The sequence below is a fragment of the Ambystoma mexicanum genome, chromosome 1p (assembly GCF_040938575.1).
Source record: "Ambystoma mexicanum isolate Mex_15411 chromosome 1p, UKY_AmexF1_1, whole genome shotgun sequence".
In the NCBI taxonomy this organism is placed as follows: Eukaryota; Metazoa; Chordata; class Amphibia; order Caudata; family Ambystomatidae; genus Ambystoma; species Ambystoma mexicanum.
The window spans coordinates 1,108,203,671-1,108,492,028 of record NC_090921.1 but is presented as its reverse complement, the minus strand read 5'-3'; the positions used below and the strand labels follow the sequence as shown (position 1 = coordinate 1,108,492,028).

At 47.9% G+C, this 288,358-nt stretch overlaps 1 protein-coding gene across 1 annotated transcript; it reads left to right on the top strand.

Annotated features, from left to right (window-relative positions):
* Positions 1 to 84,807: 84,807 nt before the first annotated feature.
* Positions 84,808 to 287,765, top strand: LOC138448795 (zinc finger protein interacting with ribonucleoprotein K-like). The gene is made up of 6 exons (XM_069604721.1): positions 84,808 to 84,986; positions 134,013 to 134,130; positions 143,961 to 144,071; positions 166,214 to 166,318; positions 222,732 to 222,830; positions 284,233 to 287,765. Exons 1-6 carry the CDS (start codon positions 84,963 to 84,965, stop codon positions 284,931 to 284,933), a joined length of 1,158 nt encoding a protein of 385 aa, XP_069460822.1. The 5' UTR covers positions 84,808 to 84,962; the 3' UTR covers positions 284,934 to 287,765.
* The last annotated feature ends 593 nt before the right edge of the window (positions 287,766 to 288,358 follow it).

The following is a 288,358-nucleotide window of genomic DNA, read 5'->3' as shown; positions in this document are numbered from 1 at the left end:
TGCATCACTGTTGCACCCTTGTCAAATACACACACATGCACATGTACACAGTGCTGATACATGCAGCTGAAAACAACATACATGCGTGACATCACGAACATGCCTACTTACATACACATTCATCCAAACATGTGTGCCCACACAACTGCATTTGGCATGTTAGCCTACACACACAAGCACCATCCATGTCTCACACATGACAGCCCTCGCATGTGTTAGCCTCACGGCCCTGTACACCCCCACCCATACTCGGCCCCATACAAACAGATGTGCAACCTGCACACTACTGGCACATCACCACACACACAGTTTACAATCATGATGCATGTACACTTAACGCTCGACTCCAGACGGGTCTGCCTCTCAAGGACCTGGACGTGGAGCGCTGGGGATATGCGTTCCAGGACCCTCATCTGATCTTCCGACAAGTGGCCCCGGCGCCCCTTAGCATCTGCTGCCTTCAAGAGGCGTCGGGCCTTGTTGAGGGTCCTGGACCTGAAGTCCTCCCAGCGCTTCTTGAAATGTTGGAAGTCGCGGACTGCCAACCCCTCCACGTTGTTGGCAGTCACGATGTCCGTCCAGATCCGAGTCTGTCCTTCCTTGTCGGCGCGCACACTTCCGAAGAGGGCATCATACTGCCCCAGGACTTGCTCCACCAGGACACCAACTTCCCTGGCACCACTGAAGCTGGTGCCCCTCTGCCTCTCTGGCCGGGGGTTGTCAGTGGTGCCAGATTTTGCAGTGCCCAACATGACAACCCCAGAGGCAGGAGTGGGTGGGCAACTGGGTCCTGGGGCTGGGCTGTGGAGCGATGGAATCCCAGTCGGGAGTCTTCGGTTCCAGCAGGGGTGGTCACAGCAACAGCACCCCTGGCTGATGTGCAGGCAGCAAATGGCAGGGCACGTGGGCAGCAGGCAGTCAGGCAGCAGCAGATGACAGGTGGGAGCGTGCTCGGGGCTCTGGGGCCAGTAAATCGGCTTTCTGGGCAGGAGCGTGGTCTTCCATGTGCTTACTCGTGGCCAGCTTGATACGGAGTGATTTGGCACGTGAAAATCCTGCACGTCTGCATGTAATTCGAGGAAAGGCCCTTAGCGCGTAAGCGCGTCTGCACGCATACGCGATTTCATTGGCCCAAAGGCCCCCATGCGCAGCTATGACGTCACGCGCATGGCTGTAGGGAATGGCGCGTGTAAAAAAAAAGATACATGTCCGAGTGTCAAAGCGTGTAATTGGTGGAAATGGCCTCATCCCGTATGCGCGTCTGTGACGTGTGTATAAAAGGTACGTGTAGAACGCCATTTCCTTGTACATGCTTTTCGTGGAGAGCGAGGGGGTGAAATCTGTACTTCTTGTCGGTTCACACGCGATTTACTTCACGGCGTCTCAAGTTCGTACTCCCTGTTACCTCTGACAGCTTTTTCTCTTTTCCTCTTTTTCCTGGGCCTGTTTCCTCAAACAGTGTTCCCTTCTACTGTTGTCCTGTCTCCTCAGACATCGTACAATTCTTCTTTTGGCGGGGTTGTTGACAACGTGCACAGGCGCATATTTTTCACGCTTTTGTTCCTGGCAGACGGTGAGTCATGCATGTATTTAACATCTGTGCTTGCCCCGTGTGTTGCATACCCCTTCAGGGGTCATTCTAGGCTGCGTGTGACACACATACGTTCATTCTTGTGTTTCTGGGTACCACAGCGTAGTGCAGGTTTATTTTTCCACACACGTGGTCTAGGAGGGGTTGCGAGCACCTTACTTCCCTTTTTTGGGGTGCCTGTGCGTTGTGTGACCCGTCATCTTTCCCCAGGGGTGACATACAGCCTTGCTAGAGCACTAGGGTACGATTACCATCTGGTACCCAACCCCTTTGACCCCCAATTGCCCAGGACAATAGTTCACAGTGACTCCCATACGCACAATAACATCAGTGCCATGGCTGGGAGGCGAACAAGCCGTAAGGGTGGCAAAGGTGGCCGAGCCCCAAGTGGTGGCGTGGTGGATCCGGTAGGGGACGTGGCCGTGACTTGCAGGGTGCCCCTAGCCCCCAATGTGTGGAGGAGCAGTCAGGGACACCCATGCCCTGGTTGAGGGTAACGTGGCTGACACCATCCATGCTCAGCCCTTGTTGGACCATCCCACTGTGGAACCAGACCTAGCACAGGGTGACTCCATGGCTGACTTCCAGGTCAGCAGGTCTAGGCCACGTGCGCCGGTGCACGTTGGTGTCATCAGGCCACGTGGATCAGGGGCAGCTAGGTCATCTGCTGCCCCGCGTAGGCAGGCTGGGGAGGCTGCAGGGGCAGCTGCGGCTCCATCCACCCCACCTCTCACACACCCAGCCAGGACAGTGTCGGTCCAAGTCCATCCTGCTGACATTCCCCCTGACACCATCACACTTGAGCTAATGCCTGCACCAACTCCCATGCTGAGTGTGCAGTGTGCTCCTGCCCCTAGTGTCCAGAGCGGCGTAGGACACTCATGATCCCCACCACCTTCCAAGCGGAAGAGGAAGAGTGCTCGTACAGTAGAGGCTGATGCCCCAGACACGGCTACACAGTCCAGCCCGTCAAGGAAGCCCAGCTTCAATAAGGCCGAACTGAATGCACTTGTAGAGTATGTGTCCGCACATGACCGCGAAATGGTGATTGTTGCAGGATCCAAGACCACAGCTGCACAACGTCAGGCACACTGGCAGACCATCGCGGATATCATAAGTGCCCTTGGAATCGTGAGGCGCACAGCTACTGAATGCTACAAGCGCTGGAATGACCTGAAGTGCAGGGCAAAGAATAAGCTGGCCTCAAGTCATGCCGCTACTCTAGTGACTGGAGGTGGGTCTCCAGCAGAGGACATAGAACTCACTCCACATGAGCAGGTTGCTGGGACCTACGTCACGGAGGAACAGATCCAAGGCGTGGGAGAACTGGCAGATTACGAGGCATTGTCCGGTGAGTGCACATGCATGTGTGTGTCATCCATGTGCATGGTGTGTGTGTGTGGACTTCTGTTTGGGTGCCAGGTGAGGGTGTGTGTGCCTGAGTGGTTTGGGTCACCCATGTGCCTCATCCAATACATTCTGCGCACCAGCATTTGGGTATAGCAGTATCCCTTCTGCCAACATTAGACATCCAGCCCAACACCACGCCAGTTGCCCTTGAAGTGTCATCTTGCCACAACATTGTTGCTTATTTTCCTCTGTTTATTCAGGCAGATTGTTTGCATACCACCACTTTTACTAGGCATTTCTCAGTCCTATTGTCACATGTCTGACATGGCTATGGCACAGTGGACTGGCTTTGTTTCCTGGACATGATTTGTTTAGACATGTCCCTGTGCTATAGGACCATTTTGAACTGGCAGCTCCAGGTTAAACATTTGAACCATTTCAATGAAAAAATCAATTTCATGAGCAAACTAGACTGAATGAACAATTGGTGCCCTCCTCTCCCTCTTCACTTTATGGCTAGGGTACATGCCATCTGTGTGATGGCATGTGTATTTGACCTGCCAATCACAGGCCAATGTGTGATGCCACTGCTAGGCAGTGTGCAGCAAATGTGTTCATCTTCCATCTTGGTGTCATCAATGTGTGCCATCTGCCTCCCCTTCACACGCAGGAACGGTGCATGCATGGGAGGGTTTTAGTCATGTGGGACATGTGTCAATTAAGTACTGTTTCTGCAGCTTCTCAGCCCTAATTGTGTGCCATAGTGCTAATGCCTGTTTCCATTTGTTTTCTTTTATGTCTTTGCAGGGGATGACGCACTTGATACTGCTGGGGTTGTGGAGATGGTGCAGACCCAGGAGGGGTCTCAGGCCTGACCGACCACCAGTGAGGGACGTGGTTTGGTGGTGGGTGAGAACCCACAACTGCTGCAGGTCGTGCTCTCAAGGGGTGTCTCTGGCTGCACCTCCCCCGAGCTGTATTCAGGTGTCGATTCGGATGATGAGACCTATGTGCTGTCGCAGGTGAGTGTTCCTGGGAGGGATTCTGTTCTGTCCGACCCACCTGCACCAGGGTTAGAACCCTCAATGGGGATGTCGGTGTTGGCAGGTACGCCTTTGGTGGTTACGGATGCAGGGTCACACTCCGCAACATCTGATCCTGTTCCAGGGCCAGCAGATCAGAGGGGGAATGCAGTCCTGCAGCCTCAGGCAGTGCCGGCACAGCAAGGCACAGTTCGCCTTGCCCCAGACAGGTGTGGTGCCCGCCGACGTGGTGGCCGTACGCCACCTGGCAATACCGCATGGGAGCAATCCATATACGGTATGGCAACCCAACAGGCAGCATCATCAGAGATGATGGCTCAGGCCATGGATAGGGTGGCCACTTCCATTGTGCCCCCCCCCCCCCGAAAGGCTGATGGAGCGACTACAGCAGGCAACAGACTCCATCTGCCAGTCACACAGGGAGGACATGTTGCCGTCCGACAGGGACAGGCGGGCGACACTGGCGACTCTGCGGGAAGCCATTTCCCTAGAGTCCCAGGGCTACAGGGAAGCCCTGAGGGTGGAACTCCTTCACCTCAGGACGACTCTTGTTGAGCTTGAGGCTTCAACAAACAGAAGGACAGAACAGCAGCTGGAGCGTCTCAGACGTACGCTCTCAGCTGAGATGCAGGCAACTAGGGCGGAGGTCCAGGCATCCCGTGAGTTGTTGCATGGGGACCTACGTACAATTATCCTCCAGAACGAGACCTTCCACACCCGCATGCTTGCTGCCATGGAGGACCAGACTAGGGCTTTGAGTGGCCGTGCCGGGGAGGGGTTGGGTGACATGGCACTGTTCTCATGTAGTATTTTGCAAGTGGGTATTCATTTCTGCAGCATGGAAGTGTGTCTTTTGATGACACTGCATTGGTGGTGTTTGTGTAGGTAGTGATGCACACATTCTGACACTTCCACATGAACAATCTCAGGCTGCTATGGTTCTGACAGTTGACTGTCCCTTTGTTCGTCATAATTGTCAGGTCGAGTCATCATTGCTTATCAGATGGTATGTGCCAGGGCTGTGTGCACTCCACAGGGGTGTGATTTCTATGTGAAGTAATTAGCCACCAGCTGCGTACGGGCTGCCTCACCCCGTGCACTTTCCCCTCCCATGCGCAGCGGGCGTGCATGTGGTTGGGGATGTGGGGGCACCACCATGTCCACAGCCAGGCCCCGGCGTGTTGCAACATTGTGCAGGACACATGCTGCCACTATGATCCTGCACACTACTGGGGGCGCATGTAACAGCTGCCCGCCAGAACGTTCAAGGGAGCGAAAGCATGACTCCACTATGCCCTGGGTTGCAATATGGGCTGTGTTGTATCTTACCTCGGGAGGCGTGATGGGGTTCCGAATTGGCGTCATCATGTGGGTGCTCAGAGGGTAGGCACTGTCCCCTGGTGAGGAGGTGATGGGTATCATTAGTGGGGTAGTGACATAACTCTGCATCTGACATGCATGCATGTGCAGTGGCATTCATACTCACCAAGCAGCCATGTATCGCCATGCCGCCCAGCTTCTAGGTCCCGGCTTAGGGTAGACATTCGGTAAATGAAGCTGTCGTGGGTGGACCCTGGATAGTTGGCATATACTGAGGTGATGATTCCCTTGGCATTACATACTACCTGCACGTTGATGGAATGCCAGTGCTTGCGGTTCCTATAGATGTGCTCAGATGCCCTGGGGGGACGTAGTGCCACATGGGTGCAGTCAATGGCACCTAGCACTTTGGGGAATTGAGCCACACCGTAGAAATCCAGGGCGGCAGCCTGCCTTTCTGCAGGTGTCCTGGGCAGGTATATGTGCCTGCGGACTGATGGGCGTGCAGTGATGATGTTCAAGACCTGGTGTAGGCACTTGACTGCGTGGCCTGTGACACCCCACCCACTATGGCACTTGTGCGCTGAAATGATCCAGTGGCCAAGAAGTGCAGTACATTAAGGACCTTCTCCATGGGGCTGAATGCTTGGGAGCACAGGGTGGGTGATGTGAGGTCATCCTCCCACTCACTGACCAGGTCCAGTATTATGTGTGGTGGAAACCTGTACCTCCCATACACCTGGTCATCAGGCATCCCAAAAAGGCTGGTTCTGGGAGTGAAAATTCGGGCCCTCACTATCCTCCTCCTCCTCCTTTGGTAACCCACGGCCACTGCTGCTAGGAACGGTATATTCATCCTGGCGTCTGAGCTTGTTTGTTGCTTGCGCGCACTTTTATGCTGCGCGGGTCGACGTACGCCTGCTTCATGCTGGCGTACGTGTTTCAGTATTGGACCATTTATTTTTCGCCGCATTGTAGGCGACCGTGTGAATCTTCCCGCCCACCCCAGGAATACACGTAACACGCTCTCCCAGGCCCAGTCGCGAGTAAATATTCCCGCCCACCCCTGGAATACACATACCCCAGTCTCACAGGCCCAGTCGCGTGTGGAAGTTCACGCGCACACCGAAATACACGTACCCTGCAAAATCGCGTGTGAAACTTCACACGCACCCCGAAAAACACGTACCCAGGGCAATCGTGTGTGGAACTTCCCGCGTACCCCGTAATACACGTAGCCTGCTGGTGTCGCATGTGGAAGTTAACGCGGACCCATAATACACGTACCCTGATGGTATCGCATGGGAGACTACCCGTGCACCCCAGGAATACACGTACCCAGGCAAATCACACGGCTGGGGGTGGGGGTGCTGGGAGACAGGAGTGGGGTCCTGGTGGAGGGTGCCCCTGGATGCTGGTGGGTGGGGGTGATGGGACACATGAGCTGGACATGAGTGGGGGCCTGGTGGAGGGTGCCCTGCACTGCTGGGGAGTGGGGGTGCTGGGAGACAGAAGTGGGGGCATGGTGGAGGGTGCCCCTGGATGCTGGTGGGTGGGGGTGATGGGACACATGAGTTGGACATGAGTGGGGGCCTGGTGGAGGGTGCCCTGCACTGCTGGGGGGTGGGGGTGCTGGGAGACATGTGTGGGGGCCTGGTGGAGGGTGCCCTGCACTGCTGGGGGGTGGGGGTGCTGGGAGACATGAGTTGGACATGAGTGGGGGCCTGGTGGAGGGTGCCCCTGGATGCCGGTGGGTGGGGGTGGAGGGGGACATGAGTTGGACATGAGTGGGGGCCTGGTGGAGGGTGCCCTGCACTGCTCGGGGGTGGGGGTGCTGGGAGACATGTGTGGGGGCCTGGTGGAGGGTGCCCTACACTGCTGGGGGGTGGGGGTGATGGGAGACATGTGTGGGGGCCTGGTGGAGGGTGCCCTGCACTGCTGGGGGTGGGGGTGATGGGAGACATGAGTGGGGGGCCTGGTGGAGGGTGCCCCTGGATGCTGGTGGGTGGGGGTGATGGGAGACATGAGTTGGACATGAGTGGGGGCCTGGTGTAGGGTGCCCCTGGATGCTGGTGGGTGGGGGTGCAGGGGGACATGTGTGGGGGCCTGGTGGAGGGTGCCCTGCACTGCTGTGAGGTGGGGGTGATGGGAGACATGAATGGGGGCCTGGTGGAGGGTGCCCTGCACTGCTGGGGGGTGGGGGTGATGGGAGACATGAGTGGGGGCCTGGTGGAGGGTGCCCCTGGATGCTGGTGGGTGGGGGTGCAGGGGGACATGAGTGGGGGCCTGTTGGAGGGTGCCCTGCACTGCTGGGGGGTGAGGGTGATGGGAGACATGAGTGGGGGGCCTGGTGGAGGGTGCCCCTGGATGCTGGCGGGTGGGGTGATGGGACACATGAGTTGGACATGAGTGGGGGCCTGGTAAAGGGTGCCCTGCACTGCTGAGGGGGGGTGCTGGGAGACAGAAGTGGGGGCCTGGTGGAGGGTGCCCCTGGATGCTGGTGGGTGGGGGTGCAGGGGGACATGAGTGGGGGCCTGTTGGAGGGTGCCCTGCACTGCTGGGGGGTGAGGGTGATGGGAGACATGAGTGGGGGGCCTGGTGGAGGGTGCCCCTGGATGCTGGTGGGTGGGGGTGATGGGACACATGAGTTGGACATGAGTGGGGGCCTGGTAGAGGGTGCCCTGCACTGCTGGGGGGGGGGGGGTGCTGGGAGACAGAAGTGGGGGCCTGGTGGAAGGTGCCCCTGGATGCTGGTGGGTGGGGGTGCAGGGGGACATGAGTTGGACATGAGTGGGGGCCTGGTGGAGGGTGCCCTGCACTGCTGGGGGGTGGGGGTGCTGGGAGACTTGTGTGGGGGCCTGGTGGAGGGTGCCCTACACTGCTGGGGGGTGGGGGTGATGGGAGACATGTGTGGGGGCCTGGTGGAGGGTTCCCTGCACTGCTGGGGGTGGGGGTGATGGGAGACATGAGTGGGGGCCTGGTGGAGGGTGCCCTGCACTGCTGGGGGTTGGGGGTGATGGGAGACATGAGTGGGGGCCTGGTGGAGGGTGCCCCTGGATGCTGGTGGGTGGGGGTGATGGGAGACATGAGTGGGGGCCTGGTGGAGGGTGCCCTGGATGCTGGTGGGTGGGGGTGCAGGGGGATATCTGTGGGGGCCTGGTGGAGGGTGCCCTGCACTGCTGTGAGGTGGGGGTGATGGGAGACCTGAATGGAGGCCTGGTGGAGGGTAGCCTGCACTGCTGGGGGGTGGGGGTGATGGGAGACATGAGTGGGGGCCTGGTGGAGGATGCTCCTGGATGCTGGTGGGTGGGGGTGCAGGGGGACATGAGTGAGGGCCTGGTGGAGGGTGCCCTGCACTGCTGGGGGGGGTGCTGGGAGACAGAAGTGGGGGCCTGGTGGAGGGTGCCCCTGGATGCTGGTGGGTGGGGGTGATGGGACACATGAGTTGGACATGAGTGAGGGCCTGGTGGAGGGTGCCCTGCACTGCTGGGGGTGAGGGTGATGGGAGACATGAGTGGGGGGCCTGGTGGAGGGTGCCCCTGGATGCTGGTGGGTGGGGGTGATGGGACACATGAGTTGGACATGAGTGGGGGCCTGGTAGAGGGTGCCCTGCACTGCTGGGGGGGGTGCTGGGAGACAGAAGTGGGGGCCTGGTGGAGGGTGCCCCTGGATGCTGGTGGGTGGGGGTGATGGGACACATGAGTTGGACATGAGTGAGGGCCTGGTGGAGGGTGCCCTGCACTGCTGGGGGGGTGGGGGTGCTGGGAGACATGTGTGGGGGCCTGGCGGAGGGTGCCCTGCACTGCTGGTGGGTAGGGGTGCTGGGAGACATGAGTTGGACATGAGTGGGGGCCTGGTGGAGGGTGCCCCTGGATGCTGGTGGGTGGGAGTGCAGGGGGACATGAGTTGGACATGAGTGGGGGCCTGGTGGAGGGTGCCCTGCACTGCTGGGGGGTGGGGGTGCTGGGAGACATGTGTGGGGGCCTGGTGGAGGGTGCCCTACACTGCTGGGGGGTGGGGGTGATGAGAGACATGTGTGGGGGCCTGGTGGAGGGTGCCCTGCACTGCTGGGGAGTGGGGGTGCTGGGAGACATGTGTGGGGGCCTGGTGGAGGGTGCCCTGCACTGCTGGGGGGTAGGGGTGTTGGGAGACATGAGTTGGACATGAGTGGGGGCCTGGTGGAGGGTGCCCTGCACTTCTGTGAGGTGGGGGTGATGGGAGACCTGAATGGGGGCCTGGTGGAGGGTGCCCTGCACTGCTGGGGGGTGGGGGTGATGGGAGACATGAGTGGGGGCCTGGTGGAGGGTGCCCCTGGATGCTGGTGGGTGGGGGTGATGGGACACATGAGTTGGACATGAGTGGGGGCCTGGTAGAGGGTGCCCTGCACTGCTGGGGGGGGTGCTGGGAGACAGAAGTGGGGGCCTGGTGGAGGGTGCCCCTGGATGCTGGTGGGTGGGGGTGCAGGGGGACATGAGTTGGACATGAGTGGGGGCCGGGTGGAGGGTGCCCTGCACTGCTGGGGGGTGGGGGTGCTGGGAGACATGTGTGGGGGCCTGGTGGAGGGTGCCCTACACTGCTGGGGGGTGGGGGTGATGGGAGACATGTGTGGGGGCCTGGTGGAGGGTTCCCTACACTGCTGGGGGGTGATGGGAGACATGAGTGGGGGCCTGGTGGAGGGTGCCCTGCACTGCTGGGGGGTGGGGGTGATGGGAGACATGAGTGGGGGCCTGGTGGAGGGTGCCCCTGGATGCTGGTGGGTGGGGGTGATGGGAGACATGAGTGGGGGCCTGGTGGAGGGTGCCCTGGATGCTGGTGGGTGGGGGTGCAGGGGGATATGTGTGGGGGCCTGGTGGAGGGTGCCCTGCACTGCTGTGAGGTGGGGGTGATGGGAGACCTGAATGGGGGCCTGGTGGAGGGTGCCCTGCACTGCTGGGGGGTGGGGGTGATGGGAGACATGAGTGGGGGCCTGGTGGAGGGTGCCCCTGGATGCTGGTGGGTGGGGGTGCAGGGGGACATGAGTGGGGGCCTGGTGGAGGGTGCCCTGCACTGCTGGGGGGTGAGGGTGATGGGAGACATGAGGGGGGGGCCTGGTGGAGGGTGCCCCTGGATGCTGGTGGGTGGGGGTGATGGGACACATGAGTTGGACATGAGTGGGGGCCTGGTAGAGGGTGCCCTGCACTGCTGGGGGGGTGCTGGGAGACAGAAGTGGGGGCCTGGTGGAGGGTGCACCTGGATGCTGGTGGTTGGGGGTGATGGGACACAGGAGTTGGACATGAATGGGGGCCTGGTGGAGGGTGCCCTGCACTGCTGGGGGGAGGGGGTGCTGGGAGACATGTGTGGGGGCCTGGTGGAGGGTGCCCTGCACTGCTGGGGGGTAGGGGTGCTGGGAGACATGAGTTGGACATGAGTGGGGGCCTGGTGGAGGGTGCCCCTGGATGCTGGTGGGTGGGGGTGCAGGGGGACATGAGTTGGACATGAGTGGGGGCCTGGTGGAGGGTGCCCCTGGATGCTGGTGGGTGGGGGTGCAGGGGGACATGAATGGGGGCCTGGTGGAGGGTGCCCTGCACTGCTGGGGGAGGGGGTGCTGGGAGACATGTGTGGGGGCCTTGTGAAGGGTTCCCTGCACTGCTGGGGGTGGGGGTGATGGGAGACATGAGTGGGGGCCTGGTGGAGGGTGCCCTGCACTGCTGTGGGGTGGGGTGAATGGAGACATGAGTTGGACATGAGTGGGGGCCTGGTGGAGGGTGCCCTGGATGCTGGTGGGTGGGGGTGCAGGGGGACATATGTGGGGGCCTGGTGGAGGGTGCCCTGCACTGCTGTGAGGTGGGGGTGATGGGAGACCTGAATGGGGGCCTGGTGGAGGGTGCCCTGCACTGCTGGGGGGTGGGGGTGATGGGAGACCTGAATGGGGGCCTGGTAGAGGGTGCCCTGCACTGCTGGGGGGGTGCTGGGAGACAGAAGTGGGGGCCTGGTGGAGGGTGCCCCTGGATGCTGGTGGGTGGGGGTGATGGGACACATGAGTTGGACATGAGTGGGGGCCTGGTGGAGGGTGCCCTGCACTGCTGGGGGGTGGGGGTGATGGGAGACATGAGTGGGGTCCTGGTGGAGGTTGCCCCTGGATGCTGGTGGGTGGGGGTGCAGGGGGACATGAGTGGGGGCCTGGTGGAGGGTGCCCTGCACTGCTGGGGGGTGGGGTGATGGGAGACATGAGTGGGGGCCTGGTGGAGGGTGCCCCTGGATGCTGGTGGGTGGGGGTGATGGGAGACATGAGTTGGACATGAGTGGGGGCCTGGTGGAGGGTGCCCCTTGATGCTGGTGGGTGTAGGTGCAGGGGGACATGTGTGGGGGCCTGGTGGAGGGTGCCCTGCACTGCTGGGTGGTGGGGGTGATGGAAGACATGAGTGGGGGCCTGGTGGAGGGTGCCCTGCACTGCTGGGTGGTGGGGGTGATGGGAGACATGAGTGGGGGCCTGGTGGAGGGAGCCCCTGGATGCTGGTGGGTGGGGGTGCAGGGGGACATGAGTGGGGGCCTGGTGGAGGGTGCCCCTGGATGCTGGTGGGTGGGGGTGATGGGACACATGAGTTGGACATGAGTGGGGGCCTGGTGGAGGGTGCCCTGCACTGCCGGGGGTGGGGGTGCTGGGAGACATGTGTGAGGGCCTGGTGGAGGGTGCCCTGCACTGCTGGGGGGTGGGGGTGCTGGGAGACATGAGTTGGACATGAGTGGGGGCCTGGTAGAGGGTGCCCCTGGATGCTGGTGGGTGGGGGAGCAGGGGGACATGAGTTGGACATGAGTGGGGGCCTGGTGGAGGGTGCCCTGCACTGCTGGGGGGTGGGAGACATGTGTGGGGGCCTGGTGGAGGGTGCCCTACACTGCTGGGGGGTGGGGGTGATGGGAGACATTTGTGGGGGCCTGGTGGAGGGTTCCCTGCACTGCTGGGGGGTGGGGGTGATGGGAGACATGAGTGGGGGCCTGGTGGAGGGTGCCCCTGGATGCTGGTGGGTGGGGGTGCAGGGGGACATGTGTGGGGGCCTGGTGGAGGGTGCCCTGCACTGCTGTGAGGTGGGGGTGATGGGAGACATGAATGGGGGCCTGGTGGAGGGTGCCCTGCACTGCTGGGGGGTGGGGGTGATGGGAGACATGAGTTGGACATGAGTGGGGGCCTGGTAGAGGGTGCCCTGCACTGCTGGGGGGGGGGGGTGCTGGGAGATAGAAGTGGGGGCCTGGTGGAGGGTGCCCCTGGATGCTGGTGGGTGGGGGTGCAGGGGGACATGAGTTGGACATGAGTGGGGGCCTGGTGGAGGGTGCCCTGCACTGCTGGGGGGTGGGGGTGCTGGGAGACATGTGTGGGGGCCTCGTGGAGGGTGCCCTACACTGCTGGGCGGTGGGGGTGATGGGAGACATGTGTGGGGGCCTTGTGGAGGGTTCCCTGCACTGCTGGGGGTGGGGGTGATGGGAGACATGAGTGGGGGCCTGGTGGAGGGTGCCCTGCACTGCTGTGGGGTGGGGGTGATGGGAGACATGAGTTGGACATGAGTGGGGGCCTGGTGGAGGGTGCCCTGGATGCTGGTGGGTGGGGGTGCAGGGGGACATATGTGGGGGCCTGGTGGAGGGTGCCCTGCACTGCTGTGAGGTGGGGGTGATGGGAGACCTGAATGGGGGCCTGGTGGAGGGTGCCCTGCACTGCTGGGGGGTGGGGGTGATGGGAGACATGAGTGGGGGCCTGGTGGAGGGTGCCCCTGGATGCTGGTGGGTGGGGGTGCAGGGGGACATGAGTGGGGGCCTGGTAGAGGGTGCCCTGCACTGCTGGGGGGGTGCTGGGAGACAGAAGTGGGGGCCTGGTGGAGGGTGCCCCTGGATGCTGGTGGGTGGGGGTGATGGGACACATGAGTTGGACATGAGTGGGGGCCTGGTGGAGGGTGCCCTGCACTGCTGGAGGGGTGGGGGTGCTGGGAGACATGTGTGGGGGCCTGGTGGAGGCTGCCCTGCACTGCTGGGGGGTGGGGGTGATGGGAGACATGAGTGGGGGCCTGGTGGAGGGTGCCCTGCACTGCTAGGGGGTGGGGGTGATGGGAGACACGAGTGGGTTCCTGGTGGAGGTTGCCGCTGGATGCTGGTGGTTGGAGGTGCAGGGGGACATGAGTGGGGGCCTGGTGGAGGGTGCCCTGCACTGCTGGAGGGTGGGGGTGATGGGAGACATGAGTGGGGGCCTGGTGGAGGGTGCCCCTGGATGCTGGTGGGTGGGGGTGATGGGACACATGAGTTGGACATAAGTGGGGGCCTGGTGGAGGGTGCCCTGCACTGCTGGGGGGTGGGGGTGATGGGAGACATGAGTGGGGGCCTGGTGGAGGGTGCCCCTGGATGCTGGTGGGTGGGGGTGATGGGACACATGAGTTGGACATAAGTGGGGGCCTGGTGGAGGGTGCCCTGCACTGCTGGGGGGTGCTAGGAGACATGTGTGGGGGCCTGGTGGAGGGTTCCCTGCACTGCTGGGGGGTGTGGGTGATGGCAGACATGAGTGGGGGCCTGGTGGAGGGTGCCCTGCACTGCTGGGGGGTGGGGGTGATGGGAGACATGAGTGGGGGCCTGGTGGAGGGTGCCCCTGGATGCTGGTGGGTGGGGGTGCAGGGGGACATGAGTGGGGGCCGGTGGAGGGTGCCCTGCACTGCTGGGGGTGGGGGTGCTGGGAGACATGTGTAGGGGCCTGGTGGAGGGTGCCCTGCACTGCTGGGGGGTGAGGGTGATGGGAGACATGAGTGGGGGGCCTGGTGGAGGGTGCCCCTGGATGCTGGCGGGTGGGGTGATGGGACACATGAGTTGGACATGAGTGGGGGCCTGGTAAAGGGTGCCCTGCACTGCTGAGGGGGGGTGCTGGGAGACAGAAGTGGGGGCCTGGTGGAGGGTGCCCCTGGATGCTGGTGGGTGGGGGTGCAGGGGGACATGAGTGGGGGCCTGTTGGAGGGTGCCCTGCACTGCTGGGGGGTGAGGGTGATGGGAGACATGAGTGGGGGGCCTGGTGGAGGGTGCCCCTGGATGCTGGTGGGTGGGGGTGATGGGACACATGAGTTGGACATGAGTGGGGGCCTGGTAGAGGGTGCCCTGCACTGCTGGGGGGGGGGGGTGCTGGGAGACAGAAGTGGGGGCCTGGTGGAAGGTGCCCCTGGATGCTGGTGGGTGGGGGTGCAGGGGGACATGAGTTGGACATGAGTGGGGGCCTGGTGGAGGGTGCCCTGCACTGCTGGGGGGTGGGGGTGCTGGGAGACTTGTGTGGGGGCCTGGTGGAGGGTGCCCTACACTGCTGGGGGGTGGGGGTGATGGGAGACATGTGTGGGGGCCTGGTGGAGGGTTCCCTGCACTGCTGGGGGTGGGGGTGATGGGAGACATGAGTGGGGGCCTGGTGGAGGGTGCCCTGCACTGCTGGGGGTTGGGGGTGATGGGAGACATGAGTGGGGGCCTGGTGGAGGGTGCCCCTGGATGCTGGTGGGTGGGGGTGATGGGAGACATGAGTGGGGGCCTGGTGGAGGGTGCCCTGGATGCTGGTGGGTGGGGGTGCAGGGGGATATCTGTGGGGGCCTGGTGGAGGGTGCCCTGCACTGCTGTGAGGTGGGGGTGATGGGAGACCGGAATGGAGGCCTGGTGGAGGGTAGCCTGCACTGCTGGGGGGTGGGGGTGATGGGAGACATGAGTGGGGGCCTGGTGGAGGATGCTCCTGGATGCTGGTGGGTGGGGGTGCAGGGGGACATGAGTGAGGGCCTGGTGGAGGGTGCCCTGCACTGCTGGGGGTGAGGGTGATGGGAGACATGAGTGGGGGGCCTGGTGGAGGGTGCCCCTGGATGCTGGTGGGTGGGGGTGATGGGACACATGAGTTGGACATGAGTGGGGGCCTGGTAGAGGGTGCCCTGCACTGCTGGGGGGGGTGCTGGGAGACAGAAGTGGGGGCCTGGTGGAGGGTGCCCCTGGATGCTGGTGGGTGGGGGTGATGGGACACATGAGTTGGACATGAGTGAGGGCCTGGTGGAGGGTGCCCTGCACTGCTGGGGGGTGGGGGTACTGGGAGACATGTGTGGGGGCCTGGCGGAGGGTGCCCTGCACTGCTGGTGGGTAGGGGTGCTGGGAGACATGAGTTGGACATGAGTGGGGGCCTGGTGGAGGGTGCCCCTGGATGCTGGTGGGTGGGAGTGCAGGGGGACATGAGTTGGACATGAGTGGGGGCCTGGTGGAGGGTGCCCTGCACTGCTGGGGGGTGGGGGTGCTGGGAGACATGTGTGGGGGCCTGGTGGAGGGTGCCCTACACTGCTGGGGGGTGGGGGTGATGAGAGACATGTGTGGGGGCCTGGTGGAGGGTGCCCTGCACTGCTGGGGGGTGGGGGTGCTGGGAGACATGTGTGGGGGCCTGGTGGAGGGTGCCCTGCACTGCTGGGGGGTAGGGGTGTTGGGAGACATGAGTTGGACATGAGTGGGGGCCTGGTGGAGGGTGCCCTGCACTTCTGTGAGGTGGGGGTGATGGGAGACCTGAATGGGGGCCTGGTGGAGGGTGCCCTGCACTGCTGGGGGGTGGGGGTGATGGGAGACATGAGTGGGGGCCTGGTGGAGGGTGCCCCTGGATGCTGGTGGGTGGGGGTGATGGGACACATGAGTTGGACATGAGTGGGGGCCTGGTAGAGGGTGCCCTGCACTGCTGGGGGGGGGTGCTGGGAGACAGAAGTGGGGGCCTGGTGGAGGGTGCCCCTGGATGCTGGTGGGTGGGGGTGCAGGGGGACATGAGTTGGACATGAGTGGGGGCCTGGTGGAGGGTGCCCTGCACTGCTGGGGGGTGGGGGTGCTGGGAGACATGTGTGGGGGCCTGGTGGAGGGTGCCCTACACTGCTGGGGGGTGGGGGTGATGGGAGACATGTGTGGGGGCCTGGTGGAGGGTTCCCTACACTGCTGGGGGGTGATGGGAGACATGAGTGGGGGCCTGGTGGAGGGTGCCCTGCACTGCTGGGGGGTGGGGGTGATGGGAGACATGAGTGGGGGCCTGGTGGAGGGTGCCCCTGGATGCTGGTGGGTGGGGGTGATGGGAGACATGAGTGGGGGCCTGGTGGAGGGTGCCCTGGATGCTGGTGGGTGGGGGTGCAGGGGGATATGTGTGGGGGCCTGGTGGAGGGTGCCCTGCACTGCTGTGAGGTGGGGGTGATGGGAGACCTGAATGGGGGCCTGGTGGAGGGTGCCCTGCACTGCTGGGGGGTGGGGGTGATGGGAGACATGAGTGGGGGCCTGGTGGAGGGTGCCCCTGGATGCTGGTGGGTGGGGGTGCAGGGGGACATGAGTGGGGGCCTGGTGGAGGGTGCCCTGCACTGCTGGGGGGTGAGGGGAGACATGAGGGGGGGCCTGGTGGAGGGTGCCCCTGGATGCTGGTGGGTGGGGGTGATGGGACACATGAGTTGGACATGAGTGGGGGCCTGGTAGAGGGTGCCCTGCACTGCTGGGGGGGTGCTGGGAGACAGAAGTGGGGGCCTGGTGGAGGGTGCACCTGGATGCTGGTGGTTGGGGGTGATGGGACACATGAGTTGGACATGAATGGGGGCCTGGTGGAGGGTGCCCTGCACTGCTGGGGGGAGGGGGTGCTGGGAGACATGTGTGGGGGCCTGGTGGAGGGTGCCCTGCACTGCTGGGGGGTAGGGGTGCTGGGAGACATGAGTTGGACATGAGTGGGGGCCTGGTGGAGGGTGCCCCTGGATGCTGGTGGGTGGGGGTGCAGGGGGACATGAGTTGGACATGAGTGGGGGCCTGGTGGAGGGTGCCCCTGGATGCTGGTGGGTGGGGGTGCAGGGGGACATGAATGGGGGCCTGGTGGAGGGTGCCCTGCACTGCTGGGGGAGGGGGTGCTGGGAGACATGTGTGGGGGCCTTGTGAAGGGTTCCCTGCACTGCTGGGGGTGGGGGTGATGGGAGACATGAGTGGGGGCCTGGTGGAGGGTGCCCTGCACTGCTGTGGGGTGGGGGTGAATGGAGACATGAGTTGGACATGAGTGGGGGCCTGGTGGAGGGTGCCCTGGATGCTGGTGGGTGGGGGTGCAGGGGGACATATGTGGGGGCCTGGTGGAGGGTGCCCTGCACTGCTGTGAGGTGGGGGTGATGGGAGACCTGAATGGGGGCCTGGTGGAGGGTGCCCTGCACTGCTGGGGGGTGGGGGTGATGGGAGACCTGAATGGGGGCCTGGTAGAGGGTGCCCTGCACTGCTGGGGGGGTGCTGGGAGACAGAAGTGGGGGCCTGGTGGAGGGTGCCCCTGGATGCTGGTGGGTGGGGGTGATGGGACACATGAGTTGGACATGAGTGGGGGCCTGGTGGAGGGTGCCCTGCACTGCTGGGGGGTGGGGGTGATGGGAGACATGAGTGGGGTCCTGGTGGAGGTTGCCCCTGGATGCTGGTGGGTGGGGGTGCAGGGGGACATGAGTGGGGGCCTGGTGGAGGGTGCCCTGCACTGCTGGGGGGTGGGGTGATGGGAGACATGAGTGGGGGCCTGGTGGAGGGTGCCCCTGGATGCTGGTGGGTGGGGGTGATGGGAGACATGAGTTGGACATGAGTGGGGGCCTGGTGGAGGGTGCCCCTTGATGCTGGTGGGTGTAGGTGCAGGGGGACATGTGTGGGGGCCTGGTGGAGGGTGCCCTGCACTGCTGGGTGGTGGGGGTGATGGAAGACATGAGTGGGGGCCTGGTGGAGGGTGCCCTGCACTGCTGGGTGGTGGGGGTGATGGGAGACATGAGTGGGGTCCTGGTGGAGGTTGCCCCTGGATGCTGGTGGGTGGGGGTGCAGGGGGACATGAGTGGGGGCCTGGTGGAGGGTGCCCTGCACTGCTGGGGATGGGGGTGATGGGAGACATGAGTGGGGGCCTGGTGGAGGGAGCCCCTGGATGCTGGTGGGTGGGGGTGCAGGGGGACATGAGTGGGGGCCTGGTGGAGGGTGCCCCTGGATGCTGGTGGGTGGGGGTGATGGGACACATGAGTTGGACATGAGTGGGGGCCTGGTGGAGGGTGCCCTGCACTGCCGGGGGTGGGGGTGCTGGGAGACATGTGTGAGGGCCTGGTGGAGGGTGCCCTGCACTGCTGGGGGGTGGGGGTGCTGGGAGACATGAGTTGGACATGAGTGGGGGCCTGGTAGAGGGTGCCCCTGGATGCTGGTGGGTGGGGGAGCAGGGGGACATGAGTTGGACATGAGTGGGGGCCTGGTGGAGGGTGCCCTGCACTGCTGGGGGGTGGGAGACATGTGTGGGGGCCTGGTGGAGGGTGCCCTACACTGCTGGGGGGTGGGGGTGATGGGAGACATTTGTGGGGGCCTGGTGGAGGGTTCCCTGCACTGCTGGGGGGTGGGGGTGATGGGAGACATGAGTGGGGGCCTGGTGGAGGGTGCCCCTGGATGCTGGTGGGTGGGGGTGCAGGGGGACATGTGTGGGGGCCTGGTGGAGGGTGCCCTGCACTGCTGTGAGGTGGGGGTGATGGGAGACATGAATGGGGGCCTGGTGGAGGGTGCCCTGCACTGCTGGGGGGTGGGGGTGATGGGAGACATGAGTTGGACATGAGTGGGGGCCTGGTAGAGGGTGCCCTGCACTGCTGGGGGGGGGGGTGCTGGGAGATAGAAGTGGGGGCCTGGTGGAGGGTGCCCCTGGATGCTGGTGGGTGGGGGTGCAGGGGGACATGAGTTGGACATGAGTGGGGGCCTGGTGGAGGGTGCCCTGCACTGCTGGGGGGTGGGGGTGCTGGGAGACATGTGTGGGGGCCTCGTGGAGGGTGCCCTACACTGCTGGGCGGTGGGGGTGATGGGAGACATGTGTGGGGGCCTTGTGGAGGGTTCCCTGCACTGCTGGGGGTGGGGGTGATGGGAGACATGAGTGGGGGCCTGTTGGAGGGTGCCCTGCACTGCTGTGGGGTGGGGGTGATGGGAGACATGAGTTGGACATGAGTGGGGGCCTGGTGGAGGGTGCCCTGGATGCTGGTGGGTGGGGGTGCAGGGGGACATATGTGGGGGCCTGGTGGAGGGTGCCCTGCACTGCTGTGAGGTGGGGGTGATGGGAGACCTGAATGGGGGCCTGGTGGAGGGTGCCCTGCACTGCTGGGGGGTGGGGGTGATGGGAGACATGAGTGGGGGCCTGGTGGAGGGTGCCCCTGGATGCTGGTGGGTGGGGGTGCAGGGGGACATGAGTGGGGGCCTGGTAGAGGGTGCCCTGCACTGCTGGGGGGGTGCTGGGAGACAGAAGTGGGGGCCTGGTGGAGGGTGCCCCTGGATGCTGGTGGGTGGGGGTGATGGGACACATGAGTTGGACATGAGTGGGGGCCTGGTGGAGGGTGCCCTGCACTGCTGGGGGGGTGGGGGTGCTGGGAGACATGTGTGGGGGCCTGGTGGAGGCTGCCCTGCACTGCTGGGGGGTGGGGGTGATGGGAGTCATGAGTGGGGGCCTGGTGGAGGGTGCCCTGCACTGCTAGGGGGTGGGGGTGATGGGAGACATGAGTGGGTTCCTGGTGGAGGTTGCCGCTGGATGCTGGTGGTTGGAGGTGCAGGGGGACATGAGTGGGGGCCTGGTGGAGGGTGCCCTGCACTGCTGGAGGGTGGGGGTGATGGGAGACATGAGTGGGGGCCTGGTGGAGGGTGCCCCTGGATGCTGGTGGGTGGGGGTGATGGGACACATGAGTTGGACATAAGTGGGGGCCTGGTGGAGGGTGCCCTGCACTGCTGGGGGGTGGGGGTGATGGGAGACATGAGTGGGGGCCTGGTGGAGGGTGCCCCTGGATGCTGGTGGGTGGGGGTGATGGGACACATGAGTTGGACATAAGTGGGGGCCTGGTGGAGGGTGCCCTGCACTGCTGGGGGGTGCTAGGAGACATGTGTGGGGGCCTGGTGGAGGGTTCCCTGCACTGCTGGGGGGTGTGGGTGATGGGAGACATGAGTGGGGGCCTGGTGGAGGGTGCCCTGCACTGCTGGGGGGTGGGGGTGATGGGAGACATGAGTGGGGGCCTGGTGGAGGGTGCCCCTGGATGCTGGTGGGTGGGGGTGCAGGGGGACATGAGTGGGGGCCGGTGGAGGGTGCCCTGCACTGCTGGGGGTGGGGGTGCTGGGAGACATGTGTAGGGGCCTGGTGGAGGGTGCCCTGCACTGCTGGGGGGTGGGGGTGATGGGAGACTTGAGTGGAGGCATGGTGGAGGGTGCCCTGCACTGCTGGGGGGTGGGGGTGATGGGAGACATGAGTGGGGGCCTGGTGGAGGGTGCCCCTGGATGCTGGTGGGTGGTGGTGATGGGAGACATGAGTTGGACATGAGTGGGGGCCTGGTGGAGGGTGCCCTGCACTGCTGAGGGGTGGGGGTGCTGGGAGACATGTGTGGGGGCCTGGTGGAGGGTGCCCTGCTCTGCTGAGGGGTGGGGGTGCTGGGAGGCATGTGTGGGGGCCTGGTGGAGGGTGCCCTGCACTGCTGGGGGGTGGGGGTGATGGGAGACATGAGTGGGGGCCTGGTGGAGGGTGCCCCTGGATGCTGGTGGGTGGGGGTGATGGGAGACATGTGTTGGACATGAGTGGGGGCCTGGTGGAGGGTGCCCCTGGATGCTGGTGGGTGGGGGTGCAGGGGGACATGAGTGGGGGCCTGGTGGAGGGTGCCCTGCACTGCTGGGGGGTGGGGGTGCTGGGAGACATGTGTGGAGGCCTGGTGGAGGGTGCCCCTGGATGCTGGTGGGTGGGGGTGCAGGGGCACATGAGTGGGGGCCTGGTGGAGGGTGCCCTGCACTGCTGGGGGTGGGGTGATGGGAGACATGAGTCGGGGCCTGGTGGAGGGTGCCCCTGGATGCTGGTGGGTGGGGGTGATGGGACACATGAGTTGGACATGAGTGGGGGCCTGGTGGAGGGTGCCCTGCACTGCTGGGGGTGGGGGTGATGGGAGACATGAGTGGGGGCCTGGTGGAGGGTGCCCCTGGGTGCTGGTGGGTGGGGGTGATGGGACACATGAGTTGGACATGAGTGGGGGCCTGGTGGAGGGTGCCCTGCACTGCTGGGGGTGGGGTGATGGGAGACATGAGTCGGGGCCTGGTGGAGGGTGCCCCTGGATGCTGGTGGGTGGGGGTGATGGGACACATGAGTTGGACATGAGTGGGGGCCTGGTGGAGGGTGCCCTGCACTGCTGGGGGTGGGTGTGATGGGAGACATGAGTGGGGGCCTGGTGGAGGGTGCCCCTGGGTGCTGGTGGGTGGGGGTGATGGGACACATGAGTTGGACATGAGTGGGGGCCTGGTGGAGGGTGCCCTGCACTGCTGGGGGTGGGGGTGCTGGGAGACATGTGTGGGGGCCTGGTGGAGGGTGCCCTGCACTGCTGGGGGTGGGGGTGATGGGAGACATGAGTCGGGCCTGGTGGAAGGTGCCCTGCACTGCTGGGGGGTGGGGGTGATGGGAGACATGAGTGGGGGCCTGGTGGAGGGTGCCCCTGGATGCTGGTGGGTGGAGGTTATGGGAGACATGAGTTGGACATGAGTGGGGGCCTGGTGGAGGGTGCCCCTGGATGCTGGTGGGTGGGGGTGCAGGGGGACATGAGTTGGACATGAGTGGGGGCCTGGTGGAGGGTGCCCTGCACAGCTGGGGGTTGGGGGTGCTGGGAGACGTGTGGGGGCCTGGTGGTGGGTGCCCTGCACTGCTGGGGGGGGGTGGGGGTGATGGGAAACATGAGTGGGGGCCTGGTGGAGGGTGCCCCTGGATGCTGGTGGGTGGGGGTGATGGGAGACATGAGTTGGACATTAGTTGGGGCCTGGTGTAGGGTGCCCCTGGATGCTGGTGGGTGGGGGTGCAGGGGGACATGTGTGGGGGCCTGGTGGAGGGTGCCCTGCACTGCTGGGGGGGTGGGGATGATGGGAGACATGGGTGGGGGCCTGGTGGAGGGTGCCTCTTGATGCTGGTGGGTGGAGGTGCAGGGGGACATGAGTGGGGGCCTGGTGGAGGGTGCCCTGCACTGCTCTGGGGTGGGGGTGATGGGAGACATGAGTGGGGGCCTGGTGGAGGGTGCCCCTGTATGCTGGTGGGTGGGGGTGATGGGACACATGAGTTGGACATGAGTGGGGGCCTGGGGGAGGGTGCCCTGCACTGCTGGGGGGTGGGGGTGCAGGGGGACATGTGTGGGGGCCTGGTGGAGGGTGCCCTGCACTGCTGGGGGGTGGGGGTGCTGGGAGACATGTGTGGGGGCCTGGTGGAGTGTGCCCTGCACTGCTGGGGGGTGGGGGTGATGGGAGACATAGGTGGGGGCCTGGTGGAGGGTGCCCTGCACTGCTGGGGGGTGGGGGTGATGGGAGGCATAAGTGGGGGCCTGGTGGAGGGTGCCCCTGGATGCTGGTGGGTGGGGGTGATGGGAGACATGAGTTGGACATGAGTGGGGGCCTGGTGGAGGGTGCCCCTGGATGCTGGTGGGTGGGGGTGCAGGGGGACATGAGTTGGACATGAGTGGGGGCCTGGTGGAGGGTGCCCTGCACTGCTGGGGGGTGGGGGTGCTGGGAGACATGTGTGGGGGCCTGGTGGAGGGTGCCCTGCACTGCTGGGGGGTGGAGGTGATGGTAGACATGTGTGGGGGCCTGGTGGAGGGTGCCCTGCACTGCTGGGGGGTGATCGAGACATGAGTAGGGGCCTGGTGGAGGTTGCCCTGCACTGCTGGGCGGTGGGGGTGTTCGGAGACATGAGTGGGGGCCTGGTGGAGGGTGCCCCTGGATGCTGGTGGGTGGGGGTGATGGGAGACATGAGTTTGACATGAGTGGGGGCCTGGTGGATGGTGCCCCTGGATGCTGGTGGTTGGGGGTGCAGGGGGACATGAGTTGGACATGAGTGGGGGCCTGGTGGAGGGTGCCCTGCACTGCTGGGGGGTGGGGGTGCTGGGAGACATGTGTGGGGGCCTGGTGGAGGGTGCCCTGCACTGCTGGGGGGTGGGGGTGATGGGAGACATGTGTGGGGGCCTGGTGGAGGGTGCCCTGCACTGCTGGGGGGTGGGTGTGATGGGAGACATGAGTGGGGGCCTGGTGGAGGGTGCCCTGCACTGCTGGGGGGTGGGGGTGATGGGAGACATGAGTGGGGGCCTGGTGGAGGGTGCCCCTGGATGCTGCTGGGTGGGGGTGATGGGAGACATGAGTTGGACATTAGTGGGGGCCTGGTGGAGGGTGCCCTGCACTGCTGGGGGGTGGTGGTGATGGGAGACATGAGTGGGGGCCTGGTGGAGGGTGCCCCTGGATGCTGGTGGGTGGGGGTGCAGGGGGACATGAGTGGGGGCCTGGTGGCGGGTGCCCTGCACTGCTGGGGGGTGGGGGTGCTGGGTGACATGTGTGGGGGCCTGATGGAGGGTGCCCTGCACTGCTGGGGGGTGGGGGTGCTGGGAGACATGTGTGGGGGCCTGGTGGAGGGTGCCCTGCACTGCTGGGGGGTGGGTGTGATGGGAGACATGAGTGGGGGCCTGGTGGAGGGTGCCCTGCACTGCTGGGGGGTGGGGGTGATGGGAGACATGAGTGGGGGCCTGGTGGAGGGTGCCCCTGGATGCTGGTGGGTGGGGGTGATGGGAGACATGAGTTGGACATGAGTGGGGGCCTGGTGGAGGGTGCCCCTGGATGCTGGTGGGTGGGGGTGCAGGGGGACATGTGTGGGGCCCTGGTGGAGGGTGCCCTGCACTGCTGGGGGGTGGGGGTGATGGGAGACATGAGTGGGGGCCTGGTGGAGGGTGCCCCACAGTGCTGGGGGTGGGGGTGCTGGGAGTCATGTGTTGGTGATCAGTAGTGCAAGGTGACATGTGGGTTGGCTGGGGGCATGGCCATGGTGGATGGGTTGCCTGTGGGACATGAGCAGGGGTGCAGGGTAGTCCCCTGTGGTGTGGGCTGCCTGCAGGGGCCGTGGAGGGTGTAGAGGGAACATCTGGGAGGACCCACACGGCCAAATCACGTGTAGCATTCCCCGGCACCACCGATATACACGTACCCTGCTGAAATCGCGTGTGAATCTTCCCGTGCACCTCGGAATACACGTACCCTGCTGAAATCGCGTGTGGGACTTCCCGAGCACCCAGAAGTACAAGTACCCAGGCCAATCGCATGTGGGACTTCCCGCGCATCCCGAAACACACGTACCCAGGCCAATCATGTGTGGAACTTCCCGCGCACCCCGAAGTACACGTACCCAGGCCAATCGCGTGTGGAACTTCCCGCGCACCCCGAAACACACGTACCCAGGCTAATCGCGTGTGGAACTTCACGCGCACCCCTTAGTACACGTACCCAGGCTAATCGCGTGTGGAACTTCCCGCGCACCCCGAAGTACACGTACCTAGGCCAATCGCGTGTGGAACTTCCCGCGCACCCAGAAACACACGCACATGCTATTTTTCACACAGCGTGTGTCCGTTTTTGTCGGTACCCCTTTGCACCTCATTTGTCCTAGAGGGCCACTGTATGGACCATTCATCATGGCTGTATATGGGTGCTTTTTGTTAGCGCACATTTTGGTGCACATTTATTTCAGGCGCAGGGACGCTACCGCCTGCTTTCTTGAGGCGTACTTGTTTGGCCCTGTACGTGTCTTTCACCGTGCGCTGGTTTGCCCTATTCGATTCCATGAATACGGGTTGTGGGCGAGCGTGTGGGCGTTCCGCCCACTTGCCTCCTGTACTTCCCCCGTGACGCCCATATTTTCACGCGTTGTTCCCATTCCGAGGGTTACGCCCCGTGTTGTGCGCCGCGCTATTTGCGATTTCGTGGCGCACGCTGTTGGATGATCTGTGTGCCGGCGTGCGCGGCGCACTTTTTCAGCGCACATCCAATGTTTTTCTCGCGCACGGACTTCCATGAATCGATGTGCTCTTGTTTCCCTGCGATTTTCGCACTTGCACTGCGATTCTCGCACTTTTACTGCAAATCGCACGTTTTGGCACCTCTGCGCAGGAATTTTCGGCGCACATTAATTCCATGAATCGACACCCATATCCTGACACTTGACTCACCGGTGGCGGAATGTGGACGAATAGAGTGGGAATAGCCTTTTCGAGCAATTTCCGTGTCGTTCGCCGTTTATTCTTCTTTGTTACCCAAGATGTTGTGTACGTGTCCAAGGAAAAGTGCCGGCTGCAGATGCGGTATCGATCACCCCTCTTGTCCTGTAAAACTTGTTGGACTATACTTTCCAGCTCATCCAGTGGATATCCGCAATGTCTGACCCATTCTCTTATTCGATCAACAGTTTTCGGGAATACATGCATTGTAGTGCCTTCAGATTTCGCATGGGTCTTCGTAGGGCAACCGCTAATCGAACAGGCAGGCTTTGTTGATAAATCTGAAAAGTAAATATCGACATTATTATACAATCTTCATGAATAAAGATTTGATACAAAAGTAAATGAATCATACAATGATCAATGCAAGGTTTGTTTTGGTCGCCGGAACTATACCAGTTCATTATGTGCGGGTTAGTATTTGCATAAGTTGCAGAAATGTATAAATGATGTGACTAAAATGTGAACATGTGACTCGTCCCTTGGATGTTCTGTCTTGCACGAGAAGGAAACATGCTTACATTATAGACTGGACCCCGGAAGGATGCAATTCGATGACAATAGACAAAGATGAAAATAAATAGATTTATTGATAGCATAGCAATGGAAACTCAAGTCAATAGCAATGAGACCAATGAACATAGCACTATTGTGTACTCTACTCACAATTAGATAGAAATTTAAAAATCTGTGAAATATGACTAGGATACATGGCCTTACCTTGACCAACAAACAGTTGGATTCAGCAAGCAGAGCAGTATGTTGCAGGAGAATAGGTGGGTGGCCACAGGTAGCACACTGATGGGTTTGCTCTAAGCGGTCACAGAAGTTCACGGATAGCACGACGACGAGCAGATTAGCGTAGATCTCAGTGGTTGCCAGGTAGCACGTTCAGGAGTTGACTTGCAAAGCACAAAGATGTTCTCATGAGACATATCAAGTGGTTTATAAAGTATTAGAAACTGGGGTGTGTTTGTGAATGAATGACTATGTATGTCGTGGTCTTAGGGGGGGGCGGCCTGCTTGAAGGGGAGGCCTGGCTGGAGACACGGGGTCTGAGGAGGCCATGTGACCGATGGCCCCTTGGCATGGGATACCTTTTGAAGTGTACATGCTGTTTGGCACCTTGGCCGTTTGTGCCCATGACAGCCCCCCATGCCAGCGCTCATCCCCGGGTGCGAACCGCCTTTGATAGAGGGGGTGGGATGGATGGGCCTGGGGTGTGCAGATAAGGCACAGGAAGACTGCTGAATGGAGACACACTTATGTGGATTGCAGGGGGGCGGCCTGCTTCAAGGGGAGGCCTGGCTGGAGACACGGGGTCTGAGGAGGCCATGTGACCGATGGCCCCTTGGCGTGGGATACCTTTTGAAGTGTACATGTAGTTTGGCACCTTGGCCTTTCGCGCCCCTGACAGCGCGCATCCACTGGCGCGAACCGCCTTTGATAGAGGGTGGGTGGGTGGGATGGAGGGGACTGGGGCGTGCAGATAAGGCACAGGAAGACTGCTGAATGCAGACACACTTATGTGGATTGCAGGGGGGCAGCCTGCTTGAAGGGGAGGCCTGGCTGGAGACACGGGGTCTGAGGAGGCCATGTGACCGATGTCCCCTGGGCGTGGGCTACCTTTTGAAGTGTACATGCTGTTTGGCACCTTGGCCGTTTGCGCCCGGGACAGCCCCCCATGCCAGCGCTCATCCCCGGGTGCAAACCGCTTTTGATAGAGGGTGGGTGGGATGGAGGGGCTTGGGGCGTGCAGATAAGGCACATGAGGACTGCTGAATGGAAACACTTATGTGGATTGCAGGGGGGCGGCCTGCTTCAAGGGGAGGCCTGGCTGGAGACACGGGGTCCGAGGAGGCCATGTGACCAATGGCCCCTTGGCGTGGGATACCTTTTGAAGTGTACATGTAGTTTGGCACCTTGGCCTTTCGCGCTCCTGACAGCGCGCATCCACTGGCGCGAACCGCCTTTGATAGAGGGTGGGTGGGATGGAGGGGCCTGGGGTGTGCAGATAAGGCACAGGAAGACTGCTGAATGGAGACACACTTATGTGGATTGCAGGGGGGCGGCCTGCTTGAAGGGGAGGCCTGGGTGGAGACACGGGGTCTGAGGAGGCCATGTGACCGATGGCCCCTGGGTGTGGGATACCTTTTGAAGTGTACATGCTGTTTGGCACCTTGGCCGTTTGCGCCCGTGACAGCCCCACATGCCAGCGCTCATCCACGGGTGCGAACTGCCTTTGATAGTATATCGTTGCTTATCAATAACAAATGCCACATACAGGAGATTCTTGTGAGCACAGACCCACACTTCAACTGGTGTATTATAGTGGTCAAAACCCTAAGGCCTGTATAATCCAATGGTAATTGTTAGTATAGATATATGTGTGACTTTTACAGAGACATAACCTACTGAAAGACCTTGAACAAGTGTTATTTAGTGCATGCATTATCGAGAATATGTTATGTTAGCTTAGATCGATAGTGACCACCCTGCTTCACAGCGACCGTACCTTCACCCATTCGGAGCACAGATGTCGATAAAAAAATCGAAACAACCGTTGTTAAAATATATGTGGTGTTTTATTTTGTATCTTATTTTCATGACACAAAAATACAAGACTTTAAAGATTATACAGGTCAGGTTGCAGCACAGCGAGAGAAAATCCCCTTTACTGACCGCTGTCACTCGGGAACATTTCTCTTATGGCACAAACGGCACAGGCGTGTATCACTCTTCGAACGCGGTGTCCAAGCCTCCCGTGGATCCACCATGTAAAGGAACGATAGGCCACCAGCCTGTACCACCTGTGAAAAGGAATGAAACAAACTGTTTTTAAATGACAAAGATAAGTTTAATAAACGTTTGTTGTCAATGAAAATTCTTGTAACTAATGGCATTCTGCACGGACAAATGCTATCTAGAAAATGAACACTACTGAACGACTTTCATGCGTTACTATGATATGAATATATGATTTTGGATATAGTAGAACATGAAATAGGAGTGGCATGACAAGCAGAGTATACGTACTCGTTACTCGGATTACGAGGACGAACAGTTGCGCGAAGTTCGTGCATAAGCACCATCATTATTCTCAACATGGCCCGTGTGAGGCAGGCTGCCCTGAAGTCTGGCAGCTCAGTGATGCATTGCGGTCGTGGCTCGCCTTCCGAAATGTAGGCCAGGCATCCCGAGTTTTCTCGGCAGCAGCAGTTCTCGTCCTCGGTTGGCATTAGCTCGCACCGATTGCATGTGCACCAGGTGGAGACGCCGTCCATGCGACTAGGCCCAGGCTCTTCATCTGTTGATTCGTCCTGCCAACTGCCGTCCGAATCCCCATCGTTTTCGCGTGCTTCCCTTTCCAGTAGTTCCTCCTCGGTATACTCGGGCTCGTACATTAAAGGGCATTATTGTAGCCATTGTGTGGTAAACAAAGTAAAATAATTTACAGAGATGGTACAGGTGTTCACACGGGCTACAAGCGGCGAAGGTAGCTGACCAGAGCACAGAAACGAGTCACAGAATGCTCAAAGTAACACAGAGAGAGGAATGGGATCGAAAATCTGCTGCTGTGTGTTGGGAAACGGTCTGTTTATACTTATTGAGGAAAGAGGCGTCCTGCCATTTCCATGGCGACACGTCATTAGCTGAGGCGCAGCTATTGTTGACACGAGACGTGCTTTGGCGTTGGGAAATGGGCGGTACGAGTCTGCTGATGACGGGCTTAGGGGCGGGGGATTTGATTTAGTGCCGCAGAAGCAGGTCAGCCAGGGCGATGTGGCAAGTGATAGGATTATCACAAAATGGCGGCTCCCTGGTGCCTGTTTTCGCTTGCGTTTAATGGATGAAAACTCGGGTAAGGTCCATAGGAAAGTTTTCTAAAATCGAGCCACTTAGGCTTAAAAAAACATGGCCGAACCGTAGGGACAATAAAAAATTTTACTGGACCATGCCTTTAAGATTGAAACTGCATTCTCATGCTAGAGAAGCAAGAGATTGTGCTAAGCTCGAGTTTGCCGCCTTGTCCAGTGCTGAAAACGTGGGCAAGGGAAGTCAACGGCTTGAATATCCTGACATATCTTTTCTTGACACTTTTCTTTTGCATACCATTGTTTCCCACACTATTTATATTTAGAAGTAAGGATTGCCAATAGGTTTATTAGTATAGGCACTTTTATTGTGACATGACACCACTAGGACTGCACTATTATATTTTGATGGCCGTAGCTTGCTCTCATCTTTAGATTTAGGATTAGATAGGCGTTTTTCAAACCCTATTGAAGTTCAGTAAACAATCTTCAACTGTGATCACTTGTGTCTGTCTTACTGTTTGATAACATGATTTCCTTACACACCTCTTCCCTGATAACTTCTCCTGCCACCTCCATCCTGATCTTGTCTTTCTCCCTCTCTATCCTCTCTGATAATTTCTCCTGACTCCTCCTCTTTCACTTGCTCACTTCTTTAATGTCAGCATCTCTTTAAACACCCTCAATCTTACCGGTAATGGTGCCCTTGCCGGTAAACCCATTCCGCCCTATGACGAAGTTCCCTTGTGGGACCCGCTCAGAATGTCTGGTCAGACCAGACGTCCTTTGCAGGTCCCGCAAGGGGACCAGGGAGCTAATAACAGGCCTGTTATTAATGGGCCCGTATTAGCTCCATCCCCATTCCCATTGAGCCCTATGGGGGCTCATAAGGGAATGGCGATTGGTTTTTTGAATGAGGAATTACCGGGTCCTCCAAGGTTGGAATGGCCTGGTAATTCCTCATTCACAGGACCCAGACACGATTTCGGGGGCAGCCGTGGCGCTAATAGCACCATGGCTACCTCCAAACTCGTAATGAGGCCCATAGACTCAGGCGAAGAGTCACCGGAGGCCATGCTATCCTCACAGGAGGAAGAAGATAAGCCTGAGGAGGATGGGTCAAAGCCTTCCGGAGGCAAAAGGGCCCAGAAAGAGAAACACCTGGAGGGTGACAGCAAATAAATATCAGACATGTTTGAGCCTGAGAACATCAGGAACCCCAGGTCATCAGACTGGAAACCTTCACCCAGAGTGTCAAAATACATGACACATAGGGTCAGGAAAGCGCTAGACAAGAACATGAGACAGTGTGTGAGGGCAGAGTGCCCCAGCCCAGACCTGCCGGGCAAAGTAGTGGAAGTGCACTTATTAGTTCCTAAAATGCTTGCTTTTGTCTCCAAAACAGCTAAGGACCCGTGCAAGGGCACGGACAGGTCTTGGAAAAGTTGCCAAGAGAAGGTGCTTGACCTTGCAGGCCCATTGGCAAAGATCATGGGCTTGGCAGAGCGTGCCACAGACACCGGAGAAGAAGCAGACACACTAGCAAACTGGGCACAAAGAGCAGTCTTTCTGCTCAGGAACGCAAACTGCGCAATATAATCAGAAAGGAGAAGAGGTCTCCTGCTGAAAATAGATGCAATTCTAAGTGATCTAGCTACTTACAAAGTGGGGGAACAGCGCAAGGCCTCCTTTTCGGGGAGACCTCTGGCAAGGAGATGGGGAGGTTGGTAGGGACCTAAACCTCTCTTAAGAAAGCTCAAGCCTCAATCAGAAAGATCTTCCCGAGCAGAGTTTTTGCTGGGACTGGCTGCTACACAGGTCAAGCAGCCGGTTGGTTTCAAGATGCAAGAGACCTCAGAACAACAGGGCCCACTACTGGGAAAACACGCAACACGACTCTGTCTTCCCTGCCAGAGGACGGTTTCCCAAAAGCTGCAGAGGTAGAGGTCCAGGAAGCGGTTAAGGTCCTGCCACAGGTGAGATACTTCACATACCCACCCATAGGGGGATGACACTATTCTTTTGGCAAAGCTGGCGCACGCTTTACAGCGATGCATGGGTACTGCAAACAGCCAGAGGGTTGCTGTTAGACTTTGTGCAAGAGCCAGTGCAAGAGTTTATCCCACACGCAATACATGGCACAGACAAAGGAGGATACCCTACACTACAAGCTTAGTCAGCTCAAGCAGAAAGGAGCCATCGAGCGATGCACAGCAGCCCCAAAATGTATAAGCAATAGGTTCCTCGTGCACAGGAACGGGAAAGTGAGGCCAGTTATAAACTTGAAACAATTAAACAGCTGGGGTCAATACTGCCACTTCAAAATGGAAGGTATACACCAGCTACAAGACACTTTAAGGGAATGGGATTGGTTGACGAGAATCGACCTGAAAGACGCCCATCTCACTGTACCTGTCCAGGCAGAATTTTGACCCTTTCTGGCGTTCGACTCAGATGGCCAGTTCTGGCAGTTCAAGACATTGCCCTTTGGACTAGCATCAGCACCATAGACGTTCACCAAGCTAATGAGACCGGTAGCAGAAGGGATCCGTATGATCATATACCTAGATGACATGCTACTACTGGCAGACAACAGAGAAGCTCTGATATACCAGATGACATGGGTGAAGGAGCTTTTTGCAGTGCTAGGATTCCTAGTGAATCAGGAGAAATCAGACATGACCCCATCAAGAAGGCTGGATTTCGTGCTGGACACCAAGTCAGCGACACTAGAGTTAACAGCCAGGAAGATCTGAGACATCAAGAAAGAGATCAAAGCATCAAAATACAGAAGTGACAAGGGATACCAGGGATATCTAAGTACTGTTACCTGACCTGGATAGAACACAAAATACTTCACATAGAAGGTCAGAGGACTGTTGTGTTTATGTGGTGAGTGTCGGTGCAATCTATCTGTCTGTCCATCTTTCTACATCTGTCTACATAATACCACTGTCAGGCTCCTGGACCACAGGCCTCTTCAATTCAGCCTCTTTCCCTTCATGCTCCACCAACACCACCCACTTTGGCTCAAGCTCTGGATGCACACTAAACAAAACTTACCTCCCAGTGATGCACAGGATATGGCTAAGGAGGAAAACTATTTTTGCCTCGGCTCGTTCCTTTCACTACTACATGGTGGGTATTTCCACATTGCTAGGTAGCATGATCTCTGCAGATGTGCAAACTGAAAGCAACATGTTGGCCAGTGGTACTGGCTTTACAGCCCTCGGGAAGGTCAGGAGACCTCTTACAGAAATATATACTGGCAGAAGCCACTGAAATAGGGCAAGAGAGTCATGCTGAACTGGCAACAAACAAAATGATTGAAGCTAGATATCCGCAATCCTCGATGGGCACTCTGTGCTGTCTACTCATTCACAGCCACATTCTTTGGTTGGTATCCAGTGATAATACCGAATAGAAAATCGAGAATTGCATTTTAACGAATACAAAATAATGAAACAATATCCAATTGAAATAAATATATATATATATATATGTCGTGTTTGGGTGTGGTTTTAAACATGGGGAAGTTGGGTTCGGGGGACCCCCCAAAAAAAGAAACAAAATAAATTCGATATGTTTTCGTTGTTTATGTTTTATTAAAATTTTGTTCGAATTTTTTTTCATTCGGTAAAATCACATAGAACCCTTTAGTTGTGTCTATGGCATACATGCATGCTAAGCTCTTCTCCTCTTCTTCCTCCTCCTTCTCCTCTTCAGCTTTTTAGAGCAGGGAAGATGAGCCTTTGGATGCCTTTATCTGCGAGTTCTGCTCTGCACCTCAAGCAGGCTGATGCAGATGGTTTATTAGCCGAGGCTAATCAACGTTACTGGAGGGAGTTCACTGACTTTCAACAAGACCTTCCTCCAGACCAAAGCCACATTCAAGTCAGGTTTGAGGCAACTGGCTCAAGATTTAATAGTTTTCACTGCCTCGAATAGCATTGTTAGCCATGGCTTGTGCCTGAGGATGGGACATTTGCTGGTCGGAAAATGACATGCAAGAGTATGTTCTGCATCTCTCTTTCGGGGGGCTTATATTTCCTTCCTTAACAGATCAAGGGCTCAATAAGATAATGTCTCACACAGTATTAGACAGGATCTAAGTCTTAACTGGGCCAAAATAGGCAAGGCTTTTGCTCCAAAACCTTGTGTGGTTTTGGGGGCTACCAGGAACACAGTGTTTAGTAACCCAGACTAGTCTCCCAGTACATATCTCTGCAAATGGGCTCATGCATCTACTAACGTCTTTTATCCTACCTCACTGCTCTATCCCGGCAGCAAGGGTGTCATTCGGATCCACAACTCCGCAGTCGGCGGCTGGCAGCACTCCTTCAAATTCCCTTGGTTACTTTGTGATGTTGAGGTGCTTCTGCTTCCCTTCCCCTCCGCCCCATCTTCTCTCCCATCCTGCAAATTGGTTCTCCAGCACTTCAAGAAATATTGAAACTGCTTAATAAATGGGATGCGGAGTCCATGACCCTTATGGAACTCTTACAGGGCTATTATTCCTGTATCTTCCCTGATCCCAAGAAGAACCAGGCATAGCTACAGGTAGTGCTGGACCTCTCCTCTTTCAATCTTCATCTCTCTTCAGAATGATTAAAGATGGTGATTGTGGAATCTCTATGTGTGGGGAATTGGCTATGCTTGTTGTATCAGAAGGATATTTGGAAACCGTTTCTTTGATTAACAGTGCTATGTCACCATTTTCAGTACTTTTGGTTTCAATTCCACCCCAACAAGTGTTTACCAAGCTCATGAATGCCCTGGCAGGCCTGTTACCATGCAGGGCTATGCATGTATGCCTCTAGCAGGAAGACTGTCTGATCAAGGCCAACTCCCAGGATATGGTCTCCAGCATGCTCCAATTTCCCCTTGGATACCCTATTGGACATGGGGTGTTTGGTCAATCTGCAGAAATCTAAGGTTTCTTTGACACAAATACTGGCCTTCATTGGTTTTCAATGTAATACTGACTAGCCCATGTGTAGGCATCATCTATAAAGCCTAACAACTTACGTACTGTCTATCTTGTTAACCAAGGGCAAAATGATCTGCATCCAGCATCAGTTGGCTAGTTGCTGGAATCACAAGTGGGGAAATCTGGTGGACCGGATTCCTGTTTCATCGGTTACTCAGAATTACCAGCAATGTAGCTGGACCCAGACCACCTGTAAAAAATATATTACTTCTGGCAACTCCCTTACTCAGTTGTGTTGAAGACAGATTCCTCCTTGGAAGGATGGTGCGCAGGGCTAGACTATTTCTCGACTAGCTTTCTTTGGTCCGTGGACGATCACAGTTACCACATAAGTTTTCTGGAACTCCACCTACCTTCAAAGCATTAAAGTAATTTCACTGCTGATTTTGAAGAAGGCGCTGTTGATGTGCCAGGACCTCACCACCCCTATTTATGTCAACAAGTAAGGCGTAACCAGATCACCTGCGCTCTGTCCATAGAGCATTGGGACTGAGCCATCGCCTAGGGGATTCTCATCGGGGCATCCACGTGGAGAGCAAGCTTAATATGGAAGCGGCTCAGCAGACTGAATACTGTGAGTGACAATTGGGAACTCAGTCCCACAGTGGCATAGGGCATTTTTGGCAGTGGGGCAACCCGACTGTGGACATTTACTACACTCAGAACTTTGCCAAATGCTGTACCTATTCCTCATGGATGGACCAAGGAATGAGCAGCACCTTTAGCGATGCCTTCTATGTCAAATGGAGTCATACCTTCATCTATGCTTTTTCCATGATTCCTCTGCTTCAGAGGTCAGTCAGCAAATTCAGAGTGTCGAGACACTCTTCAATGATCCTGGTGGCATCATATTGGCCAGTGAGTGAGGTTCTCTGATCTAATAAATCTAGCCTCTGTGTGTTCATTATTTCTACAGCACGCTCAGGATTTGCTTTCTCAGCAGGAGGTGGGTTTGGCACCCCTTCCTCAGTCACTCTCCTTAGCCAGTTGGTACATGAGCAATTTACTGTTGGTTATTTAGGCCTCTCGCAGGACAACATGCAGCTCATTTAAGCAGCTAGAAAAAAATCTACTCTGGAAAATTATCAGAGGAAATGGGCTTGGTCAGATGGTGTTCTATCATTACTGCCCATCTGACTACCACCAAGGTGCAGCTGAACTCCTTCAGGACCTACCTTATGGCTATCACGGCTTACAGAAACTTGGATGAGAAATTGCTATCCTCAGCAAATCAGAATTTAAACTGACACATTGAGAACCTACATAGACTGTTTCCGCCTTTTAAGAGGCCTTACTTGGTCTGTGACCTCAATGTGTGTGTCTCTGCATTAGAGCACAAATAATTTGATCCTGTGGCTACTCTACATATGAAGGCGGACCCTTGAAAAACAACTTTGGTAGTCGCTTTGACTTCAGCTATAAGGGTTAGCAAAACACAAGCACGTTAAAAAATATATATTGAGCATTTTCTTTATGTAACATTGTGAGATGTCTTATCCAGATATACATGTTAGCACAAGCCTAGTAAACAAAACGACGTTTCAAATGCATTTTGGGTAAACTACTATCCCCCTCTTGCCCCAGCCCCTTTGAGACAAAACGAGTCGCTGGAACGAATAACTTCTGGCAGTTGCATTTACTCCTATAGGGTATAATTTCCCTGGCGTCCTCTCATTTCACTTGTAGGTCTCGAGGAAGGGCGCCCATTCCATTTCTCTACTTGGAGTGATTTCGTGGAGGACCCCTGTGATAGTCTTCATCTCATAGAGTTCTCTCACTTTCCGGGCCCAGGTTGATTCTGATGGGAGAGTTTGTGACTTCCAGTTAATGGTGATGCAGACCATGGTTCTAGGAGTAGGAAGTGTGTCATATGTGGGGCTTGCTTCCACCGGTTCGCCTGTTCCTCCAAGCCGAACAACACCAGCCTGGGGTCACACTCTCTGGCAATCCCTTCTACCTTTCTGATCCACGCCAACACCTCTTTCCAGTATGCCTGGGTTTTCAGGCCATACCACCACATATACTAGTAGTCCGCCTGGGCTCTGCATCCTCTCCAACATTGGGGGCTTGTTTGCTCGAACATTTTGGATAGTTTTTTGGGGTTGTACTGCCATCTGTGCAGCAATTTTATTCCGTGGAGTTTATACTGAGCCGAGATGGAGGTGTTATATGCGGATTTGCACATTTGAGACCAAAGCCGATCAGTCATCATTGACCAAATGGCTTTCACCCATCTGTTTCTCAGGGCGACAAGATTGTTTCCTTTTGAGCCCAATAGGGATCTATACAGCTGTGAGATGAGGCCTTTGGTTGTGAGGGATTCACTGAAAATGTTCTCCATTGAGGTGAGGTCCCTTTGGATTTGCTCTTTCCATTTCGAGGTTAATAATGCTCCTTTTAGTTGGAGGTACCTGAACACTTCCAGGGGTCTGATTTGCAGTCCTGCTTCCAGGTCTTGAATAGATATACATCCGTTGGCCTTGATAAATTGTCCTACTCTTTCGAGTCCCACCTCATACCATTTCTGGTAGCGCTGGGGGTCTTGAATTCCATTCCTGATGTGGGGGGGGGGCATACACAACTCAGGGGAGATGATCATTTCGTGAGTCCCCTCATGTCCCCCTTGTTTCACCAGATTTGCAAGAGTGATCCCATCGCAAAATGGTTGATTACACTGTTGGGGAAGGTCTTCTTTGGCTCCCAGAGCCACTCTCTCAGGGTAACAGGGCGCATTAGATGGCTTTCAATGGCAACCCACTGTTTTTGTTTGTCCACTCTCAGATGTGGGACCAGGGCTATCAGCTGGGACTCTCGATAGTATGTGTATAGATCTGGGAGTCCTGTTCCACCTTCTTCCTTTGGTTGGATTAGGGCCTTGTAGGATATCCGCCGCCTTTTCCCCTGCCACAGAAATTTCAAGAGCATGACTTTTCTGTCTGCAAAGTGCGATCTCAGAATAGCTGTAGGGGGCATCTGGTATTGATATAGGAGTTTGGGGAGTATCACCATTTTTATGGCATTCATGCGACCCAGCCATGATATTGTTAGCTTGGTCCATCTCTCCAGGTCTTTTGGTTTTTCTAGGATTAGCGGCGGGAGATTCACTTCATATAGCGCTTCTGGTGATTTAGCAACGTTGATTCCTATGTCTCTCAGGCTCTGGTATGTCGTCGGGATTCCCCTTGTGGTCGAAGATCTTGTATCTGGGTGGTTAGGTGTCTTGTACAGGAAGAGCGTTGATTTTTCCGCATAAACTTTTAGACCAGCCCAATTCCCAAATTCCTGAATAGGTATGGCGGTCTGTGGATATGCCAGGTAGAGGAGTATATCATCGGCAAACATAGCCAGTTTGTATTCTGTGTCACCAATTACAATCCCCTTGATTGCGTTCTCATTCCTGATTACATTGGCCAGGGTTCAATAGACAGTGCATAGAGGAGTGGTGGATAAGAGGCACCTCTGTCTGGTTCCTCTGGTCATATTGACTTCCTTTAAAAGTTTGTCATTTACCGCCACTTTTCCCTTTGGGGCTCTATACATTGCCTGGATCCCCTTATCAACCGATCTCTGAATCCCATGTTCCTAAGTATGGCCCAGAGAAAACCCCACTCAACCCTGTTGAATGCCTTCTCTGAGACCATACTAAAAAGCGCCTTATCCCCGTCTAGACCCCCAAAGTGCTCCATGATGTTGAGAGTCTTTCTCATAGAGTCTGCTCCTTGTTTGCCTTTTATGAAGCCCACCTGATCTGGGTGGACCAGGCGAGGCATTATCTCTTCCATTCCTGTGGCTAAGACACTTGCGTATATCTTGGCATCTATATTCAGCAGCGAAATTGGATGGTATGATTTGCATTGTGTGGGGTCTTTTCCTGCCATGGGGATCACCACTATATGTGCCACGGAGAATCAGGGGGGCACTTTGCCAGTTTCTTGAATGTGATTAAATAGGCCTGCCGTGCGTTGGGCCATGATTTCGCCGAAGGGCTTGTAGAAGCCCATGCCTTAGCTGTCTTCCCCAGGCGCCCCACCAGGGGGGAGTCTCTTTATTGCTGCTTTTACTTTCTCAGGCGTTATAGCAGAATCTAGGAGTGCTTGTTCTGATCCCCTTAGGTGTGTTAGTCCCGCCTTATCAATGCATTCCTTCATCTCTTTCTCGTCTAAACTGCCCGCCAAGGTGTATAGGTGCTCGTAATATTGGGCAAATTGGCTGGCTATTTCCTCTGGGGACTTTGCCCGGTATCCCTTGTCCGTATTAATTGCATCCACCCATCTCTCTGCTCTATGGGCTCTCAATCTAGTAGCCAACATCCTATCGGGCTTATCGCCTTTTTCGAAGGATTTTTGCTTCAATAGTTTTAACTTCCTCAGTATGTCTCCCTTCCTCAGTGCTTTAAGTGCCTCCCTTTTTTGCTTAAGAGTTTCTAGGTGATCAGCACAGTATGACCCCTGGGTATGTACTCTTCCCTCCAGGCTCGAGATTTCCTTCCCCAATTTCTCCTCCTGTAGCCTCTGTTCTCTCTTACGCTTAGCCCCTTCCCTCATCAAGTGGCCCCTCCATACCACGTTACCTGCATCCCATAGCGTTGTAATATCTACCTCGCCATTATCATTTATGAGAAAGTATTCCTCTATTGCGGCCTTCAGTTCCTTGTTCTGGCTTCCGTCACTACTTTGCCTCTTCTACGGTATTCTCTTCTTCCCCCTTACCGTTTCAAACAAGCGACCAATAGAACCTTAAGGATATGCTATCTTACTGCAGTGCGCCCCCTGGCATTATAAACATATTCAAAAGTCATCCAAACTACGGAAGCAATACCAAAAAAGCAAAGGCAGAATTGTTTGGAAAGCATGATTTTAGGTTAATTTTGCATCAATTCTTATTCAAACAAACAGTACTGAGCATGCATTATGCCAATCTAGCGTGCTCCTTCCTCTCTCTCATGACTCTCTCTCCCACATCTCCCTGTGAGCAAGAGTCACGTTGGCAGGTGTGCGTTTGCTAGTACACATAACTGACAGCAGCCTGACCAAAGAAAAAATATACCTTGAAGGAGAGGGGGTTGGGGGGGCCAGGGGCATGATGCTGTTGCCAGCCTTTGTCCCCTTAAGAGAATGAGGGGTCACTTGGGAGAGGAAAGAGGAAGGGGAGGAGTCTGTGGAAGAGAAAGTCAGTACGTAGTTAGCTTAAGAATAAATAAGACGTTATACAGCCCTCCGGTGTCGCGTCCTTATTTCCATAGGCGAAGGGGCCTAACAGATGATGTATTCTTTTATGGTTAAATGTAGACTGAAAGCAACAATGACCGAGGCATTTCCGTGGTGGGGGCTGGCCTGTTATGTCGCTGTCGCACTGCCGTAAGGAGGCAGGTGTGGGGGGATGTGGATAGGCTCTGTGGAGCATGCTGGGGTTTCAACAGACTGTTCCAGCAGACCAGGCTGCAGGGTCTTCAACTGTGTTTTCGATTTTCTACACATGGGCAGTATTTTGTCTCTTTAAAAATTGACTTGGAAACTTCACGTTATGTATTTATCTGTATGATGCAACACTGTATTCTTATCTCAGAAGCGGTCCCCAGCCTTTTCAAATTCACCATCTATTCAAAGTGTGCATTACATGATCAGACTAAGACTCAGGGATGCCTCGAGGTTTGTTGAGGCTCCGTTACTATTTTTCCACTGACCCAGAAGGGACGGTGGGCCATCAAAAGGAGACACAAGAACTCTCTTGAGTTTCTGAATGGAGGAAACCAAATTTGGTTTGTTATTATGAGTGCAAGGCTATAATGAATGGAGAGGCTACTAGTTGCATGGAAAGGTCAATCAATTAACACAACAGGTTCCTGTGTGTAATTAGAATCAACTCTTCTTGGCGCATGGCAGTGCAGATGATCTAAGTATGCCACCAATTCGCTTGAGAAAAAAAAATGTATAACAGGAATTCCACCAAGGTGAAACAAGCATCAGTACCTCCAATAGCGGCTCATTTGAGAGCCATGTGTAGTCATTATCAGCAAACATAACAACAGCACCCACACAGACTGCATCAGTGCCAAGCTACCCATGTCAGGCAGTACAAAGCAACATTATAAATGTTCAGATCCTACTTTGCTATTTCCAAGGTATCCTACTTTTGCGCATCCAAATTATTATCTGCATCTAGGGTGGGCAATTTTACAAAATGTTTTTGCAGGGCACTTTAGACGTGGTAGCACATACAGAGCGGCCTGCAGAGCGCACAATTCTGTACTGTGTCATTTGCATTCATTTCCCCCTCCATCAACCTTGTGTAACATTAGTGGGAGATGACGTTTTAACACATACACAGCACCAAAAAAATATTTGATATTTTATTTAAATATGTATTGAAGGCGAGCGTCCCCAGATAGCACGACCCTCCCCGCAATGAGAGGCAATAATGGACTCTCCCAAGATGGGAATAGGGCTAAAACCAAGTGCGGGTGAGCTTAATGGGAGTTTATATAAGTCAAAATAGGGCATGCAAAGGACTCTGCAAACTCCGAGAGCGCTCTGTCTGACACTAGCAAAGACAGGCGTATATATTTACAAAATGCGTCATAAGAACCTACACACTATAGGGGGCACATGTTCGTGGGGATTGGGTGGCGACGACGAACTATAGGTGCAGCTCTAATGTGGTGCGCCGTGGTTGGTGGACGTCACTGGTTGCCAACGTGGGCCGGGCAGGTCAGCTGGGCTCATCCGGGCAGTGCTATTGTGCCAGGCGTGTCCACTGTCATTGATGAACGTCTTCCTTGGCTTTCTGTCCTAAGGGCCACGCACACCCCATTCATTCGATACTGCAATATTATCTTTCCCTGTAAATCTTACAATAGGTTATTCTACAGGTTAATGCACCACAGGAGGAATGCACCTAGAGTGGGGTCCTTTTGTGATACATCAATACATGGTTACCATTATCCTGTTGGCCAGGTACCTTAGGTCACGAGGTTGGGTCTCAGGGCAAGGGGTGAGTGATATAAACTATGCCTCCTTCCCAATCATGGACACCAGAAGGTAAGTAGTTTACATGTAGGTTTATTTCTCTTAGTTGTAAAGTAGAGAAAGCACTGAGGCATCCATCTAGTCCAGTACCTTAGGTCCAACTGACATCAGTAGAACCCTGCACAGCAAACATACATCAACATTCCCTCTAGAGTCCCAGTGACATCACCACATCAACACTCCACCTAGAATGTTAGTGACATCACTGTCCTTCACAAGACAACACTCATAGCAATAATCAAACCCACACAGATTATGACATATATGTCCCTCTCTTCAACCACCCAACACTAAGAGCCATAATCGGGCCCAGAACGGATTATGACATAAGTCTCCCTCCCTTGCACTGACAAATCACATCACCCACCATGAGAATGGATGAACACCGCCAATCAATGCTCCGAACTAAATGGCCCAACCATCTCCAAGCAGCTCCCAACCAAGCCCTTGTGCTACACCACAATTCTAACCCATAATCTGTAAAACTGAAAACACACAGCTGGAAACCCAACCACAGGCCCTCCCCAAAGTCTGAAGGCACTCCGCTATCAACCAGCTGAATAACAACAAAGGAGAAAGGAACCCAAAAATAAAACTTATGACCAAGCATCATCTGGCTGCCCCTTAACCTAGACACAGGCAGCACCACCCTGCCCCTTAAAAGTACCAAACATCTCTTCACTGCCACTTGAATGACCAGACAGCACCTGGCTGCCCTTACCCAAGACATAGACAGTGCCTAAATAAACCTTAAAACAACCAACAACACCTCACTATCCCTACCACACCAGACAGCACCTCACTGGCACCTAGCTGCCCTTACCCAAGACATAGACAGCACCTAAATAAACCTTAAATCAACAATAGCACCTTGCTGCCCAACCAACAACCACACCTGACTGTCCTAAAATCAACACACCTAGCTACCCCACCTAACAGCATGTGGACAGCATCTCACTGCCCCTACAACCCTAGACAACACCTCACAGCCCCTAAAACAACCAGACAGCACCTCACTGCCTTTAAAACAACCAACAACACCTCACTATGCCTACACCTACAAACACCAGACAGCACCTCACTGCCCTTAAAAACACCAGAACACAACCAGGCGGCACCTCACTGCCCCTAAAACGACAAGACAGCACCTCACTGTCCCTAAAAACACCAAACAGCAGCAACACCTCACTATCCCTACAAAGACCAGACAGCACCTCACTGCCCCTTCTACACCAGACAGCACCTCACTGCCCTTAAAACAACCAACAACACCTCACTATCCCTACCACACCAGGCAGCACCTCACTGCCCCTAAAACAACCAGACAGCACCTCACTGCCCCTAAAACAACCAAACAACACCACACTATCCCTACAAAGACCAGACAGCACCTCACTGCCCCTACAACGACCAGACAGCACCTCACTGTCCCTAAAAGCACCAAACAGCACCTGACTGTCCCTAAAAACACCAGAAAATAACCAGACAGCACCACACTGCCCTTAAAACGACCAGACAGCACCTCACTGTCCCTAAAAACACCAAACAACTCCTGACTGTCCCTAAAAACACCAGAAAATAACCAGACAGCACCACACTGCCCCTAAAACGACCAGACAGCACCTCACTGTCCCTAAAAACACCAAAAACAACAGAACACAACCAGGCGGCACCTCACTGCCCATACCAATGACCAGACAGCACCTCACTGTCCCAACACACCAAACAGCACCTGACTGTCCCTAAAAATACCAGAAACAACCGGACCGCCTCTCACAGTCCCTTAAAACACCAGACAGCACCTCAATAACCTAAAACCGACACAACACCTCGCTACCCCACCTGACAGCATGTGGACAGCATCCAGACACATCTCACTATCCCTACAAACACCAGACAGCACCTCACTGTCCCTAAAAACAACAGAAAATAACCAGACAGCACTACACTGCCCCTAAAACGATCAGACAGCACCTCACTGCCCCTAAAAACAACAGAAAATAACCAGACAGCACCACACTGCCCCTAAAACGACCAGACAGCACCTCACTGTCCCTAAAAACAACAGAAAATAACCAGACAGCACCTCACTGCCCTTAAAACGACTAGACAGCACCTCACTGTCCCTAAAAACACCAAACAGCACCTGACTGTCCCCAAAAACACCAGAAACAACAGAACACAACCAGGCGGCACCTCCCTGCCCCTACCAACGACCAGACAGCACCTCACTGTCACAGCACCTCACTAACTACCTGATGGACAGCACCTCACAGTCCCTGAAAAACGACAGGCACCACCACACTGCCCTTTAAAACAACCAGCACCTAACCACCCTTCAAATTAACCAGGCAGCACCTCACTGCCACCTTAAATTCCCAGGCAGCACCTCACTACCCCTTTAAAGCCCTAAATGGCACCTCACTACCACTTTAAAACATTCCAGGCAGCCCCTCACTACCACAAAAACACCAGCATCATCCCCACATAACCAGGGGACATGCCCCTACACACAACAACCACCATAACACACACACAGGACAACATATGAATCCCATGAAAATAATTTTAAATAACATCGTGGCGCCAAAGTTCTTGCGTCACCCCCAAAATATCCATGAAATGCACAACAATAATGCAAATTATCTGCGCCACCATCCCTGCGCCAATCCCAGCATGTGCATGAAGCGAAAGCAATAATCCAGACAGCACCCGACTGTCCCTAAAAGTACTGGCATCATCCACACATAACCAGGGGAAATGCCCCTACGAACAAGACAAACAAAACACTGCAGGACAACATGTAAATCCAACAGTAAGCGATAACCAGATCCAGTTCATGGCGCTAAGATCCTTGCGCCAAACCCCACATGTGCATGAAGCGGAAGCTAATGCATGCAAAAATTACCTGGCGCTAAAGCCCCTGCGCCAAACCCCACATGTGCATGAAGTGAAAGCTAATGCATGCAAAAAATGACCTGGCGCTAAAGTCCCTGCGCCATCCCCACACCCACATGTCCAAATCGACCAACCTACAAAGAAAAACATTGTGTAAAAAACAAACATTACAACTTTGCCCATGAACTCTACCACGAGTCCATACTGTAAACCCCATGAAAATCCTAAACATTAGGCCACCACATATACACAACACCAGTACACAAAAACGACAGGCCTTAAACTGCTAACATTAACCCATGACACGAATCATATCTATACTAAACCCAGAGGCCACAACAAAACACAAACAGCATTAAAAATTAAAACCGGCCTCCCCCAAACACATACCTCTGTTTAGTCTTTAGACAGGTCCTTCTCCACGTTATATATGCCCCACTGGTCCGGATCCAGCGCTCGCCACTTTACTTGCCTCCCTGCCAAATCACCTGCAAGTGGCTTCCACCGCCATTTAGCGCACACATTGTATATGCTCATAATTCCAGACACAATGTCTGTGCTTCCCTCAATCTCCCGTAGGAAACCTCTTCTAGCATCCATGCTATCCACGGCCTCCACTTGTGCCAAAAAGTCTCTTATTTCAATGTTGCCCGGACCATCAGTGAAGCACGAAACTCTAGCCTGTACCCCCATCCAACAGTCGAGCATTTCCGTAACACCACAGCTTCCGCATTCAGCGACGGCATAATCCTGTTGAGGAACATTGCGTTCCATGCCCACGCCAGAGAGGCCTTCAGCGCTGCGTTCCAGCTGGCGTAGCTGGAGCACCATACCAAGCACTAATGCTCCTCCAATCGCCGTCAGACCTGCCCCAGCCGACGTCATCACAGCTGTTCCCAACACCATGGGAGAAACATCGCTCCCTGCCTACGCTGCGCCAGCAACCACCGTGCCTGCAGTTCGGCGCTCCATAGCTCCTCCATCCCCAGAATCAGCCCGCAGAGCTCTCCATCGGATGACCTCACTGCTCCTCTCCACAACAGAACTGCTCACATTGATACGGCGTCGCCTGGCCACCGCAGGTGAGACCGTCCACCAATCCACCGTGCCCATCCATAACATCCGGGACAGCGACTGTGCCACACAATATCACCGGCCCCAACACAGAGGGCCCACAGCGACTGATTCACTGGTCCACTTCCAATCCTGCACCGACTTGTGTGCAGCTCCACCGGCTGGATGCAGAGCGCTCGCTAGTCACTTTACTGCGCTGCCAAACACGATACTCACAGCCACAACATCTGGCCACAAGGCAATCGGACCCTCAGGATCTCCAACCTGGACCCTGACCAGACCTCTGCACCGCTCTGCTGAATGCTTTCGCTGGACCTAGGCCCCAACCTGGACTTCCACTGCACCGCCCGGCCTGCAGCCTCTTCCTGCTCAATGGATGTCTCCCTGGAAGGCAGTGCTTCTCACCAGCTGCCCCTTTCCAGCAGCATTGGAACCATCCTCGTCGCCAGTGATATAAACTATGCCTCCTTCCCAATCATGGACACCAGAAGGTAAGTAGTTTACATGTAGGGTTATTTCTCTTAGTTGTAAAGTAGAGAAAGCACTGGGACATCCATCTAGTCCAGTACCTTAGGTCCAACTGACATCAGGAGAACCCTGCACAGCAAACATACATCAACATTCCCTCTAGAGTCCCAGTGACATCACCACATCAACACTCCACCTAGAATGTTAGTGACATCACCGTCCTTCACAAGACAACACTCATAGCCATAATCAATCCCACACAGATTATGACAGTGAGCTGTCCAAGTTTTCGTGTCTCGTTAAAAGTCATTATGAATGGGTTCCTACAGTGTTGCTATAATATTGGGTGTCCTAATTTTACAGGGGCCATTAACCTGGGGTGAGCTGGTGGGTCATGGAGCCTAAGAAAGGGCACCTTTTGGCCTGCGTTTATGACCGGGGTTTACTGCTGGGTTGTAAATAATTCAGGTGGCTGGTTGTGGCCATGGGAGCTGCGGGGGAATGTGAATGCTTGAAGCGGCTCCAGCTGAATTGGGGGAGGTGAGGCAGAGCAGCCCGGGCCTCTGCCTTTCATCTGGCAGGCTTCACTGGGGAGGGAGGGGAAGTGGCCTTGGATATGCCCACAATGGTATTTTCCTCGTGTGTTTGCAGGTTATACAAAAAGACATAATAATTCATGTACTGTACAATACTCATTAAGCTTTTTCTTCAAAGCTTACATGTCTACATTGTTAGTGCCTTTACATGGCCATTTCAAATGTGTTACCTATACCAATGTTGCTATTGTTAACTATATGTTAAGTATTTAACAACCACGACATTTTGTTACACTCTATGCATGCACGATAGGCGAGGTAGTATTAAGGTTGGTGGAGCACGCAGGAACAACTGGCCAATGAGACTGATGGCAGTGACACATGGTGAGCTTGAACATTTGAATACATTCTATGCCTTTTCTTACACAATTTACATGAGCTCCCAATGTGGTTGCACTTGTTTTCCGTTGCACTCTAGCAGCATTAGTTCAGTTATGGCATAGGGCCTTGGAGTACATTCTTCTCGGAGAAACATATAACATAAAACCCGGGACACTTTTACCATTTGCGCATAGCTACCGGAATGTGGGTATTTCAACCAGAATGCCACATGAACACACATTCTCCCATCTTCATTGAGTTTACATATTTTATCAAAAGGTCGTGGAGAAAAGGGTTTTATCACAGGCAGTTTGCATATTGGTATTTAGGGTCTCTACTTTTGTCGGGGGACCATTTTACAGTTCTTTTCCACCCCGGCCCTGCTGGCCGGGGTCATACTGTGGACAGTGATACACTGCGGAAGGTGAATGTTACAGTGTTTGTTTCTAGCACTAGCTCATGTCCGTCTGTTCGTGGGAACGGGCTCTCAGCGGATCTGCCAGGGAATGGCGACTACAGGGACAAGTGAGAACTCTCCAAGGGTGGGGGCCGTGCTGCGGCGCACAGGGGCTCATGTCATTCTGGTTTCACAAAATGGTTTCCAGGGCCTAGTTGAATACAGCACGTTTGGTCAATGTTTCAGCCAGCGGTCCACCCGCCACCTGGGCCCTGGTGGCATTGGGGGACCCCTGACGAGCCATGGACTCCACAAGGGGGGGGGGCTCCAGGGGAGGGGCGTCTCTTGGACCTATCCTCCCATACATTTCCCCCCTTTCGTTACTTAAGTAACGAATACTGTAACTGCCTCAACCTCTTGCATTCCTCTTCTTCAGCTACAGCCTCATCCCTTATATATGGGCATCCATGCCCTACATACCCCTCGCAGGCTTTCCCCCCTTCTAGCATACTCGTCTGGTGTACAGGTCATATATATACAATCCCCGTCCCCTTCCAGATCCACCCACACCTCCTTATATCACTAAAGTTCATGGGGCTCTTTAATTGTAGTGTGCCATAGTCTGTCTACTACATCCCCACTGTGGTATATGGGCACCATCTGGAATTTTGGTGTGTTTTCTTCTCCTGTTTGCACCTACACCTCCTGCATATTTTGTATTGCACCGCAAGTGTTGCCCATTGTCACCATCATCATCGCACCATTTGGTACTGTGTTTGCACAACATCGAAGACCCACCTGGCACATACAAAAAATAAAAAGGAGTAACACCACCGTGGGCATCAGCAATTTGGCAGTCATTCCCAGCCATGAGGGGCCCCAGGAGAAGAGGTTGTCGAACCATGTGCTTGCTTCGGCCCCACCTTCCGTTTTCATCCTCTCTCCTGGGTTATGTACGGCTTCGATCACGTGGGATAAGGTACCATTATCTGCATCTTCAGAAGGTACGAAAATGCAGCAGGCAATTCCAATTTTTCGGCAAACACCTCCGTCCATCGCTGTTAATAGGTCTAAGACATACCTATTTTGCATGGTCATTAGCCGCAGTGCTCTCAGCTCCACTTTTATTACATTAAATCCTTTATCAGTGTCATTTGCCAGCTGGATCAGCTCCCAGCGTGTGATTTGGAGCCATTTTGCATTTGCCCATGCCTGGATGCTGGGGATGAGTGAGGCGAAGAAAGTCTCTGCAGAGCTGAATAATCGATATCTGTCTGGGATCTGTGCCAGTAGTTCTGAGGATGCTTTTGATATGTAGTTCGATGATCGTCTGCTCCGAGACAGCATCTCCCCCTTATTGTCGGAAGACAGGACATATAATTGTGATTCTGCAGTTGGTTGGGCTTCATTCTTCTGAGGAATCTCTCGCATTTTCTTGCTCCCACCAAAGTGGCTCTCTGGTATCACCATTAGTGCAGAATGTAGGGTGGCCAATGAGCAGATGCCGCTCCATGATTGTGGGAGGTGCAGGTATGCCTGGTTGCCACATACCCAATAAGTGTCCATGAGGGCCGCTGTCCCTTTTCTCATATCCGGGATTGTGAGGGTCTTGTTGCAGTTTTTGTTTACCCCCATGATAGTTTTCCCGTCTCCCTTGAAACACAGTTCATAGTCTATTTCTTTCTGTAGTTTGAATGGCTTTTCAATGGCAGTCACCCAGGTCAATTTTGAGATGTGCTCTTTCCATACTGGTGTACATGTTTTTTCTATCCACTGCAGTTTCTCTGGTGCCACACCTCGCAGCGCCTCAGCTTTGCACATTATTCCTTCATCTTTCCACTTATTTTCCGAGAATAATGTCCCTTTTATTATAAAAAATGGTTCTTCCAAACATATCAGTCCTTCCGCTTTCGGGTAACAGGTCTTCTCGTTCTGCAGCATTTTAAAAGTTACCTCATGTGCCTGGAAGGTGTTCTTAATTCTGCACAACGTGAGATGAAGGAGACATTGGGCATCCACAATATGCAACTCTTTTGGTAGCAATACTTTGGGTGTACCTGAAGCATGGGGAATAAGGGAGCAGACATAGCAACTCCCATTTGTTGTTTGTTTTGCAGTTGCACTCATGTCTGCATACCATTTATTTGTCTGGTGGGGGTGTCGTGGGTCTTCCATTTTGTCCAGTCCCAACCCGTAATACTCGTCGTATTTTCTCCTTCCCACCTCCCTTTTCCTCCTATTATTTCTAAGATATCTCCCGGCTTCATGGGCGAGGAACAGTCTAGACCCCTCTTTCTTCCCTCCACCCCCCTTTTCCCATTCATCATATAATGCTGCGTATTTCACTGCCATCTCCTCATTCTCTTTCTTTATTCTATCAGGTAGTGTGTTCTCCTTTGTGGGGGTGGTTACATGTGTGGGCACGGTGGTGGGGGTGTTGTACAGCCATGATATAACAGAAGGGTTGTGATCATTTAAACTGTGGGCATTGTAATTGGAGACATTTGGCGGGGAAGCATTTGGCGGGGAAGTTGTGCTATCCTGCATTTTATCCTGCATTCTTTCATTTGGCGAGGTAGCTGCATTGGGCGGTTTCGTGTTATATCCCCATACAAGTTTAGATCCGTCCCACACCAAAAAATCACCTTCTTTAGTATTTGCAGTTGTAGTTTGATTTGTTACATTAGTCCCGTTATTCCCTCCCCCCTCGTTCATCTCGATAGAGATGAACGCTATAAACCAATAGGTAGCCAAGCAAAACAGTATTGTAAAAAATAATGTAATGCATACAGACAATCCACACTCATACGAATATCTACACCTTTCAGCTAAATCATTCCTACATCTAATCAATCTATTTGTTGCGGGCTGTCCGTTTGTTGCCATGGTAGTTCCTGTTTAAAATATAAAAGTGCATTAAGTATGTGCATGTAAACCTTTTTGTTGGTACTGTGTGTACCAGGAAGTCATAGAAAGGGAGATGGTTGGGTGGGGGCAGAGGGGTACATAGAGAAGGGAAAAGAAAATACATATATCTTACACCATTATTTTCAATTAAACATTTTTTTTTCATCATTAATTTTTCTCATTTATCTCGATCAATAACCTGTTATAGAATTGTTTCATTAACAGCTTAATTTACCAGTTACACTCCTCCATTAATTCGTTCCTTTTTACTCATCGCTTCCATCATTTTTGTTTGCTGTTGTCTGTGCCTCCTCATCCACTTCTTCCCGCACACTATTGTATGCCTTTCCCACATCTGTCAAGTGTATCCAGTATCTGAGTCCCTTCACCTTCACAGCTGTGGGTGTACAAAAAGTAACCTCGTATGGGCCATGGAACCTTGGGGCATTCCACCGGCGCACAAAGCTCCGGACATAAATGAACTCTCCTGGCATTAATTGTACTTGTGTGTCTGGTTCCATAAAGGACACTGTTGTGTTCCCTTCTTCTCTTGTAAATGGTGGTGAGAGTTGCCTTGAGATGGCACACGCTGCCCTAGTTAGCTTCTTTAGGTAATCTGTGAATTCATCTCCTAATATTGTGGCGCAGTGGGGAATGTGCTGTGTGCATGCGTCTTCCCGTCACAATTTTGTGCAGTGACAGATGGTGATCCTTGCTCGGCTGATTCCTCAGCTCAAACAGTGCAAGCGGTAGGCAGTAGATCCAGTTCTTCTTTAACGAAAAACACAATTTAGACAATCTTCCTTTTAACAGGCCGTTCATCTTCTCAACAACGCTGTAACTTTGGGGATGATAAATCGAGCAGAGTTTATGCTTTATTCCCAATAATGCAGTCACTTCCTTGAAGAGTTCGTTCACAAAATGAGTGCCGTTGTCTGAGCGAATTACGTCACAAATTCCCCAGCGTGGGAACACTTACCTCACTAGGAACTTTGCAGCGCTCTTAGCATCAGGGCGCGCACCTGGACCCGCTTCCACCCACCTGGAGAATGGACATACAACCACTATCATGTAGCGTGCCGAATTACACCTCTCCCGCATGTCTGCATAATCAATATGCAGTTCTCTGAAGGGCCCTGTCGGTTTCGAAATTGTTCCCCTGAGTGTCCGTAGGGTCATCCCTGAGTTATATATTTGGCAAGTCGTGCACTCCATTGTCAACTGGATATGTGCTCCTGGAGACATGGCACGAACCAATCTTCCTGTATCTCTGCCGCAATGTGTTGTTTAGCATTGTGCGCTGGAAAGTGTAATTGCTGAAATGCAATTTCTAACAGTTTGATGGGCATCACTACTTTTCCTGAGTTATTTTGGCACCACAATAAATCTGTTGCTGATTGGCTGCAACCCCTCTTTTCCCACAACACTTTTTCTTCCCCACTTGCACCTTCCTGCAGCTCTAGTATTTGTGATATGGGCATTGCATTGTATCCTTCTGGAAGTTCTTCGTTCGTCTGGTGCTGCAATAGGTACTCATCTGTTCCATGGCTTTCAAAATACGAAGCTTCCTTGGCAGCAGCGTCTGCTGCTGCGTTCCCCAAAGACACAACGTCGGTGTTAGACGTATGTGCTTGGAATTTCACTATTGCTACCATTGTTGGGCCTTTTAGAGCTTCAATTAATTCCTTCAACTGTTCGGCATGCTGAACTGGGGTCCCAACCGCCCTTCGAAACCCTCTCCGCCCCCACCGGGCTAGACCTCCGTGTACGGTGGTCGTCATGTAAGCTGAATCTGTGTATATCGTCACTGCACATCTGTTAGGAAGAATTCTCTGTTTAGGCTGAATTTCCTAACCTAGTGAGTCCCCCAGCAGCTTTGCTGGATTTTCTGGGGTTTATTTTTTTCTCCTGCCAAGAGTGAGACTCTTTTACCCTCACTCTTGGGCATGACTTGAGAGAGTTTTCTGTGACTTGCTATGTGCTTATGGGCTAGGGGGTAATTTTCCCCATAGGCCATCATTGGTTTTTGAATGTGTGTTACATAGCACCCTCAGTGCAGTAGCACAGGGGTGTCCTAGAGACCCCCAAACATAGACTCCACACCCTGGGACTGACTACTGTCTCCCTGGGTCTGTAAAGTTACCATTGACTTTACTAGTCTTAATTTAGGAACTTAACCAGTACAAACCATCTTACTGTGGAAGTACTGGTAGGGGCAATTAGATTGCCCCTGGGTCTGTTGTCGAGGGGGTACTGTCCCGTCCCCCCTCGCCGAGTTCTGGCTGGTGGCAGTGGATACCACGGAAATATTCCACCGGAATATTTCCCAATGGGATTACCCATTGTTTTTTTGATGCACCACTTTTTGGTGCAATGTTAAAGATACCGCCGGTTTATTTAATTAATATAAATTCACCGGTTGGGATCTTTTGCCGGAACTCGCCGCCAAAATGGCGTCTAGGTTCACTTCAGTAACCCTGAACCCGAGTCGAGCCTTTGTTCCACTTTTGGCGGGCTTCTGCACAGAAGCCCTCCAAAGTGGTGCCATTCTGTCTGGGTACCACAGGGGGTGTGGGAGGGGGTTTAGGCACCCTGGACTGAGTTGCCTTGCCAACTCATGTCGCACTCTAGTGTGATTGGCCCAAGTGGTGAGCCACCCCGCTCACCACTTAGCATGTTTGAGTGACAGCTAGGCTGTATGAATGGGGGTTTGCTGCATAAAAGCAGGGTTTTTGGGACTGGTTCTTCAGAAGTCGCCACAGGACCTAAGAAGCCGAAGAGGGAGAAGCCGAGCCGACCTGCCAAGACGACACCACCGGTGAAGCCCTGCAGAATCGTCTCACCACTTTTCCCGACGACAGAGGAGATCTCCCGCCGGAGAGTCTTCTTCCCTTAACTGGTGGGGACAACCAGTTGCTGCCTTCTTTTCGCCGTCCCGAAGCATCTCGTGGCCGCCTTGCCTGTGCCAAGCACCCCGGCAACCGGGATACCACTTTTTACCTCAACCGAGAAAGAGGGGTAAAAATCCTTTGTGACCGGAGAACTCCACGGCTGGCCTCATCCCTGGTAGTGCAACGACCTGCAGCCTTCCTCCCCGTCGAGATCACCTCTTCCTCGGGACGATGCCGCGACTTGCACCCACTACCAGGAACGACTACCACCGCTGGAGGAATCTTTCCACTTTTAAAGGTACTGTGTTCCGCCCGGCCTCCCTTGCCACCGATTGTACGGGGTAGATTTAGCCCTCGGCTCTCGAACCTGGGTAGGTCTGGGACACCCTAACTAAACTTTTCAGAACCGTAGTAAAACCTTTTTTACCCACCTGCAAAGACTTGTGACATTGTGTGATCTTGGGCACATTTTTCGCCTGGCTCCCTCTAAAGCGGGCCCCAAACTAATTCCCCTTGTTCCACCATTGACTGTCTTCGCTAACCTTATGTCAGGAATAAGGGCAAGCATGTGTACACTGGGCTCAGAGGGCTAAAACACTGAAAATTCCAACAAAACTACAATTCCCAGCAGTACTTGGGAGGCTGGGTAGTTTACTGCAGTGCGCGCGTGGGGCCAGCTGATCATGATTGCTAACGGTTTATGAGCGGCCCACGCCGCGCGGCAGGTGTGGCTTATTTTGTTTGGAGGTCGAAGCTGCGTCGGTCGGAGCAGCATTCGGAGAAGTCAGGAGCCGCCCGCTATGAAATTGGCAGGAACACGGAGGCGGCGGGCGTGAGCACTTTGCAGCGGGGAGAGGAGTGTTCTTCACGGCTGCTACGGGTGACAGCATTCAACGTCCGGGAAGGCTCAGGAGCTTCCCGGACACAAGATAAGTGCGGAAAGGGTTTATTGGTCATTAATGAAATGCACATGTGATTACGAGCATGCTCATAGAAGTACTCAGCGTTGAGAGACTGTGCACATTTTTCTGTTCTGCTGCAAGGAAGCATTCGACAAATCTTTATGTTCTACACGTTTAATTATTGTCGTGCTTGTGGTACTTGTTAGTTGCCATAAGTGTTGCATATACCAGCCCAAGGGGCCATGTGTCATGTCTTCATCTTGGGAGTATTCCCATCGTATGTTTCATCTGCTAATCATGCTTTGTTGTTTCATGTCAATGACATACAGTGTGTGAGATACATGTATTAAGATGTTCTCAAGGTATGGGTTATCAGGTAACAGGCAGTAATACCACATATGAAATCAAGTAATCAGAGTATTGCAGAGTATAGGCTTTTTCCCTGTACTTCCCCCAGTCCTATCCAAACTAGGTTTTCCTATACCCTCTATCCGGTGTTCCTAAAACCCCTCACCCTGTCCACAACCTCTCCCTAACCCTCTTCCCCCCACTGGCTGCCACGTGGTGTCCTGTCTATATATATATATCAGGTACCTGTGCCAACCACGGTGGGAGGGTCGACTTCATTCGGCTTCTGTGGTTCGGGGGAGAGTGTCGACCTCTCCTCCTATTATTGTGTATTGTGACATAATAAGCCACCCCCATATTGGGATACTCAAACCACCCAAGCCAAATGGAAGCGACTCCTCCGCCTTTGGCCGATGTGCTAAAGGCCCTACAAGATATGCAGTTAGAATTAGCTCAGACAAGACAAGAAGCTGATAATCTGAAGACTCAAGTTCAAAGTTTGGTTGCTCAGAGAACTCCTTTGGAGGGGGTAGGTGCAATGGGAGTTGCCTCTTCTAGTCAGAATTCCACGGTAATTGTCCACCCTCCCAGTAGTGTCCCCTTGGCAGCCCCCGAGCGTTTTTCGGGGGATCCCAGAAAGTACATGATGTTCCTTACACAGTGTAGATTACATTTCCTGTGTAAACCTACGGCCTTCGAGACTATTCAAGCTAGAACGGCTTTTGTCATTTCCTATTTAACCGGGGATGCTGCAGCATGGGCAATGCCCTTGGTACAAAAGGATGATCCCCTATTATATAACTGGGATGGGTTTTTGACGGAATTTGGCCGGCTATTCGATCACCGAGAGGTATCTCTAGCTCAGGATAAGGAATTGTTGGGATTAAAACAAGGAGTGCGGGACCTAGTAACGTATGTAACTCAGTTTAACAGGCTAGTCATAGAGACAGACTGGCCAACAGCCAAACAAACAGTATTGTTTTACCAAGGATTACGGGAGGAATTAAAAGATGCCATTGCACAAGTGGAGCCTCAACCGAGCACATGTACTGCTATGATAGATTTAGCGCTGAGGTTGGATCATCGCATGAATGAAAGGAAAGGTGATAAAAAGAGACCAGAAGTAGCACCTTTTGTACGACTAGACAGAAGTAGAGGAGGAAGGGCAAGTGAAGCAGAACCAATGCAGATTGGAAGTGTCAGAGGGCCATTATCGGCGGCAGAAAAGGAACAACGTAGGTCCAATAAGTTGTGTTTGTATTGTGGGCAATCAGGGCATTTTATACGAACATGTCCCAATACTCCTCAGAAGAGTGGTGAAAAGAGTTCAAAGGAGGCGGGAAAAGAATTGGGCCGGCCTTGAGGGGAACACAGGTGTCAGGCCCATTAGAAGTAAGATTCCCCAGGTGGATTGCAAACACGGTGGGTGGGACAACTTCCCATTTTTACATTCTTGTTACATTATGTTTTGCTTTGACGAAACAGGAGGTTAGGGCGATGGTGGACTCAGGGGCCACAGGTAACTTTGTAGACATATCACTGGCTACTCAGTTAGGGTTACCTGTAGTTGACAAGCAGCAGGTAGAAGGAGTCCAGTCGGTAGATGGTTCAACATTAATATCAGGTCCCATACGACAACAGACTGAGGAATTGGAAATGATTTGTGAAGGAGGTCATCAAGAACTAATTACCTTTGACCTTATAGCAGCCCCGCAATTTGGGTTGATTCTGGGAATGCCATGGTTAAGATTACATAACCCGCAAATTGATTGGGTACTACGGACAGTACGGTTTGATGAACAACGGTGTCAAGAACACATGCTGCTTGAAACAGGCCCCACAGCATTGTTAATTGAGAAGGTAGTAGGGCCCCAAGTGGTGGGAGCAGTGGAAAAAGGAATTCCCTCACAGTACATGGAATTTGCAAAAGTGTTTGACAAACGAGTGGCGGAGCAGTTGCCTCCTCATAGGACCTATGATTGTGTTATTGAACTAGAAGAAGGGGCGAAATTACCTTGTAGTAGAATATATGCCCTTACAGAGAAGGAAAATGAACACTTACGAGAGTATCTTGATGAAATGTTGTCTAAAGGATTTATTAGGCACTCTACTTCTCCAGTTTCTTCTCCATTATTTTTTGTCCCTAAAAAGGAAGGGACGCTACGCACATGCATAGACTATCGGGCACTAAACAAGGTGACCATCAAGAATCGATTCCCTTTACCTTTGATTTCGGTTCTATTGGACCAAGTAAAGAATGCAAAGATTTATACCAAATTGGATTTAAGGGGAGCCTATCATTTGATACGGGTGAAGGAGGGAGATGAGTGGAAGACGGCATTCAGAACAAAGTTTGGATTATTTGAGTATCTTGTCATGCCGTTTGGTTTGTGTAATGCCCCTGCTGCTTTTCAGTTTTTTATGCAATAAGTATTGCATGAGTTTATTGATCTCTTTGTAATTGTGTACATTGATGATATATTGATTTATTCAGATTCCCCAGAACAACATGTAAAACATGTAACAGCAGTGTTGAAAAGGTTACAAGAATATCAATTATGTGTGAAATCAGAGAAATGCGCATTTCATGTAAGTCAGGTGGAATTTCTGGGTTTTATATTGACAAACACCGGGATTGTGATGGACCCAAGGAAGGTGCAAGCAGTAGTGAATTGGCCTTCTCCACAATGTATAAAAGATATACAATCCTTCTTGGGGTTTGCTAATTTCTACAGACGTTTTATTGGCAATTTCTCCAAGATCGTTAGTCCAATTACACAACTACTAAAAAAGGCAGTGAGATTTACATGGAGTGTGGAGGCAGAGCAAGCATTTCAACAACTAAAAACAGCGTTTACTACCGCTCCTGTGTTAAGGCATCCTAAACTAGAGAGAGCCTTTCAGGTGGAAACTGATGCTAGTAATGTGGCAGTAGGAGCTATTCTATCACAAAAGGATGAAGAGGGAATTTTGCATCCTGTGGCTTTTTTTTCTAAGAAATTGTCAGGGTGTGAATAAAACTATTCTATTACGGATAAAGAATTATTGGCCATTCGATTAGCATTTGTGGAATGGAGACATTATTTGATGGGTGCAAGACATCAGGTGGTGGTGGTAACAGACCACAAAAACTTGCAATACTTCACAACGGCACAATCACTAAGCCCTAGGCAACTACGTTGGTCTCAATATTTTAATGAATTTGACTTTGTGGTTACATTCAGACCAGGTAGTAAGAATGGAAAAGCGGATGCTTTGTCTAGACAACAAAATGTGGATAATTCAGTAGGGGAAATTAAAACTGTTATTTCACCTGAAAGAATTGTCGGGGCTATTACACAGAAAATCATTGAGCAGGTCAAGAAGGCTTTACCAGTTAGACAACTGCAGGAATGGTGTAAAACACATCCCGCACGTACCCTACGAGAAGGCTTACCCTATCATCAGGGTAGACTGTACTTGCCCACCAAGGAATTACAGAAGCAAGCATTATACTGGTGCCATAATTCTCCATTGGCAGGGCATGCAGGTTTGAGAAAAATGCAAGAGATGCTAGGGAAATATTTCTGGTGGCCCACAGTAAAACAAGACTCAGAGAAGTACTTAAGGTTGTGTGAGAATTGTGCACGTAACAAGGCAGAGCATGGGAAGAAGAGAGGGTTGTTACAGCCCTTACCAACCCCAAGTCAGCTATGGACTTCCATTTCGATGGATTTCATTACGGATTTACCTCCTGATAATGGTTATGATACCATTTGGGTAGTAGTGGACTTCATGTCTAAGCAGGCTCACTTTGTTCCATGTGCAGGAATACCAGGAGCAGGAAAGTTGGCAGAGTTATTCTTGCAACATGTGGTCAGATTGCATGGGTTACCAAAGTCTATAATATCGGATAGAGGTTCACAATTCACCTCCAGGTTTTGGCGTGCCTTTTGTCAGATGCTGGGAATCAACTGTGCGCTCTCTACCAGCTATCATCCTCAAACTGATGGGCAAACAGAGCGCGTTAATCAGACTCTAGAGCAATATTTAAGAGGGTACTTGGGAGATGGCAGTGATTCTTGGGTACAAGCGTTATGGTTGGCAGAATTCACCTACAATAATACCTATCACACTTCCCTGGGAATGGCACCAAATGAATGTTTATATGGACAAGTGCAGAATATGCTACCCGAACATTTGCCAGAAGTGGGACAAATCCCCGCGTTACAAGAGCGAAAGCAGTTGCTTCTGGAGATCAGGCAAAAGGCACGGGCAAATTTAGAACAAGCCAAAAGACAATATATAAGTGAAGCTGACAGACATAGACAAGCAGGTCCTAAATATGCAGTGGGAGATAAGGTGTGGTTATCTACACGAAATTAAGCCTTGATAGGCTCGCGAAAATTTCTGCCTCGTTTCATTGGGCCTTACGTGATAATTAAATGTGTGTCAGCCACTGCAATGAAATTACGTTTGCCAAGAAATGTACCTATCCATCCGGTATTCCATGTCTCTTTACTTAAACCCGCAGCTCTGGGGATGACTGCTAAGAGACCACCAGCCATCATGAAAGAAGGTCAGATGGAGTATGAAGTGAAAAGTATTCTGGATGCAAAAATAAGGAATCAACGGTTATGGTACCTGATTAACTGGACAGGTTATGGGCCGGAGGACTGTTCTTGGGAGCTGGCGGAATCAGTACATGCTCCAAGGTTGGTTAAACAATTTCATCGACAACATCCGGATAAACCAGGTCCTGGGAAGGGCCCTCGGAGAGGAGGTAATGTCAGGAATAAGGGCAAGCATGTGTACACTGGGCTCAGAGGGCTAAAACACTGAAAATTCCAACAAAACTACAATTCCCAGCAGTACTTGGGAGGCTGGGTAGTTTACTGCCGTGCGCGCGTGGGGCCAGCTGATCATGATTGCTAACGGTTTATGAGCGGCCCACGCCGCGCGGCAGGTGTGGCTTATTTTGTTTGGAGGTCGGAGCAGCATTCGGAGAAGTCAGGAGCCGCCCGCTATGAAATTGGCAGGAACACGGAGGCGGCGGGCATGAGCACTTTGCAGTGGGGAGAGGAGTGTTCTTCACGGCTGCTACGGGCGACAGCATTCAACGTCCGGGAAGGCTCAGGAGCTTCCCGGACACAAGATAAGTGCGGAAAGGGTTTATTGGTCATTAATGAAATGCACATGTGATTACGAGCATGCTCATAGAAGTACTCGGCGTTGAGAGACTGTGCACATTTTTCTGTTCTGCTGCAAGGAAGCATTCGACAAATCTTTATGTTCTACACGTTTAATTATTGTCGTGCTTGTGGTACTTGTTAGTTGCCATAAGTGTTGCATATACCAGCCCAAGGGGCCATGTGTCATGTCTTCATCTTGGGAGTATTCCCATCGTATGTTTCATCTGCTAATCATGCTTTGTTGTTTCATGTCAATGACATACAGTGTGTGAGATACATGTATTAAGATGTTCTCAAGGTATGGGTTATCGGGTAACAGGCAGTAATACCACATATGAACTCAAGTAATCAGAGTATTGCAGAGTATAGGCTTTTTCCCTGCACTTCCCCCAGTCCTATCCAAACTAGGTTTTCCTATACCCTCTATCCGGTGTTCCTAAAACCCCTCACCCTGTCCACAACCTCTCCCTAACCCTCTTCCCCCCACTGGCTGCCACGTGGTGTCCTGTCTATATATATATATCAGGTACCTGTGCCAACCACGGTGGGAGGGTCGACTTCATTCGGCTTCTGTGGTTCGGGGGAGAGTGTCGACCTCTCCTCCTATTATTGTGTATTGTGACACCTTATGTGAAAAGTGTTTTACCTTACTGCTCTCTTTATTTCTGCCTTTTCCCTCCCTTTTGGTAATACTTGTTGGAGTACCATCTAACGTTAAGCGCTCACCTCTGGTTGGAAATAAGTGGTGTTAATTGTCCAACAAACGATTAGGGATGTACATATGAGTAATAGTAACTGTGTTTGACTTTCTTACCTTTTCTAATGTGCTAGTGTAATTTATGAGTGTACCTTTAATAAATAAGTTTATACTTTTACACCTAGCTCTGGTCAGTGTTTGCTTGTGCTATTGTACCTCTGTACCTATTATGTATCCTCTGTATACTGCCTAACTCTTCTTGAGGGAAGTCTGACTGCTCAGCCACAGCTACCACAGTGAATCTGTGCGGTGCAGACTGCTACCAAGTGGGTTTACTGCCAACACCTATAGTCTTAAATCTTTTGCAGTGGTCCCAGAGGGAACTGCACAGGTTTCTGCCTAACAACATCCCTTAGCTGCATGTAATGCTTCTATTAGGGAAATAAGTTCTGCTGCTTGGGCTGAGAAATGGGATGGAAGGCGATATTGTACTAACACTTCATACTCACCTTCTTCTAGTCTCACTACTGCTAGTCCCACATGTTTCTCTCTTGTGTCCATGTCTATTGAGGCTGACCCATCTACAAAGTACACCTCTCCCTCGCTCAGGGCATTCTCACACACCACTGTGCCCTCCCCTGTTTCTCCTGTGTATGTTGCACAATTGTGTTCTTGCATGTCTTCTAGTGTGCACGGTTCTGTGTTGAATGTTGCTGGGTTTACTGTCCTGCACCTCACTACGTGAATATTGGCGCTGGACAATATTATCTCATAGGCAGTTGCGCGCTGTGTAGTCAGTGTACTTTTTGATCTTTCCAGTATTGCAAACAATGAGTGTTCCACAAACAACATGACAGGGCACCCCATTACTATTGTGGCACTTTTCTCAATGGCGAACTCGGCGGCAGCGAGAGACTGCTCACACGCGAAGTGGCCTTGCATCACTGCATCTAATGTGCCACTATAGTAGGCCAATGGTTTGTGTCCTAGGGAAGTCTTTTGTGTCAGCACAGCTGTCATAAGGGTCCCCTTGCAATGTGAAAACAGGTAAAATTCGCGCTCATAATCAGGATTGGCGAGTACTGGAGCACTCGAAATTAGCTCTTTTAGTGACCCAAACGAGTCACTCATTTCTTTTGACCACTCTATTTTCCTGTTCTCTTGCTGGGCCTCTTTGAGTGCTTGCAGTAAAGGTCTGGTGTAGGCTGCATAATCTAGTATCCACGCTCTGCAATAGTTACACATTCCTAGGAATTTTCGCATCTCTTTCACTGTGGTTGGTTCTCTCACTGACCTTATTGCTTCCACTCTGTCAGGTATTATTCTTTTCCCATCCTTTGATATCAGCTGCCCCAGGTACAGCACTTCTGATTGGCAGTACTGTAGTTTCCCTTTGTCCACTTTGTACCCTTTATTGGCCAGCAGTGTCAAGCGAGTGATCGAGTCTCTTCTGCACATTTCCTCACTCTGTGCGCAGACGAGCAAATTGTCTACGTACTGAATGATCGTGCTTTCAACTGTTAAATTACCCAGGTCTTTGTGTAGAATGTGGTTGAATTTGCTTGGACTTTCACAGTACCCCTGAGGTAGCCTGTAATGCTCATATCTCTTCCCCCCTAGTGTGAATGCTGTCAAGTATCTGCTTTCTTCTGCCAAGGGGATGGAGAAGAATGCATTTTTCAAATCAACCACTGTGAAATGTGATGCCGTTTTCAGGATACTGCACAGTATGGATGCAGGGTTCGGGACCAAAGGAAATTCTTTTTGTATGACGTCATTTAGGGGGCGTAGATCTTGGATCATCCTCCAAGTCCCTCCCTTTGCTTTTTTGATCGGATAGATACAAGTGTTACATGGGGAGTTTGAGGGCACTATTATCCCCTGTGCTAGCAATGCACTTACTGTCTCTTTTAACCCTTCCTCAGCTTCGCGGGACAATGGGTATTGCTTCACCCGGGGCACAATTGCCCCTGGTTTGAGTTTTATTACTACTGGTGTTACTCCATGCAATAACCCTACATCATGGGGGCCTGTTGTCCACAAATTGTTTGGCACCAGTAGCATGTCATCATCAAAAATGGCGGCGGTGCTCCCACCACTGCCATCAACTGGACGGGCACTTCTCTTGTTTGAATTAAAATGCCACATGGTATTGCTATTTCCATTATTATTTCGCCATCACTCTCTGAATCAGAAAAGAGATCCTCATCGGACAAGTCACGTAGGGCGATATCAGCATTGATGAACAGTACAGTGCGCCATTCACACCCATCTATGTCCATCCCAATTACTGCAATCCTTTTAGCTGATACTTGCACAGCATGCAGGTCTAAGGACACCACTGAACCTGGTGCTATGTCTGGGCGTACTATTGGGCGGAAGATGAATTCTGCTGGTACCCTCCACTCTAACCTTTTTAACTCGGGTAGTACTTGGGCCAGTGTTTTTAATCCTTCAATAAACATTCTTTCGTCCACTGGCATGCCGCGTATTTCTGGTGCAGTTGCTCGGGCGTGTACCACTAGCATTATGTGCAATGGGCATATTCCTGGGGTTGAGCACACTATTCCTCTTTCTGTGAACGATATCGTCATGTTAAGCTTGCTGAGAAGGTCCCTTCCAAGCAGGTTTATTGGTGATTGTTCATAATAAAGTAAGGGTGTCTTTACCGTTTTACCCCCCACTGTCACATCAAAATCTTCTGTGTAAGGAACTTCAATTACAGCCCCAGAGAACCCCTGCATCTCTAACTTCCGGTTAGTAGCGGAAACCGGCTTTCACAGATGCATGATTTCTCGGCTCCCGAATCTACCATAAATATAAACTGCTTGTCTCCTATCTGCGCCCCTACCAATGGTTCCTCCGCTGCATCGTAGGTGGTAGATAGAACAGGACACGCAAGTGTTCTCTGTAGGCTGTCCTATGCTGGTTGTCTCATTGTCCCCCCCGGCTGAAGACATTTCCTGAAACTACTGACACACCACTATAGGGGGCCGGGGCTGGTGCTCCATTGGTACTCGTTGCGAAAGGGTTGCCTGGGGTGTATTGCATATGGTCGTTGTTTTGTGGGTGATTCTGTGTCCTATAATGTTGCGCTTGTCTTTGCTCTGCATACCCCTGTTCTTGTTCCCTCTGTCGTCGTCCCATTGGAAGGCCGTATGGGCTTCCCGGGAGGGGGTTACCATATTGTTCCATCTCTTGAAATCCTTTGTTCGGTCTACTCCTGCACTCTCGAGAAAAGTGTCCCCACATCCCGCAGTTCCAACAACTTCCCTGCGCACCTCTGGGACCTTGCCATCCATTCCCTCCGTTTCCCCCGTACCCTTGTCCACCCCCTCTGCTACCCCTGTACCCACCTCGTTCCCCTTGAGGGGCCCAATCTTGCCACTGTGGACCTCCGTTCTGCTCCTGCTCGTTCCACTGTGGTTGCCCTGCTCCTGCCCAATTCGTTGCCATCCTCCCCTGTATTGCTACCAGCCCCTCCTCCTCCTCTTCTCCCTCCCTGCTGTGTGGGAGCGTGGCTACTGCTGCAGCGACCTTCACCAGTTTTGTTTGTACTAACTTTGCCTCATCTGCCAATCTTCTTTGCGCTATTTCCTTTTCCATCTCCTTTATTCTTTTACAGTGGTGAACTATTATGCTCTGTATTTCGGGCCACCCTTTTGCTTCAATACCTGCAATTTTGTCAAGTGCTTTTTGTACCTCTTTAGGGAGCCCTCTCTTTATTATGAAGTAAAATAATGAGGTTGACTGATACCAGGGCGTGCCCGTTTCCGCTCTCCACTTCTCCTGGACCCGAAAAATGTAATCCATAGCATCTTCTCCATCATTCATCGTGCATTGCATGACTGACTGCAAATCTGGGGTGTCTGGAAATGTTTCTCTTAATGCGTCCCACACCCTTGCATGTTCTGTGTTAAAAGAGGCACCATCATGGCGATCGCAGTCTAACGTTACCCCCGGGAAGCCAGCCTTTACCCATACTCTGTCAGCTTGATCCCCAATTGCCGATACTAGCAGACTTTTCACATCACCTATTGCTAGTGGTACCCCGGCTGTGTGTTTCTCAAATGCATATATCCACTTGCTTGCCCCTCCTGATAGCGGTGGTAATAGCTTTAACAAATTGGCCTTGTCCATCTGAGCCCAGGGTATGTAATTCGGCCTTCCTCCTCCCCAGTGTATTAGTGGGAGTTGTAACTTCCCCTTTGTTGCCTTGCCTGTACTCACCTTCATTCCTTTCTTTCCTAGTGGCGCCATTTTCCCCAACCTATTCCTTAGTCGTCCTGTCCATTCTTCTTACATTGTTCTTCCCGAACATACACCATCCATCCCCTCATTTCCTCCTCCCATCGCCATACTTAATCTTTCACCTTCCTCTGAGTCCTCTTCTATATCGCACAATAGTTCTTCTCTACCTCCTGTGGCCATTATCTCATTGTCAGTATGCTCCTCCCTTTCCTCTAGTTCAATTATTCGAGTTGGTTCTTCTTGTATTCTGAACAGTATCTCCCCCTTCTTCCACCCTTCCTCAATTATTTTATCATGACCCTGTGTTCTTGTTGTCAGCTCTGACCAAGCAGCGTTAGCCCCACTCTGTTCACATATGCTTTTTATCCTTGAGAGCTCATCTTTTGCTACGGAGAGCCTAGACTCTAAGTCTTCTGTTAGTTTCTCTATTTGTACTGTGGGTGTACTTACCTGGTTGCGCTGTCTATGGCTCTCATACGGTGGGGGTGCCGTTGGCCCTCGAGTCATAGTGACTGTTGTTGGGGGCACATATGTCGGGTCACTGTATCCTTTTGCGGGCAGTGGCTTATTTAATATTGGGTACAATCTAGTTACCTCTACTGGTGGTCCCCCTTCTTGCAACACCTTGTCGTCTTCAGGTATCAGCAATGGATTATCAGTGGTAGATGGCAAATCAGTACCTAGCTCTCTTTTTTTGGGAGGGGGCACTTCTTCAAACAATCTCCATAGATCTAATATTTCTCTCCTATTATGTAACTGCTTCCCCTTGTATTTTATACAAATGCATGTTGCTACCATATCCAGGACACTCTTGTCAAACGATCCTCCTTCTGGCCATATTTGGGGTAACCCTTCCCCCTTTAGTTCTGTAATCCACTGATCGTGATATTTCTTAATACGTTCAGCATACCCAGGTAGATTCTTACAAATATGGGCCAGGGGTGTTTCTGCCCCCATGGTGTGTAGTTGCCCTATATATCACTATATATATCTATATATATATATATATATATATCTGCGTGCAGGAACCGGTGTGTTTTCACCCCTGGGCAATATCGGAGTTGGTGTTCACAGCTTATACTCTGTATAGTTTAGGCGGTACATACAAGAGCAAACCACTTTTTGTACACTACCAATATCTTCAGCACATTTATACAAAAAATAGTCATTTTACTGCATCGGGCTCATCCCCGTAAAATTTCTTCTGGTCACACTTACCATGACCACACCATAATTATGCATATTTTACCATTATTCCATATTCGTCTCAACAAACTATGTTCTGGCACACATGATGCATATACACCAACAATCAACACTCTATTCACAGTTCAACTCGTAATCCTTTTCCTCCCTCCCTAGTTGTCTTCTTCTTTTTTAGTTTGATATAAACTCGTCTTTTTGCTTAGGTTATCTTCTCCCTTTTTTTTTCAGTACTAACCCTGTTTTTTCCCCATAAACCCAGAGAAAAGAATAGAAAGAATAGCAGTTACTAACGTATTCACTGTGTCTCCCTTTTTTACCAGACATCTTTATCTTATTTTTCACTTCTTCATATATTCCCAGTACTAGTCAAGATAGCACTATGCGGCGCCGCCTTCTACCCCCTTTCGGAGCTAGGTTCCCTTCTCTTTATCTCTTTTCACCTCTTGATCCTAACGCCATATCCAAAGAAAAAGTAAAGAAAGTCTAGAGTGGTTCTTAGTATTCCCAAAGTGTCCCTTTTTAAATGACCTCGTTCCCTGTCCTGTTTTCCTCCCCTGCTCCCTTTATGGTCGCTCGCACTTAATACTCACGTGCCCGTCTTGAACCGAGAGTCTCCGAACTGGGTCCATCCAGGCAGCGCTGCCGCACGCTCAACGGTCAGCCCCGGCTCCGGCGAGCGGTACTCAAAGGGGATTTTTCAACCGGGATCCCGTACCCTCTCTCTGTTGAGTGCGCACTTCTAAGCGTACCGGTCGCCGTTGGCGGGCAGCTTACCGGAGCCGGCGCACCGTGCGTATCCCTTTTCGACCGGAGATTTTCATGCCAGAGGGGACGGTAGGGATATATTTAAGAAAAAATAATCACGCTGTCGGGGTCACCACTGAAGGCGAGCGTCCCCAGATAGCACGACCCTTCCCGCAATGAGAGGCAATAATGGACTCTCCCAAGATGGGAATAAGGCTAAGACCAAGTGCGGGTGAGCTTAATGGGAGTTTATATAAGTCAAAATAGGGCATGCAAAGGACTCTGCAAACTCCGGGAGCGCTCTGTCTGACACTAGCAAAGACAGGCGTATATATATATTTACAAAATGCGTCATAAGAACCTACACACTATAGGGGGCACATGTTCGTGGGGATTGGGTGGCGACGACTAACTATAGGTGCAGCTGTGATGTGGTGCGCCGTGGTTGGTGAACGTCACTGGTTGCCAACGTGGGCCGGGCAGGTCAGCTGGGCTCATCCAGGCGGTGCTGTTGTGCCAGGTGTGGCCACTGTCATTGATGAACGTTTTCCTTGGCTTTCTGCCCTAAGGGCCACGCACACCCCATTCATTCGATACTGCAATATTATCTTTCACTGTAAATCTTACAATAGGTTATTCTACAGGTTAATGCAACACAGGAGGAATGCACCTAGAGTGGGGTCCTTTGGTGATCCATCAATACATGGTTACCATTATCCTGTTGGCCGGGTATCTTAGGTCACGAGGTTGGGTCTCAGGGCAAGGGGTGAGCTGTCCAAGTTTTCGTGTCTTGTTAGAAGTCATTATGAATGGGTTCCTACCGTGTTGCTATAATATTGGGTGTCCTAATTTTACAGGGGCCATTAACCTGGGGTGAGCTGGTGGGTCGTGGAGCCTAAGAAAGGGCACCTTTTGGCCTGCGTTTATGACCGGGGTTTACTGCTGGGTTGTAAATAATTCAAGTGGCTGGTCGTGGCCATGGGAGCTGCGGGGGAACGTGAATGCTTGAAGCGGCTCCAGCTGAATTGGGGGAGGTGAGGCAGAGCAGCCCGGGCCTCTGCCTTTCATCTGGCAGGCTTCACTGGGGAGCCAGGGGAAGTGGCCTTGGATATGCCCACAATGGTATTTTCCTCGTGTGTTTGCAGGTTATACAAAAAGACATAATAATTCATATACTGTACAAAACTCATTAAGCTTTTTCTTCAAAGCTTACATGTCTACATTGTTAGTGCCTTTACATGGCCATGCACGCTAGGCGAGGTAGTATTAAGGTTGGTGGAGCACGCAGGAACAACTGGCCAATGAGACTGATGGCAGTGACACTTGGTGAGCTTGAACATTCGAATACATTCTATGCGTTTTCGTACACAATTTACATGAGCTCCCAATGCGGTTGCACTTGTTTTCCGTTACACTCTAGCAGCATTAGTTCAGTTATGGCATAGGGCCTTGGAGTACATTCTTCTCGGAGAAACATATAACATAAAACCCGGGACACTTCTACCATTTGCGCATAGCTACAGGGATGTGGGTATTTCAACCAGAATGCCACATGAACACACATTCTGCCATCTTCATGGACATATTTTATCAAAAGGTCGTGGAGAAAAGGGTTTTATCACAGGCAGTTTGCATATTGGTATTTAGGGTCTCTACTTTTGTCGGGGGACCATTTTACAGTTCTTTTCCACCCCGGCCCTGCTGGCCGGGGTCATACTGTGGACAGTGATACACTGCAGAAGGTGAATGTTACAGTGTTTGTTTCTAGCACTAGCTCATGTACGTCTGTTCGTGGGAACGGGCTATCAGCGGATCTGCCAGGGAGCTGCGGCCGCAGGGACAAATGAGAACTCTCCAAGGGTGAGGGCCGTGCTGCGGCGCACAGGGGCTCATGTCATTCTGGTTTCACAAAATGGACCCCCGACGAGCCATGGACTCCACAAGGGGGGGATGCAGTGGAGGGGGGTCTCTTGGACCTACCCTCCCATACAGTATATAGCCATCACTGGCTTTGCATATTACACACAAATACATGTTTTACAATCTGAAAGACAAATTGTTATAAAAACTTCAAAATCATCTAAAAAACTAATTATGTATCACTTATTTAGCATACAATACCAGCTGACAATTCTTTCAAAACAGATAAAATCATTTAAAAAAATGTCATCATATGATACATTAGATTAATATCATTCCCCTCAAAGAGCTTTAGCCAAATTTTCTCAAAATTTTCAATTGTCTTAGAATTATTGTATCGCTTCACGTAATTAAGTCTTAGATCATTAAGGCTTTCACAGTTACATATCAAATGTTTAGTAGTTTCAATCATATCATTACCACACAGACGACACAATCTCAATGAACTTGGAATTCCTAGTTTAGCACCCAATATTTCCATCGTATCATTTTTATTAAATTTAAATAATAGATACATTCGTACTATCCAAGGATGTGGAAAGGCTTTTTGATAATTAGGTACTTCTTTCTCTATAGACCAGTTTTCGAGAAATAGCCCTCCAGTTGCTAGAGATGCCACATGTATCATATCCCGCCCTCTAGCCTAATTGTATATTGCCATTTTTAGCTGCTTTTTTACATATTTCTGCGACATATTCAACCAACTTAATTTGGTCTCTTTAGCCCACTTCTTATATAACATATATAGATGATTAATCGTTAAACATTTCCTGAAATTTCCAATCGTGTTAAACACATTCATCAGAGATACTATAAATGTGTTATTTTCCAAAAACACATAATTTCATAAATAACATTGCTGCTTTGTATTCTAAAATGTCACTAGCAAATCTAAAATTACATTCTAATAAAATGAGTTCACTTGATACATTACTTGGCAATCTTAAAAGTTGTCTTAAAATACTTCCTTCAAACTTATTGAGTTCAGTTTTAAAATTCTTTCCCCACACTTCTGCTCCGTACAAAAGACAAGACACAATTTTAGCTGAATATAGTAAAACAATTGTTTGTATAGAGAATCCACTTTGTTTTCCAATAAATTGAGACATCGCTCGAGCTATTTTTTTGCATTTCAATTTTGTCTCTGACCAATGATGATTCCACTGTAGCTTATGATCTATAATCACTCCCAAATATTTATAATATTCCACAAGTTCAAGTTGGGTGTTATTCACATACCACTTATAGATGTTGGAACGACTGGTTTTACAATTGCCTAAAAATGCCAATACCTTGGTTTTACCAATGTTTATTACTAGACCATTTTCTTTTAGATATTCTACTAATACATTAAATGTATTCTGCAATCCTGCAGGTGTATAGTCTAATAACACTAGATCGTCAGCATAACCAAGCCAACCCAGTTGTAATGATGGAATCTTAACATTGTCACTTCCTATTTCTTCTAAAAACTCAGCGATATCCGCTAGGTAAAGATTAAACAATGTTGCTGCTAAAGTACACCCTTGTTTAACACCTCGACATGCGGATATCGGGCCAGATAGTTTACCTTCTCTTTCTAATCTGATTCGAACTGTGGTATCAGAGTATAATAGCTGAATCATATATAGAAGGCCTTCAGGAATCCCCCATTTTTTAACTTAAACCATAATTTACTTCTTACAATAATATCGAATGCTCAACTTAGATCAATAAATAAAGCATATAGTGGTAATTTACGAACCATCCATGAATATTCAACTGCGGTTACTAAGTTAACAATATTATGAATAGTGGATGATTTGGCTCTAAAGCCAGATTGCTTATTTGGCAAAATGTTGTTGTTAATTATCCATTCATTCAGTTCATTCAACAACACTTTGGCGAATATTTTGGTGGGAATGTCTAACATCGCTAACGTACGATAGTTAGCAGGCTCTTTCCAATCACCCTTCTTATGTATCGGCAATATTATACTTTCTCGCCAAGACTTAGGTATAATTGCATGTTTTCCGATCCATCGAAACAGGGTAAATAGTGCCTGCACCCACAATTTAGGTGCCATCCGCAGCAGAGCATTACAGGTGCCATCTGGGCCTGTTGCTCTAGAGCTCTTAAGTTGTTCTATCAGTTTTGTTAGACTATCTACTGTAAAATTACCATTCCAGTTACCTTTAACAATCATACTTCTCTCCTCATTCTGATCTTCTACTCCAAGAGTATCTCTAACATGCAGCATCCATCTCTCTTCGAGTACACTATTGATAGGTAACAGGCTCTTCTTAGTGTTATTTATAGTTGTCCATATAGCCTGATGATTATTGGCCTTAGCATAGATAGCAATGGTGCACCAAATTTCATTAGCCTTTAACGTTTGATGTTGTCTAAGCCAATGTCTATGTTGTTTTTTGGCTACTTTCCCCTCCCAGTGGATTCCCCCAGACGTGGACCCCTTGCTCACTACTCTTAGAGAGGCACAGCTCCTCCCTACTGATGAGGTCCAACCAGACCGAAACACGTGTCTGGGGATACTGTTGGTACTCTTGTTCAGAGGAGAATTGCCTAGCGTTTCGGTGCTGGACTGCCCCAGGGCAGGACAAAGACTGATATGTTTGGGATATTTCTTCTTTGTGAAAGATAGTGAGCTAAAAACTCTGGGTAAGTCTCTCGTAACCAGGACTAATGTCTGGCAGAGAGACTCCCAGGACCCCCCTTGTTAATTTACATAATCAAGTATCTTTGGGTCTCACCCTAAGTTACTAGGGGAATCCAGACGTGGACCCCTTGCTCACTACTCTTAGAGAGGCACAGCTCCTCCCTACTGATGAGGTCCAACCAGAATGAATGGAAAACATGCTAAAAATTACTTTAATTTGCTAAATGGGATTCAGAACTATTGGGAGCCACTTTGGATAGGTTCAGGTAAACACTAGCAATGATGGTTGAATGACTAGCAGTTTGGAAACTGAATTCAGAGGTTAAAGGCAAGAAATAGCTATTTTACATGTGGTGAAATAGAGCCAAATGCAGATTCACTGCAACTTTCTCTGCGTGGGTTAAGTGCGATTGCGACAGAACTACAAGGAATGCCATTTTGGATTTGTTTGAAAGCTGAGGATGTTAGCTTCAATTTGACACTTAAATTTCGTTTCTAGCATGTACAGTTCATAAGTTACAGAGGTTTTAGTAAAGGTCGATTTTTCTCAAAAAGAGTCAAGATTTCAAATGAGAGATGCGCTGTTGAAGATTACAAACATGGATTTCTTAACACTAAGAGGCTATGAAGATGCGAGATACCAATGGTACAGCCACCAGTCCAGAGGCGCCTCTGTCTGATCTTTGTCAGCTGCGACACTTGCCTTTCTTCAGCAAATATATATTAGCGCAAAGATGATTTATCACTACAATTATCACAGGATTATATGGATGAAAGAAGGATTCAGGACAGACAAAAGGGATTCTACAATGCAGTTCTGGATATGATAGAATGGGTTCGATAGGATTACTTAAAGATAAGAGATTGGCTATAGACAATTCTATGCTAGATACTCACAACTATGGTTTTGGAATAGGCCCGTCAAAGATCTGGTCAAGGGTTTGGACTGGAATCTGCTTGCCACCCGACAGGATTCAGGGCACCTAGTTCTGCTCTCAGCACGGCATTCTGTCTCTGCACGGCTTCCTGGACTGGATCTGACAGGTTGGTTCTGGGTTACAGCTCTGCTCTACTGGTTTGGATCTCTGGGCTCTAGCAAGAGTTCTTGGCAAGAAGCAGAAAAACAGCACAGCCCGGCTGTTGAATTGGTTGTGCCCCTTGGAAGTTTGGGGTTAAAATCAGGTTGCAAGATTTTAAAGGTTAACTGAGAAGGGTTCAGCTTTGGATTGGGCCTTCTGCTTTCACGGTTCTGGAGTCTTGATCTGGGTTCTGGAGTCTTGATTTGGGTTCCTCCTGCAGAGCACTTCGCCAGTAAATCAGTTGGTGGGTGAATGTCTGTGTGTCTAGGTCCTCAACAGTCCCTATTTATGTATTTCTCAAAAGGGTAGGTAGGCTGATTATACTAAGCCCGACCCTCTAAGAAGCCTATTGGTTAAAGTCTTCCCTCTCTGCTGATTTGGAAAGGAAACAGTGTGTCATAGTGATGCTGCAATTTACAATCCAGGGAAAAACCTCCCCTTTGTTCCTACACAGAAAATCTGTTTTTCATATAAAACATATTTCCAATATCACCAACTTGCTAATAATACATATTTAACATTACAGATTAAATAAGGTACGTATCTGTCTAAGTCCCATCTTCCTAAGAGTTTCGGTTCACAAATGAGTTTTTCGCGCTTTTGGTTGGTTACCCAGTGTCAGATCTGTACACATTTTTCCAGATACATGCACATAACGTCTGGGCATACTCATGTGAAGTTTCATATTTTTAGCATCATCACAACTGCTACAAAGTCAACATTTTCGTGGTTCAGTCTCTGAATATCGCACAAATTCCAGAGCGGTTTTATAACGTGAGCAAAAAATTAATTTTAACAACACTATATTTACAGATTTTTACCAATTTTGTTCAGTTTTTTGAGTTTTTCAAAAAGATATTTTCTGTGCTCTCAGAATAAACAAAACTGTCTCCGCCCCCAAGGTTTTGGCTGGGCCAGAGCAGCCCCAAGCTTCTTCCTGCCAGCAGTTGTTTTCTGTCACACCCAAATTTGCATTTCTTTTCATTCAAGGGAGTCTTTTGTTTCTTGTCAGAGCAACAGGCCAAAGTCCCCTCCCATTTCCTTTCCCACCTCCCTTCCAGTTCTTCAGCAGAGGGCAGGGGGTAAGATTCCTTTGTTTGGGGAGAGACTGTGGAATGTCTTTGAAGCTCAGTGTGGCTGGCTTTAACTTACTTTTAAAAGAATGTTTAAAATAGTCTTTCTCTAAAATACAATTTACATTTTTACAAATATAGCCACAAATCTCTTAATTCCAGCCTTTTTAAAACATATAGATTGAATTGTCACCCTATATTGCTTTTGATGGGAAGTCTCTTCTTTTCCATACTTTGATTTTAATGCACAAGTTTAAATAACAGTATAAGTAAATGCTATCTTCTGACACAGGCGAGCGGCGGTACTGCGCCCATTTTTAACATATTTTTCCAAGCAAGCATCTTTGAATGTGGATTTTCTTCTGACAAAATATGTTTCTGCTGACATTGTGCTTAGGTGAATTATTTAAATAAAGTGATGTTTAACACCCAACAAGGATGTTGGATCTTTTGTGATATTTGGGAACCATGATTTTTTTTGCACTTTTCACAGCCAAGGAAAAACTGATTTTTAAAGCAGTTATGGGTTTTCCTTTGCAATGCAGCACTGCTTTTTCAAGTAGTTTCATTTTCCTCTGTGGGCAGCCAAATGATAGGTTTTGGCAGTGGTCTCCTATGTTACCACTGACATAGGCAAAATGGATTGGCAGCCTATTTTTCAGGTTTCCCTGCGCACTTTCAGAGATTTTTAGCGCAAAGATCTTTTGTCGGCCACTCTGTTGTTTCTGATGCAAGCAGCACACAGTGATGTTGCAGGACATAGACTAGTGGGTTAAAACATCCCACAAGCCCCCCCCTCTTGGCGATTTGACGTTGGACGTGCATCAATGGGAAGTCGCAAGACTGGGATGCCAGTCTCATTTCTTTTGGTTCCAAAATGGCAAAGTTCATCATCTTTTCTTCCAACAGGGGTGGATCGACCAGTTCTCCTCGCCCAGTCCTGATGTGAGCATTGAGCGATACTCTGGGCCCCTTGGATCTTTGCTCCCGGTCCCTGGGTAGTCCTCCTTGGTTTTAATTTCCATGGTTTCCAATCCTAGGATGACAAAGCAAAAGCATATTTGTAGACATTACCCCACCACTATTAATGTAGTGGGGTGGACACATACATTTTAATAAATCAGGACACATTTTTCGATTGTAAGTTATGGACTATATATGGAATATTTTATAGTTGGAATTCTAGGGAGCTGGAGTGTCCCCTCTGGGGTTCCAGAAGACTCCTCCAGTTGCTGCAGAGTGTGCCTCGGATGGCAACACTTCAGTTGGTTAATATGATCCTACTTATCTTCTCCCTCTGCCAAACTGCCTTTGGGGATGCAGATTTTGTAGGTGACTGGTGAAATTTTGTCTACAATTTCAAAAGGTCCCCTCCAGGTAGGCAAACATTTGCGCTGTTTGGCGTGGTTCCGTTGGAAATTGTATAAGTATACCCGGTCTCCTACATTGTATTCTTTTCTGGTACTCTTTAAGTCATAGTGGGTCTTCATGCTGTCTGCAGATCTCTCTAGATTTCGCTGAGCATAGGCAAACACATGTTGAAGGTGTTTTCTTAGATTTTCAACATACTCATGAGCTGTGGAGGCATTGATCAATGTCTGCTCTTGGGTTCTCTAGAGCAGATGCTGCGGAAGCACCATCTTGCGTCCAGTCATCAGCTCAAACTGTGACATTTTAGTTGCAGATGAAGGGTAGATCTGATGGACATTAGGACAAGAGGTAATCGAATATCCAAACTTGGCCCAGAATCTGCCACAAACTTTTTTAATATGCTCACAATTGTTTTGTTGTATGTCTCTACCGCACCACTAGAGGCTAGCCGGTAAGAAATGTGTAGCTTCCTTTTGACCCCAAGTATCTCCCACATCTTTGTCATTACTGAAAATGTGCTTGATCATTAGGGCAGCTGCTGTTTCTGCCTTGTAATTTGGGGCCGGTAGACATTCCACCCATTTAGTAAACAAGCATGTCACGGTCAACATGTACTTGTTTCCCCTAGAGGAGCGAATCACGGGCCCGATATAGTCGACTTGTAAATCTGACAAAGGCAGTGTATTCCCCCTCTTTTAGAGAGGCGCTCGGTGTGTGAGGGATGTTGGCTGAAATTGTGCACACACAAAACACCCCTTCAAATATTGGTTGAGGTCCTGCCCCATGTGTGGTCAGTATGCAACCTCTCAAGATTTCGAGTGTTGCATGAAACCCCCTTTGACCGGCTGTGGCCGCATCATGGGCGTGACTTAACATCAGGCTTTGGAATGAGGTAGGGACCACCCACTGATCATGGCCAGCTATGGATCTCGGAACATTTTTGGACATTTCATCAACACTCTGAGGTCCTCTTTCCCTATGTAATCGGTATCCATCAGGGGAAAGTTCTCAGGGTCCTCAATGTGTTGATAAAACTTACCAATTATTGGATCCCCTTTTTGAGCCGTAATGAAATCAGCATCTGGGGTCTCTTTACTCCATTGTGCAGTTGAGAGTTCATTGTGAGCATTTGTCTGGGACCTAGTGATGGCAGTGACCTGGATTTCCCCCAACAGGGATTCGATCTCTAGTAGATCCCCTTGGATGGCTCAGGTTTTCGCCAGCTGATCAGCTAAGTCATTTCCAGTTTTGTCTGGTCCCTCTACTCTAGAATGACCCTTGATCTTTTTCCAGTAGATGGTCATCCCATTCGAGGTCACCAGATCATCAATATTTTGAATTAATTTCCCATGTTTCAAGGGTTTATTATTAGCACATACCATGCCTCTGGTTTTCCAGTTAAACAGGTGCTCCACGAACCCGTTCCATACATAATCCGAATCTGTGATTATGATCAGCTTGTGGAGTTGATGCTGGACAGCAGTGAGGATGGCTTGATGCACAGCCATCAACTCTGCCACTTGACTACTTCGGTTACCAATCTTGTACCCAGCGGAGGGTTCTGGGGTCTCATTCACCCATGCATTCCCTAAGCCGGCCACAAGTTCTTTTTCCCCGTTGTTGTCAACATGGTAAGAGCATGCATCCACATACACAGTGGGCATTCCCTCACACCTGTCTTCTTCAAAGACGTTGTGTGGGGAATTGAGGTATGCCTCCATGTTGTCCTTGATTTTTAGACTCTCGTCCTCGAGACAGTTTTCGCTGGCACAATCATGCGAGTCAGCCAGACCTTGCACGAGGGTACTCTTCTTGTTTTGACCATATCTGACCTCCACAGGAAAGCCTTGCATTGACAGAATCCAGGAAGTAATTCGGGAATTACTCACATTTCCGGCCCGGATTCTGTCACTTTGGAGATATTGCAGAGGCTGGTGTGGAGTCTCCACTATGATGTGTTCCCCCTGGATAAACGGTCGGTAATTCTTCAATGCCCACACCATTGCCAGGAGTGCCTTCTCACAATCTTTGAATTTTTCCCCCACCGAGGATAAAGTTTTACTCGCATAGGAGATTACTTTATTGACCTTGTCATGCTTTTGGTATAATACTGCAGTCAAGCATGTATTTGAGAACCCCGTCTCCAAGAAGAACTCCTTGTTTTTGACAGGGTAAGCTAGGCAAGGCGCTTATGAGAGGCTTCTTTTGAGTTGTTTTACTGCCTCGGCTTGTTCTGGACCCCACTCCCACTTGACCCCCCCTTCAAAAGATGAATCAGGGGTCTTGTGATCTCTGCGTAGTCCTCAATGAACTTTCTATTGTAATTAGTTAGTCCAAGGAGGCTCCTTAGTTCCCGCAGAGTTGTGGTGTCTTTCAATTTCTGGAGTGCTTCCCCTTTCTTTCCCTGGGGACAGTGACCCTGAGGAGTAATCTCATGCCCCAAGAAATTTACATGGGTTCTACACCACTGTGCCTTTTGAAAGGAAAGTTTTGCTCCGGTTGCCCTCAACTGGGTCAGAACATAACGGATCTCCGCTATGTGTTCCTCCACCGTTGAGCTTTTGATGAGAACAACATATACATAGGCCAGGTTACCCCACTCACCCAGGTTGGGCATGGCCTTATGTAGAAAAATGTTGAATTCATTGCCGGAGTTGATGTACCCTAAGGGAGTCCGGGTCCATGTGTACTGCTGCCCCCCAAAGGTAAAGGCCAGCTTGTATTGATCCTCCCTACTGACAGGTACAGTCCAGTATCCATTGGTCAGGTCTATTGCAGTGAATACCTGTGACCGCTGGATCTGGGCCAGCCCTTGGTCAATGTAGGGAAGAGGCCATCAGGAAGTATGGACCCGTTTGTTGAGCTCCCTAAGGTCGGCGCAAAGTCTCCACTGGCCATTTGGCTTCAATATCCCCAGCACCGGATTATTGAAGGTGCTGTGGACTGGACGGATTATGCCACGGGACTCAAGGTTCTTAATTATTTCAGTAAGGGACTCCATTGATGCGAGAGGTAAGCAATATTGCTTCACAAACACTGGAGTCTGGCCCGGGTCCGTAGGAATTATTGTTGTGTGGATGTCGGTGCGACCACAGTCATATGAGTCCACCGCAAAGAGAATTTGAAAATCCAAGAAAACTTGTTTCTATTTTTGCCTTCGCTCCAGTGTCTCACAGGCATCAGCTAGGTTGACTCTCTCTTCAACCATCTGCATGAAGCCTGGAAAGACTTCTGGTTTTGCTATCTCAGCAAAAACCAACAAAATATGTCCCCACAGGTAGGAATCTAAGGGTCATGCGGTATATAAATTACCTGCACAAACCTCATTTTCTCTGAACAACAATAAAGAGGGGAGGCGCAAAGAATGCGAGATCAAAGATCACTCCTGACTGGGTGTATTAATCATAATTCCCAGATGGTGTCCTGGTGTTTTCTAAATATTCAAAATAACATCACATGTATGTATTAAACCAAAATGTATCCCATTGTCTGGATCATTGCACTCAATTTTGTTTCTTGCCTCAAGATAAGGCCTGACCAGAAAAAAACTCCAAAGCACTTGTCATTTGCTACAAAACATAAATCAATCTTTTATACAAAACCTCAGCAACATTTTCCAAAATATGTAACAATGTTCTTTTAAAACAAGTTCAATTTAAAGCATATTACATAGAGCAACAAGACCAAAATCATCTAAGTTAGACATAAACCATACATGACAATAATGATTAAGTGTCAACAAACAAAACAAAAACAATAAATGAAAAACAAAAACAGTGAAAAGAAAAAAAGGTTTTACATTAAGCATACAGTTTCACTAACAACCATATAGGTTGGATTCGTCTCCTATGGTGAAGAATAAATAGCTCAATTTAAACCCAACTTCAGTTTCACAAATCCAGAAGTGTATGTTTCAAAGTTTCAAAAAAAAAAAAAGATGCAATTGTTATTTATTGTAGAATTTGGGGTCCGTGGCTAGTGTAAACTTGTTCATATATAAGCACTAGCCCACTGTTTCTTACAGGTCTGCTATCTCAGCGGCCTCCTTCAGCTTGGTGGAGAAGTCCCTGGTCAGAGTGCTGATTTGGACTGGTGGCTTCAGGTGGGAAAGGCAGTCCTCGCGGACTTGGAAAATCACCTCATCCCTCCTGAAGTCACAGGTCACATCCTCCTTACCATAAGGGCAGGAAGTGTACACCAGGAAGTTCCCCCCATGCCGGGTAAAGATCCTGTCTGGTGTTGTGTTGTCATCACTATCACTGTCAAAACAGTCCTTGGGGATTGGTCCTAACAGTTCAATGCCTAAATCTATGAATTAATGTCGGTCATCAGCCGCCATTCCAATAATGGTGCCTGCGGCTAGAGTGATACTCTTTAAGTCGCTGTTATCCACCTCTATTGGAATGGTGTCATGTTCTATGTTGACTAGTGGTGTTGGGTTTACCCCAACCCTTGCTGTTGGAGAGAAGCATTTAGATGCATATAGGCATCAGGGTTTTTCAATTTCTGTCCTCTTTTAACTTTCACTTCCAGGGATAATTGTCGGGGCCTTTCTGGGATGGTGACTTCCTCTCCAATCTGAATTTCAACTGAATAAGGCAGCAGTTGAGCTGACCTAAATGCTTTCTCTGGGTCATCAAAGCCCATGGGATTATCCGCTAATAGGGATGAAGATTTGAAGTTTATTAGGTCCAAACTAAGGGCAAAGTGATTGAGAATGCCACAGCCTAAGTCAAAGGCGGCAGTGACGTCCCGCACGACCCAACTATTATGGACTATGCTCTTGTTGCCTATGGAGATTTTGAGCATACACCTGCTTGGCAGGAGATGTTTGGAATTGGGTGTTTCCAGATCCATTTCCCATTTGTCTATCAGTTTAAATGTGGGAATGGCTGGATCTTTTGGGAGTTGGCGGAACTTGGCTTCGCTGATGAAGCTCTTAGCGTTGTTCACACACACTCGGGCGAGAACAGAGTACTTCCCTTCATTTAACTGAATAGGGGTGAACAACTGCTCTCCAATTTGCTGAATATCAGCCAGGCTCTGAGCTGATTTTACATCTTTCTGGGCTATAGGAGTGGGAATGTCTGATTGTGGATTGGTAAAGAATTTCAGAGTATTTTCTTCCAGTGTGGAATGCCACCTTAGACTGGAAGGAAGGTTGATTTTCAGAAATAGAGAGGACCCCCCCATCACCAGTTTGTTGTCCTACTGCTATTACTGTCACGTCTGGGATTTGGTTGTTCTGGAAGTGAAATTCTACTTCTTGTTCAACCATGTGACAGGTGTCATTTAAGCTAACATGGTTGACACTCTGTTTTAATTTTATCGGTCGGCTAGTCTGGGTCCAGAGGACCTTGTTTACACAGTCTGTTAGGGGTGACAACCTTCGCAGGAGGTCATTCCCCAGTAAACAAGGGGTGGCCTCTGGAGTTACAACTATGACCGGGTGCTTCACCTTGTGTCGCCCAATTTTAATGTCCAAATCCGCAGTCCCCGTGATGGGAATTTCCTTCCCGTCGAAGTTCTGAAGATGTCCAGGATGAGGGGTGAGAGGAATTTGGTAATTCTCCCCCCTTCCTGAATTCACTTTATCAAAGGCCTTTTTGGACAGAAGGGTAGCTTGGGATTCAGTGTCCACCAGTGCCGAAATTGTACCCTGCCCCTGTATTTTTACCGGGGCATAGAATCTTCCCTCCTTCTCCGCAAAGGGGCACAGATAATGTACATGTTTGGACAACTGGTGGGTTAGTTTTCTAGTATTGGACACTGATAAGGAGGTGATTTGGGCAGAATTCTGTGGGGAGTCTTGGGAATCTGCAAAGAAAAGTTGACAACTAGATATGGGAGAGGTTTTGGGTTCCCCTGGTTCCGGTGCTGGGCTGCCCCTCCCACTTTTTGGAGGCAGTCACCAGGATGGGTTTGAACCAGGGGAGTTTCATGCTGTTGGTTCTGTGGTTCTGGGGTAGGATGATGGGCGGTGCTAGCTCAGTCCCCACATCTACCCAGTCTGGATTTGAATCCTTTGGGACCCATTTTTCTTTGGGAGGAGTTCCCCCATCTCTGAAGGAGAAGATCCTTTTCCCAGGATCCTCTGAGGACCCCTCTCCTTCAAATTGGAAGATTTGTACCTCCTCCTCAAAATGGGTCTGTTTGGGTTCTTTGTTTCTCCTACCCCCACTCTGCTCCTTGGGTGGCAGACTTTCAGGGGCAGGAGATTTTGGTTTGTGTTCCTGGGTTTCCAGTGGCTTTTTACAAGTGGGCAAGAAAGCTTCCTCCCCTCCAAGGCTTTACACCCCCCTTCCCCTTGTGCCTCCTCCCTGGGAACTGGTGGGTTGTTGGGGTACTGCCCCCGTCATTGCTCTGGAGCACCAGGTCCGGAGTTTGAGGCATTCTGCACCAGCATGCTCATCTGAGCCCTCATTATGTGACCCAGATCCTGTGCCATGTTTTGGACCTGGCGCTCTAGCTGTGACATTACTGTTGCACCTACCTAACATTGAGACTCTACCTTACATGTAGTTTCCTTTCGTGATTGACTCTGACCGGCTCGCATTAGCCAGTTGAGTATTTCTTTTATGTTCATGTTTTTTTCCAGTTCCAGGATTACACTCATTTTATTTTCATGATCCGTCTATAGTACTTGGTAATTATTTTCCTTTGCAATCGGACTCTGAATTACTGCATTTGCAGTGATCAGTCCCCGTGCACCGTAACACGCCAAACACTGAAGCAATACGAGTATGAGGCTTTAACAGCACCGCTACCATGGCAACGGCATTACACAGCGTTGCGATTGACCGATTTGGCGTCGGCCGCAGCTCTGCAAGCAGCACAGACACGACAGGTATGCATTACGCAGCTCTTTTTTACTTTTGAGAATACAGCACTCAGCGCTGGAACGGTTTATTGATTCATACTCCATATTTATTCACAGAACGTGACACGCATTCCTGCCCTGTGTTAATCTGGCATTCTCCCGAACGCACTTTGTGACTTCACGTACGGCATTAGTACTGATTCTTTACCTACGGACTTGACACTCTTCAGGTAAACGACATTCCTATTTGATTAGACACTAACCAACAGGCAAACTGTCCTTGATTTTTACTTCCCTTCTGTTCTCTTGTCCTTCGGTTATCCAATCCTCGCCTGAATCTACCCACGTTTGGTATGTTACTATGTTTATTTTTATTTCATTACATTGATTGTTTTCACTAATGTACATTGTATATGTTTGCAATAACATAGACTTGCCCTGACGAAAGAGAACATTTTCCGAAATGCATTGGCGCAATAAGTCTCTTTAAACAAGAGATGTGCTAGCTGTTTCCTCACTAAGAATCAATTAGTGACCTTGCTTGGAAAGAATTGTCTTTGATAAAATATAATTTTTTGAAACACAACAAGGACTCTGACAATTTTTGAAATTTGCCATGTTCCATTTATATATTAGGTTCTAATAATTTTGAACATTTCAACAATTAATTTCATAACCCGGTTTGGGTACAATGGAGAGCGGCTGTGTGACTGGGTTTGCAATCTAGTCTCCGGCCTCACATGTTTTTTTGAGTCAGGGTGTCTCCAGACTCATCACAGCCAGCTCCTGGCTGGGAAACGTTTTGATTTATTACGAAGCAGAGATCTTTTATATATGAATTACTCGACTTGAAGTGAATTTACCAGGTGGTGCCCGCTTACTCTTTGTTTGTCTGTTTGCATTAAAGCCCATTTCTCTCTACTTTTTTTTCTCCTGTGTATTATTTGTGTCCGAGTGCCTGGGGTGTCGAGGGGGAGCAGGATGATCCTGTAACAAGCCTAAACAAATCTACCTTGGGTTTCAAATCATATGTTATGTTAGCTAAAATTATAAAGCACTCGTACACCTAGAGGCATCTTGTTGCTGTCATCATTTCACACGGCATGCATCCACCATTTGCATTTCTTAAGGGACAAAAGTCCCTGGTAATAAGTCGCCTCTCTCCCATCAATGTCTAATTGCTATGATTAAAATGCTCTGTGACGCAGTGCAACGTGTTAAGATGTTTCACTGACCCCTGGGAGAACTGCTCTGCTACCCTGAGCACCAACTTTCACACAAAAGTGTGATTCAAAGCTGGAAAGTCTTTGATAAGGCCCGGAGCAAACCTTGGGCTTTTCCCCGTACTGCAAGGGTGTATGCAGACACAGCACCCAACCTGTCAATTTGGTACAGTCCCTCAAAATACGGGACAGTTGGCCACCCTATCTGCATCCCCTAATGCTTGCCTTAGAGGCGACATAACTCTCATTTGGACCCAATTATTCCCAATGCCAACTCCCCATTTTTGACACTTAAGCACTCTTGAGCTGCTGTCTTTTAGCAGATTGCTTTGGTTCTGTATAGAATGGAATATCTTAGTTTGAGGATCTGCAGCCATGAATGAAATCAACAAATGAATGCGAGGCGAAAGGACACGGGTCTCCAGGCCCCCTGCGTGGACACTAAGGTCCGGATGCTACAGACAGGTGTAACTAAAATCTTTAAAAAATACTCAGTTGAAAGAGGTGCCCTGTTTAAGGCATGAGGCATTGGGGAATCTGCTTCTTTTTCCCATTGCACCCCATCCCTTCACCCCCAACTCTTGATGGTCCTGCTAGCCAGGCCCATTTCTCGGCTCAGACAATGGTCCAGGTCAGCACTACATGGACAGAGGCAAACATGCCTTCCCCGCCCATATCCATCTACCTCCCATAATTCCGCTAATGGCTTAATACTCTGCTCAGAATTTTTTAAGAAAGCTCCCACCTTCTAAAGTAGCATCTTTTTGTGAAACGAATCGTGCTTAAACCGTGTCATAATATATGCATAATACTGGCATGCCAGAAAGGAGGTTGGGTGTTTAGATTGAAAGGGATGCTCTTTTTTTGTTGTTGCTGGCTTCATCGAAAGGGCCAGAGATAACCTGCAGCAGTAGGTGGTTATGGGTAATAAAGGAAATGGGCAAAAGAAGGCATAACATGAGGAGGGGAGGAGTTGGCTTTCATTTATGGTATTTACTCGGGTGACTAGGCTAATTTTCTTGTTTGTGGGATGTTTTAGGGCAATCAAATGAATGACTCCAGGTCATCTGAACACCATTTTTGTTGGGGGAAGGGTGGACCGGGGATTCATGGTTTTCTGGTTTGTTAATTCAGTTGAAAGAAAAAAATGTGACACCCAGAATGCATTGCTCTCTTCAACTAAAGCACAGGACTGAAAACACTTGCTCAGGTAATATGGCGTCACCTTGCCAAACTATGCTTTTTACTGGGAGGCAGAAAGAGTTTTATTAAGTATGGGGAAAAGTAATATTTGTGCACATTATGTTTGTTGTTGACCTTTAAGTTTTAAGAAAGGAGTCAGGAATTGGAAAAATGAAAGGCTCGAAGGCTGAGAGGGTGGCACTTATGGGGGTATCTTCCTTTGGTGGTGGTGGTTGTGTATGCGTGCATGTTTTTGTTTTATTTACTGTGAAAAAATGTATGTGCAAAGGTAGAAAACAGTTATTGTAACAACAATTAATGACAAAGACAACCATTTGGAGTTGTTTCTAGTGAAAAGGTTATCGTTTATACTACTGTATGTATTGAGATCATATTCCCGTGTACATTCAGGATTTGCCTAGGCTTACAATTTTAATTTGTGGCTTTCGTAGATCTTCATGCAGCGGCATCCCTTCTAAGCTCTGTATTAATCAGTTATTATTATGCACTGATGGTACTCGATTCATCGCCCTCAGAAAGAAGAAGGCGTAGTCGGTGCCAACTGGGGTTTCATTCTAGTCATGGCCTTGACCCATTACCAAAACCACCACATTGCACATGAACTATCCGTCCAACATGCAACGGTTTGCCACAAGATAAAATTGTATGCCCATGAATTTACCTCATTAGGTAGCCGTTGCCATGACATGCCCAAGTACTCATGCCATTTTTTAGAAACTGCCATCCTACACTCGGGTACTCTCACCATGTACCAGATTCTCTCATTAAATGATCATGCACTCGCAACATTTGGAAAGTATTGTTATACTTAGTCTAGGTACTTTGATCATATGGCAACAAGGCACTCTTTACAACCTAACCTTATTCTTAAATATACTTGGGAACTGCCTTATTTTTCATCGCACCTCGTTCCCTTTATTTCACAGCGATCTTCCGCTCTGCGTGATCATTTACAGCGGCCTCTGAGCGCTGTTTTTCACCAACTGAAAGAGTTGGCTCTTGCTCCACTTTCAAATAAGAGCAAAATTGTTGGAAAAATGTATTCCAGCAGCAGCAATAGACACTTTTTTGCCCATCATCATCTAGGAGAGTGCCCTTCATTTAGACAAGGAACAAAAACATGAGATTGAAAATGAATTTCTGTTTAAAATACGTTGTCTACTAATTCATTTTAAGAACACGTCAATTAAACGCTATTTAAATTGCATTGTTGAATTGCAGTGCGGGGCAGCGGTAGAGGAGCAACGTTTGAGTGTGGAGGAGTGGGGATTATGGATTATGGTCTTTCCTCAGAGCACGGTATTGTATAGAAACTGCCCTACTGCCAGGCCAGCTATCAGACTGACATAGAGAATATCACGTGATCACGCACAGTACACTGTGCTGCTTCTGAGCATGCCGCGGGGACTAGTGACTCGCGTTCTGAGGGCGCGCAATAGAACTTTATGTGCCCTCGCATCGCATCGCTCCCTCTGAGGAAACTGGTTGTTTATTCACTCTTTTTAACAATTGTTTCAATACAATATTTGAACTATAGAAACATTCTCAGCATTGGATAATTCGATCGGAGCAGATTCAAGAGCATTGGAGAGTAATGTCCCGGCGGGATTCAGATGGGGTGAGTAGTGATTTAAAGAAAACGTGTCTGCTTGAAAAGCGCACCTGTTTACTCGCCATCCTTTTAGACCAGGATAGTTTCGGGTTTTTTTAGAAAACCATACTGAAGGTTTGCATCCCTCCACCTTTCAGCCACACGCGAGCCAGTGCTGATGGTAAATGGGCTGGAGAGTTCGCTTCGTAGGCCTGTTAGTCGGTGAGCGCATCTGCGGAAGTGTGTGCAGTCAAACGATCAGACTTCGATAAAAAGAAGTGCCATTGAATGGTACAGCAGCACCCGCGTAAAATCCATCCTAGCAGCCTAGATTATATGGGATACAAACCCCCATCAAGGACCCCAAGTGTATGTTTTAAGGATGTTGCCGGTTACAGGTGAGAATTTGTGACCAAGCGCCACAGAGCTGCAGTCTGAATGCTTAATTAGCAGCGCGCACAGCCTATTACCACCTCCTCAAGCATTCATAAAGTTAATGCCACAACAATTAACCGCAATTTCATTAAATAATCCAGCGCTGGAAATGCGGGATTCGAAATTTAAACACAGGCAATACACCACACACAGGCACGTGCTTTCATTCACCAGCTCACTCCCGCCCTCAGACATCCGCACCCCTCACCTTTGGTTTCACACCCATGCACATTACCAGATGAAGGGTTTGAGATATTGGTCTTTCGGTACCTTTCCTCTGATACGCGGCACACATGCAGAATTCCGTGCATATGAACCACATGGTGCTGGAACCAGGAAGTAACATTTGAAAACCCTGAGCGCACAGGCAGTGCACACATATGGGGCGCTGGAACAAGCAGTGCTTTTAAGTGGCTTGTACACTCAAGCTGGGGCTTTTAGGTGGAGTGGCCTGGCAGATGGTTGGTGCAGCAATTAAGCGACAACACTTACCTGAATGCTGCCTGTTAGGCCAGACCCCATAAGAGCCCTTGCTCATTTGTGCAAAAGGGCTGGTACTGTGGCCTAACAGGCACCATTCAGGTCAGGTAAGTATTTCCTTATCTTAAATTGTGGCGCTGCCCCCCTGCCAGGCACGCCTTTCACTGGAGATGCAGGGCTCATCACCCTCTCTCTGAGGGTGATGATCGCTGCATCTCTAATGAAACGGGTTCCCCTGCCAATCAGACACTTGATTCTAAGTGCATACACCTGATACCAATTAGCTCTCCTCACACGAATAGAAGGCAGAACCCAAAGACACACTCTGAGCAAGGCAGAACAGAAGTATGAACAGGGCTTCCGGTAAAAAGGCAAACCTACTGTACTGCAAAGAAAAAGTGGTTAGGGCGGGCACCGCTGAGTTTCTTTTTACATTCGTATGGCTACTAGTTAATTAGAACAGGCGATTAATGGCGTCACCAAGTAAACCAGTATACACTATACTGGGTGTACCGAAAAGTTGCATAAATGTCTGATGGGAAAGAATTGCCATCAGACCTTGGGTCGCCAATTGTAGTGAAGACTACTGAAGGAAATTAAATTCATTCATATTAAGTAAATAGATACGTTGTAGAAAATTGTGCCTGAAGGCACAAAAATGCTCTTGAAAAAAATGTATCCAAAACAAAACTTTTAGTAAATTGATTCTTTACTTCATTTGTTAAGAAGAAGCAGAAATGATGTGCCAATGCATTTCGGACCTATACTTGGTCCTTCATCAGGGCGAATTTCTGTAGTACAAGGAAAAAACATACACAGAGAAAACAAGAAAAAACAGTCATAACGAGTATTTACATAAACCAATTTCATTGCTAGCCACAAATGACCATCTCAAATAAAACCAAAATCTGCATTTATATCTGTCCTTGTCACTATTTCATCATAATAATGTTACTATTATCCTCATAATATTTCAATGCATATCAAGCGTTGAGTTACGCCATAATTTTGCAAAAATTCAGAAATATCGGAAATAACTTAATAGTTTCTATATGCAATCTCGAGAATTCCGAGAGTACCCAGATGTGTATCTGTGAAACATTCTAGTGTAATCATTTTAATGCGACCCAACATCTTGCATCATCATACAAACAATAGTCATCCCGTTTAAGAATGCCAATTTATGCTTACTACATTGTAATGGTAAAGAAACACATACCTGCTTGTATATATTGCTGCATTAAAAACTATTGTGGCGCGTGCGTTACTAATCTTGTTGCACGTGCTGTTTATTAGAGGTCTTCATTCCAATGTAAATCCACTTATAACAATCCCATCTGTAAAGCAGGTAGGATGATGCAGTGGTAAGATATCTAAAACGTACCTAATATTATTTAAAGGAAACTAATATAACACTGTGAAAGCTTACCTCATAACATGCTAAAGCTATCTTCATACTATAGCAAGATGGTGATGGAAGTCATTAGGGCTGCCAATAACGTTGCTGTAAGCTAGGTACGTGTATGCTTACACTCCATGGAAAAACCAACAGAGCGCAAAGAGTCCCGCCTGTCGAACAAAGGAAATCTAAGTGTCAAAATGGTATTTACTAACTAGCCTTACACACTAAAATGGGCATAGATACACATTAATGATTAACCTACCCCGTAGTGTCGAGTTGAAAGCAGAGACACAGTAAGACGCGGTTTTAATCTGGCCGCGAGCTGTTAGTGAATAAGTACGAGCGTTGTCATGGAGACGCTTTTGTTAGACGCGTGACGTGGTTACGTGATCTTACGCTGATGTTAATCAGAGTCATGGCAACGAGTCAATGCTGTCTGTTGCTAAAGAGATGTGTATACAACAGCAATTACAAAAAACTAGAAACTCTGGGCTACTAGCAAGGAAAGCACCAGCGCGAAGTTGCAATTGCAGTGAAACAACAGTAATAAACTAATAGAGCGCGGGCGTTATCTGCAAGTACTCATTATGCAATGTTTACCTAATGGCGTGACAGTGCTCTTGTGTTGATATATACAGTGGCAACTAGACTACGAGGTGTAAAGCACGGCTGATAATAATTAGAGTAACTATGATACTGTCAAAAATGTGCGTGGGTGCATACACAGTCTACAGTAAACAGTTACTTTTTTTTGCAATACTTATGACAGAATAAAATAAAATCAGACGAGGTAATAAACAAGATAAGTAACTCTAATGGGGTTACCTAAACCGTGCATTAAGCCACGGAAGTTGTTATACAGATATAATAGGAAATAAATTACAAAAATTACAGAATAGTGCAGATCAAATAATAAACATTGCATGACATATTCAAAACATCCAAAAAACCATCAGTACCAAACCTATTTACGCAGAATGCAAAAAAAAGGTACAGATAAAAAAAGCATATAACTCATCCTGATTTTCAACATGTGAGTACTAATGAGTTAAATGCAAATGTTACACAAGTATGTCTATCCAAGAAGAGACGGACTACACGAGTAATCAAAACTAAACCAATCATTACTTGCAGTTACTTACAATATTATACCACTCTCATCAATATTACTCTCCTAGCTCCACACCCCTATGGCATGTTTAAAAGTCTCTCATCAATATTACTCTCCTATCTACACTATCTATCTACCCCTATGGCGTGTTTAAAGGTCTTGTATCTGACTTGACAACAGCTAGTGTAATTAGTTACTAAATGTATTTCCTGTGAAAAAAAGAAAAAAAGTTAAGACAAGGCAAAATCAACTGGATGATAACTCTTTCATAAAAAGCAATATAGATTAAGTTCTTCATTAAGACCACGTGGTGATACCGTATCGAGTCTCTCGATCCAATATGCTTCACGTTGCTCAAGTCTTTTTGTGGCACTTGTATTGATGTTCTTCAGTTGTACTACTTCGAGAATTTGGAATCGCATTTGTGCTATCTGATGCTTAGCTTGATTAAAATGTCTAGCAATTGGTGAATGTTGGTTGTTGGTTCTAACATTTGATTTATGTTCGTTCCATCTTACTCGTGCCTTTCTGCTGGTCTGTCCAATGTATAATAGGCCACAAGGGCATTTGATGCAGTATATGACTCCTTCTGACAAACAAGTAGAGTGGTCCTTGATTTTTATTATTTGTCCAGTTCTGGGGTGTGTGACTGAGTCACCTTTAGTGATGTTATTACAATTATTACACGACATACATGGAAATGTCCCTTGTTTCTTTGACAGGACTTGTTTGGTTATTTTGGGTTTGGTGTTAACCAACAAATCCCTCAGGTTGCTGCTCCGTTGATTAGCAAAGACAGGTCTTTCTTGAAACAAATTCTGGATTTTCGCGTCGCAAGTTAGCATCGGCCAATGTTTGAGAATTGACTTCTTAATTTTAGATGACTGAACACTGTATTTGCTAACGAACACCAATGGATTCTCTTTGCTGTTGGATACTTTTGTCTCCAGTAAATGAGTTCTTTCTTGCATATCTGCTTTCTCTACAGCCAGATTCAGTTCATCTTCTTTAAAGCCTCTTGCTTTGAATTTACGGAATAGTTCTTCTTTTTCTTGCGTATATTTAGAGTCTATTTAGAGTCTATATTAGTGATTCTTTTAATACGTAGCAATTGGCTATATGGCAAACTCACACGAATAGAAGGCAGAACCCAAAGACACACTCTGAGCAAGGCAGAACAGAAGTATGAACAGGGCTTCCGGTAAAAAGGCAAACCTACTGTACTGACCAAGGAACAAGAGCAGAGGGTCGAGAGCCGCAGGAGTTCCCTACTGGAGGTTGTTGCCTCTGACAGGCCATGAAAGACACATGGAGAAGGCCAGATCCCACAAGTGAAGACTGCATTATGTTTCAAGGATGCCAGCGACCATCCGGGGTGAATGGCAGAGTTGGGGAGGCGAGGCTAAGCCTTTGGTACTAACCTTGACTCGTGAATTGGAAATCGCAAAATCAAGTAGAGACACACACAGCTGGTGAATTGGCAAGCAACTTGAAAGACCAGTTGTGTTAAAGTTTGAAATAGCAACATTTTATCGCAAGCGAAAGATTCACGCGTGTGAATGAAACGCGAGGAAACGCAGACCTGTGAATGAACTTTGAAGTAAAAGACAGCTGCAAAATCAGCGATACTAAGTAACTGAGTGGTCCGTGAAAGAAAGTAGCCCACTCTAAAGTCTCTGTGAAAATGTTTGAAGTGAAAAAGCGAATGAACAGCAAAAGTGAAATAAAGAAGTTTAACTACTAGAGAAGGGGAAAGGGAAAGTTGAACTGTGAACTTTGAGTCAAGGTGGTCCCGCAGTGGTCTGTAAAGAAACCCACGTACATTCGAAAGTCTTCAACATTTGAAAAAGTGGGCCGAGCCCGACAGAGGGAGATCCGAAGTGAAATAAGCTTGGGCAAGGGAGCCCCCCTTGTAAGTTTGTGTTCAACTTTTATCGTTAGAGGTCTGAGCCCGACAAAGGGGGAACTATGAGAACTGTATGGCGAGAGGTCTGAGTCCGACAGGAGGACCTACGAGAACTGTGTGGTGAATGGTCTGAGTCCGACAGAGCGGGACCTTTGTGAACCTATGGTTGAAATATTAATTTTGGAAGTCAAGAAAGAGACTTTAACATGGATGGCCAGACTGGCCTCGAGCCACGTTTTAGAACTGTTTATTGTGTAGGAAACCGAGACAGAGTGTGTCATCCTGCCTTCAGGCACAGCCTTACTCCGTGAGGTCTAACGTGGGGAGGAGAGGTGGTTCAAACACATTTATTCATTTGAACACTGATTTCTCCTTTTACATATATTTCTCCTTTTTACACTTTTTTGTACACGAGATAGGGCAGGCATTAGTTTTTTGTTAGCATAGGCCATTTTGAATTCACAGACTCCACTAGGATTGCGTTATTTATTATTTGATGGTCGAAACCAGGCCCAACATAGTTATAGCGCAAGGTAGGAGCTTCTCCAACCCCAACAATTTCAGTAAAGGTTTTACAAATTGTACCCATTGAGTCAATGTCATACTTGTGATACCATGCTTCCCCTGCTATGAGCAGAAGCTAAAAGCAGCTGATAGGTCCAGCATTAACCAGTGCCCAGGAGCTGCCAGTTGGGAACTAGGAGCTCGTACATAGCTTTCTGCAAATCTAACTTCCACATAAGGTGGAAGCATATATATTTGACCATTATTTATGGCACTTTATGCTTTAAATGTCATATAGATGTTAACAAATGTTTATTTTGGAGTGCGTCGAGTGTTCCAGTGTTTCTTGCTTTGCTGCGCTGTGCCTGACAGTCTTTCTAACCTTTCCATTCTGCTGGGGGAAGGGCTTTAAAAACACCAGTTACTCCGCGAAGCGGCGCGGAGTGTGTTGAGTGTTCTGGGAGGCCAGAGACAGGAGAACAACATTAATCTTGGGTCACTTATGGTGACCCAGCGTTTCAATCTATTTACCTCCGACCCGCCACATTTTAAAAACAAGGTGAGCGGGAAGGGCACTAAACTCTTTAATAACTGTAAAGACCTTAAGAGATCCAAGTCTGAGTCTTCTTTTGCCCAGGTCGGTCTACCTTTGGATTCTAAATTGGATATCCTTAAGGAGGTATGTACTTGGGCCAATGACTCAAGAGGTGGTGTTGAATGTACAGGGCTTACTCAGGCCTTGAAAAGGAAAATTGCACTGAAAACAAAGGAAAGTGATCTACCAGTAGATTGCCCAATTAGACCTGAACTCAAAGCAGAGATTGGGAATAAGACTGTGTGTTGGGAGGAGGGCAGGGGAGAGAGAAATGCCCTGGAACTGACTGATGCTGAAATTCTGACAGCAGTGGGTAGTTCTGACCAGGTACAGAATGAGGAGAGGAGGCCTACAACATAGAGTGTGGACCCTGCTAAGTCTCCAGAGGTGAAGAGACTGAGGTTTCTTGAAAAGCTGGATGGCAGAGAAAATTGCAACAACCACGAGGAAGAGGAGATTGAGGGTCGTGGAAGGATGAGTTTGCAGACACATATCTCTGCAAGTGGGGATACTAACAAAGGAACTTGCCCCAACCCAGACATAAAAGAGCCATCGGCCGCCCCGGACTTGCGGCCGACCCCATCGATGGGGAGAAGACCTGTTGAAGAGACTCTGAACAGTGAGGCAAAGATGAAATTATCTCGCTCAAATCAAGGTGAGGGATATCTCATTAAAAAGAGACGGCGAAGGCTGTGCCTAGCCTGGTCGATTTCTTGAGTTGGCCTGTTTGGCTGATGGGAAGGGAGAAGGGTCAGATATCCCCCCCTCCTTCCATGTACTGGAAATCCCAGTATTGTCAATTGCAAAATCCATACAATCAACTAAAAAACCATCCCCAACAATCGAATCTTTGAAGGAGGTTCCGATCGAAACCGCTTCCTCTATCTCATCTCCAAAGGTCCGATGCCAATTTTAAACTCAACAGCCTTCAATTCTCAACCCAACATGATGGCAGCTTTAACAACTGCATTGTCTCCATTTGTAAATCTCTGAGGTAATAAATGGAAACTTGAAGGACCATTCTACCCTGCTGGCACTAATCAATTCCAAATTGATATACATCGAGAACTTCATTACGTCATTACAAACCAGAGTAGATCAAGATACTGAATGCTCTAAGCACATCCACCAAAACCTCTTAACATCGTTCAACATGGAAAGAGATGGAAAAAAAACGTTTGCTGGATTGCTGGATTCTCTTCTTGACCTGCTGCAAGTGAAGGCCTCAATAGAGGTCCAAAAGTCCAGGTGGCTTCCTATGGGTCCTCTTAAAACATCACCTGCGAAGACTCTGGCTAGCAACATCACCATCCAGTGTGAAAACAAAATATCAAAGATGGACGAGACTTTGACTGGATCTCAAAAGGGGATTGATGGAGAAACCAAAAAAAGGGAAGATGGTCCCCTTAAGCAAGACAAGACACTGCAAGTCCTCAGTGAAATGTAAAGGAACATAAGACACTGCAAGTGCTCGGTGAAATGTAAAACACCAAGTGAAAGGATACCTGCCCAGGATGCTTTTCCAATCTTTCAGAAGAGGAAAAAATGTAAGATGCTGGAGGGAACTAACAAAACAAAGCCTCTTCAATGCAAGCCTAAAAATGTACCAACAGGCAAGTAAAAAAGAATGTTGGATGGATCCAGGGCTTTCCTAAGGAATCCAACTACACCACAAATGACTAGAAACCTACTGCCAAAAGATGCTGGTTCGAGAGCAGTAACAAAGAGCGAGGACTCTAAAGAATGATATAAATTGGAGGGCTCTTTCTCGCCTGCGCCAGAAGTAGAGTCTGGCTCCAAAGGAGATGAAGGAATTGACTTTTCTCTATTGACAGTCCATGATAAAGTTTTACCTGAAGAGTGGGTCGACATGGTCCGAGTGAGTTTGAGCCCTCAGAAAGAGAAATGGTCAGTGTTTTGGAATGAGGAATTGATAGAGGACCAAATCAAGTTTTGCTTTCTGACGTTGTATGGAAGAAGACTACTGATCAGTGCAAAGAGGAGCTCTGGGCCTATCCCGGCAAAGATAAAAAAAGATAGGCAGGCTAATAGAGCTCCATTGAAGGAAAAACAAACTGTGAACCTATAGACTTCATGAGATTTGAGGTTTGGCAAAGTAGAACAGAGTATTGTATTGTATTTTATTGTATTTTGTTATTTATATAGCGCTCTTTCCCCACTTGTGTGGCCTCAATGTGCTTTTTCCTTGGTTGAACGCCCTTGGAGACTGTAGTCAATGTGTGGACTGAAACAGAAGTTCTTGCAAGCATTTACTGATGTGACCGACAAATGCCTTGGTCGATATATGAGGTATATTACATGTGTGTGGGTGGAGACCTAAACGTACCCTGTTTGTCTGAGGATTGATGTGGTGGATGGTCGGAATAGTGGTAGAAATAAGAGAGCATTGTCATGGCTGAATCTAATGAGATCTAAAGATCTGCACGTGTTAAATGGCCACTGCGACGGGGACAAACTGCCAGGGTTGACCTGGTCAAACAGGATATACTCATCAATTTTGGACTATGTGTTCGTCTCTTCCTCCCTCGACAAAACGGTGACATCCCTGAGAGTTTGCCTAAAATAAAATAGTGATCATGCCCTACTAAGGTTATCTTTTAAAAAATGGGACCCCATGAAGAGGAACAAAAGTATGGCAGAAGGGTATGGAAGTCACTAATGGAGGTAATCGTGTAAGGCTGAAACCATCTGACATTAAAGCTCTGAATATGAATTTCATGAAGCTATTAGGAGGGAGATCAAGATGTGGATTATGTGCCACTGCTCCTAGAATTTAGAGTTAAAAAGAACAAAACTAAGTATTTGGATAAAATCCTGCCCCACATGTTTGATGAGAAAGTTTCCAACGAAAACAAACTTTAACAAATGGAAATTAGAACTTTAGTCAGAAATAAGCCTGAAGGTTTCCACATGTCATTCAAAGAGCGAAAACAAAAGTTTAGAAATTGGCTAGCCTCACATTGGGCAATTCTGCTGCAATAAGACGCAGAATTAATGCTAACGAAGCTTATGAGAAGGGACAGAAGAGCTATATGGGAACTACTAAATAATCATGGCAACGAAGAAAGCTCGACTATATCCAATATGGTATCTGAAAATCAGTGGCTCTTACTTTATCAGAAATTATTTTCCAAAAGAGGAAGTGTTTACTATAGGCGACCAGAGATGAAGGGATCAGGATGGTCCATTCCATTTGACAAGGATGATCTGGTGTTGCTAATAAAAAAAAAAGTGAGTGGATTTAGTACCCCAGAGCCTGATGGCATTAGGAATGTGATGTTGTAACCAGCACCAGAGGAATGGGCAGCCTTTATGTCAGCCCTCTTTAAATAAATTATGAAAAAAGAGAGAGTGCCTAAATCATGGCAGTCAGCAGTCATTGTCCCAATCCACAAGGGAAGGGGATAGGGCAGACCCTGAAAATGATTGCCCTATCGCCCTCCTTTGGTGGACTACTGCTTAGTCATCTTCAGAAATTGATCTCTTCTTCTAAAAGATAAGACCTCAGACAGACAGAGTTTATAAAGGGGGTTGGAACTGACCTAAATTATTTGTTTCTGTTAAATGTGCCCGAGGGTAGAGCAATTGAAAAAGGAACGCAAATATATATCGCTTTCATAGACCTTAAAAAGGCGCTTGAAAGTGTTGACAAACAACTGCTCTGGGTGTAAATGGAGTCTTGGAATTGCCCTTTGCATTTGCTAGAGACAATTAGATCTCTCCATTCATCCACCAATGTGACAATTAGGCTTAGTGCGCAGGGACTCCTTTCTAGGCCCATTTACATAGAGAGAGGACTGAAACAGGGTTGCCCTCTAGCCCCAATGCTGTTCAACCTATTTATGTCTGACCTACCTGCAGCACTAAATGCGGTCAATGCCTTTCGACCTAAGATGGGTAGGCTGCTATTTGCAGACAACCTAGTTCTGGTAGATCAAACCCCAATAGGGCTGCAACAGAGTTTGGAGGTATTGCAGGCATTTATAACCGCAAAGGGTCTCCAGATTAACCAGAAATAAACAGATCTAGAATTAAGAAAGGGAAATCTAGATATAAGTGGTACCTAAAAAAAGTATCACTAACTGAAATCCAATCTCTAGTTCATCTCGGGGCCCACATCAATGACAGGAGAAATGTTGGCTCGAGATTGCTGGCCTCAAAAAAGAAAGCCATTATGTTAACATCACAGGCTAAAGGGATCCATAGGAGATTTGGCAAATACTCAATAGAGCTAGTGGTGACATTCTCTGAAGCCAAAGCCACTCTGGTACTTATTTTTGGCGCAGAAGGCTTGCTTTTCACTTCTTATAAGGTATTGTCCTCTCTAGAGAGGGCATTTTGGAGAAAGATTTTAAAGCTCCCAAATTTGATAGCGACTTCAGTAATCGGATATGAACTAGGTCTAATATCCTTATCTAAACGGTTTGTAAATTGCTATCTTTATTTCCGGAAATGCTCGCTACCGACCCTGTCCCCACCTTTTGAAATCCTCAGTGCAGAGTTGGGCAAGATGGGTCCCGACAACCTGGGACAATGGGAGAGTCATTGCAGGGCCACGCTAGAGTATTTAGGCGTCAACATTGAAACAGTCATAAGCAATCCAGACAAAATAAAAAAAACAATCTAGGATCTAGATTGGATCCATACACTGGAAGGTAGAAACACACATCGTTTGCAATCAGCGCTAGCCAAACCAGTTAAAGCTTGTGGGTGCACGCCGCGATATTTACAGCTCTTCCCTTCGGCCTGGTATTGGATGCAATTCTTGAGATTACGCCTTAATTTACACTCAACAAACAAAATCAAGAGTATTTATTCCAAAATGAACGAGACAGCATGTAGATTCTGTCAGGCCGTGTCCCTGGTTGAAAGTCTGCAGCACGTTAAAGTTTATTGTAGGGGCTTAACGGCAGCAAGAACTAGGCACCTGTGTGACTGGGTAAATTAAATAAGAGACAGTGTTATGAGGCAGAGAAGTTTTGGAACCTCCTATTGGGGTGATGGTGAAGATTTTAAGGGAATTTTTGTGTTAATACCGTTTTTGAAAGACATTTTTGAAATTTAAAGGAGGAGGAAGAATGAATTGAGGGCTTAATTTATTGTGGGATAGGGAGGTAGTTTGGGGAATTGTGGCTTTTAAAGGGTTAAAGGCAAAACATTTTTTATGCATGAGCCATTGATACACGTTTGTAATAAACTAGGAAATCGATAAAAACATTTTTTTAATAGATTACCCCAAAAGCATAGAGTTAAATTCACATAGGCGTGTTTGTTCGGCATCAATTGGCCTGAGGATCCAAAATTAGCTCCTGGAAGCTGTTGGTGTCAATCTAACCATGCTGTTCTAGGCTGCAAGCAGGAGCTAAATAGCCCCCAGCTCACCTCATTTTCGAACCCTGTAAAAGTGGCCGCTCCTCGACTTATCTGCAGGGGTGGTTATGACTAAGCGTTGCCATTGCTCTTTTCTCAGGGAAATGCAATGGTTATGAAAATCAGGGGAACAGGGATTCCGACTATCATATTCAGTGCTGCTGCAGTTCTAATTAAATTATCTCCCTGATGCGCACATTATGAGAGGCATGTTCCCCTGACCCCTGAATTACATAATTCTAGTTGCACATGAACTCCCATAGTCCTGCTTCTGGTACACTTGTTTGGTTGCCAATATTCCAACGTCTAAATAATGTCATCTCTGAATTATTTGCCAGATCCAGGGGTTATAACGCCATTTATTCTTAGTAACATTTTCAGATGACCATTGTTTTCCAGTAGCCTAAAACATGTTCTCCCTTGCCTCTTGTAAGTAGTGTTTGCCCCCACTCGACAAATGAATAATAACAACTTAACCCCTTATTTCTACTGAGCATACAGTGCTTTCTCCTGGTCCATACATGTATTTTTCTCTGTGGTAGATTGTGAAGTCATTCATTGGTTAGCGTTGTGCGCTCTTAGAACCACCTATGAAACATTCGTTTTTTTCTTCCAATATAGTTGGAAAAAGTGCTGGAAGATCAACCTTTTATAATGATTTGTAAAGCATTGTTGTGGTTAGGGAGGAGAACATTCCCATCAACACTCCCTTCAGAGATGATCGCCTACCAACTGCTCATTCTCACAGTGCAGCGATGAGATGTTTCCTGCGCACAGACAACCTCCAAGTTCAGTGGAGCTCTGCTCCCATTTGTTTTTTTTTGTTTGGAATGCATTTTAGCACATTAAAGTGGGATTGATGTTAGATGGTAATGGCGTGTGGCTGTGGTCTGTTGGCATGCCCCGTGAGAGGTGCTAATGGTGGGTGATAAGAAATGTGAGGGGTGTATTGAGCTGTATGCTGTGTGAAACAGTGGCTACAAGCAGGGCCATTTTAAGGGATGGTGAGGCCCAGGGTACAGGCAAATTTGCTCCCCAAAGAAAGTGAGTGATCCACAAAACTATTGTAACAGCACATAATAGGGGCTAATTGTTGGCCCTGTGTACTGGAAATGCAATGTGCAAAAGCCTTGCATAAGGCTTCTAAGCATTACATTTCCGGTACGCCCCATTTTCTTCAATTTGTATGGCGTACAGGGGGTAACAAAATGCAACTTGCGTTTCCGTGCTCCTTTCCGCTCTACCATACAAATACTCCAGCATTTACGTTTGCATGCATTTTCATGCAGACACAAATGCTGGCAATCCCTAGGGAGCATGCCGGCTTTTGGCAGGCGCTGTTTCACTTCATTTGCACAGCGTAGTGCAAAAGTGCAGGGCAAAAGGCAGCATACACTATTGTACGGCGCCTTTTGTCGTTCACTTTTGCACTCTGCCATGCAAATGACCATAATTTGTTAGCGGGTACCTGTGCAATTATCACCACTGCCGAATAACGCTGGGACTCGAAAATGAGCTACATAGCGTTTTATGCGGACTTAGCTGCGATCCAAAGGAGCATGGGAACTCATTTAAAGTCCATTTGCATTCTTCCATGCTGCAATCAGAATATAAAGAAGTGCCATTATAAGTGCAACTTTGGCAGTCTTGGCAAATGAGGCAACTTGGTTTCTAACATAGGTACAGGGAATATTTTTACAACAGCAGCCACAAGAGAGGTATGCAGGCTCTAGTATAGTTGCTGAACACAGATCAGAAACCATATACAAATGTACACCTACCTCTATTTAGACGCATATAAGTGGGTTTCCAGCCAACTTTACTTACTAAAAACAAACAAATATTTGCAACATAAAAATAGGGAGTAAATCTACTCTAAACAAAAACCAGGAAACAATGAACACAGAGGATTCTGCCCTCTGCTTCAGAGCTTCACGTGTACTTTAGGGTCAGGTAAAAAAAAGTTTTTTTTTTTAAAATGTGTGTGAAAGTCTAGGTGCTGTGAAGGCATTCATGAAGCAAGACACAGACAACAGATGATTCAAAGTTCAAAATACAATTATTTATTAAATCAAATATCAGGATGTTAGAAGGCCTAACTTGCCGTATGCTAAGGTGGGATTTCCTAATCTGAATGAAACTAAGGAAAGTCTGAGTCAAAGAGTTCGACTTAAAAGTCTATCTGTGTCCAAACCCTATCCTTGCCCTCACAACTAAAGCTAAACAATGTGTAGGGATGTCAATAATCAAAGAAATTGTAATTAACACACCGTTCTGAGCTTCTTCCAGCTCTTAGCTTCCTTTTCAGCTTCCCTTCCCCAAGTTCAAGAAAGTTCCACAAACGTCTCAAGATTACTTTTCTCACGCTCGAGGTAATACAGTTCCACACACTACTCGGGGTTCCCACCCCCAAGTTCCAAGAAACACAGTTTAAAAGAAAGGGGTTTTGAGGCTTTGTTCTCAAGACAACACTTGCAGTTTTTCAAGTTTCAGGGTTCCCTTCCCCAAGACTTTTAACTCAGCCACTTGTACTTGTTTCAATCTTTTCAAAAAAAGTTCAACACAGCTCTAGGTCAACCCGATCCTCCTTCTTAATTGCATCACCAGATCACTTACATTGCTTATCTTTGGTTTGTTTCACAAAGTCTTTGATTTTCACAATTCAGGGCTCGCTGGTCTAGGCACAGTTGTCAGACCACATGGTCCACCCACCACAGGTTGCGCGAACCAGGATCCCTATGCACATCAGCCCACAGAGGTTCTTCTGTTCTTGCCCTTGTGTACAGAGGCACATTCACGTAGCTCCTCTTTGTCGACCTCTTGACTTTATGTGCAGTTTTATACTCTTCGGCTTCTCCTGTTTAGCCTCTTGGTTTTACCATAATGTGTCATGCTCCTTTTGTCAGTCTTTGGCCTTGCTGCACTGTATTCATTCATAAAGTTCACGTTATGGTGGTCTTGCTCATGCCCCACCTTTCTATGGCACTCTTTCACACTTGCGCTCTTTTCTGTAAGTTGATTTCACATGGGCACTTTGGCTGTCATCTTCTTTTTGCTTTGCCCCAATGTTTTATTCAATTCTGTATTCAATATGCTTAATTTCAAGGTTTCATTCAGTTCGGTATTCAATATTCTTAATTTAAAGTTTCCATTCCTCTCTGCAGCCCGCTAGGAGCACCCTGGCTTTCAAGTGGCTTTCCCTGACTGGTCCTCGGCATTCCTCCCGGCAGCTCCTGCTGCTTCCTATCTGCTTCTCAGGTCGGCGGGCCAGCCTCTGCGAGCCCCGCTCGCATGCTGGGTACTGTCTTGTACAAACCGGTAACTCCGCTGCCTCTGCAGGAAAGCGGGCGGCGTCCTCTTCTTTCCTGCTCGCTCGCAGCTCCAGCTGCTCGTTCTCCCACACAGAGGTTCCGACACCTGTGGCAGCCTAATGGCCCAACTTGCTGTGGCTCCACAGGTCCTCTAGGATGTCAGCTGGCGTTCTTGCTCCTCCTCAGGTCCCACCATGGCTGCCTCTCCATACAAAGGGTCCCTTGCTGGTCTCTCCCACACAAGCTGCCCTGTTGTTCTCCACCCAAGCTGCTCTCTGCCTCTCCCTTTATACACCTGCAACCACTTAACAGGTTGGAGGTGTGGATTCTCAATTGGGCTTTCCTGACCATAATTAAAGGGAAATTCTGACCCTCACAGTATTCTGCAGGCTTCCCCATGTCCCAGTACTAGAGTAGTGAAATGGGTTTTTAGTGTTCATCACTCTGTCGCCTCTTCCTCGTCCCAGTACTGTCAGAGATAACATCTGGGGAAAAAGAGGGGCGCTGACTTACAATGGCCTATAAAGGCTGGGGGAGGATAGGTTGGTCTTCAATAGGGAAAGCAGGATAGTATGTCTCTCCTGTATTATCCTTAACCCCTCTCTTCACCCTCTTTCTAATGCTTCTAGAGTCGTAATATCTTTGGTCATTTTCCGGGTCAGTGGGACAAGGATAGCAATACCTCATTACTGCCACTGAGATATAGGGTTCTCCCTGAAAGGGAAATGCCGAATACCACGTCTCGCCTGAGGACATCTCACTCCCAATCCTCAAGGACCCTCCAGACAGGTGATCCTCCCTCGCTTCTCCACCCCCAGGGTCGGGGTACAAAAGCAATGGCCTTTCCCATGCCACCTGAGAAGAGAACCCAAAGGGAGTAGCTGTGAGGACGCCCTCAAGATTCTCACAGTGCAAAGAAGTATGTATATAACATGTTACCCTTTTTTAGACTTAAAATATATGTTTTCTTGCCTACAACAATACTCCCATTTTGAGTGGAAATTTCCTTTTTCCTCCATAAAAAACATTTGACTCCCAACTTCAAAGTATAGGTGATAAAATACTCCCACTTCAGAATCCTGTGAGGCCTGTTTGCAATTGCTTAAGAACAGATTTAAGAGCAGATACAGGAGACAGATTCAAAGCAAATAAGAAGGTGCGCATAGTACAACATTAGTAGAGGATACCGATTACAATTTGCGCTCGTCTTGGAAGCAAGACGAGGCGGAGCAGCACAGGTTCGATCCCCAGGTCCGTCCTTAGAAACCTGTGGGTAGGACGCGTGTTATAAATAACTAATCACAATTACCTGGTGCATGTATGCAAACACAGATGAGATTATTTTTGAAGCGCTGTTGCCTTGAGTGGGCCAAGAAACATTTGACTGTGGTGTAATATATCAGTAGCCACTATTATTACACATGAAACAATCTTATAACCTGTTAATCCATGAGTGAGGAGTTTTGTGAAGAGCCTATGCTGAGACAAATTCACACTTGGGGGAATGGGGTTTGACAATTTCGAAATATTTGGGAACTGACAAAATTGGCAGGTTAAACACTATGGACCTCATTATAGGGTTGCCGGTCAGGTAACTATGGTACTGGTAAGCTTGCTGGTACCGTAGTTACCAGACCGGCAAACTACGAGTTCTGCTCGCGGGTGCCTTTTTGCCCGCCAGGTCAGACCTGGCGGGCAAACCGGCACCCGCTAGCAGAGCTTTTCAGAGGTACCGGCGCCATTGTGAATGGTGCCGGTGCATCTGACCACCCCATTCCCAATGAGCCCTATTGGGCTCAATGGGAATGGGGAGCATTTCATTCCGGCGCCCGCGAATGGACAATTACCAGGTCCAGCAGGGCCGTAATGACCCAGTAATTGCCCATTTGTGGGTGGCGCAAACTTTTCGCATGTTTGGCGGATGCCTGATGATTTTACTTGCAAGGCTACCGCCAAACTTATAATGAGGTCTGTAATAAAGAGGAGAAGTTTAGTAATCTGGCTTACAGATTGGCAGTGTGTGTGAGGTCATCTGCTAGTGGAATGTTTGGGTCGAAGTGTTCTGCTGGGTGACGGTTGGTCAGAGAGAGAAAGCTGTGAGCTGAGAAGATGGGTGTGGGGGTGAGCCCGGTGTTTCCCTTGTCATCTTGTGTCCCCTACCATCCCTGTGTCTGGCGGTCATAATTATCCAGAAAGTGTTCTCAAAGCTGGCACATTTTGACTATAGAGCAGCCAGACTTCCTCATGCTGGAAACACGCTCTGGGAAACTCTGGCGGAAAAGACGTGTCCATAGATGAAGAGGATCTCCTGGACGCATCCATCACTACGGAAATAGGACGCCTGATGGCACTCCAATGGCCACGGCTTACGTGACTGCCCCAGTAGCTGCTGCTTCGCAGTGACATCACCGCTCAGGAAGGGACGCCGCGCTGGCCACCTCGTCAGCTCTCCCAAAAGCTGCCGCACAGATGGTACGAATTCCAACCGCAAGCGCCCTCCAGGGTGCGGGGCACACGGATGGCATGTTGGGGCACCTGGAAGACATGGGGACCAAGGCATGGGGACTTTCTCCTCGTCCGGACCGTGGCAACAACAACAGCAGCATTTTCCGGTCACAAGTCCGCCTCAAAGCTGCGCCGTGCACAACGATGCACTGCAGTCATCCACCATCCTCGAGGCGCTCCGCCGGGGTTAACAGCGACACACACTTCCGCGGCCAATGTACCAAGCCTGTACATCTTATTGGGGAATTCCGCCCATCTAACAGCCACACACGAAGCAAAACACAACCCGCTCGATCACAGGTCAGGGGCGGGCTGCCCGTCTCCTCACACCACATGCGACAGTCGAGCGTCTGAGGATGCGCTAGGAAGAGCTGTTGGGGAAGCGCAGCCAAAAAGTGAACCAACAAGCTGCCACTGTCGCAGGGATTAGCACAAATGGCTGTGGCTGGAAACAAACCCCAGGTGCCTGGCCGGCAACAAAAGTTAAATGCTGCCGCTCTGACACAGCACAAAGTTCATGGCAAGAACCATCTCGGGGAACAACAAACTGCCAGTGACGGGCCAACTGGAGCAGACCCGTCTGGGTGTGGGGGGACCTCACGGGGGCGGTGTTCCAGGAGTGCTGCACCCCCCAGCAGCGCCATTGACAAGGCAATCCACCTACCATCCCATCCTCATCGCCACTGTAACAAAGATGACCGGGTTAGTTCTCAGTGTCTTTATTGTCCTTGTCCTGTACTCCTCCACAAGACAAAGGGATGGTAGGGGACACAAGATGACCAGGGGAACACCGGGCTCACCCCCACACCCATCTTGTCTGATTTGACCGATTCCGCTAACTCCCGTTCCTCCCCACTCTCCTCACCTGATTCAAAGTCCTCCGGTTGCAGTTGCCTGTGAGAGAGATAGTCCTTCTCCTTTTTGTGTTGAAAGTATCTGTCCCGAGAGGAAGCCACAGTGAGTGGTAAAGTATAGCAAACCTGGGGCCCCCTTCCCGAGGCGAGACAGTACGAAGGGAAAAAGCCTGTTCAGGCAGAAAAAACCCTCCGAGGAGTGCAGCGGTTTGAGAGGATCTGGAGCAAGCAGTTGTAGTGGAGTTCTTGTGGCAGTTAGCTGATGGAAGCAGGCAAAGCCGGACATCCGAAGCAAAGAAGGTTCCGGAGAGAAAGATAGCCACCGGAAAGGGTACCAGCAGAGAAAACAACTCCGGAGTAACAGGAACCAGGGCGGCTGAATGACAGCGCAGCCGAAAGGTAAGGCAGAGGAGGCGGGCGTGGAGAACAGCGCACCGTAGAGCTGAGGGAAGGAAGAGAGAGAGAGATAGTCCGGAGAGGGCGGACCGAAAGTACAGAAAGTGACCGAGGAGGTCAAGGTTGGAAAACTAGCGTGTAAACCCAAAGCAGTGAGCTAGCGCAGTGAAGGGGGTTGCAACGCCGCGATCGCTGGGAGAGGAGGAAAGAAATACTACCAGCGACGCCATGTTGGAAAACCACTAGACCGTAGGGTGAGTAACAGAGAAATCACGTAGTGGAACCTCCGCACGCCCTTCCAGCGCGTAACCGCCAACGCGGATACAAACGCCAAACAGGACGGCGAATGACAGTATGCCCCCTCCTAGAGCGTAGGACCCCCGGTTTAAAGGGGAAGCGGGTATGAAACTGAGCCAACAACCGAGGGGCATGAATGTTGGAAACCGGTTCCCACGAGTCCTCCGACCTAGGGTAACCCTTCCAGGACACCAAATACTCCAACCTACCACGGTAGTGGCGGGAATCACGTAAAGCAGAGACCTCATATTCCCTAGAGGAATCCACCTGAGGAAAAGGCTGGTCGGGAACAGCTCTCTGGTGGACGTCCGGGATGAAAGGTTTGAGAAGAGAGGCATGGAAGACAAGATGAATGCGGCGGAGGTAAGGAGGTAGTTTCAGTCGAAAGGCAACAGGATTTATTTTGGAAAGAATGGGAAAAGGACCCAAAAAGCGAGGAGAGAGTTTAGAAGGGTGAACCCATCGCGGCAAGAACTTGGTGGACAACCAGACCTTGTCCCCTTCCTTCCATTCAGGGCAAGGCCTACGATGTTTGTCGCTTGGGTTTTGTTGTATTGACGACTCTTCTCCAAACACCTTCTGGCAGTGACGTGTGCATCAGAAATAGACTGCAGTACTTCTTCAGCCGTCGGGGAATTGGTGGGTGACGGAATGTAGGGAAGAAGAGATCTTGGGTGTACCCCATAGGTGCAAAAGAAAGGAGAGAGTCCAATGGCTGTATGAAATGAGTTATTATAAGTAAACTCTGCCGTAGGAAGCAAAGAAACCCAATTGTCCTGAAGACGATTGCTGTAGCATCTAAGGTACTGTTCCAATGTGGCGTTAAGGCGCTCAGTTTGACCGTTGGTCTGAGGGTGGAAGCCAGAGCACGTTCCATACCAAGGCGAGAACAAAGAGCCTTCCAAAACTTCGAAACGAATTGGCTGCCACGATCCGAGATGATCTTGTCAGGGAGACCATGAAGACGGAAGATATCCTGGGCGAAAACCTCAGCCATCTCGGTAGCAGTAGGAAGACCATGCAATGGGGAAAAATGAGCTAGTTTGGTCAAGGTGTCAACTGTAACCATAATACAGGAGCAGGAGTTAGAAACAGGAAGTTCTACAATGAAATCCGTAGAAAGCAAACCCCAAGGGCGAGAGGGTACCTCAGGTTGGGTGAGAAGACCCAAGGGCTTGCCGGTAATGGACTTAGTCATGGCACAAACCGGGCAACTGAGTATGTATTCCTCCACATCCTTTTTGAGTTCCGGCCAAAAAAAAGAACGAGTGATAGTTTCTGTGGTACTTAGCTTCCCACGATGACCTGCAGTGAGTGAATCATGACACCAATTTATGATCTTCAGACGTAGTGGACCGGAAGGTATGTATAGACGATGGTTGAGGAATAGCAAACCCTCTTTGTTGGTGTAGGAAGTCTCTCCTCTGAGTAGCGGAACAGTACCTTCCGAAGCAACACCGGCTCGAACCTCCTCCAAAAAGGTATTAGCAACCGTTAAGATCCTATTACTGTGGAACATCGGCTCTGGGGTATGTCTTTTCTCCTCACATTTGGGACCCTTCCGAGAGAGAGCATCCGCAAGAGTATTGTTGGTACCAGGCAAGTAGGTAATTCGCAAATCATATTGGGCAAAGAAATATGCCCAGCGAGCCTGCCTGGAGTTGACACACTCCATATTCTGAAGGACCTTGAGATTCTTATGGTCCGTTCTGATGATAACGGTCTGCCTTGCTCCCATCAATAGATGTCGCCAGGTCTCACATGCGTGTTTTATAGCCAGCAATTCTTTTTCAAGTACGGAGTAGTTGAGTTGGCTGGGAGACAACGTCTTGGAAAGGTAACAAATGGGGTGTTCTCGTTCCTCGAACACTTGTAGCAGAACAGCTCCAATGGCCAAGGCCGAGGCGTCCGTTTCGACGATGAACTGTCTATTCTGGTCAGGATGGCGCAAAATGGGAGCAGTACAAAAAAGAATCTTGAGATTGTGAAAACTCTGTTCTGCTTCGGAAGTCCAGCTAAAGGGATTGTTGACCTTCTTGAGTAAAGAAGTAATAGGGAGAACTGCTTTAGAGAAGTTTGGGATGAATGAGCGATAGAAATTAGAGAGCCCAAGAAACCTTTGGACCTCTTTGATCGAAGCCGGAGAAGGCCTGTCCAGAATAGCAGAAACTTTGCTGGGATCCATGGCGATGCCTCTTTCAGAAAGATGATACCCTAGATAGGGCACTGAAGTAGCAGCAAAAACACACTTCTCTGGTTTGACAAGAAGTTGGTTGTTTTTAAGTCTTTCCAAAACTTTTTGGACATGGTTTTTGTGGTCCTCTAGGGTGCTGGAATATATAAGGATGTCGTCCAGGTATATGATCATGGAGACAGACAATAAGTCTGAAAACATCCGATCCATAAACCGTTGAAATACAGCAGGAGCATTCACCAAACCAAAGGGCATTACTCGGTACTCAAATAGACCGAAAGGAGTGCGAAAAGCGCTCTTCCATTCATCTCCTTTGGCGATGCGTAACAAATGGTAGGCATTTCTGAGGTCTAATTTGGTGAACCAACGTGCACCTTGAATAGCTTCAATGATCTCATGTATTAATGGCATAGGATACCGATCCCGGATAGTCACCTTGTTGAGGCCTCGGTAATCGATACATGGGCGCAATTCAGTTGAGTCTCTCTTCTTGATAAAGAACAAAGAAGCTCCGGCAGGAGACTTGGAAGGTTGAATGAACCCATTCTGAACATTGGCATCAAGATAATCTTTAAGAACCTTTCTTTCCGCTTGAGTTAAAGAGAACATCCTACAGAATGGAACCAAAGCATTGGGTTCTAAGTCAATGTTACAATCTTCTGGCCTATGGGGAGGTAAGGTCGCTGGCTTTCTTTCGACGAAAACCTCCGAGTAAGGAGAACAGTACAGAGGTAGAGCATGAACCCCAGCCAGTTGTGTGGTAGACCCTGTAACAATCTGAGGAATACCGTCGTCAGAAAAACAGTTGAGCTTGCAGTAGGAGGAACTAAATTGTAGTTGATTGTCCGCCCAATTGACATGAGGGTTATGTTTTCTGAGCCATGTGATGCCAAGAATAACCGGAAAATGGGCAGCTCGAATAATGTCGAACCGGATAGTCTCAGAATGTTGAAATATGGTAACTGATAGATCCTCGGTGGTGTGAGTAATAGGCCCTGAAGAGAGAGGAGAACCGTCGATCCCTTCTACCTTTTGATCTTCTTTGCGAGGCAAGGTACGGAGACCCATCCTTTTGGTCCAGATGACATCGACAAAGTTTCCGGCGGCTCCGCAGTCCAGGAGTGCGAGACACTCAACTGTTCTGCCGTTGACCTTTATTATAACAGGTAGAACCATAAGCCTGGAATCCTCAGGAATGTATGGAGCCGAAATAGAGAGAGAGACATAGGGACTGGTGGATGAATCAGAAGCCCCTCGGAACCAGGTCCCTACTGGCGCCGAGGGAAACCGTTTCCCTGACGTTTTTGAGGAAGTTCAGTACATTCCTTGAGGAGATGTTGATCCGATCCACAATAGGCACAAAGACCTTTCTCCTTCCTTCTTCTTCTTTCAGCCGCGGTAAGAGGTCCTCTAGTTGCTCCAATCTGCATGGGTTCGTCTGTAGTATGGGAAGGAGAGGAGGAGACGGTGGAATTGGAAAAATGAACGGTTGTTCGTTGTTTTCGGCGTTCTGACCTTCGTTCCTGCAGTCTGTATTCAATTTGTAAAGCTGCGGAAAGCAGATCCGAAAAAGATGGGGGCCTGGAAGCCCTGGCAAGTTCGTCCTTAATTTCCTCCTTAAGGCCTCGCCGAAATATGGCAAATTGTGCCTGTTCAGACCACCCAGCACCCGAAGCCAATCTCTTGAATTCTGATATGTACGATAGAACATCCGATGACCCTTGTCGGATATCCAACAGGTCCTCGCAGGCGGTGAAAGTCAGTTCGGGTCTCTCAAAGGTCTGCTTCAACAGGGTCTGAAAACCAGCAAAATCGTGTAAGATGGGATTAGCCCCGGTAACCAGCGGAGTGACCCATGCCAGGGCATTGCCGGTCATGTTCGAAACCATGAACCCGATCTTTGTCTGGTCGGTGGCAAACAGCCGGGGCCTGAAAGTAAAATATACTAAGCAGGCCTCCAAAAACTCTTTGACCTTTTTAGGAGTTCCATCGAACTTCCCTGCCGAAAGAGCCATGACAGGAAGTTCTGGGGATTGTGGTTCGCGGGCAGTAATCATCTGTTTCAAGACTACATTCTCTGCCTTAACAGTTTGTAACTCTTGGGAGATTCCCTGAATGGCCTTCCATAATTCTTGTATCTGCTCTTCTGCCGACATCTCTGGGCGTTGCAATCTGTCCGATTTGGCCGATTCCGCTAACTCCCATTCCTCCCCACTCTCCTCACCTGATTCAAAGTCCTCCGGTTGCAGTTGCCTGTGAGAGAGATAGTCCTTCTCCTTTTTGTGTTGAAAGTATCTGTCCCGAGAGGAAGCCACAGTGAGTGCTAAAGTATAGCAAACCTGGGGCCCCCTTCCCGAGGCGAGACAGTACGAAGGGAAAAAGCCTGTTCAGGCAGAAAAAACCCTCCGAGGAGTGCATCGGTTTGAGAGGATCTGGAGCAAGCAGTTGTAGTGGAGTTCTTGTGGCAGTTAGCTGATGGAAGCAGGCAAAGCCGGACATCCGAAGCAAAGAAGGTTCCGGAGAGAAAGATAGCCACCGGAAAGGGTACCAGCAGAGAAAACAACTCCGGAGTAACAGGAACCAGGGCGGCTGAATGACAGCGCAGCTGAAAGGTAAGGCAGAGGAGGCGGGAGTGGAGAACAGCGCACCGTAGAGCTGAGGGAAGGAAGAGAGAGAGAGAGATAGTCCGGAGAGGGCGGACCGAAAGTACAGAAAGTGACCGAGGAGGTCAAGGCTGGAAAACTAGCGTGTAAACCCAAAGCAGCGAGCTAGCGCAGTGAAGGGGGTTGCAACGCCGCGATCGCTGGGAGAGGAGGAAAGAAATACTACCAGCGACGCCATGTTGGAAAACCACTAGACCGTAGGGTGAGTAACAGAGAAATCACGTAGTGGAACCTCCGCACGCCCTTCCAGCGCGTAACCGCCAACGCGGATACAAACGCCAAACAGGACGGCGAATGACACATCTTCTCAGCTCACAGGTTTCTCTCTCTGACCAACCGTCACCCAGCAGAACACTTCCACCCAAACATTCCACTAGCAGATGACCTCACACACACTGCCAATCTGTAAACCAGATTACTACAAGGTCCTATGTGATTACATGAGTTTCACAGGAACAAGCATTTTATTTAAGTGGTGAGGCTGTGTTTTGAACCGGTTTGGAGTTTCTGCACTTGACCACATTGTTTCCCAGTTCTTCACATACAGCAATGCGCAGTTATTTCGGAATGCTTGATTTTAATTAAGTCAAATTATTATATTTATTTGTATTTATTGATGATTTATGAGGCACCATCTGTCCAATTTCACTTCACAGGGGCTGTTTTGTAGAGCTGACTTGGAAAGAACACAAGTCACATGGTAAACCAACATGTCAATATTTTGGAAAAATGCCTTCTAGAAAGACGTTATGCAAAAGAGGAATTGTTGCTCAACATTCCCCATCATAAGTGGAAGTCAACAGGTTCCAGAATACTAATTTGAGCCTAACAAATCACATCTGGATTTTACTACAGCATTTTAAAAATGTTTTTGGAACAAAAAGGCATACCTGAAAATCAGCATGCCATGGGCCTGTGACATTTGGTTCACTCTCTCCAGTCTAGGGCCACTTCCACTCAAATGTCCTATATGAAAGTCAGAGTAGACAACTGGATAAGCAATGCCACCAGAAGGTGAGAAGGCCAGCCTTTTCACTGAAGATAGCAAAGAACTCTATGGTGAGATACGCTGATCTTTCCAGGATCAAAGTATTGTCTAGTGGAAAAGTCAGGTTGTGAGCCGCAACATTTTGGTTCCACTGTATCGAATACTGCTACCTAATCGCCTTTCCTGACTAACACATTATGCTGTTCATTGGGGGTGGCTGCCCAGTTTTGCAATCCATGTTTGGTGGGACCGATCTTCAGGCCTAGCGCTTTCTGGTGGAGGTACTTTTTGTAGGAGATTAGGTGTTACTATCACCATAACCTACAAAATCGAGTTTATCAATGTAGGGAGAAGAACGGCTTAGTCTGCCGGAGCAGGATTTGGTACTGAGAACTTCCATATTAACACAGATCTCTGTCTGCAAGAACTTAATACAATGAGCCGTTAGTTGAACCATTGTGACACTCAAACTCATCACTATGCAGTTCAAACTTTAGGGAATTCACATGATACATATATTCTCCAAAAAGGGTGAAAACACTGCACGAGTTGTGCTACAGTGAGCACACAAACTATAGTGGGGCTAGGCTTAGAGCAAGATGTTGCTTGCTGTGCCCAGGGCTTTAAATTCTCATATGACCACGCAGGTGGAGGAGCGTGTGCTTTTTTCATCCAATTTAAGCCCTGCGCTCACTCCCAGTGGAGCGGGCAGGGAAAAGGCTATTGCCTGCTGTTCCCTGCAGCTCTTTGCAGATATTTTGCTCGGCTAGTAGACTGCAGCGCTTTCCAAGATTTTGAACCCCTGAAGTCTGGTCCTCTTGACGCTATACCTGTACTGCTAGCAGACAAGGTTTGAACATGCAGGGATTTTCACCTTGTGGCAGTGCAGTTTCGGAGAGTGCAACCTACATCTTGGACCGCGCACATAGTCACAAAGTTCGAGAGCTGCTCCTTAGAATCAAACAGCAAGCGGTTAGTGTTGTCCCTGGCGACCTCTCTTGGGGACAGAACAATCGACCGGATCCCCTCTGAGCAGAGGTGGCTGTGAGAGAAGCTAAAGGACTAACTGGACGTACCCTCAGAAACCCAACAGCTGGAGAATTGTGCTTGATTACATTTCGGATATAATTACATCTACAAGCCATTGGTCACAAGTAAGACACAATTTATATAACTCACAGATACACAGATAAAAGTAAGGTTTAAATAATTGACTGTACAACACAGGCCAACACTTGGCTGTTTTTCCCCACATCCCTGCTGTTGCCGTTTTGATATACTAAGGTATTTTAGGATAAACATCTACATTGGGGTATAAAACCGGACTAAACCGGAGATGTAATGAAGGGATTGGTTGTTACCATACACGTCTAATCTACTATGGGAAAATTCAAGGAAGTTAAGTCTCTTGCACAGGCTGTCACCAGGAATCTAAGAATATTACCCACACGCCCACCAACTGGCCAAGCGAAAGGTACCCTTGATGCCTACCTGCAGGAGATGACGGGGCAGCTTGAAAAGAGAATTTTGAGAGTTCAAGAACAAGTGGAGCATGATTTACGATTGGTCAACCCATGCAACATGCCCTGCCCCAATTTCCTCATCACTGCTGAACCCGCTCCTCAACCCCATTGAAAACCAGGGCATGGCTCTGGAGGATCATGGCTTGTCTATACTATCGGCGCTTATTCAGAATAGAAATGGTGACTCAGTACCAGTAACCCCTGCGCTCACAGGCGAATTTCTCTCAACCTCGGGTCAGACAGCCATGATTGCGCCTGCTTTTGCTAACTTATTGGAAATGAAGGATCAGTTGAACAGCATTAAAAGGGCCATCAGTAAAATAGAGATATTGGGTCTCATTGCGAGTATGGAGGTAGCCATGGTGCTATTGGCGCCATGGCTACCCCCATACCGCATACCGGGTCCGGGTTCTCGCTATGGGAACTTACCGGGTCATTCCAACCTTGGAGGACCCGGTAAATCCCCATTCTGAAAACCATTCCCCATTCCCATTCAAGCCCCCATAGGGCTCAATGGGAATGGGGAAGGAGCTAATAACGGGCCCGCAAATAGCAGGCCCGTTATTAGCTCCCTGGTCCCTTAGCGGCTCCCGCTAAGGGCGGCTGGTAAAACCAGCCGGCCTTAGTGGGACCCACTAAGGGACCTCGGAATGCGGCGGTAAGGGGTTAACGGCACCAGCATCCTTACCGGTGCCGTTAACCCCTTACCGCTGCACTCGTAATGAGGCTCATGAATGTCCATTTGATTTTCTCTTTTTAAATCTTTTAAAAAGGCTGTCTTTGAAACATTGGCCATAATAGATGAATCTATAAGAAATGTATCGCCTGCTAGAAAGGAGATTTCGGATTGCCTTTAGCTGGATACAAGCAGTGCCCAATCGTTCTTGAATTCGGGTGGGAGTGATCTAGCGATCCAAGAACGAAGCACTACAGAAAAGACCATTGTTGAAAAAGCACAATTGTTGCCAATTAACAATTCCTCATAAACAGGGCTGGCATCAATTTGCCCACATTGAATCTACCGCCTGTTGCAACCCCACATGTTGGCGTTATTGTGGGTGTAATATAAACAGAGGCTTAGTACTTCCCTGCGCTCTCTACCCAAATTCTAGGTGTTACTAACTAACTTCCACTGTGACATAAAGAGGGTCAACTGGCTGCATCAGTTTGTCCAGAATGTGACCCCAAGCCTAATGTCACAACAGGTTTAGTTCTATGATTCAACACTTACTAAAGCGCCAGATCCCTTAAGATTTGTTGTACCATTTATTCATCATACAACATTTATGAGTCACATTTTCACAATATGAATCTTTTGTACATCCTAAAAGTTGTTTGTTACAACAATACTTTACCAAATTCCGCCTACACGTGTTTCGACCTTCAACTTTAGGTCTTCTTCAGGGCTACTTTATCAAATCCTTGCCAATTAGATGTTTCCGATTTACTTATTCGCTCTGCACCAGCCTTATGCTATTTCTAGCTCCTATTCATCAGAGTAATCTCCCAGTTCATCAATAATTTTTTTAAGCATCAATAATGCCTGGTTAAGCTTATTCGCTCCCTCTTAACTATGAAATGCGGCGTTCCGCGTGGCCCCTTGTGGGTGTATCTTCGTTATTATCAGGACAGTCAGCATCAACAGTTTCATGAATAAACAAATCCACATACTGGATCAATGCTAGGTTAATTGGTCCTTCAGTAAACTCTTGGAGAATACTAATGGGAAGACGTGTACCCTGGATATGACTTACTGCATAAACTATTAAGAGAGATTGTATTGTTATGACCTTTGCTGAGCACAACCTGCTAGATCAACTGTTGGTCTCAAATCTATCAAAAGCAACTCCATTCACTCCATGCCATATGGCATAACTTTGTTTCTTTTATGTGAAACCCAGCATATCCTGGTATTAAAAAAACATATGTTCGACAAGAGCCTACATACTCAGCACAATAATTTGGTTTTAAGTTCTCATTTGCACTAGGTTGCCCCAAAGAGCATCCTTACTGGCCCCATGGAGAGAGCTAAAAATCTCAATAATATTTCTGATCCCAGGGAGAGGACTCAAAATTCCATCAATAGCCTACATGAGTCAGGTTCAATCCAAACAATAAATTGCTTGAAAGCATTATCAACACTAGAGGAAATAATTCAAAAAAGGTAGCAGGCGCTCCTCTGCAGAAAGACCATGGCATGATAACCTGTTCTGAGATGAGAGTTTGCAGCACACGCTTTTTGCTCACTGTACCTTTCACAGATAGGAAATATCCATTTGCATATCAGTCTTTGTCCCGCCCACATGGGCAGTCCAGCACCGAAATGCTATGGCAATTCCTCTCTGAACAAGAGTACCAAAAGCAACCCCATACACGTGTTTCAACCTTTTTTGAAATATTTGAAAGGAACTTGGGGTTGGTCACCCTGAGTTACCTGGGGGCAACCAGACGTGGACTCCCTGCTCACTGTGCTCAGAGAGACAAAGCTTCACCTCGCTGATGAGGCCCAACAAGGCTGAAACACGTGTATGGGGTTGCTTTTGGTACTCTTGTTCAGAGAGGAATTGCCATAGCACCCTCTCTATCTGGCACCAATTCAAATTAAGTGAATCTTTTAGTCTCCACATTGAATGGAGATACATTGGCCGATTTGTGCTTGAATTCTGTTCTGGATACAGTGGAGATCACTATTAGTTTCAACTTGAACGCTGCTCCTGACCAAGTGGAGACTATTGCTACCTCCAACATGGTACCGTTAAAGATTATGGGCCTCATCACAAATTGGGCGATAACCCCGGTGGTATTACAGCTGGGGTTATTAGCCCTGCCGCCAAACCCCCCAGCGCTATTAGCGCCGGATCACGGGTTTGGCTGAACGGTAAGTCCCCATTCCCCATTGGGCCCATTCAGGAATTTCCCATTTGTTATTAGCGCCGAAAATCAGCAAAATTGCAGCTGATTTGCCCCCAGCTCAGAGCTGGGGGTAAATCCGCCAAGCCTGTGATTTGGCGGACCCTTAAATGTGACGGTAATAGCGTTACCACCGCATTCAAGGGTTACCGCCAAACTCGCGATGAGGCAGTATGTCATGGAATCTAGGAGAAGGATGCAGAAAACTAGAGCAGTAAGAAATAAGGGACATTGTAAACACTTGTGACTTTGTTTTATTTCAAGAAACCTGGGCAAAAGAAAAATGTCATTTGGATGGCAACACATCACACCAAATAACCGCAGCACAAAAACATAGAGGCTGTTATTTTGGTGGGTTGGCCTCCTTTATAAAGACTGATCTGATATGACATGGCATTTATAACGCGCCTGTAGACAAGTGTTTCTAGGCATGTTATGTTATGTTATGCAAATTTCTTGACTGCACGGTCACTCTAAGGCATCTTGGACTACGATCGCCTAGAAGAGTAATATTTTTATCGCTTTTCTAAAAGCCAGATGGTTTGACCAATTTATTTATTGAGGATGGCAGCTCATTCCATAAATTAGCGGCCGCAATGGAGAATGCCCGGCTCCAATCCTCGTGCAATGATACATGGGTACAGTAAGTAAATCAGCAGAATCGGATCGTAACTGGCGCTTAGGATAGGAACATACAGATTTAGCATGATGAAATTCGGCACCCTGATCATGAGGTTCCATGTCATTTCATTGCCTGCCTGTTCATCCCCAGGCTTTTTAACGTGCACATTCCATCAAATGTGCTCATTGTTTATTTTTTAATTTTTTTTGGGGGGTACCCCCCAACATCCCCTCCCACACTTACTTTTTGCCATTGCCCACCCGCCCAAACCCTTATCTGCCCTTTCCCACCCCCCTTCTAAAATATTTGATGGAATGTGCACGTTAAAAGGCCTAGGGATGAACAGGCAGGTGATGAAAGGGCGTTGTACCGATCATGAAGGGCCCGATGGAAAATGCATAGAGCTTTGAATCTAATGCGCTGGTTAACAGGTAGCCAGTGCAGAGACCGCAAGACTGGAGATATATGAGCTCCGTAGGGGGTACCAGTTTCCATCCGGGCTGCAAGGTTTTGCAGGCATTGTAGTCTTTGCGCGAGACCCTTGGGCTGGGCCAAATACAGCGATTTGCAATAATCCAAGCGGGATAGTATCAAAGCTGCCACTAACGGGGGACGGAGGTGCCCAGGAATCATAGTGAGCACCTTCTTCAGAACCTACAACTGGTAGTGGCCTGCTTGGCAGACAACCACAACTTGGAGTAGCACGTGAGGCCGTGGGAGCGGATGAGACATACTAGGGCCCAGATGTAAATGTTTAATAGAATCGGAGACAAGGACGAACCCTGCGGGACACCACAGCTAAGATGGCAGGGGGCAGATAGAAAAGGTGGCATAGAGAGAGTCTGGGCCACATTATGATCTCGGCGGTAGCCATGCCGCTATTGGCATTACCGGGCCATTCCGAGTTCGGAGGGCCCGGTAATTCCTCCTTCTAGGAACCGGGCCCGGACCTTCCCCATTCCCATTTCAGCCCCCATAGGGCTGAATGGGAATGGTAGAGGGAGCAAACAACGGGCCGATTACGAGCGGCCTGTTGTTTGCTCCCCTCGCGGTAAAACCAGACGTGCAGACCGGGTCCCGCGAGGGAAACTCGAAATCAGGCGGTACGGGGTTGACGGCGCCGGCACCTTTTCCCGGGCCGTTAACCCGAACCGCCTGGGTTATATTGAGGCCCTCTGTGTACGATCCGCCAGGAACTAAGTGAACCAGGCTAGTAGTTGACCCGATATTCCTATCTGGGCAAGACGAGACGAACAGGATGGGGTGGTTGACCGTGTCGAATGCCGCTGATGGATCTAACAGAATCGGGGCACCCACCCCACCTGAGTCCAGCAGCCTGGTCATATCGTCCTGGACGGAGACCAGCACCCTCTCAGTGCCTTTGCCAGGTCTAAAGCCGGCCTGTGCGCGACCGAGTACGTGTGAGGTGTCAAGAAAAGATGAAAGTAGGGGTGAGACTAGAGATTCGAGTAATTTAGTCAGAAAAGGAAGCATAGAAATGGGACCAAAATTGGCCAAGACGATAGGGTCCAGTGAAGGCTTCTTGAGAAGCGGGACGACCCTAGCAGACTTTAGTTTGGGGGGGACAAACCCGGATTGACATGAGTCATTCACAGCTGCTGTGAGTGCCTCTAAGAGCTCAGGCGCAATTTTTTCCATAATATCTACCGGAATGGCATCCAATGGGGAGCAGGATTTAATCCTTTGAATGGCGGCTACTTCTTCTGTGAACATCGGAAAGGTGGACCATTTTGTAGAGTTTACTGGGTACGTAAAATGAGACGTAGACTTCATTTTACTAGAAGAAATGGCTACATATTTGTAGACAATGTTCGAGTATCACTAATTTTACTGATAAAAAAATGGGATAGATCGTTGCATAGCTTTTGCGTAGGTTTAACCCTTGATATAAGTGGGTTAGAGGGTGACAATGATTTAACAATAGAGAACAAGGCTTTAGGTTGACATAAAGCTGCTTCAATTTTATGAGAGAAGTACAGTGTTTTAGCAGTTTTAATGTCGGCCAGGTACGTGGTAAGACATTACTTATATATTTCTCTAAGAGGAGGATCGTAGAATCTACACCACTTGTGTTCCATCTGTCTGACTTTCAGTCTGGCTGCTTTAAGTCGGTCAGAGAACCAAGGCTGAGAAGGCAATCTACGCAGTTGCCCCAGCTTCAATGGAGCTATTTTGTCTGCAGTATCACAAAGCACTTGGGATAGTTGTGAAATAGAGGTGGGCGAAACATTGTTACATTTGGTTGCTACTTACAAGGCTAAGTCTGGAGTATCGGCAGAGCGCCAAGAGCGGGCAGGTTATCATAGAGTGATCTGACCATACCACAGGTTCAATTGACTCAAGAGTCAACAGAGATTCTCTCGCAAAAATCAGGTTGAGTGTGTTTCCCAGTTTATATGTGGGGCCTTGAACAAATTGATGTCATTCTAGGTCAACTATACTGTCAAAAAAAAAGATTCATGGCAGAGGGTCTAGGGGGATTAAATCGCACATTAAAATCCCCTAATACTATCAGGTTGGTGTAGCGTATTTGCATGTCAGCCAGAAGGTCTAAAAGAAGCTCCACAAAGTTCCCAGGGGGGCGATATATGAGGATAAAATGACATAGGGCCTCATTACACGGTAGGCGGTAACCGGTAAATCCTTACCGCCTTACTACGAGGTCCCTTTGCGGGTTGGGGATTTTAACGCCTGCTTTTTGCAGGCGTTAAAAACCAACCCGCAAAGGGACCCAGGGCGCTAATTACGGTACCGCAATTAGCGCCTTCCCCATTCCCATTATGCCCTATGGGGCAATAATGGGAATGGGGAAGGGCAATGGTGGAAGGGGGAATTACTGCCCCTCCAACCTTGGAATGGGGCGGTAATTCCCCTTTTCACCAAGGCGGTGCCGGTATTTTACCGGCATGAACCATGGCGCTAAGTGCGCCATGGTTCACCGCCTACCGTGTAATGAGGCCCATAGACATGTAGGCGAAATGGAGCATCTGAAGAAAAGCGCTTCCATATTTAAATTATGGGAGCAACTCAGCTGGGTAGCATTTAATTCAGGTCGATAAATAGCTGCAATCCCACCCCCATGCTGTGGGAGGAGGGCGGTCAAGATGAAAGATGCAGTATTTCATTGGAATAGCTTGGACAAGTGCAGGCGGCGAACTTTCAGAAGCCATGTTTCAGTAAGGCACAGCAGTGCCGGGTGCCGGCTTGTCAGGAGATCGTGTATTTCATCAGTATGTGCTGGCAGAGATCAAGTGTTCAATAGAAGCATGGATGGGGAATAAGAGGAGACTCCCTCCATCAGCGTTGCTTTGCCTGGGATAGGACAGGCGTTAGGGAAAGTGTCTTTCCATCCATATGGTAGTATGGTGCACACGGGAGCGAGAGACAGTTTATACCTAGCATAATGGTTACGCCCATCCAGCACGTTATTAGCACAGCCGGGCACAGACGGACTTGCCTTAAGCACGCCTTTGGCGAGCTGACGGCACACTCGCTGCGCCCGTCCTCTGCGCAGGCGGTCGACCCGGCACATTAATGTCAGTGTGACAAGAAAAGGAGGGGGAAACAAAGGCAGGACAAAACAACGATCTTAATAGGCCTTGTGTCATCCAGATTGCACAAGTGTGGGGAAGAGGGAAGGGAGAAGTGCTAGGGGGAGGGAAAGGTAGAAGTGCAGGCAACTCAATAAGTGCAGGCAGTGAATGCCTCTTAAGTGCAAAGAGAAGGGACTGTAGGGTTGCAGGTACATACCCTTAAGTGCTGGGGGAGCCCGAAGGCAGTGCAAGGGCAGCTGGACATGCAGGAGCTTGGGCCCGAATTCAGAGGGTATCCAGGTGACCAGTGCACGGAGCAGTCAGGTATGTCAGCAGGGGAGTGGAAGAGAGAAAGCAGAAGCGAAAATGAAGGACTTGAGTTGCTTCTGGAACCGGAGGTGGTTCTGCTCAAGTTTGAGAGAGGCAGGGAGGTTGTTCCAGAGGGAGGCCCCAGCCGAGGAGAGAGATCTGCCCCCAACTCTCTACTTGGAGAAGCGTATGACTCTCAGAGAGTTGGAGGTCGATGAGTGGAGAGCTCGAGAAGGAAGATGTTTAGGAAGAGAAAGTTGGAAGTAGAGCATAGAGGTGGAATTAGAAATAACTCGGGGAGCTATTGGGTCGCCCTACATATCAATATTATAACTTATGCATACACGAGGAGACTCCCTCATTCTAATCAACGTTTACCATAGACAAAGGGAGGGAAGGTTCCCTATGTACATTGTACAACTTTAAGACCATTATGGACCAAGAGGTTATGGAACTTGTTGGCCCATCTTCATGGGTAATAGTTGGGGGAGACTTTAACGCTAATTTAGGCAATTGCCCAGATCCATATACCTTTGATGAAACAGAAGACCATTCTAGTAATATTCCAACACCAGATATGAATTATGCTAGAACTAATATGGCAAGTTTTAGGATGCACTCTTAGCTAATAGAAAGGGGTCTAAGATCAGTCAACAGCAGATTTAGTTCAGATATCCCTGGAGGCATTACGTTTAGAAACCATAAAAGAAGTTCTACAATAGACTACTTCTGCGTCTCCATTAGCAAGTGGGCAAGACTTGATGACTTTGGAGTTTTACTTGGGCTTTACAGTGACCATTATGGGATCCTTTTTAAGATCAGATGGATCTCTGCTACCGGTCAAAAGAGCAATAAGAGCTGCCCAATGACTTAATATTTGAATCATCCCATACAGTAATTAGATGGAACTCTGGAAAAGCAGCACAATATCATTTTATGCATACGCACCTATCCACCTGTCAATAATTGAGAAAATACTTAATCCCGAATTAACACAGAAGGAGATCGCTTGCTTTTTAAATACTTTAATGAAGCTGATATCGTCATATTTTCTTTTTTTAAAGATTCATAAGGCGGGCCCAAAAACTCAAGCATTCCTTGTTTGATGAGCAGTGTACTTGAGCAAAGAATAGGCTGATAATAGCCTTGAAAAATACAATAAACGATAGGGGTGTTAGGCAGAATCCTGTGCAGTGCCCTTAGGGAGCACTACACACAATTAAGACTACAGGTGGCAATACAAGTTTTACCTTTGGTACAAGCCTGTACTACTATGTCAGAGTGGTAGCAGTGGCAGAGCAGCCAGGCTTATCTCAAGAGTATATGAGCTGTAGCAGAGATAACACAAAGGGACCACAATTATTGTGACTCAAGCAAACACTGACTCAAGGTTTTAGGTAAAAAAATATAAGTACATTTATTTTTAAACCATTAGTTATAAACACAACACTTCTATTGAACTCAAATAAAAACCACACATTAAATATACTACAACTAACCAATTCAGTTTGTACAGTAAGTCTCAAGGAAAGTACCCTGTGTTTGAATGATCCGGTGTTACGAACAAAACACGTTACCGCAAATACGATTGCGATCACTTTTTGACAGTTCGGTCTACTAATTAAACGCGAATCCGTGACACAAAATGCTTCCGGGGCAAAAACACACTTAGCACCTGAGATACCCAGAGGGAGTTGGAGGCAAAAATCACAGGCAATATTTTGGTTAGGCAGGCAGAATCAAGAAACACTCAGACAGGAGTTCAAAAGTCAAAGGGCCTGAGCCAGGGTCGAAAGACACCGGGGCCTGTTGCCAAAGATCACACAGTCAGACAGTTCACGATTCAAGGTAGCCAAAAGTACTTCGATATTGTCAATGTTTGGAAGCAAAAGTTATAAGAAAGAGGGAAGACAAGGGCAAGCCTTGGAAATGAAGAAAAGGGATTCACCCAGTTTCCTCAAGTAGAACACAGTACCTTGTTCCAATGGTGCAGCTGGTGCCCTGGCAGTTGTTCCTGTTGGTTTCCCGCAGACCCACGATTTCTGGAGCTTCGCTGTGAAGGAGGACGTCTGAAGGGGGTCTGCACCACACAGGGATGAAGCCAGCAGCAGCGACGAGGAGTAAAAGGTGTGCTCCTTAAAAACAGGAGAGGCTCTTCAGGTGGCTATCCGGACCACTACAGCAGTGTGCAGCGATTTCGACCAAGGAAGAGGATCCTCTGGCTGTGGAAGATGAGATGGTTATCCCCACCAAGCTCAAGGGAAGAAGACTCCGGACTGATTCTTCTCTGAGTCGTTGAAGGGAAGATAGCTCAGGACTGCAGCAGGGCTTCACCGGGGTGGGGTGGTTGCAGCAGCCGTCGTTCTCTCTGCTTCTCTTCGGTTCCTTGTAGTTCCAGTGGTGACTCTCTGACTTCTAGCACAAGAGACCTGCCTTTTAAGCGAAAAACCCCCATTCACACAGCCTAGCTGTCAATCACCCAACAGGGGGGTTGTCCAGCCCGGACAACTTCCCTGGCCAATCATGACAAAGTGCGACTTGGGTTTCCTAGGATACCCTGTGCAGGGGGTGACTACACCCCTCCCTCACATTCAGCCCACCTAGACACCCACGCGCCTTGAGGAGGGCTTCTGAGCAGAAGCCCGCCAAAAGACAGTGAACAAAGAAGGCAAACCTAGTTTGCCGCGCAAAGTAAAACACAAGAAGGACTTTAACAGAAAGAAATGGCGAATAAACCCAACCGGAGCCAAAAGAAAGACGATTTGGTCAAGCGGGTTTATGTTTGAGGCTAATATAATAGCCAAGAACAGTACCACGTTTATCTAATATAATCGTGGTAGAAAAGTTAGGGTAGATACCACTGCCACCAGCCAAGTCTAAATGTTAAAAGAGGAAAAAAATTCTCTAAGAGGTACAGATAAAAAGGGGTACGAATTAACCCTTTCCAGTACTCCTTGGAATATGGGGTGTACTGGATCTGTGGTAGATTGACTAAGTAAAGGGAATGGTAACTTTACCCTTTTCTTGGGGACGGTAGTCGCCTCAGAAATGGAGTCGAGGGAAGTCTCAAAGACAACCCTGTGCCACGTCACTGAAGGTGCTGTGTGACACACAAAAAGAAGAGGGCTACTGAAGTGGTGTACTTCAGAGTCCACAATCACAAAAACAGGTAGAAACACATAGCAAAACACAGGTAAGAGTGGGGAAAAAAGCTCTCACTCTTACCAAGTGGAAAAAATAAACTCCAGAAGGCCAGCAAAGCTGCTGGGGGACTCACTAGGTGAGGGAAATTAGCCATAGATGAGAATTCTCCCTAATACTCGCCACCCCCTCCCCCAGACTAAGGGACAGGAGGATTTAATCCACTCCTGGATGGACCTCATACCTCTAGTCGGTTACAAACATCCTAGAGAGACCATCAGCATTTTGGTGGTGACTTCCTACTCTGTTTTCAATGTTACAATCAAAGGTTTTCCTTTGTAAGCTATATGACCTACACACCCTTTGAGAGACATCTTTCTCTTTGAACCAATAGGGGATCTAGTTGACCAGTCCCTCGGAAGATGGTACAACTCCTGAACCTGTGATAGGCTTTTTCAAGGGGTCCTTATAAAGGATTCCCTTAGATCTAGAGGGGCCTCCAGGGTTCCTCACCACCTCTCTTTTGGGAGCAGGTTGGGTCTCAGGCATCTTGGTTGGAGGGGCTGGGGATAAGCAAGGTACATGCTTCCCCTTCCTCTTAGATCTAACCTTACCTATTTTAGGAGTTTCTCTCCTAACATTAGGATTTGAGTTGGGGTCTTCTGTAGAAGGTCCAACAGTCTGAAGGTTTTTGGCCTTAGACTTTTCTTTTCTGGTTTTCCACCAGTACTGAGAATTACCAGTTCTCTTAGGCCTAGAGAGGGGTCCAGTTGGTCTATCCACCTCTTTCTCAGAAGCAGGGGGAGTCAGAGACTTTAAAACTGGGGGAACAATGATGGAGCTTGGTTAGGGCTCCCATTTCCCTAACATACTAGCCTGAAAATTGCCTGGGTTAGAGGTCACATTACTAACACCAGGGCTTGTAGTGGGGTTCTCTGTAGAGGTTCCCGCAGGCTCGGAGTAGTCCCTTAAGGTGGCCTCTCTAGCCAATTTGGTTTGGTTCTGCTTCTCCATACTGGGAGGCCTGGGGGTACTGGATACTGCTCCTAGAGTTTTTAAATCATTCCCCAACAGGACTCTCCCAGGCACCTCACTCTGAATACTGACGGGGATCCTCACTGTCATGTTGTTATACTGAATGAGAGCTGGTAGAATATGAACCATTTGGACAGGGCCTCCAGCAAGTTTGGTGGGGCCTGTGGGTTCCTTGTCAACATCCTCAGGCCTGAAAAATCTTTCGTCCACAACTGTTCTGCTAGCCCCAGTGTCTCTCATGGCAGGGGTGTCCTGACCATTGACAAGAACACTGTCCACATAATACTCCCTAGAGTTTTCAGGAATTGAGTCATACACATCACTATGTGGTTTCCTACTCAGACCCTTGGACTTTAAGGATACAGTTGCTTGAAGAGCCAAAGGTTCTTCAGCAAACAAGTGAAAGAGGGCACTAACCATCTGTACTCCTCCTTCTGGGGAGAATGCTAAGGAGGTAGTGCCGACCCCTACAGGGTTACCCTTGCATCTGGGATCTCCTCTCATATGGTCAGTTGACCCACAACTAAAGCATTTACCAAATGCTCTCTGGAAAGGGGGTTTGTCCTGACCTACCTCTGGTCTGGCACCAGGAGGTACACTAGCCCTATTTGGTTTCCCTGGTGGCTTACCCTGGTTATGTTTGGGGACCTCTTCTGGATGGGAGGTATTGGAATTCTCCTTGTCATCTTTTCTTGGCTGCTTCCCCTCATCCTTCTTCTGAGTAGCCCCAGAATCTTTGTGAGTGACACTGTTGGCAACCCACAAGTCAGCAGCCTTAGCTAGTTTCCTAGGATCTATCTCCTTTGAATCAGCCAAGTGCTGTCTAAGCTCAGGAGAGCAGACATCAAAAATAGACTCCAACATTACAAGATTTCTCAAACCTTCATAAGTGTTTACTTTGTAACCCTTAACCCAACCATCTAAGTTTTTCAAACATTCACATACCCAGGTAGCCCAAGGGGTACCATCATGCTTTTTGAGGGCTCTAAACCTCTTAAGATACTGGGAAGGGGTCTTCTCAAACCTAGCTATTAATGCTAGTTTCACACACTAATAATCCTGTTTATCCTCCTCCCCCAACTCCATTACAGCATCACTTGCAACATAGGGGAGTCTAGAGAAAAGCCAAGGAATCAACTGATTCCCTGAGATACCTTGAATCCCATGATTGTACTCAAACATTGCTAACCAATCCAAAATATCAAGTTTAGTCTCATACATACCAATCATTTCCTTTGGCATACGGGGTCTCTTAGGGCTGGAAGACCTAGAAGACTCTGGGAGAGAAGCATTTTCTAGAGACAGTTTCCGCATTTCTAGTTCATGGTTCAGCTCAATTTCTCTGAGCCTTAACTCTTGATGTTTCATGGCAGTTTGTGCATCAATACGTTTCACTTCCAATTCAAGTCTCATTTTCTCAAGTGCAATAAATTCAGGAGTAAGTGTAGGACCTGTGGGGGTCCCTGTGGACAGAGGTTGTGCATTCTGAGCAGGCAATGGAGTTGCAGGGTTTCCTAGTAAGAACTCATCTACTTCTTCACAATTAACACTCTCAGAATCAGAAACATCAAAATCCACATTTGCTGGAGTGGAAGGTCCTTCTGACCCACTCTCCAGACTTTTTTCCCATTAACTTTGCAACCAGTTCAGATTTCTTTCCTTTACCAGAGATATTCTTATCTCTACACAAGGTTCTCAGAACCTCAGCAGTATAGAGTAAAAGACTCTCTTCAGTGTAGTTTTGCATATTTGACATGATTTCTTAGTTAAATAGAATTAGTGGTGTTAGCCTTGTGGTTAGTTGAACCCAAGCAAGAGCAGCACTCTAAGTGTAATCACTCTACTTCCAAATCCTCACCGCTGTACACCAGTGTTAGGCAGAATCCTGTGCAGTGCTCTTAGGGACCACAACACACAATTAAGACTACAGGTGGCAATACAAGTTTTACCTTTGGTACAAGCCTGTACTACTATGTCAGAGTGGTAGCAGTGGCGGAGCAGCCAAGCTTATCTCAAGTGTATATGAGCAGTAGCAGAGATTACACAAAGGGACCACAATTACTGTGACTCAAGCAAACACTGACTCAAGGTTTCAGGTAAAAAATATAAGTAAATTTATTTTTAAACCATTAGTTATAAACACAACACTTCTATTAAACTCAAATAAAAACCACACGTTAAATATACTACAACTAACCAATTCACTTTGTACAGTAATTCTCAAGGTAAGTACCCTGTGTTTGAATGAACAGGTGTTACGAACAAAACATGTTACCGCGAATACGATTGCGATCACTTTTTGACAGTTCGGTCTACTAACTAAACGCGTATCCGTGACATGAAATGCTACCGGGGCAAAAACACACTTAGCACCTGAGATACCCAGAGGGAGTTGGAGGCAAAAATCACAGGCAATATTTTGGTTAGGCAGGCAGGATCAAGAAACACTTAGAGACAGGAGTTCAAAAGTCAAAGGGCCGGAGCCAGGGTCGAAAGACACCGGGGCCTGTTGCCAAAGATCACACAGTCAGACAGTTCACGATTCAACGTAGCCAAAAGTACTTCGGTATTGTCAATGTTCGGAAGAAAAAGTTATAAGAAGGAGGGAAGACAAGGGCAAGCCTTGGAAATGAAGAAAAGGGTTTCACCCAGTTTCCTCAAGTAGAACACAGTACCTTGTTCCAATGGTGCAGCTGGTGCCCTGGCAGTTGTTCCTGTTGGTTTCCCGCAGACCCACGATTCCTGGAGCTTCGTTATGAAGGAGGATGTCTGAAGGGGGTCTGCACCACACAGGGATGAAGCCGGCAGCAGCGACGAGGAATAAATGGTGCGCTCCTTAAAAACAGGAGAGGCTCTTCAGGTGGCTATCGGACCACTACAGCAGTGTGCAGCGATTTCGACCAAGGAAGAGGATCTTCTGGCTGTGGAAGATGAGCTGGTTATCCCCACCAAGCTCAAGGGAATAAGAGTGGATCTTCTGTGAGTCGTTGAAGGGAAGATAGCTCAGGACTGCAGCAGGGCTTCACCGGGACGGGGTAGTTGCAGCAGCCGTCGTTCTCTCCGCTTCTCTTCAGTTCCTTGTAATTCCAGAGGTGACTCTCTGACTTATAGCCCAAGAGACCTGCCTTTTATATGAAAGACCCCCATTCACACAGCCTGACTGTCAATCACCCAGCAGGGGGGTTGTCCAGCCCGGACAACTACCCTGGCCAATCATGACAAAGTGCGACTTGGGTTTCCTAGGATACCCTGTGCAGGGGGTGACTACACCCCTCCCTCACATTCAGCCCACCTAGACACCCAAGCGCCTTGAGGAGGGCTTCTGAGCAGAAGCCCACCAAAAGACAGTGAACAAAGAAGGCGAACCTGGTTTGCCGCGCAAAGTAAAACACAAGAAGGACTTTACCAGAAAGAAATGGTGAATAAACCCAAGCGGAGCCAAAAGAAAGACGATTTGGTCAAGCCGGTTTATGTTCGAGACTAATATAATAGCCAAGAAAAGTACCAAGTTTATCTAATATAATCACGGTAGAAAAGTTAGGGTAGATACCACTGCCACCAGCCAAGTCTAAATGTTAAAAAAGCGAAACAATGCTCTAGGACGTACAGATAAAAAGGGGTACGAATTAACCCTTTCCAGTACTCCATGGAAGATGGGGTGTACTGGATCTGTGGTAGATTGACTAAGTAAAGTTAATGGTAACTTTACTCTTTTCTGGAGGACGGTAGTCGCCTCAGAAATGGAGTCGAGGGAAGTCTCAAAGACAACCCTGTGCCACGGCACTGAAGGTGCTGTGTGACACACAAAAAGAAGAGGGCTACTGAAGTGGTGTACTTCAGAGGCCACAATCACAAAAACAGGTAGAAACACATTTGCTAAGATTGGGGGAAAAAGCTCTCACTCTTACCAAGTGGAAAAAATAAACTCTAGAAGTCCAGCAAAGCTGCTGGGGGACTCACTAGGTGAGGGAAATTAGCCATAGATGAGAATTCTCCCTAACAAGGGGCGAGATTGTAAGTGCGACAGCAGTGTACAACAAAATAGTGGCTAGGCGAAAAGCTGAGTTAGATGCACAAGCTTGGGAAGAGTTTTCTACTGCAGTGAAGGATGCAAATAAAAATAAATGTGTCATTTAGTGAACCAAGGCCCCAGTTATTGTGCCTATTCAAAGCCATTTTTTAAAAGTCTTATTTTCTCCTTGTGGTGCTTGCACTTTGTACAAGCCTGACACTTGCTTGCCATACCCGTAGCCCTACCCCACATCCCTACCTGCTCTGGACATTGCCCTCTGATCCGTACAGAAGGTGGGTTCCTAGGGTACATAAAGTACAATATTTCTATTTCCAGCATGGAGTGTGAAGCCCCACACCCCAAATATATGGTGTTATTTTTTTTCTCCACCTTTTTAATTTTCTGTTTGCTTTAACCTTTCTTACTTGTTCCCCACTCCTTTTTACCTAGCCCTGTGCAATATATGTGATTTTATCTTAACCTATATCAATATCTATTTATCTTCTTTATTACCAATCTCTGCAGTTTGATTAATCCATTTAATTGTTCTTCATTGCTCTACTTTTTGGCAATTTTTCTCTTTTAATGAACTGCATACTTTTTTGTCTTTTTCTGTTTGCATTTTGTATGTTCTTTTTATTCTTCTCTTGCAGTTTTCTTAATTTGTCCTTTATTTCCTCTTCTCCTTTTTTCTGTCCTTCTTTTGTTGCTCTGTTCTCTTATTCGCTGTAAAGATCAGTGGCGCTTGCACAGAGCATGATTTCTTGCTATCAATGAGTATGAGACCCAATGTGCCAGCAGCTGGAGCTGTGCAATGCAGATAGTGACATCAATAGTTACTTGTTGCAGTATGCAAATTGTGCACTTGCCGCCAGCCATTGGCTAGTCATATTTGATTCTTGGCGAGTGAAAAATGGTGTGCTGGCTGTATGGATAGAATGTATGGTTGTCTAGTAGTTTGCAACTTTAATGTTCTTCCCCCTGCCTGTAGTAATGTATTTAAATGTCCTTCTTAAAAGTGGGATGCGACATAACAAATCACATGCAATAAGAAAGTCAGGTGCAAGCATGTCAGTGCTCTTTTATGGCAATAATGATGTTGGTGTAGGACTGTACCATGTGGTAATGGCCCATCGTCCAGAGGTAGTGACCTGAGCAACGCATGAGCATTACCGGGGATGGAGGGCTCGACAAACTGAACGAGTATGTGGGATTAAACAAATTGACAGTAAATCCGGCTAAATCAAATATTTTGATTTTCAAACATCCGCTCTCAAAAATAAAGTGTTTAAACTGGACTATGGGAGGAGAACGAATAAGAACAGTAGAAACCATAAAATACTTGGGATATAACATCTATGCCCATCCAGCAAATCACAAAACAGAAAGTGAAATCATGGCTAAAGTGACACAATTCACATCACAAATGATCAAATTAAATTATAAATTTTGTAAATTTTCCATTCTCCCACTGGTAAAGTTCTACCTCGCCAAAGTTGTCCCAGTCATTCTGTACGGTCTAGAAGCCAAACCCGAGCTTTGGTCCATAAACTGGGACAATTTTGAGGGCCGCATATGGAAAAAAGTTCTGGGCCTCCCAAACTGTGCCTCCTTAAAAAGTTTGAGATTTGAGCTAGGTCTAAAATCATTGAACTGTGTGGCAGACTGGAAGCTCATCTCACTGTTTCGAGAAATAACAACAAGCAAAGACTCGACACTATATGGAGACCTCAGACATGAAACACTGCTAAAGAAATCAACTATCCTCACCCTATTAGAGGCAAAAACATTGGAAAGACTGAAGACTTTAGATATAAACGAAGAGACTTTAGTCCTAAACCCACTCAATGTGAAAAAAAGATTAGAACAACGGGATTGGATTGAAACAGTAGAGAGAGTAAGAGAAGCACCAATTCAAAATCCATTTCTGAAGGGAGAAAAGAAACTTGGGTGTCTCTCTTGCTATCTACTAAAATCCCCAAACAGGAAACTGCGCTCAGACTTCCTTAGAATGAGACTGAATCTAGTCCAGTGTGGGGCTGTTTTGGAAAAGCACAACCAAGGGGATGTAGCAAAAAAACTATGCTCAATCTGTGTCAATCCTGCCAAACAAACATTAAGACATGTTCTAATGGAATGTGAAGGTACATGGCCTCAACGACTAAGACTCTTCAGAGACTTTGTATGGAGAGAGGAAGATATAATTTCAGACTTCCTTTGGGACAGAATTACCTCAGGAAGCAATGCAGCTTTGACGTTTGCAGCCATCCAGGTGATAACAGAAAGTGAATTGATTATCTAACATGACAAAGTAAAGGACAAATGTACTCAAAACATAGATTCAACAAAAAAAAAAAAAATGACAGGGCTGGTGGAAAACTATGACATGTAATGTAATTTTTATGTGCTTTTGTTTTTGACTAAATATGTTGTATCATCTTTGTAAAGGCTTAAGCCAAAACAAATAAAAAAAAAAAAAAGGAGGGCTGTTACCAGATGGTACAGCCCTTCCCTGTGGCCATTATTGGCTTTAGCATCCAAGGTGCAGGCAAAGAATGTCTGGGGGATTCCTCCAAAAATAAACAAATTGCAGGCAATTGCGGGGAGTTGGAGGAGATGTGGGGGATGCAGTGTCAGCAACCAACTCAAACAAAGGACTATACCCATCCTGTGTGGGTAGGTGGCTGCCACAGCAGAGGCAGGCTAGGATAACAGGGGAAGGCGAGGAAGGTGGCACGGGAATTAGCGGAACATTGAAAAGCAGTGGCGGGATGAGGTCACCCAGCGATGGGCGACAGTGCCATGGTGATGGGTAGGCAAACGGAGATTGAGAAAATGGCAGCGAATAATAAAATGGGGAACCCAGGCTTGTCCTGAAAGATAACACCCGCTTTCCCTGCGTTATTGGAAGAGTAGAATTCTAAGGGTGCGAATTTCAATAAAAATCTGTAAATGAGAAACTATCAACAATTGCAATCTATTCCACCAAAGGGTGTGAAGTGACATTTGATAGACAATGACAGTTATGCTCGAATTGCCTATGATGCCACTTGGAACCTCAAAGTTAAATTGACCCTAATGTTCATAAGTGTCCCTGTTTAAGGAGGAGTGAGGTGGGTGTAAGGAGGCAACCAAAAATGAGGGTGGTGGTAAAATGAAGAATTAAGGTCATGGAGGTGGAGGAATACATTGGAGGAGGGGGGAGGTCTTAAGCAGGAAGCTGAACTTAACATCATGTGGAAGGGGTTAAAGACCATTCAGAAGGAAGTTGTCAAGAAGAAAGTGGAAGGCAAAGCTGTTGTTGAGGCGTGGCCTGTATGGTATAAGGGTGAAGAGTGTGACGGGTTGGTTGGAGAAGGAGCAGGCACATTGTCAGCCTGTGAGAGCAGCTACGGAGGGCTGGTGGTACAAGCATGTGACAAAGCGATGAGGAGGTGAAGGAGACAGGTACTGAAGAGGAGAAAATGGGATTGCAGAAGAGACCTCCTTAGAGACAAGATTCTGCCTTTGACACTGTCAACCATGCCATCCTGCTCAATCATCTCTGTTATAACCTCGGTATCACTGATCAGGCCCTGGCTTGGCTGGCCTCCTTCCTCTCTGATTGACCCTCCCAGGTCAACTTGGTTCCTTTCTTTACTCTATTTAACTCTCTACATGTGGTGTTCCCCAGGGGTCTAACCTCTCTCCCTGGCTGTTCAACCAATAGCTGGCACCTCTCGCCCACCACATTGCCGCTCTCTGCTCCAGCTTTCAGTGCTTTGCAGATGACACTCAGCTCATTTTCAGGCTCCCCTCTGCCACCTCTTTTCCTTCTCTCATCTCTGACTGTCCGCCAACGATCTCTGCCTTAATGCCAGTAAGACAGAGATTCTCCTCATTGGAACACCTGCACCCTCCTTTCCTGTCACTCTCTGGCCGGCCTCCCTTAGCCCTCGCTGCACCCACCAGTGAGGCTAAGAACCTCAGGGTCATCTTCGACTCCACACTCTCATTTTCTCCTCACATCTCTGATGTCTCTAAGAAGTCAAACTACAAACTGCACCTCCTCAGAGGTATTCTTCCTTTCCTCTCCTTCCTCCTGAAGCTCACCGTCTCTAGAGCTCTGGTTCTCTCTAGGCTGGACTACTGCAACGATCCTCTTTCCAAATCTGCCTGCTTCTACTCTCCGCCCTCTTCAACTCATCCAGAACAGGACTGCAAGACTTGTCCTTGGCCTCAAGCCAAGGGATCATATCTCTCCAGCACTGAAATCTCTGCATTGGCTCCCAGTGGCTGCACGGATTAAGTTCAAGACCCTCTGCATTGTCCACAAGGCCTTCTGGGGCATGGGTCCTCAATACCTCCAACTCACTCTTCGTAAATACCTTCCTACTCGAGCTCTTCGCTCCTCCACCTCAAACTCCCTCAGGGTCAGTTGCTTCTCCAAGCAACAAGTTGGTGGTAGATGACTTTCTTCTGCTGGGGACTCCTTCTGGAACAGCCTCTCCAGACTCTCTGAAACTTGAGGAGAACCATCTCTGGTTCCAGAAGCACATGAAGACCTTCCTCTTTGCTTCTGCCATCACTCTTCCTCTCCCCTGCTGATTTCCTGTCTGATACTGCATTGGTCACCTGGCTACCCTCTGATTTCGGGCCCAGGTCCCTGCCCACCCAGTTGCACACCTGCACTGCCCCCCGGCAACCATTGCACTTGGGTCTGCATCTGTAACCCTACAGTCCCCCTAACTGCACTTTTCGACACCTGCTGTTTGCACTTACCCTTGCACCTGCCACCTGCTGGCTGCACTTCTTGTTATTGTTTTGATCCCATATACAGCACTGCCCCCTCCCCTTTCCCCTAACACTTTTCCCCTCCCCCTGCACTTGCGCAATCTCAATGTCACTTGGCCTAGTAAGATCATTGTCTCTGTTCCCCCTTCCTTGCCTCGTTGCGCCTTGAAACACTTGTGTATAGACGCGTTACAAATATCATATAATATCATATCACATATCATATCATTGTTATAGCTGGTTGGGGAGGTAAAAAGTAGCGTGTAGGAATCCGATCAGGGAAAGGGAAAACACGGCTTACCTATACCTGCAGAGAAGCCCAGCTGGTCAGGCATCTGGTGGACTTTTTGTGCTCATCCTACTCAGTCCTGACGTCTGCTGTCACACCAGCCTAGTATGCAAGTGCATGTAAGGCCTTGTGACCCCAGGGGAGAGGTCTCCCACTTGGCGCAACGATGAGAAGCAGGGCTCCTGACTCACAGAAAAGAAGATTCATGAAAGAAGTGTAGGGACTCTTAAACCCCCAGGACGTGAGTGTTTGAGAAACATATGTGGGAAGGCAGCCGAGAACTGGAAACCGAGGGACTTTTTGTTGTGAATCTAAGGAAAGTGTTCAGTTCTAACTCTCCTAAATTGTCCCACTTATGTAAAAAGCCTAATAGATGTGTATATTTTCGCCCACACCTCATTGTCACTCCTCTGTTTATAAAACTCTGCTTTGTGACAAGCCTCACTTGTACATACTCATAATAGCCGGTTATATTGCTATGGTAAGCAGGATAATTGCACCCAGTGCTCCAGCTAAGATTTGGAAGTGGGAGTATTTTACTCCCTATTTTTTAAAGTTGGGAGTAAAATGTTTTTTAGGGAGTAAAAACGTAAGTCCAATTCCCAATGAGAGTACAAGCAAGTACAAACATATTTTAACTAAAAAACTGAAATGTTTCGGAATATTTAATTCTTTGCATCTAGTTATTCATTCACATTAAAAAAATACATGTTTACTTCTTCCAATTAGGCAGTTAAAATAGTGGTTTCTTCCTGTGTTAGTACGTGCACTACTGGTCCAAACATATCCATGGAGCTGTGAGGGTGAACACAGGGGCACAAGATTCTACTGGTCTTTTTCCTATTTTTTGTTGGGAGTATTTTTACTCCCTATTTTTATTTTTTGGGATATTTGCCAAATTTTAGCATGTAAAAGTGGGCGATACAATCCTCATCTGTAGAGCTGCTTTCACTCTAGGATGGGCCGCATTGCATGTATGATTCACACTCATGGCCATGTTTAGCATACATTAAAAAAACATTTTAAAAACAAAATCACATTGGATGGCTTTCATCCATGGTAAACCACAGTTATAGTGCTAATAAACCAGACCATATGCATAGAAAATCAAATTGGCTGATGTATTTGCCTCTGATATGCCAACCCTCATCCCGCACATAACGTTTAGAAGTTTAGACATTTTGTAAAACAATTGTTGGGGGGGTTAGATAATATTTTGTATAGCACCTCCTGACTGTCCCATTTCAGCTAAAGCTTGAACTATATGCTGGAAAAATAGCGAATTAAGCACTTGCCTCCAATATAGTATGTGAGACTGGTTTGGGTCTACTTGGTTGAAAATATTTAACCTTTTCACATTTGACCTAATTGTTTTTGCTCTTTTTTTGGTCGAAAATGCGGGGGGAGACCCCCTGTTACCCCTACCTATTCCCTTACCCACCCCGTATATATATTTAATTCAATTTGACCACATTTCGACCAAATAACAATACAACAAATTCAGTCAAAAGTAAAAGGTCAAATGTTTTTCGACCAGGTATGCTAATACCTTTGAGACCTGTGGTCGCAGGGTGCAATCCCAGCAGTGCTGACTCAAGTAGATGACTCTGTCATGAAGCTCTACATGAAAAATATGACCTGCTGACAAATGTCAGCGTGCACACACAAACCCGCCTCACCCCTGTCCTTTGTTTAGAAAGAGTGTACATGTTGACTTGGTCGCTACCCATTTGGAAAGGAGGTGGAAGGGAAAGTTGTTCAAAAGGCTGTATTTTTAGTTACTAAATGTCCTAGGTGTTTTTTTTTCTCTGAATGCAAATGTTCAATATGTTATGAAACAATTTCCTCTCAAGGGGCAGCTTGGTGTGCCGGCCTATTTCTCTGAAGAGGAGTGGAAGCTTCTACAGGAGTGGCAAAAGGAACTTTGCAGGAACGTGATGAAGGAAATCCACCAAGCCTTGATCTCTCTAGGTAAGTCACACTATCTAACAGATATGTATTTTCATATCTACGAAGTGACTCACCCTAATGAACTGGAAAATATATCCCTTCTAACACATGATACCAATTACATATACATGGAATAATCAAAAATGTTTACAATACTTCAGCAAGGTGTACAGTATATTTCATGATGAATGTCCTGCTTTTCATTTCAAGCATATAACAAGGGGGTCCTGAGAGTCCCTCTGCCAGACATTAGTCCTGGTTACAAGAGCCTTACCCAGAGTCTTTAGCTCACTATCTTTCACGAAGGACAAATATCCTAAACATATCAGTCTTTGTCCTGCCCTGGGGCAGTCCAGCCCCGAAATGCTAGGCAATCCTCCTCTGAACAGCAACCCCAGACACGTGTTTCGGTCTGGTTGGACCTCATCAGTAGGGTGGAGCTGTGCCTCTCTAAGAATAGTGAGCAAGGGGTCCAAGTCTGGATTCCCCGAGTAGCTTAGGGTCAGACCCAAAGTTCAGAGAATTGCCCAGCATTTTGTTGCTGGACTGCCCCAGTGCAGGACAAAGACTGATATGTTTTGGATATTTCTCCTCTGTGAAAGGTAGTGAGCTAAATAATCTGGCTAAGTCTCTCATAACCAGGACTACTGTCTGGCAGATGGACTCCCAGGATCCCCTTTGTTAATTAGCATAATTTAAGTAACTTTGGGTCTTACCCTAAATTACTAGGGGAATCCAGACGTGGAACCCTTGCTCACAATTCTTAAAGAGGCACAACTCCAACCTACTGATGAGGTCCAACCAGACCGAAACAGGCATCTGGGGTTGCTGTTGGTTCTCTTGTTCAGAGGAGAATTGCCTAGCATTTCAATAATGGACTGCCCCAGGGCAGAACAAAGAGTGATATGTTTTGGATATTTCTCCTCTGTGAAAGATAGTGAGCTAAAGAATCTGGGTAAGTCTCTTGTAACCAGGACTAATGTCTGGCAGAGGGACTCCCAGGACCCCCCCTTGTGAATTTTCATTTCAAGCATAGTAGGTGTATGTGGAAACATGGCAGCATTGAGTGGCTCCACTTCCAGATGTAGTAGAATGGGGAGTGGGTCAAGATTTGCAGTCCGCGTAATGCTGACAGACTTACCACATGCATGCCACTGCAACAGTGCGCCGCATCAACCTCCCTTCGGCAGCCCAGTGTAAATCCTCAAGAAGGGTGTAGGAAGGACAGAAGGCGAAACTTTGTTCGAAGGAACTCCCCTATGAATATGCTGGAAACCAGGGGAGAGCAGTGAGCCAGAAGGCATGGAAGTTGCGGGTTGTGTGGGTGTGGCCATGCACGGATAATGGGGCGGGGTGAACACACGGGACCAGGAAGTGGGTTTGAGCATGGAGGCATGGTTCGAAATGTGGCACTAAAAGAATGAGCATGTTAAGTCCCCTTTACTCCCATAAAATAAAGAATAGAGTTGTAATCTTCATACATGGATGTGATGTCATAGGTAGTTTGTGAAGAAGTCCAAGGCACCGCAGGGTGGGGGTAATACTGGCAAGCTCTATTGGTGTATCGTGCTGCACACCATTTGTAGCAGAGAGGGTGGATCAACTGCTCAAATTGACAGTTGTAACACTCCCACCAACAAACAGTTATGACATCATGTACATGGTTTAGTTCTCAGACATGTGATTGCATTTTATGGTCTAGTGCTAAACATGGTGGCAGCCAAAACCACAATGGGCCTCGTCACGAGTTTGGCGGTAGGCCTTAAATGCGGCGGTAATGGGGTTACCTCTGCATTTAAGGGTCCAGCCAATCATGAGTATGGCAACACGGCGGAAAAAAGACAATTTGTAATTGCGCTGAATTGGACCCAATGGGGAATAATGTTTTCCACCCAACCCATGTTCCAGCGGTAATACCGCCAGACGGATGGCTGGTAACGCAAATAAAGTTGGACGGTATCCCAGTCGGGATACTGCCCAACTCGTGAGGTGGCCCAATGTCTGTTTTGGTTTTCAGATCAGTAGTAAATTACTAATTAGGCATGCCAATAAACTCACACAGAGAAAAATATGGTGTGAATACTTGTGTCTGTGTGGAGAAGCTTCTAGTTGCATTGCCTGCAGCACAAGCTTAAATACCCTTTTTGCTTAGTTGAATGAAGGTAATCAGCTGCTGATACCGCCATGGGTTGCAGCCTATGCAAGACAACATACACATACATGTATTTGTAGTTCCTGTGTTAGTAAATAGAATGCTACGGTTAAGAAGGGAGGTGCATATCATTACCCCAGGAGTTTGAAGTGTTACAGGGTGTGGAGGAAGGTTTGAAAATCAAATGGTTAAGGGACGCAGTCACCCACTAAACCTCTCGCTAAAACCGCTATGATGGTATACCTTAATGCATAAGGAAAGAGAAAATGTGAAGGGACACATTATAAACTAATGAAAATGGAGTCTGAACAAATCAGTGTTGTGCCATAGACAAGTAAATAAGACTGTCTGCAAAAGGCACTGATAAAATAGTGGTGGGGGTGCTTGAATAGGAAGTTAAATAAGTTGTGTTTATTGACTGGATATGGAAGGTCGGTCCCAGCAGAACAGATGCAATTGACCAACTGCCCTTTATGATGACACGTGTTTCGGCTGGTTAGTGTCATGACGCGCGCTCCATGGAATCTATGGAGCCAATGGAAGGGCTGATCCCGTTCCTCCATCAGCGGTCTAATCTCCCACGCACTGCACGTTACCATCATGACGCATATAAATAGGCGTCACATGCGGTAGTCGATGCGTTGCAACCTTGCTTTCCTCGCCAGGTTCGTACGCTATTGCTCCTCTCTTGCTCCGCTTGTGAATTCCCCCTCAAACCAACTTATGGTCCTAAAGATCGTCCTGGAATGGACCTCAACCCAAGCAGTAGAGTGTCTAGCAATGCTTGACTGTGGTGCAGCTGGGAACTTTATGGACGACCAATGGGCCAGTAGATACGCCATTCCTAGGAGAGAAAAACCTCAAGCCATACCTGTAGAAGGAGTGGATGGTACCCCGTTGTCTTCCGGTCTTATCCGACAAGAAACCACAGAAGTCAGAGTTAAGATGAAGACTCACCATGAAACCGTGATATTTGATCTGATAAAGGCAGCCCACTTTCCAGTGATACTCGGGATACCTTGGTTAAGAAAGCACAATCTGGGAATTGACTGGGTAACTAACATTATAGAGTTCAGGTCAGACCTTTGTATGCAGTCCTGTTTGAAAGAAGAAGGACAACATTCACATCAGGGTGACACAGTGCCAGCGAGGAGTATTAACTCCATTCCTGTTGCCTATCAAGAATTTACCGACATCTTTGCAGACACTCTTCCCAGACCTCTTCCTCCACATCGAGCCGAGGATGGTAAGATCGATCTTATACCTAATGCTGTGGTTCCATGTGGGAGAATGTATCCCTTATCCCTCCCGGAGAAGGAAGCATTAAGAGACTACCTAGCCAGCAATTTACAGAATGGGTTGATACAAGAATCAACTTCTTCGGCTGGAGCTTCTCTGTTCTTTATACCAAAAAGGGGAACCAAGGAACTCAGACCTTGTATTGACTTCAGGGGCCTAAATAGCCAAACCATTCGAGATAGATACCCGATGCCTCTGATAAAGGAGATCATGGAAGCAGTACAAGGGGCAAAATGGTTTACCAAACTAGACCTCAGAGGGGCCTATCATCTCCTACGAATCAAACAAGGGGACGAATGGAAGACCGCCTTTCGTACACCATTAGGTCATTTCGAGTACAAGGTAATGCCCTTTGGGTTGGTTAACGCGCCAGCCCAGTTCCAAAGATTTATGGACAAGGTCTTCAGTGATCTTCTGTTTAAGTCCACTGTAGTCTACTTGGATGACATCTTGGATTACTCTCACACTTTAGAACAACATCGTCTACACGTAAGAGAAGTGCTCAAGAGACTCCGAGACCACCACCTATTAGTCAAGCCTGAGAAATGTCTTTTTGAGGTTTCTACAGTTCCGTATCTGGGATTCATTCTGTCAGAAAACCGCATTGAGATGGATCCTAACAAGACAGCATCTATTAACAATTGGCCTGTTCCCAGCTCAGTCAAGGACATCCAGAGTTTCTTGGGGCTGACAAATTTCTATCGGGAATTCATCACGGGCTTCTCCAACACAGTCCTACCTATAACAGCTTTGCTAAAGAAAGGGGTGAAGTTCCATTGGACGCCAGAAGCAGATTCCGCTTTTCATCAGCTCAAACAAGCATTCACCTCAGCACCTATCCTCAGGCAGCCTGTTCAGTCTCAACCCTTTATCGTAGAAGCTGACGCCTCACAAGGGGCTATTGGGGCAGCTCTTCTACAAAGGAAGGAGGATCAACTCGAACATCCCATTGCCTATTATTCCAGAACACTCACCTCCAGTGAAGGAAACTATTTGGTGATTGAAAAGGAACTGTTAGCAATTAAACAGGCTTGTGAGGAGTGGCGTCATTTGTTGCAAGGAGCGAGATACCCATTTCAAGTACGAACTGACCACAGGAACCTAAGTATACTCCAACAGATGGAATGCAGGAACTCTCGTCATGCTCGTTGGGCTTATTACTTCTCCCAATTTGATTTCATACTCACATACCTACCAGGTAAAGACAATCACTTAGCTGATGCACTCTCCCGCAGCCGCCAAGAAGGATCAGGGAATTACCCCGAACAGGAATGTCTGCTCAATGGGAAGAGATTCATAGGAACAGTAAATAAATATTTACAACAGGTTCTGGAAGCCCAAAGGACCACCTCTCTTCCAAGAGACCCCTCTCTAACCTACAAAGGAGAATACCTGTTTAAAGATGACTTGCTTTACCTGCCCACCCAAGATCTCCAGAACCAAGCTCTTTCGTGGTGCCATGATCTGCCCATGGCTAGTCACAAGGGACGTACTGCTACACTGGAACTACTGAAGAGGATTTTCTGGTGGCCAAAGATGAATAAGGACGTTGTGGAGTATGTCTCTTCCTGTCCCATGTGTGCTCAAAGCAAACACAGTTCGGCTAAACCATTGGGGCTTCTACAACAAGATGAACCACCTGCCGGACCCTGGCAACATATATCTATGGATTTTATCGTTGAGTTACCCAAATCGGGAGGATGTTCAGCTATCATGGTAGTGGTCGACTCCTTCAGTAAGCTGGCTCATTTCATTCCCCTTAGAGGCACTCCTTCTGCCACTACCACAGTAGACGTGTTCTTAAAGGAGATAGTCCGTCCCCATGGCCTACCATCCTCAATTGTGTCTGATAGAGGAACACAGTTCACCTCCAAGTTTTGGACAACCTTGTGCAAACAGTTGCAGATTCAGAGAGCGTTGTCTTCTGGTTTTCACCCCGAAACAAACGGACAGACCGAACGCCTCAACGCTACACTTGAACAGTTTCTAAGATGTTACTGCAACCAGACTAAGGACAACTGGTATCATCTCTTATCGGTTGCAGAATTCTCGTATAACAACACCAAACATACTGCAATAGGAATGAGTGCTTTCAAATGTACCTATGGGTACGAACCCAAACACATCCCCTTTCCTACTGTTCAACCCACTAATGTCCCTACCATAGACCTACTACTGGACACTCTTAAACAAACTCATAAGTCTGCTCAAGAAACCCTGTTAGCCAGTCGCCAGACTTACAAGAGATGGGCTGACAAAAACAGAAGACCTAATCCCGATTGGAAGAAAGGAGACAAGGTATGGTTGTCCACCAAATACCTCCCCCGGAGAGTCCACCCAGGTAAATTCACTCCGAGATATATTGGACCGTTTTCCATAAAACAACGGATCAATCCTGTGGCCTTTCGGTTAAACCTCCCGCACTCTCTTCGAAGAATACATCCAGTATTCCATACCTCGCTTCTTAAGGATTATAAACCTGATCCTTTTTGAGAACCTCCAGAAGAAAGATACCCAGTGTGGATGATGACGCCCAAGAGTATGAGGTTTCACGTATCTTGGACTCTCGTTACAAACACGGAGTCCTATAATACCTCATACTGTGGAAAGGATACCCTTGGATGGAAAGATCTTGGGAACCAGCCAAAAATCTACATGCCACCAGACTCCTACGCATATTCCACAGACACCATCCAGGCAAGCCTGGAGGAAGGCCTTGGCGAAGCGGTTATACTGTCATGACGCGCGCTCCATGGAAGCTATGGAGCCAATGGAAGGGCTGATCCCGTTCCTCCATCAGCGGTCTAGTCTCCTACGAACTGCACGTTACCGTCATGACGCATATAAATAGGCGTCACACGCGGTAGTCGATGCGTTGCAACCTTGCTTTCCTCGCCAGGTTCGTACGCTATTGCTCCTCTCTTGCTCTGCTTGTGAATTCCCGCTTGCTTCCTCTTGTCAGCCCGCAGTGATTGCCCGCTCAGCTCCTAGCCCTTGATCTCTCATGGTGCTTTCTCCTCTCCTCTGTTCCTCCCGCTTGGTAACCCTTGTTCCTTCTCCCGCTCTAGTGCTTTTCTCTCCCTATTTGTGCATACCTCTACAATTGTTTGCTCCTTCCCACCACAGCCTTCTGCAGGCCTCTTCCTCATTCCTCGGCTACGGTATCCATCCAAACAGCGCTCAGGATAAGCATGCTAGCCCAACTCCAGCAGTGTCTTCTGGGAATTGAAGTCCTCTCATCTACTTCAACGGAAAGCCTTCAGCCTTGACATCCGTAGTGCTAACTACATCCAAGCACACCAGGGTTTTTCAGCCACGCTTTTCCCTGGGATTGGGGGCGGACTCCCTGAGGGCCCCCTCTGCCTTGCTGTCTGCCAGCGGGCAGGGTGTCTTCCAGTGGAGCTCGTCCCAATCTCAACAGGAAAGGACTGGACCTCTGGAGAGAAAGGAGAGCCATAGACACAGACGGTTCCTCAGAAGAACCCAGTACAGGTGAGGAGGAGGAGGAGGGAACCAAGGAGGGTATTTGTCAAGCAACCAATACTTCATCGCATGACAGTTAGCCTTTCTCAAATCAAAGCAAGTGTAAATTCATCCATAATTAGTTTCCAAGCGAGATTCAGAGGCGCATTTCATGGGTTCGATCCCCGTGCAACGTATTAACAGGAATGATTCCGTGTAGCTCTTCTGGGAAGAGCTATGCAACATAATTCCTGTTAATACGTGCCATCATAAAGGGCAGTTGGTCAATTGTGAAAAATTAACAATTTGACACCACGAAAGGCAGTTGGCGAATTGTGACAATTAAACAATTTGACAAGCTACCTACCTTGGCGCAAGTCTCCGGGAGAGTTTCTTTTTTTTTTTGACCTCAAGAACACACCTACTCTCGAAGATTCTCAAAGACAGTTCAGGTTTTTTTTATTGAAAAAATGGTGAAGGAGCTCCCTAAGAGCCGTCCGTCTCGTCCCTTTTCTTTTTTTCTTTCTTCCTTCTTTCTCTCTATCTCTCCCTCTCCTACCCCCACCAAACACAGCTATTACAAGAGTGCCTTACAGACACCCAGGCCTTTCCCTTCCTTCTACTCTCTTCTCTTTCTTTCTCCCACTCTCCTTTGTCTCTCCCTCCCTCTTCCCATATGCCCCTCTGTTCTCTCTCTGTTCCTACTCTCCTTCGCTCACTTGTTATCCTCCCAAACTTCCTTAATTGTATCTCTTCCTCAGCTAGTTCCCCAGGCAAAAACGCTAGCGTTCTTCTCTCCAGTGTTGGGCTTACAGGTGAGCCAACACATAAAATGGGCTTTAAGCCCCATCCCCTTTACGTACGCAGGTCCGCCAACATTTGGAAACGGCGGTACGCTCAGAATAAATGCCCCCCTGCAGGCCATACAAAACCCAGTACCCAGACTCATCCTCCACCTACCAAAACATTCACACAATACTCCAGCTCTCGCCCAGTTCCACTGGCTTCCTGTACTCCAAAGAATTGCCTTCAAAGGACTGTGCATTGTTTTCAAAGCCAAGCCATCCACCACAAAACCCCATTTTACCTTCACAACAAACTCAAACCCATCATCCACACAAACACCAGACAAGCAAGCCAGCATCTCCTACACATGCCACTCTGCAAACTAACATGCACACAAAAGCAATCATTTACCTACTGGGCACCCAGGGCCTGTCCTGGGAGGATAGCTTAGGGGCAAGGTGCTCCCCTTGGAAGCAAGACGACATGGAGCAACACAGGTTCGATCCATGGGTCCGTGCTTGGATACCTCTGGGTATTAAGCCCGTTATAAATAACCTATCGTATCATATCATGGAACACCCTACCTCTTCATATGCACAGTACACCCTCCATAACCATATTCAGAAAGAGGCTCAAAACATACCTGGTTCCCCACACATAACCTGCCATTCATCTCCCCTGCTACCACTTGTCTATCCTAATCTTTCTATCCCATCCGAAAACATGTTGTACCTTCTGTTTCACCCCCAATCTTTTTAACCTTTTACCGTTGAAAGATGCTCCAAGTACCTCTGAGGAGCGCCAGTGCTGAACAAAAATTCTACTAAAATAAATGCAATATGTGTGTAGTACACTTCATCCCTCTAGGGCAAGGATCTAAAGTAATGACATTGGGCCTCATTTCACGGTAGGCGGTAAGGGTTTACCGGTACTGGTATTTTACTGGTACCGGTAAACCCTTACCGCCTTACTACGAGGTCCCTTTGCGGGTTGGTACATTAACGCCTGCTTTTAGCAGGCTTTAAATAACGAACCCGCAAAGGGACCGGGGTGCTAATTACGGTACCGCAATTTGCGGTACCGTAATTAGCGCCTTCCCCATTCTCATTATGGCAAAAATGGGAATGGGGAAGGGCAATTGAGGAAGGAGGAATTACCGCCAATAGCGCCATGGTTTACCGCCTACTGTGTAATGAGTCCCATTGTCATTTGTCCATCAGTTATAGTTAGTAGGGGCTTGACCTAGAAGTGGATGCTCAGTCGCCCATCCATATATACAGTAGGGTTTTTTTCAGAGTGTGTTCCATATGACTCTGAAAATGTGGTTCAATAATTTCCCCCAGTATCTCTGAATGTCCAGACGAACCAAGATATGATATGATAAAATGTTGCTCTTTCCGTTACACATCTCTGGCCCATTTGGGAGTCCTACTTGGCCATTTTGTAAAGTCAATCCCTAGATTAATCCACCAGGTGGAGGTATTTCAGCTGGATTAATCTCAATTTCACTTTGATCAATTTCCTGGGACAATGAAGCGCCTCTCTCCAGGCCTCCTCTTTCAGGGAACCCTTTGTCCTTTCCCATTTTGTGCGCACAGTGAGATGAGGTCCATTTGAGTTAAAGATAAAATTTATTTTTTAAAGAGCTTATATATGTTTACGATCCAGTGTGCCCTGAAGGATGTTGCCCTCTCGACGAGATTGTTCAGAAATAGGGCTTACTTTTGGGCTCTGCTTGGGCAGCGCATATGTAAGCCATAGATGCCTGTAGCTCTTGCTGATGTCGACCCCTCCAGAGGGTTTTACTCAATGTTTATCCTAAGCCTTTTATGCCATTCCTGTGCCAGTCCTGGAAACCTGAAAGGTTAATACTGAGTGTCTGTTCCTCACCCATAGCATTGTTTGTCAGGGGTGCTACTGAGGGTGCAGGTCATGAAGGGGTTTGGGGCCCGCCATCAAGGGGTCCAACATTGTAAATGAAGACAGTCCACTTCCAGGCTGATAAAAGGGCAGAGTTGGCATTCTTAATGTTTCTGTAACTTCATACGAGTATGTTAACACACATTTTGTTGCGTAATACAATTCTTAGTAAACTTTCAGTACAAAATGATCTGCAGATAAATTGTTATCTTGTATTTACTCCTAATATCAGGTCCTCTAATTGCCACGACTATCTGTGGTTTGAGAACTAAAGATCACAAAGAGCTGCGCTCCACGTACAGCCAGGACCCGGAGAGAAGACACGTGACTAATCACTCCTCAAGTGAGTACGACATGGACTTAGATGCTGTGCTTAATCTTTAAATGTATTCATGGCCTCACCCGGTCCCCTAATATCTAGCAGAACAAAATGGAGTTCTTCAAGCCTTCCAGAACTCTCCAGTCCCAGGGGGCCACCTGTTAATTGTTCCCAAGCCAAGATGTAAGACTAGAGGGGACCCTAGGTTTTTATTGCTGGGACGCATCTATGGAATGCTTTACCCCTAACCATTCGAAATCTGAACTTCCTGCTTTCTTTTCACAGGGATTTAAAACCTATTTATTTTGCTGATAGATCTCTTTATTTGTGTTTGATGCAGTTCATTCTGCTTGGATTGCGTGATATAAATTCTTCAGATCACATCATTCGTACATGCTTAGGTGTATCTTCTCAATGGAGACGCTGGTCCACACACACTTAGACAAATACAAGCAAGCGCATACATAACCCAGCAATGTATCTCATGAAGGGGAGAGAGAAAAAGATGTATGCGGGGGCCGCTTGTGGGACCAACACAGAGATACCCAGTTATGCCCACAAAGGAAATCAGCTTTAGAGAAATAGATTATACACAAATAGTAGAGGACATAGAGGCAGGTCTCACGGGGGAAGAATTAATATATACATACCTGGGGAGAAAGATAGAGAAATAGATTATACACAAATAGTAGAGGACATAGAGGCAGGTCTCACGGGGGAAGAATTAATATATACATACCTGGGGAGAAAGATAGAGAAATAGATTATACACAAATAGTAGAGGACATAGAGGCAGGTCTCATGGGGGAAGAATTAATATATACATACCTGGGGAGAAAGATAGAGAAATAGATTATACACAAATAGTAGAGGACATAGAGGCAGGTCTCATGGGGGAAGAATTAATATATACATACCTGGGGAGAAAGATAGAGAAATAGATTATACACAAATAGTAGAGGACATAGAGGCAGGTCTCATGGGGGAAGAATTAATATATACATACCTGGGGAGAAAGATAGAGAAATAGATTATACACAAATAGTAGAGGACATAGAGGCAGGTCTCATGGGGGAAGAATTAATATATACATACCTGGGGAGAAAGATAGAGAAATAGATTATACACAAATAGTAGAGGACATAGAGGCGGACATGTACGAAAGAGGCAGGCATCCCATGGGGGGAAAATAAATATATACATACCTGGGGAGAAAGAGAACACCCATGAATAAAAGAACATGGGAGGCATCTGATAGGGAAAGAAAGAGAAATCCATAAAAGATCTAGGCTTTTCGTGGGAAAAGATAGACCAGAAAAATATCAAGAAAAGCAAGAAAGAAATATGTGAACACGTGGCAAGAGAATGAGAAAGACACAGGCGGAGGAGGGGGAAAAACATCAAATTAGGAAAGCTAGAGACAGAAACAACCACATGAGCGTGAGTCATTCCTAGTGAAAAGAAACAAAAGACAGTGTTGAGGTATGTAGCAGATATAGGAATAGACAACAGTTTGTGGGTGATCAGCAGTGAGGAGAATGTAAGCGCGACCTCCTCTATATAGAGTTTTTAAGGGACATCCTCCCCTGTACATTGAGGGCCCACTTTCTTCAAACACCTCACCATAATTGTCCCCATTATGCTGTGGAATTTCTTTAGGTCCATTGAATAGTTTTTGCCCTTTTAACCCCAAGGTATTTAGCAGCATCACTTTCTTCTGTCCTGCTTGCAGTATAACATATACACCACAAAGGCTCTACATATGTCAGAAACAGCGTTTGCTATTGATTGCATGGAATCAGCAGTCTTACAGAGTTGGACAGAAGTTGGGAGTAGGGATCACAAGTTTGGTGGTGTGTGAAAAAGTGGAGGTAATACCGCTTACCTCCACTTTACCCGAACCACCAAACTACAAGTTTGTCGGTATTACCGGATGGCAATACCAGTGATTTTTGTTAAGTTAAAGTGGAGGAGTAACCTTCAAGTTGGAGGTAAAACCGCCGGAGGTAACACAGGCAAAAGTCGCATTAAATGGGCATTTACACCGGCAAACCACCACTTGTAATTAAGTGGTATAAATGCTGGAGGTAGTAAGTGGCAGAATCAGTAATTCTGTTTGCCGGTATTCCGCTGGAATACCGTCAAGCTCATAATGAGGCCCATTGTCTCCCTGCTTGATATGGATAGATTGTGTCTTGCTTTCGGATTTTCAATCCAATCATCACTAGCTATTTGCATGGTGCAGAGTGAATTCTTTGATCCCATTCTCGTTACCACTGGTGTCTTTTGCTCAACATAAGAATGTTGTGGCCAGGGACTGCAAGAAACATGTAACTTTTTTTCGACAGCAAGTTATAAGTGGGATTCACATTTTAAGGGCCAACTGGTGCTTGAAGTATGGACAAGGAATGGAGGCTGGCCGACAGCCCTCATTGCCCATTGGAATCTTCTTATATGCACACATCTCTCTGCGGATGTGTTTCTGTTTCTCCAGCGTTCTCAACACCCATTCATTATTCGTGAAACTGTGGGTGGAGTTTGGCCAGACAGGCCTCACATCATGACAGAGTCCCAAAAGTCCCTAGCTAACATGGAGTGCAGAGAGTATTGTAGTCCCCTGCAAGACTCTTTGAACATTTTATTTTAGTTTAAACTTTATACAAAGTGCTGTACAGTAAACAAAACACATAATACACAATTCAAAACAAATATATAATAGAATCCAATTGTATCCCCCTCCAATAGAGTCCACATTTGCAATCAAACTGTTCAGTACAAAGAAAGGAATTTCCCCCAAATGTTCTCAAATACAACATGTTTCTTCTATCTGCGGTAAAATACCCTCTCAATCTCTGCCAAATCATGCATTTCATTAAGCCACACAGCAATAGTTACAGGTGCTGCTGTTTTCCAACCCCTGAGAATCTTTCTTTTCCCTACCATTGCGCTCCTGAAGTTAAATTTTTTCTGACACGTAGACAGATCTTCTAACATCAAATCACTACTCAATATCAATGTTTTGAAATCGTATTTGAGCCTTTTGCTTATTACCTTTTCACAGACATTGTCAAACTCCAACCAAAAACCTATTACCCTTGTGCAATCCCATAACATATCTCTAATGTCCCACATTCTTGAACACAGGCCCAACACTCTGAATTGTCCATCATTCCTCTCCTCTCTAACTGCTCTGGTGTCCAGTAGACATGATTCAAGATCTTAATTTGGTGTGATCTCTCTATTAATCCCAACAAGCATAATCTAACATTTTCACACATACGAGACTACTCACCTTCATCGATCTCATATCTAATTCTCCTGCTCCATTCTTCTCTCAGTAAATCATTTCCCTTGTAAGCATTCACAATCATTCCATAAACTCTGATGGCTAGTCCCCTTTCTCCTAGCTTCAGGGTTTTATTGAACAATCCCAAATTCGATCCTTCTTTCATTTCAAGTTCACCAATTGCTTTCCTAATCGTCCTGTAATCTGTTCCACTACAATTCAGAATATTATAGGCAGACTGGACTTCTTTACCTGTCATCCATCTTCCATCTTTACGAAAGTCTCCAAGCCATTTTATACCACAAAAGACCAACTCATGACAGAAAATTACCTTTCCCTCTATTTTGGTTGACGGATTCATCCAAATAGAAGCCCCTGGATCACGCAAAGCATCAAGACCAAGGAAACTATTCAGTTTCTCCCATGCGATTTTCAAGTACTTAGTTATCGGATCTTTCATGTCCTTACTGGACCCAGAAGACACAGTTGTCAACATTGCTCTTGGTGTAAGCGGACCATGAAAACTGGCTTGTGATGCTGGGCAGTGCAGAGCAGATTGAATCCAGTCCTCCCTCTCTGATCCAATCACTGAGGCTCGTCACATGAATAGAGGGCTTACCCTATATCCTTTTTAAGGAAGCCATCACTGTGAGCAGACCATCTAACATATTAACGCTCTTGTGAGCAAAGCGTACAGGAGGTACATCCCAGATAGAAATCCCGGGGGCCACATCTCTAAAAGTGAGCTCTTAAAAAATGGTCATAACTTCTTACAAGAGAACCGTAGGGCTATTTAACAAGATACGCTTGCCGAGACCTGCCTGTAAAGATAGAATGGTTTTAGAAGTGCTGGGATCTGAGAAGCGGATTCCCCAATGTTGGAACACAAGACCTTGGAGCGGGGAGGGTCAGCTTCTCTGTTTGTCTCACATTGATCTTGCTCAACATTGTGACCAAAGCCATTTTCTGTGTGTGTGTTTTATGGTGCAGACTGTTCTAAATTGCATCCTGTAGGGCCAGTGCGAATCTTTCAAGCTTGATTAGTTTGGCATTTAGCACATTTTGTTGGATAAGGGATTTACAGAACCAAGTCTAAATCAGTGGAATTGTATAAGGAAAACCTTTTCGTCTTAGAGAGAGAGAATTGTAAAGAACTGAGATTTGACATACAAAACCTGCAGAGAGGTTGTGAACTGTGTTTTGCGACATTGATGAACTTATGAACCCTATGCACAAGAGATCCAAGTGATTGGGCCAGACAGAAGCCACAGACAGAGGTGATGCTATTGCTCCGGCCTCCTTCTTTCTGTTAAGTTTTCCTAAGTGGTAGGGACAGTTAGACGTTCTTATTTGGACTAAGGACTGTTTTCTATGACCACCATTAGTCTAAATTTATTGAGCAGGGAACTTCCCTCATAAAGATAGTGCTAGATAAGCGTTTTTCCTTTTATTGTTTTTTTTAGTAACACATTTTATTGTTTTGTTACTTTCAAGACAACAATACTCAATATACAATCATAACCTACATACATTTGTTTAAGGCACTGTGATTATTCACGATTTCTAGGTACAGTTCGTTAGCACGTACCTTGACAGTTCGCGTGTTGCATCATTCCCGTATTCGAGATTGTTGTATTTCTGGGTTTCATATTTTGGTTGTTTATCCCGTGGTCTGTTCCCATTTATGCCAAATTTTGTCGGCTTTCCCAGGGCATCCCCTCACTAGGTAGCCTCGGCGCTCCATTATTATACAGGTGTCCACATCAGTTACCCTTTGTTCATATTGTGGAGTAGTCTCTGAGCCCCATAGCTGTGCAATGTTCCTTTTGGCCAGCCCTGTGGTCGTTGAAAGCAGGAGTTTTTCGAATCTGGTCATTTCTCCTTCCTCTGCTATCCCCAGTAAAAGAAGTTTTGGTTCGTTTGGGACTGGTTGGCCTATGACCCTTGACAATGTGGCACAGCATTTCTGCCAGAAGTACTGTGTGCGTGTGCATTGCCATAGGATATGGTAAAAGGTACCTTCCTCTTGTTTGCATCATAGGCATTTGGCATGTGTGGTCTTGCCCCACTTGTGTAGTGCCACTCGCGGGTAGTATATTCTATGCAGAACCTTTAGTTGTATAAGTCGTATCCTGGCCGATATAGCTGTCTCTCTGGGGTACATCAGGGATGACATCCGTTCCTCAGGTAGCAGCGGGCCCACATCCCTTTCCCATTTTCTTTTGTAGCAAAGGAGGAAATTGCATTGTACATAATTGATGTAGTTTTGGCATTCACTCTGTCTAAGACTATATTCCTCTCTATTGGTGTGCACTCTGGCAGGTCTACGAGGTTCGTCATTTGTTTGGTAATTGCATGAGATAGTATGTAGTGATAGTTTTCAGTAGGTGGGAGACCATGAGTGGCCGACAATTCAGCAAAGGGTATGATTTTGCCTTCTTTGATCACCTGTTGGATTGTCAATATTCCTGATGTTTCCCAGTTCGGCCATTTAAGCAATTTTTGCAGTTCCGGGAGGTGGGCATTATTCCAGAGAGGTTGTATGAGGGTGATTTTGCTTTCCCAACCTATATGTCTATGGGATTCCCTCCAGATTTGAGTCGTGTGGGCTGTTATTGTGCGGGCGGGGGGCAGCCCCCCATGTTGTATAAGCTTCCGATTGGGGGTGTCTCTTGTCTTTGCTGCTTTTTCGGCTCGTATATGTGGCAGTGCCGGACTACCATGCAGTATATCATTTACAGTCACCATTTTGCTCGCCCAGTAGTATGTTTGGATGTTTGGGAGCCCGATCCCTCCCTCCCACACAGAGCACTGAAGGGTGCTTAGCGCTATCCTTGGATGTTTCCAGCCCCATAATAGTTTCCGTAGTATTTTATCTATTTTGCGAAATTCTGCTGTGGGGATGTGTAGCGGGGCATTTTGTGATATATATATAAGAAGCGGGGTAGCGCAAGCATTTTGAAGAGTGCTGCTCTTCCTAGCATGGTCAGTGGCAACAACCCCCAGTGGCCTATATCTTGTGCAAAACGTTTTATAATTGGATGTAGGTTATGGGACACATAGTTTTCCAGTCTGTTCGAGATCAGGATGCCCAGATATCGGAATTGGTTCAGTTCAATTTTGTATGGGGAGCCCTCTGGAGGTGTATAGTCTATATCCCCTTAAGCGGGAAGAGCAGTGATTTCGTCCAGTTCACTCGCAAGCCGCTGAAGGTACCATATTTTCTCAGTATTTGTGTAACTATGGGGCAAGAGACTGCCGGATCACCTAAATAAATCAGCAGGTCATCCGCGTAGAGAGATACCTTGTCCTACCAGGTTGGATTCCATCGGAAGCCAGACCACGTTGTTGTATTTTGGAGCATTATTGCCAGTGGCTCAATCATCAGCGCAAATAGCATAGCCGATAGTGGGCAACCTTGTCTGGTTCCTTTCCCCAGTTGTATGTTGCAGGGGGGGGCAGCTGTTCACCCTCACTTCTGCCATGGGGGCATTGTACAGGAGCTGGACCCAATTTATGAATTGTTCCCCAAAGCCCATTTTCCTCATGATTAACTATAGCGCCTCCCAATGGACCGAGTCAAAGGCTTTCTCGAAATCAATGGCTAGTAGCGCCAGTGATTGCTGTAGGGATGGTGCTCTTTCAAGCGATAAGTTTAGTCTACGAATATTCATTCTCGTAGATCTCTGCGGCATAAAGCCACAATGATCAGGATGGATCAGGGATGTGATTACATTTTGAAGTCTATTAGCTAGTACCTTCGGCAGTATCTTAGCTTCGGTGTTGATTAGGGATATGGGTCTGTAGGAACTGCATTTGTCCTGGGGTTTGCCCTCTTTTGGTATTATTATCATGGTGGCTTTATGTAGGTCCATCGGAAGTATCCCTTCTCTGGTGGATTGCAATGTCTAGGTGGCTTAGTTTTTTCCAGATGTGAAATGGGAGGCCATTTGGGCCTGGGGTTTTGCCTGATTGGAGTTGGGAGATGGCTGCCATTATTCCTTCCTCTGTTAGTTTACTTTCTACTGTGCCCATTTGCTCTGGGGTAATTGTAGGGAGGTCTATCTCATCCAGTACTGTGGTCACTATTGGGGCATTTGGGGGGCTAAAGAGCTCTTCGTAGTATTTTGCAAAGCATTCTGCTATTTCTTTATCTGTTGAGACCTGCTCAGCGTTTGTATCTTTAACACTTCAGATTTGTCGATGCCCCTCATCTCGTTTTTCGAGCCATGCTAACAATTTGCCCGCTTTTTCCCCCGTTTCATACAGACGTGCCTTCATGGCTTGGTGTGCCTTCTTGGCGCAGTTCAGTGACATATTATGTAATTTCTTTTGCGCTAGAACTAGGTCTCTATTTGTCTCTGGCGTGTTATTTTCTATATGTTGTATTTCTTTGTGTAACACCTCTATTTTAGCGTCTATAATTTCTTTCCGGTGTTTCTTTTTCTGTGCTGTCGTCCATGAGAAGATTTCTCCCCTCAGTACCGGCTTGTAAGCTTCCCATAATGTCCCGGGGTTATCTACGGAACCTGTATTTAATTCGAAATAAGTGGAGGTAGCATTCGCTATTCTTTCTTGTAGGTCCGGGAACCCAAGATAATAGTTGTTTAGCTGCCAGGTGGGCGGAGGTTGCGGTCTTTGTGTTTCGAGTTCTAACATTAGTGGGGAATGATTGGATATACCGCGTGGGAGTAGGGACGCATTTTGAGCTTTATGGATATTCCGAGCTGGTAGGAAGAAATAGTCTATTCTAGACAGTGAGGCATGCACGCCTGAATGGAAGGAGTATTCTCGTGCGTCCCCTTGTAGGTCCCGCCATGCATCTCTGAGGCCCAATGCAGAGGTAAAGTTAGCTAGTTTGGTGCTGGTTGTGGGGTTCCTCCCTCTCATATGTGTGCGGTCTAGCGTGTTATCCATGACCTCATTGAAGCCCCCCCCTAAAACCCAGGTGTCAGCTGTGTTCGCGGCGAGGATGTGTGTGATTTCTGCCAGTAATGCAGTTAGCAGTGCCGGCGGGGAGTATATTGCCATGATTACCAGGGTTTGGTTCCATATTGTGGTGTTTATGTGTACATATCTTCCTCTAGTGTCTTGTGTCACCTTTGTTATCGTTAGCGGCAGCCTTTTATGGACTAGGATCAACACCCCTCTAGCTCCCATTGAAAAACCTGCGTGTACTGCAGTGCGGTAGTTGGATCTCTTAAAGAGGTTGCACGTTGTTCCAGCGTGGTGTGTTTCAGTTAGGAGCACTATGTCTGGTGTGTGTTGGTTTATATATTGCAACACCAGGCGTCTCTTAATGCCAGATCCTGGACCGTTAACATTCCATGTCATAAATGTCATGTGTCTGTTGGCCAACATGGTTTGTGGTGACATTGGGTATCTGGATTTCGTAGTTTATGGTTGTAACCTGTGGGGAATAATTGATCTTTTGGTGTAGGGATATATGTTGTCACTGTCTCTTGAATGTAATCACAGTACCTTTGTATGTTAACCAATAAATAAAAAACTTGTATCCAACTCCCCCCTCCCTATACTCCAAACCCAACTGAAGCATCTGTCGCCCCATTATAAACTGGAGATCTACTAAGTCTCAACACTCATATATTTACTTTTAACAGATTCAAATTTCCTGACCTGTGATATGGTCAGTGCTGTTTGGTCTTTTAGCACACTCCCTTCTGATGTTACCTGTGAACCTCAGCGTCAGGGGGTGGCTCGGGTCGGGCCGCCAGCCGTTGCGCACTACTATGATCCATTGTTTCAGTATGTTTCAGGAGTTTCGTTTCGTGTTCGCATCCAGAAGGTTGTACTGGCATTATGCTTACAGTTCCTCTTTATTCATTTTTTTCTTGTAGCATTTCATCTGGTTGTTGTTGCGGTTCGATGTTTGGCGGTCTCACTGGACGTGGTCTGTTACGTTCGGTCTCATTCCTTCCCCTTGCACTCCAGTCTCCCTCTACATGTCTTTCTGCCCAGATCCACGCTTCTTTGGGATCCGTAAAGTGTATTGTTGTGCCCTTGTGGAAAATGTTTAGCTGGGAGGGAAGATTAGCCCGTATTTGACTTTCATTGACTGCAGGCGCCTTTTAAGCGGATCAAAGGATTGGCATGCTTTTTGTACCTCTCTGGTAAAGTCAGGGAAGAAAGCGATTTTGGAGCCATTGTAGGTGACGGAACCTTTTCTCCTCGCCATCTGTAGTATGGCATCCCTGTCCCTGTAATTTAGGAGTTTCGTGATAACTCTGCGTGGTGGTGCTCCTGGTATAACTCTTCCGGTTGGTACACAATGTGCTCGTTCGATTGAAAAGAATTTCGAAAAATAATTTATTTCGAATAGGTCTGTGAGCCATTGCTCGAGGAATAATTCCATGCTTGCTCCTTCGGTTTTTTCAGGGAGGCCCAGGATGCATATATTATTATGTCTCGATGTCCCTTCACTTTCCTCCACCCTCCCCTCCAGGATTTTAATGCGTTCCAGCACGCCCGACATCTGTCGGTTGACTCCTCGCAGGCTTTCTTCAGTCTCTGAGATGCGGGCTTCAGCTTCTCCGGTACGGGAGGTACGTTTTTGTAGATCGTGTCTCAGGAGGGACACTTCAGCGCCTATGCTGTCCATTTTCTTCTCCATTGATGATCTGGAGCTGGCTATGGCACCCATCACATCTCTGAGGGAGATGTTATCTTCATTGTCTTCTGGTTCTGTTGACTCAGGCCATTCCGGCGACTGGGACAGTGTATTGTTCTATTCTGCCCTGTGTGGAGGTTTTCTTGGGTTTGTCCTTCCCCATGTTGCAGATTCAGTCGTCGCACGATAGGGAGACCGCTACGTTTTGTGCGGGGAACTTGCCTCACCCAGCGTTGGTCACTGGCAGTCGTATAGCGATTTGGGGTGTTGTCCGTAGGACCATGTGTCCCACTGCTGTGACAGGTGGTGCCTGTTTAGGGATGTACTTCGTTAGGGTTCTATTCTGTCTTGTGAGCAGGTACCATAGCCTTCATTTATTAGTGCCCGTTCTTCAGTGAGTGATGGGTGATGGTTGCTCGGTGTTGCCCCAGGGTTTGCGCCTCTGTGTTTCTTCTATTCAGTTCATCTTTCTGTTATGCGTGGAGGCTCAGTGATGCATTGTCTCCAGAGCAGCGCACTGTGGATATGGGAGACTGGCACCTTCCCCCTCTCCACTCCGGTGTAGGACACTCAGGGGCAGTATCAATGTATTGTATTTTCCCACGGTGGGGGGTCAGTCGTCATACACCCCCCACTCCTTCCTATCTGCAACAATGCCGGTGTTTAAGTTATTTTGGACTGGAGGCCCCCTCAAAACATGCCGCATAGATCAATTATTGTCCTTGCCCCAGTTGTGTGTGGTTGGGTTGCTTCTGCTCATTAAAGAACAGCTCAGTGCCTTGGCGCCAGTTTAGGACAGGATCTGCTGGGGTTGCAGGCACCAGGCGTCGCCGCGCTCTCCTCCGGCCACCACGCCACCCCTCCAGCACCGCCTCAGCCCCAACAGCTCGGGTGGAAGGTGCCGCGTGTGCTACGGTTCAGGCCCCGTGGAGGGGATCCAGTTTAGGCCACCGCTGCTGGTGTTACCGGGGCGGGGGACGCCGGGCCAGGGGGGCGGGCAGCCGCCGACTCTCCAGAGATGTCTTGGTGGACGCCTGCCTTGCCTTGTTGCTCCGTTGTTTCCTTCGTGGCTTGCTGTCAGCCATCCGAGCCGGGTGAGGGAGGGCCGCCGGGGTCGGGAAGAGCAGCAAGGGTCATCTCCTCACCACCAGGTCACTACGGGTTGGGTGCCCACAACGCATGTCTCCTCTTCCGTGCCCGGATGCGGCAGTCGCCCACCAGTCGGCCCCAGCAGAATCAGTGGCTGCAATTAGTATCTCCCCACAGCACAACGTCCAAAGGCAGCGTCCAAGCAGCTCCACTCCAGCCTCCATAGTGTTCACAGTGTGTCGTCGCCGCTCGTCCAGGTGGGCAGGTTCCGCTACGCTGTTGCAGCCAGTGCCGTGGCTGTGTTCCGTGGCTTGGCACGCCAAGGACCCAGGGCAGCAAACGCCTTTGCCAATTCCTGCTCACTGTGTGACGCCCTGTATCAGACGAGTCCCCCCCGCGCCACATTAAGGTCCGGCGGCCATTTTATATCACATCTGTGCGTCGGCAGACCTGCCACTTCGTGACATATATCTAAGGTTCGGTCCCACGTTTTTTCGGGTGAAACCACAGCTGCAGGTGCCATTCGTTGTCACCATTAGGTAGGTTGCTTTAAAAGATCATTTCGTTATTCGTTTCAGGATATTTCGACAGGATTACACTGGCGGCCCTGGGAGCTCCATTGGGCTGCGTACTCATCGCTCCTTTCCTTTTATTGTTAATAAACACCCTTGAACATGTCAGTCATTCATTCGACTCCTTCTTCTGGTTCACCACAACACAAAATCCCAAAGCTTTTATGATGTAATTATTTTTATTTTTATTTTAACCTAAACAACACAGAACCTGAAATCGTTTTATTGTAACTCCAACCAGGTTTTGCATTGGTAATTTAGAACACTATTTGCTGGCAAAGATGTCTATGTAGACAAGCAACACCCATCCACACTGTAGTCAGATAGTTTCTGCTTGTAATGAATTACAGCATTCATCAGCGCTAAGAGTCTACATTAAGATTCTTTTAAAGCAGTCCTTAGGAAAGTATCAATATTTCCCCAGGATCATATTTCTTACAGTCAGCAACCTTAAGGACCTGAAACAGAGTAGATCATCTTAATGAAGACCTTTGTGAAAGACCCAGCTCAATAGGGAGCAGATTTTTAAAAAAGTAGCGTGAATGAAAGGATTGCAGAGAACGCGCTTCTTCCATTTGTGCTAATATTAGAAATGCGCAGGTCACCTTATTCGTAAAGGTGTCCAATGCATTTCCGGTGGGGCTCTGAATCGTAGCACGTTAGCATCCTCCCAGCACTAATGTATGACTGGCTAGTGTCAGGAAAAAAATGATCTTCTGGCAACATTCCCTCCACAGATTCGATGGACCCGCAATATTTTTGCTTTCTTTTTGAACCTGACATTTTCTGAGGAAGTAAAGCCTTCAGATTCACCCACCTGCCTTTTGCTAATTTGTTATGGGGAAACTGATCAGTCCTTCAGACAATCAGTACTGGAAAACTGTTTCCCTTTTGCCTTTTGTGACTTTTTAATATTGCCCACTGCATTTTACAATGCAGTGCAAAGGGAATACTTTTGTATCGCCCTCGCTTTTTACACTCAGGATTTTTGGTTACTTTTATATGTGCCAAAAGCAAACTGGTGGCAGCAGATACATATTTACAATGTTTGCATTCTTTTTAGTGTGCACATTCACGTTTACTGTGTATGGCTGCGTGGCTAGTGCCCCAAAATGGCTTTCCCTAAGAGTCTTTCGCTTGTTCTTTAGTCATATTGTAGTTTGGCTTTCTTCCTACCTTGCCCGGCCAGGAAATCGCATATAAGGTCATGCCTCTTTGGCGCCAGTGAGTCTAGGTCTGGGGCATGAGTGAAACCAATAGTTGTCCCTGATTGGGAAACTACTGACTGTTTGAATGGTGCAGGTCCTTATTATTGGTGGGCTTGGACTTGCTTCCAGGCTGGATTTCGGATAAGAAGAGGACTCCTGAAGCCATTTATTCAGATCAGCGTTGGAGCAAAGAATCCCTCGTAGACGAACAGCTGACTGAAGAGCCGAAGAAGATTCCTAAAGAGGCCTTGCATCCCTTCGTGCATCTGGCCCGGTGAAGCACTGTTGGACTACCTTATCTCAGAAGACCATGAGCTGTGCTTCATCCCTTGGATTTGTGGGACCAACTAGTCTCAACCCCTTTTCAAGGATCCAGCCTTCCTGAGCCTTCAGTAGTGTCCCTGGACCACCCGCTGGATGTTCAGCTCTCTTGTGGGCTACCTGGCCAGAAGCATTGCTGTTGCACGATTACACCTGACACTTTGGTCGTAGCCAGCAAGTCGCCTTCTCCATTGAATTTCAGCATCCCAGCCTCAAGGGACCTTGTCCTAGAGAAGCTTCTTCAACCATGACTGGAAGGATGCCTGCCGTTGTCTGTGTGAGGTGGCCATCGCTGGAACTCTCCTTCCTGCATCCTGTGAAGTATCCAGAAGAGGCCTGCATTAGTGAATCTTGCATATCTTTATTGCAGGGTTTGCATCTTAAATCTGGACTTGACTGGAAGAATCCTTGCACCCACAGCTTCTGGGCACCTCTCACTGGAACCAACCTCCAGCAACACCCCTTCCCCAGCTGACCTAGCAAGCCACATGGGAAAATCAGAGTCAGAGGAGGCAAGTAAACGCAAATCATCGGTTCCCCCCTGAACCTCCATAGCATCACAGTGGGAGTAAGTCAGTTTGTTTCCTAAACCTTCGCTGCCACTCAATGCATTTTGGTCGTCAAACCTGGGTAGTATTTTCTGAAAGATAAGAACATAATAACGTACTTTAGTAACATTGTTGAATATCTTCTTTGAACTATCACCAACACAAGTAAATTAGAACTGACCTTCAGAGACTCAGTTCTGGGGAGAAGTATTGTGGCTCCTGTGACTTTTTGGACACAAGGCCCCATTGTTCTTAGGGATTGGACTGCTTAAGTTGGGGAATTCATTTGTAAACTGGTTGCATCATTCACTGCATTTGTATGTACTTAACCCTCTGTTGAATAAATCATTTGAATGGATTTATGAACCTATGGTGAATGTATATATGTTTATTATTGAGTATTGTGCGATAATATCACCCGCTAGTTTCATTTTTCAGTGTGTGTAGAAGGCCTAGAATAAATATTGTATGTTTCTACATTACTGTCTACATTGAATTATTGTGTATTGTATTGTGAGGACTCATTCGGGGTCCCCGACCCAACTAACATTCTCCTGAGAATAGCCATGACTGCTTTCCACGTTTACATTCATTGGGTTTTGACTAACCTCTCTGAGTTCCCTGTTCACTATAACTAGGGTGGTCTGGTGGTCTGCCAGGCCAGATTCTAGAAATCTATCTTAACCGCTTCCATCAACCACATGGTTATTTAATAAAGGAAGGGTATTCTCACTTAATGTACCTACTCACAACGTCTATATTTTGATGGTTATTTCTTTATGCTCACTGTGCTATGTCGAGGACCAAACAGGATGTTTCCTCTTCCTCTATTATATATTCAATTTAATTTTTTTTTTTATAACACGCTTAATACCGGAGTTCGGTTTCTAAGCGCGGTTCTGTGATTCAAACCTCTTGTTGCTCTGCGTGGTCTTGCTTCCAAGATCAGCATGTTGCCCCTGTGGTAGCCTCCATTCAGTGGATCCTATCAAATCCAGATCATTTCATTTCATTTAGACCCAATGTTGTGCAGACTTCACAGAATTACCTTCTGGACCCTCATCAAGTAAAAGAGATACATCCTAATATTTGATGAGACAACTGTGCCTCCAACTGTCCCATAGGGTAGAATGAGATGCTTAATATTAAATGTGATGACTCCTGCTCTTCCATAAACATATATACATGCGTTAACCAACAATTACGGAATAAAGTAAATAAAGCTCACACTCCTACTGAAGTCTGCTTATTCTTGATATATGAGTCTCAGTCATGAAATTCATAGTATACACTAGGGTCCATTCTACAGTAACTTGCATTGGTGTGAGTGCAATTTTGCATGCTTTTTGCACAAGGGCACTGGTGCAGTTCTGTAGCACAGTCCCATAGGGAAATTACAGACCTTTGAGGAAGAGCCATTTGTTTATAGTTACAATTATTGTGGACATTATATCTAGATCTTTGGGGAAGATCTAATCATCATTGTTTTACTTGCATACACAATGGTACATTTCCATGGTTTAGACAAGGGGTCTGCAACCTCTGGCTCTCCAGATGTTTTGAGCTATGGCTCCCATGATTCACCCGACCCCCTCCCCCCCAACCATTGACAAGCCTGGCTCTGGCTGATGGGAGTTGTACTCCAAAACATCTGGAGGGCCAGAGGTTGCAGACCCATGGTCAGATCTTTATATCTCTGGTTGAGATATGCGTTGCCTTGTGTAGGAAGTTCAGCAGTGTGTGCCATCCGCTTTATATGGGCTACGCCACACTCGGACCTTGTGCAGGCCTGCCAAACTGGACTTAAGAAAAGAGGTTTGGTTCTTCTGCATTCCACTGCCTAGGGAAGTGCTAGAGCAGCAGCCGCACAAAGAAAATACACTTCTGGACCAACCACACTCGGTTCTTGTAGGAGACCTACAACAGACTGACTCTAGGAAATAATTCACAATGGGGAGGGGGGGGGTTCATATTGTGCTCTGTCATTGGCTTGGTAGACAGCCAAATCTCTAGAGGCTCAGATAAGGCTACTCCCAAATCTGTTCTTCTCTATGGCACCTCTCCAGTGCAACTGAAGCAAAAGAGAGACCTAGGCTCAATAGCTTTCGGTGTGGGCCACACACCCTATTTACCCACTATCGGTTAAACATTTGCTTCGTACTTAAATATGCACTTTGAAGCCGTTATAACCATTTGAGTTTGGATTTATTTTTGAAAAATGATCTGTGTCTTCGTATATTTCTTTAAGGCTAATATTAGAGCTGAGGCAAACAGTGAATTAATGGGCTAATGCATTTCGGAACTGATTCCTTCTTCAGAGCCCGCTTATAATTTCTATTAAAGTAATGTTCAAAATATATCGAATCGTGCGTTACACAATTGCCAAATCATGTTTCAATGTTTGAATAAAATATAACATCATTTCGTACGTAACAAAAATCCACAACAAAAATCCACACAGGGCACCCACAATTACAAACAAACATATAACAATATGAAAAGAGAAAAAAAGAGAAAAAAGACTGAAGGCTTAGATAAATCTAACTTAGATTGAATGACTAGATTAGTCAGTATTGATCATGAGATCACCAATTACCGTTTTTGAATATTTTCTTCCACACTACAAATAAGTGTGCATCATTTAATATATTCTCCATGCATTTCTGTGTTTGGTTCATTAAAGGTTTACTATGTCTCGTATCAGCTAAGTTTGTTAACTTTACTATGTGTGGCCATGTGTGTTTACACATAACTCTCGAGAGCAATTCAGTCTGTGCTAGTTATTTGAATGTAGCACGATTTTGGGACCACTCCGTGCTTTTAGCAGAGAGGTTACCTGGATGCTTCACAACAGGGAGGGCCTCTATCACAGGCTATTCATGTGCCCTTAGTTCGTAACTTGAAAACTTACAGGCACACCATACTCGAACGCTCTCTTTCGCTTCTTTTCACTCTCTGCCTCTGGTTCAGGTTCTTTTCTCCTTCTACCAGGTTCCTCCCCCTACAACTGGGCCTCTCAACCCACTTGCTAGAAAACACCTGATAGGTCCTCGCGCAAAACACACCTGACCTGTTGAAACGATACCAAGGGAAACACAACGAAACCAGTGTTCTTCTGATTCCTTCCTGGCTGCACCTCGTTCTCGCTTCATGCTTTAAACATGCACAGCCTGCCTCTCTGGCTGCTATGTTGTGCAATCCCGTTGGGCCAAGGTCCACACGTAGCCATGATATTTTGAGATTAACTCAGGGACATCATTTCACCAAAATGCCAGGGGTAGCGGACGTGGCATCACAATGCCACGCCCCAAGTGTGACATCACATGAAGTGATGTCATTTGACCACACCCCCACGTGACATCACATTAAGTGATGTCATTTGTCCACACCCCCACTCGACATCACAGGAAGTGGCCTCATAAAGCATTATCCCTCAGTACACTACGAAAAATATGGTTACAATATCACTGTATTGTGACATTTCATCCAAGAACGGATCATCATATGTAGCATTGTCAAGGTCCATCTTGCTTATGGCGACGAGGATGTGGAGCCATGATGAAATGCTGAGCTGAGTAGCCAGGATGAAATGCTGAGAGGGTGTTAATGGCAGGTGATGAAGATGAAAAATAAAGCTGTGGGTGAAGGTGGCCCTAGTAGAAAGTAGAGTGTGTGCTGTCAAGCGACAGCATGGTGTGAAGGCAATGCTGCGCTGTAGATACACCACGGAGTCAGAGAGTGAATGGCACAGGAAAGATGCAGGGCTGTAAGCCCCAGGAGCGTATGGCCTCGGTGTAATGATCGTTGCATGGCCGAAATTGCCAGGTGCCTGCACAACCAGAGCACTCTGGGACATGTAGTCCCTTTTCTCTGGGCCATGCCGGAGCCTGGATACTGCACATTCCCCTAGCTATTTCCCTTCTGCAGGGGGGAACAGCGTGTCATTGTGGATGAGGTAAAGAAAATAAATAGCGTTATGCGCTTCCTCGTGCGTTCCACCATGGCCGTTGGTGAAGCACACTGTGCCGGTGTCATCTTTGATGGAGGGGAGTTTTTGTAAGAAAGTCAGTTGTGGGCATGTGTGTTGACTGGTTTAGCATTAGGCTCGATGACACACTTATTAATATCCAGTCAGGTTTTCAAAACTGCCATGAAATAGAAATACATTACATTACATAAATCAATAAATTGCGCTTGAACGTAAAATGTGTAATCCTTTCCTTTCTTATACAAATTTGTTGTTAGTACTTCTCCTAAGAACTGAAAAGGGCTATTTATTGGTGGTTGAACGGCATAGTATCTGCCCTTAGCAGAGCTGGTGTTGCGCGGTGCTGAAACGTATTTTAGAAAAACATTGATGTCCCTCACACTCCACCTACACACACACACACGACTCCTTGAGGTTTTCATGATAAGCGTGGACTGCCAATATCAAACTTGCTGCAAAAAGTGTGCCTTACTTGGCGACATCCCCCAGTTTCTTTTCGGATTTGTGAAATCTTATACAAAATGATTTCTGCATTTATCATCAGACATTGTACATTAAAACATTGACTATGAATGTATGAGAAACATCTTTAGCAGAACATTTTATATTTATGTCTCAGAGTCGGTGCCGTCTGCCTGTGGCCCAGGGCCTGCGGCAGCACCGTGGCCGCCGCAGGCTAATTCCGGGTCATTGGTGGTGTCATAGCACCTGACCTGGCACACACATAACCTCAGCCTGTGCTTGCGGCGGCACCACGGCCGCAGGCGAGGGCTGGGCACCAGTAGCACCGACCACACACATGCCACAGCAAGCCCCATGCACACTTCCGCCCCCCACCCACCTCTCAGTCTCACACACAGTCACTGTCTGCCACCCCTACCTGAGTATGTGTACTCACCGGGCCTTGTTACTGGAAGCGCTGGAGCTCAGGAGCGCCGCGCACATCTTGCAAGTGGAGGACCACGCAGTACGGCAAGAAAGCTGTGGCCACGCCCCCTCCTCTGATTGGATGGTCGCCAGAGGTCGCAAGAGATTGACAGGGGTCGCTGGCCAATCGGCAGCAGTCGCTCTTGCGACCACTGGCGACCCCCAAATGACGTCACTGGATTAACTGTTCCTCCTTTCAAACAACCCTGGAACTCTCTGCTCACATGATCTGTGGCTGCCCCTGTACCCGTAGCTCCCTACCCCCTTTACTGGTGGTCTTCTCTCTTTGTTGGCTTTTCTCAAAGCCCTTAAAATACATCTGTTTTCTATTGCCATCCTTTAAATCTTGGTTTATTTTCATTGATATAACATCCTATTGTTTTTATGGAATTATATGTCTTTATTGTGTGTATAGCAGAAACTGTGCAGAATGCTGATTAGGCTGCTCTTAATAAATGTTAAACACAATTAACCAAAATACACCAACCTTTGTGTAGCTCCAAGAAGAGGTGAGAGTAAAGTGTTGTGAGGTAAGACACCCTTTCTATGGGACACAGGAGATGTAAGACAATAATAGGATGCCTTTCCAGAAAAGAAGGCTTGGAGAGCTGCAGGAGAAAGATTCATTTTAGAGGTGGCCAGAGAGAGAAGATCTCCCATGCTAATGAAGGAATTACAAGGTATGAATGAATTCTGAGGAAAAATGTACCAGAATGTAAGAAACATCTAGAATACAATGATCAAAATATGTCCCAAAAATGTGTTTTTCAAAATACAGGAAAAAAGTAACATTTCTATTTTCCCCACCTCCCTGATTTCCACGGGACTTGGTCCAATACCTGATGTTCTAGAGCCGAGAAGAGTCACTTTAGAGAGGTGCCTGGCTGGCAAGCTTGCTGAGTAATGAGGGCACACTGCGCCACTTTGACATCAACCTGGCTTATTTAATTGTTACCATGTGCTGTAGAGGGAGGCTGGGCAGTTGGCGAGGTGGTCTCTCAGGCAAGCATGCATGTCTTTCTCATCTTGGTGGATCCCCTTAGACAGCCTTAGGTCCACTCGTCCTATATATATACCCAATCCTACATGGCACTGACATCAGCCGGAGGCAAGCACAAGCCATTATAACCTTGCGCGGGTTATGAGGCGATCCTCCTGTCTGGCTGGCAGCAATGGCCATGGGGGCACGAGCATGAAAGCCAGTGTGATAAAAAATAGCCTTCTCTTACCCAGCACCTCCAGGCACTGTAAAAACAAGCTGCTTTATGGCCTCGATTTGGCCCCACATTTAACAGCTGTTAAATGGGCAAACCCGATGTGCTGCAATGGATTAATGGCAAAGTAGCCCCACAGCTGAGCAGTCCTCTGGAGTAACCTGGACGGCAACTGAAGACTAAGGTGAAAGGGCACTGATGCCTGTACAACGTTCTCCCTGTATATGTGAGATTCCGGGTACAGAGAGAATGGACACAGGGTAAATGCTTCAAAGTTTCTTTATTTAAATAATAAAGGGGTTGGAAAACGCCTAATTTGTCATATTTCTAAATGGCAGTTGTCTCAACCATTACACAAAACAATAATTCAGTCGTTGTCAGGGTGTCAAAACAATAAAGTGTCAACAGTCCTATGTCCAAAAACCTGCTCTGACGCTCACACGTAATACACCACAAAATGAGTATTCGGGAAAATAAATAATAATGGGCTGCTTTTCTGTAGCCGTTTAATGGCGCTTATGCCTGGTGTTCTTAAAGCAAATAGTATTTGCCAGGGGGACAATCCCCTTACATGGTCTTTTCCCACATGGTAGAACTCTAGGGTAACATGGTATTTTCTTCTTATCAAGTGGCCCAAGTAATCGTCTTCAGGCAAGTAGTGTCTTGGATAGTTCACAATCTTATTGTACATAAACAATTGAGCCCCCCCTTGCATCCTCTTTCTCGATTCAAAGGGCCTCACCGGGGCGAGGACAAAATGAGAATAACAAGGCCTTAGTAAGCAGGACTCCTGTTCCCCTTTTTAATACTAATATTCTCTTAGTACCAGACGAGGAGGGGTTAGGATATCACATGTCCCCACATGCGAGTTCATTTTCAAATGGTTTCACAAAGCACTATGCCAGGGTAAATGCATACTTCAAGTTCCACAATGCTGTTCTTTCTTTATGCATTGATTTCACTACAGAATACCTTCTTGATACTTTTGTTTCTGTAATAAGTAAGTGCGCCTTTAAATCACTTCGTTTCCGTATAAACAACCTTCCTGCTACTTTTGTTTCCATACGCAATGATTCCACACAATTTGAGCCAGAGAATAACTTTCCTGTTTCATGTAAACACACAGAGCTTGTCAATTTCATTTTTCCAACACACAGAAGTTCACTTCATCCTCCCTCACTCCGGTTACATTATATTCGTTCTATTCTCCTTTCATCAATGTCAATTTCACTTTAGTTTGCTCACGTCAAGATCTTCAGAAGGGTTCCACTTGTCAACACTCACCGGCTCTCCTTTGATGCTTGCTTCTTACCGCATTTTATCGAAAAGTGTATGCTGGCTTCTCATCAACCCCTCCAAACCTCCTAGGTTTGAGATGAATACTTGATGGAAGGGGGAAGGCAGCCTTCTCACATGGCCCCCTTCTCCCTCTTAGTCGCACGTCCTCAGGGTTCCTGTCCTCTCGCCATACCCTCCACGACCATCTGCTCTTACAGTCTTTCAGGGTCTCTTTGTTTCACGGCGAGTCACGGCTCTCCAGCAATTCCCTTCTGCTTTTCTCCAACTTGCAGTGCTTTGCTCTCGTCTTCTGTTGCTTTCTCTGGGCTTCCCTGGTCTGCCTGGCCCCTCCGAGCACTACATACACCACTGTCACTGCCTCTGCCACGCTCTCTAACACCACTCCTACTGCTACAGCCTGCTTCTGGCCCCGATCTCTGTGCTTCTTCCCTTTTGTTGACGGCTTTTCCGATGGACATTTAATAAGGTCTCAGATGTTGAGACTTAGGTTTTACTCCGTGCCTCTCCAGTTACAGCTTCCTTTGGCCCTGTGACCTCAGCGGGGGTGGGTGGTCGTTGCTTACAGATATACATATACCCATGTGGTATATCTGGATTCACCTTGTAAGAAGAGGTGGAATTGGGCATACATTTTCGGGGCTCTGGTGTTGGAACGCTGTTCTTGCTCCTTGATTCTGGGGGGAAATCATTTGGTTATTCACAACCGCTGTGAATACTCAAGACAATATTTCCCATGAGTAAATATATTTAAATCACTGATAATATTAAAATTGTAAAAATCTTTGAACTCTGCAAAATGTCAGTTGTTCGTTCTAGAGGCGGGGCACCATTACAAAACTAACAGGGTTAACACAAGTACTGTGCAGATGCAGAATACCATCCTACTATGTGAACTTGAAGTGGATAACACCATTTAAAATCCCTTGAAAAGATTTTCAATATTGTGAATACAATATTGATACTAACACTGTTGGGTTGAAGACCATCCGGTAGAACAATAAAAGCTTATTTCTTTTAAAGAGTATTGTTGTCTTAAATGTTCTAATATTTTATTTCTTGAATACATTGTTTTAAAATGTTTCATAGGATTTCAGTGTGATGTTCGATTGAGGAAAGAAGAGGAGCCTGTTCCAGTTTTCATCAATCATCTGGATTCAGAAGTTGGAGAAAACAGAACAGACCACATCTCGGGTATTTATATTTCAATACATTATGTTATGCTAAGGAATTTATAATGCGCACAAGTTGGCCCAGAGGCATAATGGCACATGGGAGGGACAATAAACACGACAAATATCAGTAAAAAACAAAAACACACTAACAGAAAAAAGGTGAGTGAGGCGGAACGTCGGATCAGATAGCAATCAAGAGAGTCATCGACACAGAAGGGGTTTTAGGTTTTTCCTGAATTGCTCATGTGATGCTATTTCACATAAGTCTGGAGGAATAGAGTTCCAGGCCCTTGGCGCGACTGCGAAAAGGCACTATTTCTGACAGATGTGAGTTTGGAATTAGGAACGGTTAGGAGGTTCTGGCCATTGGACCTCAATGTTCTCTGCACCGGTTTACTTTCAAGGGTTTCACTAAGGTATTCCAGGCTGATCCCTATCAAGCATTTATGAGTTATGGCTAGCAAGCAAAACAATTCTTGCTTTTATTGGTAGTGTGAGAAACCTGAGGGTATTCTCACTCCCAGATCGCCTGGATTCTCTTCTCGGGTGGTCAGGGAAAGGCCATTACTTTTGTATCCCGACCCTGGGGGAGGAGAAGCAAGGGAGGAACACCTGAGTGGAGGGTCCGTGGGAACTGGCAGTGGGGTACCCTTAGAGACATAGGGCGTCATTACAAGTTTGGCGGTAGCCTTGCCAGTAAAACCGGCAAGTGCAATCACCCGCGAATGGGCAATTGTCAGCTCATTACGGCCCAGCCAGACCCGGTAATTGCCCATTCGCGGGCACCAGAATGCATTTCTCCCCATTCCCATCTGAGCCACATAGCCAGAAGATTGTAAGGATACACATTGAAGGCAAGAGGCCAAGAGTCAGGGATTGTGGTTGCATGAGGTGTGATGGGTGGACCGTTTGGTCTAACAACTGTGCCTAGACCAGTGAGCCTACATATCGGAAACTTAAAGACATTGCGACTATAAAGATAAAGTCTTGGGGAAAGGAACCCTGAGACTTGAGGAGCTACATTGTGTGGTGTGGTCTTGAGAACAAAGCATCAACTTGGAACTTGTAGAAGGAAACCTCGAGAACTGGTTTGAAACTATATCACCTTGAACTGAAGAAAGATAATGTTGAGACTTTTTTTGTGGAACTTTCTTATACTTGGGGAAGGGGCGCTAAAAGAAAGCTTCAAGCTGGAATAAGATAAGAACTTTGAGTTGCACACTATTTCTTTTGAATTTGATATCCCTACACATTGGTTAGCTTTAGTTGTGAGGGCAAGTATAGGTTTTGGACACAGGCAGACTTTTCAGTTCAACATTTGGACTCAGACTTTCCTTAGTTTCGTTTAGGTAGGGAAATCCCACCTTAGCATAGGGCAAGTTAGGCCTTATACCATCCTGACATTTAATTAAATAAAGTATATTGTTTTGAACTTTATGTCTGTCGTCTGTGTCTTGCTTCATGATACCTTCACAGTTGCCAGTGTATGTTGTTGCGGGCTTCCGAAACATGGTCTCTCCTCTTCAGTCTTTCAATGGTTCTTATGACACTATTTTGGATAACTTGGAGTCTTGCACAGTCTCCTTTGCTAATACCCACCAGGAGGCTGCTAGAATAATCACTTTTTGACCTGGTCATTGTCTCACAGCTCTTTCTTGACAGGAAAGGTGGTTGAATTTGTGAAAGAAGTTTACGCTTAGTCGACTCTGATGTTGGCGCCAGGGTTGAGTAGGCTGACTCTCCGAACCTGGCTGATTTTAAAGGGGACACCACTAGGAGGAAGGCAGTGCTTGAGCTAAGAGTGCAAGTCTGGTGGTTTCGCGTAATCTTGTCTTGAAGGAATTTGGGGCCTGGATTGTGTACCGCTCGGTGGGTAATACATAAGAATTTGAAGGTGGCCCTGCATCCAGTTGGGAGCCAGTGTAGGGTGTAGAGAGCCAGAGAGATGTGGTCCCTTCGTCCCAATGCAAGGAGCAGTCTGGCAGCCGAATTTTGCACTCTTTAGAGTTTGTTTAACTGGTAGGCCGACGCACCCAGGTAGAAGGAGTTCGCATAGTCAAGTCTGGACATGACAATGGCCATAATTCCAGCCAGTCTTTTCGGGTAGGTTAGGAAAGAGAAGATATACTTCAGGAGCCTAAGGTGGAAATGACAGGTTTTGGATGTTATGTTGATGTGGTGAGACAGTTAGGTCCTATTCCATTGCGCAGACAAGGATTATTACAGTGGTTGTGGTCGCGGGGCGAGGCAGAGAGAGGGGTGGCCATGTAGTCGGATGGGGGAATAAAGCAGATTTTCTGCATAGCATGATGTCTATTTTGCCTGAGTTCAGAATGAGATAGTCGTCATCCAGCGGTCAATGTCTGAGAGACACGCTGATAGGTCAGGGCAGGGGTAAGTGGTTGATTTAGGAGTTCTCATGATGATTTGTGTGTCATCCGCATAGTTATAGCAAGTGAGGTTGTGTGAGCGGATGAGCCTGGGAAAGGGGGCTCAGGTAAAGGTTGAAGAGGAGGGGGGAGAGGCAGGCACCTTGGGGTACTCCAGTGTTTACTGGGCGTGCAGCAGAGAGGAAAAGGGGGGAGATGGATGATTTGTTGTCTTTTAGAGAGGAATGATGCGATCCAGGAGAGGGCTGAATCACGTATTCCCAAGGAGTGCGTCTGTTGAAGAGGATCATGTGGTTGATGGTGTCAAACACTATGGTTAATGGTGTCAAACGCTGCCAAGAGGTCAAGCAGAATAAGGGCTGTGCATCATTCTGAGTCTGCTGTCATTTGAGGTAATCCCAGATAGTGATCAGCATGGTTTCTGTTCCGCCGTGCGGACGAAAACCTGATTCTGCAGGGTCTAGGAGATAGTTAGATTCCACAAAGCCATTGAGCTGTGAGTAAGTAGTGCAGTCGATGAGTTTCGCCAAGAATCTGGTGTTGGAGATTGGCCTATAGTTGATTGGTAGTAGAGGGTCGAGGGATACTTTTTTAAGCAAAGGTATGACCTAAGCAGTTTTGAAGGAGTCTGGGAAGTTGCCGGAGGTGAGGGAGTTGTTGGAAATGTACCTCGCCAGTTCTCCTGCCCAGGTGAGAGTGAAGATTTCTTTGAGAAGATAGGTGGGACAAGAGTCGAGGGGTGAGCCGGAGAGTCGGCTGGTGGATAGTAGTTTTGTGAATTCTTCGCTTGAGATTGGGTTGAAGGAGCAGAAAGAAGGGTTTTCGGGGAGGATGGGTCTGGTATAGCAGGAGTAGAGCAAGTAGACAAGAGGGAGAGTTTTGTGTTGATGGTGGCTGTCCTGTCTAGGGCTGTTTTATGGAAGTGTTCTGACAGTGAATTGCACAGGGTTTGTGAGGAGGCAGTCGAGGCAGCGGTGCAGGGTGGGTTCAGGAATTCAGTAATGATCCTGTGGAGTTCTTTGTTGCCGCTATGGCAGTTCAGGATCCTTGTATTATAATATGCTTTTCTGGCCTTTCGGATCTCTGATTTGTAGTTTCTGTGTGGGTGGGCGAGTACTGACTTGCTTGGTGGGGTTCTGGAAGCTTGCCTTTTGCGCTCAAGAGTATGGTTATGGTTTTTAGAGTCTTCAGGTGGGCGGTAAACTATTTGGGAGTGGTCCTTTGCGTTAGGTAGCGGACATGGAGGTGGTTAGGGGGAAGAGGGAGCCGTGAAGCTAGGAGTCAAAGAGCTCTATGGGTAAGGGACTAGGGATGGTCAGGAGTGATGGGAAGGCGCTTAGTAGTGCCTCGGCCAGGTCAGGTGGTAATTTGACCTTGTTCCAGCACTTGAACTGAGATGGACAGGGCTGACTCCGGGCGGGGGTGGTCCTGTGGTGGGTGCGTGGTCGGTCGAGGGTGGCTAGGGGCTAGGAAAAGCAGGTGGGTGGTTGCAGGTCTTCCACTCAGTAGTGTGGTGGGCTGTTCAGGTGGTGTCAAAAGGCTCGGTGAGTTGAGGCGTGGTGGTGAGAGGAGGTGGGTAGTACAGAGGTGTCTGGCTAGGTGTTGTTACGGTATGGTGTTCAGGGGCTGGGGAAGTGGGAGGCGAAGGGGGTTGAATGAGAGTGAAGGGGAAAACTGTCTACAGGGATGTGGGTGTGGGTCAGGGATGGAAAAATGGAATGTGGTAGAGGGGGTAGGAGAGTGGAGGTGGATCGGGAGGTGTAATGCAGGTGAGGCATGTAGGGTTGAGGGTCGTCGTCTACCTCTTGAGTATTTTTCATTTGGGTGCCGAGGGATTGTGTGTGAGGGCGGAGGGGTCAGCTGGAAAGGGAAGTGGAGGCAATGATTCAGGAAAAGGCATGACGCGCCACGCTCAGCGAAGGGAAGGGGCTTGCCGGGGTAGACCAATTGGGGGTGGCTGGTGTGGTGAAGATTTTGGTAGGTAGGTGCATAATTCCCGGCGACGGAGGTGTGGTCGGGGCAGGGGAGCTGGAGGTAGCGCCAGACAGCAAAGGGGTTGGGTGTAAGCTGTCGCCCCACACCTCCCACGAGATTCCTCTGGGATGGATGTGGCAGGAGAGGGGGACAGGTTGAGAATGTGTAAAGGAGGAGGTTGTCTGTTCGGAGGGTGAAAGAGGACCTCAGGGGCTGAATGGGTTAAGGGGAGTCTCCCCTCGTGTGAGAGGTGAGCAGAGGACGATGTTTGGTGGTCTCTGGGTTTGTAGTTGAGGGGACGAGGGACAGGGGGGCGAGAGAGGAGCCAGGTGTGTTTCCAAATGAAGGCACACGGGTGGGGCTGGCAGAGGGGCTGTGTTTTTTGGAGTGATAGAAAACTTCTCTGGTCTGTCAGTTGGATGCTGGACGGCGGAATGCTTTGGGGGGTGCTTCTGTCTGGGGAAGTGGAGAGGGGAGGAGGGGGAACGGGTAGGGAATGGGCCAGGAATGAAGTGAACAGTGCAGAGATCAGTTTTGTCTAGGCATGACCGAGTGCCCCTCTGGTCTGGGAGTTGGATGGTCAGTGCCATGTGGATGTGAGAGGTTGTGGGTTGTCAGTGAGGGAGGGTGGGAAAGAGGGGTTGGAGGTAGAAGAGAGCCAGGGCCGGTAGTTGGTAGGGGAGTATGGAATGGGCGACTCAAGGGAGTTCCTCTGGTCAGTGAGTTGGAGGGTGAGCAGTGGTGGCGATGGGTCGGTAGGAGTGCAGGCTTTGAATGGGTGGCAGGGAAGTGGCGAGGAATTGTGTGGTGTGAAGTGTGTTCAGGACTGAGGGTGCAAGAATGGAGGTCGGGAGGGGTGTGAATGTGGGTGTCTGAAAGGTCTGTGTATGGGAGGGGTAGTGTGTGGTGAGAAGGGGTGTGTATGCAAGGGATTCTGGGTGTGTGCTGTAGTGGGTTTGGGAAAACGGGTGCGTGGTTGAAGGATGAGATGCAGGAGGAGTGTGTTCTGCAGGGTCTGAGAGCTCCATGTGTATGTGAGTAGGGGTGTGTGTGGTGGGAGGCATTGTGTGTGTGTGTGCGTGATTTCGGGTGAGTGCTGTAATTGGTTTGAGAATGGGGGTGCGAGTGTGGGCGGAGTAGAGCGGAAGTGGTGTGATCTGGGGTGGATTATTCTGGGAGAGTATGGTAAAGGGTTTGATAATGAGGGTGCAAATGTGGGTGGTGTAGTGTGCATATGGTGTGGTCTGGGGTGGTTGTTTGTGGGAGGGTGTGGTAGAGGGTTCGAGAATGAGGGTACGAGTGTGGGTTGTGTAGGGCGGATGTGGTCTTTTCTGGATTGCTTTAGAGCTACTCTTGTATTGGGAGAGGGGGGTGTATGGTGAGTGGTAGTGTGTGCGTGAGTGAGTCTGGGTGAGTGTGGTTGTGGTATATGGGAGGGAGAAGTAGGAGGGGATCCAGGTAGTGCGTGTGTCTGATTTAAGTGTGTGCTGATCGCCATGGTCATGTAAGGGTGAGGTGGGAGGGTTGGAGGCAACTAGGGGTGGCTGTGATTGAGATACTAGTATAGACGGGGCTAGATTTAAGATAGTCTCATCGGTATGCAAAGCCACCCTGAGATGATGGGACAGTGTATAGTGCACCTGGATTGAGGGGGCAATGGTTGTAAAACGAGGGCACAGCAGTAAATGCAGTAATGCCTAGATATGGGACACCAGTATAGAGGGAGAAGGGCCTAAAATGGGTGTACAATAGTACAACTAGTAACCCCTAGATTGGGATACCGGGACCTAAAGGGGGGCACAACACAAAGCTGCAGTAACCCCTAGATTTGTGAGACCAGGCACAGCAGAAAGCTGCAGTAACCCCTAGATTTGTGAGACCTGGATAGCGGGAGAAAGGGCCTAGAAATGTGGAACCATTAACTCTTAGATTGGGGTACTTGGACCTAAAATGGTGGCACAACAGTATATTTGGTGACACCTAGATTTGGCACACCTGGATAGAGGGAGAAGAGCCTAGAATGGGTGCACAACAGTAAATGCAGGGACACTTAGCTATGGGAAAACTTAATAGATGGAAGAAGGGCCCAAACTGAGTGCACAACAGTGAAGTCAGTAACCCTTAGTTCGGGATACCTGGAGCTAAAATGTTAGCACAACGGCAAATGCAGCAGTCCTCAGGCTCGGGGTACCTCGACCCAGAATGGGTGCTAAACAGCAAATGTGGTAACGCTCATATTAGGTATACCTGGACCTAAATTGTGGGCGCAAGAGCAAGTGGAGTAACAGCTAGGAATTATGGTTCATAATGACATAAAGTCTACCCAAATGCAAGATACGGTTGACCAACACAATAAGGCAAGATACGAGATATGGCTTACTAATACAATCTGAATACTGAATACTTCCCTCCTTCTGAGGATAGTGAATTCCTTTTCTCAAAGTTCACAAATTAAAGTTACCAAATCATTGTTTATACTTCTGAACGTGTATATATTACAGACTTAGGTTCCTTAGGAGTGCATATGGGGCTATCATGTGACGACACACAATTTTGTTTTGCAGTTTACTAATACAATCTACCTAGGTGTGAGTTATGGCTAGGTAACACAATACGGCAAGATATGAGATATGGCCGACTAATAAAATCTACTTAGGTGGCTAAGTAACACAATACGGCAAGATACGAGATATGGCTGACTAATACAGTCTGCCTGGATGCGAGATAAGGTTCTGTGACGGTTGGCCTGGATGATGGATGGATTGACATATGAATGTGCGACTGATTACAGGCTTTCCGATAATATAATAATAGCATAATAAGGCGGGTCGAGCAGTCTAATGGGGAACAGTAATTGCTGGTCTTCCTGTCCAGACCTTGTCTACCTTGTCAGTAGCCACTGGTTGATGGATGCAGGCACCACAGGCTAACACGGGTCAACACGGTCTGGAGCTGCCTCTTCTGGAGCTGTCCTTTGCCTTGGTGTCCTTAATCGAGGGGGCTGCATGCGCAGAGTGTGTGATATAGGGACTATGGGCCAATCAGCGGTGGGAGAAACCACACAGGGAAAGCTAGAAATGGGCCGGGGGGGTTCAGCACAGGTCAAACTAATGGAAGGTTGCTGGGAGGCTTCTTGTTGCGCAGGCAGTGATGGGCTTTTTCACTAAATTACTAGGCCAAATCAAGCAATGGGCTGCAGAAAGCAAAGCATGCTCACCTTGCCTTAGAGCAACACGAAAAGTGACTTGGGGGCTGCAACAGGGCTAGACCCTTGTTGCTTCTTTTTGGCACAGTGGATGGGCCAATCGGTGCCCGGTGAGCGGGAAGAGGAGCAGGAAGGGCCGCAAAGCAGGAAGAAATCTGCGAGGAGAGCGGGCTGAGGAAGAGCTTTTTCACTAAATTAGCAGGACAAATCAAGCAATGGGCTGCAGAAAGCGAAGCACACTCACCTTGCCTTAGAGCAACAAGGAAAAAAAATATATATCCTATTGGGATAGCTAGAGATAGTGAGGGGCCAGCCGCCTCATGTAGCCAAGTTTCAGTCACCGCACAAAAGTCTAGGTCGTGTTGAATGTTAAAATCAGCCAGTTTCATAGCATGTTTCACTAGTGACCTGGTGTTAAGTAATAAGATCTTAAGGTTATCAACCATTAAGTTATCCATTATCAGAGACTTTTCCGGGTTAGACAGCGGAACAATGATACTACTCTCGACTGGTGACAGCCTTATTTTCTAGTGAAAATTTGGTCAATTCAGCCTGGATTTCATGCTCTGGACTGTCCTTCCTATCTTTACCAAGTTGGTGAGTCAAATGTAGCGGTAAGCCAACTTGCGAATCCAGTAGTGGCCCTAATATTTGCTTACCTTGCTCCTCTGTGGCAATGCCGTTATCTTCCATAGTTAGGGTGGCGGTGCATTTTATGTCCATGGCATTGAGGGAGTCTGCACTTGTTGTCTTGAAGTCATTGGGGGTCATTACAACCCTGGCGGTAGGGGGTTAACGGGGCCGGTAGAGCTCCCGGCCCCGTTAACCCCTTACCGCCTCAATACAAGGTCCGCTGGCGGGACCCGCTAAGACGTCCTTAGCGGGTCCCGCAAGCGGATCAGCATGCTAACAACAGGCTCATCGTTAACGGAAAGTGACTTGGGGGGTGCAACAGGGCTAGACCCGCGTTGCTTGTTGGTACGGTGGATGGGCCAATCGGGCCCGGTGGGTGGGAAGAGGGGCTGAAAGGGCCACAAAGCAGGAAGAGACCTGTGTGAGAAACTCATGGTGTCAACAAGTTAGACAGACATAAGTGATCTCATTTCAAGGGTGTTTATTGAACAATGAAAATGGAATGCAGGTTTGAAAAACTCCTAATCTAAACCTAAATCTAAGATGGGGACGGGTGTTGACCATCAAATGATAATAAGGCAGTCCTAATACTGTAAGGCAAGGGTACGTCTGTAACACAAACTCCTTTGAGAAGCAGACTACCTTTAGGATAGGGTTTTGACATAGTGTTTGTTTCAAGATATAGCATACCTCGTAGTCCTCACTCCACTAAAGTTTTTGGGGTTCAGCATTTTTAAGTTTATCTGTCAACCGTGCTGTTTTATCCGAACAGTTGGGGATAAACCTACGGTAATAGCCTATTAACCCAAGGAAAGCTCTAAAGTCTCTTTTAGTCTTGGGAGTTGGAGTGTCGAAGGCGGCTTCACTTTTTCATGTTGAGGCTGTACAGTTCCATTCACCACGAAGAAGCCAAGATATTTTACGGTGGATTGGGCTAGTGTGCATTTAGCTGGATTTGCAGTTAGACCAGCATTCCTAAGGACTTTTGTGATGGTATAAAGATGGAAAAGATGGTCTTCCGCAAAAGTCAGAATAGGGTTGTAGGATGTTATCCATAACACATTGGAACGTAGCTGGTGCATTGTGTAGGCCAAAAGGGATGACTTTAAACTGGAATAACCCTAGGGATGTTGAAAACACAGTTTTTTTCCTTATCTGGACCATATACGGGGGTCTTGCAAGTACCCTTTTGTTAAATCTAGGGTTGATAGATAGGTGGCTGTCCCTAGTTTATCAATTAGGTAATCGATGCGTGGCATGGGATAGGCATCGAAGTACGATATGGCATTGACTTGACGAAAGTGGACACAAAATCTCCAGAACCGGTTGGGTTTAGTGATTAACACGATAGGAGGGTGTTAGGCAGAAACCTGTGCAGTTCCCTTGGGGAACACTGCAAAAGATTTAAGACTACAGGTAGAGCAGTAAACCCCTTTGGTAGCAGTCTGTACCACCCAGATTTACCTGGTAGCTGTGGCTGAGCAGTCAGACTTCCCTCAAGAAGAGTTAGGCAGTATGTAAAGTATACACAATATGTACCAAAACACAATAGCACAAGCAAACACTGACCAGAGCTTGGTTTCAAAAGTATATAGTTATTTATTTAAAATACACATAAGTTAAAAACACTCTAGCAAAAATATAGTAAAAGCACTTCAACACAGTTATAATGAAAGTAGATTCAATCCTTTCTCCTATCTAGACAACTCTAGGTAAAACACCACTTAATTAAAACAGAGGTGAGTGCTTAACGTTAGATGACACTCTAGTAGTTTCCAAGAAAGGGAGAGAAAAAACAGAAATGGGTTAGACACACCACTCTAAGGTCCAGAGCACTTGCAATAGGCTTACAGAAGAATAAAGTCACAGGTGAGCAAAAGTCACTAGGCAGGGCCCACTCTTAGAGTAGCCGGAGCGAAAATGTGCCCAAGATCACACTGTTAGTTAGAGATTCAAAGTCTTGCAAAGAGTCAAAAAGAGGTTAGAGTGGCTCAGAAAGTTTAGCCAAAGTGTCCCAGGCACTCCCAGGTTCGAAAGCCGGGGACTAAATCTACCCCGTACAGTCGGTAGCAAGGGAAGCCAGGCAGAACACAGTACCTTAAGCGGAAAGGATCCTCCAGCGGTGGCAGTTGTTCCAGGCAGTGGCAGCAGGGCTCGACGTCGGTCAGGGGAGAAGAAGTTCTCGCTGAAGAGCAGAAGAAGAGGGTCGTTGCACTGCCCGGGAAGAAACCAGCCGCGGAGTCCTCCGGTTAAAGGGTTGGTGCCGACTTTCGCGGTATGGGGGTAAAGTGTGGTATTCCGGTTGCCGGGGTGCTTGGCACAGGCAAGGCGGCCACGAGATACCTCAAAGAACGGAAAGAAGGCGAAAACTGGTTGTCCCCACCAGTCAAGGGAAGGAGCCACTCCGTTAAGAGTTCTCCTCGGTCGTCGGGAAAAAGTGGTGAGACGGTTCAGCAGGGCTCCACCGGGTGGTGTCGTCGAAGCAGGTCGGCTCAGCTCTTCCCTCGTCGGATTCTTGGTCCTGTGGCGACTTCTCAAGTCCCAGTCCCCAAAGCCCTGCTTTTATGCAGCAAACCCCCATTCACCCAGCCTAGCTGTCACTCAACCATGCTAAGTGGTGAGCCGGGCGGCTCACCACTTGGGCCAATCAGGACGGAGTGCGACTTGAGTTACCAAGGTAACTCAGTCCAGGGTGCCTAAATCCCCCTCCACCCCTCGTAAGTACCCCAGACAGAGTGGCACCACTTTGGAGGGCTTCTGTGGAGAAGCCCGCCAAAAGTGGAACAAAGGGCTCCACTTTGGGTCAGAGTTACAGAGGCGAACACCAACGCCATTTTAGAATCAAGTTTTGGCAAAAAGTCCCAACCGGAGTTATAAAAATAAATATATAAACCGGTGGTATGTTTAAGGCTACCGTAAATAAATAATTAAATGTGTTAGCCTAAAACAATGGGAAATCCCATAGGGAAATATTCGCGGTCGAATATAAAAAGTAGTTTCCACTGCCACCAGCCAAAACTCGATCAGGGGGGACGGAGACGTGCCCCCTCGACTAACAGACCCTGGGGCAATCGAATTGCCCCAGCCAGTACGTCCACAATATGATGGTTTGTACTGGTTCTGTTCAGGATTCAAGACTAGCAAAGTCTTTGGTGACTTTACATGCCCTGGGAGACAGTAGTCAGTCCCAGGGTATGGAGTCTATGTTGGGGAGTCCCTAGGACACCCCTGGGTCACGGCACAGAGGGTGCTGTGTGACCCACATCACAAAAATACATGAGGCCCTATGGAGTAAAAGACCCCATAGCCCATTCAACACAAGGTTTAACCAAGAAAACACACTTCAACATGTCCAAGAGTGAGGGTAAAAGAGTCTCACTCTTGGCAGGAGAAAAAAATTAAACCCCAGAAATCCAGCAAAGCTGCTGGGGGACTCACTAGGTAGGGAAATTCAGCCTAAACAGAGAATTCTCCCTAACACTCGCCCCCCCCAGACTAAGGGACAGGAGGATTTAATCCACTCCTGGATGAACCTCATACCTCTAGTCGATGATATACATCCTAGAGAGTCCATCAGCATTTTGATGGTGACACCCTGACCTATGTTCAATGGAGAACTCAAAGGTTTTCTTTTGCAAGCTAACGGACCTACAGACCCTTTGAGGAACATCAGTCTTTTTGTTATAGGGGATCTGGTTGACCAGTCCCTCAGAAGTTGGTACAACTTCTGAACCTATGTTAGGCTTTTTCAAGGGGTCCTTATAAAGGATTCCCTTAGATCTAGAGGGGCCTCCAAGGTTCCTCACCACCTCTCTTGTGGGAGCAGGTTGGGTCTTAGGCCTCTTGGTTGGAGGGGTTGGGGTTAGGCAATGCACCTGCTTCCCCTTCCTCTTAGATCTACCCTTACCTATTTTAGGAGTTTCCCCCCTAATATTAGGATTTGAGTTGGGGTCTTCAGTAGAAGGTCCAACAGTCTGAAGGTTTTTGGCCTTAGACTTTTCTTTTCTGGTTTTCCACCAGCACTGAGAATTACCAGTTCTCTCGGGTCCAGATAGGGGCCTAGTTGGTCTATCCACCTCTTCCTCAGAAGCAGGGGGAGTCAGAGACTCTGAGACTAGGGGAACAATGATGGAGCTTGGTTGGGGCGCCCATGTTCCTAGCATACTATCCTGAAATGTGCCTGGGTTAGAGGTCAACTTACTAACACCAGGGCTTGTAGTGGGGTTCTCAGTAGAGGGTCCCACAGGCTTAGAAGGGTCCTTCAAGGTAGCCTGTCTAGCCAATTTGGTTAAGTTCTGCTTCTCCATACTGGGAGGCCTGGGGGTATGTGACACTACTCCTAGAGTTCTTAGGTCATTCCCTAACAGGACCTTCCCAGGTACCTCAGTCTGAACACTGACAGGGATCCTTACTGTCATGTTGTTACATTGAATGAGGGCTGGTAGAATAGGAACCATTTGGACAGGGCCTCCAGACATCCTAGTGGGACCTTTGGGTGCTTTGGCCACATCTTCAGGTTGAAAGAAGCTTTCATCCACTACTGTTCTGCTGGCCCCAGTGTCTCTCCTGGCAGGAGTATCCTGGCCATTGACAAGAACACTGTCCACATAATACACCTTAGAGTTAACAGGTAGGGAGTTATACACAACCCTATTCTGGGGACTAACCAGACCCATAGGCTCTAAGTTTACAGTTGCTTGAAGACCCAAGGGTTCTTCAGCAAAGAGTTCAAAGTGGGCACTAGCCATCTGTACTTCATCCTCAGGAGTGAAGGCTAAGGAGACTGTGCTGATCCCTGCAGGTTTACCCTTGCACTTGGGATCTCCTTTGATATGGTCAGTACCCTGACAGACATAGCATTGTCCAAATGCTCTATGGAAGGGTGGCTTGTTCTGACCTCCTTCTGGCTTGTGGCCAGAAGGTACAGTAGCCTGACTAGGTTTCCCATGTGGCTTACCCTGGTTATTTTGTGGTTTGGGGCCCTCTTTGGGATAGGAATTATTAGAATTCTCTTTGGAGTCTTTTTTAGGCTGTTTCTCCCCATCCTTCTTCTGAGTTACCCCAGAATCCTTGTGAGTGGCCCTGTTGGCAACCCACAAGTCAGCAGCCTTAGCTAGTTTCCGGGAATCTAATTCCTTGGAATCAGCCAAGTGTTGTCTGAGCTCAGGAGAGCAGGCATCATAAATAGTCTCCAACATAAACAAATTCTTCATACCTTCATAAGTGTTCACCTTGTAACCCTTAATCCATCCCTCTAAGTTTTTCAAACATTCACTCACCCAGGTAGCCCAAGGGGTACCATCATGCTTTTTGAGGCTCCTAAACCTCTTAAGATACTGGGAAGGGGTCTTCCCAAACCTAGCTATCAAAGCTAGTTTCACACATTCATAGTCCTTCCTATCCTCCTCCCCCATCTCCATTACCACATCAGTTGCAACAGGGGGAAGCCTAGAGAACAACCAGGTGAGTAAGTCATTTCCTGTGATGTTCTGGAGCCCATGATTATATTCAAACAGAGACAACCAATCCAACACATCCAACTTAGGCTCATACATACCAACCAATTCTTTAGGCATCCGGGGTCTTTTAGGACTGGAACTTCTAGAGGAGCCAGAGAGAGAAACATTCTCAACAGATAATTTCTTCATTTCTAAGTCATACTTGAGCTCCATTTCCCTTAGCCTTAGTTCTTTGTCAGTTTGAGCATTAAGTTTCTTATACTCCAATTCTAGCTTCATTTTCTCCAGTTCAAAGTACTGAGGACTAAATGTGGGACCTGGTAAAGGTCCAGTAGGTACAGCAGGTAGAGCAGGCAGAGGCCTAGGGGGGACAGTTACAACAGCCTCACCCTCCTCTTCTGACTCTTCCTCAGAAACATCAACATTTTGCTCCATGTTAACTTCAACACTGTCATCTACAGTCGCTGGAGTGGTAGGTTCCTCTGAACCATCACCCAGACTTTGGTTAGCTAACAATCTTTCAATCAGCTCCATTTTCTTGCCCTTAGTCAGGAGATCCTTATGTTTACAGAGCACTCTTAAACAATCAGCAGTTTTGGCTGCAAGGGACTCTTGACTATAGCTTTCTATAACTGACATGTTAGAGGTTTTACTTTTTCAGTGCTAAGCTTTGTGGTTAGTTGCACTAAGGTATCTAAAGCACAATAAAATGTATACTCAATACAAATCCCACCGCTGTACACCAGTGTTAGGCAGAAACCTGTGCAGTTCCCTTGGGGAACACTGCAAAAGATTTAAGACTACAGGTAGAGCAGTAAACCCCTTTGGTAGCAGTCTGTACCACCCAGATTTACCTGGTAGCTGTGGCTGAGCAGTCAGACTTCCCTCAAGAAGAGTTAGGCAGTATGTAAAGTATACACAATATGTACCAAAACACAATAGCACAAGCAAACACTGACCAGAGCTTGGTTTCAAAAGTATATAGTTATTTATTTAAAATACACATAAGTTAAAAACACTCTAGCAAAAATATAGTAAAAGCACTTCAACACAGTTATAATGAAAGTAGATTCAATCCTTTCTCCTATCTAGACAACTCTAGGTAAAACACCACTTAATTAAAACAGAGGTGAGTGCTTAACGTTAGATGACACTCTAGTAGTTTCCAAGAAAGGGAGAGAAAAAACAGAAATGGGTTAGACACACCACTCTAAGGTCCAGAGCACTTGCAATAGGCTTACAGAAGAATAAAGTCACAGGTGAGCAAAAGTCACTAGGCAGGGCCCACTCTTAGAGTAGCCGGAGCGAAAATGTGCCCAAGATCACACTGTTAGTTAGAGATTCAAAGTCTTGCAAAGAGTCAAAAAGAGGTTAGAGTGGCTCAGAAAGTTTAGCCAAAGTGTCCCAGGCACTCCCAGGTTCGAAAGCCGGGGACTAAATCTACCCCGTACAGTCGGTAGCAAGGGAAGCCAGGCAGAACACAGTACCTTAAGCGGAAAGGATCCTCCAGCGGTGGCAGTTGTTCCAGGCAGTGGCAGCAGGGCTCGACGTCGGTCAGGGGAGAAGAAGTTCTCGCTGAAGAGCAGAAGAAGAGGGTCGTTGCACTGCCCGGGAAGAAACCAGCCGCGGAGTCCTCCGGTTAAAGGGTTGGTGCCGACTTTCGCGGTATGGGGGTAAAGTGTGGTATTCCGGTTGCCGGGGTGCTTGGCACAGGCAAGGCGGCCACGAGATACCTCAAAGAACGGAAAGAAGGCGAAAACTGGTTGTCCCCACCAGTCAAGGGAAGGAGCCACTCCGTTAAGAGTTCTCCTCGGTCGTCGGGAAAAAGTGGTGAGACGGTTCAGCAGGGCTCCACCGGGTGGTGTCGTCGAAGCAGGTCGGCTCAGCTCTTCCCTCGTCGGATTCTTGGTCCTGTGGCGACTTCTCAAGTCCCAGTCCCCAAAGCCCTGCTTTTATGCAGCAAACCCCCATTCACCCAGCCTAGCTGTCACTCAACCATGCTAAGTGGTGAGCCGGGCGGCTCACCACTTGGGCCAATCAGGACGGAGTGCGACTTGAGTTACCAAGGTAACTCAGTCCAGGGTGCCTAAATCCCCCTCCACCCCTCCTAAGTACCCCAGACAGAGTGGCACCACTTTGGAGGGCTTCTGTGGAGAAGCCCGCCAAAAGTGGAACAAAGGGCTCCACTTTGGGTCAGAGTTACAGAGGCGAACACCAACGCCATTTTAGAATCAAGTTTTGGCAAAAAGTCCCAACCGGAGTTATAAAAATAAATATATAAACCGGTGGTATGTTTAAGGCTACCGTAAATAAATAATTAAATGTGTTAGCCTAAAACAATGGGAAATCCCATAGGGAAATATTCGCGGTCGAATATAAAAAGTAGTTTCCACTGCCACCAGCCAAAACTCGATCAGGGGGGACGGAGACGTGCCCCCTCGACTAACAGACCCTGGGGCAATCGAATTGCCCCAGCCAGTACGTCCACAATATGATGGTTTGTACTGGTTCTGTTCAGGATTCAAGACTAGCAAAGTCTTTGGTGACTTTACATGCCCTGGGAGACAGTAGTCAGTCCCAGGGTATGGAGTCTATGTTGGGGAGTCCCTAGGACACCCCTGGGTCACGGCACAGAGGGTGCTGTGTGACCCACATCACAAAAATACATGAGGCCCTATGGAGTAAAAGACCCCATAGCCCATTCAACACAAGGTTTAACCAAGAAAACACACTTCAACATGTCCAAGAGTGAGGGTAAAAGAGTCTCACTCTTGGCAGGAGAAAAAAATTAAACCCCAGAAATCCAGCAAAGCTGCTGGGGGACTCACTAGGTAGGGAAATTCAGCCTAAACAGAGAATTCTCCCTAACAGAGGGGACCAAGGAAGGTTCAATGATATTAGCCTTCAACATTTTGTTGAATTCCTCGATCACTAATTGTTTTCGTGCCTCTGGTAGACGATAAGGTTTTAGATTAACTACTTTGCCTTTAGGTGTTCGGATATAGTGATAGGTACCTTTTACTCTTCCCGGTTTTAATGAAAATACATCAGGGAATGAAACTATTACGTCCTTCAGATCTTCTTGTTGTTGGCTAGATAACTCGGGTGGAATTAAGTCAGTTATCTACGTCTTCGGAAACCAGGATAGCTAGAACTTTGGCATGGGTGGCTGATGGCTTTTCTTTCCACTCTTTTAGAATGTTAATAAGATATAAGTGGACTTTCTGTTTTCGGTCTGGTTGGGTAACTGTATATGTGCACGTTTCCTTTTTTTCTTTTATCTCATAGGGACCGTGCCACTTGGAGACCAGTTTGGTTTCTGAGGTGGGTAAAAGGACCAGTACTTTCTGTCTGATTGAAAAAGATCTTAAATGTACCTTTTTGTCGTAACTGGCCTTTTGCTGGTTTTGGGCCTTACCCAAGTGAGTACAAACTAAGTCCCGGACTAATTTCATGTGCTCTTGCATTCTAGTGGTGGTTTTGGGATATTGGTATGGGACCCTCCTCGTGTTCTTCCCAGGTTTCCCGGAGCATGTCTAGGGCATCTCGCGGTTCTCTTCCATAGAGTAGCTCAAAGGGAGAGAAACCTGGGGACGCTCAAAGGGGTTTTCTTACTGCAAATAGTGCTCATGGGATCATTCGGTCCAAATGCTTCCTGTCTTTGTCTACCAGTTTCCGTGGAATTAGTTTTAAGATCTTATTTAATCCTTCTACTAGACCATTGGTTTGGGAATGGTACACACACGTTTACAAGGTGGTAATGTGGAGTAGCTCTTTGACTTGAGCCATAGGTTTACTCATAAAATTTCAACCCTGATCTGTCAGTATTTCTTTTGGAAAACCAACCCTGGAGAAATATGGTAGAAGATGATTCACGATTTGCTGAGTGGTATTATTTTGCATTCGGAATGCCTCAGGGCACCAGTCGCATAATCCATGATCACCAGGGCATACCTGTTCCCCAATTTAGATGTTTCCAGAGTTCTTATTATGTCCATGCCAATTCATGAGAAGGGGACATCTATAATTGACAACGGGTTCAAAGGGGCAAGTAAGGAATGTGCGGATGGGTCTTTTGACACATCTCACATGTTTGTATGAAAGTCTTGATGTCAGCATGAATACCTGACCAATAAAACTTTCCACCAATATGCGGCTGGGTTTTAGTTTGTCCCAAATGTCCTCCCGTGAGATGGGAATGTGCGATCTCTAGCACAAACTTTCGGTGACATTTAGGTATTACCAGTTGAGTTTTTATTTACCCTTCAGGGGAGGTTTCCTTCCTGTAAAGTAACCCTAGTTTTATAAAGAAAAAGGGACTTCCCTTCTCTGGGCCTTCTTCTTCTGGTGTTACTTGTAAAAAAGCTTCAGCGATAGCTGGATCATTTTGCTGTGCAAAGGCTAGGTTGGGATAGATGGTGGGTTCCTGTACTTTCCTTTCTTTGATGGTAGGGGATTTATCAGCTTCTCGGGTTCCTCTACTTTCCTTTCTTCAATGGTAGGGGATTTATCAGCTTCTCCAAAGCCTAAGTAACCTCTGTCTGTTTCATCTGGTTCACTTTCGTGGAATTGAGGGAACAGAGTGCTCTCCAAAATTCTCTGGGTAAATTGAACTCCCAGACGTACCTCAAATGGCGCTTTGCCATGATTCTGTAATAGAAGCTTCACGTCCCCTCCGAAGTCAGGATCAATAACGCCCGCAAAAACGTCTTTCCCAAACTTCCATGCTAAGCCAGATTTCAGGGCTAATCGTATGTAACATCCTGGAGGGGAAATCAAAATGAAATCCGTAGGAATCATTCCTCTTTTCCCAGGGGAAATAGTAGCTTACCCACTACTACAGATATCAAACCCTATTGATTTCTTGGTAGCAATGGAAGGGTTCGAGGCTCTCTGGCTAAGCTTTTAAAATTGTAGCGTTCCCCAATTTGTTTCAATTGAGTCGGATCCAATTGCTGACACCATATATGAGAAACTCATGGTGACAAGTAAGACAGACACAAGTAATCACAGTTCAAAGGTGTTTATTGAACAATGAAAGTGGTATGCGGGTTGGAAAAATGCCTAATGTAAACCTAATTCTAAGGTGGTGACAGGTGTCGACCATCAAATGATAATAAGGCAGTCCTAGTGGCGTCAAGTCAAATAAAAGGGCATATACAAAAACAAATTGCCAATTCCATACAACTAAATACAAAGGGTCTGGGGTTACGTTTTCAAGAAAGAAAGAAGTGTTCTCAACTGATAAGTCAGTAGGCGGTAGCCTGGGTCTCCCTTCTCCACATTTTGAGCATAGGACAAGGTGGAGTTGATGGAGCACAGCACAGTCTCAGACTTCTCTAGCACAAGATAACAGTTCCAATGGCAGTGCACAGGACCACTGATGGCCAAGTCTCTTTTCCTTAGCAAGACTATTGCTTTCGGTCCTGATGTGTTGAAATAATCAAATACAAAATGTCCTTCAACAAATGAAAGTTTGTTTCCAACATTCAGTGTGGGTGATGGGTTCACCTCTGGGTCCTCCTCTTCTGGACTGACCCTTTTCGTGTCGTATTTCACAATTTCCACTAGGGTGACAACTTCATCTCCGGGTGCCCCTCTTCTGGTCTGACCCTTCTCAATTGTAATCCACAAATCTTAATGTTTTTTAAACAGTTCCAAAACTCAAAACTCACTGTTTCTTGGGACTCTAGATTCGGCCCCTCCTGTGACTCGCTTCCCGGGTTTCCTCTCACTGCGGGATTTACTACCCTTTATTTCATCCTTTATTATGTCCCACTCGCACTCCCCGAGGACCCCCCATCCTGGTGATCCTCCCTCACTGGTCCACCCCAGGAACTGGATCCAATAGCGATGGCCGTGTCCTGGCCACTTGTATGACAGAGCCCCAGGGACTAGCTAGGGAGACACCTTCAGGTTTCTCACACCTGCAAGAGCAGCAGGGAGAGGCCTGAGGGAGAGCATGGTGCACTGATGGGCTTTTTCACAAAATTACCAGACCAAATCAAGCAATGGGCAGCAGAAAGCAAAAAATACTCACCTTGCCTTAGAGCAACACAAAAAGCGACTTAGGGGCTGCAACAGGGCTAGACCCTTGTTGCTTCTTTTTGGCAAAGTGGATGGGCCAATCGGTGCCCGGTGAGCGGGAAGAGGAGCAGGAAGGGCCGCAAAGCAGGAAGGGACCTGCGAGGAGAGCGGGCTGAGGGAGAGCGTGATTCGCTGATGAGCTTTTTCACTAAATTAGCAGGACAAATCAAGCAATGGGCTGCAGAAAGCGAAGCACACTCACCTTGCCTTAGAGCAACAAGGAAAAAAAAGATATATCCTATTGGGATAGCTAGAGATAGTGAGGGGCCAGCCGCCTCATGTAGCCAAGTTTCAGTCACTGCACAAAAGTCTAGGTAGTGCTGAATGTTAAAATCAGTCAGTTTCATAGCATGTTTCACTAGCGACCTGGTGGTAAGTAATAAGATCTTAAGGTTATCAACCATTAAGTTATCCATTATCAGAGACTTTTCCGGTTTAGACAGCGGAACAGTGATACTACTCTCGACTGGTGACAGCCTTATTTTCTAGTGAAAATTTGGTCAATTCAGCCTGGATTTCATGCTCTGGACTGTCCTTCCTATCTTTACCAAGTTGGTGAGTCAAATGTAGCGGTAAGCCAACTTGCGAATCCAGTAGTGGCCCTAATATTGCTTACCTTGCTCCTCTGTGGCAATGCCGTTGTTATCTTCCATAGTAAGGGTGGTGGTGCATTTTATTTCCATGGGATCGAGGGAGTCTGCGCTTGTTCTCTTGAAGTCACTGGGGGTCATTACAACCCTGGCGGTAGGGGTTTAACGGGGACGGTAGAGCTCCCAGCCCCGTTAACCCCTTACCGCCTCATTACAAGGTCCACTCGCGGGACCCGCTAAGGCGTCCTTAGCGGGTCCCGCAAGCGGTCCAGTATGCTAACAACGGGCTCGTCATTAACGGGCCCGTTGTTAGCATGCTCCCCATTCCCATTGAGCCCTATGGGGGCTCGAATGGGAATGGGGATGCACAGGGTCAGAGTTCCATGAATGGGGAAATACCAGGCCCTCCAAGGTCGGAATGGCCCGGTATTTCCCCATTCAGGTAACCCGGTCAGGTACCCGGTGGTAGCCATGCCGCTAAAAGCGACATGGCTACCTCCATACTCGGAATGACTCCCACTGTCTGCTAAATGACTGCACGTAGTTTTTTAGTTGTGGCTGACAAAAAGCGTTTATTATCCTAAGATTGTGTCATTGCCAGTCTGGCTGTGTTTACACATGTGGATGCATGTGGTAAATAGATAATAGGAGGGAAAACAAAGAACAGGGACTACCACAGCAATCACGCAACACATCCAGCATGGATGGGTTCTTCCAAATGCCCCGCTGCTAACGCGGAAACTAAGCAAATAAGCACTCGAACTGCAATGCCGAAGGGTAATGTAGTTCCCACTTGCCAATGCAGGCATGCAAGCAGTACTACACGTAAGATAAAGTTAAAAGGAGATACAGAGGGATTTAAATCAAGCAGCACAATCAAAAGTGTTATAAAGTGCCCTGGGCGATCTACGTGAAATTATAATTTTAAAATCACCCAATATAAATAATTACCTAAAATTGCCTTAAAATAGCTAAAACAATGGACCAGTGCAATATAAAGGTTGCACACTGTAAGAATAGCAATGAAAAGCATAACCGCTTAGAGTGACCCCTAGTAGACAATTACAGAAATGTGTATATTTTTCATGTCTCTTGAATGTGAACACTGTGTGAATGCCAGTTCTCCACATGCGCACAGCACGCCATTTCTTGCTAGCCAAGAGTGAATTATCATTCGCCAATGGCACATGTTGAACATGCTCAACTTTTCATTCGGAAAAGATGTTGATATAGACATCGATGCAGGTGGTGCATAGACCAAAGGTTCTGATATCACTTGATACTTAGGCCGTCTGTACCATGTTCAGAATGCTGCCTTCCACTCATCTCCTGGACTTTCTCCAACTAGCCCCGTCAGTAGTAGTGTAGCACAGGTGTGCCTCATCCAGAAGGACTAAAAAAAAAAGAAGGTTGCTGGGTACTTCGAGTGTGAAAAGAAGTTGTTCATAATATTCTGTTCCATATATTCATGTAGACGACCATGATTCTCTGGCTCTGGAAGGGTGTACATCTTAGCACAATGAAACCAGGCCAATCTACGACTAGTGTGGCGATAGTGCCTCTGCTTTTTCTTTACTAAATACGACCTGGATGGATGACTTACAGTTCTGGGAGAGTGGCATCCAAATATTTGGTGTCCTCCACACAATATTGCAGGGTTAAAAACAAGACAAGAAGGTTGAGTATAGGTGCACACCTCTGGTTCAATAAAGATTGTTAGGTAATTTGAAGTTATATTCAGATCATTTTAGGTGCTGGGGAGGAACTGGAGTCATGGCACAAAACCCCGACACATAAAACGAAAAAAGAAAAGGATTCAACCTAGGAATCCTCCCGTCCCCTGCACACTTTTGAATGTTTGGGTTAAAATATTATAATTGGACTTGATCCAAACATTCAAAAGTGTGCAGGGGACGGGAGAATTCCTAGGTTGAATCCTTTTCTTTTTTCGTTAAAAACAAGACAACCCTTTTATTTATTTCTTTGCATATGTTTATGAACTGCCTTACACAATGCATCTGAGCGCTCTACAGTAAAACATATACACTAAAATTTAAGAACAAACCCATTGCCTACTCTGCAAACTTTTGTGGCAATGGTCAGTCGTTGGTGCAGCAGGCAGAAGATTTGGTTTTGTACATCAACTACCAGGTTGAGCGAAGACACAAATGGCATGCCTAGAAGTATTTTCCATTTGGGTGCATCAATTAAATCATTAGTGATATGATCATTTTGCTATGTCTTTTGAAACACCACAATTCTTACTGTTTCCTACAATTGTAATCGGCTCAGAAGTGAGGCATGTACTATCCACTGTTCAGACTGGTTTTGGATATTCCTTTTCCTAGCATGGGACTCTTATTAAATTTGTGAAACGGACATCAAAAAAGTATCTGTGTCTTCATTATCCAGCGTCACTGAAACTCTCACTGTGCTTTCCGAGAGCGAACGGGTGGCTGATAAAATAGTGTTCAATGCTGTCTGCATTGTATTGGAAATTGGTGAAAATTAATTGACTAGGTCCCTCAGCAAAGTGGCCCCAGAATCACGATTATCGTGGCACTTTTACGACTGTGATTCAAATTATAGGATCCAAGATGGTCACTGAATCACACCCCACCAAAACCTGCCCTGTCCACACATGGAACATTCTACCCCAAACACACGTGTAGGATAGTTTTGGCTAGTTAGGGTAATAGGGCAGGAGCAAGTAGGTTGCGACAAGTGATCATTTTAAGATTTTTGACCTATATATAATAGTTGTATACTGTGTTTCGAATGGATTGTGTCCTCCCAAGTATTCCTCATCTTATGATAATTTGTTATATCCAGCTTTGCTGCTTCGCAAAAAATGTTCTCTCGGCAGAGGGCGCCCTTTGCTTCAGTTCCGTTTTTCCGATCGCTTCGCTATCGAGAACGGCGCGCTTGAGATTTTCTGTGAAGAAAATGTCATCATCTTCGACTCCTTCGACACCCAAGACTGGGTCCAAGAAGTGCGTAGATTGTGGATCAAAAATGTCGATCACGGATCCTCACCAGGTTTGTCTCTGGTGTCTCGGTTCCAGTCACCGGACCGACGACTGTGGTTCCTGCCAATCCATGACCGAGAAAGCTCTTCGTGAGAGGAGAGGTAAACTGTAGGTGGGGAGGGAAGCCTCTAAGAAGGCTACGTCCAAAAAACATAAGAAAGCGACTGATTCGAAGGAATCGGATCGCCATAGGCACTCCAAGAGATGGAATCCAGGAGTAGATCGAGACACTCTTCTTCCTCGTCCAAAAAAATGAAGAGGAGACGTAGAGCTCCCTCATCATCATCTTCAGAGTCGACCGAAGAAATTCGATGTCTGACAAAATCGTAAAAAGTTGATGGAGGTATTCGGGAATGCAGCCCAACCCCCTCGAATGAACCTCGGAAAAGCCATACCCCTAAAGTCGCTCCATTGGACGACAAAGAGAAGTCCAAGACTACCATGGTAAAAACCGGTAGTGTCGAGGATACTCGAAAAACTCGAGTCGACGCCAAGTCGTCGAGGACTCTTCGAGAGTCGAGCACCTCTCCGGTGCCATATAAAAAACATAAGTCGTCGAAGGCCTCGACGATTTTATCGACGCCGTCGGCGTTGACCGTTTCGGCATTGAAACCAAAAGCAACCTCGTCGCCCGTGTCGAAGTCATCTTCGAATTCATCGGAGATTCCTTCGACAACTTCGAAGGATTTCTCTATTCCTTCGACGCGTATGCTAAAGGAAGAAAGAAGATTCACTCCGTTGCCCAGATCAGACTTTTTTAAGTCCAAGTCCTCAATTTATGAGGAATCTGGCTCAGAGGAAGACGAAGTTACTCCTTTTGGAGTTTCATATGGCACAAAGCAAGTTCCTGAGGAACTCATTGTTCAAGAATCTAAAATGAGAGACCTGAGTGACACTCTACATTCTGCCAGTGGGATTGACACCTCCCCAGAATTAGAGTTTGCCAGACCTGATACTGCAGAGCATGCAGATGCTGGGTACAGGAGTCTTATGACCAAAGTAATTGAGTATATGGGTTGGGGTAACACTTCACCCATTTTTTAACAGGATGACATGACGGATATAATTGTCAGAGGTCCTCAAAAAGATCCAGTTTTCCCCTTTCACAGGGCTCTTCAGAGGATGGTGGAGAAAAACTGGGAAAAGCCTGAGAGCATTGCTGCTGCAGATAGTAATTTTCCCAAGAAATACAGACCAGCTGGTACGGATCCCAAATACTTAAACAAGCATCCGACTCCAGAAAGTCTAGTCATTCAGGCAGCATCCACATCAAAGCAAACTGCATATCCCACTATCCCTTCAGATAGAGAGGATAAAAAAGTTGATGCCTGGGAAAGTAAAGTGTTCACATCAGGCAGTATGGCCCTTAAATCGACAAATGTCACCTGTACCCTGGCCAGATTTACCCATACCCTGTGGGACTGTACTTCGGCGGCGGCTGATCATATTCCGGAAGGCGAGGAAAGGGAAGGCTTCCTGAATATAGTCAAAGACGGGAAGGAGGCAATGGGGGAATGTCTCCAGTCTGGACTGGATACTGCTGATAGTATCAGCAGATCCATGGCTGCAAGCATTGTGCTACGCAGATTTGCATGGTTGAGGAAGACGGGGTTTGCACCAGACGTGCAAGCCAGACTCCTTAACTTGCCCTTTGATGGCTCGAGGCTGTTTGGCAGCAAGGCTGATGAAAGCCTAGAAACACTTCAGACCTCGAAAGCAGCAGCTAAATCGCTTAGCGCCTCCATGTGCCAGCCTCTAAAACCCTATTCCGGCTCAACTTCCTGGCGGGGTCCTTCTTTTCGTTACTACTTCTCATTTGGTAGAGGAAGAGGACAGGCTTCTCAAAGGGGCAAAATAAACTTCCCTCGTGGAGCACAAGGAAGAGGTGCAAAATCAGCCTCAGGAGCGGCATCTGTACCCTCAGCCACTCCTGCAGCCACCTCCAAACCCCTCTGAGACCTTGTTGCACAAAACACCAGTGGGAGGCAGGATCTCTCAGCATCTGAAGGAATGGCGGGGCATTACCTCAGATGCTTGGGCACTGGAAACAGTAGCCCAAGGTTACTGTATCCCCTTCCTAAAAAGGCCTCAGAATCATCCACCGGAAGCCAACTCCGCCAAAATTCCAGATCCGCTCCTGTTGCAGGAAATTTTAACCCTGCTAGAGAAAGGTGCCATAGAACAGGTACCTGTAGCGGAAAGGAACAGGGGTTGGTACTCCCCATACTTAAACATACCAAAAAAGGACAGAGGACTGTGACCCATCTTGGACTTGAGAAACTTGAACAAGTTCCTCAGGAAGGACAAGTTCAAGATGGTGACTCTTTCTCAGATCCTTTAGGCTCTCCAACTCCAACATTGGTTGGTATCATTGGATCTTCAGGATGCTTACTTTCATGTGCCAATCCATCCAAAGCACAGAAAGTACCTGAGGTTCGCGATTGGCAATTCTCATTATCAGTTTTGAGATCTGCCATTCGGGTTGACCTCCGGCCGAGGGTTTTCACCAAACTGTTGGCGGTTGTGGCAGCGAGTCTCAGGAGAGGAGGTATTCACATATATCCCTACCTGGACGACTGGTTGATCAGAGCAAGTTCTCCAATACAAGCTCAGGAACATCTTTCGATCACTTGCCACTTCCTCCACAAATTGGACTTCTCCCTCAATTTCAAGAAGTCTCATATGATACCATCCTAAAGCTCCAGTTTATAGGAGCAGTCTTGGATACTTCCTCGGGAAAAGCCTCGCCTCCCGAAGTGAGAGCTCTCCACGTCCAGCAGATGGTAACGAAGTTCCAGAATGCCCAACGTCTACCGGCCTTCAATTTTCTCAGCTTGCTCGGCCTCATGGCATCCTGCATTTTCCTAGTAGCAGAGGCCAGGTTGAGAATGAGATCCCTTCAATGGGCACTCAGAACTCAGTGGTCCCAGTTCTCAGGGAATATGTCAGATCTTCTGCAAGTCCCGAGCGCAGTTGCTCATATATTCTATGGTGGGCTTGCAACAACAACATTCTCAAGGGAAAATCTTTTTGGCAACCATGGCCGGAGATAACAGTGACGGACGCCTCTCTCACGGGGTGGTGAGCACACACCAACGATCTGACAGTCAGCGGTCGTTGGTCTCCATCGCAGTCCAAACTACACATCAACCTTTTGGAGCTGAGGGCAATCAGACTAGCGCCGAAGGCCATTCTGCCCTCTGTACAGGGAAAGAATGTCCTGATAATGACGGACAACAAAGTGGCCATGTACTACCTCAACAAAAGAGGAGGAGTAGGGTCACTACCACTGTGCAGAGAGGCAATGCAGCTATGGTTCTGGGCAATAAGAGAAGGAATCTATCGGCAATTCACGTAGCCGGAGAGAAGAACATGATGGCAGACGCTCTGAGCAGGCAGAGCACGGCCTCTCACGAGTGGGAGCTGGCTCAGGAAGTCCTTCTGGAGATCTTCGCCCTTTGGGGAACCCCTCAAGTGGATCTGTTCGCCACCGCGATCAACCGGAAGTGCGATCAGTACTGCTCAAGGGAATTTCAACAAACAGGAGCTCTGGGAGACGCATTCGTAGTGGAGTGGAAGTTTCCACTGCTGTACGCGTTTCCCCTAGACCCCGTGAATCCTCAAGTAATCAGGAGGTTCACGAAAGTTCAGAAAAACCATGATCCTAATTGCCCCGGATTGGGCCAGGAGGTCGTGGTACTCGGACCTTCTAGACATGTCCATCTGCCCTCCAATACGTCTTCCACAAAGAGAGGATCTTCTCTCACAAGAGGAAGGTTGGGTTCTCCATCCAGAGGTCAAGACACTCGACCTTCACGCATGGTTTCTGAGAGGTTGAGATACGAGGATTGGGATCTTCCGGATGACGTAATGGAAGTCTTGCTTTCGGCCAGAGGTCCAGCAACAAAATCTTTGTACCAATGTCGCTGGAACAGGTTTAGTAACTGGTGCAAAGATAAGGATGTGGACCCTTTTCAATGTGGCACTCCAGTAGTGCTCTCTTTTCTATTACATCTAGCCAATCTGGGGCTCCAGATAGGAACAATCAAAGGATACCTTGCTGCGCTGTCCATTTTCAAGCACACCTCCGAAGAGGTTTCATATTTCAAAATACCATTAATCATTCAATTCTTAAAAGGGCTTACTAACGTATACCCTCCAGTACCTTTTCATGTCCCAACTTGGGATTTAAATTTAGTACTAACATGATTGACTTGCATACCTTTTGAGCCTCTGCACTCCTGTCCATTGAGGCTTCTAACACTAAAGACTGTCCTTCTTGTGGCCCTATCATCAGCCCGCAGGGTTAGTGAACTTCAGGCTCTCTCATGAAAACCAGCATATACTGTTTTTTATAAGGATAAGGTAGTCCTTAAGGTTAAATCTTCCTTTTTTACCAAAGATAGTTTCGGACTTCCATTTGTCACAAAAAATAATACTACCAGCATTTTATCCTCCTCCTCATTTGGGCAAGGAAGAGGAGAGACTGCACAGACTAGATCCCAAGAGGGCTCTTAGTTTTTACATCTCAAGGATGTCTAAATTCCGACAAGATGACCAACTGTTTGTGGGTTATACTGGTCATAAACTGGGCTTATCAGTAACAAAACAGACCATATCCCGCTGGATCATTTTGGCCATAATTGAATGCTACAGATTGGTGGGAAAAGACCCACCAGATGGGCTTCGAGCCCATTCTACAAGGGGAATTGTTAGGCAGAAACCTGTGCAGTTCCCTTAGGGACCACTGCAAAAGATTTAAGACTACAGGTGTTTGGCAGTAAACCCACTTGGTAGAAGTCTGTACCACACAGATTCACTGGTAGCTGTGGCTGAGCAGTCAGACTTCCCTCAAGAAGAGTTAGGCAGTATACAGAGCATACAAAATCGGTACAGAAATACAGTAGCACAAGCAAACACTGACCAGAGCTTGGGTGTAAAAGTATATAATTATTTATTTAACACACACATATAAAACACACTAGCACTAAATTGGTAAGATAAGTTCAAAACACAATCACTATTATCATATGTACATCCCTGATTACTTGTTGGACAAGTCTTAGTTAACACCACTTATTTCCAGACAGAGGTGAGCGCTTACCGTTTGATGGCACTCCAACAAGTTAAATAAAAAGGGAGGGAAAAGCAGAATTATGGAAGCATACACACTAACCACTTTTTAAAGAACCACAGCAAGTTAGGAAGGCACAGTCTACTGTTGAGCAAGGAAGTTTTAGGTACCAGACCCACTTTCAAGGGAGCCAGGCGGAAGATGCCCAAGATCAGACAGTTACACAGAGTCTTCAAAGTTTGTGAAGGTAGTTCGAAAAAGGTTTAGTTCAGTGCAGGAAAGTTAGCTAAGGTGTCCCAGGCTAACCCAGGTTCGAGAGACGAAGATTTAATACACCCCGTTCAAACGGTTGCAAGGGAAGCCAGGCGGAACACGGTACCTTAAATGGAGAGGATCCTCCAGCGGGGGCAGTTGTTCCTGGCAGCGGATGCAAGTCGCAGCGTTGTCCAGAGGAGGAGAAGATCTCGTTGTGGAGGAAAGATGAAGGTCGTTGCACTGCCAGGGAAGAAACCAGCCGCGGAGTTCTCCAGTACAAAGGTACAACCCATTTGGTTCGCGGTAGTGGTGAAAACGTGGTATCCCGGTTGCCGGGGTGCTTGGCACAGGCAAGGCGGCCACGAGATGCTGCAGGAAGGTGAAAAGAAGGTAGACTGGTTATCCCCACCAGTCGAAGGAAGAAGACTCTCCGGGCTGGAGATCTCCTCTGTCGTTGGGAAAAGTGTTGAGACGGTTCAGCAGGGCTCCACCGGTGGTGTCGTCGTTGCAGGCCGGCTCAGCTTCTCCCTCCTCGGATTCTTAGGTCCTGTGGCGACTTCTAAAGTTCCAGTCCCCAAAGCCCTGCTTTTATGCAGCATACTGTCAAGGATGGCACTCTATTAAGAGTGGCACAGGACACCCAGAAAGGGTTTGGGTGGTTGTGCCAAATAAAGTGGACAGATAAGAACACACACAGCGGAAAGGAAAGAGAACGAAGAGTAGGCAAGAGTAGCAAGGGAAAAGATACAGAATGAATACCCTCTTGGGGTGTATGCAGATATAGGAAAAGAGTATTCCACAAACCTTGGAAATACTCTAGCCTTCTGCACAGTTTGCTATAACAGAGGCCCACCCTGTTTGCTCACGACTTGGAACAGCAGCTATGGGTGTCTGTAATGTAGAAACGAGACAAGGGAAGGGGCAGAGGTTGACTGATGGGAACCAACAGACAAGCTCTGTACAAAAGGGTCTACAAACAGTACAAGAGAAGATACTACAGACAAATCCAGGAAAGAAGGCGATAGCAAACTAGCAGAAGGAAATGAAGGGAAAGTTGTGTAACAGGATAGGATTGCAGAGGACAGTAAGGAACAAGGTTGAGAGCTCAGAGGAGCAGGAAAGCAATGAGTAAGCTCACAGGAGTAGGACTGTAAGGTAGAAAGCCCAGAGGAAAAGGGTTTAGGGCAGCAGAGTAAAGCAGACTGCACGGCAAGGATCCCAAAAGGGCCGGGCAGTAAGGAGTGAACCCTGAGGGACAGGGCCGCTGAACGTAGAAGGTAGCAGAGGACTGTAGAGGGCTGCTAGGCCGAGCACCCAGCGGAAAAGGTAGGTAGTAGGCAGCGGAGCGTGATGAGCTGCAAAGTAGGAAGGCCCAGAGGACAAGGGCTGTAGGTAGTCAGAGTGAGGTAAGCTGTAGAGCAGGGAGCCCAGAGGACAAGGGCTAAGGCAGCCGGAGTGAGGCAGGCTGCAGAGCAGGGAGCCCAGAAGACAAGGGCTGAAGGCTGGAAGGCAGCAGAGCGTGATCGGCTGCAATGTGGAGAGCCCGGCAGGGCAAGGGCGGAGGCTGGAAGGCAGCAGAGCGTGATCGGCTGCAATGTGGAGAGCCCGGAAGGGCAAGGGCGGAGGCTGGAAGGCAGGAGAGCATGATCGGCTGCAATGTGGAGAGCCCGGCAGGGCAAGGGCGGAGGCTGGAAGGCAGCAGAGCGTGATCGGCTGCAATGTGGAGAGCCCGGCAGGGCAAGGGCGGAGGCTGGAAGGCAGCAGAGCGTGATCGGCTGCAATGTGGAGAGCCCGGCAGGGCAAGGGCAGAGGCTGGAGGGCAGCAAAGTGTAACAGGCTGCAAGGTAGGAAGCCCAGAGGAGCTGGACTGAGGCAGGGAGCCCAGAAGGCTATGGCTGTAGGCATCGAAGTGTAACAGGCTGCAAGGCGGGAAGCCCAGAGGAGCTGGACTGAGGCAGGGAGCCCAGAAGACTAGGGCTGTAGGCAGCAGGGTGTAGCAAACAACAAGGCAGGGTCCAAGTAGGAGAGAAGGTAAACAGCATACAGGATCCGTAGGAAGACGCGAAAGGTGGAGGAAGGACTCTCAGATGCAAGAGGCTGAGCCACTGCAGGCAGCAGCCTTTATACTGCCTAGCCCAGCACAGAGGCAGGCTAATTGGTTGCACCTGGCTAAGCACACCTGCAGGCAATCGGCCACCTCCCTTTCTGTTCCTGGGCTGGTGGAAGCAGGGCAAGTCCCTTGGGCTTCTGGGGGGTGTAGTTCCTTTGATAACCCATAGGAACAGCCAGGAATCGATGCTTGTAGCCAGGTGCATTGTGGTATACGTAGTTTGTGGGAAAAATAATAAAGTTCCCAAAGTAAATATAGATGGATCCAAGAGTCTGTTGCAAATAAATGATAAACAAATAGTCCATATTGAGCGTAAATGGATGCACCCATGGCGCAGGCATGACACAAACCCCCATTCACACAGCCTAGCTGTCAATCAAAAATGTTAAGTGGTGAGCCGGCCGGCTCACCACTTGGGCCAATCACACAAGAGTGTGACTTGAGTTACCAAGGTAACTCAGCCCAGGGTGCCTATTCCCCCTCCCACACTCCCTGTGGTACCCAGACAGAGTGACACCACTTTTGGAGGCTTCTGTGGAGAAGCCCGCCAAAAAGTGGAACAAAGGGCTCGACTTGGGTTGGAGTCACAGAAGAGAACACAAATGCCATTTTAGAATCGAGTTCTGGCAAAAAATACCCACCGGCGAATTAATATCAAATAAATAAACCGGCGGTATGTTCAAGGCTATAAGAATTAAATAATTAAAGTTGGTAGCCTCGAACAATAGGAAAATCCCATAGAGATATATTTGCGGTCGAATATAAAATGTAGTGTCCACTGCCATCAGCCAAAACTCGATCAGGGGGGCGGAGACGTGCCCCCTCGAACAACAGACCCCGGGGCAATCGAATTGCCACGACCAGTACGTCCACAATATGATGGTTTGTACTAGTTTCTGTTCATAATTTGGGGCTAGCAAAGCCAATGGTGACTTTACATGCCCTGGGAGACAGTAGTCAGTCCCAGGGTATGGAGTCTATGTTGGGGGGTCGCCACAACACCCCTGGGTTACGGCAAGGAGGGTGCTGTGTAACCCACATCAAAAAAACACATGAGACCCTATGGAGTAAAAGACCCCATACCCCATAAAACTCATGGAAAGTTAAAGGAACACCTCAAATCATGTCTAAGAGTGGGAGCAAAAGAATCTCACTCTTAGCAGGAGAGAAAAAAATAAACCCCAAAAAATCCAGCAAAGCTGTTGGGGGACTCACTAGGTTTGGGAAATTAGCCTTACAGAGAATTCTCCCTAACACTCCCCCCCCCAGACTAAGGGACAGGAGGATTGAATCCACTCCTGGATGAACCTCAAACCTCTAGTCGATGATATACATTCCAGAGAGTCCATCAGCATTTTGATGGTGACTCCCTGACCTGTGCTCAATGGTGAAATCAAACCCTTGTAGGCAGATTGACCATCTCAATAGTTTGGGATTGTCTCCCTTCATTTGCATTAACCATCTCAAGGGTTGGTGGTCAGTCTGAATAACATAAGTAGAACCATACAAGTATGGCCTAAACTTCGTCAGTGCCCACACAATAGCAAAGCATTCTCTTTCGATTGTTGCCCACCTTGTCTCAGGATCCTTCCGTTTTCTACTGATGAAGCAAATGGGGTGCTCCCTACCCTTCCCATCCAGTTGGCTAAGGACTGCACCTATACCTACATTTGAAGCATCTGTCTGCACAATGAAAGTTTGGTGGTAGTCAGGAGCTCTCAGTACTGGTGCTTGGCAAAGAGCCTTCTTCAGGGTTTCAAAGGCCTGATTGCATTCCTCATTCCATTTGACCTTCTTAGGGAATTTTGGAGAGGAGATCACATTCAGTGGAGAAGCTATGGTCCCATAGTTCTCAATGAAATTCCTGTAATACCCAGTGAGGCCTAGAAAAGCTCTCACCTGGGTTTGAGTAGTAGGTGTTGTCCAATTTTGCACAGCTTCAATATTACTGAGCAAAGGCCTTATTTCTCCACCTCCTACCTCATGCCCAAGGTAGACCACCTTACTCTGACCAATTTGGCATTTACTTGCCTTTATGGTCAGATTGGCCTGTCCAAGAGCCTGCAAAACATATCCTAAGTGGTTCACATGTTCTTCCCAGGTTTGGCTGAATACTGCAATGTCAACCAAGTATGCCATGCAGAAGTCCTCCATCCCATTCAGAAACTGATTTACCATTCTTTGGAATGTAGCAGGTGTATTCTTCAATCCAAAAGGCATAACCTTAAATTGGTATAAGCCAACTGGGGTAGAAAATGCAGTCTTTTCCTTGGCATGGTCTGTCAGGACTATTTGCCAATGGCCTGACGTAAGGTCAAATGTGCTGAGGAACTTGGCTGAACCAAGTCTATCCACCAACTCATCTGTCCTTGGCAAAGGGTGGGCATCAGACTTGGTGACTGCATTCAGAGCTCTATAGTCGACGCCGAATCTCAATTATTTGGATCCTGCCTTTGGTACTAACACAACTGGGCTAGACCATGGGCTAGTAGAGGGCTCTATTACCCCGAGATCAAGCATCTTCTTGACCTCCCCTTTAATGTGGGTTCTTACATTTTCTGACATTCTATATCCTCTGCTTTTGACTGGCAGGCAGTCACCAGTGAGTATATCATGCTGTCCCCAAGGGGTCAAGCCTGGCGAAAGTGAGAACAGAGAGGCAAACTGATTTAACATGGCTTTGCACTCTTCTTGTTGCTCAGGTGTCAGATTTGAAGAGAGATTTACTCCTTCAATCTTTTCGTCTAAGGGTAAGCCTCTGAGGAAATCAGGTAGACCTTTGCTCTCTTCTTCCTCTTCTGTTGAAGCTAGAAGCAAGGCTCCTACTTCAGGTCTGGAGACATACGCCTTTAGTCGGTTGATGTGGAAGACTCTAGGAGCCTCTTTGGGATTGCCCAAGTCCACCAGATAGTTCACCTCTCCAAGTTTACCCACAACCTTGAAGGGTCCCATCCATTTATCTTGCAAGGCCCTCTGCCTTGTTGGGATCATAACTAGAACTAGCTGGTCTTGAGTGAACTCAACCATGTTAGCCTTCTGGTTGTGCCAATGTTTGAACAGGGCTTGTCCAGCTTTCAGGTTATCACTAGCTTCTGCCATCATTTGTGACATTCTCCTTCGGAGACCTATCACATAGTCAGTCACTCTGACTGGTTTGGGGGAAGGAGCACTCTCCAACCCCTCCTTAATCAGGGCCAATGGAAATCTGACTGGATGGCCATAGAGAAGTTCAAAGGGAGAATAACCTACTCCCTCCTGAGGGACTTCTCTATAAGCAAAGAGAAGGCATGGCAATAGAAGGTCCGACTTTCTCTTAAGGGGCTCCTCTAAAGCGCCTATCATGCTCTTCATGGTTCTGTTGAACCTTTCTACCAACCCATTTGTCTCATGGTGGTAGGCGGTAGAGAACTTGTAAGTAACTCTGCAGGTTTTCCACATGGCTTTCATGTAGTGGGACATAACATTTGACCCCCTGTCAGAGATTACTTCCTTAGGAAACCCAACCCTGGTAATAATACCAAGGAGGGCCTTAGCCACAGCATGAGCTGTAACAGTCCTCATAGGAATTGCCTCACGGTACCTAGTAGCATGGTTTACTACAACAAAGAGAAACCTGTTGCCTGAGGAGGTTGGAGGATTAAAGGGACCAACAATGTCAATCCCTACCCTCTCAAATGGGACTCCCACTACTGGGAGAGGCACTAAAGGTGCCACATTCTTGGACCAAACCTTACCGGAAGTCTGGCAGGTATGGCAGCTCTTGCAAAACTTATCTACCTCAGCCCCCATTTTTGGCCAATAAAAGTAGAGGGAGAGCCTTTCCTTGGTCTTCTTGAAACTCAAGTGACCAGCCAAAGGAATCTCATGGGCCAGTTGCAAGAACTGTTGTCTGTTTTCTTGAGGTACTACACGCCGCTTGTAGTCTCCAGGTGGAGACTCAGTTGGTTCACTGTAGAAGAGGCCATCTTCCCAGTGCAACCTATACTTCCCAGGCTCTTGCCCATCAGCCTGAGAAGCTGCCTGTTGGCGAAGGCCTTCCAGTCTTGGACATTCTCTCTGTCCCTTTCTGAAGTCTGCCCTGTTGGGTCCACCTTCTGCCAGTAAAGACTGCAGCTCAGGATGGTCAACAGGATCCAGATCTCCAATGAGTTCCTGGCCTTCCACTAGCTCATCTTCAGAGTCTAGTTCCACCATACAGGGTTGTACCTCCCTCTCAGCCTCAGCTGGAGGTGGAGTTACTGGTGTAACTTTGGACAACCTCGGGGAAGTCCTTGTTGGAAGCACTGGAGTGCTTGCTGTTGGCTGTTGCTCGGAAGTCTTGGGTTTCCCCTTTGCTTCTTTTTGCACAGTGATAGCAAGTTGTAATTCCAGTGGTGTAGGAGTGATATCTTTCTTCATCATCTCCTGGGGAGTACCTCTCATGGTTCTCTCCCTTGCAGGTCTGGTGAGCTTCTGTAACCTTTTACTAGGTTGTCTGGGTGTGTGTGACACTACTCCAAGAGTTTTCAGGTCATTACCCAACAGAACCCTTCCTGGCACCTCACTTTGTATGCTGACAGGTATCTTTATAGTCATGTCATTACACTGGATGAGAACTGGTAATTGGGGAAGCATCTGCACAGGCCCTCCAGCTAACTTGGTGAGGCGTTTGGGTGCCTTAGCAACATCCTCAGTCGGAAAAAAAGATGTATCCACCACAGTTATGCTGGCCCCAGTGTCCCAAATGGCAGGAGTCTCCTGACCAATCACCTGGACCTGTCCTTATAATACTCTTTCGTATTATCTGGGATAGAGTTATAGACATCTAAATTCTGTTGTTCCCACAGACCCAGAGACACTAAAGAAACACTGGCTGAGACTCCAATGGGTTCATCAGCCAGCAGTAGAAAGTTTCCACTTGACATTTGTACTTCCTCCTCTGGAGCGAAGGCTAAGGAGACAAGCTGGACCCCTGAAGGTTTACCCTTACATCTGGGATCTCCTTTCACATGGTCAGGTGAGCCACAAACAAAGCATTTACCAAATGCTTTCTGGAATGGTGGCTTGCTCTGACCTCCTTCTGGTTTACCACCAGAGGGTACACTACTCTGATTTGGTTTTCCTTGAGGTTTACCATTATTGTTCTGTTTGGGGCCCTCTTTGGGATTGGAATTATTAGAATTCTCTTTGGAGTCCTTTTTTGGCTGCTTTCCCTCATCCCTTTTTCTGAGTTACCCCAGAGTCCTTGTGAGTAGCCATGTTGGCAACCCACAAGTCAGCAGCCTTAGCTAGTTTCCTGGAATCTAATTCCTTTGAATCAGCCAAGTGCTGTCAGAGCTCAGGAGAGCAGGCATCATAAATTGACTCCAACATCACAAGATTCTTCATTCCTTCATAAGTATTCACCTTGTATCCCTTAATCCATCCCTCTAAGTTCTTCAAACTTTCACTCATCCAGGTAGCCCAAGGGGTACCATCATGCTTTTTAAGGGTCCTAAACCTCTTACGGTACTGGGAAGGGGTCTTCCCAAATCTAGCTATCAAAGCTAGTTTCACACATTCATAATCCTTCTTATCCTCCTCCCCAACTCCATTACCACATCAGTTGCAACAGGGGGAAGCCTAGAGAACTGTCATGATCACTGCTTCCAAGGGGCTAGGACCAGCCCAACGTCCTTGGAAGCAGGCCTCTAACCTTCATCCTAGGCACCAGCCGGTCCCCATACGGACCTTTTGGACCTTGTCCTGGCGCCGGTGGCACCAGGCTCATCAAAATCACTGGTCCCGGCACTGGAAGCGCCGGGCTCATAACATGTATAAAGATGCTTGGGTAGACTTACCTGCAGCAGACCATGCTGCTTACTTACCAGCCATGTGGGAATCCTCTACGAGCCGGGACTAGTTTCTTACCTGGGTGGGGCAGGCTCCACTCCCTGGATACAACACTGGAACTCTTCTAGAACAGGAACTCTTTTCTTTCCTGTGAGAGGCAGTGGAGGAAGACGCCTCATCACTCCAAGGCTATTTAAACCACACCCGATTGATGCAACGTGCTTCGCGTTATTCTGCATCTGCAGCAGAACGCTCACCGTGTTGGTTCCAGTCTTCATTCTTCCGATCCTGAACCTGTGAGAACAAAAGCTTACCTTTCTTGTATCCAGCCTTCAGAAGCACTTGCAAAGACAAAGAAACAACAGGTTAGCACAGCAACCTTCACTCACAGCGCTTTCCTCACCTGATCCATCGGCAGTCACCAACTCTTCACGCTGCTCCTCCGCCATTATAAAAGCCTGTGAAGACAAAAGCATAATTATTCCTGTGGGGAATTTACTTACCGGCACCCCTCGAATTCCGGTTTTCATCAACGCTGCATTCCTGCACCTGAAAGAGAAAAGGAGAGACATTAGGCAGGCTATTTACTCACGCGCCATCGCGCCCTCCACAATTAGGCGCCTGCAAATACCCCGGCGTTTTCCAGAGTCTCTTCAGCATCCAAACTCATACCTGCAAAAGAAAAGAGACAGTTGGAGTGCATTTCGAAAGTAGGCAACAGGCACTTACTTACGCACTCCCAAGCGCTTCATTCCTATGCGCTGGCTCGAACTCCGGCTCTCTTCAAACCACCATCTTCCGCCTCAAGAGCCCTGCAAGACAAAAGGCACCATTTGAAAAGAACATTATACAGAGCCCTATTCCATACTAACGTGCCCACGCACCTAAAGACTGTAAGGACATTAAAGGTGCCCGGAAACTCACCGTTCGTGCAGTTAACGACGGTTAGCAATCCTCTGAAGTCAAGAGGCCTACGTTTCAACCCAGTGAAGGAACTGGTAACGGCACCCTGCACCAGACGCAGATGGAGAGTCCAGCATTCACCTATCTAAGGTGAGCACGTTGACCTTGGGGCTCCACGGAAAAGTGAGAGGGGGAGAGAGAGAGACACCCGACAATCCCAGCTCATTAACCCCATATTCTTTCACCTGCAGACATCTTACTCTTCGAGTTAGACACACAGTGCGAAGAGGCCCAGCCCTGGAAGCCAATCGAGTCCTGCACTTCACTTTTCAAGATACAGTTACCACCCTGCCAAGACCAGCGCCTCCGTGGGAATCAGGTGAGCGTTACAAGAACAACCAGGAAAGTAACTCATTTCCTGTAATGTTCTGGAGCCCATGATTATATTCAAACAAACTCAACCAGTCCAACACATCCAACTTTGGCTCATACATACCCACCAATTCCTTAGGTATCCGGGGTCTTTTGGGACTGGAACTCCTAGAGGATTCGGAGAGAGAATCACTTTCAACAGACATTTTTTTCATTTCTAGCTCATGGTTGAGCTCCATTTATCTGAGCCTTAGTTCTTGGTGCCGTTGTTCTGTTTGAGCATTAATTCTTTTGAATTCTAATTCAAGCTTCATTTTTTCTAGTTCCATATATTGAGGATTAAGTGTGGGACCTGGTAAGGGTCCAGAGGCACAGCTGGCAGGTCAGGGAGAGGCCCAGGGGAGACAACTCTAACATCTTCCACCTCCTCTTCTGCTTCTGACTCAAAGTTATCAATACTAACATTCATATCAATGTCATTGCTGTTATCTACAGTTGCTGGAGTGGTAGGTTCCTCTGAACCACCATCCAGACTTTGGTTTGCTAACAACCTTTCTATTAGCTCCATTGTCTTGCCTTTAGTCAGGAGATTCTTATGCTTACAGAGAACTCTTAAACAATCAGCAGTTTTTGTAGCAAGGGACTCTTGACTATAACTTTACATAGTTGACAGGTTTTTAGAAAATACTTCTTTTAGTGCTAAGCTTTGTGGTTAGTTGTACTAAGGTATCTTTAAGCACACTAAAATGTATACTCAATACAAATCCCACCGCTGTACACCAGTGTTAGGCAGAAACCTGTGCAGTTCCCTTAGGGACCACTGCAAAAGATTTAAGACTACAGGTGTTTGGCAGTAAACCCACTTGGTAGCAGTCTGTACCACACAGATTCACTGGTAGCTGTGGCTGAGCAGTCAGACTTCCCTCAAGAAGAGTTAGGCAGTATACAGAGCATACTAAATAGGTACAGAAATACAGTAGCACAAGCAAACACTGACCAGAGCTTGGGTGTAAAAGTATATAATTATTTTTCTGATGTTTGTTAATCTGCTTAGAATCACATGCTGTGCATAGGTCCGACATCCAGTGGTCACTGCGGAGTATTGCATTTTGTTTTTCGTAGTCGAAAAGGGGACGTCGACAAGGCGTGTCTGTAACACTATCCCTATAGTGACGTGCGTTGTACCCACAATCCCTCACGCGTCGAGGTCCCTCAGATTGTTTTTTTCCGCCCAGCTTCTGGTCGCCTTCACGCGGAGCTCCTCGAGAGACATTGCAACTCCTCGACCTTTGGTCGTTTTTTCACATAATATTAATAATCCCTCCCTCGACGCAGTTGTAAGCTGTTCTCCGCCGAGCAAAATCTTCGACGGAGGGTCGAGCGGAGGAAATCCTTCGGCGCTGCCGAACACGTGGCCTGGCCTCGCAGGCCATATACAGTAGGGAGAGTGGGGTCGTGGGACATCTCTGGGTCTTTTCTGAGAATGCCTTTCCCTTTCCCCTTCCTTTCCCTTGGGGTGCTTATCGCGATTTATTGCCTCGGCTATGGAGAGGACACCCTTTAGGTTTTGCCCGCTTTGCAAAGGCAAATTCACTTGGAAGGACAAGCATTCACGGTGTAACCGCTGCTTGCCCCTCGATCACAAGGAGGAAGGTTGCGCGGCTTGTCGGCTTCTTAAGCCTAAAACTCTAAAAGACCGTAGGGTTAAAAGGTGGGCGGCCTACGCAATGTCGAAGGCCGAAGGTTCACCCGCCGCTGCTACCACCGACAGTGACGAGGAACGCGATAACACGACCTCCGCTACGGAAGTCGAAACCCCCTCTAAGGAGCGCTTGCGCGCTTCGTCGTCTGTCCCCGGCCCCGACGGGCTCGGCTCACGCCCTGCTTATGGGGATGAACACCCCGGCGACACTGACGCACACAAAGACTCACATAAGCACACAACCCATGGCTCTTCTTCGTCTAAGACGAAAAGAGCTTCGGCGCCCAAGGAGACGCAGGTTCCACCGGCGGCCTCCTCGGACCGTTCGGGTTCGAAGCCCCTCTCGCAACCGCAACCGCGACCAGCGACTGGGCTTTCGGCAAATAAGGGCGCCGCCCCCAAACCATCGGCCGGCGCGCATCAACAGAAGGCGCATACCGCCGTAGAGCGTTCGACACCCATAGCGTCGAAAACGCAAGCTTCCGCCGACAAACGAGTCGCCGACAAACGAGTCGCCGAAAGCTTGGCGAGGATCGCTGTAGCCGACGCCCAGAAGCGTACGCCGAAGATTACGTCGAGCGTTACGCATAAGTTAAAGGATACGCCGAAAAAGCCCGAAGAAAAGCAGGGACTACCCCCTTCAGTCAGGGAGTCTCCCGACACACCTGAAGGTTTTTCGGAGGGCGACGGGACACTTTCCTCGACGCTTTGGGAGAGGTCGAGCCATTTCGAGTTAGATAACCCTATGTTTCCCCCGCCAGACCGCTCTGGGGTACCCCATGAAACAATGGAAAGACTCCACCTCTGTATGGAGAGGATGGAAAGGTTCATGAGCACCCAGGCCTCTCAAACTCACAAGAGGACTAGAGAAGGGCCTCAGGAGGACCCCAGGGCCAAAAATCCGAGGCTAGTCGATCCCCAGCAGGACACAGCCTCAGACTTCCAAGATGTATATGACCTCACTGGGGAGGAACAATACTTCGAGGAAGAAGATGATTTCATAGACAATGAAGGACAGAACCAGGAGGAATGTCTGGAAGACAGAACAGACATTATGGAAGAAGGCTTCGGGGTTAACCCAGAAGAGGGACCTTCACACCCCTGGCAATCACCATCAGTGTATTCCGACACTGATGTCCTAACTCCTCTGGACAATTCTCCAGTTAGGAACACGTCTCCAATTGACGATCAGCCCACTTTCAATGCACTGTTGCGCAGAGCAGCAGCGCATTTCGAACTCGACACCGGGGAACTCTCTCCAGATTTGGACTTTGTAGAAAGAGTGATTAAAGAAAAACCCCCGGTCAGCCAGACCATTCCCCTCCTCGCTTCAGTAAAAAGAAGGATCATACCTTCGCTGTCCACTCCCGCAATGATCAGAGGGGTCAATCCACGGATTGAAAAACTTTTCACTCCTTCACCCTCAGACCCCCTCTACATTAGGGGACATTCCATTCCGGATTCCCTAGTGGTATCTAATACTAGAAAGAGGGCAGGGGTACCACTTTCCACCAGTGAGGCACCCCCTGACAAGGAGGGCAAGAGGCTATATGCCCTTGCAAAAAGAGTTACTTCCTCGGCTGCCTTCTCAGCAAGAATTGCCAACAACAATTCCTTGCTTGCAAGCTACGCAGACGCGCAGTGGGCCAAACTGCGAAAAGACGCCGAGGAAGCACCGGAGCCTTTACGTACGCGCCTACTGTCAACTATTGGCGAAGGAACCCAAGTGAACCAGAGCATTGTTAAAAACTCTCTGGACGCGGCAGAAACAGCAGGACGTTCCCTGGTACAAGGAATACTCCTAAAGCGCCATGTATGGCTGCGCAACTCAGGCTTTAAACCAGAGACACAGGCGTCTTTGATAAATAAACCTGTCGAGGACGCTAACCTCTTCGGAAAAGCGGTAGATGAAGCCCTAGAGATGGCTAAAAAAGAGTTCGACACTATCAAGACTCTTGACCAAATCTCTAAGCCCACTACCAGGCGCGGCTATGGCAACAAACGCTTTTTTCGTGGCCAACGCCAACACCAACAACAAAGTCAACATCAGCAATACCCTGCCACCAATTACCAAACCAATAGTGGGCAGTACAGCCAAAGAGGCCAACGCCGGGGCAAAGGGAGGGGTCGGGGATCCACCCCCAGAGGCTCCCAAGCCCCCAACAACTCCAAGTGACGCGAAGATTCGCGTCCCCTCCCATGCAACACCGGTCGGGGGCCGGATAACATCCTTTCTTCCTGCATGGGAGGAGATAACGTCAGACCGTTGGGTACTTTCCACCGTAGCCCACGGATACTGTATCGAATTCAACAGTTCCCCATCCTACAGACCCCCGAGGGGACGTCGCATGACACCGGAACATCTTGCCATCCTTCTCCAAGAAGTACAACAACTGCTGGAAAAAGGAGCCATAGAGGTCGTGCCTCTATCTCAGGTAACGGAAGGTATTTATTCAGTGTACTTCCTTGTACCCAAAAAGGATCTAACCATGCGCCCTGTATTAGATCTGCGCCCAGCGAACAAGTTTATCAAACCCCAAAAGTTTCGTATGGTAACCTTACAGGAAGTAATCCCACTGCTTTCTCAGGGAGATTACATGACAACATTGGACATGAAAGATGCATACTTTCATATTTTAATGTTGCCAGCGCACAGAAAATACCTCAGGTTCATGATAGAGGGCAAACACTACCAGTTCAAAGTGCTACCCTTCGGCATAGCATCAGCACCAAGGGTATTCACGAAGGTGCTGGCAGTGGCAGCGGCCCACCTGCACAGGTTGTCCATCCCAGTTTACCCTTACCTCGACGACTGGCTCATAACAGGGGATTCTTACGAAACATGCTTCTCCAATACCCAAAAGACAGTAGACCTTTTGTTCCAGTTGGGCTTCTCCATCAACGAAAAGAAGTCCAGTTTAGACCCCAGTCAAATCAAGCAATTCCTAGGGGCTCTAATTCAAACAAAGGACGGCCTCGTCTTCCCCTCCAGAGAGAGGGTCCAAAACATGCTGTTTCAAATCCCTCAATATGTAACCGGTCGAGAGGTGACGGTACGCAAAGCAATGCGCTTGCTAGGAATGATGGCGTTGTGTATTTATTTGGTACCTCACGCGCGCCTGCGCATGCGCCCAATGCAAGAGTGGCTCAACAGCCAGTGGTGTCAGGCCAGCGGACTATGGGAGGATCTAGTTGTGGTCTCGCAGGCCTTAGTTCTCTCGCTACGGTGGTGGACAAAGGAAAACATGGAAAAAGGGAAACCCTTTGCCACACCCGCGGCGGAAGCCACTCTAACCACAGACGCATCCCTCACAGGATGGGGGGCGCACCTATCCCATCAGACTGCTCACGGAGTGTGGACTCCGAACGTAGCGTCCAAACACATAAATCTACTGGAGCTACTAGCTGTGTTCAAGGCGCTAAGAGCCTTCCAGGAACACCTACAAGGCAAAACAGTAATGGTCCTTACAGACAGCACCACAGCCATGTACTACATCAACAAGCAAGGGGGCACCCACTCTCCAGGCCTGTCCAAGCTGGCCCAGAATATATGGAAGTGGGCTCTCAAACAGGACATGTTCCTACTATCACTACATGTACCCGGGGAACTCAATCTGCTAGCAGACAGTCTCAGCAGAGATTTCCCCCTGCCCAAAGAGTACGAATGGCGCCTGCACGAAGACATCGTCTTCGACGTCTTCACACAATGGGGATTCCCAGAAATAGACCTGTTCGCAACCCTGGAAAACTCACAATGCCTAAGTTACGCCTCCAGGTACCCCCAGAACCAATCCAAGGGGAACGGTCTGTCGATGCAATGGTCAGGGAAATTTGTTAACGCTTTTCCCCCGACTCCCCTTCTCAACAAAGTGGTGCACAAGATGCACCACGAACAAGTGACCATGATACTAGTGGCCCCAATGTGGGCACGACAACCATGGTTCGCTCACTTGATGGAGATGTCTCTATCCCCCCCAGTAAAACTCCCCTGCCCGTACAACATGCTGTCTCAGGACAAAGGCAGGACTCTGCATCCATGCCCCCAGAACATGAACTTAGCAGCTTGGCTCCTGAGATCATAGAGTTCGGACATCTACAACTCCCGCAAAGATGCATGGACATCCTCAGGGAAGCCCGAAAACCGAACACTCGCCACTGCTATTCTAGCAAGTGGAAAAGATTTGTCATCTGGTGCAGGAGTAAAAGCATCAACCCTATTGACTGCTCTCCCACACATGTGGTCCTATACCTGACCCACCTATTGGATTCAGGTCTAGTGTTTAACTCCATTAAAGTCCACCTAGCTGCACTTTCTGCATACACCACTTCCCAACTCAAAGTGTCGTGGTGGAGGATCCCTGTTATAAAGGCCTTCATGGAGGGAGTAAAGAGAATACACCCCCCGATAGCTGACCCAGCTCCCGGATGGGACCTTAATGTGGTACTTACCAGACTCATGGGCTCTCCATTCGAACCCATGCACAAAGCATCTCTTAAACACCTCACGCTTAAGACTGCTTTTTTAATAGCTATCACCTCCATCAGGAGAGTAAGTGAACTTCAGGCTCTTTCTATTCTAGACCCCTTCGTTACAGTTCACAAAGATAAAGTGGTTCTACGCACTCACCCTAGGTTTGCTCCGAAATTTATTTCTAAATTCCACGTAAACCAATCTATAGAACTACCAACGTTCTTTCAAAATCCTTCCAATTTGGGAGAAAGGACTCTGCACACACTAGATGTACGCAGAGTGGTCATGTTCTACATGGAAAGAACCAGACCACTGAGGAAGACTAATCAGTTCTTCGTCTCGGTGGCAGCAGGAAGAGAAGGAGATGCGGTTTCAAAATCCACTATTTCTAGATGGATTGTTCAATGCATCACTCTCTGCTATACTCTTGCTAAGAGAGAACTGCCCTTTAGGCCAAGAGCACACTCTACTCGAGGCACGGGGGCATCCATAGCATTCATTGCAAATGTTCCCCTTGAGTCCATCTGCAAAGCGGCTACCTGGAGTTCGGTGCACACCTTTACAAAACACTACTGTCTAGATACACACTCTAGATCTGACTCCCAGGTGGGACAAGCAGTATTACGACACCTTTTCTCTACTGTTCCTTCTCATAACCCACCGCCAACTCCGGGTACTGCTCGCTAGTCTATGCACAGCATGTGATTCTAAGCAGATTAACAAACATCAGAAGAGAATGCATTACTTACCGTAAAAGCATTTCTGATGGTTGTATCTGCTTAGATTCACATGCGCCCACCCTTCCTCCCCGCTCGGATGGAAGGAACATAGACTTCCTTTTATATCTCTCTTTTCTGTACTCACTCACGTCTATAAGGCTCCCTCAGGGCAGAAAAATACAAACAGAGGGACCTCGACGCGTGAGGGATTGTGGGTACAACGCACGTCACTATAGGGATAGTGTTACAGACACGCCTTGTCGACGTCCCCTTTTCGACTACGAAAAACAAAATGCAATACTCCGCAGTGACCACTGGATGTCGGACCTATGCACAGCATGTGAATCTAAGCAGATACAACCATCAGAAATGCTTTTACGGTAAGTAATGCATTCTCATTTAACACACACTTATAAAACACACTAGCACTAAATTGGTAAGATAAGTTCAAAACACAATCACTATTATCATATGTACATCCCTGATTACTTGTTGGACAAGTCTTAGTTAACACCACTTATTTCCAGACAGAGGTGAGCGCTTAACGTTCGATGGCACTCCAACAAGTTAAATAAAAAGGGAGGGAAAAGCAGAATTATGGAAGCATACACACTAACCACTTTTTAAAGAACCACAGCAAGTTAGGAAGGCACAGTCTACTGTTGAGCAAGGAAGTTTTAGGTACCAGACCCACTTTCAAGGGAACCAGGCGGAAGATGCCCAAGATCAGACAGTTACACAGAGTCTTCAAAGTTTGTGGAGGTAGTTCGAAAAAGGTTTAGTTCAGTGCAGGAAAGTTAGCTAAGGTGTCCCAGGCTAACCCAGGTTTGAGAGACGAGGATTTAATACACCCCGTTCAAACGGTTGCAAGGCAAGCCAGGCGGAACACAGTACCTTAAATGGAGAGGATCCTCCAGCGGGGGCAGTTGCTCCTGGCAGCGGATGCAAGTCGCAGCGTCGTCCAGAGGAGGAGAAGATCTCGTTGTGGAGGAAAGATGAAGGTCGTTGCACTGCCAGGGAAGAAACCAGCCGCAGAGTTCTCCGGTACAAAGCCAACCTTTTGGTTTGCGGTAGTGGTGAAAACGTGGTATCCTGGTTGCCGGGGTGCTTGGCACAGGCAAGGCGGCCACGAGATGCTTCAGGAAGGCGAAAAGAAGGTAGACTGGTTATCCCCACCTTTCGAAGGAAGAAGACTCTCCGGGCTGGAGATCTCCTCTGTCGTTGGGAAAAGTGGTGAGACGGTTCAGCAGGGCTCCACCGGTGGTGTCGTCGTTGCAGGCCAGCTCAGCTTCTCCCTCCTCGGATTCTTAGGTCATGTGGCGACTTCTGAAGTTCCAGTCCCCAAAGCCCTGCTTTTATGCAGCATACCCCCATTCACACAGCCTAGCTGTCAATCGAACATGCTAAGTGGTGAGCCGGCCGGCTCACCACTTGGGCCAATCACACAAGAGTGCGACTTGAGTTACCAAGGTAACTCAGTCCAGGGTGCCTAAACCCCCTCCCACACTCTCTGTGGTAACCAGACAGAGTGCCACCACTTTTGGAGGCTTCTGTGGAGAAGCCCGCCAAAAAGTGGAACAAAGGGCTCGACTTGGGTTGGAGTCACAGAAGAGAACACAAACGCCATTTTAGAATCGAGTTCTGGCAAAAAATACCAACCGGCGAATTCATATTAAATAAATAAACCGGCGGTATGTTCGAGGCTATAAGAATTAAATAATTAAAGTCGGTAGCCTCGAACAATGGGAAAATCCCATAGAGATATATTCGCGGTCGAATATAAAAAGTAGTATCCACTGCCACCAGCCAAAACTCGATCAGGGGGGACGGAGACGTGCCCCCTCGAACAACAGGCCCCGGGGCAATCAAATTGCCCTGACCAGTACATCCACAATATGATGGTTTGTACTGGTTTCTGTTCATAATTAGGGACTAGCAAAGCCAATGGTGACTTTACATGCCCTGCGAGACAGTAGTCAGTCCCAGGGTATGGAGTCTATGTTGGGGGGTCGCCACGACACCCCTGGGTTACGGCACGGAGGGTGCTGTGTAACCCACATCAAAAAAACACATGAGACCCTATGGAGTAAAAGACCCATAACCCATAAAACTCATGGAAAGTTAAAGGAACACCTCAAATCATGTCTAAGAGTGGGAGCAAAAGAATCTCACTCTTAGCAGGAGAGAAAACAATAAACCCCAAAAAATCCAGCAAAGCTGCTGGGGGACTCACTAGGTTTGGGAAATTAGCCTTACAGAGAATTCTCCCTAACAGGAATGGCTACTTCTGCGGCTCTAAAGAGGGGAGTCCCGGCAGCAGATAATTGTTCAGCTGCAACTTGGAAAACAATGCATACTTTTATCAAGCATTACTGCTTGGATGCAGCCTCCTCCAAGGAGGGGTTATTTGCCAAGGCAGTTCTGCATTCTGTCCATGAAAACTGTAATTAGTACTCCCACCTCCAGCATTGCCACTGCTATGGGAGTCTATCATAAGATGAGGAATACGTGGGAGGACACAATCCATTCGAAGAACACGTTACTTACGAACTGTAACGTTCTTTCGACTGGATGTTCCTCCCACGTATTCCTCATCGACCCTCCCATCCTACTCCACAGTACAGTTTACGTTTTCTTACACTTTCCTCTCACAAAGAGTGCATCAGTTATGGGGCACGCCTGGGTGTTCACCCTATATGTTTCATCGAAAAAACAGAACTGAAGCAACGAGTGCGGCTCGAGCTATTTATACCATCGGTGACGTCGACAGAGTATGGAGTCCGCCGAGGGACAATCAACGCCACAACCTCGAACACAGGGCCCTCTGCCGAGAGAATTCTTTTTTCCGAAGCAGCGAACCTGGAGATAACAAATTATCATAAAATGAGGAATAGGTGGGAGGAACATCCAGTCGAAAGAACATTACAGTTGGTAAGTAACTTGTTCTTTCCTTTGACTGGAGTGAGCTTTTGGCCCCTCCTCAACCAGCTACTCCTGGCCTAATTGTTCTCAAACTGTGGGTGGGAACTATGCTTGGGGTTCTCCTCTAGGTTCCTCTTGAGCTAGTTTCCCCTGCGTCTGTGGGTTAGAAAGGGATCTAAGCTAATTTTCCCAATCACCATGATAAGCCTATTAGGTTTGTTCATTGTTCTTGTTGAGGCAGATTTTGTACCCCCTCTGTTGAGGATGCTACAACCCCTAACCCTAGGGGGAAGGCTAATGCACCTGCCAGGAAAGGGAAGCCACATCTTTCTTAGTATAGGTAACGTGGTTAGGGTGTCAAGGCTTAACTCTCAGGTAGGTGTAATGGATTGACACAAAGGTACAATTAGTTCACACATAACTCTAGAAAGGGCACTGCACTGATATACTTCAGCAACAATCGCTCGTTCCATAGGCTGGAACGGGTGGTAATGGCCCGGGGCACGAGTAATTAAAAATATATCCCTTAATAAAGTCACACAGATAGAACTATTAGGTCAAGTAAGTACTTTGGGTATTAAAAAGATAGCATATTCTAAAAACATTAAAGTCAATACAAGGACTCTCCAAACCTCAGTATCTATTTGTGGGTAGTTTACCAAGGGTATGCATGCAACATAAAATAACTAGGTGGGAAGAACCAGGCAACCATCAAACCCAACAAGCAGGTACATCCTGTGGCGGGTCAGAAGGAGGACACGGACACTCCGAGGACATTTTCAACATACCTTTATTAAAGAATAAGTCCCATCTTTTCCTATCACTGTGGGGTGTTCCCTACCTATTTGATTAATTAAGGGGCTCGTCAGTGAATGTACAAAGGGAATAAGTCAGCTGTCCAAAACTAACAGCAGCAGACCCTACCACTAGTTTAATTAACTTGTGTCAGGAGAATGACTCCCTTCTCCTGATGGTTGTGCTTTTGCACTTCTCTTCGCTTCTTTTAGAGTTCTTGTTAAAATGCCATTTTCAAATAGTCTCTTGTTATCCTTTGTATCAGTTCCTGTAACTCTCTTATGGGACTGGTAGTCTCTCCCCTCTTTAGTATGTAAAAAGGAAGGGTACTTTCCTCTCCCTCCCTGTAGCATAGGGGGACCTTGCCCTTTTCTCTTCGAGCTGAAGGGTCTGATTGGGTGCCATAAGGGGAACGATTGAAACCTGTTGCAGCTACCTTCCATTTTCTGCATGTTACCTATTTGTGTATGTCTCATTTCGTCTATGCTGAAAGCAAGGGATAATAGGTCGCCTACCCCTACCTTACGACCCTGAGTCACACCAGGTTAGATCCAAGGTAATCTCATGTAATTTTAGAATTACTCATACCACACGTGATTATCAAAAATGTTTTCTTTTTCTTTTTATTGTTCAGACAACACATGCCTAAAATAAAGCAGGCGTGCAAGCGCCTAAATCTGTAAAAACACACTGTAAAGACATTGTGCTAGTCACTTACAATCTAACTGGTGTAGACACACCAGACCTTTCAAAATGCCAAATTACATGGAAAAAGGTAACGGGAAAAACAGTGTATATTACTGCAAGCGTGGACACATGTAGTTTCAGGGAAGAATCAAGATATATTAGAGTCTCCCAACTGTGATGTATGCCTCAAAGGTTTTATGACCAGAGCGGGTCTGCTAATTCTGTGCTTTATTTATTAACCGCTCTGTGCTGATTTACCTGCGTTGCTGTAGGTTGACTGAGAGTTGCTTAATACATATCAGCTACCCTTTTTGCAATTTACTGAAAATGAGAGATAGGAATCAAGAAAGTGAAAAAGTTCCTATTAGCAAGTCGACATATGTTTCGGCCTTTCTGACCCATACGGAACTCTCTCTTGGTGCCGTTGGTTCTGATGTTAATAGTGGCCGTCTTCAGGACAGAAACAATTTTGTTGTTTTCAGTAATGGTTGCTTTCCCATTAATAGAACATCTTAGTGTTTCTCAATTTCTTTGGGACGTATATGGTAACTTTATCGGCATTTTCATCCGGCTCCTAAACGGATGCCACGCATTCAATGTATTTTCATGCACTGTATCTTTATTGATTAGACTTGTGACGAACTGGTGAAGGCAAAAAAACTCTACTCAGCGTGGTTCACGGTGGTTCTGTGTTCACACTGTTGGCACTTTCATCTGTTGATATGAATGAGCAGCGACTCCAAGAGGGGGCCATTCAAACTCCTTGCGCTCGTGTAAATCAGGAGTGTAAGTGAGCAGTGTGCTGTTTCACCGGAACAATAAAAATAAAACATTTTTGATAATCACGTGTGGTATGAGTAATCCTAAAATTATATGAGATTACCTTGGATCTAACCTGGTGTGACTCAGGGTGGTAAGGTAGGGGTAGGCGACCTATTATCCCTTGCTTTCAGCGTATCAGTCTCCCATTGATAGCGTCATCCCCCCGATAACAAAAAACTGGGTGTACCCAATTTTGAAATATCATTTCGTCTATGTACATATGCTGCACCAGTTCAATTGGCAGTCAGTACATTTTTCTCTTACAACTTTGAATATATGTATAAATAAATTTGATATCTTGATTATTTCTGATTGTTCTCTTTTTATATGCACGATGTATTAATTATTTCTTACAGGAAATACTGTAAAATCTGAGGTATTCGCCCAGTCTAGTGAATAAGCCAAATTGGCCATAATGAATACCTGCTGGTAGCATTTCCCTTTTGGTTGTGTTCTATATGTTCTCCAGCTCCCAGCAGTGAGGCGATCACCCTTGTGTGAATATTATGTGGGATGGTGACAAGCTGAATTTCTCCCAGTTCATGATCAATTTCAGTTCCGGAAGTTACCCATTAAAACATCCAGTGTGAGATTTCTGTGTTTGTGCAGCCTTTGCCTGCACAATTCAGTTGGCTAGGTAGCAATACACAAAAATCCCTTTCTGGAGTAGGAGTACCACTGCCAGAGCCAAGACTTTTAAACATTGGCACCAACATCAGGGTGAATGACAGCACAACAAACGGGAAATTTGCAGTTCCCCACTGAAAAACAAACATCTCGAGAATGAGCCCTGAGAGTGTGAATATACATATGCATCAATCCCAGGGATGCTCAGTAGTCATTCCTGGAGATGAGGGATGGTTGGTTTGAAGGATCTCAATCTTTAAATGACATATTAGTGTAACCGTGTTCACCTCCTGGACCCACCACCCGTTTGATTTTGGTATGACAAACATAATGGCACTGGTTGCGAAACTCCCCACCTCTGAAGGGCAGTGCACTACTAGAAGCCACAACCTCACCAGACTGCAAACACAGACTGCAAACACAGACTGTAAGAGGAGAAAAAAATAAACCAGCATTTTCCCGCTTTGGACCCTGTCTGTAGAGCAAGTTACCAGTGCAGAGAAAAGTGGCGGCCTTCATCCCACAATTGAGGGATGACTTGATGACGCACGTCTTCTAACTCCATAGCTTACTTGATATTCCCTGGATGGGCCCCCTGTGTACAGCGGTTTGTTGCTTCCCAGCTAGGTTTGCCCTTTATAAATCCCATACATGACCACATACATTATGGCGTTAACTCTGGAGGACCTCTGCACCGTTGGAACAGGGATGACTGCGCACATCCTCTCTGTTTATTGAAATCCGTGCAGCAGGGATGCTTTCATAGCTAGATTAAGAGGAATTGGAGTCTCCCTCAACAATGTCCAGGGAGCAGTACTGATAAATCCCACACTTCACCATCTTCAGTACCGAAGGTCTCAGACATGCTTCCCTCGGACTGGCCAGAAGTGATGCTTTCGCCTCCTGAAAAGCCCATCCATGCAAAAGCTTCCATGAAATTGAACTTTCTGCCAACCATGTTTTCACTGTGAAATATTTTCCACTTTTAGACAAAGTATGGAGTTTGTGAGCAAGCATGCACAGCCATTTTAAAGGCTATTTAAGTGGGCTGCTTTGTAGAGGCACTTTGTATCCCTTGTAGTCCAGGGATGACATGAAACAAAAGAATTGAAGATCAGGGAGGGCAACTCGCAATCTGATTATAAGTTAATCAATGACATGAAACAGTTTTAGCAAGAATGCCATCAAATAGGAATAAGATTCATGCCACAAGACTGGGTAGGATCCACATAGTGCAATACACAAATGTATAGTTGATGAGAGATTTCTTTAAGGGCATGTCTGGGAAAAAACATGTCAATGCAACAAACAATCCTTAACAGGAATGCTTCTCATTGGCTTGAATCATTTCAGTCTTTAGCTTGCAAATCCCAATTTCCACACCTCCGTAGGTAGGTGCTTAGTTTACAGTCACTTACAGCCATGGGGTATTGACTCTTTTCACAAGTCTGTCTAGTCTCTGGAGAGACCCACTTGCTCCTGGGTCTTAAACTTCACCTGCTGCTGCTCTCTAAAATTGCAAGAGGATGGTGGCTGGTGCTGGGTATTACCTGATGAAGCCCCAGAGCTTCCACCAGGAGGCTCACAACCGGAGTTGGCCCACTGGCTCACCCTTCACTTCTGTACCGCTGTGCCTTCTCCCTGTCTTAGGGTCCTGGCTTCGTCCCACATAGGTCAGTCCCTGCAGTCATCCTGCTCTCATCAAGCGAGCACGTGGCCTTAGGGAAATTTTATTTCATCTAATGTCCTCTCCCTTCCTCTCTAATCCTGCACTTCCTCGCCGTTCTACCGCAACGTTGTACCTCTCTTACTCCTCACCCAAGGCTCACCCATGTCTGTTATCTGGTTTGCCTCCTTCTTACTCCAAATTACTCTACAATTCTTGGCACCTCCCAACACCTTCTTAGATCTTCTTCCCTTCTCCTTGGGCTTCTGTCACTCTTCTCCTCAATACATCTTCTTACCTTCACTCTTGCTTTTTACCTCAAGCTTCTCCTTGATATATCATCCACTCTATCCTGTAACTCTCTGACCTTGACATCTCATCCTCTCTTTACTTTATCTCCCCCTTGAACCTCTTCATTGGTGTCTACAATGGTTTAAGTCTACTTGGTCGAAAGTATTTAACCTTTTCACGTTTGACCAAATCCTTTTTGGTTGTTTGCTGGTCAAAAATGCAGGGGGAGACACACTACAACCCCCCTAATCCCCTACCCCACCCCATATATATATTTAATAAATGTTGACCAAATTTCGACCAAGAAAACAATCAAAGAAATGGGATCAAAAGTAAAAGGTCAAATATTTGTCCAACAAGTAGGCTAATATCACCTACACTACTCTCCCCTTTATCTCCCTCTCCTCCCACCTCCTTGTTATTCCCACCCCCCTTTTTGTTCTCTCTCTCTCTCTCACCTGCTTCTGGATACCACCAAAACCTCCTATGTGATATCTTTTAACTCCCCTCTATAGGCCTCTTACCCATCCATCCTTTTGTGTTGCTTATTTCTTCCTACCGAATATCTCCTCCCACTTCCTATCTAGATCTCTTTCAAACCTACTGTGCCGCTCCAATGGTGCCCCTGCCAAAACGTCTTTCTCTTCACATTATCCTTACTGATATTCCTTTAGAAAATTCCTTTCTCCTCCAATCTCTATCATTATGTCCTTTCCACCTTTCCTACATGCTCCTCCAGCCTCCGTTCTCATGTCTCTTTCCACCTCCTGCCTCCAACTCTTATGCTGCTCCATCTCTTGCCTCCTATAATATTTACTCACCAACTCCTCGTATCCCTCAAGCTGCTCCCAGAATGGGTGTAGCTTTTACTGTGCCTTTGCCACACCTTGAGGCATTCCTAGGCGGGAGCGTTTGCAACTGTGTGTGACAATGATTGCAGCAGGGATAGAGTAACTAATTCACCTGTGCATAATCTCCCAAGGGCACTTTGAATTTCTCATACATGTTCAATCAGTCACCGAGCAGGCTGTCCGCTTGCATCTCCGCAATGACTGGCAGTAGTTGGGCTGGCCCTTTCCTAGACCCCTCTGGTAAGCCGCTCTGAGGGTCAGTCTCATCAGTAAGGCCTCCTACTATGATTCATGATTTCAGCGGCCATGCAGGGAAATCCTAATTCATAGGATTCATAGCAAGGTAGATGCTTTTTCCTAACACATAAGGGCTTAATGAAAGGGGTAGCGGATTGGGAAGTATAGCAGATGTCAGTCCCCTTCTCCAAACCCATCACAAATTGGGTGACAGCACCCAGCCCCAGAGACCTCCCTACCATCCACACCTCCATGTCCAAAGGTCATAGGCAAGGAATTTGTCACATTCATCAAGCAGAAAATGTCATGTTGACCAACAGGAAAGACAAAAATCAACAAAATTGAACTTTGGCAGTATTAGCAATAATGAACATCAAGCAAGATTACCAATACTGGTGAACAGGTATGCGGTTTGCTATATTCCTCCATTTGCAGGTTATAAGCAATTTTCACTTTGTGCATTGTTGTTAATAAAGGCAATAAGACTGGATGAGCCATAATGAGGTCAAGCGAGATTAGCAATAATTACAAATCTTCTTTCTCGATCATTGTATTGCTCATGCATCCAACCCATCATGTCTTCCTCCTTGCCCACAGATACAGTGCCACCCTCTCTACAAAAGCATAACCCCCTGCATCAACAGCCCAACAAGCACATCACTGCACTGCATTCACCCAAAACACTGCACCACCATTTCCACTCTCACATTGGAATCCTTCAGGTTCTCCAACACTGAAATATCTATTACAATGTGTGAAATATTTACCACAATGTGTGAAATTTCTTGCAACCCTGCTTCTCAGGTTGTGGCGTGCGATCAAGCTGATCCTCAAGGAGATTGCATTTTAGACACAGAAGCGTTAGTTTTCCGGCTTTCTGGGACGGATTGTTCCAATCTCTAGCATAGAACTACCTCCTGGCAGCCACTAAGGTCCCCATTGCCAGAGATGCTGAGTGGGAGCCAACATAGCCCAGGTCAGACAAACGTTCCACGTCTTCCGCAGGTATCATTTCCTGAATATCTGCTTCCCACTTTTGTTTCACCCGAGAGTCGGTCTTCATTGTGTCAACTAATAGGGTTTTGTATAGTGTAGATACTAGTCTCCCTTCTCCATGACTTTGGATTACATTGTGAAGTAGGTCCCAAGTTGGCAGCTGTTTGGGGAATGAGGGGAGCAGCGATTGTAGAGTGTGGCGTAATCTAAAGTATAGGAATATATCAAACGGGGAGTTTCCTCCCCGGTCCTTGGCCATCTGTGGGGTTAGAAAGGTGCCCTCTGGGAACAGGTCTCCGAAGGATTGAACGTTGATTTTGTCCACCCATAAAAGGAATACTTTCTCGTTTGTGAGAGGAATGCCTGGAATAAATTTAATTGGTAATAGTGGGGAGAATCTTATTTCTACCTTGTATGTACGGGCGATCTTTTTCCAGATCATATACGTGGATAAGACTGTGTTGAGCGTGTGTTGTGGTACTGGAATGTGGCTAAGGATGATGGCTCTTAGCAATTTAGGGGAAGCGAGAGTGCGTTCTACCTGTACATCAGGGCTTCAACATGCACGAGGAGGAAAAAAGTGCACCCTGGGAATATCCTTCTCAGGTTGCTCTTTGCTGCATGCTCTCCACTAAAGCCCTGCAGACACGAAGGATTTACGTCCTGCACAAGCACTTGCGTCCAAGCTGCACACTTTGAGCAGCCGCTTGGTGCTGTGTGCACATAAGACTAGCAGTAGACCATGGAATCCCAGAAGCTGAGGACTTGTGTTTCCTTTATATTAGCTTCAAAGTAGTTCAGATCAAGTTAAGGTCCCACCAAAACCAGGCCCAGACCGTGTAGAAAAAGTATTTTGGAAAAGTCGAAAACCTCTATCAGCACGAGGTTTCTGGGTATGACATTAGCCTTATAGCCAGGCTCAGGCTGGCTTGTAGGGCAATAGGCCCATGGCCGAACCAAAAACGCAAAATGTTGCTGTGTGGGACTGTTTTTTTGGGTCAAAGTGTGCTACATTTTTGTTTAATGTGGGCCAGTTTGATGAGCTACTTCACCATGCGGCTAATAGTTTTAACCAGTGTTGCTGGATACATATTCTTTAAAATGCATAATTTGCATCACATTTTAGCAAAAATCTCCCCCCTGGGTACTATTCAAACAGTGTCACAAAAGGAATGAATAGCCGTTTAGAACTGTGGGCCACTTTTTCATTGGTGCCCAAGACAATTTCATGGTCCAGCCCGACTCTGCTTGTAGCATGCAGGTTGATTGATGGCGGGGCATGCAAGCAAAACAAAATGTTTTATGTGTATGCTTAGGGTGCCTGTTGGGAAGCCATCCACTTCAACAGTAAGTACTTTGGCCGAGTAAGAAGGACTTGGAGTCAACAGACTATCATCTTTGTTGCCAGGCCATCTGTATAGAGATACACTGGTCAGTTAACCGTCCCGCCTTTTTCCAGTGCAGTTACGTCCATAGATGTGGTCCTATTTAAAGACTTGAGGTGTTCTGTTAACAGCTATGGTTTGGCTCACACATCCGTTGAAGTGCCCCGATTGGTTATCCTATCCAGCATGACTAGCTCCAGCCCAGCCAATGCCCGTGCCTTTAGCAGTCCTTTGCTATATAATACTTCCCCCTTACCTGACAATAATATGTTCTCCAAATAAAATCCTCCCTGTTGATGATATTCCTATGTGTAATGCGCATTTCTGTGTGCTGAAACATTGTATTTTATATTTGTGCGTCTCTAACAGGGTGTGAGGTTGTTTCCTTCTGCATAAAAGATGAAGCAGAACCTTATTGCGTTGACCATTCGGACAGTGAGAGAATTGCCATCAACAGCACTCGCACCGGTAAGTAGGGAGTACACTGCCCTGGGGATCAGAAGTCCTCTAGGCTTACCAGACTCCATTCCCCAGGTAGGGGCACACTCCTTTATGCATTTTCCAACCTTTATGCATTCCCTGAAGTCAAACATGTCTATTTTCAGCGGTGGGGATTGTTGCCTGATATAACTGCCATTTCTACTTTTTGTATTGTGTTGTGTTATATTTCGTTTTTATAATGTGCCAGCCTAGCCAAAAGGCGGTGTAGCCCAGGGCAAGCATACATAGGAATTAATTATTTAATACCCATAGCGCTGGGCTTGAGCCTTACTTGCTCGCATCCCTTGTCTGGCGATTTCACAGCCCTTTTATCTTGTCACCTTGAGGTCCTCATCAATTTAATTCGCAACCAGAGTGAATCTTCATGGAGAAAAGTCGGGTGTCCTGTACTTTTCATCAAGCGTGCACATGGGCTGAGCAATCTGTCCTAGTTGCTGGACATTTCATACTACCTTGCTATATATAGCAAGCCCTTACATTATATTCCCCCATCCTTCTCCATTGGTGTACAAAATTTCAGCATCATTCTAGCTGGGTTTTAAAATGAGCCTGAGGTTTCCATAGTAAGATCTGAAGAATGCAACATATTGGTCTTCCTGGTTATTTTATAATCGCTGCAGCAATACTTTTATTGCACTTATGAATGGGCGGTGTCGGAAACCAGTGCTATGTGTCGACAAGAGCAGAGGATGATCGGACTATGAGTGCGGTCTAGGTGAGAGGCTGGCTGGCCGTACCAAGGCACTCTTGTCTACACAGGCCCTGGGGTTGTGCTGGTGCAGTCGTGGAAGGCGTGAAGGACCAACGACCGCCCTAGGGGCAGACAATGTGTGGACCCGGAAGGGGAACTGTAACTCAAGGCAACTGCAGGAAGAGAGCAGTGTGACCTTCTGCCCTTCTCTTCGGCAAATAGAGCCCACAAACGAAAGGTGTCCTGATGAAGTCTGCAGGTTGGATGCACTGAGAAGACTAGCAGTGGAGGCACTGGTGGGAAAGACTTGAATGTACCTAAAGGCACGGACGCTCTTGTAGTGGCGCATTTTATAACTCTGACACGTGTGTAAGGGCATATCATACGGTAGCAGCATTTGAGAATCCATCAAATTCGAACCTACCATTGAGAAACAAAATGTTGGCAAATGGAATAAATGTTAAAATCTGGAGATGGGTGAAAAAGGGGAGTGGTGTGGAGGGGGTGTAGAGCATAGCATTGGGGGTGAAATCCCCCATTTAAAAAAGGGCAAAAAAAGTGATTCCCAAAAAAAGAAAAATGAAATGAAAGGCAAATAAAGATAGCCGTTTCTTTTTTTTCTTTTTTTTTATCAAGTTTTAATCAAGAAACTTGATTTTTCAACAAGTACAATGAATAATACTTTTAAAACAATTAACAAGAAACAAGATATTAAAAATAAATAAATAAATAATAAAAAAATGAAAAGAATTGTAGTAATAGCTTAAATACAGTTTCACAAACTTCACAAGGACACTAATGACAGTAGGAAAAATTCAAAAGTCAAATGACATTTAGAGAAATTCATATTATACATGATCATCAAAATGAAAATACAAAAATTTGTCAGGCCATTGACGAGAACCTCAATTAGTAACTCGGTTAATATATTCACAGTTTACTGTGATTTAGTCTTTTATATTGGAGTTTTAAACTGTAGAGATAGTTCAAAATGTCATACTTGATTGACTGGGTGTTGGAATGAAACAATAGCTCCCACAATTTTCCAGTTGTTGTTATAACCTAATCTTGTAATGGAGGCTTAAGGTACAAGTCTTTAAGTAGAGATGGACATTCTGCACATAGGTGTTTCATAGATCCAATAGCTACTTTACAGAACCTACATGGAAGCTCGTCAACAGTTATTAATTTACGATTATACAATGTTTCATGCCTTGGCCCTAAGTTTAAGCGAAAGCGCAGGAAATCATTTCGTAAGCGAGATTCGGGGAAAATCATCAAGTATTTTTCAGATGTGCCATAACGTTTCATGTTAAAGGGGTTATTAACGAATGAGCGGCATTGATTACACACTCTTCTTGTTTGTGACCAATCAAACTCCCATAAGTGCACCTTGGCTTTGTTTGGATTAGCTATCAAAAGGGATATAGAAATGCCTGAGTTACTAATGATTTCCTGTGCCTGCGTTCTCCAAGTAAGAGGAAACACATCCTTTGAGGTTAAGAGGTACTTTGCAATGATGTTATTGAGGCCATTCTTGTCCTCGGCCATCGGGCATTTTCTGTAGAAGGTGCACATTTTCCACTTATGCATTGCATATAAGGACAACAAACCCAATTCATGTTTTATAATACATATTGGTTGAGATGACCGAAGACCTAGCACTCGTTTCCAATAACAGCCCTCAAGTAATGACCATTGTTGGTATGATTTTTTTCAAGGCAGCTTCCGTGCCATACGTTATGACTGGGACAAATTTCTGCTTGTAGTAAGTTATTATAGGACTTATTGAGAACTTACAATATTTGATTTTAATTAGACGAGCCTGTGACACTGCTGTCAATACTTTTTGCTTGACTCTCAATTCGTCAGGATTAGAACTGCAATTATGCATGGCGAAGGTGCCTAAATAGATGTAGGATGGCACTGTGCTGACTGTTGTTAGTTGAAGGGGCCATTGATGTTTGGCGCAGTGTTGTCTTGATGTTCCGAATTGTATGACTTTGGTTTTCATTATATTAACAGTTATACAATTTGCTACTGTGTATCTATTTAAGATTTGCAATAAGACACGAAGGCCATTTGCAGTCTTTGAAAGAAGCACCATGTCATCTGCGTAAAGCAAATGTTTGATGTGGGTGTTGTTGATTTTTGGCGAGTCTGTGGTAGCAGATTCAAAGTCCTCTCTTATGTCCGAGATGAAAAAGTTAAATATCGCCAACGCCAATAGACAGCCTTGCTTTAAGCCACGAGCAGTGGTTATTGGCTCAGATAGTAAGCCTTTGTGGTTTAGTCTAATTTGTATGGATGTACCAGTGTGCATCTGGATGATCCATTTCAAAACATTCCAGGGACATCCTCTGTCCATGAGTTTTTTTGTATAAAATGTCACGAGGGATAGCATCAAAGGCCATACGAAAGTCTATGAACGCCATGTATAGTGCTTGTTTTCGCTGGCGAGCATGGCGAATAATTGAGTTCAGAGTGATGACATTGACTGATGTACCCAGGCCTGGTAAAAATCCGGTTTGAAATGGATCACGCAACTTGCACACATCCAACCATGTGTTGAAATGTTTCAATACCAGGCGGGCGAAGACTTTGCCCGGACAATCAAGGAGGGCGATAGGGCGATAAGCTGAGGGGTCTGCTCTATTGCCCTTCTTGAAAATTGGGATTATGATAGAACATTTCCATGAGTCAGGTATGCAGCCCTTGACAAAGATATGAGAAAAGATTGTAATGAGTATAGAGGACCACTCATGGGGGTGATCCTTAAGCATGCCATTATGTAGGCCATCTGGGCCAACGGCTCTGGAACGACTCAGATTTTTAATGCATAGAAGAATACCTGCATATACAAGTGGAAAGGCATGTGATGTTGCCATGTTCAGTGAACTCAAATCAAGATCTGGGAACGGGGATTGGTACAAGGGATTGAAATGCTCACACCATTTATCATTGGTTACAGCAGATGTAAGTATAGCTGCTTGCAATTTAAGGATGGCAATGTTCAAACAATTCCAGATACCACTAGTGGATTTAATAAGTATCTGTTTCAACATTTCTTCTCCGTTATTTTGATAGTGATGAGATCTCTCACTTTTTAACCAACTCCTGTAAGTTGCTTTCAACTGTCTTTTGAGCGTGAGTCTGTTGGCCAGGGGTTTGAATTTTACCTTGCGTATATCTTGTCTAAGTTTGTTTTTTTTTGTTGAAGAACTGGATTATATGTATGTTGATGCTTATATCTGATGTTAACATCTGGCAATCTAATCTGCTTGAAGAGCTGCATCATACCTGCATAGGACTTGGGGGAATTATCAGATAGAGAATTGAAGCAACTGGTCAAAACACGATTATAGTGGGATAATTTCCTGGGGTTCCATTGCAAGCGGGAGCCACTATTATTCACGTGTAAACCAGATAAATGGGTATATCTGTAGCAGGAATGTTGGCCGGATGGAAGCTTAAGCAGCATGATTAGATTGTGATGGTCACTGGCAGAAGAAGGTGTTACATGTAGAGACTCAACCTGGGGAAAATAATTTTTGCTGATATAAATGTAATCTAAAGTGGCCTGACGCGACAGGCACGCCCAGGTCGAGCTGCCAGGCACATCACCGGGCACAGTGTTGTTGACCATGATGAGCCCTCTTTCTCGCATGGTTTTGGACCATATTAATTCCTCTGGCGTATGGTTGTTATTATCGAATGGCAGAATGTGTAAGTTTAGATCTCCAAGAATAATGGAGCATGTGATGCTGGCATCGGCAGCTATAATGTCAAGATGAGAGGAGAGGCAGGTGAAGAATGAGTCGACTGTTAAATTTTGTCTACTCCAATATATATTTACAATGGCTAAATTCAGATCACCTCGAGTCAGTTTCACGCTCTGAAAGTAAGGAGATGGAGGGGGGTATTGTGTAATACTGAAGCCACAGTCATGCTTAATGGCTATGAGTAGGCCGCCAGAGGGGCGCCCCATTGACTTCTTGAGTGCAGGTGTTGAGATAATTGCATGTGAGGCCCAGCATGGGGTCTCTGTAAGCCATGTTTCCTGCAGGATCACTAGGTTATATTGGTCCATATTGCTATCTATTGAATTTACAAAATGGGTATGACCTCTAGTGTTCCAACAGAGAAGGGCTATTGTGTGTAAGTCATTTTCTTGTTATGAATGTATACCATATTCTTGTACACCTGGGATTCTTGAAACTTGGGGAAATGATGCGGTTTTAGTTGCATCATTTTGTCGGGACTGATAGATTGGAGTTTGCGATTTCTCAATTTTATGGGCACTCGGATTGGATTCTTGGGATAAAATGAAGCCCATATCAAAGAAGGCCATCCTCGCTTGCCAGAGTAGATTAAACACTAGACCTGAACGAACATATATTCTGACTTCCGCTAGGTCATGTAGATTCGCAAATTCCACCAATTCTATGTCAGTAGTAGAAAGTTCTTTTAGCTGTGGCACATCAGAACAAATGTTCAGAAAGCTTGTCCTGTTGAGAACATAGCTGGGAAATGGTGATGCGCGACACTTTAGATTAAAAGAGTAGAGTCGCAATTTGCCTGGGGCGCGCAAATGTTGCGAATTCGCAATTACTTTGCGGGCCTGCGGATCATTAGTCCTATTCAGATTTTGCTGGTGAACCTGTTGTTCATTTGTGGTAATAAGTTCCTGTGATGCAATGCACATTTTAGGCAAGTTAGCCACTAGAGGGACTCTGGAGTCCCTGTCACAGGATTTAAGTTTGTTCATGTATGAGTCAATGGATGATTTAATGTAATCTTGTACCTCTTGCGGCGGAGCCGTAAATATAGAATTTGGTTCACTTTGGATGTGGCTGGCACAGTTGAAAACCGCCTCAGAGCTTACTTGGGCCTGCGGCAGGTCTGATAAGGTGGTCAGAGCGGACTTATTCAGGGCCTTTTTGGAAGTCAGATCGATAGGTAGCGGCTCAATCAGGTCTTTGGAGGGGAATGTGTCTAAGGATAATGCCTTCGATTTGTCTACGTTTGGGATGGCGAAAAAACTTGAGTAATTGGTAGTGAGTGAAGAGTGTAAGCATGGATTGAGGCTCTTATCTCAACTCGCAATTGGGAAATGATAGACTCGGTTTCTTGACGCAGGCTAATATTGGGTGTTGGGGATGTGGATATGACTGTGCTAAAAGGAGCTCACAGATTAGCCATTGCAGTAGGAACATTAGTAACTGGAGTTGGAAACATGGTGAGTGGAATAGGGTTCGGGAAGATGGTCTGTTTCGCAAGAGCCACTAGATCATCAAGTGGCTTGTATGCGGCCACTGTTGGAATCTTGGCCGTAGAGTCGACAACAGGAGGGATATTTGTAGGCGGCTCTAGTCGGGTAGGGATTTTGACATATTTGCGTACACTGTCTTTGGATTTTGGACAGTGACTTTTTTTTGGCTTGATTTTTTTCATCCTTTTCCAATCTTTTCTTGAACGTCAAGCTCCTATTACTTTATTTGATAAGGTAGCCGATGAATGCGTGAAAAGCTCAAATATGTTGGTTGACTTTTCGGTGATTACTTTGGGGGTCTGTGATGGACCCGACTCAGACTGAATTTCATCAAGATCTAGCTGGGGTTGAGTGAGATTACGCTTGTTGGGCAATTCATGCACTACGGATCGTAATTGTGCAATTTTAATAAGTAACTGTTGCGTCGCAGTGTCAGCCCCTACTACATTTGGTTCACTGGGTGGTGATGTTAATAATTGCATTTCCTCATTATTGATGCTGGCCACAGGCCCAGTACATGAAGTTTTAACACAGAGTTGTTCTATAAGTTTAGTTTGATAAGAAACTTTATGGTCTAACAGTTCGTACAATTTTGCAATAGTTAATAAGGCAGTATTCATTGCACTCAGTGTGTTATTGAGCGCCGGGGCCTCAGGAAATGAGTAGCGTTTATCTTGGGGTTTGTGTATAAAAAAATCTGATGGGTGACCCTCTTCATGAAATCTGGTTCGCCGTGGTGTGGGCGCAATGAACGACGGAGACTCGTTGATGGTTTGATTACGAGTTTTGTCTAATACTGGGGATGAAGCAGAATTCAAGTGATTGGAATGTGAGGAGGGGCCAGGGATAGCGGATACTACTGTGTCATTATGTAACGGATCCTCTTGCAATTGAATTAAATCGCCTGTGTTCAAGCATATGTATAGCACATTGGTGCTGGGACTGGATGAATTGTGGGAAAGATTCATGGATTCCAGAGTGTCTTTGCCTACTTCTCCCAATACTCGTAATTGCTCAGACGCTTGCCGTAGATTGACTTGGGCAGCTAAAGAGCACTGGATAGGTACGGAGGCCAAAATTGAAGTTATTTGCACATGAGGTAAATTAATGTTTTGTGCACTGCTAATCGCCGTTGCTTCGAGAATGGGAGAGCAAACTTTCTGCTTATTTACATTGGAATGAAAGGTATCATGTATGTCTCCTGATAGACATGCGGACTCTAGTGTAGTATCTGTTACTTCCGTGTGACTGCTTGTAGTCGGGACGCTTTCAGTAGAGAGGCACGGAGTTGGGGTGGAATTGGGGGAACAAATAGGGACAGAACAGGTAGGCGGGATGTTTGGTAGCTGTTCAGGCTGAGGCGTTGCGGGAAGTGGGGTCTCTATGACGATGGGGGCATGCGAGATCGCAGTGCCAATTTCTGTCGGAGCCGCCATGGGCGCGGCAGGAGGGAGCAATGTTCTATCTGCTGACATTTCACTAATTGATTGAGAACGGGCAGAAGCTGATCGCATTACTTGACTTTGGGAGTTGGGGGGGGTGGGAGTGACAAAAGGCAAAACCGACTGTTTTAGGGAGGGACGGGGGACAGCAGTGAGAGGGCCCAGAACCACGTTCGGCATGCCTGTTTTCAAAGTGTTTTTCACTATGACCATTGTATTCGACTGTATATGAATGCAAGCTTAAAAGAACACGCAATTACAGATTATACAGAAATGAATAATGGAATTAAAAACGTATGATAATCAGCAAATTTCTAAAATCTATATGACATAGAATTTTAAAAGGTAAGAATATGTTTACTATGATTGCATCGCCTTGGGAATGCCCGATGGCTTCAGATAGCCGTTTCATATTACCGGAAAATTCGAATTTGTGACACAGACTTTTACAATAAGCACTGCGAGCAATAAAAACACGGCATTCTGAGACTAATTGGGAAGACAGTGGTGAGTGCGGCAGTACAAGAGAAACTGTGATGTGGCCCATGGAGGTGGGTGCAGCCAACTTGCATCTCAGAGTGACGCAGGATGACCCTCCACTGCGATGCTGATCATAAGAGTAAGTACTGTTGACTGCCTACCACATAAAAGCACAGTATGAGGAGAGGAAAAATGATCATCAGTCCAAAATAGGCAGATTTTGAAACCAAGCAAAGAAAAACTTTGAATGCTCAGGTCGATAGACACAATCCCAGACTTAAGCAGGAGCAATGCAGAAATGTCAACCACCGACATTCTAAGAGCTGTGGAAAGCATTTGAAACAATGATGGGGTCCATGGGCAAAAATGATAAGATAAATGCCAATAAAAACATTTTAAAATAAATTAGCTAATTTGGGAGAATCGGCAGGAGATAAACTGGGGATGAGAGTCGATGTGCTCTGGAAAATGGGGGGGGTGGATGTGTGGTGTATCTATGGAAGTTGTCTTGTATCTCTTGTTTGAAAATTCAATAAAAATGGATTATAAAATGAAAAAAAAATGGGGTCCATGGCACAAAAAGGTGACACAATTTGGACAAGATATAGAAAAAGATGCTGCTAGGGCTCCTCACAGGGTCTCACTAGGGCAAGCCTGGAGGTGAACATCAGGAATCGCTGCAAGGGGTATCCCTTCCTGCTAGGGGCTCCTTTTACACTGTGTTCTGGTCACCTGCCAGGAAGGGAATATGCATCAAACCTAGTGGCTTGCAGGACCCACAGCCACGGCAATAGCATAAAGCACAGCAGACGTTATGGAATGGAGAAAAACCTTGCAGAGAATCAAGGTCTGATGCCACTTCCCACCAGTAATTGCAGCTCCTTGAAAGACCGTAAACCCTTAGTCCCCCGGCCGCAGCTACAACCCCATCCGTGACTCTGGTGCAGACCACCCCGGACAGCACAGGCCGGTATCCCCTCCACCATCCTCTAAAGCCCTGTGTTTGTCAGGGAAGTGTCCTAATCGGGGGGGCGGAGGGTCGAAGGGGGTGAAATACCTGCCCCATTCCATAGATGATGGGAATGGGTGGTAATCCGCCACCCATTTCCGCTGTATTGAACCAGTGGGCCACATACTTCAGCTTCACTCTAGAAATGCAGGAATCGAAAATGTCAAGTACTAAACAGTTGTCGTTGCCATCTGGTCAACCTGGTGGTGGTGGCTTTGGAAAACAACTAAAAGACTCCAACTCAACAGGGTGTCGTTGAAAACATGAAACAAACATGTGGATCTTTGAAGTCCTGGGCAAAAGTAGACTAACATTTACAGGATTCTTTTTCTTGGCCTTCCAAAAAGATGGTGCAAATGGGGTAGACGCTCATCTGGTAGATAGTGGATTAGCAGCATTGCACCAGAATCCAAACCCATTAAACCTGGATGCGAAATTGCAATTCTCCTATAATATTCAGTCGATTGTTTCTGTTCAGACTATTTCCGTTTCTATATCACCATATTTCAAACATCCCGAAGAATACTAAACATTCTTTGAATGTAGTAGCCAACCTCTGTGGAGGAACGACGACTGGAAAAACCCTTGGGTCAGTGAGGTCATTAGGAAGTCACCAGGGGTACCAACTTCTACCCCTGGTGACTCCCTCGCTAATATTGACACTTCCATTGTAACCGTTGGCTAAGGGATGGCAGTGGTAGTGCTTGTAAACTAAAGTTTACCCCTCTTTTCAGGTCTATTTACTTTCAGCAGTTCTCACACCATGTCCCTTGTCTTAGAAGCTTCTTAACAGTTTCTGAGGGACTGGTGGAGAGACAATGGTGGGAACTCCTCTTCCAATCCCCACTGCGGTTTCTGATGCAGTGCACACGGGAAGATTGGCGAGCAGGAGGGCAAGCAGACGCTCATGTCTGGGGATCCTGTTGCACGAGCACAGTGGTAGTCACGGACATCATCAGAGGCAAAGATGCAGGTTTATACCATTCCATTGCATTTAGGTGTGTGCTGCTTGTGGTCAGTTTTGGCCATGGTGTGGGGCCACACCTGGCTACATGAGGCTGTATATTATAGGTTTTGATTCTGGCAGGTATATGGGGCATTAACTTACATTAGTACGCATTCCAAAGACATTTAAAACCGTATTTGGCAAATGGCGATAGCACCTGCACATTTCAGACCGGTCATTACCTATGATGAATGAATGTAACCTATACCATGCAGAAGAGCCTGTACTTGGAATACAAGGGCAACAACTACCCCTGTGATTACTTTATCAAGCATATGCAGCATTAGCACCATGTCCCTCTTCCTCGTCACAGTACTGATCATTCTGAAGACCTCTCATCTTTTCACCAGTTTCTCCAGACCTTTCTCTCTTAATCTTCTTTTTTTGTGTGTGGACTTTGTGGCCACACCCCTTGATCTGGGCATAACGGTCACTTCCCCACCAAGCAATGTCCGTTGGCCTTTCCATTATGCACACGCTGTGCTTGCACGTACAGTCATGAGGATTTAAGATCTCCCGCAGCCTCTGCTGGACAGGGCTGCGGTGGCAGGTCCCAACAACATGTTCTCAGTCACTAAGCGGATCTGCGAAGGTCAGACCTGACCCATACATCGCAATTTTCTGTGGGCCGAAACAAGGTCTGTGCTGAGCAGTTGGGCTTCGACAGATAACCATTGATCAAATGGGCTAGAACATCCCAGGATAAACACACAATATACCATAAAATACTCCACCTCTAACAGCAAGACAAATACATTAATTGATATGATTCATTGTAAAAGCACTCAACCCTAACTATCAGTGCAATATTGAATTAATTGTCAACATTATGTCCTTTAGCCTGCAAAATGTCAAAATAAATGATCAGTCGTGAGTCATGACTGATAATTTATTTCGACACTTTGCAGCCTAAAGGACATAAGGCCTCATTACGAGTTGGGCGGTATTCTGGCGGTAAATCTGCCAGAATACCACCCAATGTTTATGTTTATTAGGTTTATATAGCGCTTTAATCCAAAGCCCTTTACAATGTAACAACAAGGTACAATAATGGAAGAAGCATATTTACAATCATGAATCAAACCAGTGAAACAATATGTAGAACAATTTCCTTAGATGGAGGAGGTGAGGGAAGGGAAGGATTAGGAGGAGGGAGAGAAGGTAGTCAAGGGAAGAGGAACAATAATTCAGTTATCTGATTTAAATTCAAATGGGTGGGAGAAGGGAGGGAAAGGGGAAGGTATGAAAGGGATAGGAGGGGGACAGGGGAGATGGGGATAGATGGTAGAAGGAAAGTCAAGGGGGGAGTGAAAAAGAAGGGCTTTCAAGGAGGTGCGGAGGGAGGTGTAGGTGGGGGTAGAGCGGATAGAGAGGTAAGGAGTTCCAATGGAGGGGGGCCAAGAGCTGAAAGGAACGAAAGCGTGAAGAGGCACATGGTGACGGGGGGTACAGTGAGTAAGAAGAGGTCAGCAGAGCGGAGAGAACGGGAGGGAGTGTAAAATGAGAGGAGCGAAGAGAGATAGGGGGGAGCAAGGTCATGGAGAGATTTGAAAACCAGACAAAGGAATTCAAATTTAAGTTAGGAGAGGAAGGGAAGCCAGCCAAGGTGAGAAAGCGAGGAGGAAATAGTCGCGAGGACCGAGGAGACGGAGAGTATGGATAGAGGAGTGGTAGATGGATTTGAGGGGGGGTCAGATAAGAGGCAGGGAGTCCAAAGAGGAGAGAAGAGCAGTAAAAGAGACGGGAGAAGATGAGGGAGGAGACTAAGAGTTTAGAAGTGTGGAAGGTGAGGGAGGATTGGATTTTACGAATGTTGAAGATATGGTGACGACAGGCACGAGAGGTGAGAGAAATGTGGTGGGAGAAGTAAAGGGAGGAGTCGAAGTAGAGACCAAGGTTGCGAGCATGGGTAGAGATGGGGAGAATGGAAGGGGGAAAGTGGATGAAAGGAGGAGGGGTAAGGGAAAGTGTGTTAGGAGGAAAGAAAAGGACTTTTGTCTTGTCAGTGTTGAGGGAGAGAAAATGGGATGACATCCAGTTTTTAATAGCCGTAAGGCAGGAAGATAAGGTGTGATGGAGGTCGGGAGTGAAAGAGGAGGAAACAGCATAGGAACGATTGGAGAGGCAAGAGGAGAGCCAGGTGAGGACAGAGCCTTTGAAGCCAAAGGAGGTAAGAGTACTAATGAGTAGGGGGTGATCGACGGTATCAAAGGCAGCAGACAGGTCAAGGAGGATGAGGATAGAGGATTGCTTAGCGTAGCGAGCAGTAAGGAGGTAATTAAGCACGTAAGTGAGAGCAGTCTCAGTGGAGTGCTTCGGGCGGAAATCCAGATTGAGAGGGAGGAAGGAGAGAGTGAGTGGATACAAAAGCTCAGAGTTGAGAGTAGGGTAGGCGCTCAAGAAGCTTAGAAAGGGAGCGGAGAAGCAAGATTGGATGAAAGATAGAGGCAAGAAGAGGGTTAGTAGAAGGTTTCTTCAGGATGGGAATCATAGTGGCGTGTTTGAATGCTGAAGGAAAGGTGGCGGAGAAGAGGCAGATGTTGAAGAAAGTAGTTAGGTAGGGAATGAGGAGGGGGTAGATTTAAGGAATAAGAGAGGTGGGAAGGGGATCAGAGGGGGGCTACAGTAGGGTGAGTTTTGGACAGAAGAAGGGAGACACAGGATGGAGTGATAGGAGAGAATTCGGACATGCAAGCAGAGGTAGGGGAGAGGGAGGACGGAGGAGGGGCATAGGAGGGGGAGAGAAGAATATTTTGGCATAGGGATAGAATTCTGGAAGAGAAAAAGTTGGCAAAGTCAGAGGGAGAGAGAGAGGAGTTGGCAGAGGGATCTGGAATAGGAGGGGAGAGGAGGCGAGAGAGGGTTTGGAAAATTTGGCGGGGTGAGAAACTTGTGAGTGGAGAAGGTTAGAGCAGTAGGAGCATTTGGCTGATTTGAGGCAAGAGTCATAGAGAGAGTGATATGAGAAATCGGAGGATTTGTTAGTCAGAGAAGGGGATTTGAGGCAACATTATTCGAGGCGACGGAGGAGTTGACGCATGGACAGAAGGTGAGGGGAAAGCCAAGGTTAGGAAGGTTTGCAAGAAGGTTGGAAGGAAGTAAGAGGGTATAGTTGATCGAGACTGGTGGAGATAGAGGAAGACAGTGAGGAGAGGGCCTCATTGGCCGAGAGAGAAGAGAAGTCAGAGAGAGGGGGAAGGGAAGAAGAGCAGGAGTTGAAGAAGAGGGAAGGGTTAAAGTTGCGGAAGTCACAACGAGAGACGGAGGGAGGGGAGGCAGAGGGGGTGGACAGAGAGGAAGGGGGAGTAAGGGAGAAGAAGAGTAAGTCATGGTCAGAGAGATAGTTGGGAAGAGAAGGAACAGGTGAGGAGGAGTAAGTTGAGATAAAGATGAGATCAAGAGTGAAGCCAGAGGGGTGGGTTGGAGGAGTAGTGAGGGGAGAGAGGAGATAAGAGTCTAGTATGGAGAGGAGAGGGGAAGAATGAGAGGAGTTGGAGAGGGGAAGGTTGAAATCACCAAAAACTGAGAGAGGGTTGGGGGAGGGGGAGATGAGAGAGAGGAGGTGATCCAGGTCCTCATAAAAGGAAGAGAGGGTGCCAGGAGGTCTGTAAATAATTAGGAAGGAGATTGCGTGAGGGTAGGTGAAGGATTTGAAAAGATATTCGAAGGAAGAGACAGTGGGGAGAGATAGGGTAGGGTTAGAGGAGAGAAATTTAGGATGGTAGATGAGACCAATGGCGCCGCCGCCGCGACCCGAGGGGCGAGAGACATGAGAGAAGGAGGAAGAGCGGGTGGTGCGAGAAGCAGAGACAGTGGAATGGATGAGGGGGATCCAAGTTTCCGTGATGCAAAGGAAATGAAGGTGATGCAAAGGAAATGAAGGTTGAGTCGGAAGAACATGTCAAGTGCCGCAGCGGTCTTATTGCAGATGGATCTAGTGTTCCACAGTGCAATGTTAATGATACTGGAGGGTTTGACAGTAGGGGGTAGATGAGGTTAGGACGAAGAGGGAGAGTGTGAGAGGGAAGGGGTGGACGGGGGAGGGGGTAAAACGTGGGGGCGGACATGAGTAAGAGAGGAAGGAAAAGGAGGAGGGGGACGAAGAGGGGAAGGGAGAGGAGGGGGTACGAGGAGGGGAGAGACAGACAAAGCGCATGACAAGAGGGGAAATTAGTACGGGCAGGTAGCCTCAGCAGTAAAGCGTCCACAGGCAATCTAGTGTGCACAGCAGGTTCCGGAGAGGGATAGAGAGGCTAGCAGGCCAGAGATGGATGAGGCCCTGAAGAGGAGGGGTAGATAGTCTCAGCAGCAGGGATGGATGAGGCCCTGAAGAGGAGGGGTAGGTAGCCTCAGCAGCAGAGCGTCCACAGACAGTTCAGTGAGCACAGTGGGTTCAGGGAGGGATAAGGAAGGATGAGGCTAATAGGATTAGGTGGATGATTCCCTGAGGAGGAGGAGCGAGTAGCCTCTGCAGCAGAGCGTCCACAGGCAGTCCAATGAGCACAGATGGTTCTAGGGGAGGGTGAGGAGAGTATGAGACTAATAGGATGGGATGGATGAGTCTCAGAAGATGAAGTGTGAATAGTCTCAGCAGCAGAGCGTCCATAAACAGTTAAGTGAGCGTGGCCGGTTCAGGGCGGTAAGGTTGAACTGATCTGGTGGGCCCAGGATACTGCAGACAGCCATGTGGTGGGAGACAGATTGCAATGGAAGATCAGCGGTGGAGTGGATGCGGACACTGCACCATCAGCCGCCGGTCTTGAGGTTTTGAGTGCAGCAAGTTCTGGGGCAGGAAGGATGAGGCCCAGAAGAGGAGGAGTGAGGTCAGCCAGGAGGAGGGTCCGAGTTACTGCAGGTAGCCCAATGGAGGAAGACTGATTGCGGTGGAAGATAGAAGCAGAGTGGGCGCGGACACTGCACCAGCCGCCTTCGGTTTTGATGTGGTGTCTCAGAGCTTGAGGATACTGGACCCAGCTGAACAGGGGGGAGACCCGTTTTGGCACTGAGCAGAGAGCCGCTCCACTCCGCACGTGTGGGCCCACGCAGTACAGGCAGGGACGGGCCAAAGCAAGGTGATGCAGGCAAGCAGAGGGAAAACCCAGAGGCCAGGTGGGTATAGGCAGCCTCGGCAGGCTGCACAGCTGGGAGCCTTCTGGGAGCAGAGAACTGAAAGTGCGGCAATCAGTTGCAGTAGGCCACCACAGGGGAGCTGTAGTGTGAGGGAATAAAGCTCCTACCGCAGTGTGACCGCGGCAGCCGAGCGCATTCCACCTTGCACCGGTACTCAAGCTGCCTCACAGGAATTAGTGAACTGGTGGAGCGACAATCCGTGGCAGCCGGGCACCGCAGGGAAGGCTCCACAGTGAGGAGGGTGTAGGCTCCACCCTCAGTATGGACGCGGCTGATGGACACCACTTCAGCCTGTGTCGGCAATCGAGCAGCCTCCTGGGGATCAAGGATGAATGGTGTAGAGATCCACAGTAGTGTGGCACCCCAGGTGAGGCATAGCAGAGGGTACATGGTCCCACCCTCGGTCCAGTCGCTGCTGCTAGAATGCCTCTCGGATCCTGGTCCAGCACAACACAGTCACCCTCAATGAGGCCGCAGGAGCCGTAACGCCGCTTCAGACGCCCGGAGCACAGACCAGCAGATCACTGTGCAGGGCCAGTCGGTGATCAGACCGGAGTTGATCTCGCAGTTACAGCGATAGGGTGGGAGTTGCAGGGTAGGCAGGCGGCCAACGTTGTTAAAGGCAGGAGGCAATGTGAAATCCCAACAGTGTAGAGGGCTGTTGGGGGTTGTAAGCTCCAAGGCACCCGCTCACGGAGGAGAGCGGGAAGAGGCCAACGGCTGAGGAAGTGGAGGAGGCCGCAGAGATGAAATAAGGTAGAAGGAGAAAGCGATTCAGGATATTATCTGAACCGTAGGTGCTCCCAGGCTAGAGAATCAGGAACGGAGAAATGGGGCTAAGAAAATTGTGATAAATACTGGAATCACACTGTTTGAATCATGGAATTACTGTTACTGCCACTTGTCCGGTGGATTTACTGCCGGATTACAAATGGTGGTAGCAGTGTTAGTCCCCATTGATTTGAAGTCCATAGAACTCCATTGGGGATTTCGGCGGAATTACCGCCGCTGTAATTCCCCCGATTCCTTGAGGAAAAGGGGGAGGTTTTACCTGCAACATGATCCTGAAGGTAAATCTCCCATTCCAGGACCAAACTCCTAGTATGGCTGTGCGGGAAAAGTGGCAGTAATTCCGTTACAGCCACTTTTTTCCCACATCGCCATACTCGTAAAGCACAATAAATTGCATGTTTTTTTGATTAACAGATTCTTGTTCCGTTGTTTGACATGTGTGATATGTATCAACCAACTGGTATGTTCCACCAATAGCTAATTAGGGTTGAATGCTTTCATAATGAATTAAATGATGAATTATATCAATTATTTATTTGCCTTGCTGTTAGAGTGGTGTATGCGGTAGAATGTTATGGTAGGTTGTGTGTTTGCCCTGGGATGTTGCAGTCCATTTGATCAATAGTTGTCTGTTACAACTGATGGATTTAATAGAATGCTTACCCAGTTGGGCTCTGCTATTATTGAGGTCGGGGGCCCACTTGGGCTGGACTGTTGCTTTGTGTTAAAACCATCCAACTGATTTCTTTGGTTGGACTTCTTCACGGTATCAATTGGAACATTATGTTTCTTGCGATCCGAGTAAGATTATTGATATATACAGTGCATATTTGAATTGTGTTGCTGCTCTTTCATTTGTTGTTCTCCGGATTATTCCTTTCTTCTGCTATTTTGATATGCATCGCATTTGTATTGCAGTCAATGCTCACATTTCTTGGCACATTATAGTGTAATTGTGATTGAATTATTGTTGTCCACTGTGCAGCAATTCATACAATGTTACGTGTAGATATAATGTTATCAGCATCAATTTGTGAGATTGATAACCTTCTCTCTTTTGATATAAGCTATTGATATAGGCTTATGATGTCTGCTATGATATACTCTTGAGAGGTGTAGGGGTGTTGTATTTAGTTCCTTCTCTATGTTGGTGGTAGACGCTCGGCACGGTCACGTCGTGTGATTGCTTACAGTGGACTTGGTATAGTGTATGCTGTTTTAGATGTTCTTACACTTTGCCTACGAAGCCTCGTGTTGGGGTGGAACGCATGGCGTTTTTTCAATGGCTGGCAGATACCTCTGCCACGTTTTATCATGTAATCTATAGCTGACCTGCAGAAAATCGTTTGGTATTAATACACTTTTTTCTACTGGTTGCACCAGTTCCAGTGCCCAAGTTTTCTCTACGTTCTTGTGAGTTTCATTAATATTCGTGGTGGTACACTGAACGTATGGTGTTATGGATTTGTGAAGGGAGTGTCTTCTTTTGCTCGAGGTACCCGTTGCACAAGAAGGCTGAATAACCATTTCTGGAGTCAATGTTGTAACATATATATGTATACGGGCCTGCGGTAGCGTCCCTGTAGTTATGGTTAAGTTGCTCAACCCATCGGAAGAGCACTTTTGGGTGGCGTAAAACGTAACCCTCCATGGACGAATCCTCACTAAACCTTGCTAAATATATATATATTTCTGAGGCTTGTGGAATCTGCTTAGATCACATGCTGTGCATAGGCCGACATCTAGTGGAAGCTGTGGAGCATTACAGTTTGTTTTTCGAAACTCGGAAATGGGCGTCGACACAGGGCGGGGCAGTAATACTATCCCTAGTGTGACGTCCACTATACCCATGATCCCACACGCGTGTAGGACCCTCAGATTGTATTTTGTCTGACAAGAGGTAGCATGAGGAGTAGCGTGAGTACAGATTATCCAAGCAGATAGAAGGAAGATAAGACTACAAGCATCCATGCGCCTTCTCTCAGAGGGGAGGAAGGGTGGGTCGCATGTGAATCTAAGCAGATACAAGCATCAGAAATACGATTACGGTGAGTAATGTATCTCTTCTGAGGCTTGTGGAATCTGCTTAGATCACATACTGTGCATAAATTAGCGAGCAGTATTAGAAGAAGGAGGTGGGATGTGAGAAGGGTCCTGAGCAAACAGATGTCTTAGAACCGATTGTCCCACTTGGGTATCTGTCTTGGAATGAGTATCAATGCAGTAGTGCTGAGTAAAAGTGTGAATAGAGCTCCAAGTAGCTGCTTTGCAAATGGTGTCAAGGGGTACATTTGCAATGAAAGCCAGAGTGGCCCCAATGCCTCTTGTAGAGTGGGCTCTTGGCGTAAAAGGCAAAGTTCTTTCAGAAAGGGAGTAACACAGTTGGATACAATTATCAATCCACTTAGAGATGGCACCTTTAGAGACGCAATCTCCCTCTTTGCATGTAGCTACAGAGACAAACAGTTGGTCTGTTTTCCTTAGTGGTCTGGTCTTGTCTACATAGTAGAAGACCGCTCTTCGCACATCTAGAGTGTGTAGTTTCACCTCAGCAGAGCTCTTGGGTTCTTGGAAGACAGCCGGGAGCTCAATGGACTGGTTAACATGGAATTTAGAAATAAACTTAGGTGAGAACCTAGGGTGTGTACGTAGAACCAGTTTATCCTTAAGAACAGTAAAGAAAGGATCCTGCACTGACAGAGCCTGAATTTCACTGGCCCTTCTTATGGATATAATGGCTACTAAAAAGGCAGTCTTATAGGTCAGGTGTTTGAGACTGGCTTTATGCATGGGTTCAAATGGTGGGCCCATGAGCTTAGCAAGCACCACATTAAGGTCCCAACCCAGAGGTGGGTTAGAAATTGGAGGATGGAGTCTCTTTACCCCTTCCATGAAGGCCTTCACCACTGGTACTTTCCACCATGAAACCTTGCTGTGGGAAGTGGTGTAGGCAGATATCGCTGGCAGATATACCTTCAGTGAGTTGAATACAAGGCCTGCGTCCAGCAGGTGGAGCATGTAGGTGACAATATTGGAAGGAGTACAATCAACTGGGTCGAATTGCTTATTCTGGTACCAGACAACAAATCTTTTCCATTTATCAAAGTAACAGTACCTTGTGTTCCTGTTTCCTAGATTCCTTTAGGATATCCATACATCTCTGTGGTGCTGGGAGAGTAGGTTGTCCTTTCCTTTTCCTATCTCATATATTAGTATACTGCAGGTAGTACAGCATATGTGTATAAGCATATAGTATAAAGCAATGGTTGTGTTGTATAATTACTAGATTTTATGAGGTTTGTAAGGAATGTGGATAGAGTGGATAGACGTCTGTGTATAGATAAATAATGACCATTGTGATAGTTGTAAAAAAAGAAATTGGTAGAGTTCATTGAAGTTATGAAAGTGTGAGTTAGAGTAAATGATTCCACAGAGTCGATAGAGAAAGTATTGATACATGTTAAACAGAAGTATTTATCAATTGAACATAACTTATATTTATGTTGCATTTTTGGACACTCTAATTGAACGCATGACTTTATGTTATGGTTTGTGTGCTGAGGTGTAGTGTGTAGCCTGATTGGAGTTATTGGAGTGCAGTATAGCTATGAGAGGAATAGATCAAATTTGTTCAACAATATACATGTACAAGATTCTATGACGGTGTGTGTAAGATTCTATAGACTTCTACAAGGCAGTGCCTGAACACCATTGCCTTTGAAGAGTTTGCATTGCAATTCTCACTTGATGTGCATGTTGTGAATTGTAGTCTTGAGTTTATGTTGAATTCTCAGCACAGCTGTGTGAGTGAGTTGATATAATTGAGAGGCTAGCACATATGTTGGTGAAGTCATTGACATTCGTGTTATATTGTTTGCTGCTATAGTGCACAGCAGATCAATTTTTAAGTTTGCATGTCATGTGCAAGCTTCATTTAATGGTGCCATATGATTTGTGTTCGCCGCTATGCTGTGCACCGTCCAAAGAGCCTGATTCACAGAACGTTTTTCTATGGGATTGCACCATTATAAAACACTTCCATGAATCAGGCCCAAAATGTACAGAAGTTTTGCGCCACAAAAAGTAGTTTTATGCAATTGATGTCTTGTGTTGTGCCACGGAGAGTAGTTTGGGGGTAATGAAGCACTTGATGTGCAGGAGTTTTTTGCCACAAGAAGTGGAGTTTATCATGGAGTAACAAAGCACCTCGTGCAGGGGTCCATGTGTGGCATAGTGGATTTGTGAGCGTGGAAGCCCATATCGTGCAGTTGCATGTTCATCACACTCCAGTTGTTGAGGAAAATTGAGTGGAGTTTGAAATTATATTAGTTTTCCACGTGAACATGGGAGTAATTAACTCGTGTTTGTGTGTTGCACAACGTACTGCTCCCTTGCAGTTGCGTTTGTTGAGTGTGATCTTTGTCTTTTAGTCGCTTTTCTATTAATTTCATCCTTTTTATATGTTCTTAAGGGAGATTATGCTGTTGTGCAGTGTTGGTTTGTATGGCCTATCGCCTCTTATGTTCCTCTGTATTCCATATAGGCAGATTCCCTATTTTGTTGCAGAGGTGCGACAGGATTTCATCTAGTAGAGTTGGTTGCTACAAAACAATTATATTAAAAAAAGACAGTCACAAGGGGGCACGGATGGGGTGGTGTTCAAACAGTTAGGATGCATGCTGAGCAGTCGCAAAGCAGAGCTTCAGGGTATATGGGTATGGACCACTTGGATTCTTCATCTGTATTGGTGTGGCAGGCCTCAAAATAAGGAGTTATCATTGTATGTGTTGGTTGTGAGTATGTATGTATGGTTGCTCCTAAGTAGGGAAGGTTTGTGCTCGGGTGTGGCAGGCCCGAGGCCCTGGTGTGACAGACCAGGGCAAGAGGAGACATTTTTCAATTTTAGAGTGTAACGAATTCTGTTTGTGCATGGTACATATTACTTTAGTTTATGTTTAAGATCATAGCCTGCCTCATTGGTTTTGTGCGTGTATTTTTGTATTAAAGGCTGCAAATGTTTTATTTGATGGAATTGTGATGTTACATTGTTAACATTTTCTTTTTTAGAGTACTCCTTGCGCGATGGTGCACATCCTTACTGGTTTGTTGAATTGAGTGCTTAGGCCTTGCGTAAGCTCTGGTTGGTTTTGGAAGGGTTGTTTATTATAATTGAGTCTGAGTGAGTGCTAGGTTTCAGTTGTTTGGTATTACTGGGAAGGGAGTTGTGTGGTATCTTGTGTGCCTGGGCTATTTTGCCTTTTTTGCATGAGTTGGTTTGTATTAGTGGAATGTCTTATGGAACATGGAATCCAGGGCTCTCTGCATTCTTAGAGTGACGGTTGGAGGTGATTCAGGATGGGCGTTGATACTAATGGGGTGGATGCTAATCCTGCTCTCCTGCACAACCATTTACCTTGTAACCTGTAACAATGAAAGACTTTCCTTTTGCATAATGCTGGGTCCTGCAATGTTTCTGCTTGCTGCCTGTGTCACATGATATGACAGTACCCTGTGCAAGAGCTCCAGAGCACACCCATCAATCTCAAGAGAATAACAAAGGGCCCTTCATTAGAGATCTTTTGTGAAGAAAGAAAGGGAGCAGTTTTTCAGACATTGCCAAGATTTCCACTGCAGAGTACCAAGGCCAGATCACCACCACCCCTGCGTCCGACTACATTGATGGGAAGCTACGGTGGTTTACTAGGGAAGCTGGCAGCATAATTCTTACAACAAACCGCCCTGTAAGGCGGTGGGCAAGGACTGTCAGAATTTAACATCAAGACACCATTATGCATCAGTTCTAATAATTAGTCCGATTCGGGTTACTTGCTCATCTTGTATGTCCCGGTGCTTGTTTTCCTCCGAGCTGTCCCTCATCTTGCATTCCCGCTCATCCCTCCCCAACCCCTGAACAATAGAGAAATCCCAACAAGCCCCAACTGTGCACACTGCCCCTTCTGCTGCCCCCCAGACTCCCTTTCCCCTCCCCAGTCCATTTCCGCCCTTGCCACGTGATCACTACTAGTCTCTCAGCCCTCTGTGACCTGAGCTTCAAGTTACTGATCACCTGATCTCACGAACAACTGTAAGACCAGTGTGGTTCACCCCATAATGGCATCACTAGCTTTGTTTTGTCCCCTATGCGCCGCTTTGTACCATACCACGGTTTCTGCTTCCACCCACTTTTCCAGGATCCCCCACCCCCGTGGGCCCTTCCGTTGATTTCCATGGCAATCCAGCGTTTAGCCAGAACACATATAAGGTCTTTAATTCTGGCCACTGGGGTCTCATTGCGCCCTCGCTTAAACAGCCCTAATAAGCTTGCTTTCGGTGGCCAGTCATGCATGTCTATTCCTACCGCCTGGACTCTATCTGCCATGTCCTGCCAAAACTTAACAATCACCGGGCATGACCAGAACATATGCAATATGTCTTTCTCATTCGCTCACCTCTGACATTTCTGTTCTCCTTCTCCCAGGAATAGTGAGATGGCGTATGGTGTCAGGTATGCCCTGTGTGCGACTTGCAACTGGATTAGCTTAAATGTGGCATTTCTCGACACCTTCTTTGTGTATGTCAGTATTCTAGCCCATTCCTCATTGGTGAAGGTGCGCCCTACATCTCTTTCCCACTTGTCCTTTGCTCGGAGCTCGGATTTATTCAGTGCATCCATCATAAATTCATAGAGCCTGGAAATAACGTGGCCACCTTCCGCCAGGTGGTATATTGTTTCCAGCATGGCGTCTCCAGTGATTCCAGACTTCACTGCCGTCCACCTGTTCGTTGCCAGCCTGATCACCCTGAGGTATGTAATTAACTGCCCCCTTGGGATTCCATGCTGGTCCACCAAGTCTGAGAAGCTATTCAACACCCCTTCCTGAATCGGATCTCCCAGTGGTGCCGGATAACATGTACCTCGTCTTTGTTTTGCCACAAATTGTGGCCTGGGGTATATTGTCAGAATGCAGGTCCTCTATCCATACCAGCCTTCGCATCCTGCGCCACAGCGCTCCACCCATCTTCACTAACCCTGGTATTTCCCTGAGTTTCCTCGCCTCCACCCAGAGTGCTTCTTTTAAGTAGTACGGTTTGAACCCATCTTCCAACAGTTTTGTGTCCAGGGATACGTCATCCGCCAGCCAATCCACAGTAAACTGCAACTGTCCTGCTAGATAATATGCATTGAAGTGTGGTTCTCTGACCCCCCCGCCCCCTGCCTCTGTCATTGTAGTCTCTGTGAAGCACTTCCAGTGAAATTCAATGCCTTTTCCAGCTCCAGATAAACCCCTGCATGATGGAATCCAGTTTGCGGAAGAACCCCCTAGGTATCTTGTGGGGTATGTTTACAAAATGGTATAGTAGGTGCAGTAGCACCACCATGTTAAGAAGCTCCACTCGGCCCATCACGGACAGAGGTAGTGTCTGCCAAAATGCCACCAAATTGTCCACCCCATGTAGCGCCTTCATTGTGTTGGCCTTGAGTTCTACTCTTGGTACATGATGTATAGTCACCCCTAAGTTTCGAAAGGTATCCACCGTCCAGCAGAGCTCCAGTTGCTGTAGCTCCCTTGGTTTCAACCTGGCCAATCCTGCCAGTGGGAACAGGCACGATTTCTCCTTGCTAATAGTGATTCCTGACAGCCTTGCAAAGTTATCTAGTACTGTCAGTATGTGCGGCAGGTTTTCCTTGGGGTTCTGCACATACAGCAGTAAATCGTCCGCGTATAGCGAGACTACGTGCATCTCTTTGCCCACTGGGATGCCCGACTCCCTGTAGTCTCTCCTAAGGTAGGTCGCTAGTGGCTCAAGTGCCAGAATGAACAGCATCGGGGAGAGTCGTCATCCCTGTCTGGTGCCCTTTCCTAGTTCCCACGCTTCCGATATGTGCCTTCCTGTCCTGACTCCGGCCAGCAGTTGGGTATATAGCAACTTCACCCATCGCAGTCTCACTCTAAAGCGCTGCAGTGCCGCTTGCAACCAGTCCCATCGAACAGAATTGAATGCCTTAATCGCGTCTTTCTAGGCTACTGCATAGTCTGCGTCTTTTCCCTCCGTCTGTTCCATGACATGGTGCAGTCTGTGCAGGTTCCAGGGCGTGCTCCTACCAGGGATATACTCTGCCTGGTCCGGGTGCAGCAATGTGCCTATCACTCTCTGCAGTCTGGACACCAATGTTTCAGCTAGTATTTTACTGTCCTGGTTAATCATTGAAAGTGGTCTATACGATCCACATGCAAGTGGGGGTTTCCCGGGCTTCAGTATTGGTATTATCACTGATTCCCGTAAACTGGCTGGTAACAGACCCCCCCTCGAAGGCTTCCTCCATCATGTGCATGAGGTGCGGGGCAAGCTCTGCTGCATATTCCCTGTAGAACTCCGCCAGGAATCCATGTGCTCCAGGCATCTTGCCCATGGGTAATGCACATATGGTCTCCCCCATCTCCTCTTCCGTGAGCGGCGCATCTAGCATGTCCGCCTGTTCCCAGTCCAATTGGGGCAACTATCTCCCCACATGCATCCTCAATGTCACATTTTCTATCCTCGCCACCTGCCTCATACAGGCTCTGGGACAATCTTTTATTAAAGGTTGCATTCATCTCCCTTTGGGCCCTCCATTCCTCGCCACATTCATCTCTAATGGCACTAATCATTCCCCTTCAGCTCTACATAGCCAGGCCAACAACTTGCCAGGTTTGTCCCCATCTTCATGGAGCCTCTCCACGTTATTTGCTGTAGTGATGCTTGCCCAGCCGTTCCCAGGCCGCTATCCACTCTTGCCGCAGCTCCATGTGTTTCCTTTCCTTGTGCCTTTGAGGTCCTACTTCCGCTGTCCCTGCTTCCATCTGCTCCTCCACTCTTGCTATAGTCCTCAATAATTCCTTTCCGTATCCCACCCACCTTTCCAATCGCCTCCACCTGATTACCACTTTGAAAGATTCTCACAAGGTGTGCATGCTACTGACGCTGCCTTCATTTATTCTGAAAAATTCCTCTATCCTCACTCCCAGATGGTCCCTGAAGTGCTCATCTAGCAGAGCGTCTGCTCTAAGTCGCCATGTCGGTATGGGGGCTCTGTTTGCTGTGTTCTGCCACACCACAGCCAGCGGTGTGTGGTCTGAGGACCCTAGCTTTGTATTCCGCCGCTACGAATTCACCCAGCGCCTCAGAGCCAGTGAGAATATAGCCAATCCGTGTGTATAAACTCGCTGTGGGCTGGAGTAGAAAGAATACCCCCTCCTATTCATGTGTAGCTGTCTCCACACCTGCAATCGCAGTTCTCACATCAATACCCCCAGCACCTTAGCAGCATGTGCCCTCCTCTTGTATTTCGCTACAGAATTATCTAGCGTTGGGTCTAGGATGCAGTTAAAGTCCCTCCCCCCACACCCACAGTGCTTCTCTATACAGTGCAAGCAGGGGACCTAATGATTTGAAGAAGGTGGTGCCGTCATGGTTAGGTGCGTATGTGTTTATTATATAGACTTCCCTCTGCTCCAGTAGCCCGTGTATAACCCTCAGCCGACCCTCTTTATCGCATTTGCTGTCCAGTAACTTGAAGGGGACCGCGGGTGCCACCCATATAAGGGTGCCCCTAGCATATGCTGAGTATGTTGTGCCCCTGACTGCCCCATAGCCCCCCATTTCTTCTCTATCTTGGATTGTCTGGCAACAGTTAGATGCGTCTCCTGCAAGAGTGCAATTTGTATCCCATTGTTCACCAAAAATGTGCGCACCCTATTCCTTTTAATGTAGCTGTTAAGCCCTCTCATATTCCAGGAGGCAATCTTAATACTACCTATCTGCCCACTTTAGTATCTTTTCGTGGGGCGTCCCACTTGCCCTTCCATTCCTGTTTCTCTTTTCCCTCGCCACCCTGCATGTCTGTGCTCCAGCAGGGCGCACTTGTACCTCTCAACCCTCCCCCATTTCGTCTGTGGTGGGGCAGCTTAGCGTGCCATTCAATTTAACATAAAACTCCACCCGACCCCCAACTTCACAACATGTCAAACTAGTGGCCAACGTTTCCTGGTCGGTTCAGGCTCATTCGCTTTTCGCGCTGACTGTTGTCCCACTCCCTTCTCACCAGTTCAGTGCGCAGCAGCAAAGTGCTTCTTGGTTGCACTCGAACAAGGACTTCCCAGTGTCAGCAGAACGTGCAAAGCTCCCAATGTCTCCTGCTTGCTTCGCTACCCTACTGGCCACCAGTTGTTGTTCCTCAGTTTCTTACAGTTCACAGCAGTCTTCTCGCCGCTTGTCAGTGTCTCATATTCTTGCCTTGGTTGATCTTAGAGCTGAGTCCATCCTCCTTTCCAGCCCGTTTCAAAAATCTGCTTTTGTCTTCCCCGTAGTGGTGGCACTCCTATTAAGTCCATACACGCCTGTACTTCACCAGTATTGTCAAAAAAGTGCAAGGTGCCATTGTGGAGTATTTTGAGCTTGGCTGGGAATATCAGCACATATTTCATGCCTGCCTGCCGCAGCCATTCCTTAGTGGGGCCAAAGGCTGCTCTTTGCTTCTGTACTGTTATAGTGTAATCAGGATACACTGCAATCTGGGCCGATCCCCTCTCTATTAGCCCTGCTTGAGAATGCCAAGATTGCCTCTCTGTCCCTGTAGTTTAGAAGCTTTGCGATCAAAGGACTTGGTGGCACGGCCAGAAGTGGTCTTCTGGCCAAGGAGCGGTGGGCGCATTCTACCGTGAAGCCCTCCGGCAGGTTTCTTGCCCCAAATTCCTGCAGCAGTATGTTCTCCACATATGTTGTGGGGTCTCTCCCTTCCGTCCCTTCAGGCAGGCCCAATATTCTAAAGTTGTTACGCCAGGCTCTCCCTTCTGCATCCTCGGCCCTGCTCTCCAATGCTGCCACTTTCATCTTAAATTCTCGGGCCTCCGACTGTGTTACTTCCATTCCCTGCTTGTTTTCTTCCGCTTGTGCTTCCAGCGATTGTACCCCCTCAGCAAGCCCTCTTACGTCCTGTCTCAGGAGGCCGACATCGATTCTGGTTTTGGCGATCACCCTCTCCAGAGTAGTTTGTAGTGTGGCTATGGCCTTCAGGATCTGGTATTCATCCGTTTTCCCTTCCGGTTGCGCTGGCGCACCGTTGTGTAGAGGCTCACTGCTTCCTTCCCCTTTGTGGGCAAATGCCTTCATCTTGGTCTGTTTGGACTTGCCCTTGTACTGCTTTTCTGGCATGTGCGTATCTTGCTCCCCCCATGTGACCACCTGGGTGCCTCTGACAGCTTCTGCAGCAGATACCGGCAGTTCGTAATGGGTAATGCACCGGTCGTACTGTCTACCTGCGTATGGAGGTGTCTAGAGGGGGTCCACTGCCGGTGCTGCACTGTCTCGTAATCACTTCTCTCACGTTCCAGCTGTCCCCAACTCATTGTCAAGGCTGGGGTGTCCGTGGAAGCTGGCAGCATCATACCCATGTGTTCTGGAAGTCATCACAAGGGAGTATGCTCTCGAGTTCAGTATAAGGCCTCTAGGGGCAGGAACGTTTCAGACCCCTTGGCCTTGGGTCCTGTCGCAGAGGTGTGCTTTTGGAGTAGAGATTCCGAAACCTCTCATGAAAGGTGCAAATTCCAAAGTCTCCGTAGATCAGAGTGGTTTAGATTGCTACTCAGTTGTATTTCTGGTCCCAAAAGCATCATGAGTGTTGTATTAGTTTTGGACACGGAGGGAAATTGCTGTTTACCCAAAAGAAAGTTAAAGATGAAAAGTCTGCAAATAATTATTCCCCTTATTTGCAAAGGAGACTGGCTGTCAGTAAAGGATCTGAGGGACTACATGTCTAAGCGATCTTAAATTCCTAGGGTTGGAAGTCCAGGATCGTCATCATCAATTTACTAATCTCCCTTTCAGTGTATGGGTGGGGAGCCTTCCTAACGAATACCTCTGCCCAGGAACATTGGGGTCCAGAGGAATTTAGCAGGAGTTCAAACTGGAAAGAGTTGGAACCCGTGAGGTGGGTTCTAATAGCCTTTCATCCCGGAGTCAAGGGCCTTCCATTACTAGTCTGGTCAGACAATACCACTATGGTGCCCTACATCAACCGAAGGAGGGAGTCCCGCAATCCCTAGTCCCTAGGAAGAATGGTTTGCAAGCTGGGGAATAGAAGGAGGAACACCTACTTGTCGCTTCTCGCAGCTCACAACAGATGGGTTGACAATGTAGTAGCATGTACCTTGATAAGAAGTTTCCCTTCTTCTCAGGATATGCCTCTAGCCCTGTTAGCATTTCAACAGATCACTCTTATGACCAGTGTGAAGGTATCATGAAGCAAGACACAGACAACAGATTCAAAGTTCAAACAAAATAACTTTATTAACTTAAATGTCAGGATGCTTGAAGGCCTAACTTGCTCTACGCTAATGTGGGATTTACCTACCTGAACTAAACTAAGGAACGTCAGAGTTAAAGAGTTCAACTTAAAAGTCTGTCTGTGTCCAAAACCTATCCTTGCCCTCACAACTAAAGCTAAACCATGTGTAGGGATGTCAATAATGAAAGAAATGGTGATCAACATAACATCCTGAGCTTCTTCCAGCTCTTAGCTTCCCTTTCTGCTCCCCTTTCCGCTCCCCTTCCCCAAGTTCAAGAAAGTTCCACAAAAGTCTCATGATTACCTTTCCCCAGCTCAAGGCAAAACAGTTCCACACAACTCTCAGGGTTCCCTTCCCCAAGTTCAATGTAACACAGTTCACACAAAAGAGGGGGTCTTCAGCAATTTCTCAAACCTCAGGGCTCCCTACCCCAACATTTCAATTCAACGCTTGCACGGATTTCAACCTTTCAATGTTCAACACAAAATACTTCAACTTGACCCTCCTTCTTGTTTGTTCCACCAGTTAACTCACAGTACTCCTTGGTTTCTTTCAGAATGTCTTTTAACTTTCATCACTTAGGGCTCACTGGTCTAAGTGCAGTGTCAGACCACACAGTCCAAGCATCACAGGTCGCGCAACCAGGAACCCTTTTTGTCTCTGTACGCCATTTTACACATTTCTGATTTCTCCTGGTTATCCTCTTGGCTTTGTCACCACATGTTATACACTTCTTGCTGGCTTCTCGCTTTGCCGTATTGTATCCATTTTATAAAGTTCACTTTACGGTGGTCTTTTGCCTGCCCCACCTTGCTTTGGTATTCGTTCACACTTGTGCACTTTTCAGTGAGTTACTTGCAAATGGACACTTTGCCTTTTGGTTGTCATCCATTGTTAACTTTGCCCATAATGTGTTATTCTGTTCCATATGCAATAAGCTTACTTTAGCTCAGTTTCAAGGTTTTCATTCATTTCGGTTCTCGATATGTGTGAATCAGCTGTGTTTCAAAGTTTCATTCAATACAGCATTCAATAAACGTATCTCAGCTTTGTTTTCAAATGTTTCAATCAGTTCAGTATTCAATAAATGTAATTCAACCTTATTTCAAAGTTGCATTCAGTTCGGTATTCAATAACCATGTGCAGCCCTTAATTGATTAAGCGTAGCCCGCTAGGAGTGCCCCGGTGCTGAGAGACTTCCCTGACACTCCCCGGTCCTGGCGGTCCACTCCGCGGCTCTGCTTCTCCTCCTCCGTCTTTTAGACTGCTGGGCTGGCTTCTGCGAGCCTTGCTCACATTCCAGAGGCCGTTCTCCACATGCCGGTAGACCTGCTGATTTGGCTTGGATGCGGAAGGCGTCCTTTCTTTCTCCTGTCTCGTTCGCAGCTCTAGCTGCTTTCTGTCCCATACAGCGACTCCCATGCCTGCGGTAGCTTCCCACCCCAGCTAGTCTTGGTCTCCAAAGGTCCTCTTGCATCTCGGCCAGGTTCCTGGCTGTCTCTTAGGTACTACCACGGCTGCCTTCTTGCGACACGGGTCCCCTGCTTGCCCTTTCTGCTGCAATTTTGGTCTCCCTTTATACACCTGCAACCCTTTGACAGTTTGCAGGTGTGGATTTGTAATTGAGCTTGCCTGAACATAATTAAAATGATATGCCTGACCTATGAAACACTCCACAGGCATCTTCTCCGTCCCAGTACTAGAGTGGTGAAATGAGGTATTAGTGCTCATCACTCCTAGTCGCCTCTTCCTTGTCCCGGTATTGGCAAAGGTAAAAGATGGGGGAAGGAGGAGAGAGGGCTTACAATAGCCTATGAAGGTCGGGGGAGGGGTAGGTTGGTCTTTAATAGGGAAAGGGGGATACCATGTCACTCACTGAGGAGGCCCAACAAGGCTGAAACAAGTCTGGGGTTGCTTGTGTTTCCGTGCAGAGGGGACCTGGCCTAGCAGTTCGGGTATGGCTGCTCCCATTGGTGGCAGTACCTGACTGATTTGCTTATGGCTGTAACCCTTTTGCAATGGCGCAGACGGGCTAAAACACGGTGGTGTGGAAGGTTGCCCAGAGCAATGCCAGGGGTTCAGATGTATTCAAAACCTTCCACCCATCACGTGTTTGGTTTCTGTTCGCCTGTGGGCATCCCACTTTTAATCCCTCTTCTGCATCTGGGATAGATGGAATGGACAATACTGTGTCTCACCTGAGGATATCTTGACCCCAGTCCCCAAGGCCCCACCACCCAGATGATCCTCTCTCGCTTCTCCACCCCCAGGGTCAGGATCCAAGAGCGATGGCCTTTCCATGGCCACCTGAGAAGAGGATCCAAGGGGAGTAGATATTAGGATGCCCCCAGGTTTCACACACCGGGCTGCCTTCAGTGGACCTCTTTACATCAAGCGCAAACGCCCTGCATCCATGCTATGTCTCTAGGTATCTGGCCCTGGAAGCTTGGGGCACAGATGTTATCTATTCCATGGCCTCACAGTGTCCTCTGTGCCTTCCCACTAATTCCCCTCCTACAAAGGTTTCTCCACAGGGTCAAGAGTCCTCCGTGGAGGGTAATTCTGGTAGCTCCCTTCTGGGCATGGAGTTTGTGGTTTCCTTTCCTAGTCAGTATGGCCATGGCTGCTCCTGTTCTTGTCCTAAAGGTCCCTTCCCCAGTACAGATGTGATGCAGAGCAGCAGCTGGCAATCCACGACATGCACCTTGAAAGGGCGGGACTAGACAAACAAGGGTTTTCAGGACGGTTCTCGCCTCCATTCGGGGTGGGGACATGGGAGGAGAAAGTCAACTCAGAATGCTTATGACAAACATTGGGGGTCTTTGCACCTTGGTATGGAATAAAGGGGTGGGAGGTTCTCGCCCTGCAATATGGGGAACAGAACCTTTTTCCAGTTTTTGCATGATGGGTTTGAGCTCTGTGCTGCCACTTTGTCTAGCAGAGCACAGTGGGCAGCAATTAAGACGTTTAGGCAGTTATGCTTTGATCAATATCAGGAGGTCCCCATGATAACCAGAATGCTAAAGGGCTTTTCCGTTGAGCGTCCCGAGTCTAATCACTAGTTCTACCCTGGGGCCTTCTGCTAGTGTTCACACCATTCATGGCCCGCCATATGAGTTTTAGGAGGAGATGATCATTAAGCTCCTCACCCTTACAGTTGTGGTGCTAGTTGCCATAATATCCTCACATAGAATTTGCATACTAGGCACACTGTTGTGTGTGGGGATTTCTTCAGAGTGACCACTGAGGCAATCTGTCCTGCATGGTGAATGCCTCGAAGCATAGGATGTTCCCGAAACAGACTTCCAGTAGACAAAAGGACTTTTTTCCTGATATTACAGTGGAGACATCCCCTCGACCTAATTATCAAATGGAAAGTGTAGCCAGAAACCAACGCCTATTCAGGACTGGATAGTACAACCAACACTGAGTACGGACTTCTGTAAGGAAGGAGCACACACACTCTATTCTCATGCACTCCTGCTGCACGTCAACTATTTCCACATTGGAAACCACCTACCATGCATCATCTTGCTACATACTTGAAATCTCCGGGCCAAGAACAATCAAATTCAAATTTCAATAGGTCAGGCACCCGCCCGACGTTCCAAGCACAGACGCAACCTGTGCCAAGAGTCGGTAGGATCTATAACCCGATAGGAGTCTCACAGGGACAGGAAGATGGGAGTTGGTTCTTACAGGCTTCCAGAAGGCAGAGAAAAATAGGTTTCTTAGGAGTGTGTGCATTCAGTTTGGACAGAGGCAGGTAACCCCACTGAGAATACAAGCAGCAGCCAGGACAAGGGTTGTTCCTACACATGTCATTCCATCCAGATGTACGAGGGAATCCAGAAATCCAAAGAAACAGGCCAGGTCAGCAACGAACAATCGGTCCAACAAGGCTGAAATTGCAGCGTTCCCCTGGCCAGCTGGGTGTGGAGTGCTGCCGGAGTTGTGGAGCTGGAGTGCTTCTGGAGTTGTGGAGCTGGGCCTCCCGCACACCAGCCTGGGAGCTGCGCCACCCGCCTTGTTCTAGCTTTGGGCTGCCGGGCGTAGCGGCACCTAAGCGTGAGGCAAGCTTGGCAGCTGTTTGCTCTGGGAAGCTGTCCATCGCTCCTTTGTTTCCCCCGGACGACGCTTGGGCCGGTCGCCCTGTCGGGGTTGGATAGTGGACAGCCAAGGCGGTTCCCCTTGGTCAGGTTAGCCAGCGTGGCTGTGTCCTGGATCGGGCTGGCGGGGCGGAATAGTGGCATCCTCTTCTCGTTGCTGTCAGGCAAGCGCCAGATGGATATGCCGCGGCCTGAGGAGACTGGCCGGATGCCGATCGAGTGCCCGCAGCCCCTGGGAGGCTACGCTGGGGTGGCGACTTGCACTCGGCCTGCGGAGTAGCTTCAGGGAATTCAATGCGGTTATGGTAGTGTCCCGTGGAGATCGCCAGGCCGGCGGTCCTAGCAGGAGTGGTGACGTCACAGCGGGACTGCCCCTCCTAAGAAGGTCACGTGAATCGTGGCCGTTTGCTGTTTCTATGGAGATGCCCCGCGCTTGCAGTGCTGGATGTATACAGGAAGCCGGCAAGCGTGAAGAGGGCACGTCTTTGACTTCTCGCCTGCGCGTTTGTGAGTGTAATTGACAAGAAGATAGGACTTTCTAGAGGAGTTGATATCTGTGAGCCGTAAGGAATGTGCCGGGCAATGATGAATTGAAGATCTGTTTCCCGGTTGCTATGTGGGAAATTTCAGAATTTTTCCAGCGAGGACTTTGAATGAGGGAATCCTGGTCAGGTTAGTGTATTGGGCCGTGTGAGTGGTATGGGTGCAGTTATATGTAGTGGCCCATGTTATCTGACAGGCACCTAGGGCCTTATGCAAGTCCCGGGGGGTGTAACCTTAGGTTTTGAATGCCGTTGTTTGTTTGCCTGTGGTGTCCAGTGTTGTGGCCTTCCGTGGAAGTGTAGGGCATTGTAATAGTTGGGAACAGAGCTTTCGCCCCTTCCATTTCCCTAGGTAAGGGGGGGTGGTGCTGTGCTGTGTAGTGGCTGTTGTAGTTCAGTCCTATTTCCTTTGTACCATCCAGGGAAGATGGGCTTAGGTTTGCTTGTGATCTGAGTAATTGAACTGAGTAATTTGAACATGGGTTCCTTGGTGTGGTTTCCTTTTGTGGAACTCTGACTTCCAAGCAGCGTTGACATTGTTCGTGCCGAGCTGTCCATGCCGGATTCCATCTGCGGGTTATATTACCCAGTTCTGGGCGACATTTCTATTGTCTGCACCAATTTTTCCTTTTATTGTGCAATGTTATCAGCTTTCCGCATGTGACTTTTATAGTGGCTGCACCTAATTTTCCATGTATTATGCAATGTTATCAGCATGCATTTAATTTGTTGCATGTTCAGTGTTCTCTGTGTTGGACTGTGAGTGCAGTGTATTGGTGCATGTAAAATTAGTTGGTGCGCATGTGGTCGCGTGTTTATGTCTGCATTTGGGTTCTTGGTACCTGGTACTGGTTTCAGGGTAGGTCGCTATGTCTGTGTCTGAGAGTGTGTGTTGGGCAGTTTTGCTGTAGGTGTTGTTTTTCTCATAGTGCCCGGTTCTGATGCTGGGGTAGGTCGCTGGCTGTATGGTCATGGGTAGAGTTTATTGCCCATGTGTGTGTTCAGAGTGTTTGATTGCCTGTTCTCATTTTTGCTGTTCTGTTGACGTAGTGCCTGGTCATGTGCCAGGGTAGGTCACTATGTTTGTGGTGTATCTCAGGGCAGTGTTTTTCTATTGTTCCATAGTTCCTGGTTCAGTACCGGGGTAGGTCGCTATGGAGATTTTGTATCTCAGTCATGCCTGGCTCCTGAGTGTTGTGGTTGGAGTTGATGTTGTGTTGTTGTGCGTATAGTGCCTGGTGCAATATCAGGGTAGGTCACTATGGGCGTTGTTCTCAGGGCAGTGTTTTGCTGTTGTGTATTTCATAGCGTTGGTTTTATTGCAATTTGGTCGCTATACCTGAGTATGTATTTGTTTTCCATGTTGTTCGGAAACGTTTGGTCTAGGGTCCTAGATATGTCGCGATGGTTGAGGGTTTTCGGCTTTGCCAGTGTTTTCATAATACCTGGTTTTAACTGGGGTAGGTTACTATGCTGGATCTGAGGTTGTGCAGTTTACCTCCTGATTTATAGTTTGGTAAAACAGGTTGTCAAACTGATGAGTCTAGAGGTTGTCAAACTGATGAGTCTAGAGGTGGTGTAGTATAAGGAGGTGAAAATGTCCGATGGTTTAGTGGTTGTGGTACTGGATAATGAATGTGGTTTCTTTGTGGTACACCAAGCTGAGTTGTGGTTTGTGGGTCCCTCGGTTTTGCTGTTGGGCATTTGTTGTTGCTCCGCTTAGGGAGCGGTTGGTTTGTGCTCAGGGGGGCAGCTTTGAGACTCCGGGGGGCAGACCGGAGTAGAAGGGATTTGGTGCGTAGGAGGGTAAGTTTGGTTAGGTAGTTGTGTTAGTGTTATCTAACAATAGTATGTCTAGGGGTGGCAGCCCTAGGTTCTGAGGAGCAGCTCAGGACAGGCGTAAGTGCATTGTTTGTTGTTTTTAGTTCTCGAGCGTGAGCGTCGAGGGACATGGGGAGTTAGTGTCGAAGGTCGTGGCATGTTGTTGTCATGGAGATAGTGTGCCATCAGCATTTTCTTTGTGGTCTGGTTTGGCCTGTGAGTGGTTTCCTTTGTGTGTGGTTCCTTATTTGTTAGGTTGCCAGGGGTTCTGGGCATAGGCGGCCGCTGTGTGCGGGATTTCTGGTACCGTGTTCTGTTTGGATGATTAGGGTTTTGGTGCTGTTCGCGTTACCTTAGTCATTCTCTTGTGTTTCCCTAGGAAGGGAGAGGTGCTGTAATCTGGCTTGGAGATTAGCAGTGTGTGATGTCATGAGCTGGTGGAATGTGAGTGTCGGAGTGTTCTACTGGGTGACCGTTAGATAGAGAGAAGGCTGAGAGCTGAGAAGTATGGGTGTGGGGGTGAGCCCGGTGTTTCCCTTATGATGTTGTGCCATCTGTGTCCCCTACCATCCCCGTGTTTTAACTGAAGGAGTACAGGACCAGGACAATAAATCACCATGAATTTGGTGTCCCGGACACCCTCTTTGTTACAGAATCCTTGTCTTTTTTGTGTTTTTTTGCAGGTTTTGCTGTGTCGGTGAGGTATTCACGTTTTTCGTGCCTGCTATTTGTGTTCCCACTCTCTACTTGTCGGTCCTTACTTCTAAGGAAACTTCCTCATTAGAGAATGTACTCATGTTCATCAAGGCGTCGCACTCCAGGAATTCAACTGTTGTTTTCGGCGATTTTTCGGTGGAGGATTCCACTGTCTTTGCAATTTTCGTCAATGCCTCTCAAGAAACACTTCTACCGGTCTTCTTTGCAATTTGAACTCTTTCTTTAGGCAACACTTTACTGGACTTATTTAAGATAAACACAGGTTCTAGTGGTTGCAAGGTTTTCCTCATCTCAGGCTTTTCTGCTTCGTTTACTGTTGTGAGGTTCCGTCTCAGGCTCCTAGTTAAATCAATGATGGGAGCTGTTTGAGTTCCTGATTCTTTGTTAAGCCCTGGTTTAGGTTGCTGGTTTTGAGCGGCCCCCAAGGGGCCAGGTTTCCCCTCTTGAGCCCGCCTGGCTTCTTTACTCTCCTGTGACATAATGTAAGCTTCTAGGAAAGTCAGTTTAGCCAGTAATGTAGCTTGTATTGATGTATGGTCTTTCAGTGTGTCACTAACCCCTACATACAACTTCATAAAATGGGCGAGAGCTATCGTCACTGTAGACATAATTGTTAGCATGTCTGTTTTTTTTGGCGTGGAGGCTCCCATAATTGGCTCTGTGCTGGACGAGGTTCTCCTTTTCCCAGGTGAGTCAAGCCAGAGGGGCGCAGAAGTTGTTCGAGACGAGGTGTGTGATCTTTGAAGGTCCAGTGAGTTTCTGCGTCTATTGGCCATGTTTAGTGGGTCCCAGGGTTCTTGATCGATGTTAATTTTCTGCAGGTTATTTTTTACGCGCAGTAGAGTCCCGTTTCTCTGTGGCCTGGTTTTTTGAGCCAGTTCACTTGAGCCGGCTCCAGATGACCCTCTATGTTCATTTGGGGCTGGACTTTCGTTTTGATCTCTTCGAGCTGTCTCCGGCTCAGGCAAGACTGCTGATGCAGATAACTTCTCTTGTACCAGGGACAGATTGTTCCTAATCTTAGGTGGTGAGGGAGTTGGCAGGGTATTGTCCTCTCCGGCTATACTTATAGTTGAGGCCTTTGGAGCTGAGTTAGAACTCACAGCCGGCAAGGTGGACTCGTGTTCCAGAGATGAGGTGATGTAGGGCACTGTTGGATTCGCTGCCAGTTTGGGGGCGCTGAGGTCACTTCCATTAGGAGGTAGCCGTGAGTCGCCAGACTCGGCAAATTCAGCGCTGTCGTTAGGTAAGTGTTTCAAGTCCTGTGCCACGAGGTGAACTATCTTTCTCTGCTTTGACACTGGCATGCATTCGTTGAGAGCCTCAAGGATTTCCAAGTCAGTAAGCTCACCCCTTCTAGTATTATTGCTGATGGATTTGAGGTTGAAGAAGTCTCTCAAATTTGTAGAGCTGCCACAAGTGTTTTAACTTGTTTTCTAAGTTGGGCATTTTTCTTTTTGCAGGGACCCTTTGGTGGAATTTGTAATATTTTTTTTTTTTGTTGAGGATTCCCCCAACTCTGTGGGGGGGGGAATGGATCTTAGACATTTTCTGCTGTTTGTAGGCAGATCCCTGTTGTCCTTGCAACTGACCGCCACAGGGGGTGGCAGAACTATGAGACTGGGATCCGCGTGCACCAGAGCCTGAACGCTCACTGTGTTTCCTGGGGGAGGAGCCAAACCCTCCTCTGGGCTCGCTCGCGGGGAATGGGCTCCAGCGACAAACCCGACGGCGGAGAAGCCCCCCCGTCCCCTGCGGCTCTGCCCAACTCCGCCCTCGCTCCCCAGAAGCTCGAGGTCTTGGTCCCCATCCACGGGCCGCACCCGCCATGGCCCGCGGCGTCCCCCCTTCGGGCCCGACGAGGGAAGACGGGAGAGCAGCAAGCCAGGGGCGGGTGCGCCCGCACATTCAGTGTCCCCGCAACTTCCGGACGCCTCCTCTGCTTCCACGGTAGCCGGGGCCTTGGCGCTGGAACACCCTGTCACGAGGCCCAGAGCCTACAGGTCAGTCATTACGTGATGGGTGATGTTTGGCCTGGGTCCCCTGGTTGGGTCCGTAGCCATAGGTTTGCCTTTTGGTTTTAGGCAAAATAATGAGTCAGACACCTGATCAGGCATGTGGTGGATTGTGTCTTCCGGCCTTATTTTCTCAGTTGGAGCTCATAGCCTAGAACTGCGGAGACGCCGGCCATCTTCCTCGTCGGGGACCGGGGGGGAGAGTGGGGGAGTGCATTACTGCCCTGGCTGCCCGACCTGCCAGGACTGCAGGGGTAGAAAGACTCAGAAAGCAAGGTGGAACGGAGTGCAGTCCTCTCAGGCAGGGGCAGGACTGTCACTCTCTGTGACTCCGCGGCCGCTCCGCAGCTCAAAGCAGTTTAAGTAAAGTTGCTACATTTCCAGCAGTCAGAAACATAGGCATAAAAGTTTATTAATCAGGCCACAAGAGGATCTGGTCTGGGCAACATGTTTATTCATGGTAAGCTCAGCATCTAATACCACGCCAAGAGTTTTAACCTTCTTAGCCCTGAGAATCGTGGAGCCGAGGATGAGGAAGCTCTTATATTCAAGTGAGAGGGATTTCAGTTTTGAGCTAGTGGCAACAAACAGAAGCTCTGTCTTTTTTGCATTAAGCCCAAGAGAATTGGTGGCCATCCAGGCATGAATAGTGGCATAAATAGATTTGAGGTTTGCCAGGTCTGCAAAGTAAGTGCCAGACAGTTTTACAACAACCTAGGTGTCATCTGCATAGTTAGTGTATTGGACACGCTGGCTACCCAAGAGTCTTAAAAAAGGAATAATATAGATATTGAACAACGCAGGGGAGATACAAGAACACTGCGGAACATCGCACGTGACTAGGGTGGGTTTGGAAAAAGCCTCACCGACACACACTCTGGCATTTCTGGGGCCCAAGAATGACGAGATCAATTGGGTCGCCTTGGGGGAACAACCCACTACCGAGCGTAACCTGTCCTCTAATAACCCATGATCAACAAGGCGGAGGACAGGTCCAACAGCATGGGTACAGCCGGCTGCCCACAGTCAATACTATGTAACAAATTAGCCTTAAGATCTAGCATGGCAGTTTCTGTGCCATGCTCTTTTCTGAATCCAGACTGGTGAACCAACAAAATCTCATTCCCCTCAACGAAATTCTGGAATTGGATGTATGCCACTTTATCCAGAATTTTTAAAAGAAAGGGAACGTTGGTAATGGGTCGATAATTATCCACTAAAAAGGGATCAAGATTTTCCTTTTTTAGAAGTGGGGTGACCCAGGCATCTTTTAAAACAAACAGCACAGTTCCCTCTGCAAACGAAAAATGTATGAATGTTGTTACCCATGGACAAAGCACATCCAAACATTTGATGAAGAGGCTGGAAGGACATACATCGCCCTGGCAAGAAGTGGGCTTCATACTCAGAATAGTTTGTGCAATAAAAGTTTCAGAACAAGGGGTAAAAGAAAATGGGGTAGAAGTAGATGATGTAGATTCCACCTCCGAGCCATCCATAGTGAACAGAGGAGCGCTAGGGCATGCATCCCGGTAGACTGGATATTGGTTTGGTGCGAAGTAACTTTATTAATAAAGGAGTCATGAATAGACTGACACCAGTTTTTCTCTTTCACTGGGGCCTGCGCAGAGGGTGGCTTACCCTTAAATTCGGACAGTATTGAAAAGGGTTCCTTTGAACTGGACTTTGCATTCAAAATCATCTCATTATATAGTGAAGATTTGGCGACAATAATAGCATCCTTATATTGTTACACCAAGAATGTATAATTGGCCACGGTAGATCAACCTCCGGAAAATGTGTGGGGCTAATCTGCGCACATTTTCCTAGGCTGATCCCACGACATACACATAGACCCGTGTACTTTGGATGGACACAGCCTACAGGCACAGTCCCCACTGTCATATTTAGTTGGGATATGACAGCCAGGAGTACACCATGTCATCTCAGAAAGAGGAGGGCAACACCTTCCCTCTGCCAGGGCCAGCCTAATAACTATCCGAGGCTCCATGGATCTGCCCTGTCCTTTTGTTGAGCCCTGCAGAGTATTGGCAGCTATTAACATAATTAGCATACTAATACAGTATACCTCAAAAAGGCCAACATGGGGCCTGGCTGCAGAGGTTAACAAAGGATACAGGAAACCCCAACAACATTTGATAGGAACTGTGTCAACCTGAAGTAATCTCCCGCCCTTAGTATCGATGGACAGTGAAATATCATGTCTGGGACTGCACGTTTACAGTAGTCATTCCCAGAGGCGGGCCCCATTCAGAAGGTACGAGTATTCGGATTGACAGAGACAAAGTCTGTTGTTGCCGCAGCTTCGAGGGTTCAAGGGAGACTTGACGCTTTAATCAGGAACTACAGAGAGCTCCATTAACTAGAGATACCCTTTGATCCACAAAAGACAGGAAGATGAGTGGGACTTAATAATAAGTATATACTCGCTTAGTATTACATTTGTCACCCCTTTTCTGTTGCATAGTACTCTGGTTATGACCTCATGCATACAGGAGAATGTTGGTGGGGACCCAGGATTGGTTCATTAAGGGTAGGCTAAGCCTACACCAATCCTTGTGGTCCATTTGGCTTTAAAGGAGAGCTGAGCCCCTCTTTTGGGCAGATCATCTGAAGACTTTACATTGAACCCGGCTGAAGGTACAGTTTGTCTTCCAACTTCCATCAGTGAAGGAAGGCCAGGACTTCCAAGAGGGAAGCAAGATCCCTCCCCTAAACATCTCCCAGGGAAAATAGGGAAATACTGATTCCAGCAGCTTCAGAACCCATACCCAGCCAGCACACAGCGTGCCCTGCTAAGCTCTGCAGGAAGCTTTATAGGTGGGAAGTGCCAGAGAGTGTCTGAACCAAACCAAGGACAAGGCAGCTAGCTGCCTGCAACACTTTCCTCAGCTTTGGGCCTTCTGCCTTAAAGGACAACACAAGCTCAGTGAAGGAGCTAGGAGGAGTGCATCTACCAACGTCCGCCTTAAATTACATTTTCAAGCCAGTCCAGCACCTCGAGCTGCAACCTACTGCACCACTGACTATTGTTAGGCCATAGTCGCTAAAGCCATCTAAGATTCCTCAACCAGTGCTTCAGAACAACCGACCAGCTCTTGAAAAAAGGAATCCTGTCCCTGAAATGCTGTGTAGGCCAGCCCGCAGCTGTCCATCCAGCCTCGCTCGCTGAACTGCCTGTCACTCGATACCTGCAGCTGTCTCCCATCTTGAACTCTGTCGCAAAAGCTGCAAAACTCCCTGAAACCGACTCTACACTTTCGAACACCAAGAACTTCTACCCATTGCTCGCTTTATGTCCTCTGCATTCCTTTACAGGGTGGGTTGTATTTTGTAGTGTGCTAGAACTGTCTGTTGTGATAATAATAAAGTAGATATTGTTATACAACCATGACTGTACAGTCCCTTTTATCATTGGGTAATATTTGTATTTTTGCTGTGTTGAAACTAACCAACAATCCTCGACCTTTCGGAGACAAGCCTGCCATTCCGTCCACGTTACCAAAATTGGACGAGGAGGTTTATAATTGACTTGTGTTCCCAATCTGTTTGGATCCCTTCTAGCGTACTAGAGATGTCGGACTGATTGATGGTTTAGAAAACGATATTCATTTCTGGACCACTGGTTGCCCAAGAAGTTGATTTGTCACAGTGCCCACCCCAGCAGGGTGATGGGGACGATACACTTGGGCAATGGCACCGTCCTGGTCAGAGGCAAGAGGAGCCTTCGTACACAACTTCTTTACGGTGGCCACATGGGCTTTGCCCTCCACGTTTATGCTACACTGCAGACTTCATCTACTGGGACAGATTTACCAGACATTAGCACAGGCTGTGTTTAGCTAACAGAATACCACCCGCATATAGACACCCGTTTTGGGTGTGCATTGGATCTCTATGTCTGTGTTTGGTATACTTCAGAATGGAAGATACTGGGATGAGGAAGAGGGACATGGGGTAATGGTTTTATCACGTACCAGTAATATTCATTACCTCTAGTGCTACTGTTCCTCTTCACAGTATTTGGGCCCGTCGTGTTCTCTCTGGATTTATATCGATCTGGGTCAGTGAGTATGGAACAGGAATTGCTTGCTGAGGAAGTAGACTTTATGTCAAGATGAGGGGAGAGGCGTGGTGACAAAAAAGAAGGAAAAGAGTGGAAAGACTGGTCGGAAGTAGAGATGTCTCCATCATGATAAGTAATGGCACGCATAAAAGGACTAGGAGTAATGTAGATTACGGGTAAGTAGTAAACGCATTAACTTGCATTGGATGCTATTTTTGGAGCGTACAAAGTTGCACTTTTCAAAACCTTAACGTCCATCTGCATGTGTAATCTGATCTGCATCCTACTGTAGTAAGAAAGCAGCTGGAGAAAAATAAGATCACACTGTGAGCTATGACTTTACAAAAATGAGAAATAGTAAAAGCAGTCTCCATTTACAGGACATTCTGCAAAGTTTTTTTAATTAACACCACCATTGGCGCTATCATCCCTTGTGCACTTTGGAGTTTGTCTACCCAATTTTAAAGATGGAGCTATTTTAGGGCCTATACGTTTAATACTAGAGACACTTTACAAGCCGAGCAATACATGCAGCTGTGTTCCCAGCTGCTGTGCAAGTCACTGCATAATATGGACTTGAGTGTTTCTTTAAATCTTCTGCCCACACTTAACTGATTGCTCTCTAACTCCTTCCTAAATATGGTGGAAGATCCTGACGCAGGTTGCCAAGTAGTCGTCTTTTGTTGATGGTAGACCATCCCTCTCACACGGTCGTTTAAAAAAATCCAACATTTTCTTCTTTAAAAAAAAGAAATGGACCACAGATTACAAAGATGTTGGATACTTTGGTGCCATTAACCTTGTGCTCTAATTGGTGGGTTCAATCATTAGACTGTATCTAAACACTACACAACAATTGAGCCCGGCATGTCCTCCCACTACCAAATACCAGGATGCGTTTCTTGCCAGTGGGGAGTTCTAGGGGCACTGCCTAGTATTGTAACATCTCAATTGGGAAAGGTCTGCATACTTTGAAGAAAATGACTACTCAAAAGCACCCCCCTTGAGTGCATTGATGTTCTCCTTACGGTTCTACCTCACAACGGCTTACTCAAGGATTTTTCATTTGGTATAGCACCCATGCCACATTGCCTTGGACACCTCCGAAGTTGCATGCTCCAGAGTGCTGTTATTCGGTTTCTTTGTTCATTTGCTGTTTAAATTTATGGCTGATATGAAAAAACTCCCTCTAAGTCTTAACTGCATAGGTTAGATTTTAGTCCTAGTGGGCTTGGATATGACTCAAAATGAATTCATTGGGTTGGGGGGCATATGCACAAGTTGAGTCTCTTTGCAGACAATGTCCTGCTGTACATTACAGACCCCCACATGTTATGTTATGTTATTTTGCACTTATATAGCGCCTTATATACCATTGGTATGGTCTGAAGGCGCTGGTAGGTTGAACGCCCTTGGGAACCGGAGTTCTGGTCAGTAGAGGGATTAGCGAGAGTCCAAAGGTGCGTGTGCGCACCAGGTATGTGTGCAGCTGGTGCGGAGTTCCTGTGGTAGCTGCTTCTTAGTGGTAGGTGTGGTGGCTGAGAGATCAGGGTTATGTGTTCGATCTGGCCGGAGTTATCTAGACCGAGAGTGGCTGCGTTAGGCCTGAGGAGAACGCCTGGCTGGGGGTGTGAGATCAGCAATGTTTACTTAGAGTGATGGGTAGTGAGCGGTAGATGTTGATATGAGAACAGTTATACCGAATGGTGTCATAGTATCCCTGTGTTCTAGTTGAGTGGTGGTGTAAGGAGAGAGTAAGCATGGGGTGTGATATGAGGTATGCTCTTTCAAAGGTTCTATGCATTCCAAGGCATAATACGAACGTTATGTAATTCAGAGCGGTCGGGTTGGTTCTATGCATACATCTATTCCACATATTCGTCCGCACCACACACAGGTCTGCTTCACCTTCTCATCTGGAACCGCTCACTCGTCCGCTTCACATACTCATCCGCTTTACATATTCAGTCACATACTCAACCGCTCCTCCACATTCAGCCGCTCTCCACACTCAGCCGCTCTGCACGTTCCTCCATTCTGCACTCTCCTCCGCTCTGCAGGTTCCTCCGTTCTCCCCTCTTTTTTGTTCTCATCACTCCTCCTTTCTCCATGCCCCCCAGCTCTCCACACTCAACCGCTCTCTATACTCAACAGCCCTCACCATTCATTCGATCTCTATACTCGTTCGTTCTCCACACTCATCCGCCCTTCACACTCATCTGCCCTGGACACTCATCTACCAACCGCATTAGTCCTCTATGCTCTCCACGCCCATCCGCTTTCCACATTCATCTTTTCTCCACAGTCATCCGCTCTCCACACTCATCTGTTCTCCACAGTCATCCGCTCTCCACACTCATCCGCTCTCCACGCTCATCGGCATCCCACGCTCATCGGCATTCCACGCTCATCCGCCCTCCACGCTCATCCGCCCTCCACGCTCATCCGCCTTCCACGCGCATCCACCTTCCACGTTCATCGGCCCTGCATGCTCATCCGCCTTCCACTCTCATCCGCCTTCCACGCTCATCCGCCCTCCACGCTCATCCGCCCCCCACGCTCATTCGCTTTCCACGCTCATCCGCCTTCCACGCTCATCCGTCTTCCACGCTCATCCGCCTTCCACGCTCATCCGCCTTCCACGCTCATCGGCCCTACACACTCATCGGCCTTACACATTCATCGGCCATATACACTCATGGGCTCTCCGCAATCATTCGCCAACCGCATTAATCCTCTACATCCGCTCTCCACACTCATCCACTCTCCATACTTATCCGTTCTGCACACTCATCCGCTCTCCACACTCATCCGCTCTCCACACTCATCCGCTCTCCACACTCATCCGCTCTCCACACTCATCCGCTCTCCACACTCATCCGCTCTCTACACTCATCCGCTCTCTACACTCATCCGCTCTCTACACTCATCCGCTCTCTACACTCATCCGCTCTCCATACTCATCCGCTCTCCATACTCATCCGCTCTCCTTACTCATCCGCTCTCCTGCGCTTTCCGCGCTCATCCACTCTCATCATTAGTTTGCTCGTTTAGTACTGTTAGTATTTTTAGTTTACATTCGAGTTTATTTAGCTGTAAATTTTTGCTTCGGGTTGATTGCTGGGTCGGTGTTATTGTGATGAAGCTAATTTGGAACCGATTAGTCTTAGGGGAAGAGCCAGGTTTTCAGTAGTTTGTGGAAGGCCGTTAAGTCTTCAGTTAGGCGGATGTGGGATGGGAGCGAGTTCCACATGGTTAGGGGCTAGGGCTGAGACTGACGATCCGCCTAACCTGACTGAGTTTGTTATAGGAATTACAAGGAGGCCGGCTGAGCTTGATCTTAGGGTGCGAGTGGGGTGGTAAGGTATTAGCTTGTCTTGAAGATATTGAGGTCCAGTTTTATGCAGTGCTCGATGGGAGAGGCATAAGGTTTTGAAAGCCACCATGCGGGCTACTGGAAGCCAGTGCAGTGTCTTAAGGGCTGGGGATACGTGGTCTCTTGGACCAAGCGCCAGTAGCATTTTGGCAGCCGCGTTTTGTGCTCTTTGGAGTTTATTTAGTTGGTAGGCATGAATTCCGAGGTAGAGGGGGTTTCCATAGTCGAGTCTTGATATGAAGATTGATTGGACCGCAGAGACTCTGCTGGGAAATGAGAGGTATGGAAGGATGCGTCTGAGGTTTTTGAGGTGGTAGTGGCAGGATTTTGAGACATTGTTGACTTGGCGCGAGAGTGTTAGGGCGGAGTCCAGGGTTCATCCAAGATTTTTCACTGTGTTGGAGGGTGTCGGTGAGTTGCCCATGGCGGGTGGCCAGGGTAGTGGGTGCGGAAGAAGATCGGAGTTGCGGCAGACCATGATTTCTGTTTTGGAGGGGTTTAAAAGGAGGTAGCGACTGGTCGGGCTTCTGAGTTAAAGCTGGAGAGTGTCGTTATTTGGTGCCTGTCTTGAGGAATGAAGCTATCCATTTAAGGGCGGTTCTGCGTATTCCTAGGGAGTGGAGGCGGTCTAGGAGGATTGAGTGATTGATCGTGTCAAAGGCGGCCGATAGGTCGAGGAGGATCAGTGCGGCGCATCCCGCAGAGTCTGCTGTCATTTTAAGGTCATCCCAGATCGAGGTTAGGGTGGTTTCAGTTCGGTGACGTGATCTGAAACCTGATTGGGCGGGGTCTAGAAGGTTGTTGGTTTCGACAAAGGCATTTAGTTGAGAGTAGGCGGTTCGGTCAATGAGTTTGGCAAGCAACCTGGTGTTTGAGATTGGGCGGTAGTTTTTGGGCTCGAGAGGGTCGAGCGAAGGTTTTTTTATTAGAGGTTTGACGTGCACTATTTTAAATGTGTCGGGAAAGATACCGGAGGAGAGGGAGGAATTTATGATAGATCTTGCGTGTTCTCCTGCGCAGGTCGAGGCAAAAATTTCTTTAAGGGTTGTGGCTGGGCAAGGGTCCAGTGGTGATCCGGACGGTTTGCGAGCAGATAGCAGTTTGAGAAATTGTTCTGGTGATATTGGGCTAAAGGATTCAAACGTTGGTTGCGTAGAGGACGCAGCTGAAGGGGTTGCCTGTACGGGCAGAGGGTTGTCCGGAGGCTGTAGTAGAGCCAGTTTGGTATTTAGAGTTTTTGTTCTTTCGATAGCCATGTTGTAAAAGTGGAGGGAGAGTGAGTCGCAACTGATTGTGAGGGGGTCGGGACGGTTGTATTGCAAGCTGGATTGGTGAATTCTGAGATGATTTTGTGGAGTTCTTTGCTTGGGTTTTCGCTGTTTAGGATTCGGGAGTTGTAGTGGGCTTTTTTTGCTTTCCGGATTTCGGCCTTGTATTGATATAGGTGTCGGGCCAAGGTGGTCCTGCTCTCGTGGGTTTTCTCTTTCTGCCATTTGTGTTCTAGGCATTTGTAAATTCGTTTAGTGGTCTTCAACTCAGGGGTGAACCATCTGGGGAAAGGGCCACGGCGGGTTGATGGTTTACACGGGGGGGTGAGTCGCAGAAGAGATGCGTTGAGCCATGAGTCAAAGGCCTCAGGGGCTAGTTGGTTATTGGGACGGCAGATGGGTGGTGGAGATTGGAGGAGTGCCTCGGCTAGGTCCGGGGTGAACATTAGTTTTTTCCAGCATTTGCGTAAATTCGGCGGTTCGGATGCGAGTACCGGTAGGGGGTCGGGTGAGAGGATGTCGAACGAGAGCACGAAGTGATCGGACCAGATGATTGGAGTGGGGGGCTTTAAATGAATCAGGGTGTTGGAGCTAAAGATGGCATCTAGCTTATGTCCTTTGTAGTGGGTCGGGCCATTTATGTGGGGATGGAGATTAATTGCATCTAAACCGTCAACCAGGGAGTGTGTCATGGGGTTGGTGGGAATGTCGAGCCATATGTTGAAGTCACCAAGGAGGGAGAGGTTGGGATGGTTTAGTTGGAGGGTGGCGATGGAATCGCAAAGGTTGTTTGCGAATTGTCTATCGTAGCCAGGGGACCTGTAGATTATTAGGAAGCTGTGTGAGAGCGATGAGGAGAGGGAAAGTTTAACGAGGAGAGATTCGCAGGAAGGGATAGAGGGTTGGTTGTCTATGATTGAGGCGCGGAAGTGAGATTTGAAGACGAATGCTACCCCTCCTCCTCTGGACGGACGGTTCAGTGGGATGAGGGAGTAGTCAGGGGGAAAGGCTTCACTAGCGATCGGGCCGAAGTCATCGGAGAACCAGGTTTCAGTGATGAAAACTAGGTCAGGTTTGACAAAGGCGAGGAGGTCATAGATGCAATGTTTGCTTTTTGCTACGGAACGGCCGTTAAATAGGATACAGTTCACATCGGTAGGCAAAGTAGGTCTTGGTGCTGGAGCGGGATGGGGGTGGGGGAGAGGGTGGGGCGGGGGGCTAAGAGGGGTGATGCTAGAAGGGAATAGTGGGCGGCAGAAAAATTGGCAGGTTTCGAGCGGGGCTGGGTGGTTGGGTGTGAAAGGATGGTCAAGTTTGGGAAGGGGGAGTTGGGGAGGGGTGTGGGCAGTTGGGAGATTCAGTTGCAGTTGGTGAGAAATCAAGAGAGAGGGGTTTCAGGAGGGGGGAGGCCATGAGGGAAGGCGGAGATTGCGGGAGAGAGGTGGTGGGTCGAGACAGGGGAGGTGAGGAGAGCTGAGAGATTGTGGGGGACCAGGAGCGTTTCCTCTTTAGTTTCTTTGCTGCGACTGGTGTGTGGGAGAGGGTGGGGGGGGTCAGAGGGGGAGAGGGAAGCAGCTTCGGTTCGTGCTAGGGCTAGGCATGCAGCTTTTAGGGAGGGGAAAGAGTGCGGTCGGGGGGGGAAGGTGGTAGGAGTATGAGGGCAAGGCTGTTGGTGGGTGATTTCAGGGTGGGGTGTGCCAGGTCTGGTAGTGAGGGGAGGAGGGATGGGCAATGCTGGCGGGTCGGTGGTGGGGTTAAGGGAATGAGTGGTCTTAGGGTGAGTGGTTCGCCATCTTGCTCCTCTGGCTTGGTGTTTGGAGAGGGGAGTGGACGCGAGAGTGGAGGAGGGTGGGGTGATTTGGGATGAAAAGGGCGGGAGTGAAGGCAGATCGGAGAGTGGGGGTGGTCCATGGGGGTCGTTTCTGAGACACTCTGGTGGGGTCGGTGTGCTCATGATTGGTGCAGACTTTAAGGTTGATTTAGGAGGGTTTCCTGATTGTATATCTAGGATCGGGGTGTCACGCCTCTAGGGACACTTCTAGGTTCAACAGGTCAGAGACGATATTTAGGCTATTTGATGCTCTCTAGATGCAATTTGCCGGCAGAGATGATATTAGTTTAATAGATACATTGGGTACATTTCTAAATTCAACTTTCTCAAGGAGGCTATTGGGCGTAACTTCTAAATGCAATTGGGTAGACTTCTAATGCAAATAGTCACAGCTTCTACCTGCAATTGGGTACTCTTTTAAGTTCAGGTTTTCTCAGAGAGGATGTTGGGCGCAACTTCTAAATGCAATTGGGTACACTTCTAATGCAAATGGTCACAGCTTCTAAATGCAATTGGGTACACTTCTAATGCAGTTGGTCACAGCTTCTAAGTGCAATTGGGTACACTTCTAAATTCAACTTTCTCAGAGAGGCTATTGGGGGCAACTTCTAAATGCAATTGGGTATGCTTCTAAATTCAACTTTCTCAGAGAGGCTATTAGGCGCAACTTCTAGATGCAATTGGGTACATTTCTAATGCAAATAGTCACAGCTTCTACCTGCAATTGGGTACTCTTTTAAGTTCAGGTTTTCTCAGAGAGGATGTTGGGCGCAACTTCTAAATGCAATTGGGTACACTTCTAATGCAAATGGTCACAGCTTCTAAATGCAATTGGGTACACTTCTAATGCAGTTGGTCACAGCTTCTAAGTGCAATTGGGTACACTTCTAAATTCAACTTTCTCAGAGAGGCTATTGGGGGCAACTTCTAAATGCAATTGGGTATGCTTCTAAATTCAACTTTCTCAGAGAGGCTATTGGGCACAACTTCTAGATGCAATTGGGTACACTTCTAATGCAGTTGGTCACAGCTTCTAAGTGAAATTGGGTACACTTCTAAGTTCAAGTTTTCTCCGAGAGGATGTTGGGCGCAACTTCTAGAATGCAAATGGGTAGACTTCTAAATTCAACTTTCCCCGGAGAGGCTAATGGGCGCAACTTCTAAATGCAGTTGGGGCACACTTCTAAATTCAACTTTCCCGGAGAGGCTAATGGGCGCAACTTCTAAATGCAGTTGGGGCACACTTCTAAATTTAACTTTCCCGGAGAGGCTAATGGGCGCAACTTCTAAATGCAGTTGGGGCACACTTCTAAATTCAACTTTCCTCAGAGAGGCTATTGGGCGCAACTTCTAAATGCAATTGGGGCACACTTCTAAATTCAACTTTCCTCAGAGACGCTATTGGGGGCAACTTCTAAATGCAATTGGGTACACTTCTAAATGCAGTTGGTCACAGCTACTACATGCAATTGGGTACACTTCTAAATTCAACTTTCCTAAGAGAGGCTATTGGGCGCAATTTCAACTTCTAAAAGCAATTGGGTACACTTCTAAATGCAGTTGGTCACAGTTTCTACATGCAATTGGGCACAGTTCTAAATTTAACTTTCCTCAGAGAGGCTATTGGGCACAACTTCTAAAAGCAATTGGGTACACTTCTAAATGCAGTTGGTCACAGTTTCTACATGCAATTGGGTACACTTCTAAATTCAACTTTCTCAGGGAGGCTATTGGGCGCAACTTCTAAATGCAGTTGGTCACAGCTTCTACATGCAATTGGGTACACTTCTAAGTTCAGCTTTCCTAAGAGAGGCTATTGGGCGCAACTTCTAAAAGCAATTTGGTACATTTCTAAATGCACTTGGTCACAGTTTTTACATGCAATTGGGCACACTTCTAAATTCAACTTTCCTCAGAGAGGCTATTGGGCGCAACTTCTAAAAGCAATTGGGTACACTTCTAAATGCAGATGGTCACAGTTTCAACATGCAATTGGGTACACTTCTAAATTCAACTTTCTCAGGGAGGCTTTTGGGCGCAACTTCTAAATGCAATTGGGTAGACTTCTAATGCAAATGGTCACAGCTTCGATATGCAATTGGTCACAGCTTCTACATGCAATTGGGTACTCTTCTAAGTTCAGGTTTTCTCAGAGAGGATGTTGGGCGCAACTTCTAAATGCAATTGGGTACATTTCTAATGCGAATGGTCACAGCTTCTAAATGCAATTGGGTACACTTATAAATGCAATTGGTCACAGCTTCTAAATGCAATTGGGTACACTTCTAATGTGAATGGTCACAGTTTCTAAATGCAATTGGGTACACTTCTAAATTCAACTTTCTCGGAGAGGCTATTGGGTGCAATTTCTAAATGCAATTGGGTACGCTTCAAAATTCAACTTTCTCAGAGAGGCTATTGGGCGCAACTTCTAAATACACTTGGGTACATTTTTAATGCAAGGCTCACGGCTTCTAGGTGAAATTGGGTACACTTCTAAGTTCAAGTTTTCTCTGAGAGGATGTTGGGCGCAACTTCTAGAATGCAAATGGGTACACTTCTAAATTCAACTTTACTCAGAGAGGCTATTGGGCGCAACTTCTAAATGCAGTTGGGGCACACTTCTAAATTCAACTTTCCTCAGAGAGGCTATTGGGTGCAACTTCTAAATGCAGTTGGGACACACTTCTAAATTCAACTTTCTCAGAGAGGCTATTGGGCGCAACTTCTAAATGCAGTTGGGGCGCAACTTCTAAATGTAGTTGGGGCACACTTCTAAATTCAACTTTCCTCAGAGAGGCTATTGGGCGCAACTTCTATATGCAGTTGGGGCACACTTCTAAATTCAACTTTCTCAGAGAGGCTATTCGGCGCAACCTTTAATTGCAATTGGGGCACACTTCTAATGCAGATGGACACAGCTTCTAAGTGTTCACAGAGGGGCTACTGGGCGTACTTCTAGATTCAACAGAGGGGTTACCGGACACATTTTAAATGCAGCTTTCACATGTATAGGATGGAGTTTCCTAATGCAAATATACTTAAGATATAATTAATTTACACAGGGGATGGATGCTTTGTTAGATGATTGGTAGGGTAGTATGGCGTGAAGTAATTGCTTCAGTCCCTGCCTTTACCACACTTACTTATTGTTGGCTTTTTGCTTCTCCTGCTGATACCTGCGGATACGTCTCGGTGCTGTCTTTGTAGGAGCCGTCCTTTGCCTCGGGTCCTTAGCCGAAGGGGCTGCCGGGCAGAGGGCTGCCCAGGGGGACTAGCAATGAAGGGGATCTTCTAGATGGAACCAATCAGGCGGGGTGGGCGGGTCGGGAGGCGGGAGGGAGGAGAACACGGAAGAGGGAGTGGGGAGGAAAGGGGTGGCGACCAGGCACCGAGGAGCCTAAAACAATGATGGAGGGCCCGGGATGGGCTGCGGACAGAAGTAGGGCAGCACACACTCGCCGGTCTTCTTTCCAGGAAAGGGGGCTTCGTGGGATTACTCGGCCGCTAGGTTTGGAAGCACACGGTCCTCGAACCAATCAGGCGGGGTGGGCGGGTCGGGAGGGAGGAGAACACGGAAGAGGGAGCGGGGAGGGAAGGGGTGGCGACCAGGCACCGAGGAGCCTAAAACAATGATGGAGGGCCCGGGATGGGCTGCGGACAGAAGTAGGGCAGCACACACTCGCCGGTCTTCTTTCCAGGAAAGGGGGCTTGGTGGGATTACTCGGCCGCTAGGCCTGGAAGCACACGGTCCTCGGACCAATCAGGCGGGGTGGGCGGGTCGGGAGGCGGGAGGGAGGAGAACACGGAAGAGGGAGCGGGGAGGGAAGGGGTGGCGACCAGGCACTGAGGAGCCTAAAACAATGATGGAGGGCCTGGGATGGGCTGCGGACAGAAGTAGGGCAGCACACACTCGCCAGTCTTCTTTCCAGGAAAGGGGGCTTGGTGGGATTACTCGGCTGCTAGGCATGGAAGCACACGGTCCTCGGACCAATCAGGCGGGGTGGGTGGGTCGGGAGGCGGGAGGGAGGAGAACACGGAAGAGGGAGCGGGGAGGGAAGGGGTGGCAACCAGGCACCGAGGAGCCTAAAACAATGATGGATTGCCCGGGATGGGCTGCGGACAGAAGTAGGGCAGCACACACTCACCGGTCTTCTTTCCAGGAAAGGGGGCTTGGTGGGATTACTCGGCCGCTAGGCCTGGAAGCACACGGTCCTCGGACCAATCAGGCTGGGTGGGCGGGTCGGTAGGTGGGAGGGAGGAGAACACGGAAGAGGGAGGGGGGAGAGAAGGGGTGGCGACCAGGCACCGAGGAGCCTAAAACAATGATGGAGGGCCCGGGATGGGCTGCGGACAGAAGTAGGGCAGCACACACTCACCGGTCTTCTTTCCAGGAAAGGGGGCCTGGTGGGATTACTCGGCCGCTAGGCCTGGAAGCACACGGTCCTCGGACCAATCAGGCGGGGTGGGCGGGTCGGGAGGCGGGAGGGAGGAGAACACAGAAGAGGGAGCGGGGAGGGAAGGGGTGGCGACCAGGCACCGAGGAGCCTAAAACAATGATGGGGGGCAAGGGATGGGCTGCGGACAGAAGTAGGGCAGCACACACCCGCCGGTCTTCTTTCCAGGAAAGGGGGCTTGGTGGGATTACTCGGCCGCTAGGCCTGGAAGCACACGGTCCTCGGACCAATCAGGCGGGGTGGGGGGGTCGGGAGGTGGGAGGGAGGAGAACACGGAAGAGGGAGCGGGGAGGCAAGGGGTGGCGACCAGGCACCGAGGAGCCTAAAACAATGATGGAGGGCCCTGGATGGGCTGCGGACAGAAGTAGGGCAGCACACACTCACCGGTCTTCTTTCCAGGAAAGGGGGCTTAGTGGGATTACTCGGCCGCTAGGCCTGGAGGCACACGGTCCTCGGACCAATCAGGCAGGGTGGGCGGGTCGGGAGGCGGGAGGGAGGAGAACACGGAAGAGGGAGCGGGGAGGGAAGGGGTGGCGACCAGGCACCGAGGAGCCTAAAACAATGATGGAGGGCCCGGGATGGGCTGCGGACAGAAGTAGGGCAGCACACACTCGCCGGTCTTCTTTCCAGGAAAGGGGGCTTGGTGGGATTACTCGGCCGCTAGGCCTGGAAGCACACGGTCCTCGGACCAATCAGGCGGGGTGGGCGGTCGGGAGGCGGGAGGGAGGAGAACACGGAAGAGGGAGCGGGGAGGGAGGGGGTGGCGACCAGGCACCAAGGAGCCTAAAACAATGATAGAGTGCCCGGGATGGGCTGCGGACAGAAGTAGGGCAACACACACTCACCGGTCTTCTTTCCATCTTCAATGCCACACCTGATGGAGGGCCTGGAGCAATATGGAAAACTATCAGGCTTTAAGGTCAACTTCGATAAATCAGTAGCCATGCTGGCTGGAGGGTTGTTGGAAATAGAGAGAAATTACGTAAAGGAACTCCCGTTCCAACTGCAGGATGAACATTCTCGATATCTGGGAATACAGGTGTATAAGCAAGGAGGGGATCTCAATGCAGGGAACTACCTACCGCTATGGTTAACAGTACGCAGGGACGTGGAACGGTAGAGTAGACTGGGGGTCACAAGGATGGCTCGTCTTAATTGCATAAAAATGGTAGTCCTACCTAAATTCCTGTTCCTGTTTCAGATGCTCCCGGTGGTGGTCCCGAAATCCTTGTTTGAGGAGGTAAGGGTGGTCCTGCTGAAATTTCTGTGGGCAGGGGCCAAACACTGGATTGCATACAAGACACTGATCCTCCCAAAGGAGGTGGGAGGGGTGGGTTTCCCAGATCTCTTGACCTACTACAAAGCAGCCCAGTTGCGGGTGCTGGTTGATCACCTAGACCCAGCTTTGGAAAAACAATGGGTACCGCTGGATAACCAGTTCTTTTCGCCCGTCTCCCTGGGGGAGTAGTTATGGGTTCCCCATTCCCAGATTCCTAGGAGGTTGCCACGCCATCCCATCCTGGAAGTTCTATGGACACTCTGGCGGGAAATTGGGGAAAATAGATGGCTGACCACATGGCCATCCCCTTGAGTTGCATTTGGGCATCGCCACTGCGAGATAGGATTGTAGAGCCACTAGCATTGCAACTATGGTATGAAGAAGGGCTATGCAGGCGGACCAAATGTGGGAAGAGGGGGGCCTTCATCACGATAGAGAGGCTAGCAGAATACCTGCAGATAGGGACACTGTCCATTTCCCGCTACCTGCAGCTGAAGGGAGCTCTCCTGGAAGATCGTTGAGGGGAGAATCTGCAGAGCGGGTTGACCGACTTCGATGCACTCATGCTCACAAGAACAGGCTCCAGGGGCCTCATAGCTACACTGTATCAGGGGATATTGCTGGCCGAGCCCAGGGATCCACCCCAAGCCAGGGCTAGATGGGGACATGATCTGGGAAGAGAGATTGATGATACTCTATGGGCATTAATGTGCAGGAAAGTGGCAAGTTTGACAGCCTCCTTGCAATATCGGCACCGGGCCCTAAAATTCTTACGCAGGTGGCATTATCCAATAGGGGTGTTGGCAAAGTTGTGCAAGGGGTACGATCCAGGCTGTTGGAAATGCAGGAAAATGAAGAGGGACTATGGACATAAGTGGTGGGGCTGCGGTAGGGTGCAAACATACTGGCGAGAGGTCTTATCATGGATCAAAGGTGTTGATGGAATCTACAGGAAACTTTCCCCGTGGTTGCTTCTCTTTGGGGTGATGCTGGAGGCTGACGAGGGGGAAGTCAGGTATATGGTGAAGGTAATGTTGGTGGCAGCCAGATGCTGCCTTGCTCAGGTGTGGAAGAAACCGACAATGCCAGTTAAGAAGGACTGGGTTGCCAAGGTGCGAGCCATATACGACATTGAGTTCCTTACAATCCTGCTTGAAGAGCCCAAACTAATATTTAGAGCCTATGGGTGCCTTTCTTTGAAAAGTATGAGCGCTAAGAAGTGGGTGTGTTGAAGAGCAGGGAGGTAAAGGACGGTTGAGGTAGAGGACACTTGGCTGCGGAATATCTGGTCTCATAGCCCAGGAATTACATGAAAGGGGCAAACCCTAGGGAAACAGAACCCGATGTGGGAATGAAGACAAACTCGGCCAGAGTGTCATGACACCATTTGTGGGGAGGAATGCTGTTTTAGGTTGGGGAGCCTCCCGAAGGGGAGGAAATGTTCTGGGGTAGGGGAGGTTAGGGGGTGGGGGCTGCTAAAGGATTAGGGGGAGTTAATGGGAATGTTTGAATGTTGCCTGAGAGGCAGTTATGGACCCGAGCTTGGGGACTGCATCACATGATCTCCTTGATCTTAAAAACCAGATGGATGACATAAGGGATGCGGGCAAACCTGCAGTACTCCTCCTTCTGGACCTCTCTGCTGCCTTTGACCTGGTGGACGATAAGACCCTTTGCCACCATCTCTCCACTGCAGCTAATTTCTCCCCCAGTGCTTGTAAATGGATCACCTCCTTCCTGCAAGGAAGAGCAATGAAGGTCTTCTCTGACCATGCATCAGCCGACCCAGGCATCATCCAATGTGGGGTCCCACAAGGGTCGTGCATCGCACCCACCAACCACAACCTCTTCACGAGGCCATTGTTCAAAATACTTGACGCACTGGGCATCTCTTAGACTAATTATGCTGATGACACCCAAGTGCTAATCCCCCTCACGGGCGATTACGCATTGGACCTGAACACCCTTGACACCATTTGCAAAACGATCCAATCATGGATGGCGGAAAACTGGCTATGTCTCAACAGCGAGAAAACCAAATTTCTGCTGATCGGATCCCCCTCCACCTTGAGCAAACTGGACAAGCAATACAGCTCTTTCATCGTAGACAACATCCCCATCACTGTCTCTCCAGCAGTCAAGACCCTTGGTGTCTACCTTGATCCCAACCTCACCATGACCAGGCAGGTCAATGCCATTGCATCAACCTCAGCCTATCATTCCAAACTCCTTAACGCAGTAAGACCATTCTTGTCCCAACAAAATTGCCTCACAATCGCCAGAGCGATTATAGGCTCAAGGTTGGACTACTGCAATGCCCTTTTCATTGGTACTTCCAGAAAAAATCTTGCTAAACTCCAGCTGGTCCAAAACAACGCCCTCAGGGCAGCCACGGGCGTATCTCACAAAGACCACATATCTGGGCTCAGAAGACACGATCACTGGCTACCCATTAAAGAAAGAATTATCTTTAAAACTCTTGCCCTGACCCACAAGTGCCTCCACAACCTAGCTCCTCCTTACCTTGCCAATAGGTTCTCCAAACCCTCTGCTGCCAGACCATCCAGATCCGCATACTCCAACACTCTAATCGTTCCCAGGACATGCAGAGTACGCGCTGGTGGTTCCAGCTTCCCTGCAGTAACTGCCACCACCTGGAAGGCCCTTCCACCGCACATCAGGCAAATTGACTCCGATGGTTCCTTCCGCAAAGCCATCAAAACCTGCTTGTTCGTATAAACCTGCCTTTACCTTAGTCACTTGTGTCTGGCTAAGTATCTATTTCTGTATACTATTTCTGTAATCATATACCGCAGCTACCAAGTGTTCCTTGGGCAGCTTCACTGTAACCCTCTTAAGTAAGCCCTCTTATTCTCCTAGCTTTCAGCACCTCGATGTCCGTGGGCTGTAGTGCGCTTTACAAATACAAATAAATAAAACATGTCAGAGCTTAAAGAGTGGGGTGAACATGTGGATATGTCGGGGTAATGTGGCTGGGCTCATTCTAAAAGTTTGCTTTATTTTTGAATAAAATGCCAATAAAGTTTAATTCTTCCCAAAAAAAATGTATTCATTGGCCCAAGTGGGAGAAATTACAAGCTCATTGCTATTATGAGTGGATAATAAGATAGACTAGGCAAAAGCGAGTCCATTTTAGCTAGGGTTTCAGTAACGTGTAGTCACACAAGTAATGCAGTGAAATTATATACATGAAAACAGTTTAGGTAGCGTTAAGAATACATACTGGATTGGAAGACACCTCTAAGTGGTAAATTGCCTAGGACAAGCAGCATTTGGCTCCCGTTATAAATGACAGATTAAGTGGACACTTTACTGAGCAAAGTAGAGAAGCTGTCAGGAGCTGAGAGAGGTATCCCATGATTGTGAAACATATAGTAATGAAAGGTGCTCAGAAACTCCACCAACCTTGGTTTGGGCTTGCCTCTCCCTACCCTTAAACAAATGGCTGGGTTGGGAGATAAGTAATTGGCCAACTCCAGTTTCTAAAATGGCCACTCTGTTTGCAGCTCTTAGCTGCAACTAGGAAATGCACGATGATAGGCAAGTGTGTATCCTAGTCAAAGCAGGAAAGAGATCAGGGTCCTTTCCAAAACCACTGCAAGTCCACTCCCTTCAGAGATGGCAAAATAGGCTCTTTAGTGGTTTTCTGTGTAAGAAAATGGTAAATCCACGGTGAGGTGTTTTCTAGAAAAACCTTTCCACTGTCCATGTAAACCTAAACGATTAATGCCTCCCTAGTGCCATAATAAATACTGTGGGTGTCATTACAAGTGAGGCGGTAAGGGGTTAACGGCACTGGTAAAGGTGCCGGCACCGTTAACCCCGTACCGCCTCATTACGAGGTCCCCTCGCGGGACCCGCTCCGGACGTCAGATCAGACGTCCTTTGCGGGTCCTGCGAGGGGACCAACATGCTAACAACGGGCCCGTTGTTAGCATGCTCCCCATTCCCAATGAGCCCTATCGGGGCTCCAATGGGAATGGGTATGGTCCGGGTCTGGGTTCCCTGAATGGGTAAATACTGGGCCCTCCAAAGTTGGAATGACACGGTATTTCCCCATTCAGGGACCACGGACCTGGACCCGAGTTTGGAGGCAGCCCTTGCATGGCTGCCTCCAAACTCGTAATGAGGCCCTGTGACAAAGTCCCCTGCATGGCCTTGCTGGTGGAGGGTGGAGATGGGGATTTCCACAAGGCACGTGCTACTGGCCCCTGCAGTGTGCAGAGGATCCCCTGGCAACTCCCACCTTGTCACATGTGGGAATTGAGGGCTTGTCACATTGCCACCATAGAAGCTTCTGCCTCTTTAAGGGAGTCAAGGAGCAGCAATCTTGTGGGTCTAATTGAGCCTGCCTGCTTAGCGCCCTGTGCATGGGTACAGAAATTTCATACATAACCACAGTGGGAAAAGCAGGAACTGAACATTGACATAGAACTTAAATAAGCCACCTCGTCCTATCAAAGTCCAGCACCAGCTCCCACAGTAATGTTCAGAGTGCAAGCCCAAAACGTGACACGACAATGTGATACTTCGCAGCAGAGGCAACTGCTAGTGTTAGGATTGCCCCCTCACACCCTGCCACCTGCCAAGGCACACACCCAGGCAAAAACCTGGATTAGGCTCACAATGCTTGTTGCAGGTGCAATCTTCAGTCAACGGGCCTGAACGTTCTTCCATCTGAGGAGCTGCTAGCTCCAGAACAAGTCTCTCCCTTCCCTGCTTCTGCACTGCGTTCTAGCGTGTTAGCTCTATACGAGCAATCCTCCATGAGCGGGACATGAAGGGATAGAAAGCAAGGACAGCTCTCCCTGCTGTGGTCGGTGGTGCCTGGGCTGCCTGTCATTAGGCGAGTGCACAGGCAGCACCCGGCATCCTCCCTGCTCACTGGTGCGTCGCAGAATATATCCATGCTACGGCAATTGCCCGGCCACCCGCCTAACCATCCAGCCATGGTGATGCACTTCAGGGATCTCCTCTTTTCCACCGGCACCCAGTTCCAGATCACCTTCCGGTAGCAGCCGCTCCGTGACCCACCATCTGCCAGGGTTCCTCCGCAACGTGCCTCAGGAATTCCACTAGTCGCAGCCCTGGAATACAAGCACCCCATCCACACTTTTCGGATGACGGCTGCCATTTTTCTTGGCCCCGGGTCTCACCACAGATGTCGTCTGCGGCCGTTTCCACACGCTCACACAGCGCCAGCAACGTTAGTCTGCTCCGGACACATTCTGGAGCAGAGATTTTGAAATAAACTGTGAATACAGCCAGTAATACGGGCGCATCAATAAAGCATCCGGTGGGAGCACAGAAGGCCGCTGCTCACTGCATGGCTGATGGCCACGCCCCCAGAGGATGTGAAGTTATTATAATTATGCCTGCTTTAGTGATTTCCTCCGAATCCAGGCAGAGTGGATGAAATCGCTACTGCTAAAATCCCTGGAATGTTTGAAGTTGATTTACCAAAGGACATCTCTAGCTTAGGAATCACAACCCTAAGGTACATGCTTGGGAAATAAGACAGCAACTCTAGGTGACCCTTCTATCACCCCACTATTTCAACAATCTAGTGGCCAACCTTTTTGTTGGGTCTTGCTGTGCTGACCAACCATTTAATGATGAACCGACTAAAGATGGATAAAACATGTGAGCTAGGCCAAGGAAGGACCCTCTGAACGCTAGAATTATGGTTTACCTGCTAAACTTCTGAGGCTTGACAACAAGTCACACCTATGAAATATTTGCCACCTAGAATTATTGAAATTCTAGGTCAACATTTTGCCTTAGCAACTTCTCCTGCTCAGTGTGGCTTTCAAAGTGGATAACACTGATGACTTAGTCTCGGGAGGATATCTCAGGGGCAACGTCCTCGCCTTGGCAGCAAGATGACACGGAGCAACACAGGTTCGATCCCCGGGTCCACACTTAGAAACCTCTGGGTATTAAGCGCGTTATAAATAACCTATCATATCACATCCCTGGCACCTGATCTAATGGCGTCCCAAAAGCTTGATGATGATATGAGTTCTCAAGTTCGAGTGGTTCAAAATAGGACTCTAAACCAGGTAAAAATTGACATATTTATTATTGTGATGGAAATAAAATGCAAGGCTAGGGTTCATCAACAGCGTTGACTCCTCCTGCCCTTCATAAGAGAGTTAGATGACCCCTTGGTTCATCTCCCTCTCCCTCACAAAAAGGCTCTGCCTCCTTCGTGGCAAACAGTCACTCAGTCTCTGGAGTTTATAAAGACCCACACTTCTTCCTTGCTTAATCTTGTGCTTGAAGTCGCGCTGGTCTTCCTGGATTCTAGAAATATCTTGCACCACAACCTCTGTATTGGAGTCAGTCACCAGACTATTCTGCAATTGTTGTATCCCTTCCCCTTTCAGGCTAATTGGCTATCCCATGGCCTTCTCTTCTACCAGTTTAGGAGTTTGCATGGGACCTCTGGTTTTTGCCCCTTTCCTTGGGCCACTCCTCCTTCACTCTATCATTTTTTCCTCTTTGTTTTCCTCCTTGCTACTCCACCATGCTCTAGGCTCCCCATCTTCATGTTCTGCCCTCCCTCTATTTTCCACCGCCACCACCCTCCTCTGTCTCTACTCTATCTCCTCCTCACTCTCTCTCCCAGCTCTGCTCTTGGCTCTTCCTCCTCCATCTCTGCTCTTTCTTCTACCTCCTTCACCTCCACCTAGCTCTCTCTTCTCCTTTCCACACCACCCTGCACAAAACTACAATTTGCACTGTGTACTCTAGCTCCCACACATCACCTCGCCCCACCCCTTTTTTCTCTGCTAGGTATTTGACTGGGAATATTGTTGAATTTCACAATTATTTTTAATTGTGAGTGTTACATGACCCTGCATGGGATTGGGTGGTACTTGTCTGGATTACAAATCTCATCAGCTGTTAGTAACTGGTTAACGTTCCTTGCTACGGCTCTTTAAGCTGGCACGAGAAAGCATCCGTCTGTCATCTTTATATTAATTTCCCCAGTGTATGATACTTCTGTGGTGGTGAGCTTTCAATCTTTTGTATTCTGCAGTCATGTAAGTGGTTAGGAGTTTGGACACGTCTTGATCCACATCCAAGTGGCCCACATAGTAAATAGCGCTCACAAACTCTTGTCTGGCAGTGAACAATGTTTCCATAAAGGTATAGTAAGGTTTTCAGATGGCCGCTGTCATAGATCCATGAACAATGTTGTCTTTCACTCAACTTTAATCATCCAAGGGTTCTCACCAACAATGAAGTTCATTATATAAACAAGGCTAGGCATGGATTGTGGAGGCTGGGAGATCCACCACAGGCCTCCTCTGGGCCTTTATCACGGAACGAATGGAGACAAGTTTGCTCCCCGTCCAGCTGAATGTGTGGCATTCTATTTTGGAAGATGACACCAGCTCCACAACGCACATCAAGCTTTGTACATGAATGAGCAAGTTATGTGCCACACAGGCTCTTAAGCAGAATTGTTGAAGCACCATTAATGAACCTCCAGATTACATTACATTTCCCAGGCTGTTTTCTATACATATGCAACAAACTAGTTGAAACTGTTCACAATAGTCGGGTGAAACAGAGGGAGCTTTGTTTTAATATTTTGTGGGCCAGAACTTGACATTTATAATTAGTATCTCTTTACCCTGATTTAGATGTTCAGACGGTACTGATTTCACCTCCGTTTCAATCTTGCAGGTAACTGGACCGTGACCAGAGAACATAAAGAAGGGCAGTCTCTACAAGGCACTGGAAAAGAAAAGACAGAGAAGGCTTCAACGGGCGCTGCCAAGGGCATGACCGCTCGCATGTATGAAGGGCCACGCCTTGGAAGCCAACTGTGGTCAGAAAATAACCAACCAGGAGGGGGAGAAGAAACTACTAAATGTGAAAGTGGCTCCATGGACCCGGCACATCGAAATATTAATCAGGGAACTCCACAGTATTTTGAAGCAAATAATTGGGGTCCTCGCATAAACCCTTTAATCCCTTTTACGCATGAACCGAGCGCACAGAAAACGGCGAGCCACTACCCTTATGCCCGGTGCGAGAAAACCTTGAATAAGAAGGAAGGTATTAGTGGCCAAAAAAGACCACACATGGATGCGAGACCTTTCCAATGTAATGTATGTGGCAAAAGCTTCCGGAAGAAGGATAATCTTTTTGTGCACCAGAGAATACACACAGGAGAGAGGCCTTATCATTGCAATATATGCCAGAAAAGCTTTAGTCAGAAAGGAATTCTCGATAGACACACGATAACACACATGGGCGGGAGACCCTTTCATTGCAATCAGTGTGATAAAACCTTTAAGCAATATAGAACACTGATTGTTCACCAGCGAACACATAACCATGCAAAAACACAGATACCCGCCCAAAGTGTAAATATGCATTAGGAATATGCTGTCACTTGCCTTCATTTTTGAGGCACCACACACACTGATCCACTTCCTTAATGCATTTACATATGGTTTTTAACTCCCAAGTATGGAGTTTAACTTTGAAACATTACAAAAAAGGGCGCTGACTCCAGCATGCGATTTCAAAAAGAATTAAGAGGCTGCTCATCTTTTTTCAAATTGTCTTAAAATCATGTCCGCTTCCGTGCTGGCCAGAATATTAGTTCTGGCAGCCAACCAATGATGCACATTCTGCTCCTTCCACCAGGGGCTTGAGTTTAAATTTCACAAATGCAGAATATTTCAATGATGCATCAGTCTGTCTTTAACTCACCTACTAAATACTGCCGTTTGAAATAACTGAGGTGTGAGCGAGCCCGAAAAATCCCAGCTGTGGAAAAAGGGGCTCATGTCAAAACCATACAGTAAGTAACAAGCACTGCTAAAGGATTAATGAGATGAAGGCTTCATGGCGTGTCATAAAATAAAAATGCAAACTGTTAATACATTTAACCCTTTGTATTGCATTACATATTTGGTAAATCAATTGGCTGCTACAATGGGAAACTTGATCGTGTGGCTCTTCAGTGTCATTTAGCAACACTATTGTGTTAACACTGTACACTGATGAGCATGTATCTAATTCATTCCCTCCTGCTACCACCCAATTAAAAGCTGAAGCCAAGTGAAAGCCATCACCCCCCACGTTTGCCTGTCTGGGCCCAGGTGAACTGGAGACCAAAATGTACTGCTACTACATTGTCTACGGCCTCTGTAAGACCTTTGGTTGGGGGTCATGTGATAAAGTGCCATCACGGCGACTAGTGGATGGGAGTGGGGTTAGCCTGGTGCCTGGGACTGTCACAGGCTACGTGTTATCTTTAAAAAGATCTTGAGTCTAATGCCTAGCCTACGTTTGAAGGACCCAAACCATTGGGGGTGGGGGTTTCTTGCTATTACCAAGGGAAAATGCAAAAATCTGACCACTTCAATGAAAGCCACGTGGCCAGCCACAATAGAGAAGAAAGAAGTGTGGGGAAACTAAAGGCCAAAGGCTGTAAGTGACTTTTTTCCCACAGGGAAGGCGGAGTCAAAGGGAGACAGGGGAAAGGACTGCGGACTGAGATCTTGTAGGGAAGCCGCAATTGTTTGTTTTGCTGAATTCCCCCTGTGTGATCCTAGTTACACTCAATCCCTTAGTTGTCTGTTTCTTATAATAAAGACCCTTGAATCTCAGAACTTGCCTTTGGGTCCTCTGTGGATCCCTCAGACACGACAAATCACCCCAAAACAGACGGGCAGCCATTTCAGGGGTCACCATAGCCAGACCCAGCTACCAATCCTCACCAGCAGCAATAGTCAAAATGGCATCATCCTCAGATCAAGAAGATTTTGTTATGAGACAATGGCCGATTGTGGATGATCGGCCCAGTGGTTGGTGGTCTTTGTGAGGTTTCCCTGTTCACCCCACTTAGTCCCCTTCTAAGGGCAGGGGACAGTCACTAGAGGCCAATTGAGGGCATAGTGCCCTTAATGATGACAGCTCCCACTAAAACAGCTCCGTGTGTTTCAAACAGGACACCAGTAACAGAAACCTCTCCACATGCCCGGAAAACAGCAGTTCTTGCATTCCTGTTGCTAGAGGGAAACTGTCCCCTTAACAAAGTTGGATATGGCAGGCAAGGAATGAACAGAGAGTAAATCCCTTTTTCGTTGGTAACAAACACTCACTCAGCCATCAGAAGCACATGACTAGAGTTCCTGGCACTCGCTTGGCAAATGCTCTTGGACATCATCCGTCTATTTTCTTCCAGCGACCACACACAGACCTCAGATACATAGTACTTCTTTGCAACAATTGCCCGGCAAGCTTGTCAGAAATTGCATGCCCACCACCCTCCACTGGGCTAGTCGCATTGCATGTCCGAGTACATTTACCCAGAGCACAAGCCTAGAGAGCACCTGTGGGGAATCAGTGGCACACACATAAGTGCTGTTACCATCAAGTAAAAAACACTTGTGGAGCACAAGCACACATTTCATAATTTCTCCCCTCCAGGAGGAGCCATTGGCACTGTAGTAAGGAGAAAGAAAATTCAAAATGGTGTCTTAAGTCTTTTAAAGATTTGGTCCGACATCAAAGCCCCAATACACACTCAGCTGAACCATGTAACCTCAGCTACTCCCCTTCACCTCCACAGGTGCAGACCCTAACAGGAAGCCCAAACCAAGGGAGAGGTCAGCAGGCTTTTTAAGCACATGTCCTTAGTAAGGCTTTATGGGTGTTTGGTGTTGGAGCTGGTGGCTGGAGGTTGCAGAGAGAGTAAGAATTTCAAGTAGGTTGGAGAGAGGAAGGGGTGTGAAGGAGGAGAGAGAGGGAAGAAAAGGCAGGAGGGGTGCAGAAAGAGTGGGAAGAAGTGGTAATAGAACATTAAGAAGAGGTGAAGAGTCCTTGAGAAGGAGCAGGAGAAGAGCAGGGGAAGGGAAGTGGAGACAAATGAAGTCAGAACCCAAAAAGCGGGTGGTAGCAAGACTCTCGCGTCAGTATTCGGAAACTGGAGAAGGACAACCCAATTGGTCCTGCATAAAGGACACCGTGGTGGTTGCATCCCGCTGTTTACTGAAGCCAAATAGGAAGGCACAGATGGTGAAAACCTTAAAACAGAGTGACAGAGAAGACCAGAACCTTGCAAGCTTTCTTTTAAAGTCATCCCAACTTTGTTGGAACTTTCAGAGACGAGACTATCTTATTCCTGAAGTTTTCAATTTTGAGTTTGCTCCAAGAGGAAAATGTTTGTCTGTTTAATAAAATTGATTATAACCTCTGAAGTTGTGTTCATCCGCTTTGTGAACCTCACTTTGTTATATGAGAAATCCCACTCTGATTCAACCTAAACCAGGGAATTGAGGAGACATCATAAGAACACTCTTTTACATCACACGGGGACGGCAGGAGATCTGGAACATCGACCACCACCTGTGGAGCTGAGGTAGAATAACGGTCGGTGCTATGCCTGTGAGAAGATCTGGTACATTAAAAGAAAAACAAGTTCACTCGTGCACACCTTTGTCATTAATAATTAATCTCTTTTGTGTTCACAGGTCACCATAAATTAAATATTTGTATGGTGCTGGGAGACTACAGGGTTCAACAGTCTCCTTAACTCTTGAAGTTAAATTTTAATTCAAATACAAATATTAATACTTAATTATTTACATCGCATCGGAGAGGAAGCTCCTTACAGGATTAGAGACGACCAGTCCCTGAGAACGCAGTATACGTCTTATTTGTTTGACCCTCCTTTGTTGCCCAAGCCAAACTCTCCTTCCCTCTTTCAAGCCAGTGCCAACATATTTTAATGTAAGGTCACCCAACCTAGTATGATATGCCTGACTAGCAGCCCTGAAAATACAAACTGCTT

Excerpts from the sequence above, each read along its gene's own strand:
- LOC138448795 (XM_069604721.1), top strand. The coding sequence starts at position 84,963 with ATGTCCCGGCGGGATTCAGATGGG. Across the intron at positions 84,987-134,012 it reads CCCGGCGGGATTCAGATGGG|GGGCAGCTTGGTGTGCCGGC; the intron begins GTGAGTAGTGAT and ends TTTCCTCTCAAG. Across the intron at positions 222,831-284,232 it reads CATCAACAGCACTCGCACCG|GTAACTGGACCGTGACCAGA; the intron begins GTAAGTAGGGAG and ends TCAATCTTGCAG.